The 287494-nt window shown below is 48.9% G+C and overlaps 5 protein-coding genes and 2 long non-coding RNA genes across 31 annotated transcripts; 3 read left to right on the forward strand and 4 right to left on the reverse strand.

Moving 5' to 3' along the window:
• Positions 1-13135: 13135 nt before the first annotated feature.
• Positions 13136-40452, forward strand: ARSL (arylsulfatase L). 2 transcript variants are annotated; one of them, XM_057718925.1, is made up of 11 exons: positions 13136-13430; positions 16238-16282; positions 17188-17337; positions 19190-19311; positions 22928-23050; positions 25823-26246; positions 27297-27433; positions 31004-31138; positions 31799-31961; positions 34131-34252; positions 40097-40452. In XM_057718925.1, exons 2-11 carry the CDS (start codon positions 16260-16262, stop codon positions 40450-40452), a joined length of 1755 nt encoding a protein of 584 aa, XP_057574908.1. In that variant the 5' UTR covers positions 13136-13430; positions 16238-16259. The 2 variants fall into 2 exon arrangements, with proteins under 2 accessions (XP_057574908.1, XP_057574909.1); XM_057718926.1 differs by lacking the exons at positions 13136-13430; positions 16238-16282; positions 17188-17337 and having other exon boundaries at positions 19214-19294.
• Positions 27261-45317, reverse strand: LOC130842287 (uncharacterized). Of its 3 annotated transcripts, none has more exons than XR_009050393.1 (4): positions 39777-40103; positions 34940-36234; positions 31770-32268; positions 27261-27393 (listed from the first exon to the last, which is right to left on the reverse strand). It is a non-coding gene; the product is annotated as an uncharacterized LOC130842287 (long non-coding RNA). The 3 variants fall into 3 exon arrangements; XR_009050394.1 differs by lacking the exon at positions 27261-27393 and adding an exon at positions 45215-45317 and having other exon boundaries at positions 31950-32268; positions 39777-40571; XR_009050395.1 differs by lacking the exon at positions 27261-27393 and adding an exon at positions 42100-42118 and having other exon boundaries at positions 31950-32268; positions 39777-40571.
• On the forward strand, positions 44091-73224 carry ARSD (arylsulfatase D). 6 transcript variants are annotated; one of them, XM_057718919.1, is made up of 10 exons: positions 44091-44262; positions 45817-45966; positions 50550-50671; positions 54371-54493; positions 56060-56483; positions 57048-57184; positions 61159-61293; positions 63908-64070; positions 69082-69203; positions 70974-73221. In XM_057718919.1, the coding sequence occupies exons 1-10, from the start codon at positions 44219-44221 to the stop codon at positions 71336-71338; spliced, it is 1785 nt and encodes a 594-aa protein (XP_057574902.1). In that variant the 5' UTR covers positions 44091-44218; the 3' UTR covers positions 71339-73221. The 6 variants fall into 6 exon arrangements, with proteins under 6 accessions (XP_057574902.1, XP_057574906.1, XP_057574907.1 ...); XM_057718923.1 differs by lacking the exon at positions 70974-73221 and adding an exon at positions 70267-70959; XM_057718924.1 differs by lacking the exon at positions 70974-73221 and adding an exon at positions 70373-70959.
• Positions 73225-83137: 9913 nt separating this feature from the next.
• GYG2 (glycogenin 2) lies at positions 83138-117903 on the reverse strand. 7 transcript variants are annotated; one of them, XM_057717448.1, is made up of 11 exons: positions 117748-117903; positions 117067-117202; positions 112428-112569; positions 106026-106200; positions 103687-103747; positions 100769-100895; positions 98272-98494; positions 95748-95954; positions 91612-91716; positions 89982-90098; positions 83138-85094 (listed from the first exon to the last, which is right to left on the reverse strand). In XM_057717448.1, the coding sequence occupies exons 2-11, from the start codon at positions 117071-117073 to the stop codon at positions 84933-84935; spliced, it is 1326 nt and encodes a 441-aa protein (XP_057573431.1). In that variant the 5' UTR covers positions 117074-117202; positions 117748-117903; the 3' UTR covers positions 83138-84932. The 7 variants fall into 7 exon arrangements, with proteins under 7 accessions (XP_057573431.1, XP_057573430.1, XP_057573427.1 ...); XM_057717447.1 differs by having other exon boundaries at positions 89982-90095; positions 103687-103849; XM_057717444.1 differs by having other exon boundaries at positions 103687-103849.
• Positions 117904-136392: 18489 nt separating this feature from the next.
• On the reverse strand, positions 136393-172655 carry XG (Xg glycoprotein (Xg blood group)). 7 transcript variants are annotated; one of them, XM_057717313.1, is made up of 10 exons: positions 172389-172655; positions 161125-161326; positions 159321-159434; positions 158628-158669; positions 155315-155338; positions 154175-154237; positions 149756-149833; positions 142552-142617; positions 139013-139444; positions 136393-136504 (listed from the first exon to the last, which is right to left on the reverse strand). In XM_057717313.1, the coding sequence occupies exons 4-9, from the start codon at positions 158643-158645 to the stop codon at positions 139271-139273; spliced, it is 423 nt and encodes a 140-aa protein (XP_057573296.1). In that variant the 5' UTR covers positions 158646-158669; positions 159321-159434; positions 161125-161326; positions 172389-172655; the 3' UTR covers positions 136393-136504; positions 139013-139270. The 7 variants fall into 7 exon arrangements, with proteins under 7 accessions (XP_057573296.1, XP_057573295.1, XP_057573294.1 ...); XM_057717312.1 differs by lacking the exon at positions 161125-161326 and having other exon boundaries at positions 159321-159400; XM_057717311.1 differs by lacking the exon at positions 161125-161326.
• Positions 172656-182575: 9920 nt separating this feature from the next.
• On the reverse strand, positions 182576-219667 carry CD99 (CD99 molecule (Xg blood group)). 5 transcript variants are annotated; one of them, XM_057717339.1, is made up of 12 exons: positions 219539-219667; positions 206050-206082; positions 204884-204928; positions 203582-203617; positions 202885-202953; positions 201444-201476; positions 200071-200115; positions 195754-195798; positions 192264-192329; positions 190472-190585; positions 184277-184333; positions 182576-183137 (listed from the first exon to the last, which is right to left on the reverse strand). In XM_057717339.1, exons 1-12 carry the CDS (start codon positions 219597-219599, stop codon positions 183112-183114), a joined length of 630 nt encoding a protein of 209 aa, XP_057573322.1. In that variant the 5' UTR covers positions 219600-219667; the 3' UTR covers positions 182576-183111. The 5 variants fall into 5 exon arrangements, with proteins under 5 accessions (XP_057573322.1, XP_057573320.1, XP_057573324.1 ...); XM_057717337.1 differs by lacking the exon at positions 219539-219667 and adding an exon at positions 206545-206737; XM_057717340.1 differs by lacking the exons at positions 182576-183137; positions 184277-184333 and adding an exon at positions 184887-186720 and having other exon boundaries at positions 219539-219562.
• Positions 219069-233101, forward strand: LOC130841272 (uncharacterized). Its single transcript, XR_009050213.1, has 3 exons — positions 219069-219414; positions 220813-220932; positions 232004-233101. It is a non-coding gene; the product is annotated as an uncharacterized LOC130841272 (long non-coding RNA).
• The last annotated feature ends 54393 nt before the right edge of the window (positions 233102-287494 follow it).

Here is a 287494-nt window from a genome sequence, read left to right on the forward strand (position 1 = left end):
CAAACTGACTGAGTCATACAGACACAGGTATCTCTTCTTTTTCAAATTCTTTTCCCATTTCGGTCATTTCCGAGTGTTGAGCAGAGTTCCCTAGGCTATCCAGTAGGTCCTTGTTGGTGATCTATTTTAAATACAGCCGTGTGTACACGTCAATCCCAACCTCCAAGTTTATCCTCCCCCCACCCTTCCCCCCCCCCCCCCCCCCCCCGCGGTAACCATAAGATGCTTTCCTTACAGCTAGGCGGTTACGGTCCAAAGTGCCAATGAGCCTGTTTTACTGCAACCCACCGAATTCTTTTTTTTTTCTTTATACTGAATTGCACACACGTGACGTTTGTCCAGAGCGACCATCCCAGAGCTGTCATTTCTGCATAGCTCCGATGGCATACTTCCAACCTGTTATGCTGATCCAACAACAAAAACCCCTCATTCCAGAGTCTCTAAAATAAAAGTCATCCACGTGCAGGCACAGATTCAGTGTTCGTGTCCAACCTACTGTGTGTAGGGTAACTGGTGGGGAGGCTGGAGGATGATCTACCCTCGGTAGACATCCAACACCTTCCACCTTCAAAAGCACAGTGACCCGCAGTGTGGACCTGGGGTTATGATGGCCAAACTCCTACGGCACAGAAGGGTGAGTTGAGCAGCTGTCACTCGGACCCTTTTGTAAGAATCCAAAGGGACGTCTCTGGTGGTCCAGTGGTTAAGACTCTGCGCTCCCAATGCAGGGGGCCCGGGTCCGATCCCTGGTCGGGGAAGTAGATCCCACATGCATGCCACAGCTAAGGGGCCCACCTGCAGAAGCTAAGACCCCATGCAACCACATAAATAAAATAAATAAACATTTTTTAAAGAAAGAGTCCAAAGACTGACACAATTTGGTGTCCCTTTGCCTTGGGAGCTCGGTGAGGTTTTGTAGACTGACCTCCCACCCCTCAAACCAAGTGATAGGTAATCAAACCATTTATAGGGCTTCCTCATCCCCAAGGCATCTCCACCACACAGGCTCCCAGCGGGTCCTCAAAACACCTTACCTGGCTTGTCTCGGAGGGTTAACGAGAGCTGTCCTGTTTTACGGGAGCGGGACTTGGGGTTCACAGAGTTTAAAAGACTTTCCCAAGGCTGGTAAATTGGAGATCAGGGATGCAGTATGAGGTCTCTGACTCAAGGGTGTGTGTGTGTGTGTGTGTGTGTGTGTGTGTGTCTGTGTGTGGGGGGGTTCCTCCTGAGCTCAGACCTATCCCAGCCCCCCCACTCCACACACACATAATGTAGCATGCCTCACTACCAAATCAGCAATATTTTTTCATGTTTGATAGCATGCAGTTTTCTTTTACATGGATTCAAAGAACGTTACCTTCGTCCGGCTGCTGATGAAAGTTTTTGTTAGCATGAGATGCCACTAAATGGTTTAAAATTAAAAAAAAAAAAAAAAAAAAAAAAAGATGGTAAGCTGAAACCAGAGCATTTGTACTTTTCACCTTGGAGAAACAGACAGGAAAAAGGCAGGCTTAAGGATGCTCCTTGCAACCCTGTTTTTGTACAAACTGAAACCAACTGAAATGTACATTCTGAAGACCAATGGCTACATAAATGGGAACCTATTTCCTCTTAGAGAATTCTATGTAATTTCCTTTAAAAGAAAGAGGATGTACTCCTGGCCTCCTGGGTCTCTTTGATGGTAAAGCTGTGTACTCCTATAAGCATTCCCCAGCCGCAGCTGAACTCCACACAGTAATTACTTTTAGAGGACCTTTCATCCAGGGACATAGCAATGCCACCAGCATGTTCTTCCCTAAGCTCTGCCACTTCTCCAGGAGGCAGGATGGTAGTCACATCCTCAGTCCCATTTTTCTACCAATAAAATGGGTTACAGTGCAACTCAGGGTCAAACTAATACATTTAAACACAGCCTCTCCAGGAATTCAAATATTCTCTCCCTAAATTAGGCGTTTGGCATTAACGTGCACACACTGCTCTGTATAAAATAGATCGCCAACAAGGAACTACAGTACAGCACAGGCAACGCTGCTCAATAGTGTGTAATAACCTATAAGGGAAAAGAATCTGAAAAATTATATATATATATATAGTGTATGTATATATATATACCTAGAATAACCTTTTGTAATAAGCTAGAACCCTAGAATCTGAAAAAGAATATATATATGGCTGAACCACTGTGCGGTACACCTGAAACTAACACAATATTATAAATCAACTTTAATTTTTTAAAATTCTCTCCATTAATATTCATGGACTAATATCTTCCAGCTGACACCCATCTCACCTGTGCCTGTATCCTCCCAATGAAAGAGAAGCATCTTCCCTAACACAGCTGGAAAATGTGTAATTACCTACCCAACTCACAGTCGACTTGCAAAGTGGATGCCCGAACGAGGCTCGATGCCCAGTGGGGTCACCATGGCATCCTGACGGGAACGCTCAGTGAGGCTAAGATAGAACTGCACAATTCCAGGCACCATTCGGCCAAACTCGCAATTCACACCAAAGTGGAGAAGAACAATTGACCCCGCCTTCCACGTTAGCCTCCCTGTCCTTGCTTTGCTGTGTGCTCAGAACCAAAGCTTGGAGGTGGGGGAGAGTCAGTCTGAATAAGGCAGAGGAAATTCCTTGGTGAGCTATAAAGAACGAAGACATCATACGTGCACGGGATGTGAAGGCAACAGGCACACCTAGAGAGTCAAGGTAACGATCTAGACCGTTGTTTCTCCATCTCAGCGCTCCCGACACCTGGGGCTGGACCACTCTCTGATGTGGGGCGTCCTGGGCACCGTGGGGTATGGAGCAGCATCCCTGGTCTCCACCCACCACATGCCGGGAGCAGCCCCAAAATTGTGACAATAAAAATATCCCTAGGCATCAACAAATGTGTCTAGGAAGTAACATTGTCTCTGGTTGCAAATCACTGCCATAGAGAGAGAGAGAGAGAGAGAGATAGGTAGATGATGGATGGATGGTTGGATAGATAGATGATAGGTGATAGATAGATGATAGATAGATAGATAGATAGATAGATAAGTAGCTAGATAGATAATAGAGATACATGATTGATAGATGATAGAAGATAATGGATGATAGATTATCGATAGATGATAGATAGATGGATAATAGATGATAAATGACAGATACATGTTCAATAGATGATAGATAGTAGAAAGAAAGGGAGGGAGGAAAAAAGGAAGAAGGAAGGAAGAAAAAAGAAATAAAATAAAAATAGATATTAAATGATTGACAGATAGGAGGTAGATGATGGATGCACAGACAGACAGACAGATAGACAGACTGGGTCTCTCAAGCTAGGTCAGGATTTCTCAACCCCCACTGCTGACAGCTGGGGCCGGACGCCTCTCTGCTGTGGGGCGTCCTGTGCCCTGCGGGGTGTGGGGCAGCGTCCCTGGTCTCCGCCCACCACGTGCCAGCAGTCCCCTTCCACCTCGATGGTGACACCATACATGTCCCCATGTACTTTCATCTTCTCAGATAATAGCAAATGCTCTTCATGAACGATGCGAGATTCTGACTTTCTCATTCAAAGAGTGATCGATTCAGGATAGAAGCTCTGCGATTCTACTCTTTTTCTCTAATTTAAGTACATTAATAATGAAAAGTGAGGTGGCAGTTTCCTCATTGCTTTATTTCTCTAATTCCCCACCGGCAGGAATTTAACAAATCGGCTGATGACTTTATCATACGGTTCCCAGTTATACAAGAGATTTCTAAAGAGATTCACATAAATTCCAAAGGTCCTCCAAAGCGCCGGATATTTGATGATCCTTGGAACAGTACTATTATAAAATATTGAAGAGAATACTTAACAAAATGGAAAATTTTAAATACACCTCTTACTAAAAACATTCTTTTTTTCCCCCTAACAAGGAATACAAATCCAGTTTTTCCATTGGATGAGCTAGACCCCCTCCGTCTGTATATTTGGTTTTCACTAAGAAAAACTCTACTACTAAGTTAAATTAGAGCCATTACGAGGTAAACGTAACCTAAGAAATTTCTGGTCTGTGGCAAACTGTTAGGCTCTGTATCAACCAAAGATTTTTAATATTTAGAATTCATTTACTCATTGCGATGCTATGAGCTCCATGTGTCCCTTCGAGAATTACAATAGATACCCTCTCAAAAGAAACAATAATAAAGGACCAATTGTGAAGTTCAAAAAATGTACTTGTACAAAGGTCCTCACTTTACTACCAAGCAAATGTCACCCACGTCCATAATTGTAAGTTTACCTACTTACTTGCCGTCCCGACCGAGAATACTTACCATACAAACTGTTAAGCCCATCAAATCCGCTACAGAAAATAGGGTTTGACACCCCAAGAGCCCACCCATAGGTGAATGGATAGATCAACTCTGAGGAAGCCAGAATTCCTCAGAATACGTACTTCCTAGGGATAAAACCAAAAAGGAGGGGACTTCCCTGGTGGCGCAGTGGTTAAGAATGTACCTGCCAAGGCAGGGGACACGGGTTCGAGCCCTGGGCTGGGAAGATCCCACATGCCGCGGAGCAACGAAGCCCGCGAGCCACAACTACTGAGCCCACGTGCCACAACTACTGAAGCCTGTGCAATTAGAGCCCGTGCTCCGCAACAAGAGAAGCCACCACACTGAGAAGCCTGCGCACCAAAACGAAGAGTAGCCCCCGCTCGCCCCAGCTAGAAAAAGCCCGTGTGCAGCAACAAAGACCCAACGCAGCCAATAAATAAATAAATTAATTATTATTTTTTTAAAAAAAGTTATAAAAACAAAGGAGCAAACTGTTCATAGAGGCAACAATACTTATGGATCGAAAAATAAAGACACCAAGGGAAAGAGGCCAGAAAAAGGAGTGTACCTTGCAGGATCCCATATATATATAAAATTCTGGAAAAGGTAAAGGAGAGAGAGAAGGAGAGAGGAAAAGAGAGAGAGAACTGGATGAAACCAATACTCAGCTTTCTCCACCCCCCTTGGCCATTTAAAAATATCAGCGCAGCCACCCAGATTTATAGTAAACGGAACCTGTCTTACTTACGGGAAACGAGATGTCCTCTAAGCTCCGACATTTGTGACCATTGAGCCTGCAACGTCCAAATTCCAGCCGCGGCCCTGAGTTCCTGTCCTCATTACTTGTAATTGAACGCGTATTAAGTACCCAGGCTGGGCACTGCTCAAATCCTCCAATTATTTTTATATTTAAAAGTAACCTGTCGTGACCACTGTAAACATGGTTATTGAGGGAAGGAACCAAGCGTCGCAGACTTTCAAGTGCTACTAAGCACACACAGAGAACGAAGTAGATTTCAGCATGTGGAATCACTGTTATTTTTTTTAAAACTTGAGCAAGGACTCCAGCCAGACATCCAAAGGCGGGAAGGGAGGACAGACACACAACAAGGTGAATTTCAGCATCTTCCGGTTGGAGCGCATCTCACGGACATAAATACATCCTTGTAGGCTCTGCGGTGGGTGAGCGCCGGGGTCTGCTTTGATAGGTGGAGGTTTCCTGGTGTCCAGACATCCTTCCTGCAAGATGCAGGCACACATTCCTCTAGAAATGCGTCTATCCCTGTACTTGCTCTCAGGGAATTCCAGCCCTTTTTTTTTAATGGGTTTTTTTTTTTTTTTCGTATTATATCTTGTAATTGCTATTGCTGGTAGACAGGAAAGCTGTTGATTTTTTAAAATATTTATTTATTTATTGGCTGCGTTGGGTCTTCATTGCTGCGCAGGCTTTCTCTAGCTGTGGCGAGCAGGGGCTACTCTTCATTGTGGTGGGTGGGCTTCTCATTGTGGTGGCTTCTCTTGTTGTGGAGCACGGGCTCTAGGCACACAGGCTTCAGTAGTTGTGGCTCAGCGGGCTCAGTAGTTGTGGCGCATAGGCTTAAGTTGCTCCACCGCATGTGGGATCTTCCCCAGCCAGGACTCGAACTCATGTCCCCTGCATTGGCAGGCGGATTCTTAACCACTGCACCACCAGGGAAGTCCCCAGCCTTTCTCAAAGTCTTATTATATGTGTAAGAACCAGCGGGCTAGGAAGGAAGAGAGGCTCCTGTGGGAATGATCGAGAAAAAGCCAGGCAGTCAACCAGCAAATAGGCAACTCCAGCCAGAACTCTGTGATTCCTGGAGATCCAAGGAAGGAGTCTTCGTGAAAGAAGGTGGTTTTGCAAGGGTGTCCCAACCTTCGGATGCCCCAAGTCCTTCCCAAGACGTGTGTCCTCAGCAGACACGCATTTTTCCTTGCAGAGCACAGTTTGCTTTTAAAGCAATTCTGCTGTCTTCTTAGGTTGCCTATGCTGTGGTTGAAAGCTGTAAAATCCAACTTCACTCTACTGTGCGGTAGAAAACAAATGCCACAGAAGCCGGGTGCTGGGTTAGGTGGTAAATAGAGTTCAAATCAGTGATTCTCCTGGAAAAAATAAATTGTGACAGTGATAGAGACACACACCCACTAGTCATCATAGGACCCCAAATGACTCAAAACCAAAACACACAACCGTCTGTTTGTTTTGTTTTGTTGTTTGTTTTGGTGCAAAAGAAAAATACATCTCTTGGGAGGCAGTGAATCCAGAGCACACACCCTGAAAAACAGAGAAAACTTTGTTCCTGTGATTTCTCACTGCAGAGAGGAACCACCAGACCTCCTGTGGGTCAACCCCACCCTAGTCTAAGCGGCTTATGTGTAATTCCCTCATGACCTCCCCAGGGGGCATACATGTACCAATCCACCAATGAGAAATCCGGGAAACAGAGAGGTTGTGCAACCTTCTTAAAGTCACACAGCAGAAAGTGCCATTGCCTGGCACCGGTTCCCAGTTCTGCCGCGATCACCTTGCCACGCAGCCTGTGTGAGTCATCCATATCTCCGCTACTTGCAGGAATGAGACAAAGAACGATATCACCAGGAACTTTCCAGCAATGACCCTGTTGCCCTGTGGCCACAATTCCCAGATTCAAAATGCATGAGTGAATTTACAATGGCCAGGACATGGAAGCAACTTACATGCCCATCAACAGATGAATGGATAAAGAAGATGTGGTACATATATACAATGGAATATTACTCAGCTGTAAAAAGGAACAAAATTGGGACATTTGTAGAGACATGGATGGAGCAAAAGACTGTCATACATGAGTGAAGTGATCAGAAAGAGAAAAACAAATATCATATATTAACACATACATGCGGAATATAGAAAAATGGTACAGATCAACCGGTTTGCAAGGCAGAAATAGAGACGCAGATGTAGAGAACAAACATATGGACACCAAGTGGGGAACTTGGGGGGGGGGGGTTGGGATGGTGTGGACTGGGAGAGTGGAATTGTCATCTATACATTACTAATAAGAAAAAAATATGAAATTGTACATTTTAAATATATGCAGTTTATTGTATGTCAACTGTATCTCAATAAAAAGTTCTTAAAAAAAAAATGCATGAGTGATGTGGAAAGAGCCTTGGGTTTTTATCATTTTCTGGGATTCTCACCCTGCCCCCAAGTGAGACCCTGCTGGCCAGTGTGTAGGGTGTGTCCAGATGGACAGCTGGCTCACGTCTCTCTTTGGACCTCAGTCAAAAAAGAGTGGAATTTCAGAAAAAGTTTCCCCCACAAGCTGAGAAGTTGGTGCACCGTCAAAAGGAAGGGATTGTCTGGTAAAACCTTGTTGACAACGTTTTTGCAAGTGTAAAGTTCCTCTGCACCATCTCCGGTCACCTGGGGAGGGTTTTCCATCTCCTCCCCTGGTACAGTCTCGATGCACTGAATTGCTCAGTTTTTCACGCAGGGTCTCTTCCTTCAGTCTTGTGTATTTTTGATCCTTAGGGATAAACCTGCTTTTATTTTAATACCCATGTCCCTATTTCCAACTGCTGGGGAGAAAAGACAGTGTCGGGTTGGGAAGATTGGACCTGTGGCATCCTCAGTCCTTTTGTTTCGGACCAGGGTTCTTGGCCTCCTTAATCAATAGAAATGGATCAGAGGCCAAAGAAGAAATTCAGGCCAGGCTTCATCCGGCCCCGGCTGCAGAAAGCGAGTGAAAACGAGTAGGAGTTTCCCTTCCTCACTCACTCCCGGGGGGGAGGGGGGCGAGCTGGTCCCTTAGATGGGGTGAGGGGTGGCTTAGGTGGCCTGCCCCCCCTTAGGTGGTGGTGTGTGCAGCAGGCAGGCACAGGACCCCGCTTTTGCTCCAGGGTTTGCAACAGTGGCAGTTGGGTTTTTTCGTCTCTTTGTATCTTTTGGGTCCAGAATTTGTTCCCAGCTGCACATGCAGGCAGTTACTTTCAGCCCCACAGAGTTTCTTTGTATTTTGTCGCTGAGGAGAGGTGTGTCCATGTGCAAGCCCTGCAGCAAAGCGTCGCGGGTCCCAGCCTGTCTCACCTTCATAGGAAAGATGCCCTGACGTGTCTGTTAAAGGAAGGGGTCACATTCAACACCTGTTCTCTCCAGGGAGGTGGCAGCGGGGTTTAGCAGACAAGCTCAGGTCAACCACTGCCGTGGGTCAGACAACTCACTAGCAATGGAATTTGAGGCAGGTGACAAATTCTATTTTCATCTGGTTCGAAAACAAGATATTTTCATCCCCAGGTTCTTCTTTCATTTCTTTTATTGTAGTAAAATACACATAACACAAAACCTACCCTTGTAACCGTGGGGAAAGCAACCATTCGGCGGGTTTAGCACTCACAGTGCTGTGTAATCACCACCTCTGTCCACTTCCAAAGCACTTTCATCTTCTCCAGAGGAGACCCCATACCCTGTAAGAGTCCCTCCTCATCCTCTCCTCCCTCCAGGCCCTGGTGACCAGTCAACTTGCCCAGCCCCAAATCTCTAGGGATTTACCTATTCTGGACCTTTTATATAAATGAAATCACATACGGTGTGTCCTTCTGTGTCTGTTTCTCTCACGGAGCATCGTGTGTTCAAGGTCCATCCATGTGGTAGCCTGTGGCAGTGTTTCTTTCCTTTTTATGGCTGTCACATTCCACTGTGTGGATAGACCCCTAAATTAACTCCAAATGCATCAAAGACCTAAAAACAAAGAGGGGCGGGGCGCTTAAAATTCCAAAGCTCTTACAAGGAAATACAAGGTAAAATCTTCATGACTTTGAATTTGGCAACAGTTTCTTAGATTTGACACCAAAAGCACAAGCAATAAAAAAAAGGGAAAAACAGATACACTTTACTTCATCAGAATCAAAAACTCATGTGCACCAAAGCACACCGTCAAGAGAGTGAAAAGACAAGCCACAGCATAGGCGATCTTATTTGCAACACCGTGCATGTTAATATTTCCGAATTTGAAATGCATTTTACTGTGTCAGCCAGATGGCAGTCACAAGCCACTTGTGTAGAAACTTTCTGTTCGCACCTTCTGGAAAGATCAGGCATCGGGTGTGCATGACTGACTCACAGGATGTTCACGGTGATCAAGACTGCAGTTTGGGGCTTCCCTGGTGGCGCAGTGGTTAGGAACCCACCTGCCAATGCAAGGGACACGGTTCCATCCCTGGGCCGGGAAGGTCCTATGTGCCTCAGAGCAACGAAGCCCGTGCACCACAACTACTGAGCCTGCACTCTAGAGCCCGTGAGCCACAGCTACTGAGCCCAAGTGCAGCAACTACTGAAGCCTGTATGCCTAGAGCCCGTGCTCTGCAACAAGAGAAGCCACGGCAATGAGGAGCCCCCCCACCCCCTGCCACCCTACTTGCCGCAACTAGAGAAAGCCCGTGGGCAGCAACGAAGACCCAACGCAGCCAATAAATAAATACATTTATTAAAAAAAAAAAGACTGCAGTTTTTCCAACTCATCTTTTATTGTCCCAGAATAGCATCCAAAGTCGACCAACCACCTATAAGCAATTTCAGTCCCTGTTCTTCTCAGTTTTCACCAGCTTTGGGGTACAGTGCAGTCACATGGACAAGGAGAGCTAGAGCCAGGTCTTCTCCTGCCTCCAGATAACCTCTTATTCCCTGGAACAGTCTTTTGGGGGGCAACTCATTTGCTTGCAAGTACATCATGTACATGTATACAATGGAATATTACTCAGGCGTCAAAAGGAACGAAATAGTGCCACTTGCAGAGACGCGGCTGGACCTAGAGACTGTCATACAGAGTGAAGTGAGTCAGAAAGAGAAAAACAAATATTGTATAATATCACTTACATGTGGAATCTAGAGCAATGATACGGATGATCTTATTTACAAAGCAGAAATAGAGACACAGACATAGGGAACAAATGTATGGACACCAAGGGGGAAAGGGGAGGTGGGATGAACTGGGAGACTGGCATTGACATATATACACTATTGGTACCATGTATAAAATAGGTAACCAATAAGAACCTACTGTACAGCAGCACAGGGACCTCTCCTCAGTGCTCTGTGGTGACCTAAGTGGGAAGCAAATCCAAGAAAGAGGGAAGATATGTATACACAGAGCCGATTTACTTTGCTGCACAACAGAAACTAACACAACATTGTAAAGCAACTCTACTCCAGTAAAAATTACTAAAAACAAATAAATGAATAAAAAAAATAAAAAGCCAAGAATTGTTGTTTTTTTAATCTATGGCCCAGGGACTTCCCTGGTGGCGCAGTGGTGAAGAATCCTCCTGCCAATGCAGGGAACACGGGTTGGATCCCTGGTCCAGGAAGACCCCACAGGATGTGAAGCAAATAAGCCCGTGCGCCACAACGACTGAGCCTGCGCGCTAGAGCCCATGAGCCACAACTACTGAGCCTGTGCGCCACAACTACTGAAGCCTGCGTGCCTAGAGCCGGTGCTCCACAACAAGAGAAGCCCCCACTCTCCGCAACTAGAGAAAGTCCACGTACAGCAACGAAGACCCAACGCAGCCAAAAAAAAAAAAAGTTGAGGTCATTGGAATGGACCCTAATCCAACAGGATGGGAGTCCTTATGCAACAGGAAAGAGCTAAATCAGACTCCATGTTAGAGCTGTTTGTTTTACATAAACCTGTGGGTTCTATTGCTTTTGTTACAAGTACAGAATGTTACTTTAGAGCCTGAAATAGGCAGGATAGCTCATTCTCAAACCTCTGACCTTTAAAGTTGCAGAGGAAAGAATAACACCTGCCTTGTTGGAGGTTTACAGGAACATCCTGACCTGACCTACCGGGACAGCCGCAAGAACAAAGGATTCTGACACCACGAGGTCTGCAATCACCAACAACTCCCCCTCCCCTTTTAGGATAAAACAAGCCTGCATTCTAACTCAGGCAAGATGGTGTTTTGACCCACACGAGTCTGCCATCTTCTCGGTCTGCTGGCTTTCCGAATAAAGCCGTCTTCCTGGCCTCAACACCTTGTCCCCGATTTATTGGGCTGTCGTGCGGCGAGCGGAGCAGAGCTTGGACCCGGTAACACTTATGAAACGGGGAAAGTTGGAAATAGATGCACGCACACAGGGAGAACAGCATGTGAAGATGAAGGCAGAGATGCGGGTGACGTGTCTTTAAGCCACGGATCACCGAGGATTGCCAGTGGCCACCAGAAGCTGGGGGAGGTGCAAGGAACAGATGGTTCCTCAGAGTCTCCAGGAGGAACTGACCCTGCCAGAACCTTGACTTTGGCATGTCTACCTCCAGGACAGCGAGAGAGAGAGAGAACGCTTTCTCTTGTTTTAAGCACCCAGCTTGTGGCACTTAGTTGCAGCAGCCCTGGGGAACTAAGAGCACTTTTATTCAGGCAATGCTTTCTCACACTCTGCTGCTGTGGTACCCGTGGTACCCACTGGGTACCATGGCAACCTCTGCAGCAGAATAAGGATGCAGGAGATCAGCTGCTCCATCGCCTCCTCCTGGCACCTCCACTGCCTCTCCCTCCATCACCAGCCATGTGATGGACCTCTGACACCCCGTGTCCTCACGTCCGTTCTCTACACCTGCATCTTTATTCTTGCTTTGACGTCTGTGCAGCTGTCCCCAGTTACAGTACCGCACAGGGAGCCAGCTGCCGGGGCAGAGTTCAGCCTTGACTCAAAATCCGTCTTCCCCCCAACCCCAAATTTCTATTGCCTGCTCCAGCTCACCCTTCTGGCTCCATCCTTGGCCAGACGTCTTTCTCCAGGGAGGACTATGCCCTGAGACAACGTTCAGTGATGTCTAGAGGCATGTTTGGTTGTGACACCGTGGGATGGGCTCAGTCCTACCAGTATCTGGTGGGTGGAGACCAGGGACGCTGCTTAACACCTCGCAGCGCACAAGACACCCTCATCCACACAGTAGAGAATTACCTGACCCCAAACATCAGGAGGGCTGTCCTAGAGAATTCCGTCTCACCATTGAACAGAGAAGGCTGGGCTGAATTCCAGGCGGCCTGGGCCTTTTGACTTGGATCCCAGAGATGTGTCTCCTTTTGGCCCAAGTTGCACAAAAACAACTGCAAGAATGTGAAGCATCTCCCCTCCTGAGCAGACCTGACCCAGGGGGGTAGGTATTCCTAAGTAAAAGGCAAGTACGCTTTATTCTTTTGCTCTGATAAATTCACAAAGAATTTTTGCAACTGCGTAGTTCCAAGATACTTTGCAAGTGTGAGTGTCAAATCAAAACCCGGCAAAGTTCAGGCCACAGAGAGTGAAAAATGCAAAAGGACTTCACGGATGGGTGTCTTTACACAATTAAACACCTAGAAGGGGACAGAAAGTTCTTCATATTTGATCAAGTCTTTGAAAACAATACACGGAACGTTGATTGAGATAGACGTTCCGGGATCATATGGGAAAATGTTTACGCTAGCAGAGAGAAAAGAAAAAAAAAAATTGGCATGCAGTTGCAAAAGAGTTTACCCAGATAGTCACGTTATGAGGTGATTGAATATTGTTTGCATAAACAGGTAGTGGCAGCCTAGTCAGAGCTCTTTTCTGTCTTGTTTGCATTTTGGAAGCGGATGCCAGCGGAGTGGCCGGGGCACAACACGAGGTTTCAGGACATTTCAAGAGGAATTTTCAAGGCAACTGCTTTCCTGCTTTGGGAGTCGGCCAGCAAATGCCCCGTCTGAGTTGACTAAAGGCCAGGCGGGTTTCAACCTACTTGTGAATGAAAGACTCACTGTTTCCAGCAAGAGCTCGGGGCGGGGGTGGGGAGGGGAAGGCGGGATCTCTCTGCAAGTGTTACAGTTTGTAAACAGAAGGTCTTCTGGAGAAACCGGAAAAGCACAGGCAAGAGACGCAGAGGACGTCCATGCCCCCTTCCCTGGACAACCTAACTTGGTTTCAGTACGATTCCTGCTGCTTTGAAGAGGACATCAGCCGGCACACGCGTGGACCGGAGAGAGGGCCTCGCCGCAGAGCTGAGACCGCGTCTCCGGGCAAGAGGACCAAGGGGACCGGTCCCCCGGAGAAGCAGCTGCTCGCTGACCTGCAGCTGGCCTGGCCCCGCGAGAGAGCCCTTCAGGTAACTGGCTTTTCTTGAGCTGAGAGGGCCTGGCGAGTGACCCCTGGCCGCCACCCTGAGCACACACGGCTGCCTGGCCCACTCGAGCATCTGGCCGTGATAGTAGAGGCAATTTTCTTAAAATGGAAAGCAAAGATATCAATGTCAGATTTTTGCCTCGGGTGATTTCCAGAAGGGATGCAGAATTAAAAAGTACGGAAGGAGAGGCAACGTAACTACACTAGATGCTAGGAGATTTGGGAGCACGGGCACCGGATGTGGAAGAGATGCTGGGATTAAAGACGGAACTGGGTTTGGGAACAGGGCCTGAGCGTAGTGGAGAAATGAGGCGTGCTTGCCCCGGTGTCTGGAGAACAGCCTGGAACCCAAGGGCTGCCATTCTTTCTCCTCTTGGAAGAGCATCAGAGGCTAAATGATGGGTCATGCTTCATGGAAGGGCTTTCTTTCTCTTATTCTGTATCTTTTTATTGCGCTATAATTAGCAGATACCCTTGTGAGAGTTCCTGCTGCACCAAGGGTCCGTTGGCTACATGTCCTTGTTGCAGTATGATTTCCACATTGGCGTGAGCTCCCACCTCTGTCACCTCACGTAGTTGCTTTTTTGTGTCGAGAACAATTAAGACCTAGTCTCTTAGCAAATTTGACACTTCTGTCCTCCCGCAGTGTGGAGTGGAGTGGCTGTGTTGTGCATTAGATCTCCAGGAGCTAGTCTCCTACATGCTGCAAGTGTGCATCCTTAAACCTCTTCCCATTTCCTGCATCCTCCCACCCCCTGGGAACCACCACCAGACCCTCTGCTCTTTCTCTGTCGTTCTTTTTAAAAAAATTTTTTTTTTAATAAATTTGTTTATTTATTTATTTATTGGATCTTTGTTGCTTCGTGCGGGCTTTCTCTAGTTGTGGCAAGTGGGGCCTACTCTCTGTTGCGGTGCGGGTGGTGGCTTTGCTTGCTGCGGAGCACAGGCTCCAGGCACCCAGGCTTCAGTAGTTGTGGCACGTGGTCTCAATAGTTGTGGCTCACAGGCTCAGTAGTTGAGGTGCACAGGCTTCGTTGCTCCACGGCATGTGGGATCTTCCCGGACCAGGGATGGAACCCGTGTCCCCTGCATTGGCAGGTGGATTCTCAACCACTGCGCCACCAGGGAAGTCCTCTGTTATTGTTTTGTATGGATGGCAGCATACCGCACACTCTCGCAACTCTTTTTTTTTTTTTTATTTGAGATATATTAGGTGTACCCAGAATGTGGTCCATCCATGCTATGGCATATTATTCAACCACGAAAAGGAAGGGGATTCTGACACGGGCTACAACATGGGTGAACCTTGAGGACATTTCGCGAAGTGAAATAAGCCAGGCAGAAAAGGACACACGCTGTGTGATTTCACTCATAGGAGCTCCCCAGAGGCATCAGATGCATAGAGACGGAAAGTAGGAGGGTGGGGGCCAGGGGCTTGGGGAGGGGGTGGGGAGTCCGTGTTTCGTGGAGACAGAGTTTCCGTTTGGGAAGATAAACCGGTTCTGGGGATAGATGGTGGGAGTGGTTGCCCCACGGTGTGACTGTGTTTAATGCCACCGAGCTGTGCCCTTTAAAATGGTGAAGACGGGGAATTTCGCCATGTGTATTTAGCGCAATGAAAAACAAACAAACAAAACATGTACTGGAGATCGTTTCATGTCAATGTTCTATCACTTAATTTTGCATTTTCCTTCCTACTCTGACCTTCTGTATCGGGAATCAGGACTCTCTGATCCATTTGGCCAGAACTCTGCCGGTTTTTAGAAATCAGGTTTAATTGGAGGAGAGCAAGGACCACGTCCAGGCTGCGAGGACAGGGTGATGTAGTAGCAACAAGACCATGTGGGCAGAAAAGCCCCAAATATTTACCACGTGGCTCTTGAAAAACACCTGTTCTACTTTTTTTCTTTTCTTTTTTTTCTTTTGCTGCACCTCAAGGTTTGCGGGATCTTAGTTCCTCGACCAGGGATTGAACCCTGGGCCAACAGTGAAAGTGTGGAGTCTTAGCTACCCCCTGGACTGCCAGGGAATTTCCTACATTCTTTTCTTTTTTTTTTTTTTTTAAGTCACATCAGGCCTCAGACGCAAAGGCAGAGACCCCAAACCAGCTGGTGTTTCCTCATCGGGCTGGAGCAGAATTCCAAGCGTGTCAGACACAGGGCAGCTCTGCCCACAGCCTGCCTCCTACATTCCGGTCCCGGGTGCGGTGTTTGCACACGGGCTCCATTCCCTGCGAGGGCCCATCTCCAGGGCATTCAGGCCTTCCTCAAGCTGAAACATGCCTCCCTTCTTCCGCTGGACTAGAACATCCACTTCTTCCCGAGCTTGTTGCAAGTAAGAGCCATAAACCATGACCTCGGTGAGGTCCCAGAATTCCAGAACCTTCAGCGGGAACACGGCGTTGCTTATTTGCTCCACGGATGGGATTCAGGATCCTTCTGCACCAAACACGACTTCCAGGCAGCCACGCCTGGACCTCGAACAAGTCGAGAACATTCACCTACAGGCAGAGAACTTTCTGTTCTGAGTACACACCTTGAGGGCCTGCAGACCAATCACACTCTGACCTAAGCTGGGTCTAACAAAGTCCATGTTCGACATTCTTAAGATGGCGTGCAGCATTTGTAAAGCGTTTTCAGTAGGGAAGAAGCATCCCTTTATGAGCTTTTAGTAGTTGAGATGCTATTGATAGCATCAGAGAGAGTCAAAGTTTCCCTTCTCGTTCCAGACTTCCTAGTTTAGTTCCTTTTCTGCTGCCTGTGTTAGTATAAACCTCTTTCTTTCTTACAGGAAATACAAAGAAAGAGAGGACATGTTACATGGGGAACCGGCTTGGTAAGATGGAATTGTGTGCGATCATTCGTCTTCTCTGTCTACCTGTGCGTTTCTTCCTGTCGCTGTCTCAGAAGGCATTGACAATAAAGTGATCTTTCTCAGCTAGTAACTGATCTCGCCTCTCTGGGGTCAGGCGTGGGGTTCATGATGAATATACATGTTCCGTGTGCCCCTACCGGGGAGGTATCCCCGGCAGCTGCAGAAGGAATTCCATCTCACTCCTCCCAACCCAGCTGTGCGTCGCGCCCTGCCAGGGGGCGGGTGTCTGGTTTTCCGGGAAGCCATCGACCCAAATGCCTTCAGACTCAGGCTTCCATCTTTATTTTATGATGCTGGGGATGGGAACACCATTGTCCTCCTGTTTACGTGTGGGCCCAGGGTGGCATCCGTAAAAGTCTGAGTTGTTTGTTGTTTGTTTTCTTAATTTTTTCATCTTCATTGGAGTATCATTGCTTTACACGGTTGTGCCAGTTTCTGCTGTACAATGAAGTGAATCCGCAGTAGGTATATGGATATCCCCATATCCCCTCCCTCTTTTTTTTCCATGTCAATATTTCATTTTTTTGACATATGATGAACTGCATATAAAGTGTACAATTTGATATTTTTTTCTTATTAGTAATGTATATGTGGCAATCCCAATCTCCCAATTCCCCTCCGTCTTGAGCCTCCCTCCCACCCTCCCCATCCCACCCCTCTAGGTCGTCACCAAGCATCCAGCTGATCTCCCTGTGCTCTGCAGGGGGGAAAAAATCAAGTGCCTCAGAGATGTATTCAAACTCTTCTGAAATGGGATGATAAGATCAAAGTCCCCTGAAAGAGTGACCCCCCACTTCCCACTTAGAGAAGTGGTGTAAATTAGATGCAAAGCAGCATGAAGCCTCCTTTGGTACCTTGTCTTTCAGGAGCTGGCTGGCTCTGACCATCAGTGTGCTTCTGGGTTCGAAGCCCTCAGCCTGCAGCAGCCCATCTGGTTCCCGTCCTAACATCCTTCTTCTGATGGCGGACGATCTCGGCATTGGAGATGTTGGTTGCTATGGCAACAACACCATAAGGCAAGGACCAGAGAACTGCTCATCTGAGAGCCCAAGGCAGAGGCCATAGATAACACATCTGACCCTCGGTCTCTGCAGTTCAAACGTTGACAGAACTCTGCACACATCCTTTCTTTGAACGCCGTTAATCCTCTTCTTCCCACACCTTCACGAACCCCAGGTCAAATGCATCCCACGTATGAGTAATCGCTTCACTTTTAAATATGACCTCTATCAGCACAGTCTCTAGTAGACAGTGTTTTTTTTTTTAAATCATTGCTCCTGCCTGTTAAAGCAAGGACCAATATCAAGTTCACTCCACTCTTCAACCTCCATCCATCAAGCCAAGTCTGCCCGCTCAGGTGTGATTTTCCATGCTCTCTGATGAAAATCTCTGCCTTGGATAAATCCACGTCCTCCTCATCCCAAGATACGAGAGGCCCATCTGCTATTGGTAGTTCATCTATGTGAGATACACCCACCCCATCACCTTGGTCACATTGTAATTGTCCTTGAGACCCAGCACGGGCATCACTGCGAATTTATGTCTGAATTGCACCCTCATGTGCCACGTGAAGTCAAATCTTCCAATTAAAATTGACATGTACACACGGCTGTGTTGAAAATAGATCACCAACAAGGACCTACTGTACACCGCAGGAAACTCTGCTCAACATTCTGTAACAACCTAAATGGGAAAAGAATTTGAAAACGAATAGATACGTGTACATGTATAACCGAATCCCTTTGCTGTACACCTGAAACTAACACAACATCGTTCATCGACTATAGTCCAATATAAAATACAAAATAAAAAAAAAAGGACTGAGTTCTAAGAGAGAAGTCACTTTGGACTCTCAATTCTAGATCATTTATCGTACCCGTCTCAGCACCAGTAGTACATCCCGGAAACTTGGTAAATAACCACGCAGTTGATGTTTCTTTGGTGGTCCGGAAGACTTTTGAAGTTTTGCCTTTGCCTTATTATTAATTTTTATTAGCGTCTAGTTGACATACAGTGTTGTGTTAACTTCAGGTGTGCAGCAAAGTGAATCCGTTATACATACACATACATCCACTCTTTTTTCCAGATTCTTTCCCCATATAGGTCATTACAGAGGATTGAGTAGAGTTCCCTGTGCTCTACAGGAGGTCCTTGTGAGTTATGTATTTTATGCATAGTCGTGTGTATATGTCAGTCCCAATCTCCCAGTTCATCCATCCTTCCCCCTTTTCCCCGAGAGCCATAAGTTTGTTTCCTACACCTGTGACTCTGCTTCTGTGTTGAAATAAGTTCATTTGTACCCTTTACAATGTTGTCTTAGTTTCTGCTGTACAGCAAAGTGCATCCGCTCTACCTATCCATATCTCCCCTCTTTTTTGGATTTCCTTCCCACTTAGGTCACCCCAGAGCACTGCGTAGAGTTGCCTGTGCTGTACAGCAGGTTCTCATGAGTTATCTATTTTATACATGGTATCAATAGTGCATATATGTCAATCCCAATCTCCCCATGCATCCCACCTCCCCTCTCCCCCCTTGCTGTCCATACGTTTGTTCTCTACGTCTGTGTCTCTATTTCTGCTCTGCAAATAAGTTCACCTGTACCATTTTTCTGGATTCCACATACAAGCGATGTGCTACGATAATTGTTTTTCTCTGTCTGACGTACTTCACTCGGTAGGACAGTCTCTAAGTCCATCCACGTGTCTGCAAAGCCATGGCCTTTGGGTCATTCCTAAGAACTCACGGATGTACTAAGTGGTGACTGGCAGGTTTTCTATTAAGTTGGATGTCACTGTGCTTATGGGGGAAAAAAAAAACCTGTATGTTTTGTTTGCTAAGGAATAAAAGAGTTCCTGTTTCTTTCTGCAGGACTCCAAACATCGACAGGCTGGCCGCAGATGGCGTGATGCTAACCCAGCACATCGCTGCCGCGTCCGTGTGCACCCCCAGCAGAGCTGCTTTCCTGACGGGAAGGTACCCTGTCCGATCAGGTCTGTCCATCCTTCTGTCTAACCGTACACTGGACAGGAACATGCTGTCTCTGACTAGTCGTGTGTGGATTCGCCAGTACAGTGGGGAGAGAATGATCTAGGTCCCCCAGATTTTTTTAAATTAATTTATTTGTTTATTTTTTTGGCTGCATTGGGTTTTTGTTGCTGCGTGCGGGCTTTCTCTAGTTGCGGCGAGCGGGGGCTACTCTTCGTTGTGGTGCACAGGCTTCTCATTGCGGCGGCTACTCTTGTGGCGGGGCACGGGCTCTAAGACATGTGGGCTTTAGTAGGTGTGCAACATGGGCTCAGTAGTTGTAGCTTGAGGGCTCAGTACTTGTGGTGCATGGGCTTCGTTGCTCCTCAGCATGTGGGATCTTCCTGGCCCAGGGCTGGAACCCGTGTCCCCTGCATTGACAGGCGGATTCTTAACCCCTGCGCCACCAGGAAAGCCCCCTCATATACTTTCATATGTTATGAAATATACTGCTTCTCATTTTTTTCCCCAACCATTAAAAAAAAAAAACCATTCTCCACCGACAGGATATGAAAACAGGGCAGGATTTGCCCCGGTGGGTATGGTTTTTCAACCCCTAGTATAACATACGAGGGGGACTCAAAAATTTTCCGCACTCTGGTTATAGTAAAAGTTCTGTAAATTCCACAGCCAGAGTGTGGATAATTTTTGACTCACCCTCATATATAATAATCTACCCCTAGGGACATTAAGGGACATAACAGAGAACATCTTGACTGGTTGTGCAAAAGTTTAAGTAACCCAATATGTTTAATCTGAAGAAGAAGAGATAGGGGTCTCCGAAGATTGTTTTCAAATCTCTGCCCGCCCCGTGGAAAAGGAATTTCCTTTGCTCTCTGTGGCCCCAAGTAAAAATTTGAGACTTCTGAATGATTTTAAAGAGTGAAATACGTTGACACAATATTTCTCCCATGCCATTCTGCCACAGGGGCTCCAAAATCATCTCTTTTACCTTAAAAGTCTTGCAGATCTGTTGTTATAAAGTTCTGGGGTTTTTTGTTTGGTTGGTTTTTGGTTTTAGTTTTGTCCTTTGTTTGTGGTTTCAGGGAGGGGTTGTTTGTTTTTGTTTGCTTGCTTGTTTTTGGTTTTGGGTTTTTTTTCTTTGTTTTGTTTTCTTTTTATTGCTTTGTTTTGGGGTATTTGGAGCTTTTTTGGTTTTATGGTTTGGGTTTTTTTATTTGTTTGTTTTTGCAGGGGTTCTGGGTTTTTTTTCTTTGTTTGTTTTGGTTTGGTTGGTTTGGTTTGTTTTTTTCTCAATCTTCTATCTCCCTGGGGATTTGGGTAGAAAGTAGACTAAACGCCTGAAAGTCTGTGTGATGTCCTAGCATCCTTCTGGCCTTTGACCCTGAGGCTGACTCTTGAGAGTAGGGGCAGACTTCCAACCCTATATCAGTCAGAGTTCTTCAGAGAAATAGAACCAACAAGATCTATCTATATCTATCTATCCATCATCTATCTATATCTATCTACCTATATATACCTATCTATCTGTCACCTGTTTATTTATGATCTACCATATCTCTCTTTCTCTGTAAAGAGATTTATTCTAAGAAATTGGCTCCTGTGATTGCAGGGTTGGCAAGTCCAAAATCCTCTGAGCAGGACAGCAGATCTCAGATGCATGCAGGATATGGTGCTGCAGTCTTGACATACAATTCCTTCTGTCTCTGTAAACCTCAGTTTTTGTTCTTAAGACCTCAAAGGACTGGATGAGGCCCCCACCTTCATGGGGTCACCTCCTTTAGTTAAAGCCAGTTGACTGCAGATGTCAACCAAATCTACCAGAGACTTTCACAGCGACTCCTAGACCCATGGGCTAGTGTTTGCATAACTGGGGACCGTAGTTGGGTCAAGGTGACACATCAAAGTGACCCACAGAGACCCTCCTGTACATAGTTCTCTGGAATTTGCTCAGGAAAGAATAAATCTGGGACAACATAAGCTGAAACAGCCCAACTTTCTCTGTCCTGACCAAGAACTCTTTAGCTTTCACTAGTCTTCCTGGGACAGGACACATTCTCGAACTTTTGGAAAATTGCAGAATTCTCCATGTTCCCAAAACATGATCACTGAGAACTCTTTTTTTAAATTAATTACTTATTTATTTGGCTGCATTGGGTCTTTGTTGCTGTGCGTGGGCTTTCTCTAGTTGCAGCCAGCAGGGGCTACTCTTTGTTGCGGTGCACTGGCTTCTCAGTGCGGTGGCTTCTCTTGTTGCGCAGCGGCTTCTCTTGTTGCGCAGCATGGGCTCTAGGCACGTGGGCTTCAGTAGTTGCAGCACGTGGGCTCAGTAGTTGTGGCTCATGGGCTTCGTTGCTCTGCGGCATGTGGGATCTTAGTTCCCTGACCAGGGCTGGAACCCGTGTCCCCTGCATTGGCAGGCGGATTCTTAACCACTGCGCCCCCAGGGAAGTCCAGTCACTGAGAACTTCATTCACTCTTTGAAGCTGGTGGGTGCTCTCTGATTAGACCAAGCTGCCGTCTTCAAAAAGGTCTAGGAGGCAAAGAGCATCTTCTAAATCATTGGTTCTCAACTGTACGCTGCAGATCTTTATAAAACATATGGAACCTACATTTTTAAATGCTTGGGTGGAGGTCCTGGATCTGCCAGGGTCGGGACGAATTCTATCCATGGTTCCCTACCTTTTCAGCACAGTAGAATCATTGGGGGGATTTTCCAAGCATTCCAGATTCCACCCCAGGCCAACGAATATCACAGCCTCTGGGGTGATAGGATAACCAGCTGTCGGGATATCTTGAAGCTCCTCCCATGATTCCAATGTGCAGACCCGTTTGAGAAGCACTGGATTCTATCAAGACTTTGGTGAAATCATAACGTCATTTTTAATCCTGTTTCTTTTTCATTGAATTCTCTTTCGGTTTACAACCTTCACGTAACAGCCGATAAATCTTCTCACTAACATTTTCAATTAATAAATCATTTCCTTTGCTGCCCAAAATAAGACCCATGGGGTAAACTCATGTCAGAAGTGAATTTTCAACTCATTTATTTTTATTTTTTTGGCTGCATTGGGTCTTTGCTGCTGTGCTCAAGCTTTCTCCAGTTGTGGCGAACGGGGGCTACTCTTCATTTCAGTGCTCGGGCTTCTCAGTGTGGTAGCTTCTCTTGTGGCGGAGCACACACTCTAGGCATGCAGGCTTCAGTAGTTGTGGCACGTGGGCTCAGTAGTTGTGGCGCATGGGCTTAGTGGCTCTGTGGCATGTGGGACCTTCCCGGACCAGGGTTGGAACCCGTGTCCCCTGCATTGGCAGGAGGATTCCTAACCACTGCACCACCAGGGAAGTCTCCTATTTGTTTGTTTGTTTTTTCATTTAATTCTGTTTTGGTTTATAACCTTCACATAACAGGACCATAACTCTTCTCACTGACGTTTTCAGGCAAAGAATCATTTCCTTTGCTGCCGAAAATAAACCCCATGAGGCAAACTCATGTCGGGAGTAGATTTTCAACTGAATTTTGAAACACGGAGATTTACACCACATGTTCTAAGTTAAAATAATAACAATAATGATAAACATCAATGTTGATTGTAACATTTCTTTGAAAACGATTGATCAAAGGTATGGTTTCCAGTAACGGTTACCGCGTGCTTCAGTGGACGGGAGTGTCTGGAGGCCTTCCACGAAATGAAACAACTTTTGCAAAAATACTGAAAGATAAAGGCTACGCTACGGGACTCATAGGTAGGTACACTGTCTGAGTATTAAGCACATCACTTTTATAGGGAGGTTCTATTCAACTAAAAAGTTTGGAAATGAAAGAGTTGGGACACAGGGGGATTTCTCACAGGACAGGAAGCTCCAGGCAGGCTGGAAGGATGTGACTAGCCAGGTTGCTTCCTGCAAAGGAGATGCCCAAGAAACATCAGCTTAATGAAATATTTGGCATTTCATACAATTTTCTCATGCACCATGCTTTAAAAAATTAGAAATCTGGGGAATGGGATAGATTGGGAGATTGGGATTGACGTGGAGACACGGCTATATGTAAAATAGATGACCAACAAGGACCTACTGTAGAGCCCAGGGAATTCTGCTCAATAGTCTATAATAATCTAAATGGGAAAAGAATTTGAAAAAGAAAAGATACCTGTGTGTGTATAGCTGAATCACTTTGCTGTACACCTCAAACTAACACAACATTGTTAATCAACTCTACTTCAATATAAAATACAATTTCTTAAATAAATAAAAATACAACTGCAAGTCGTCTGCAAGACAGCTTTGGTGGCTTCACAGATGGGACAGTAACACGTTTTTAACAGAGTGCAAAATCCCAAGCTCCCCGCTGCAGCCCACATGAAATTCTAAACTAGTTGACAAAAAAGCAATCAGGCAACTCACATACATTTTAAACAATGATCAGGCTCTGAGAAGGTGTAGAAAGATTTTAACTGTATGTTAATTCTGACCTTTTACTAAATACAATGAAGAGCTTTATAATCAGTCATTTCCCGTGGTATCTGATCGTACCAAGTCATGATAAAAAACAAAAATCCATTAATGGTCTTTCAAAACATTGGAAACTTTTTTCTAATCTTACCAAATCACCAAAAATGTCCATAATGCTGTTTTTTCCCCATTTCCTGCCTAGAAATGTGACTGCACAGGTTAGAACCTTCCTCTCTGCTTCTGTAAATAGCATGCTCATATCCCTTTTTCTTTTCTTTATTGGAGTATAATTGCTTTGCAATGTTGTGTCAGTTTCTGCTGTGCAATAAAGTGAACCAGCTGTATGTATACATATATCCCCATCTCCCCTCCCTCTTGAGCCTCCCTCCCACCCTCCCCATCCCACCCCTCTAGGTCATCACCCATCATCGAGTTGATCTCCCCGTGCTCTGTAACAGCTTCCCTTTCAACACGTCAACAAACAACGTACGTCACGTGTAGAACAAAATAAAATTAAAGATGGCAGTTTCTTGAAAGGGGACCAAGTTGTCATGTCTTCATCACGTTATAGTAAGAAATTTTGTTAACAGTATCATGCACTGACCGCAAACACCAAGACTAGCTCTTTAGCTATTTGGGTATAAAACCCAATAGACCTGTGGACACTCCCCGGGAAGTCGCTTAATTTTTTTTTTCCCGGGTGACAGACCCCCATCGGGCTGCGGAGAAGACGCACAGCGTCTAGCAACCCTCCAGTAGGGACAGCAGGGAAGTGGATCACCTTCCACTGATTGAACTTGAAAGTCGGGCTCTGCAAAACCCACCACCCAGCAAGACCCTGACTGTGGTTATAATGAATTGGCAAAGGAGCGACAATTCTAAAGTCAGGAAGTCTTTTGCTCACGTTAGTCACAGCAGGTTGGCTTTTCTAGAGCAGTCTGACCTCTCTGTGTGCCCGGCCTATGGCTCCTCCGTACACTGCTGCAAAATCAGGTGCAGGGGACTGAACAAGGGTCACCAAAGATATCAGGTCCTAAACGCTGGAACCTGCACGTAAGATCTTCTGTGGAAAAAAAGGGTCTTTGCAGACGTGATGACGTGAAGAGTCAGAGATGAGGTCCTCCTGGATGAGGGTGGCCCTGCATCCCATGACAGGGTCCTTCTAAGACACAGAAGAGGAGAGACACAGACACAGAGGAGAAGCCCCGTGAAGACGGAGGCAGAGACGGGAGGGAGGCGGCCACCAGCCCAGGGACGCCTGGAGCCCCCAGACGCTGGAAGAGGCGGGAGGGACCCTGCCCTGGAGCCTCTGGAGGGAGCTCAGCCCTGGGACACCTTGACCTCAGACGTCTGGTCTCCAAAACTGTGAGAACATAAATTCCTGTTGTTTCAAGCAACCAAGTGATGGTACTTTGTTACAACAACACAGGAAATGCTGCTATACAAGGTCCTCATTCCCTTGAAGTAACCTGGCCAGGTTGTGGTACAAATAACAGCAAACACTACCCCCACCCCCTCTACGTCCCCACCCCATCCCATCACCCAGCAGAGAGCCCAGAACTTGGCAAGCACGCGTTACCTACTCAGCCGGGGTGATCGGACCATTGTCACATCTGCATACTTTTTTTTTTTTAAATCTTCATGTGGAAGGCATTTATTGAGTTCTTTTGAATATTTTTTTAAATTTTCTTTTTTTTTCTTTTTTAAAAATTTTAATTAATTGATTTATTTATTTATTGGCTGTATTGGGTCTTCATTGCTGCACACGGGCTTTCTCTAGTTGTGGTGAGTGGGGGCTACACTTCGTTGCGCTGCGTGGGCTTCTCATTGTGATGGCTTCTCTTGTTGTGGAGCACAGGCTCTAGGTGTGTGGACTTCAGTAGTTGTGGCTCATGGGCTCTAGAGCTCAGGCTCAGTAGCTGTGGTGCACGGGCTTCGTTGCTCCGCGGCATGTGGGACCTTCCCTGACCAGGGATGCAACCCGTGTCCCCTGCATTGGTAGGCAGATTCTTAACCACTGTGCCACCAGGGACGTCCCACGTCTGCATACTTTTTGCATTTCAGGAAAATGGCATCTGGGTCTCAACTGTGAATCGTCCGATGACCACTGCCACCACCCGCTGAACCATGGCTTTGACCATTTCTACGGGATGCTGTTTTCCATGATGGGTGACTGTGACCACTGGGAATTATCCGAAAAGCGTGTCGGCTTGCAGCACAAACTCAACGTCTGCTCCCACGTCATGGTCTTGGCCGCCCTTACGCTCACCGTGGGGAAACTCACCCGCCTGGTACCGGGCTCCTGGACTCCGGTCATCTGGTCAAGCGTCCTGGCCCTCTTGTTGTTCACCACCTCCTGTTTCACGGGTGCCCTGCTCGTTCACGCGGACTGTTTTCTGATGCGAAATCACTCCATCACGGAGCAGCCCATGCGCTTTGAAAGGACGACGTCTCTGATGCTCAAGGAGGTCTCGTCCTTCATCAAAAGGTGAGGGTCAAAGGCGGCCTCAGGATGAAAACGCTTTTGGAATCTCCTTCTTCTGTGTTGGCCACTGGAGTGATGAAATGACCCCGACTCAGAAAGACATTTTTTTTTGATAAAATGGTGCAAAAATGATGTTCCTTGTAACCCGACCAGATCCACTGAAACAAGTGACAAGTCAGCTGAAATATGGTACTGTCCCCCCATATTTTAGAGACAGCCCAGGGAATTCCCTGGCGGTCCAGTGGTTAGGACTCCATTGCCAGGGGGAGGCGGGGGGCACAGATTCGATACCCGGATGGGGATCTAAGATCCCACATGCCTCATGGCATGGCCAAAAATTACAAAAATAAAACGTACAAAATTAATGTGGGCTCTTCAATAGACTTTTCTTTTTTTTAAAGAACTTTTATTGAGATATAATTGACATAGAATAAACTGCATTTATTTACTTATAAATTTGTTTATTTATTGGCTGTGTTGCTGTGCGCAGGCTTTGTCTAGTTGTGGAGAACAGGGGCTACTCTTCATTGTGGTGCGCAGGCTCCTCATTGCCATGGCTTCTTTTGTTGCAGAGCATGGGCTCTAGGCGGGCACGCTTCAGTGGTTGTGGCACGTAGGCTCAATAGTTGTGGCGCACTTAGTTGCTCCATGGCATGTGGGATCTTCCTGGACCAGGGATCGAACCTGTGTCCCCTGCATTGACAGGTGGATTCTTAACCACTGCGCCACCTAGGAAGCTCTAAACTACATATATTAAAGTGTACAATTTGATTTTTTTTCTTATTAGTAATGTATATATGGCAATCCCAATCTCCCAATTCATCCCATCCCATCCATAGACTTTAGAAGGAAGGAAGTCATCACACTGAAGATTCTGAGACACAAGGACATTCTCCGGTGGAACAGATTGATGCATTTGCTTCTGGTGGGTAGAGCAGAAAAGACACGTACCTGAAGAAGGACGTGAGGGAGGAGATTTATATTTACCAGCTGTAGGAAGTCCATCTCAGGGTGACCAAAAAATAACTCCCGTCACATTGTATCTATTTTCAGAAACAAGCAAGGACCCTTCCTCCTCTTCGTGTCGTTTCTACACGTCCACACCCCTCTTATCACGACGGAGAACTTCCGAGGGAGGAGTCCCCACGGGCTGTACGGGGACAACACGGAAGAGATGGATTGGATGGTGGGTAAGTACGTTTTGCAGGTGAGACCCTGATGATGCCTGGGCCAGAAACAGGGGAGAACCTGATGATGAGCAGGAGGGAAGCAGGTATAGAATGAGAAGACCAGGGACGTCCCTGGTGGTCCAGGGGTTGAGATTTCACCTTCCCATGCAGGGGGTGCGGGTTTGATCCCTGGTCAGGGAGCTAAGATCCCACACGCCTCGAGCCCAAAAAACCCAAAACATAACACAGAAGCAATGTTATAACAAATTCAGTAGAGCCTTAAAAAAAAAAGAATGAGAAGACAAGACTGGGTAGCATCTCATTCAATGTCAAGGGTCCTCTTCACGCTGTTGTGTTTTATTTCTCTTTCTTGGGTGGGTTGATTTCCTCTCCCCTCCCCAGGAGAATGTAAAATCCTCGTGGTTTGGGACCACCTTGCCTTCTTCTCCCATCGCATCGCCGGGGTTTAGAACAATGCCAGGTGGAAAAAAAACGAACATTTCTTGATTGCGTCAGGGCTTGAACGACTGTGTGGATGGGGATGCGGCCACTTCCCTGCTTCCCAGACAAGGGCTCGGTACCCCGGGTTTCCATGGTGACGGGATGCAGAGTAACCATCACCAGTGATTTTAGAGAAAGTGTACCTTAAAGAGTCTCTTCACAACATCATCATGGAGTAAAAAAGTATGATTTCAATGAACTGTTGGGAAAAATGAGAAAAACTGGAAGACACTTTCCTAATTATTCATGTTACTTCTCCCCCCTGCCCGAAGAGCCTGGCCCCATTCCCTTTGAGACAAACTCACGCATCTTTGCCGATAGGGGTCTTTGGGGAGAAAAAGTTAAGAATGATTGGAAAATATAGGCTATTTTAGGTGATGTCAAAGATTGAATGTTTACATAAAATAGATAAATAATGAGAATCTGCTATGTAGCACAGGGAACTCTACTTCACTGTACAGTAGAAACTAACGCAACATTGTAAAACAAGTATACCCCAATAAAAACAGGGGAAAAAAAAGATTGTTTAAAATGGAATTCCCAGCTCCACAATTTGGGAAAAAATATTTAAACGAATAAAAGTGCAGATGTATGTCATTGAATATGTATTGAATGATAAACACTGAAATTTTACAATAGAGAGTTAAGAACCTGTAAGTCCAACAAGATAAGGAATTCGTCATGAGGTACATTTTTAAAATAAATTTATTTATTGGCTGCGTTGGGTCTTCATTGCTGCATGTGAGCTTTCTCTAGTTGCGGCGAGCTGGGGCTACTCTTCATTGCGGTGTGCGGGCTCCTCATTGTAGTGGCTTCTCTTGTGGAGCATGGGCTCTAGGCACATGGGCTTCAGTAGTTGTGGCTCATGGGCTCCAGAACGCAGGCTCAGTAGTTGTGGCGCACGGGCTTAGTTGCTCTGCAGCATGTGGGATCTTCCTGGGGCAGGGATGGAACCCGTGTTCCCTGCATTGGCAGGCAGATTCTTAACCACTGCGCCACCAGGGAAGTCCATGAGATACATTTAAAGAATCTTTTCAATGTCTTCCCTTTCTCTCTGTCCCACTTTAAAACTCAATCAAGAAACCGTATGATAACTTTTTTTTTTTAACAAAAATCATTTAGAATGTAGGTAGGTGGAGCTCAAATTACTAGGGCAAGGAAACTTCTGTCTGACACTATAATACTGCGTGCAAGGCTGTGCATTTATCAAAATGCACAGAATGCACAACACAAAGAGTGAACCCTAATGCAAACTATGGGCTTTAGTTAATCATTGTGTATCAGTATTGGCTTCTCAACGGTAACATTGTTCATCTAATCTATGACCCTAAAGCTGTCCTATAAACCCAAATCTAGTAATGAAAGAGGAGCAAAATCAATAGGGATACAAATGATAAAATCCTTGTCCAGGGACCTCCCTGGTGGCACAGTGGTTAAGCATCTGCCTGCCAGTGCAGGGGACACGGGTTCCAGCCCTGGTCCAGGAAGATCCCACATGCGGCGGAGCTACTAAGCCCGTGCGCTGCAACTACTGAAGCCTGTGTGCCTAGAGCCCTTGCTCCACAGCAAGAGAAGCCACCTCAATGAGAAGTCCGTGCACCACAATGAAGAGTGGCCCCCGCTTGCCACAACTAGAGAAATCCCGCATGCAGCAATGAAGACCCAATGCAGCCAGTAAATAAATAAATTTTTTAAAAAATAGATGGTTGTCCCTCCTAATTATTAAAAAAGAAAAAAACTCCTTGTCCAAAAGAAAGCAACTAAAGAGGAAGAAATGGCCAAAGGACAGATGGGGCAAAGAGAAAAAAAATAAAAATTCAAAAAACAAACAAAAAGAGCAATACGGTTGATTTAAAAGTAACCGTATAGGGACTTCCCTGATGGGCCAGTGGTTAGGACTCCGTGTTTCCACTGCAGGGGGCCCGAGTTCATCCCCAGTCAGAGAATTATGGTCCCACATGCTACACAGCGCGGCCAGAAAAAAAAAAAAAAAAAGCAGACACGGTCAGAATGTATAAAAAAGCAAAACCCAAACTGCAAACACTCGTTTTTTAAAATATGTAACTTTTAACCAACTGCCTTCACCCATTTTTCCCACCCCTCGCCCCAACGTCCAGGACCCACCAATCTGTTTTTTTCCTTCTGTGAGTTTGGCTTTTTCCATCCCACGGATAAGTGAGATCACACAGTATTTGTCTTTCCCTGTCCCACATGTTGCACTTAGCATAATGGCCTCAGGGTCCATCCATGCTGCTGCAAATGGCATTATTTCATTCCTTTTTATGGCTGAGTCATATTCCATTGTATATCTGCACCACATCTTCTTTATCCATTCATCTGTTGATGGGCACTTAGGTTGCTTCCATGTCCTGGCTATTGTAAATAGTGCTGCAATGAACACCAGGGTGCATGTGTCTTTTTGGATTATGGTTTTGTCTGGTTATATGCCCAGGAATGGGATTGCTGGGTCATATGGTAGTTCTATTTTTAGTTGCTTAAGGAACCTCCAAACTGTTTTCCATAGTGGCTGTACCAACTTACATTTGCACCAGCAGTGCAGGAGAGTTCCCTTTTCTCCACACCCTCTCCAGCATTTACTGTTTGTAGATTTTCTGATGATGCCCACTCTAACCTGTGTGAGGTGATACCTCCTTGTGGCTTTGACTTGCATTTCTCTGATGATGAGTGATGTTGAGCATCTTTTCACGTGTTTGTTGGGCATCCGTGCGCTGAAAACTGTTCTTCATTGATGCACAAATGGATTTATCAGCCTCCTTCCTACCTGCTCCTGCTCCCTATCCTTCTTCCTCTGTAATCCTCTCTTGGCTCACTTTTCAGTGCTCACGACCCTGTGCTGGGCAGCCTGTGCCCTTGTCGCTTTCCTAAACCTTTTTGGAAACAGGATGGGGCATATACACAGACATACATCCATCTCAGATCAAGGATGCTTAGAACAGCACGGTCATGTTCTCTTACTGCTGACTCCCATTACACCTTAATACTAAAGACTCATTTTCATGAAGTGTTTGAAAAATTTGGTCTAAGAGTGTCTTCTGTTTTGACCGGCTCAAACGCATCCGTTCTTTGCAGGGCAGATCCTTGGTACTTTGGACACGGAAGGTTTGACCAACAGCACCCTCGTTTATTTTACGTCGGATCACGGGGGGTCCTTAGAGGCTCAGTTTGGACACAACCAGTATGGTGGCTGGAATGGGGTATATAAAGGTAAGGGTGACAGATTCCCAGATCCGCGTCTACTGTCTTTATCTCTTTCCAGTAATTCCCAACCCCTCCTCTGGGATGGCAGTTTACAGAGCACAGTCACAAAAATCAGAGGAACCCAAATGATCGCTGTGGTCAACAGAATAATGTCCCCAGAGACGTCCACGTCCTGACCCCCGTGTGGGGACAGAATAATGTCCCCAGAGACGTCCACGTCCTGAACCCTGTGTGGGGGACAGAATAACGTCCCCAGAGACGTCCACGTCCTGAACCCTGTGTGGGGACAGAATAACGTCCCCAGAGACGTCCACATCCTGAACCCCGTGTGGGGACAGAATAACGTCCCCAGAGACGTCCACATCCTGAACCCCGTGTGGGGACAGAATAACGTCCCCAGAGACGTCCACGTCCTGACCCCTGTGTGGGGACAGAATAACGTCCCCAGAGACGTCCACAGCCCGACCCGCACGTGGTGGAAAACCAACTCCCAGATTAATAAAGAAAATAAAATCTACGTTCTGCCAGGGAGGAACGGTCATCATGTAATGAAACAGACAGGCAAAGAAAGAGAGATTTAACACAAGCAGAAATGTTAAATCACCCACGGAAGCAACCCCTTCTGAGTTTCAATCACCTTCTTTTCTGTTCCTGTTATAAACGCAGGCGGCAAAGGCATGGGCGGTTGGGAAGGCGGGATCCGTGTCCCGGGGATCCTGCGGTGGCCTGGGGTGCTGCCCGCCGGCCGCGTGATCCACGAGCCCACCAGCCTCATGGACGTCTTCCCGACCGTGGTCCAGCTGGGGGGCGGCCAGGTGCCCCAGGACAGGTACCGAGCAGCCCAAAGGAGGCAGTGCCGTCTTGCGTGGGGCCCACACGGGTGTCAGACGTCACTGTCCCTCTCGCTTGGCATAAAATACCCGTGAGATCAGTGTCTGGAAAAACACGCCTCATCTGCTGGGATCCAATGTCTGCTTCATTTTGTGCACAAAGTGTCCTTCTCTTCTCCTGAGCCTTAACTGAAGCTATTTGATTATAAGGACAGTGTCATTTCAGTGAGTTTGCTGACAGTTGATCACAAGAGATTCCTTTGGAGGTCGCGTGGTAGGGACGTTTCATGATTCCTCTTTTTCTTGCTTTAAAAATTATAGAAAATTTGGGAGGAAGAGACAGAAAATAAAATTATTTCTTAAACCTGACAACGTAGAGATGAATGCATAATTGTTATGCAATAGCTATATATTATATATATTTAGATATATTTTATATATTTATATATATATTTTTTATATATTTGTATAAAATATGTCTAAGTCTATATCTATAGGTATAGGTACATATCTATGCATATTTAGACATCTTTATGCATGGACAAAAATTTTAATGGCTTTACAGTATTCTTTCAACTAACCTCTTACAGGTGGATATTAGCCTGGTTCTTTTTTTAAAAAAAAAAGTTGGCTTTGTCATTTTACTGCCTGTCACAATTGTCTTCTCAGCAAAAACCTCTGGACGTTGAATTTCTGGGTCAAAGTGTGTGGCCATTTACAGACAAATCTCTTGATACAGTTTTTCAAATTGTTCCCTAGGAATCACTGCTGGCTACATGGGAAAGTATTTTTAAAATAATAGAACTCAAATCAATGTAAGTGATACATGTAATGTATTTATTATATATATAAATGGTACATACAGTATGTGTGTATACACATACATGTAATACACGCGTGTTATAATTTCCATCGCTTTATCTCTAGTGATGCTGAGGATTTCAGACCTTTAGTTTCCATCCTCCTGTTTTCTCTTTTCTTACATTGAATATCGTATCTCTGGTTGTTTTTTTTCCCTTAATTGGCTAATTTTTAAAATTAATTGATGATATCTCATTTGTTTAAAAAAAAATGTGTCCGTCATGTATATTGCAAATGTGTTTTGCTAAAAGATAAACTTCAGCCATACATTGTTGCTTGGTTTTATTTATATACACATTTATATATATTTATACACACATATGTAAGCATATACACATGTGTAAACGAATACTCACTTTTTGAAGTGAAAGTATATATATTGTGTATATACACGGACTATATTGGGTTGGCTAAAAAGTTCGTTTGTAAGAGCGTGTGGAAAAACCCTCTCTCTCTCTCTCTCTATCAATCTATCAGTCTATACATACAGTGTATCTATGTGGTATGCATATATGTTATGTGTATAAGATGTGTACATATGTCATATATCTATGATATAGGTATATGGCATGTGTATATTGTATATACAGTATATATAATACATATATATTGAATCTGTATAGTACATATATTGTGTATATATATGACATATTGCATATATTTTGAATATATGTATATGTGTATAATGATATACGTTGTATATACAGTATATACAATACGTATATATTGAATCTGTATAGTACACATATTGTGTGTATATATTACATATTGCATATATATTGAATATATATTTGTATATGATGATATATATTGTATATACAGTATATATAATACATATATATTGAATCTGTGTAGTACATATATTGTGTATATGTTTTATGTTGCATATATATTGAATATATATTTGTTTATGATGATATATATTGTGTGTATAGTGTATATATATTTGTATAATGATATACATTGTGTATATATACACTATATATGCATATATATTGTATCATATATCTTCACAAAATGACCCAGGTCTTGCTGAAGAATACCACATATTGTGTATGCCTGAAAGCTCAAATCCATATAAAAGCGAGCAGGGGTTTGCAGGATGTCCGCCTGTTTGTGCCTGGAGAATGAGGCTGGGGGGACCACGGCTTCAGCCCAGCAAGTGGGACCCTCCGCGATCCTACAGCCAAGGGTACCGTTTGCAGGCGGCTGGTGTGCCGGCCGCCCCAGGGCCGCCCTGGGCTTGCGGGGGTCACGCCCGCCTTGCCGGCTGCAGCCCCACCGAGTCCCTGTGCTCCTGCCTGCAGGGTGATCGACGGCCGAGACCTGCTGCCCTTGCTCCTGGGGACCGCCCGGCACTCGGACCACGAGTTCCTGGTGCACTACTGCGAACACTTCGTGCACGCGGCCCGGTGGCACCAGCGGGACAGTGAGTAGGCTGCCGGCAGGCCTCGCATCGTGGCCTCCGTTCTCATTGTCTGCTGCTTTGTGGCTAGCATGTCCACACGACTTCCTTTATTGCCTTTCTGGCGGTGCTTTTCTGCTGATGCTAGCAACATCCTTTAGCTGTCAGTCATCCTGGGCTGATGGGAAGTGAATTCTTACCTATGGTTTCAGCATTACTTTTACGATCAGCTATGACTTTCTTGCCCCTCACCCCCAAGGTGTGAAGTGCAACTTTTTTTAGAAAAATTTATTGAATTGTTCATTTATTTATTTGTGGCTGCATTGGGTCTTTGTTGCTGTGCCAGCTTTCTCTAGTTGCGGCGAGCGGGGGCTACTCTTCCTTGTGGTGTGCGGGCTTCTCAGTGCAGTGGCTTCTCTTGCTGCAGAGCATGGACTCTAGGCGTGCCGGCTTCAGTAGTTGCGGCACACGGGCTCAGTAGCTGTGGCTTGTGGGCTCTAGAGCGCAGGCTCAGTAGTTGTGGCGCACGGGCTTAGTTGCTCCAAGGCATGAGGGATCTTCCCAGACCAGGGATGGAACCCGTGTCCCCTGCACTGGCAGGCAGATTCTTAACTTCTGTGCCACCAGGGAAGCCCTGAAATGCAACTTTTATCAACACACACACACACACACACATTTGTACACACACGGGTGTTCCAACCTGATTCTCACCTTTCGAATCTGTTCTCTTCATCTACATTTGGTTTCCACGTGTCTTAATGAGACCATCTCATATTTGTTATAATAATGGTAACTTTGTAAAACGAGCAGTAATACACTGACTGGATAATTTTTGCCTCTCAAACTTTTCTGAGTTGTTTTTGCCCAACGGTCCTTTGAAAAGAACTCTAAAATCATTTGCAAGTATTTTTTTTAAATCCCACGGGGATACCAATGGCCGTTGTCTTCAATGTATGAATGAACCTGAGCAGAGGGGGAAGTGGTATCTTTACAATATTGAGTTTTCCCAAACACTGAAGCCTGTGATGTCTCTCCACTTTTTATTTAAAAAGTATTCATTTCAGGGACGTCCCTGGCGGTCTAGTAGTTAGGACTCCACGCTCCCAGTGCAGCTTGGGTGAGGGTTCAATCCCTGGTCGGGGAACTAAGATCCCACATGCGGAGTGGTGTGGCCCCAAAAATAAAAAATTAAAGCTCCATTTAAAAAAACATATTCATTTCACCAGGCACTTTCTTCTGTTACCTAGTCAGTTCCTTGTATTTTAATTGCCTCCCTATTTATAGCTGAATTCTCCTTCATTGCCCGACTGGAGGTGCCTGAGGTTTTCTGTTACTATAAATCATTTTCTAAAACCCAGCTCGTGGATTTACGTAACAACCACATTGCTCAATTTTATAACTGCTTGAGTTCTGCGTCTGCCTTGGTCTGTGGTTTGGTCTGTGATAACAGACTTTTACCTGTTTGAGCTTCTTCTCTTCTCTTTTTATTTTTTTTAAGCTATTCTTTTTTTTTTTTTTTAATTTGTTTATTGGCTGCGTTGGGTCTTTGTTGCTGCGTATGGGCTTTCTCTGGTTGTGGCGAGTTGGGGCTACACTTTGTTGCGGTGTACGGGCTTCTCATTGCGGTGGCTTCTCTTGTTGTGGAGCAGGGGCTCTAGGTGCGTGGGCTTTAGTAGCTGTGGCTCGTGGGCTCACTAGTTGTGGCACACAGGCTTAGTGGCTCCGTGGCATGTGGGATCTTCCCAGACCAGGGCTGGAACCCGTGTCCCCTGCATGGGCAGGCAGATTCTTAACCCCTGCGCCACCAGGGACGTCCCATTCTTCTCTTTTCTTCACTTCTGTTTCCCTGTTACTCTGCCTTGCCCTGACATTTTCTCCCTTTTTCTGGACGTGCCTGAAGGACTTGGTATTCTTCCGGTGTTTGGGAAGGTCGACAGCCCCCTTGCGATTCAACTCACTCTTTGCCCTTCACGCCCCAAAAGCATTCTCTGCACGTGTCCGGTTGTCTGAAACAGGAATAAAAAAATACCTTTTGGAATCCCCTCTTATTTGAGGAAGTTACCAGTAGATTCTGTAAAACTCTCCCTCCTTTTCCTGTCCATCTTTTTCAGTAATATTACAATCTGGGATGATTTTTGTTGCTACGTTTCGGGTCTTAGAATGTTACATGTGATAGATTTCCCCTTTTAAGATTTTTTTTTTTAAACTTTCCTGCAATGGCATAGCTCAGTCTACAACTATTTATGCTTAGGGATGATTTCTAGTGCTACGTTTTGGCTTCTTTAAGGTTATATATTATAGATTTCCGCTTTTAAGAGTTTTTTAAAAACTTTAATTCAATTATGTAGCTCAATCTACAAGCACTTATGCTTAGGGATGATTTTTATTGCTATGTTTTTTTTTTTTTTTTTTTTGTGGCACACGGGCTTAGTTGCTCCGCGGCATGTGGGATCTTCCTGGAGCTGGGATCGAACCCGTGACCTCTGCATTGGCAGGCGGATTCTTAACCACTGCGCCACCTAGGAAGCCCTGTTTTTGCTTTTTTAAAGTGAGGTATTATTCAAAAACTGGTACAAGAGTGTAAAGCAATTATATTCCAATATAGAGCTTTAAAAAAAAAGAAAGTGAGGTATTATAGATTTCCTTAAGATTTTTTTGTTTGTTTCATTCAGTTGCACAGCTCAATCTACAGGCACTTATGCTTAGAGATGATTTCTATTGCTACATTTTTGTTTTTTTAAACTCACATATTATAGATTTCCTTTTTAAGGGTTTTTTTTAAACTTTCATTCAAAAATGAATGAAAGTTCCGCAGCCCAATCTTCAAGCACTTACGCTCAGGGGCACTGATACCTGGCATCGAGGTTCATCCTCTTTTCCTTTATGCCATGACTGCCCCGTTACTGAAACTCTCTTCTCTCAGTTTTTGGGCAAATATTTCAATTTTTTTTCAAGGTAGGTAGGGGTGTGTTGCTACTTTATGTTTTGTTTTTATTTTGTAACTTTTTTTTTTTTTTTTGGCTGTGCCGCTCTGCTAGTGGGATCTTGGTTCCCTGACCAGGGATAGAACCCGCACCCCCTGCACTGGGAGTGTGGCGCCCTCACCACTGGACCGTCAGGGAAGTCCCCTGTTCCTACTTTCCATGCCTCTTCCATGGCCCCCTCACCGGCCTCCCCAGGTTTACTCTTCATGCCACACCCACTGTCCACTTAGCTCTCTGTGCAAACCTTTCCAGGACCACCCACCACACCAGTTCCTCCTTGTGACGTGAGCCAGCCCCTCCCCAACTCTGGGACAAGTGCTGTGACTCTGGGAGGCCCCAGTCACCAAGCTCCCACAGAACCATGCCCCCATGATTCTAGAACCTGCAGTTACTGCCTCAGGACCTTTGCACAACCCTGTCCCTGCCACCGAGAACATGCTCAGAAGACTGACCGTCCTCCATCCTTCCTCTTCACGTCCTGCGTCCACTCTTACCCCCACCCCGTGCCTCCCACACACAAACCTCCACTTCCACCTTCCATCACCTTCCATCACCTGGACCCCGTGTGTTTTCTTCCATGCATAGGCACACTTTGCAATTTTCTCATTTCTGGTGCCTGTTCCTCACTCTCTGGCCTGATCCCCTCCCTGGGACTCTGCCTGTCTTCTCTTTGTAGTCAACACACTTGCTTCACAATGAAAACAATCACAGACACTGAATGAGTATCGGCCCTTGGCAATGAACTCACTGCACCCTGAAAACCAAGGCAGATGACAATTCCTGTCCGCACTTCACAGGCGAGAAAACTGACAGCTGTTAAGACAACAGGTCGTGGGACGTCCCTGGTGGTCCAGTGGCTAAGATGCCGCGCTCCCAGTGCAGGGGGCCCGGGGTTCCATCCCTGGTCGGGGAACTAGATCCCGCATGCCACAACGAAGAGCCCATATGCCGCAGCTAAAGATTCTGCACACAGCAACAGAAGGTCTCCAGCTGCAACTAAGACCCCGGTGCAGCCAAACAAATAAATAAATATTAAAAAAAAAAAAAAAAAGAAGAAGACAACAGGTCGCCCTAAATCCTAGGAAGGGAACAGAAGCCAGAGATTTTGATTGTGGTCCCATAGAAACACCAAACCCACAGTGGTGCCAGCTGCAGGAAGCAGGGCTCGGGCGGGGAAATCCCGGTGGCTGCAGGGAGGAAGGGAACAGGATGCCCATCGGAGCACAGGTCTTGGTTGCGCACCTTGTTGTCTGCATGGGGACTCCTGGCCTCACCCTCCCTCTCCTGCCCACGTCCCAGGAGCAGCCCCAGCCCTGCCCCGTGTCCCTCCCTGCTCCCGGAGCCCCGAGGACACCCTCACCCCTGGTCCTGGAGGAGGCACGGTCACCAGAGTCCCGCTCACTGCCCTCCGGTGACACGTGTGGCTTCTCCAGGCTTCCTGTCCCACGGGGATGCCAGAGGGAGTACGGGGGCCTCCTTCTGCAGGCAGCAGAAAGCCGCAGGCCTCAGGCTCTGTAGTTCTGGGTCTGGCCCACGGCTGGGGGGATGCTTGTGTGGAGACGGCCTCAGTCTTTCCTGCTGTTTGGTCAAAGTCGCTTCCTGAGGCTGAGCTAGGTCTGGTGCCAGCTGGACTCTAGTTAGTAAGTCTTCCTGGGCGCTGGAGGGTGTCTGTTACAGATGCCTACTGCTCTCTCCTCCCTCTCTTCCTTCCTTCCCTCGCTCTCTTCCTCCCTTCTTCCCTCCCTCCATCTCTTCCTCCCTCCCTCCCTTTCTCCTTCCTTCCCTCCCTCCATCTCTTCCTTCCTCCCTTTTTTTCCTTCCTTCCTCCCTTCTGCTTTTCTTGGTGGTACCTTCACAGCTGGAGAGAAGCTCGGGAAAAACATCACCAAGAACAGCTACTGCCCTTTTAAACCTCAGAGAATTCACTTAGGAAACCACCGAGCACACAAGGAATTCATTCTTTCTGCAAACAGCTCTGTTGAGCGCTCGTTTTGCCTCTGAGTCAGCTCAGGCTGCCGTGACTAAACACCGCAGACCAGGGAGCGTCTAAACAACAGACAGTTATTTCTCACAGTTCTGGAGGCTGGACGTCCGAGACCACGGTGCCAGTGTGGTCTGGTTCTGGGGCGGACCCTCCACCGGGTCACAGACGGCCACCTACTAGCTGTGTCCTCATGCCAGGGAGAGACAGCTCTGGTCTCTTCCTGTTCTTATAAAGGACATCAGTCCCATACGGGGGCCCCACCCTCATGACCTCATGTAGCCCTAATCCCCTGCCAAGGCTCCGTCTCTTAATCCTATCACGTTCGAGCTCAGGGCTTCCACAGTGAATTTAGGATGGGGGGTGAGGGACAGACATTCAGTCCACGACATTTCAGGTAGCATAAAACCCACCCTTTTCAAATGTAAAACTGACTGACATTTAACCACATGCACGACAGGTGCAAACCTCAGCATCAACTGGTTCCATCACCTTTTCATCACCCTCAAAATGAGACTCCAAAGCCATTAAATCATCCCTCCTCACCCCCCCTCCCCCAGCCCCTGACAAATCACAAACCCACTTTCTGAGTCTGTTGGATGTGTCTGTTCTGGACGTCTCCCATCAATGGAATCACACCCTGTGTGTCCTCCTGTGTCTGCCTCTCTCGCGGAGCATCGTGTGCTCAAGGCCCGTCCACGTGGTGGCCTGTGTCAGAGCCTCCCTCCTGCTCCTGGCTGCGTCCTGTTCCAGTGCGTGCACGGACCCCATGCTGTGTATCCATCCATCACTCGGTGGACACGTGCACTGTTTCCAGCCCCAGCAACTGTGACTCACCCTGCTCTCCAGAAATGCGTCCTGATTCTCCACGCCAACCCTGCTCAATTCTCGTCCTTCCTCCAGGAGGGGCCGTGTGGAAAGTGCACTACGTGACCCCGGTGTTCCACCCGGACGGAGCCGGCGCCTGCTACGGCAGAGGGGTCTGCCCGTGTTCTGGGGACAGGGTGAGCCTGCACGACCCGCCGTTGCTGTTCGACCTCTCGAGGGACCCTTCCGAGGCCCACGCCCTCACGCCGGACACGGAGCCCTCGTTCCATCGGGTGATGGAGACGGTCGCCAAGGCCGTGGAGGACCACCGCCGGACGCTCAGCCTGGTTCCGCTGCAGCTGGACGCGTGGGACAACATCTGGAAGCCCTGGCTCCAGCCCTGCTGTGGTCACTTCCCCCTCTGCTGGTGTGATCGGGAAGGTGGCCTATGACAGCCGCCCGGCTGGGAAACCTGGGTCCCCGATCCCTGGAGATCTTCGTTGGGGTCAAAATAAAACGTCGCTGTGAAGTCAAGACATCTGCTTTGTGGGGCCAAATCGTTTCACCGACTCTTAAGATAAAGTGTTAGAAAGATGAAGTGTTACCAAACTCAGGCTGTTAAAGTGTTATCTTTAAAGTGTTAAAATGTTATCTTTAAAATGTTTAAAGATAAAGTGTTACCAAACTCAGGCTGATCTGCTTGCCTCAAGAATCCAGCACAGCAAGACCCCTACATACGAACCAGTTCTGCTCTGTTCGGAGAGCGTGTTCGTAAATCCAATCTGTTCGTAAGTCCAACCTGTTCGTGAGTCCAATTTGTTCGTGAGTCCAACAAAGTTAGCCTACGTACCCAACTCACACAATAGGCTAGATAGTACTGTACTGTCTTAGGTTTCTAATACTTTCCACACAAATAATACATAAAAAACAAACACGAAAAATAAAGAAAACCTTTTTTATCTTACAGTACAGTACCTGAAAGCTACCGTAGTATCAGTTATGTCACCACTGCTTTCACACTTGCTTCCAGACATCCCGGGTTTGAAATAAAGATACTGTACTACCGTACCCTGTACAGTACTGTACAGTAAAGGACACAGAATCACAACCACTTGTATAGGACGCACACACGTGACAGTGTACACCAGACACATGAACTAACGTCTGTGGTTGGACGTGCGAACGCATCTTCCCATCTTTGAAAGTTCACAACTTGAAAGCTGGTGTGCAGGGGACTTACTGGACTAAAATGGTACAAATGAACTTTTTTACAAAACAGAAATAGAGTCACAGATGTAGAAAACAAATTTGTGGTTACCAGTGGGTAAGGGAGGAGGGTAAATGAGAAGATTGGGATTGACATGTACACATGACTACATATAAAATAGATACCTAATGAGGACCTACTGTACAGCACAGGGAACTCTACCCAATACTCTGTAATGGTCTATATGGGAAAAGATTCTGAAAAAAGCGTGGATGTATATATACGTATAACTGACTGACTTTGCTGTACAGCAGAAACTAACAGACAATGTAAATCAACTCGACTCCAATAAAAATTAAGAAAAAAAATTATTAGGTCATGCTGTGAGTTTCCAAGGAAGGTCTTAAGTTTTATGCTCTGGGTGTTGTGTTCTCTTTAAAGACTTAGACACTGTGTTCCAGCCGTGTCCTGAGTCCCATCCTACGACAAAGCCACAGTCTGTGACGGGAGGGTCCACGCACAGGAGCGTCTGACAAAACACGCGTGGCAGAAGACGAGCTTGCTCAGGGCTGCCAAAAATCGGACAAAGGGCCCCCTGTCCGTCACGTCTGGTGGGTTTCTCCTCGCTTTGCAAAGGCTTATTTTAGCTTTCGGGGAATCTGCCGATTGCACAATAAGCGGGGGTGGTGGGCTGCAGGAGGAGAAGCAGAAGGATGTGGTTGGATGGAAAACTGCCTGAGAAGGAGGTTTAGCGGTCGGGGCGTGACCTCAGCAGGAAGGGAATCTAAACGAGGGGATGTGTGTGCACGTAGGGCCTTATTCCCTTTTCTAACACAACACGGTAAGTTGACTCTACTCCAGTAAAAATTAATTTTAAAAAATCATTAATCACCAAGACCTGTTCAACAGCAAGCATGGCAGCTGGGCTTAGATCCAAAAAACGGCTTGTCCACAGGGAGGTGGGGGAAAGAGAAGCTGGGATGTAGGGAGAGAGTACCACTGACATATACACACGACCCAAAGTAACATAGATGGCTAGTGGGAAGCTGCTGCAGAGCACAGGGAGATCAGCTCGATGATGGGTGACGACCTAGAGGGGTGGGATAGGGAGGGTGGGAGGGAGTTGCGGGAGGGAGGGGATATGGGGATATATGTACACATACAGCTGGTTCACTTTGTTGTACAGCAGAAACTGGCACAATAGTGTAAAGCTATTATACTCCAATAAAGATCAAGAGAAAAAAAATATGTATGTATATACACACGCACACAAAAAAACCAAAAAAAAAAAAAAAAGGCTTGTCTTCCATCAAGAAAGCCACGCCTGATTCTTCCTTATCTGCCTACCCGACCTCCCACAAATAGTACTTCTGGGGGCACCATCTCCCAGGCCCCTCATCCCTCTTCGCCACTCCTAAACCCTCAGGACAGTCTGGACCTTGTTTGGGTACCTGGCCCGAGCGTCCCCAGGGCTCCTGTCCTGCACATTTTGGGGGACTCTTGACTCCCGCCAACGCACAATTTTTTCCAAGGATGAAATCTGGACTCCACCCTCACCAAACTCCTGGGCTCCTGACGTCCTGCCCCTCCCTGAAGGCCTCAATCAGTGTAGAATTCCCCCCCCCCCCCAAAGCCCTCCACAGACAAAAGCACCTGTAGAATAGTCGATACCTCCGGACAAAGAGAGAAACAATAAACGACGCCCAAGGATGACTCCAAGTAAAGCCATCACCCCAACAAAAATAAGCCAATTAAATCTGCCAATACAACGGGCAAAGGTCTCTGCTCCAAACGGAATCCCCAGCCCTGTTTCTGGAAATTCCAACACACAGCATTTAGGGTGGATCTCAGGACGGTGGTATTTCAACAAACACCAGCAGGGGACTTAAGGGAGCCCAGCACCAAGCCCTTTACGCCCCAGGCCTTTGGTCGGCATGTATTTCCAATCACCGCTTGGTCAAAATGCAGAAGTGAGTTGGAAAGGGAAACAGAAAAGCACTGGCGGGGCAGGTACTGGGGACCAGGGCCTGGATTTGACCACCAGGGCCATTCCCCCCCACTGCCCCAGCCAGATGCACACAGGTCAAGTCTGGTGAGGGTCCAACTAGGCTAGCTCACCCTTCAACGCCCCTCCCCTTGGCCACGGAGGACACGTCTGGCATCCTGCACCCTCGTGAGTGGAGTCCCATCCTGGGGAGTGTCCAGTACAGCCGGCACTGCCCCTGGGCACTTGCCAGCGACCTCTACAAGGATCAAATCACGAGCTGCTGCAGCTGCGGAGGTCCAACACCCCCCTGAAAGGAGTTCCGGGTGGAGGGCTGAAATGAGGCCCTCTGCGCTCCGCGGAAAAACTGGCAGAACAGGTCTTCAGGTAGTTAGATATTCCCAGGTGCCAACTTTATAAGCCCGGTTTTTGCATCTCTCTGTATCTAGAAAAACACTGAAATCCTTCGCGGCGACGACTGTTCCTCGTGACTAGCAGAAACCTTCTGTAAATAACACATGCTTGATTGCATGCTTTTCCCTTTCACCAAAACCACATCTATACCGACCTTCCCCCCTGCCTCTTTGGGACAGTTTCTCAGAGCTACCCGGGATGCTGCCTGCGGGGCTGCAGTCCTCATTTTACCCCAAATAAAACAGCTCACGACTTCCATGTTGTGCAGCTGTGCATGTTTTTAAGTGGACAGTGGCTGCCTTCCAGGAGGCAAGTTCTCCTGAGATGGAGGAAGAGGGCTGCCGCCAGGGAGTGGGGTGGGGTGAGGTGCGGGCTCTGCACATGCCAGCCAATCAGCTCCTTCTTGGCCCCAGTCTCCAGGGCGTGGCTGCGCCCAGCAAAGCACCCAGGAAAAAACTTGTTTACAAGGTCAGCTTCCATGTGGCCCGGGGACTTTAAGCGGATTAGCGAGAGAGGGGAGGAACCCCACCCGCCCTGATCTCGCCACTCCGTGGGCGGGTCCGGGGCACAGAGCGCCCGGGGCAAGGTCCCGCGCTCCGGCCGGCGCTCAGCCATGGGACCCGCGGCGCAGACGGGACGCGCCGCGCCCGCCGCCAGGTGCGCGGGACCCTGGGTCGCGGTCCCTACACGATCCTGGGGCTGGGGGCGCGGAGGAGAGTAGGGACGGGCGTCCAGGGCCAGCGTGGACCCCTCCTCCCCCAGGAAGGCCCGGCTGAGCGTGCGCGCCCCCGATTCACCAGGACGCAGCTGGAGGCCGGCTCTCTGCCTCGGACACACGCGGGCCCGAAGAGTTGGGTGGGGGCAGCGCTTCCCCCCCCCCCCCCCACCAGGAAACGCGAGGCTGGGGGATGGCGAGGAGACCGGAAGGGAAACGGGCAAAAGAGGAGGAGGCGACGGGAGACAGGGCCCCGAAGCGGAAAGGGACCTGGCAAGCCCCGCCCCGGCAGAGCGCGGCCCAGCGCCTCCCCCTCGCTCTCCAAACACTTCCTGTCCACCCCCAGGTCCCCACCCCCCAGGTCCCCGCCCCCACCCACTAGGGCGCGACCCCCTAGGCGCCCTCCCGGGGGGCTCCCTCCTGGAGACCTCCCCCACCGTCTCCGTCCGCATCCCTCTCGCCGCGCGCCCGGGTACCTCCATCCCAAGAGCGGCCGTGTCCTCTCTAGCCGCACACTGAGATGCACCCCGTCCTGCCCCGTGACTCTCCCCCGGAGGGTGGCCGTGTTTCCCCAAACCCTCTAGGAGACGCCGCGGCCACCCCTGGGCCCTCCCATCGCCCCTCCAGGGCGGCCGCGCCCCCCCGCCCCCCCCCCCAACCTCTTCGTCCACGGCCCGTTCCCACCGCCATCCAGCTCCGCAGGCCCGGAGCGCGGCGGATGCCGCCCCCCGCCCGAGTCTCCCAACTGCTGGCGCACCGGGGCGCAATCGGGGAAGGCGGATGGCACCGGGGGCCCTGCTGGGGACCCCGGGACCCGCTGGACCTCCCAACCCGGACTCCCTTCGGGTTATGGGGCGGGGAGAGCCCGGGACCCGCCCCCGGGACGCTCCAAACCTCGGTTACGCGCGGGCTCCCGAGGCGCTCCTGACCCCGCGCTGGCGGCGTGCCTTTCAAATCCGAGCGGTGACTGTCCGGTCAAAGCCGCTGTGCTGTCTCCCCAGCGTGTCTGGGGTACGTTTCATCCCATATTTCTTCTCTAAACACGTGAGCCCCCCCTCTGCTCCGAGCTGGGCCCGCCTCCCTCGTGGCGGCGCGGGGCTCCAGGGACACTGGGCCGAAGGCGCGGTCCGGCGGCTCTGAGCCCCGGGGAAGGCGGGCCAGCCCTGCAGTGAGAGCCTGATCACAAACTGATGGGAACGGGTGGGCCTGGATGAATTCGGGGAAAGAAATCGAATTGGGGCCGACTGTGACTTTCAAAAAACAAACAACCAAAAAAAGCAAAACAAAACCAGAAAACCTAGCGCGTTCAAGTTTTCTGCGGCGCGTGGGATTAGCCAAGTCTTTGGGGGCAAAAGGATTCGAAAGCTGAAGGCCTGCTTTGTTTAACTCCTAATACCCGGGAAAGGCGCACCGCCTTCCCAGCAACCCGGTTTGAAAGGCCTACTTTTCATTCCATAGGAGAGACGTTTCTTCCTGCCTTTTCTTTTTCTCTCCAGGGTCTTTTTGGCGCTTCTACTCACGGTGTGTCTGCTTCTGAGGACTTGCGAATTAAAAGCATCAAATGCGTTTAAACCAAATATTCTACTGATAATGGCAGATGACCTTGGCATCGGGGATCTTGGTTGCTATGGGAACGACACGCTGAGGTACCACGTGCTGGGGGATGCAGGTGGGGTGTGGGGATGCGGGTGGGGTGTGTGTGTGTGTGTTTGGATGAATGCTGCATTTAAAATCTGCCGGTAGAAATTAGGAAATTCCATAATGCATCGAATCTCAGCACAAAAACAATGATTTGTCGGCAGCAAAAGGGAGTTACAAACTTTTCAAACAGGATGAACAGTGGTGGGCGGTGTATTAGTTTCCTAGGGCTGCCTTCACAAATGACCAAAACCAGATGGCTTAAAACAACAGAAATTTATCCTCTCTCAGTCCTGGTGACCAGACGTCTGAGGTCAAGGTGTCCCAGGGCCGTGCTCCCTTCGGAGGCTCCAGGGGAGGGTCCTTCCTGCCTCTTCCACCTTCTGGGGGGCTGCTGGTGTCCCCGGGCTTGTGGCCACCTCCCTCCCATCTCTGCCTCCATCTTCATCTGGCTTCTCCTCTGTATCTGTGTCTCTCCTCTTCTGTGTCTTAGAAGGACCCTGTCATTGGATGTAGGGTCACCCTCATCCAGGAAGACCTCATCTCAGACCCCTCACTTCATCATCTCTGCAGAGACCCTGTTTCCTAATAAGGTCCCTTTCCCAGGTTCCAAGTGTCAGGATGCAGGCACATCTGTTCCGTGTTCACTCCCACGGCAGTGAGTTTTGTGGACATTCAGTGTTTGCCCATTCCAGGGCCATCCCTGCCGATAAGGGTTGTGGGTGATAACTGCACAGTTTCTGCAACAGCAGAAGAATGGAGAAACTCCTCATTCTATTTTGTGGGTGTTTCTGTTAGCAAGACCACCCCAGATTTGAACCCATAGCTGCTAAACTTGGGACTGGTCTACATGGACCATGGCCTTCCTCCTTTTGTGTTGGCTGTTTTGACAGCAGAAGAAATCTGCCACGTATCTGGGGATCTTTTCTCCACGGTGAGCAGGCTCACTGGTAATTCACAGCTCAGACACTCTATCCATTGAAGGCGTACGATGCAGTGGCCTTTAGTATTGATGTTTTCAGAGTTATGTGTCCATCATCATGGAGCATTTTAGAACCTTTCCGTACCCTCTAAAGAACCCCTGGGGTCTCTTAGCCATCACCCCCTGTGATGGACTGAATGGTGTGTGTCTCCCCCCAGATTCTTAGGTTGAAGCCTTAACCCCCAGGACCTGAGAATGGGGCTGTATTTGGAGACGGGGTCTTTAAAGGGGATGAAGGTAACATGAGGTCACTAGGGTGGGTCCTGATCCCACAGGATGGGTGTCCTTAGAAGAAGAGGAGGTCAGGACACAGACACACACAGAGTGGCGACCACGTGAGGACACAGGAAGGAGATGGCCGTCTACACGCCCAGGAGCGAGGCCTCGGGAGGAACCAGCCCTGCCCACACCTGGGTCTCAGGTTCCAGCCTCCAGGACTGGGAGTGATAAGTGTCTGCTGCTTAAGCTGCTGCGTCCGTGGTGCTTTCTTATGGCAGCCCTAGGTGACTCATGCACCCCTGAACTCCCCAGACCCTGGCAGCATTAATCCACTTGCTGTCTGTGGATTTGCCTGTTCTGGACGTTTCCTATCAATGGAATCACACACTGTACAACCTTCTGTGTCTACTCCTCTCACGGAGCATCATGTGTTCAAGGTCCACCCATGTGGTAGCCTGTGTCAGAGCTTTCCTCCTTTTTCACAGCTGCGTTATATTCCCTTCTATGTATGCCTCTTTCATTAAGCCATTCATGTGTTGTTGGAAAATTTGGAGTCTTTCCACTTTTTAGCTCCAAGCAGTAATGCTGCTGTGAACCTTCCTGTACAGATCTTTGTGTGGACGCATCTTTTTTCCATTTCTGTTGCGTAGAAACCCAGGAGTACAACTCCTGGTCCTGTGGTCCCAATACCTTGTTTTACATCAAGGAAACCATCCAGTTGGAACATCACCTTCTAGCTTTTGACCAAAGGAAGCAATGATTTAGACCCAAGTCGACTCCTCTGTGGCCTGTGGGTTTGTAGTGAACTTAAGAAAACTGCCAAGACATCGAGTCTCACTGCCCAACACCACCCATAGGGACAGCCTCCATGTGACTTTATGTCTGTAGTTTGTCTCTTTCTACCCCGAATGCAGGCACACTGGGAGCAAGGTCCAGGGGGCATCCTGTAGCCAGCAAAGAGGTTCTCTTAATTTCTTTCTTTTTTTGGCCATGCCAAAAGTGCAGGAGAAGGTTGCTATGTTGAGGTTCAAACCCATGGTGTTTTTCATCCCATTCCCCAGTGTAGATACTCGTGAAGACATTATAAGAGATAAATGTTTGGTAGATAGATAGAAAAAAAGATGGATGGATGGATGGGTTGATGAGTGGGTGGAGGGATGGATGGGTGGGTGGGCGGGTGGATGGATGGATGGGTGGGTAGCTGGGTGGATGGATGGGTGGGTGGGTGGGTGGGTGGATGGATGATGGATGGGTGGGTGGATGGATGAATGGATTAATGGATGGGTGGGTGGAGGGATGGATGGGTAGGTGGATGGGTGGATGGAGAGATAGGTGATGGATGGATGATGGATGGATGGATTAATGGATGGGTGGGTGGGTGGATGGATGGATGGAGAGATGGGTGATGGATGAATGATGGATGGATGGATGGATGCATGCATTCATTAATGGATGGGTGGATATGTAGATGGATACATAGATAGATAGATGGACTATTGCACATAAGACTAGAGATACAGCTTTTTAAAACTGGGAAAAATAGGTCGGAACTGGCTATAATTTTACTTAGTATAATCCCATAAGCCCCCGTCCATCATGTCCATAGTTTAGCCCCTCCCCCCAGAATGTATTTTCTTACAGTTGAGTTATTAAAAACAACCAGCCTTGTTTTTACAGTACGGGTACAGGGAGTACAGAATGGGTGCTTTGCAATAACAGCATTTATATTTCAGATTGTTGCAATTAAAATATGAGTCAAAGATGACAAAAGCGCCCAGAACAATCTGAACTGACACAACTCTTCTCTGAAAACAAAGGCCAGGCAGGGCCCCCAGCGCCTGCCCTGAGAAGCAGGTGTCGGAAATGCCGCCTTAGGCTGTGGTTTCCAGAGGAGGTGGCAGCGGGGCGTGCAGGAAGTCGAGGGGCCCGCAGGCGACAGCTGGACAGGGGGAGGTGACCGAGTGTGGGGCATCCTCTCTGTCTTCACAAAGGAGAAAAACAGTGGTAGGAAGAGGCAGCCGGGGCAGAAACTGGACAGAAGGACGGGAACTCTTGGCAAGTCCGTGATGAGTACAGATGCACCCCTGGTGTCTGAGATCCTCAGCCCAGAAGCCCCAGCGTGTCACACTCGGGGGATTTTTCAAGTCACAGGGATCGGGGATCCCTGCTTTGGTGCTTTCTACCTGTGTGACCCAGCACCGGCAGCCGACCCTTCACACTTCCCTTGTCTCCTTGCAAATTAGGCTGCTAAGCAGAGACCAGGTGGCTGGTTGTCAGGGAGGCTACAGCAGGGATTTCTTCTCCTTCTTCTTCTTAATATTCATTTACTTATTTATTTATTGGCTGCGTTGGGTCTTCCTTGCCGCACACGGGCTTTCTCTCGTTGTGGCGAGCGGGGGCCACTCTTCATCGCGGTGCGCGGGCTTCTCATTGCGGTGGCTCCTCTTGTTGTGGAGCACAGGCTCGAGGTGCGTGGGCTTCAGGAGTTGCAGCACGTGGGCTCAGGAGTTGTGGCACACGGACTGAGTTGCTCCGTGGCATGTGGGATCTTCCCGGACCAGGGATGGAACCCGTGTCCCCTGCATGGGCAGGCGGATTCTTAACCACTGCGCCACCAGGGACGTCCGCAGCAGAGACTTCTTGTGGGGGTGGGATGGGGCTGAGCCCAGTGACTTCTTCCCTCATGACAAGGAGGAACCGCACTCTGTTTCTTGGTGTCTGACTGCCGACCGCTTTTGGACCATCCTTGTGTCTGTTGCCCTTGTGCCCCAGGTCTGCACAAGCTGTTAAGAAAGCTTGGTGCTCCCTCCTTTGGGGCAAGTGGAAAATTCAGACCGGACCAGACCAGCCCCTGCCCTGCACGGGACCCTTGACGCTGGCCCTGCACCCACACCCCAGGAATCACCGCAAGCCGGCCTCCCCTCCGGCTCTCTCACACTTGTGTGGGAGCCCACCGTCCTCTCCCCAGAAAGACTCTTTTTTTTTATTTTTTTAATTTTTATTTTTTGGCCACACTACACGGCGTGTAGGATCTTAGCTCCCTGACCAGGGAGCGAACCTGTGCCTCTTGCATTGGAAGTGCTGAGTCTTAACCACTGGACCACCAGGGAAGTCCCCACCACCCAGAAAGCCTCCCCATGTGACTAATAAGTCTTGTCAAACCTTGTTGGGGGTGTGTTGACATGCTGTCATCAGCCTGCACCTCCAAACCAAAGTTTTAGGGGGGTGAGTCTCGCCACCTCTGCAGAGGACATCGCGAAACTACTTCTAAAGCCCAAGGAGGTCCCTCAAAGTAATAGGGCTGCTCTCCATCCCATGCCCTTCATCACGGGCACCCAGCGAAACTCAGACCACCCGTCCTGACAGTGCCGTCCCTGTGCTTCTGCTCAGGACACCCAATATCGACCGGCTTGCGGAGGAAGGCGTGAGGCTCACCCAGCACCTGGCGGCCGCCCCCCTCTGCACCCCGAGCAGAGCCGCCTTCCTCACGGGGAGACACGCGTTCAGATCAGGTTGGTGTTGTGCAGGGTGGTCAAGGCAAAAGCACATCCGAGTCCCCCCCACTGACTGTCCTTCAGAATCGGGTGGTGGTGGTGGAGGTACGGGGAAATGGTGAAAACAGGCTGTGCAATGTCATCGTCCTGGAATTAGGTAAATGCTACGCTTTATGTAGTCAAGCCAAAACAAACAAACAAACAAAAAACAGAAAGAGGTATGATTATCGGGAATTCAGAAAGCTGAAACTGTCCAGATGATGTTTGATGTTATTTGTTTAAAACCTTTGAGTCAGCCTTGATGAGGAGTCTTGATTTCCAGTGGGTTCTGGGGGAGTGTGGGGCTGAAGAGTGGCCCCTGAAGGTCCAGGTGCCCCTGAATCCGTGAAGCTTGTTTTCTGCGGCCAAGGGAATGTTGAAGATGTGATGAAGGTCAGGATCCTGACATTGGGTGACGATTCTCCCGGGTTATCCACGTGGGCCCAGGCTCATCACAAAAGCCCGTATAAGAAGGAAGGAAGAGGGTTGGAGTCAGAGAAAGTGGTGAGAGCTCGGTGCAGTTTACTCAGAAGATGGAGAAAACCCAGGGAAGGCAGGCGTCCTCTGGAAGGGGTTCAGCCCTGAAAACACCTTGATTTGAGGCTTGTGATCTCCAGAAATGCAAGGAAATAAGTCCATATTGGTTTTTGGGGTTTTTTTAAATTAATTAACTTCTTTATTTACTTATTTATTGGCTGAGTTGGGTCTTTGTTGCTGTGCACAGGCTTTCTCTGGTGCGGCGAGCGGGGGTTACTCTTTGTTGTGGTGTGAGGGCTTCTCATTGCTGTGGCTTCTCTTGCTGCAGAGCACGGGCTCTAGGCTTCAGCAGTTGTGGCACGTGGACTCAATAGCTGTGGCTCGCAGGCTCTAGAGCACAGGCTCCGTAGTTGTGGCACACAGGCTTCGTTGCTCCGTGGCATGTGGGATCTTCCTGGACCAGGGAAGTCCCGTATTGTTTTATAGCAAAGGGTTTAACCTATGACACCTAAACCCCAGCCCTAAGCGTAAGCCTCTACAAGGAATACAGCCCTGCAGGCGTCCTGTATTCAGCCAACACCTTGATCTTAGACCTCTCATCTTTAGAAGTGTAAGAACATAAATCCATGTTGCTTTATAGCAGCACATTTTTGAGGACTGGGTACAGCCGCGATCAGAAAATGAGTACAAAGAGCCACGTCAAAACGTGTGGTGTGAGAAGGTGCTTATGTTCCCCGTGGTCCAAAGTACGTGCAGTGGGAGTGACAGGGAACAGCAAGAAACCATGCAAAGTATAATCAAAACCCACAAAGTTACACCCACGTACACCCAGCACAGTGGCTAGACTGAAAAAGATGGACGTGGGGCTTCCCTGGTGGCGCAGCGGTTAAGAATCCACCTGCCAATGCACGGGACACGAGTCCCATCCCCGGTCCAGGAAGATCCCACATGCCATGGAGCAACGAAGCCGTGCGCCACAACTACTGAAGCCCACGTGCCACAACTACTGAAGCCCATGCACCTAGAGCCTGTGCTCCACAGCAAGAGAAGCCACTGCACTGAGAAGCCCGTGCACCACAACAAAGAGGAGTCCCTGCTCTCCACAGCTAGAGAAAGCCCGTGTGCATGAATGAAGACCCAATGCAGCCAATAAATACATAAATAAGTAAATACTTTTAAAAAAGAAATAGATGGACAGTGTCAAGTGTTGACAAGGAAGCAGAGGAAGAGGAAGCCCTTGAACGCTGCGGGTCAGGCACTCACGGGGCAGCCACGTGGACAGCTGTCGGTCTGCGTCTGCGTCCACTGAATACACGCGTGTGCCCTGACCCGGCAGCCCCTGTGCGTGTGCCCAGCATGTACACCTGCGTGTCTACGAACAACATGCATGTGAGTGTTCACGACGGCTCTGCACGTGAGACCCAAGTAGAGAAACACTTCATCCACAGAAAAGTGGAGGAGTACACGCGTGTAGTCACTTAAGAGTAATATTGTGTTACTGAACTTAGGCTCCGGCAAGAGAACACCAGAGTGGGTGACCGAAATAATAGACATTTATGTCCCCCAGTCCTGGAGGCTGGAACCTGAGACCCAGGGGTGGGCGGGGCCGGGTCCTCCCGAGGCCTCTCTCCTGGGCGTGGAGACAGCCGTCTCCTCCCTGTGTCCTCACAGGGTCGTCCCTCTGTGCGTGTCTGTGTCCTGATCTCGGCTTCATATAAGGACACCCGTCCTATGGGATCAGGACCCACCCTAATGCCCTGGTTTTACTTTAATCACCTCTTTAAAGACCCCATCTCTGAATACAGTCTCATTCTGAGGTCCTGGGGAATACGTTTCCACCCACTGTATGCTAGGAGCAACCTGTTCTCTCGCCCAAGAAGCTGTGATAACCAGAAAATGTGTCCAGGTATTGGCAAGTGTCCCCTGGGGCGGGAGCGGGGAGCAGAACTGTCCGTGGTTGAGAATCACTGCCGTAGATGATAGATAGATAGATGATAGATAGATAGATAGATATGATGGATGGATGGATAGAAGGATGGATGGATAGATAGAGGAAAGATAGATAGATAGATAATAGGTACATAGATACTTAGGTGATAGGTAGATAGATAAGGGTTAGATAGAATTAGATAGATAATAGGTACATAGATACTTAGATGATAGATAGATAGATAGATACTACATAGATAGATAGATACCAGATAGATAGATAGATGATAGATAGATAGATAGATACTACATAGATAGATAGATACCAGATAGATAGATAGATAGATAGATAGAGAGATAATAGGTACATAGATACTTAGATGATAGGTAGATAGATAAGGGTTAGATAGAATTAGATAGATAATAGGTACATAGATACTTAGATAGATAGATAGATACTACATAGATAGATAGATACCAGATAGATAGATAGATAGATAGAGAGATAATAGGTACATAGATACTTAGATGATAGGTAGATAGATAAGGGTTAGATAGAATTAGATAGATAATAGATACATAGATACTTAGATAGATAGATAGATAAGGGTTAGATAGAATTAGATAATAGGTACATAGATACTTAGATTACAGATAGATAAATAGATAGATAGATAGATAGATACAGAGGTAGATAGGTAACAGGTAGACAGTTAGATGATAGGTATATAGATAAGGGAGAGATAGTAGATATAGAATTAGATAATAGGTACATAGATACTTAGATGACAGATAGATAGATGATAGATGATAGATACTAAGGTCATAGGTAATAGATAATTAGATGATAGGTAAATAGGCAGATAGATAAGGGACAGTTACATAGTAGATGTAGAATTAGATGATAGGTACATAGATCCTTAGATGATGGGGAGACAGGCAGATAGACAGATAAGTAGATGATGGATAGATACATACACAGATGTACAGACAGAGTCTCTCACGTGAAGGCCGTGGGTTTCTCTTTGTCGGCACTCCCGGCATCTGGGGGGTGACTGATTCCCTGTGCTGGGGCATCCTGTACACTGTGGGCTGTTTCCACCAACTGGATGCTGGTATCACCCCTCCCCCTGCCGTGACCACCAAAACCCAGGTACCGCAGAGTGTCCACTGGTGGGGATGCATCCCCAGTGGAGAACCTCAGTTCCCGGCGGAGAACCTCGGCCGTAGCCCCCCGGGGAATGAATGCTTCCTCTCTGCTCTGCTTCCCAGGCATGGACGCCAGCGATGGGTACCGGGCCCTGCAGTGGAACGGGGGCTCGGGGGGACTCCCGGAGAACGAGACCACGTTTGCAAGAATCCTGCAGCAGCAAGGTTACACCACAGGCCTCATCGGTACGGGGATGGCGGTACGCGTGTCTTTCGGTGATGGGCCAAGGTCAGGGATCACAAGACCCTGCGTTCCTACAAGGAGAACAGGGATGTGTCAGAACCCAGATTTCCTGCCTGGTCCTTCTGGTGCCTCTCAAACGTTCACCACGTTGGAATCGAAGACTCATGTCTTTTTATATTAACTAATTAATTAATTAATTTATTTATTTATTTATTGGCTGTATTGGGTCTTCATTGCTGCACACGGGCTTTCTCTAGTTGTGGTGAGCAGGAGCTACTCTTCATTGTGGTGCGTGGGCTTCTCATTGCGGTGGCTTCTCTTGTTGCAGAGCACGGGCTCTAGGCGTGTGGGCTTCAGTAGTTGTGGCACGCAGCCTCAGTAGTTGTGGCGCATGGGCTTAGTTGCTCCATGACATGTGGGATCTTCCTGGCCTGCAGATGGAACCCCTGTCCCCTGCATTGGCAGGCAGTTTCTTAACCCCTGCGCCACGAGGGAAGTCCATGAAGAGTCATTTTGATTCAAAATCTTGCTCAATTAGCCTCTTTCCTTTCCTGGGCAAATCAATCTTCTCCTCTTGGGATTGGTCAGAAACTTCCAGAGGTTATCTTTCCTTCAGTGGCCACACCTCATCTCAAAAGCGCCCGAGTTAAAAATCAAATGGTGGAAAGCTTTGGAGGTGCGACATCCTTCTGCTTCGTTTTCCTCTCCACAATCCTCACTGCACCCCAGTGAGGATTAAAAAATGTTAAATGTTAAAAAAAAGGGGGGGAACCAGGACAGATTCCTACCTGTTCTGAAGACACTGTGTGAGCCAGGCAGGGAAGAGGGGGCATGGGACCTGGTTCCACTTCTCCACTTGGAATTTTTGGCAAATAGCACGTCAGAGCCTTTTCTGTGAGGTCAACAGCAAGTAAGTGCCCATAGAAAATCCCATTCTTGGATGTCGTCCTGGAATTTGAGATATGGGCTTTCTCATATTCTACCTCTGTTGTTGCAAAAGTTATTGCCTTTAGAAAGAATACTTGGGCTTCCCTGGTGGCACAGTGGTTGAGAATCCACCTGCCAATGCAGGGGATACGGGTTCCAGCCCTGGTCTGGGAAGATCCCACATGCTGCGGAGCAACTAAGCCTGTGCGCCACAACTACTGAGCCTGCGCTCTAGAGCCCATGAGCCACAACTGTCGAGCCCATGTGCCACAACTACTGAAGCCCACATGCCTCAAGCCCGTGCTGCACAACAAGAGAAGCCACCACAATGAGAAGCCCGTGCACCGCAGCGAAGAGTAGCCCCCGCTCACCACAACCAGAGAAAGCCCGCGTACAGCAACGAAGACCCAATGCAGCCAATAAGTAAATAAGTGAGTAAATACATTTTTTTAAAAAGACCAATATTATAAATCCACTGTGTGCCTTTCTCCTTCCGATTTCTATTAGATTTCTTTTCTGTTTCGAGTTTTGCCATTCCCTACCTTCCTGTCCACTGGCACCTGCAAATTTTTCTCAGAAGGGGATTCCCATCAGGGTTCCTTAAGTGTATTTTTTTCTTAAGTCCTTGCTTTTATCTGCAGGAAAGTGGCACCAGGGCGTAAACTGTGCATCGCGTGGGGACCACTGCCACCACCCGCTGAACCATGGGTTCGACTATTTCTACGGCATGCCCTTCACGCTGGTCAGCGACTGTCACCCAGACAGGCCCCCGGAACTGGACGCGGCCGTGAGGGCCAGGCTGTGGCGTTACACCCAGATCATGGCCCTGGGGGTGCTGACTGTCATGGCCAGCAAGATGACCGGGCTGATCTCCGTGTCCTGGAAGGCAGTCTTGGGTGCGGCCAGCCTGGTCCTCCTGTTTTTCGCCGCCTGGTACGCCAGCTTCGGGTTTGTCCGCCGTTGGAACTGCATCCTGATGAGAAACCATGACGTCATCCAGCAGCCCATGGTTTTGGAAACAGCAGCAAGTGTCATGCTAAAGGAAGCCATTTCCTTTATTGAGAGGTAATTACACCATCCAGTTTTTTTCGTCTGTTTGTTTCCTTCCAAATTCTTTACTTTTCCAGGTGTTGAGACAATATTTTTGAGTTGCGGTTACCTCTAGCAGTGAAACCAGAGCCAGCGATGAAACAGCCAGAATGCTGCAGTAATTGAATACATGACCATTTCTCTTTTTTTAATTAATTTATTTTTAAATTAATTTGTATATTTATTGGCTGTGTTGGGTCTTCGTTGCTGCACGCGGGCTTTCCCTAGTTGCAGCGAGTGGGGGCTACTCTTCGTTGCAGTGCGTGGGCTCCTCATTGTGGTGGCTTCTCTTGTTGTGGAGCACGGGCTCCAGTAGTTGTGGCACATGGGCTCAATAGTTGTGGCTCGAGGGCTTTAGAGCACAGGCTCAGTAGTTGTGGCACATGGGCTTAGTTGCTCCACGGCATGTGGGATCTTCCTGGACCAGGGCTTGAACCCGTGTCCCCTGCATGGGCAGGCGGGTTCCAACCCACTGCACCACCAGGGAAGTCCCTACTGTCCAATTTTAAATTGGAGGTGAGTTTTTCCTTCTTCTTTCAGAAATAAGCGTGGGCCATTCCTTCTCTTCGTTTCCCTGCTACATGTCCACACCCCTCTGGTGACCACAAAAAAGTTCCTTGGGAAAAGCCAGCATGGCTTGTACGGCGACAACGTGGAAGAGATGGACTGGCTTGTGGGTAAGTCGAGGCGCGGCCAAGCCTCATTCTGTCCCCACCTCACCGTGACAGCGTGGTGACGGGTGGGCCATGTCACCTGGAACCACGGTGCGGGAAAGAATAAAAGATAAAGGAAAAGAAGCACTCTCCCACATCATTCGTGTGTTCCTTCTGCCTTTCTGATTTCTTTGTGTACTTTTGCACAAAATCATCCTTCTAAAGCCTATGATTGATTCATTGATTGAGTGAGTGATTTTTTAAAGATTTTGGGGCTTTTTAAAAAAATTATTTTGTTTGTTTTCTGGCTGCCTTGGGTCTTTGTTGCTGTGCACGGGGTTTCTCTAGTTGCAGTGAGTGGGGGCTACTCTTTGTTGCAGAGCATGGGTTCTAGGCACAAAAGCTTCAGTAGTTGTGGCTCATGGGCTCAGTAGTTGTGGCTTGCAGGCTCTAGAGCGTAGGCTCAGTAGTTGTGGCACACGGGCTTAGTTGCTCCATGGCATGTGGGATCTTCCCGCACCGGGGCTCAAACCTGCGTCCCTTGCACTGGCAGGCGGGTTCTTAACCACTGTGCCACTAGGAAAGCCCTAATTTTTTCTTTTAAGAACTTTTATTGAGATACAGTTAACATGCAATAAACTACATATATTTAGAGTGTACAATTTGGTATTTTTTTCTTAATAGTAATGTATATATGGCAATCCCAATCTGCCAATTCATTCCCCCCCAACCCTTCCCACTTTCCCCACTTGGTTTCCATATGTTTGTTCTCTACATCTGTGTCTCTATTTCTGCCTTGCAAACCGGTTGATTTGTACCATTTTTCTAGATTCTGCATGTATGTTTTAATATACGATATTTGTTTTTCTCTTTCTGACTCACTTCACTCTGTATGACAGTCTCTAGGTCCATCCATGTCTCTACAAATGTCCCAGTTTCATTGCTTTTTACAGTTGAGTAATATCCCATTGTATATATGTACCACATCTTCTTTATCCATTCATCTGTTGATGGACATTTAGGTTGCTTCTGTGTCCTAGCTATTGTAAATAGTGCTGCAATGAACATTGGAGTGCATGTGTCTTTTTGAATCATGGTGTTCTCTGGGTATATGCCCAGCAGTGGGATTGCTGGGTCATATGGTAGTTCTATTTTTAGTTTTTTAAGGAACCTCCACACTGTTCTCCATAGTGGCTGTATCAATTTACATTCCCACCAACAGTGCAAAAGCATGCCTTTTCTCCACATCCTCTCCAGCATTTACTGTGTGTAGATTTTCTGATGATGGCCATTCTAACCGGTGTGAGGTGATACCTCACTGTAGTTTTGATTTGCATTTCTCTAATAATGAGTGATGTTAAGCAGCTTTTCATGTGCCTCTTGGCCATTCATATGTCTTCTTTGGAGAAATGCCTATTTAGGTCTTCTGCCCAATTTTTGATTGGGTTTTTTGTTTTTTTTTCATATTGAGCTGGATGAACTGTTTATATATTTTGGAGATTAGTCCTTTGTCTGTTGATTCGTTTGCAAATATTTTCTCCCACTCTGTGGGTTGTCTTTTCGTCTTGCTTATCGTTTCCTTTGCTGTGCAGAAGCTTTGAAGTTTCATTAGGTCCCACTTATTTATTTTTGTTTTTATTTCCATTACTCTAGGGGGTGGGTCAAAAAAGATCTTGCTATTATTTACGTCAAAGAGTATTTTTCCTATATTTTCCTCTAGGAGTTTTGTAGTGTCTGGCCTTACATGTAGGTCTTTAATCCATTTTGAGTTTATTTTTGTGTATGGTGTTAGGGAATGTTCTAATTTCATTCTTTTCCATGTAGCTGTCCAGTTTTCCCAGCACCACTTATTGAAGAGGCTGCCTTTTCTCCATTGTATATCCTTTCCTCCTTTGTCATAGATTAGTTGACCATAGTTTATCTCTGGGCTTTCTATCCTGTTCCATTGATCTATATTTCTGTTTTTGTGCCAGTACCATACTGTCTTGATCACTGTAGCCTTGTAGTATAGCAGTCAGGAAGCCTGATTCCACCAACTCCATCTTCCCTTCTCAAGATTGCTTTGGCTATTTGAGGTCTTTTGCGTTTCCATACAAATTGTAAGATTTCTTGTTCTAGTCCTGTGAAAAATGCCGTTGGTAATTTGATAGGGATTGTGTTGAATCTGTAAATTGCTCTCGGTAATATAGTCATTTTCACAGTGTTTATTCTTCCAATCCAAGAACATGGTATGTCTCTCCATCTGTTTTTGTCGTCTTTGATTTCTTTCATTAGTGTCTTATTGTTTTCTGAGTACAGGTCTTTTGCCTCCTTGGTTAGGCTTATTCCTAGGTATTTTATTCTTTTTGTTGCAATGGTGACTGGGATTGTTTCCTTAATTTCTCTTTCTGATCTTTCATTGTTAGTGTATAGAAATGCAAGAGATTTCTGTGTGTTAATTTTGTATCCTGCAACTTTACCAAATCCATTGATTAGCTCACGTAGTTTTCTGGTGGCATCTTTAGGATTTTCTATGTATAGTGTAATGTCATCTGCTTTTTTTGAAAAGCCTTTATATGATGTTTAGCAAAGAAACTTTTTAAAAATATTAATTTATTTGGTTACTATTTATTTATTTATTTATTTGGTTGCACTGGGTCTTAGTTGTGGCTCACTGGCTACTTAGTTGCGGCGTGCGAACTCTTAGCTGCAGCATGCATATGGGATCTAGTTCCCCAACCAGGGATCGAACCCGGGCCCCCTGCATTGGGAGTGCAGAGTCTTAACCACTGCACCTCCAGGGAAGCCCCTACAGTCTATGGTTTAAAACCACCATGACACTCACAGAAAGTGGGACAATGACGCTGTCATTCAAGGCACTGGACCAAAATCACTTTTCTTCTGTGGCTTCGAGAAAGCCTGCAGAGAACCAACTTCTTTTAAGAGTGTGTAAAGTGTACACTCTTAAAAGAAGCTAGAGGACTTCCTAGGTGGCACAGTGGTTAAGAATCCGCCTGCCAATGCAGGAGACACGGGTTCCATCCCTGGTCCGGGAAGATCCCACATGCTGCAGAGCAACGAAGCCCATGTGCCACAACTCCTGAGCCCACGTGCTGCAACTACTGAAGCTCGCGCACCTAGAGCCGATGCTCCCCAACACGAGAAGCCACCGCAGTGAGAAGCCTGTGCACCGCAATGAAGAGTAGCCCCGCTTGCTGCAGCGAAGCAGCAACAAAGACCCACCGCAGCCAATTAATAAATAAATAAATAAATAAATGTTTTTAAAAAATCAGATTACTATTTAAAAAGAAAAAGAAAAAAGAAGGTAGACGTGGAAACCCTTGCAATATAGCATAGCGTTTCCTGAAACAAGCATGGTGCTACATAGGACGGCATGAAAAGGCAAACAGCCCCGAGAAAGGGGGTCGGATGACATACTGTTTTCAAAGCCCTGCATTTTCTATTGCTGCACTTGTCCGTGTGGTTTAAAATCTTTGCCTTCCGTTTTTTCACGTCCGTGGGCTCCCCATGGATAAAGCGACTGCTTGGTTTCCAGTTGGCCACCTGCACCTGCTGAGTCTTGACCCCCATAGGCCAACAGTCACAGACGCTCACCACTCTGGCTTCCTGCAGTATAGACGGGCATCTCTCATATCATCGTTTCTCACCAGGCCCCCTCCCCTCCACCCCGCTCCACACACACACACACACGCTTTATATAGACACGTGCTGCACAGACGCAAACAGGGCACCTGGATAACATCCCACTGGTGATCCACGGGCTTTAGGTGTTTATTCTGTTTTTTGTATCGGTGATACCTTTCAATGCTACATTGTCAGAAAAATTAGATACACCTTGCCACTTAGCAATTACCTTCTTCACGGTGGTCTCCTGGCGACCTCGGGTCCTTTTCCTGGACTGTCTGGCAGTGGTTATGCATTCAAAAACGGGGGATCGTGTTGAATTCGCGGATGCTGTTTTATTTACGTCGCCCTGACACATCCCATCTCTCGTAAAGGGGAGATTCTCAACGCCCTTGAAGAACATGGTTTGAAAAACAGGACACTCACGTACTTCACCTCTGATCACGGGGGACATTTGGAGGCAAGAGATGGACACGTCCAGCTGGGCGGATGGAATGGAATGTACAGAGGTAGGGCTCATGGTCCTTGGGGGTTAAGGGCACATACGGGATGAAGGAAATGACAGCTCCCAGGGAAGGTCAGAGGAGAAGCAGAGGTAGAAAAGAGGCTGCTCTTTCAGTGTTGTTTTTCTTTTTATCGGGCCACGGCATTGAAAATGCCAAGTCCTAACCACCTGACTAGTGAGGATTTCCTGGGGGTGCTCTTTCAGACAGAACCATTTTTGTTTATTATTTTCTTTTAGTATTTTTTTAAATAAATTTATTTACTTATTTATTTTTTATTGGCTGCATTGGGTCTTCGTTGCTGCACACGGGCTTTCTCTAGTTGTGGCGAGTGGGTGCTACTCTTCATTGTGGTGCACGGGCTTCTCATTGCAGTGGCTTCTCTTGTTGCAGAGCACGGGCTTCAGGTGCATGGGCTTCACTAGTTGCAGCCCGCGGGCTCAGTAGTTGTGGGCTCGCGGGCTCTAGAGCACAGGCTCAATAGCTGTGGGTCACAGGCTTAGTTGCTCCACAGCATGTGGGATCTTCCCAGACTAGGGATGGAACCCGTGTCCCCTGCATTGGCAGGTGGATTCTTAACCACTGCGCCACCTAGGAAGTCCCTCTTTTAGTACTTTTTGTTTTATCTTTATCACTTTTTTTTAATTACAAAAGTAATACATACAAAACGTTTTTCCCACAATACCAAAGTACATAAAGTGCAAGGAAGTGATCCTTCATCTCCCAATTCCAGCCCTGAAGATAAACGTTGACAGTTTGCGTATCTATCCAAGCTCTTTACTGTCCATATAAGACGGATATGTGTGTTCAAAGGCTTTTCTTTTAAATAAAAATAGGATCGTATGCAAAAAAAAGAGTCCGCTCTTTCAAAGGGAATTTCTTTTTTTTTAAAGTATAGTTGATTTACAATATTATGTTAGTTTCAGGTGAACAGTGTAGTGGTTCAATATTTTATAAATTAATTAATTATAATAAAAAAGAAGTGAGGAAGGGCTAGGAGAGGCCAGTGAGGAAACAGGTGGGAGGTAGGGTGAAGAGCCAGGAGAGGAGAAGGCAGGTTCCCAGGCGCCACGCCCAGCCATCCATCCAGAAAGAGGACGGAAGGCGCTGAGGTCAGCCCGCCGTCCATTTGTGTGGAATCCCAGAGCCAGCTCTGCCTCTGAAGTCCCACCTCCCACCTCCTGTTTGTTGAGGTGGCTACAAAGACCTGCCGAATTTCACGGGCAGGAGGTGTGAATCTTCTGAAATGCAGTCTTGCCCACGTGTTGATGAGGCTATGAAAATATGATTTAGAAATTATTACCCTGATATGAGCACAGACCCAAAAGTCCCTCTAGGACAAGAGGAAAAATGGAAGTAAATATTTTGATAAAGACTTGATTTACTTTAAGATAACCAATACATCTTTCTGTATGAAGGATAAGAATAGGAGGTCCCCTATGTCCTCGTTATGACTGCAGAATAGCATCTTGTTAGCTTATTAGTTTAGTAGTAAATCATCAGGGCCCCACACAGGTGGGGAAGTGACCATTTCTGCAACTGTGGTTGCAACCAGTTTGGGGACCTCCAGGCAGCCACAGTGTGCCTTCACGTTGGGTTGGCCAAAAGGTCATTTCGGTTTTTTCCGTAGCATGGCTCTAGTAGTGCTTAGTTGTCGTTAATGTCACTCAGAAGGATTTCATTAGCTTGTATGGCAACAGCTGTCCTATTAGCGTGCATTTAAGAAGACGTATTAAAATTGCTGAATTTTTGTGTAGCCATTTTAATATTGAAGATGGAAGAAAAAAGCAACATGTTCAGCATATTGTGCTTTATTATTTCAAGAAAGGTAAAAATGCAACTGAAAGGCAAAAAAAAAAAAAAAAGAAAAGATTTGTGCCGTGTAAGGGGAAGGTGCTGTGACTGCTCGAACGTGTCCAAAGTGGTTTGTGAAGTTTCGTGCTGGAGATTTCTCGCTGGACGGTGCTCCACGGGCGGGTAGACCAGCTGAAGTTGACGGCCATCAGATCCAGACATTAACTGAGAACGAGCAACGTTATTCCACGCGGGAAACAGCCGACATTCCCAAGATATCCACGTCAAGCGCTGAAGATCATTTGCACCAGCCTGGTTATGTGAATGGCTTTGATGTTTGAGTTCCACGGAAGTTAAGTGGGGACCTCCCTGGTGGCACAGTGGTTAAGAATCCACCTGCCAATGCAGGGGACACGGGTGCGAGCCCTGGTCCAGGAAGATCCCACGTGCCGCGGAGCAACGAAGCCCATGCACCGCAACTACTGAGCCCACGAGCTACAACTACTGAAGCCCGAGTGCTTAGAACCTGTGCTCCGCAACAAGAGAAGCCACCGCACTCAGAAGCCCGTGCACCACAACGAAGAGTAGCCCCCGCTCTCCGCAACTAGAGAAAAGCCCACACACAGCAACAAAGACCCAACACAGCCAATAAATAATTAATTTAAAAAGAGAAGGTAAAGCGGAAAAAAAAACCTTCTTGACCATATTTTTGCATGTGATTGTCTACAGTATACGTGGGTGTCTAGATACACACACAGGTGCACCCAGGTGTGTGTCTAGACTGGACCATCTCCTGGAGCATCCTGATGATGTGATTGCCTTCCAGGTGGCAAAGGCATGGGCGGCTGGGAAGGCGGGATCCGCGTCCCGGGGATCCTGCGGTGGCCTGGGGTGCTGCCCGCCGGCCGCGTGATCCACGAGCCCACCAGCCTCATGGACGTCTTCCCGACCGTGGTGCAGCTGGGGGGCGGCCAGGTGCCCCAGGACAGGTACCCTCCTCCCTAAGTCCTGAGAGCTCCTCCTTTCTGCTTCCGTATTTTAGGGGGGGAAATGTACAACAGGAGAACATTATTTTTAAATTTTTATTTATTTAACTTTTTTTTTAAATTTATGTATGTATTTATTCATTCTGTTTATTGGCTGCATTGGGTCTTCGTTGCTGCACACGGGCTTTCTCTAGTTGTGGCGAGCCGGGGCTACTCTTCATTGCGGTGCGCAGGCTTCTCACTGTGGTGGCTTCTCTTGTTGAGCACAGGCTCTAGGCACTCAAGCTTCAGTAGTTGTGGCAGATGGGCTTAGTAGTTGTGGCTCACGGGCCCTAGAGCGCAGGCTCAGTAGTTGAGGTGCATGGGCTTAGTTCCTCCGTGGCATGTGGGATCTTCCCGGACCAGGGCTCAAAACCCGTGTCCCCTGCATTGGCAGGTGGATTCTTAACCACTAAGCCACCAGGGAAGCCCCAGGAGAACATTTATTTAAAAGTTCTCACGTTCTCAAATGTCGGGGACAGGCTGATGTGAAATGACCAAACCCAGTAAAATGTAAAATCAAAGGAACGATTGGGTCCAGCTACTCGTTTGGCGGTTTTGGTACGATTTTACAGTCAGCCTCACCATCAGGAGATTCAAGCATCAGGACATGACGTCTCCCGACAATCTGAAACGCGATCGTGCCCACAGGTCGGTCAGGCTGTGACAATATGATTTTCAAATGATTTATTACTGCGACATTAGCACACAGCCAAAAAGTCCCTCTGATACAAGAGAAGACATAGAAGTAAATATTTTGATAAGAGATTTGATTTTACTTCATTTGAGATAACCGGTCAGGGACTTCCCTGGTGGTCCAGTGCTTGGGACTCCATCCTTCCACTGCAGGGGGCACGGGTTCCATGCCTGGTCGGGGAACTAGGACCCTGCATGTCACGCTCATGGCCAAAAAAAGAAGAAAAAAAAAGAAAAGAAAAAAGATAACCGATAAGTATTTCTGTATGATGGATGATAATATGAGGTACCCTATGCCCTAGTTCTTACTGCAAAATAAGCATCTTATTAGTTTGTTAGTTTCATAGTAGATCATCAGCGTTCTCCAGAAAGAGAGAGCCAATACTGCATATGCCGGTGTCTGTGTGTCTGTCTGTGTGTCTGTGTGTGTGAGATAAGCGATTCATTCTAAGGAACTGGCTTATGCAATGGCAGAGACTGGCAACCTGAAATTCTGATGTTGGGACACCAGTAGGCTGCAAACTCAGACAGGATTTCTATATTACTGTCTGTTTTTTAAATTATTCAATTTATTGATTGGCTTCGTTGGGTCTTCGTTACTGCGCACGGGCTTTCTCTAGTTGCGGCGAGCAGGGGCTGCTCTTCGTTGCACTGCACGGGGTTCTTATTGCAGTGCCTTCTTTTGTTGCAGAGCACAGGCGCTAGGCACGCAGGCTTCAGTAGTTGTGGCATGCACGCTCAGTCGTTGTGGCGGACGAGCTTAGTTGCTCCGAGGCATGTGGGATCTTCCCAGACCAGGGATGGAACCCGTGTCCCCTGCATGGGCAGGCGGATTCTTAACCACTGCACCACCAGGGAAGCTGCTCTATATTACTGTCTTGAGGCAGAATTTTATCTCCTCCAGGAAACCCCATTCTTGGCTTTCAACAGCCTTCAACTGATAGGACGAGGCCCACCCTCATCACACAGGGTGATCCGCTTCAGTCGACGTGTGCTGATTGTGGATCCTAGCCCCACCTACGAAATACCTTCCAAGTGGGACATCCCTGATGGTCCAGTGGTTAGGACTCCGTGCTTCCACTGCTGGGAGCCCGGGTTCGATCTCTGGTCCAAGAACTAAGATCCCGCAAGCTGCACGGCATGGCCAAAAATCAACAAAAAAATAATGAAAGTACCTTCATAGCAACACTCAGGACAGACATCACCACCCAGACAAGCGGATGCGTATAACTGAACCATCCCAATTAGGTGTAGTTACACATAAAACAGCAGGCTATGCTATAAATGCTGTACCTACATTCGCCTTCAAAAACAACAACAACAACAGGCTAAAACTGCTCTTCTGTTGTAAGGAAAGCGACCACATTTCTACATTAAATGCAGATAATGGACTGAAAAAAATGACTGGGTGTAAGAAAGGACCAGCAGGTCATGTGCCCATGCCTGGCGTCCTGTATCCAGCCACTTTACAGATCTCACAGCATATCTTGGGGTCTATTATGCGTTAAAAGGTTTCTGCTGGAAATAGTCACAGATTTAAAGAACGAACTTATGGTTAACTAAGGGGAAAGGGTGGGTGGGGAGGGATAGACTGGGCGTTTAGGATTGACATTACACTTTACTATACTTAAAACAGGTAACCGGGCTTCCCTGTGGGCGCAGTGGTTAAGAATCTGCCTGCCAGTGCAGGGGACACGGGTTCCAGCCCTGGTCCGGGAAGGTCCCACATGCCGCGGAGCAGCTAAGCCCATGCACCACAACTATTGAGCCTGTGCTTTAGAGCCTGTGAGCCACAACTGTTGAGCCCACGTGCCAAAACTCCTGAAGCCCGCACACCTAAAGCCCGTGCTCCGCAACAAGAGAAGCCACGGCAATGAGGAGCCCGTGCACCACAGCAAAGAGTAGCCCCTGCTCGCTGCAACTAGAGAAAGCACGTGTGCAGCAATGAAGACCCAACACAGCCAAATAAGTAAATAAATAATTTATTTATTTGAAAAAATCTTAAAAAGAATAAAATAAAATAAAATAAAATAAAATAGATAACCAACAAGGACTTACTGTATAGCACAGGGAACTCTACTCAATATTTTGTAACAACCTAAGTGGGAAAAGAATTTGAAAAAGAATGAGTACTTGTATGGGTATAACTGGGTCACTTTGCTGCACACCTGTCACATCATTGTTAATCAACTATACTCCAATATACAATAAAAATTTTATGTAAATTAATAAACCAAAAAATAAAAAGCGATTTCTGCTGCTGCAGCACTCCACCTAGAGGCACAGGCAGTCCAGAGGGAATTGAAGAAGACTTGGTGTTAGTATCTGGGGTCAGCACGGCGTGTGTCGGTGTGTCGGTGTCTCTGGTGTGTCTGGTGTGTCGGTGTGTCGGTGTGTCTGTGTGTGTCTGGTGTGTCAGTGTGTCTGTGTGTGTCGGTGTGTCTGTGTGTGTCTGGTGTGTCAGTGTGTCGGTGTCTCTGGTGTGTCGGTGTGTCTGTGTGTCTGGTGTGTCGGTGTGTCAGTGTGTCAGTGTTTCTGGTGTGTCTGGTGTGTCGGTGTGTCTGGTGTGTCTGGTGTGTCGGTGTGTCGGTGTGTCTGTGTGTGTCTGTGTGTCGGTGTGTCTGTGTGTCTGGTGTGCCGGTGTGTCGGTGTGTCTGTGTGTGTCTGCTGTGTCGGTGTGTGTGTCTGGTGTGCCGGTGTGTCTGTGTGTGTCTGTGTGTGTCTGGTGTGTCAGTGTGTCTGTGTGTGTCGGTGTGTCTGTGTGTGTCTGGTGTGTCAGTGTGTCGGTGTCTCTGGTGTGTCGGTGTGTCTGTGTGTCTGGTGTGTCGGTGTGTCAGTGTGTCAGTGTTTCTGGTGTGTCTGGTGTGTCGGTGTGTCTGTGTGTGTCTGGTGTGTCTGGTGTGTCGGTGTGTCTGTGTGTGTCTGTGTGTCGGTGTGTCTGTGTGTGTCTGGTGTGCCGGTGTGTCGGTGTGTCTGTGTGTGTCTGCTGTGTCGGTGTGTGTGTCTGGTGTGCCGGTGTGTCTGTGTGTGTCTGTGTGTGTCTGGTGTGTCGGTGTGTCTGTGTGTGTCTGTGTGTGTCTGGTGTGTCTGGTGTGTCGGTGTGTCGGTGTCTCTGGTGTGTCTGGTGTGTTGGTGTGTCTGTGTGTGTCTGGTGTGTCTGGTGTGTCGGTGTGTCTCTGGTGTGTTGGTGTGTGTGTGTGTGTCGGTGTGTCTGTGTGTGTCTGGTGTGTCGGTGTGTCTGGTGTGTCGGTGTGTCTGTGTGTGTCTGGTGTGTCGGTGTGTGTGTCTGTGTGTGTCTGGTGTGTCAGTGTGTCTGTGTGTGTCTGGTGTGTCTGTGTGTCGGTGTGTCTGTGTGTGTCTGTGTGTCGGTGTGTCTGTGTGTGTCTGGTGTGTCGGTGTGTGTGTGTCTGGTGTGCCGGTGTGTCTGTGTGTGTCTGGTGTGTCGGTGTGTCTGTGTGTGTCTGTGTGTGTCTGGTGTGTTGGTGTGTCTGTGTGTGTCTGGTGTGTCGGTGTGTGTGTGTCTGGTGTGTCGGTGTGTCGGTGTGTCTGGTGTGTTGGTGTGTCTGTGTGTGTCTGGTGTGTCGGTGTGTCTGTGTGTGTCTGGTGTGTCGGTGTGTGTGTGTCTGGTGTGCCGGTGTGTCTGTGTGTGTCTGGTGTGTCAGTGTGTCAGTGTCTCTGGTGTGTCGGTGTGTCTGTGTGTGTCTGGTGTGTCGGTGTGTCAGTGTGTCTGGTGTGTCTGGTGTGTCGGTGTGTCTCTGGTGTGTCGGTGTGTCTGTGTGTGTCTGGTGTGTCTGGTGTGTTGGTGTGTCCGTGTGTGTCTGCTGTGTCTGGTGTGTCGGTGTGTCTGTGTGTGTCTGGTGTGTCGGTGTGTCAGTGTGTCTGGTGTGTCTGGTGTGTCAGTGTGTCTCTGGTGTGTCGGTGTGTCTGTGTGTGTCTGGTGGGTCGGTGTGTCGGTGTGTCGGTGTGTCTGTGTGTGTCTGGTGTGTTGGTGTGTCTGTGTGTGTCTGCTGTGTCTGGTGTGTCGGTGTGTCTGTGTGTGTCTGGTGTGTCGGTGTTTCTGTGTGTCTCTGGTGTGTCTGGTGTGTCTGGTGTGTCGGTGTGTGTTCTGCTTCTGGAGCACTGCCTGCAATCTGGGCAGCCTCGGGAAGACAGCTCACCTCTGCTCCACTGTCTGTCATCTGGGGTCCTGGCAGCCTTGGCATTTGAAAGGCCCCAGGTTCAGAATGCAGCCTGAGTGGCCTTGGTCTGATTCCCTCCTGTGGTCTCTTCACTGAATCAGGGTGATCGATGGCCGGAGCCTGGTGCCCCTGCTGCAGGGAGACACTGAGCGCTCGCCACACGAGTTCCTGTTTCATTACTGCGGGGAGTACCTCCATGCCGCACGCTGGCACGAGAAGGACAGTGAGTACACGCCTCGCTCACAACACAGGGGGTGGCTTGTGTTAGTCAAGGTTATCCAGAGAAAGGGAAGCCAGAGGATGTGTGGGTGGGTGGATGGATGGGTGGATAGATAGATGTGTAGATAGATGAATGGATGGGTAGACTGATGGATGGATGGATGGATGGATAGATTGATGGATGGGTGGATGGATGGATGGATGGATGAGTGGATGGATGGGTGGATGGATGGATGGATGGATAGATTGATGGATGAGTGGATGGATAGGTGGATGGATGGATGGGTGGATGGATGGATAGATGGATGGATGGGCAAATAGATAGGTGCATAGATACATAGTTGATAGATGCATAGATGGATTGATGAATGGTAGGTAAATAAATAGGTGAACAAGAAGACATGATAGGTGAATAGATAAAGAAATAGATATAGACAGATAATAGATGAATAGGTAGATAATAGATAGTTTAGATACATATAGATATGTAGAGGGAAAGATATATAGACAATAGATAGATGGTAGATGACAGACACATGACAGAAACATGATAGAGAGATGAAAAGATGTAGATTGAGGCATAGGTGATAGATGAGGGTAGATTGGGTAAATAGAGACAATAAATAGATAGATGATAGACAGATAGGATTGATAGATGACAGGTGGATGGATAAAAGGATGGATGGATAGATGATAGATAGATAGATAGATAGATAGATGATAGATAGATAATGATAGATTGGTAGATAGGTGATAGATGATTGATAGATATAGAGATAGATAATCGATGGGAGATAGATGAAAAATACTAGATAAGACATAGATGATAGAAAGGTGATAGGTAGATGACTAGATAGATAGATAGGTAGGTGACAGACATTGGCTTTAAGGTACTGGCTCACACAGCTGTGGGGTATGTCAAGTCTATAATCTCCAAGGCAGCCTGGGAGGAGCTGACGCTGCCTTTTTGGCTCCAAAGGCTGGAGACCCGGGTTGAATGTCTGTGCTGCAGTCTGGAGGCAGAATTCATTCCACTTTGGGAAACCTCCGTCTTTTTCTTTTTTAAGTCCGTCCACTGATTGGGTGAGGCCCACCTACATCATGGAGGGCAAGCTGCTTGCCTCCGTGTTTCCTGATTCCACTGTTCACCTCATCTCATCAAATACCTTCCAGGTGATATCTAGACTGGCGTGTGAGCCCGTATCTGACAGCTTAGCCTGTCCACGTTGACACGTGACGTGCATCTTCAGAGAGCCAGCCCCTTTCTGACACGACAAGAAGATTCACTTGATACCTCAAGAAAGGGGAAGACTGGTGCTGGCCCCATTGGTGGGGGAAGGGATTTGCGGTCTGCAGTCCGGGCCGACCTGTGACTGGCTTAATTATCTGAGGTGTGGCCCCGTGAACGCCTTGAGGTCATAGCAGGACCTTGTCAATCATGCTATCAATATATCCTCTTTGCTTCTGTGTCTAAAAGTAATACTGGGACACCAAACAATGAAAACTTGGGGCACAGGAAAAGAAGACTCTAAGGCATCCGTAACTCTAATCCCTGCACAGAGCCCCCTGGGGACAGAGACACACACAGACACACACACACACCCTGATTTGACAACAGTGATGTCAAACTTAGACCACCCACCGTACGCTTCTCTCTCCTCTCTCCTTACTGGACGTGGGCTGCCGATGAGGGGTCCCCAGTGCTGGTGCCTGGCCAGGTGTCCAGTGGGCGGGTTTGTCCCGCCCTGACCCCCTCCCTGTTTGCATCGTCTAGGCGGAAGGCTCTGGAAGGTCCACTACACGACCCCACGCTTCCACCCCGAGGGCGCGGGGGCCTGCTACGGCCGAAGCGTGTGCCCCTGCTCTGGTGACGGCGTGACCCACCACGACCCCCCGCTGCTCTTCGACCTCGCCAGCGACCCTTCCGAGGCCCGGCCCCTGTGCCCCGGCGCCGAGCCCCTGCACCGCGCGGTGCTGGCCAGGGTGGGTGAGGCGGTGCGGGCGCACAGGCGGACCCGGAGCCCTGTGCCCACTCAGCTCGCCCTGGGTCACATCGTGTGGAAGCCGTGGCTGCAGCCGTGCTGTGGGACCTTCCCCTTCTGCTCCTGCAGCCGGGACGGAGACCCCGGGGAGACGTGACCTCGCCCCCGGCCGGCAGGGCTGTCACCAAAAGGACAGGTGGCGGAACGGAGTGGGTGAGGATACGGAGAGAACGGGACCCTTGTGCACTGCTGCCAGTGGACACCTGTGGGGAACAGGATGAAGGGTCCTCAAACCATGAAAAATGCAGTTCTCCGAGGACCCAGCAATCCCCTTTCTGAGTATGTATCTGAAGGCGATGGAAACAGGACACATTGAAGACGTATCTGCACCCCCACGTTCATTGCAGCACTGTTCCCATTGGCCAAGATGTGGAAACAACCTAAGTACCTTATCAATGCATGAATGGATAAGTAAATTAATTAATTAACTAATTCATTTATATATATTAAAATTATATATATATACACACACAGATAAAACACAATGGAAAATTATTTGGCCATAAAAAAGGAGGGAAATCTTGCCACGCGTGACAACATAGATGGACCTTGAGGACATTATGCTACGTGAAATAAGCCAGAGGAAGACAAATATTGTATGATCTCACTTATGTGTGGAATCTTAAAAAAAATAATAATAAAGTTATAGATATGGAGAGTAGATTGCTGGCTGCCACAAACTGCGGGGTGGGGGAATTGGGGAGACGTTGGACGTACTTCCAGTTATAAGATGGATCAGTTCTGGGCTTCGGATATACTGCATGGTAACTATAATTAACAAGAACGTGGGACCCCCCCGGGTGGTCCAGTGGTTAGGACTCCACGCTGCCACTGCACGGGGCATGGGTTCGATCCCTGGTCAGGCGTGCTCCAAGGTACAGCCAAAAAAAAAAGGATTAAAAAAAGAAATAATGTATTATTAAGTTGAAGTTTGCTAAGAGAGTAGATCTTATGTGTTCTCATCCCTGACACACAAAGAATGGTAACCATGAGATGTGATGAGTGTCTTAATTAACTTGACGGGGTGATCCTTGCAGGGTGCAGACGTGTATCAAATCATCACATTGTACACCTTAAATATATACAATGTTATGTATCAATTACATATACTTCAATAAACCTGGAAAATAAACTTTATAAAAGGACAGGGACAGCTCCCCTTGAGGGCCAGAACTATGAGAGAGGACTCAGGGACCGGGCTGAAAATATATAAACCTTGGTCCTAGCTTAAATTTCCTTTTCTTGGGGAACAAGTCGTGGTCAAGGAGTGGGTTTCAGTTTTCTCATCTATGAAACAAGGGATCCCAGTGGACACTCAGTAATGTCCCTCTTGTTTCTCTTCTAAAGCTCCAGGTGGGTGAGATTCTGAGCTCCCAATGCAGGGTGCCTGGGTTCGATCCCTGGTCGGGGAATTAGATCCCGCATGCCACAACTAAAGATCCTGCATGGCCCAATGAAGATACTGACCTGGCACAGCCAAAATAAGTCAATAAATAAATATTTTTAAATAAAGAAATAAATAAAGCTCGGGGGTTACCACAGTGACAATGTCCGATTTTTTTACCCATCCATCTTGGAGCATCCTTGAAATCTCATTGCTTCCGTGAACAACCCCACACAATGGCAGGCAAAAGTGTTCATGCCTACTCTTCAGGCAACAGAGGAAAAGTAAAACAGCTTTGAGTCTGTTCTTTAATTGCTGATCTCAAGTCTTCAACCCCACACGTGAGGACCACTGCCCAGGTGTCCTCTTTTCTTCAGTTAGAGATTACTTTGAGCTGCTAGTAACACACACCAGGAATACAAATGCTGTAAATGAGAGGGAGGCATGTTATTTCCCAGATAATAAGAGGGAAGCAACCCAGGACTGGCAGCCTCTTTCCAACTCCTTGCTTTACCATCCTTTGCCTCATGGTCTTAGCGTGGCTGCTGCTGCTCCAGGCAGTGTGTAGACATCCCAGGCAGCAGGAAGGAGGAAGGAATGGGAGCAGAAGGGCGTTCCTCCGAGTTGAGTCAGTCTTGGAAGGGGATTATCCAGAAGACTTTTAATTGTCCGATTAAAAGACTTGTTTAGCAAAAAAAGGATCACATGAGCAGATATGTCTGGAGAGACCATTTTAACCCCGGGGCACAAAGCCAGGCAGGAGCCTTCCAACACTTACAGGGCTGCCAGCTTACATTCCTCAAGTGCCTAAGATGTGACCAGCGTCTTCTGTAAATCAACTCCAGTGCATGTTATGCTCCCACCCACTCCTCCGGCTTGTCCCTCTCACTAGGCAATGAATGGGGCATGGTGACACCTTGATTTTAGCTCAGTGACACCCACGTCAGATGTCTGATGTCTGGAACCGTTAAGATAAAGATTCTGTGCTGTTTGGGGCCACTGAGTCGCGGTGATGTGTTATGTCTGTAAGAGGAAACTAGCACACGCCCCAAACGCATCTGCCCTGGTGCGCCGTTCACACCCAGGAGTGATGCTAGGTCGCTGTACCTTGTACGTCCCCGTTCAGCTTGACTCTGCACCTGCCCTTGGGGTGAACATTCTCCAGGTGCCCTGCAGCTCTGCAGCCTTGAGCCCAGCAACCCCTGGTCCCTGAATGAACCCACCCTCCCTGCCTGGATGGGACGGGGTCCCTGCTGCCCACACCCCGTGGGCATTCGGACGCCTGACCCAGGCAGCTTTCTACGACCTGTAAGCCATTTCTCTGCTCTTCCTAGACGTTTACGGGACAGAAACCCTCTCTCTTCCCAGCCATCCAGGGAAAGACTCATTCCCCACGCTTTTGGGGACGGAGAGAAACCCACCAGATCAGGCGGCAGTAGGGAGGGTAACAGGCTTGAGGTTCAAGTTTATCTCCAGCCAGGATTCCTCAGCCCTGATGTGAGACCCCCACAACACCCTGCACCTCTATTAGGGGAAAGTCACCTGCTTGGTAGCCTTTTAAAACCATCACAGTCCCCTGGCGACTGTGAGCAGCTGTGGACAAGAATGAAATATGTTTCTCTTTGTTTTCAAAACTCCCTGTGTTCCCCGACCCAGAGAACATGCAAGAAAGAAAAGAAAGAAAAAAAAAAACTAGAATAGACTTCAACGCCTTTCTTCTCTCCGTTTTCTTATTTAAAACCCCCGAACGTTCTTCCCACCTGTAAAACCAAAGACGCAAACGAGTGCGCTTCCAGTTTAGAGGTTCCAGCTGCCTTTGTTGAACACTGTATTTTATTTTATTTTTTTAACATTTTAAATGTCTGCAGAAAACCTTCTTTGGGGCTTTTTTTTTTTTTTTCCATCCTTTACAACGTTCTGATATGCTCCTTGTGAGTTACATTCAAGTCAAACCTCTTTCCTCTCGTGAAATGTGGTCAGTATTACACAGCGTTTTTTTTTTTTTTTTTTTGGCTGCACCGCTAGGCACGTGGGCCCTTAGTTCCCGGACCACGGATTGAACCCCCAACCCCTGCAGTGGAAACGGGGAGTCTTAACCCCTGGACCGCCAGGGAAGTCCCTGTGCAGCTTTTATTGTGTGTTTCCATGGTAACGTGTTGCAAGACTGATCCTGAGAAAAAAAAATGAGTCTTAGCAGATAGGTGAGTGGCCAGGAACTGGGGAAAGACCCCTGGAGAAGGGCGCTCCTTCAGACCCCAAGTGCAAGGAATGAGCCCTGAGCCCCAGGGATGTAATAAGCTGGCGGGCCCCAGAGTCGATGCACCACTGAACTGAACAAACTCAGTCTTTGTCTCCAGGGCGCCTGTAAGTCTGGACTTTGTAGGTCTCCAGGGTGCCTGTAAGTCTGGTTTTTGTGGGCCAGAAGATTTATGGTTATGTGGTTAAAGTTCACAAGGCTCTCTAGAGACCCCAGGGTCTTTTTCTCCAGTTAAAGAGTTTGCACAGTTACCACCGGCTTGACCGGTTGAGCAGGCTGTTGTAACCAGGTGACCACAGAGCTGTGACCGGTCCCCCACCTCCAATGTCTGTCTGAGCCACGTGGCACCCTCACTTTCCCCCACAGCCCTCGCTGCTCCGTCCACGGGCAGGGCAATGGGGCGCTTTGGGGCTGTTTCTGACCCGCGGGTGCCGGCTGTCTGCACCTTTGTGTCCCTACCCGCTCTCCTCTGCCTCCGTGGACAAAGCATGTCACCTGCCTTCTCAGTAAACAAAGGATGTTGCAGCCACCAAGCCATCAGCCACTGCAGCTCCCCACCCCCGCCACGGTGCCCCCTGAGGGGACTCAGGATGGAGAAAAACAGGATACTGGCCCCACCAGGTAGCTGAGGTGCGGACCAAAGGAATGATTTCCATGAGCCCAGACTCTTGCATCATCCGATACGTAGAAAAGCGCTACATTCATTCTCTTGAGATGTCTGGTTTTCTTTAATGAGCAGTAATCTTTTCATGTTCCTCTACCTGGGATTTTTTTTTTTAATAAATAAACTTATTTATTTATTTATTTATTTATTAGCTGCATTGGGTCTTCGTTGCTGCACCCGGGCTTTCTCTAGTTGTGGCGAGCGGGGGCTACTCTCTGTTGTGGAGCACGGGCTCTAGGTGTGTGGGCTCAGTAGTTGTGGCATGTGGGCTCAGTAGTTGTGGCACGTGGGCTCAGTAGTTGTGGTGCACGGGCTCAGTTGCTCCGTGACATGTGGGATCTTCCCGGCCCAGGGATGGAACCCGTGTCCCCTGCATTGGCAGGCGGATTCCCAGCCACCGCACCACCAGGGATGTCCCACCTGGGATTTCTTTTTAACTCCTATATATCTTGGCTCTTCCCGGGCCTCTTGGGAGCAGTACCTCAGAGCGACCTGAGAGCTTGTATCCACGGCTTAAGTCCTCAGAATGTCCACCGAATAAAACATAATTCTCCACTTTTAGGATGCGCTTTTCCCCCCATCGATACCTCTACATGAAAGCTTTGCAGTGTTGCAGAAAAGAACTGATCCCACGAGAAACCAAGCACAACACTCGGAGAGTTGGAGAACTCAGGTTTATTGAGCCGGCGGACCCAGACGAGCGAACGCTCCAAAATTCTGGGGCCCCGTTTCAGGGGAGTCTTCTCCTTATATAGGTTAAAACATCCAGCTATCATTGGTACAAACTGATTGGCTGCAAATTACTATAGGTCACGGGCAGTTACAGAGCGCGGGAGTTGCCAGGGGTTACACACATGGTAGGGGGTCCTAACAGGAACTTGTAGGAGCCGGACATTCCATTCCTATCAGCACTAAGGTCCCAATGTGCATTCTCACAGTGGTTGCTGGTTGACGTGAATGGTCACTTAACAAGTCTATGTGCAAAGGGTCTCAAACAAAGGCTTGGGGTGGGTGCCTGAGAGAGACAGTCTTCCCTTATCTGATCACGCTTAGTCATTCATTTTACTGTTTAACTGAGAGTGGCGCGCAGGCCTTTGCAAGCTAGAGGAGAGGAAGCAATTACAAGTATGGAAGTTTCAGTCTCCTCATCAGCAGGAGTGTGAGTATGCCCTGTGGGGTCTGGAGAACCCACTCCAATATCCAAACTGGGGCAGTTCCACAGAGAGGACAACATAGCTTTCGCTGGTTCCAAACATCAGCCTGTTCAAAGTGCAGGATTCAGCAGACACCACTGGATATTCACAATATGCAAAAGGACGAAATTCAGCCCTGCCGGCTTAAAACAATGCACAAGGTGGGAGTTGCGTGTTAAGTTTCATTTGGGGCTAAAATGAGGACTGCAGCCCAGGAGACAGCATCCCAGGTAGCTCTGAGAAACTGTCCCAAAGAGGCAGGGGGGAAGCTCAGTACAGATGTGGTTTTGGTGAAAGGGGAAACATGCAATGAAGCACATATTGTTTACAGAAGGTTCTACCAGTCACAAGGAGCAGTCGTCACTGTGAAGGATTTCAGTGTTTTTCTAGATGTGAGGAGATACAAGAATTGGGCCCAGAAAGGTGGCTCCTGAAAATGTCTATCTGAAGACCTGTTCTGCCAGTTTTCCTGCAGAGCACAGAGGGCCTCATTTCAGCTCTCCACCCTGAACACCTTTCAGGGGTAGTTAGCAGTCAGCAGCTGCAGCAGCACACGAGTCAACCCTTGTAGAGGTAGACGGCCAGTGCCCACGGCGAGTGCCAACTGTACTTGACAGCCCCTGATCACGCCACGCACGAAAATGAACTCAAAATCCACCAGAGAGCAGGACATCCCGGGGGGCGCCGTGGTTGAGAATCTGCCTACCAATGCAGGGGACACAGGTTCCATCCCTGGTCCGGGAAGATTCCGCATGCCGCAGAGCAACTCAGCCCCTGTGCCACAACGACTGAGCCCACGTGCCACGACTACTGAAGCCCGCGCACCTAGAGCCCGTGCTCCGCAGCAAGAGAAGCCACCGCACTGAGAAGCCCACACACCATAATGAAGAGCAGCCCCCGCTCGCCACAACTAGAGAAAGCCCGTGCACAGCAATGAAGACCGAACGCAGCCAAGAAATTAATTCACTTTAAAAAATCCACCAGAGACCCACACAGAAGAGACAAAACGACAGAATTTTCCGAAGAGAACTTAGGAGAAAAATCTTTGTCCTCTTGGGTTACAAAGGGATTTTCTAGATAAGATATCAAAAGCCCGATTCGTGAAGAAAAAGCAATAGATTAGAGTTTATCACATTTCGAAGCAATCTGTAAGAACATGAAAACATACGCTGCAGACTGGGGGAAAATATTTGCAAATGAATGCAACTGAATAATAAGACAAATAAAAAAGAAGAAGAAAAAAAAGAGTGGATATATGTTTATGTATAACTGATTCACTTTGCTGTACCCCCGAAACTAACACAGCATTGTAAACCAATAAAAATTTTTTAAAAAAAAGACAAGTGGTCTAATAAATGGGGAAAAGTTGTCCATAGCCATTTTACTAAATAATAAGCACATGAAATAGGCACACGAAATAAATAAGCACATGAAAAAATGCTCAACATCAACAGTTATGAGAGAAATGCAAACCTGACCCACGGTGAGATACCCACTTCACACCCGTCAGGATGTCTAGAATTTAAAAAAAAAGAAAAGAAAAGAAAATGACAAGTGTTGGTGAGAATGTGGAGATTTCAGAACCCTTGTCCATTGGGGTTTTTTTTCCCCCAGGGTGGTGAAAAAATATGACTTTGGAAGCAAGCAGTCTTGGGTACAACTTCCTAGCTCTTTTGCTTTCCCATGGTGTCTTTGGACTGATCCCTGAAACTCAGCTTCAGCTGACACCACTATAGCATGAGACGTACGCCACCCTCAATTTATTCTCTTTTTTTCAACGTGTTTACGTTGAGACCATTATAGATTCACGTGCAGTTGTAGGAAATAACTTGCAAGAGAGTTTTCTACATGCCCTTTACCCGTTTCCCCTCAATCATACAGCTCTAGCCAGAGTACGGCATGCACGCAACGGATCAGTCTTGCTCAGATGTCCTCAGTTTTGCCTGTGAGGACACAGGGAGGAGACGGCCGTCTACACGCCCGGGAGCGAGGCCTCGGGGGGAACCAGCCCTGCCCACCCCTGGGTCTCAGGTTCCAGCCTCCAGGACTGGCGGCCATAAATGTCTGTTGTTTGAGGGACCTGGTCTGGGTGGTTTGTTATGGCGGCTCAGAAAGACCCACCCAAGAGTTCTCTCTCAAGGGGTATCTTTTTACCTGTGGACGTCCAGCGGTCTTAACATTATGTGCTGAAAAGAGAATCCTTTCTCCAAGGCAGTGGCTCTGCACTTGGTCTAACCCTTGCCCTCCTTTACGGGGAAGCAGTAGGTACCCGTGCCCAGGAGATTGGAAGTTTAAATAATCGGGGACATCAAATGCTTGGTACACATCTGGCCCCCAACGCTGGGTGTTTTCCATACTGCCCTTTGTGTGCTATTGAAGCCTGGAAAGTCTCTAAAAGTTTTCTGGAGGTGGACACAGTCTTGATGAAGGACCTAAGATCTGGAGAAGGTTACAGAGAGAGTGTGTGTCCGTTTCCCGGGGCGGTTGTCACAAATGACTACAAACCAGATGGCTTAAAACACCAAGACATCCATCCCCCCAGTGCTGGAGACCAGACATCTGAGGTCAAGGGGTCCCAGGGCTGAGCTCCCTCTGGAGGCTCCAGGGGAGGGTCCTTCCTGCCTCTTCCAGCGTCTGGGGGCTCCAGGCGTCCCTGGGCTGGTGGCTGCCTCCCTCCCGCCTCTGCCTCCGTCTTCACGGGGCGTCTCCTCTGTGTCTGTGTCTCCCCTCTTCTGTGTCTTATAAGGACATCTATCAGAGCACGTTGCTTTGAAAAGGAAGCAGTGCAAGGGTTTCTTCCCGACTTGTTTTCCCACCATCTTTTCCCAAGCTGCCATGGTTATATTTTTACAAATCTCTTGTAGAGGTTCCTGGTTCCTTGAATAGTACATAATCAAAAAATAGTTCTTGGATGAATTAGGAAAGGAGTCATTCCAAGAACTTACAGGAAAAGGCAGTGGGTCTAAAACAAACAAAAAAGATCCTCGAGAAATTGCTCTAAAAGGGCATGTCTTTCGACATTTCCTACAAAGCACTCGGCCAGAGAAATATTTTTGTGCTTTCGTTGCTACCAAGGAGTGGCCTTCCAGAAAAATTATTTGCAGGCTGGCAGAGTTAGCTAACCCCACCAGGAAGTCCGTGTGTGTACCCTGCAGACTGGGGGACAGTCAAGCCAACCATGGTGGGGGGGCCCCACCAGAGGCCAACGCGTGTGATTGTTTTTTTCCTCTTTCCCCAGCTTTATTGAGATATCGACGTACAACATGGTGTAAGTTTAAGGCTGCAACATAATGATTTCATACATTCACTTTTGTTTATTTTTTAAATTCTTTGATCCACTTATTTCTTTTTAGGCCACGTTGTGCAGCATGTGGGATCCTAGTTCCCCCACCAGGGATCGCACCCATGCCCCCCCCCCCCCCCCCCCCCCGGTGCAGTGGAAGCGCGGAGTCTTACCCACTGGACCGCCAGGAAGTCCTGATTTCATGCATTTATAAATACTGCCAAATGGTCACCAACCATTAGCTAACACCTCCATCAGGTCAGGTCATTGCCCTCTCTGTTCCCTGATGAGAACTTTTAAGATCTCCTCCCTTAAGAACTTTCGAGTATGTAACATAGTATCGCTAAGCCTTCATCACCCTGTGGTACGAGGGTGAGACAAAAACTATCCGCAGGCTGGCTGTAGCATTTACAGAAGTTTGGTTTTTTAAATTATTTATTTTTATTTTTTTGGCTGCATTGGGTCCTCATTGCTGCGCACGGACACCTTGCGGTGCATGGACTTCTCATTGCCGTGGCCTCTCTTGTTGCAGAGCATGGGCTCTAGGTGCGTGGGCTTCAGTAGTCGTGGCACATGGGCTCACTAGTTGTGGTGCACGGGCTTTGTTGCTCTGAGGCATCTGGGATCTTCCTGGACTAGGGATGGAACCCGTATCCCCTGCATTGGCAGGCGGATTCCTAACCACTGCGCCACCAGGGAAGTCGCCAGAATTTTTAATGTAACTGGAGTGCAGATAATTTTTGACTCACCCTCGTACATTACCTCATCCTGGTCCCTGTTCTGAAGGTCCGTCCCCATCTCCAGGCTGTGTGATTCTCCACGTGACATCAAGTCCCACCTTTCTTTCCACAGGCAGCAGTTTGTTCTTGTGGCAGTCCAGTGCTAAGATTTCTTTTTTAAACTTCATTTTAATTGGAGTAGAGTTGATTTACAATGTTGAGTTTAGTTTCTCCTGTACAGCAAAGTGAATCAGTTATATGTATACATATAGCCTCTTCTTTTTTGGATTTCCTTCCTATTTTTTTCCCTTTTTAAAACATACAACTTGATTATCATTAAATTTGCTGACAATCTCTCATTATCTTGGTTAACAATCTTGGATAGTTTTTGCTACTAAACTTAAAAGAAGATGTATTTTAAAAGAAGATGTGTTTCTACTATATAGCACAGAAACCTATACTCAATACTTTGTAATAGCCTATAAGGGAAAAGAATCAGAAAAAGGATATATATATTTATATCTGAATCAGTTTTCTGTACACCTGAAAGTAACACAACATTGTAAATCAACTATATTTCAATTAAAAAATTTTAAAAAGAACCAAAAAATAAAATAAAAGATGTGTTTTATCTGTAAAGTGTATTTCACACATTAGGCTATAAACTGGAGCTGCAGCAAAGTCTTTCAACAGGTGTTTTTTGTGCCAAGAAAAATATTCCAATATTTTTCTTAGGATGATGGAAAGAGTTGGTATATAAGACATCTGGTTTTTAACCTTAAGGCACTAAAGTAAAAATGGCATTTTATTCCGAAGGGCAGAGAACTATGAAATCAGAAAGAAGAATTGGCCTACTTTTCCTAACTCAGGTGTGGTGGGTAAAAGAAATCCCATTTTAGCTCAACTTGTTAGCAATCCCACCCCAAAACTTGTTACCATTAGGACAATTCACGGGCATTCGGGCACCAGGATTTGGGACTTCCCTGGTGGGCCAGTGGTTAAGACTTCGCCTTCCAATGTAGGGGATGCGGGTTCCATCCCTGGTCGGGGAGCTAAGATCCCACATGCCTCCTGGCCAAAAAACTGAAATATAAAACAGCAATACTGTGAGAAATTCAATAAAGACTTAAAAAGAAAAAAAAAAAAGAAAAAAGAAAATCCAAAGAAGCACCAGGATTTTGACCAAGGGACTTTCAGGGACAAAAATACTTGCTGTGTTCCTCTAGATCTACACACCTGAATCCACCCAGCCAAGTCAATGCATCTGGAAATGTTTTTTCTCCCCATGCCATTTCATCCTGCCCCAAAATAACTGGATAATATTTCTAGAGCAATTAAATGTTTTTTTTTTAAAAAAACTCCTTTCTGCGTACCAAAATATTAGTGATAGTATAGGTCAAATCACATCTCTCAGGGATTCAACTTATGTATTTCTGTAGTCCTGACTGTGGGAAGACATTCAGGAGCCTTTCTGAAACCTTGAAAATGTTAAAGTATGTGGGCCGAGCAATGGGATTCAGAATGTCCTGCTTGAGCAGTGGAGGCAAATCCACACCTGCTCAACTCGGACCCAGGAGGCAAACAAAGATCATTGCCCCAGTCATGTGAGGCCTTTGATTGTTTATGGGAGTAACCTGGGAGTGTTAGCCAAGAACTCAATAAAAGCCATGTGGGATGAATCAGCAAAGCTCTTGATCCTAGAGGTCTTGAGCCCCCCGGTCCCATCTTTCTCTTCAGTCTGCGTCTGTGTTTTCTTCAAGCTTGCGGCACCCGTCACTCACCTCGAGTCGCCGAGCTGGTCTCGGCACCTGACATGACACAGCACGGATTCTGTCTTTGGCCTTCTTCAGGAAATAACATCGTATTATACCTCTTGGGTGGATATTATTTAGACGTTAAAATGTAGGTTCCTGTATGTTCTCATGTATTGACTTAGGACATGCCAGAGTGCCTGCCACTTGGAGAGAACTCAAAAAGCCATGTGATGGGTGGATGGATGGACAGATGGATGACGGATGGAGGGTGGATGAAAGGATGGGTGGATGGATGACGGGTGGATGGACGGATGGATGGATAGATGGATGGATGAAAGCATGGATGGATGGATGATGGGTAGATGGATGATGGGTGGATGGATGGATGATGGATGGATGGATGGATGGATGAAAGGATGAATGGATGGATGATGAATGGATGGATGGATGGATGATGAATGGATGGATGGATGGTGGATGGATGAACGGATGGATGATGGATGAAAGGATGGATGAATGGATGGTGGATGAATGGATGGATGGATGGATGGATGGATGGACGAAAGCATGGATGGGTGAAATTGAGAAGTCAATGCTAGGAAAGTGGGCAGGGTCCCTAAAGAAAGACCTATGCAATTTCAGAGGGTAAGAAGTAAACAGTTCTACTCGTTTTACTGCTACTATCAATTCTGAAAAATCCACTTTGTCATTGAAATTTATGGTAGGACAAAGCCAGTCACATTCCTATAAATATTATCCCGATGGCTCAGAACACACCCAAAACACATGCCAGAAGGAGACCATTGCTGTCTTAAAATTTTAATTGCAATGCACTAGCCTTCGCCCAAACGTGAGGACAGACCCTAGAATGCACCACAGACATCCACGTCGAGAGTACATGTTAAGCCAACGAGCCTTCGACCATACGCACTGAAGGATCCTCTCCTCCAGAGAAGCCACACCAGACGGAGATGCTCCTCTTCCAGAATTCTCCTCTCACAGACGCCAGACTCGGGCTTCTGTGTCTCTTAGTCCAACACCATAGCACGGAGAGCTCAGGTGTTCTTTCCCCGACACAAACCTGCAGGATAACTCCGACGGTGCGTGACCGCCCCACCCCACCCACCCAAGGACTCTGTCCCTGTGACTATTGCAAAGTACCCCTAAAGCATCACATGTGTGGAACCAAGACTACAGATCATTCACCCACAGAGAGAAAGAAACAACCCCTCCAGAGCTCACACCTCACACAAGCAAATGCCCCAGCAAACCCCGGAAGTCCACCCACATCCCAGAGATGGATCTGGACAGCCCTCTCAGGCTTATTCCAAACCTGTGTCTAAAGAACTCATGATTTTCAACAATACACACGTGATCAACAAACCATTCAAACATTTAAAAATTGCCTTTCCTGCTCTTTAGTGGCGCGACTGATGTCTGGCTTTCATTATCCTTGAGGTGGCCACCAACGGAGACCCTGGGAGAGGCTCCAACATACGGCATTCATCCCCAGAACTAGGATGCTTCTGAAGGTGAGGCTTTCTCATGGAACAAAGTGTCTGGTGTCCTAAGACGGAGAACTGTCCCAAGAGAGCTGAGTTGAAATGGCTTGCAGAACACAGTGACTCCATCCTGCGAAGTGAGGTAGTGAGACCCAGCAAAGGACCGTCCGGTGTCCTAGACCGCGCGTGTACGGGTTTGCCTTGAAACAAACAGCCTCACCAGATCCAGCTACTGTGAGCACGTGGCCACCAGACACCCTTCGAGAGAAACCCTTGTTTCTTCCACACCAGCAGGTCAACCAGTTTGGAGGAGGTCACCTCTCCCACGCCAGCTAGAACCTTCCCTCCAAATATCTCTGACACGTCCCCATGGGGCGTCTCTCGACGCACTCTGAAGTCCTCTTGGGTATTTTTGCCAAAGATGAACCGCAGCCGTGGTATTTCTCAGCCATGCTTGGCAAAGTCTACACCAGAGTCACGCTCAAGACATCTGGACGTTTGCTTAGTCTGCAAGGACAGGACTTTTCCTTCCGGAAGGATCCTACGTCACTCAATACCTAGACCAGTGGTACAAGCTTTGGGACAGAAGCTCTGCAATGACATCTAATCTTATGTAGGATGGAAAGGGTAGCATCTCTCCAGGGCAGAATCCTGAGCAACTGTGAGCAAGACCAGAAACCCGGGGTCGACCACACGGTTATGGCTGCTCCCTTTTGCTGACAAGGTGTAAAGGAGATGCCACCTCCCGGGGAAGCCCAGGAGGCATGGGTAGCTGGGGTCACACGGGGCTTCGAGCTGGGTTTTGGATGGACCACGTGACTGACATGAGGCACTCAAGGTGGTCAACGATAACTAGAGGCACATCGTTGAAGAGCCTTCCCCTGGAAAGGACTCGAGATGTTCAGGGAACAGGACCACCCAACGCAACGGCACCATCACTGCAGGAAGCGGTCCAGCTTCTCCTGGATCCGGGCAAAAGCATCCTTCCCCAGGTAGTCGATGCGTCCCTCCTCCCACTTCCTCCGTTCCTCCTCCGGACTCAGCGCCTTCACCTTTTCTCCGATGGAAATCTCGGAGACAGAGATGGCCAGGTCCACCTAGGGAAGACAAGCCCACAGGAGATGGTCTTAGAAAAAGCGTCGTCCGAGAGGGAAAGCCACTCAGGGCATCCATCCGGCGGAGCAACCGTTTCCACAGAGGAACCTCACGTCTCGTTGAGACGATGCTTACCGTTCGCCCTTCGCTTTCGAACAAATTACACGATGAATTTAATATAACCTTGTTATAAGAGGATGCTTTAACCTAAATGTCCACCGACAGATGAATGGATACAGAAGATGTGGCACATGTATACCATGGAATATTACTCAGCCATAAAGAGGAATGAAATTGAGTTATCGGTAGTGAGGTGGATGGACCTAGATTCTGTCATACAGAGTGAAGTAAGGCAGAAAGAGAAAAACAAATACTGTATGCTAACTCATATACACGGAATCTAAAAAAATGGTCCTGATGAACCCAGCGACAGGGCAAGAATAAAGATGCAGATGTGGAGATCAGACTTGAGGACACGGGGCGGGGCGGCAAAGAGGAAGCTGGGAGGTAGTGAGAGAGTAGCACAGACATATACACACGACGAAATGTAACATAGATGGCTAGTGGGAAGCTGCTGCATAACACAGGGAGATCAGCTTGATGCTTGGTGATGACCTAGAGGGGTGGGATGGGGAGGGTGGGAGGGAGTCGTGGGAGGGAGGGGATATGGGGATATATGTACACACACAGCTGATTCACTTTGTTGTACAGCGGAAACTGGCACAACAGTGTAAAGCAATTATACTCCAATAAAGATGGAAAGAAAAAAAAAAAGATGCTTTGTTGCCCAAGTTTTTAGAAATTTTATAAATCACGATTGTACCTGTGTTCCCTTGTTGCTACAACTTGTTTTAATGTCTAGCACGAAACCCTCTTACACATACACACTCGCACAATCGATGTAATCTCTTCACCCACCAAAAAAAGGTTCTGTTTCTGCTATAATTAAAATACCTAAGCTACAAGGACCTACTGTACAGCACAGGGAACTCTGCTCAATATTATGTCACAACCTAAAGGGGGAAAGAATCTGAAAAAGAGCAGATACACGTCTATGTGGAACTGAATCACTCTGCTGTACACCTGCAACTACCACACCATTGTGAATCAACTGTACTCCAGTATAAAATAAAAAGTTAAAAAAAAAAAAGGTTCTGGATCACCGTGTGTAACCAAACGACGTGAACCACAGAAAAGGTTGACCTTGTGTAAATAAAGCCTATGACAGTCTGGACAGCCCGGCAAGACCATTTAATTACTAATTTAAATAGTTTTTTTCTTCTTGCCACGGCAGGGTTTCCATCGTCTCCAGGGATACGTACGAGGCAAATTATAAACAGGCAAACGTATAAACACACACAAACACACACATGTACCTGACTTTTGGCTGGCACCCAAACAGATCAAGAAAAATAAGAGAGACATTTACTTCGATTCCTTACTAAGGATTAGAAAAAGGCTTTTCAAAATGTACATATGGTGATAATAATTATATATATATAATTTTATTTATTTGATTATTTACTTATAACATATATATATATTTTATAATGTATATTTATAATTATATTTATAGAGAGAGAGAGAGACAGAGAGAGAGGCACTCAAGTTGATGCAGGTCTTTGCTAGACGCTGGGGGGGCGGGTGGGTGGGACGGTGTTGGACACCAGACACGTATGGTCCAGTCTCCACCCACGAAGCACGTAGCACTTCCTCCTCTGTTTATCTGCCAGGATGCTTTCGAAGAGCTTTTACATACAAGGTTCTGCTTTCCACCCTCACCCCCGTACATCTCCTTCCCACATGGCCATCGTGTCGGTCACGGAAAGTTCAAGAGTGAAAACAAGATCTTTTCCAAGATAGCTCGGCACGAGTCCCCCACTAAGAGCGCCTGGGTTTGGGCTCCGTGAGTTCCCAGGGATGAAATCTTTCTGGAAGGAACGGGACACCGGGGCCCCGGTCCCACACGAGTTGTCAGCAGAGACCAGCACGGCGATCGCACCGTCCTTGGTAACAAGAGACGAGCGTCTGATTAAACAACACACTCCCCTGATGTCAGGAGACAGGGAAGGAGATCAAATACTACGTGAGGGTCCTCCAGCGTACAGGGGAGGCATATTTCGCAGGAGGACATCAAAGGGCCCCAGGTGAGCGGATAAATGAGAAATTGAGCCCCTGTTTCTCAGGTGCTCACAACGCCAGCCTCACCGGGATACCCTCTCCCACCGGGAGGCCCTCCCAGGCGTGTGCACTGTCCCAGAAGCCGGGGATGCTCTTGGTGCCTTCGCTGGGAGAAGCTGGGCTGCGGCCCCGGTGGTGGGACCCGAGCTTCTCTTTCTGGGCCAGGCTCTAACCATTGTTTCCTCCAGACCACCCTCTGGCCCAATCCCCCGCCAGTTGGGCATCCTGTCTCCATCTCATGGACGTTCTGAGAAGGATGTGGACTCACCCACAGGCCCAAACCTACCACGTGCCTGAGCTGTGGGAGGCAGGTCTGCCTGACATCTCTCCCACCCACAGCACGCTACCCACCGGTACCTCTACATCCAATTCTGGGAGCCTCGGACCCACTACGTAAGGGCAGAGCTGATGAAGAGGTTCCCACTGCACACACGACACAACATTGTACATCAGCTGGACTTCAGTTAAAAAAAAAAGTGGAGTTTCAGAAGAAACCGTCACCAACAGTGCCACACATACGTTCAAAGCACTGCAGCTGGGGCTTCCCTGGGGGCGCAGTGGTTAAGAATCCACCTGCCGATGCAGGGGACACGGGTTCGAGCCCTGGTTAGCGAAGATCCCACATGCCGCAGAGCCACGAAGCCCGTGGGCCACAACTGCTGAGCCCACAGGCCTAGAGCCCGTGCTCCACAACAAGAGAAGCCACCGCAATAAGAAGCCCATGCACCACAATGAAGAGGAGCCCCTGCTCTCCGCAACTAGAGAAAGCCCACGTGCAGCAACGAAGACCCAACACAGGCTATAAGTAAACAAGAAAGAAAGAAAGGAAGGAAGGAAGGAAGGAAGGAAGGAAGGAAGGAAGAAAGAAAGAAAGAAAGAAAGAAAGAAAGAAAAAGAAAGAAAGAAAGAAAAGAAAGAAATTTAAAACAAACAAGCAAACAGAAAACGCAATACTGCAGCTGGCATTTGCTAGGCTGACAAAGTCAGAGGGAGGAAACACGTTCCCACATTCTCCAAGAGTAAATTCTGGTCAAAGCACCATGCAAACTGAAATACTTAGCATGTCATAGACTGTATTCTGAACATATGCCCGTATAAACTGAATATCTGTGTCCTTCCCCCTCCCCAACTCATATATTAAATCCCAACCCCCAAGGTGATGGTGTTAGGAGGAGAGGCTTTGGGGAGGTGATGAGGTCATGAGGGTGGAGCCCCCAAAGTGGGACTAGTCTCCTTATAAGGGACCCCAGAGGAGAGAGAAATTAGCTTAGGGTGAACAGCCTAGTATATATAAAATATATAGTAGTATATATAAAATATATACTAGTGTATATAAAATACATACTAGAATATATAAAATATATATTAACACACTAGTATATAAAACAGATAGACAACAAAGACCTACTGTACAACACAAGGAACTCTACTCAATCTCTTACAATAACCTACAATGGAAAAGAATCTTAAAAAAGAAAAAATATACCTAACCACTCTGCTATACACCTGAACCTAACACAACATTGTAAATCAACTGTACTCCAATTAAAAAATAAATTAAAAAAGAGAGAGAGACCCCAAGAGCTCCGTCACCCCTTCCTCCATGTGAGGACACCGCACCCAGGAAGTGGGTTCTCCCCAGACACCAAGTCTGCTGGTGCCTGACTCTTGGACATCCAGCCCCAAGAACTACGAGAAGGAACATTTCTTGGTATCCATAAGCCACCCAGACTGTGATATTTTTGTTACAGCAGCCTCAACAGATGAAGACACAATACAAAAAGTCAACATGAATTTTCATTCCTGAGCCCAACACTCAGCTCTAGAGCTATATTTGCTCTTAAAGACCAAAAGGTGGGGGCTTCCCTGGGGGCGCGGTGGTTAGGAATCCCCCCGCCCATGCAGGGGATGTGGGTTCAAGCTCTGGTCCGGGAGGATCCCACATGCTACGGAGCAACCAAGCCCGTGCACCACAACTACTGAGCCCGCGTGCTGCAACTACTGAAGCCTGCACGCCTAGAGCCCATGCTCCACAACAAGAGAAGCCACGGCAATGAGAAGCCCGCGCACCGCAATGAAGAGTAGCTCCTGTTCACCACAACTAGAGAAAGCCTGCATGCAGCAATGAAGACCCAACACAGCCAATTAATTAATTCATTAATTAATTATTTTTAAAAAGACCAAACGGTGTTACTGGATCATGGTTAGAGAGAGGAATGAGCCTTCATTAAAAGCATCATCTCAGAGCCTGACGTTTAAGACCAGAACATCTGTAAGAGGATGAGTCAGGAAGAAAGCATCTTTCATTTCCTTCTCCAAGAAGAAAGCAACACATGCTCAATTTGGCTCAAAACGTCTCCCCCTGAATTTCCCAGCTTTCAAGCGCGTCTTTTCAGACACCGTGCAAGAACTTCCAAGCTCACTTTGCAGGAAAACACAGCACAGCCCCCTCCCGTCAATTAACTTTTGCAGAGCAGCTCTGAAAGAGGGGTCGGGCGTGATTATCAGAGCTGAGGATGCGAAAGAGAGTGGACCGACCCCCGCGGGCAGACGCCAGAGAGGAGACAGCAGGACAAGCAGGCGGGCTCTCCTCTCAACAAATGGGGCTGGAGGCAGGGCTCACGCCAGGGCGCGTGCACAGCCAGCCCCTGAGATCGAGCACGGCATCCCGCAGGACAGCAGACCAGACAAAATGAGGAGGACACCACCTGCAAAGCATCCTGGAGACTGGGGTCCCTGATGACATCCACGGGGGGCGTGGGGGGCTCCTGGCTTGGCTCCAAGGCGTCCTGAGATTGGCCACCTCCCGCGTTCTCCGCCGGCTGCTAGAAACATAACCGGTCCATCGTTAGTCTGCAGGGGGCTTCACAGAACCGCGGTCTTAACCGAAACGACAGAGAACTCTTTTTTTCCTGGGGAAATAAGATCCAGCGAATGGGCTGTGCTAAACAAATGAGCGACTGAGTGTGGTCTACCGCTCCGAGCTTCTGCCCAGCTGTCTCCTGCACAAGATGAGATGCTGGCATTTGTCATGTGATATATCAAGGGCAACCCTTCAAATTGGGACACTGGGACTGACACACACACAGGACTATATACAAAACAGATACCTAACAAGGACCTGCTGTAGAGCACAGGGAACTCTACTCGATCCTCTGCAGTGACCTATATGGGAAAAGAATCTAAAACAGAGTGGAGAGATGTGTATGTATAACTGATCCACTCTCCTGTACCTCTGAAACTAACACAACACTGTACATCAACTAGACTCCAATAAACACTTTAAAACAATAACAACAGCAAAAAAAACGTTTCAGACAGGGATACAATTAGTTCAGACCAAATGTCTAAGGAAGCATTTGACTAAGACAGTCCGTGAGCAAAAAGTCAGCACCTGTCTGGGTTTAATCTTCTGAGGACGCTTGGGAACAGACGCCCAGATGCACGAGGGTAAATTTAGGGGGGAAAGGGGGAAAGTAATAATCCTTGAACACCGATGTGAAACCCGGGTGCAACATTGTACCAAACATTTAACAAAAAATGAAGTCATTTACAGAACGTGGATGTTGCATCTTTTTCTTTTCTGATTCTTCCTAAAGCAAGACAGAAGAGAATGACCAAAGGACCAACACAAAACTCAGTGATGGAGGTGGGAAAAAATCTGAATAGACAACCAGGTCTCCTATCCACCTGGAAAATACAGAGACTTATCACAACACAATGGGAAAAACACATTCACAAAGGTCACAGGGGCTTCCCTGGAGGTGCGGTTGTTAAGAATCCACCTGCCAGTGCAGGGGACACGGGTTCCCTCCCTGGTCCGGGAAGATCCCACGTGCCGCGGAGCAGCAAAGCCCGTGAGCCATAACTATGGATCCCATGTGCTGCAACTACGGAAGCCCGTGTGCCTAGAGCCTGTGCTGTGCAACAAGAGACGCCACCGCAATGAGAAGCCTGCACACTGCAAGGAAGAGTAGCCCCCGCTCGCCTCAATTAGAGAAAGCCCGTGTGCAGCAACAAAGACCCAACACAGCCAATAAAAATAAATAAATAAATAAATAATTAAAAAAAAAAAAAAAAAAAAGAAAGGTCACAGGATGGAGAAGAAACCCACGGGGCCATGCCCTTTGGTGGCTGACAGACACAGGCACGGCAGAGACGTGGATATATTTAAGAAGTAGAAATGGGGACCTCCCTGCTGGTCCAGGGGTTAAGCCTCTGCGCTTCCAATGCAGGGGCTGTGGGTTCGATCCCTGGTTGGGGAACCAGATCCCATATGCTGTGTGGTGCAGCCAAAAAAAAAAGAACAAGAAGAAAAGAAAGAGAAGTGACTTATACCAAGTTCATGTGGGTCTCTATGAAGTCTGCGAATTGGGGGAAGGGTGGTGACAAGGGGTCACACATCTCTCCCGCGGAAGTCTCCATTTCTGGCCAACCTATCATCTAAAAAAAAAAAAAAAAAGAGCACACGCAGGTTAGGACAAGCCTTCATGCAAATAACTAAAAGCACCCAATCTATGCTCTTCTGCCTCCACGACGCACAGACGCCTCGAGGAGAAGCAGGGGTGGGGCAGAGGGTGGCGCCAGCCACCGCCTGTGTCTGCCTCTTCTTCTCGGGCTCCTTGCATCTCAGCGGGACCACGTGATGAATTCGCACCCACGGCACTGAGGAGATGTGACGTGAGTCACCCCCAGCCTGGGCGCTGAGGTGGGGGATACCTTTCCTACCTTCTGTCCCCGTCGTTCAGGTGAAGAGCAAGGTTCCCCTCCCCCACCACAGCCTCTTCCAATTTCAGCTGGAATTCCACGGGAAAATGAAACCCTGCAGAAAACCACTCCAGCGACTGTTTTCTCGGCTCTCCCAAGGACGGTACGTAGCAAAGACCAACCCCGTGCATCGGACTGAACTTAAGGCATTATGGGGGATGGATGGCTTCCACGTGGGAGCCTAATCCGTTCTCAAGGAGGCCCCGTGGACAAGGGCGTCTTTAGAAAGTGATGGAGGGACTGCCCTGGTGGCGCAGTGGTTCAGAATCCGCCTGCCAATGCAGGGGACACGGGTTCCCTCCCTGGTCCGGGAAGATCCCACATGCCGCGGAGCAACGAAGCCCGTGCACCACAGCGACTGAGCCCCTGTGCTGAAACTACTGAAGCCCAAGAGCCTAGAGTCCGTGCTCCACAACAAGAGAAGCCACTGCACTGAGAAGCCCGTGCACCACAACAAAGAGTAGCCCCCGCTCGCTGCGACGAGAGAAAGCCCGTGTGCAGCAACGAAGACCCAACGCAGCACCCACCCACCCCACCCCCCCAAAAAAATTCCTGTTACAGGCGTGGCTCCTCCTGGCAGAACAGTGAGCCCGTTGTACACATAACACGAGAGCTTAACTGACACATTCTTCACATTTCTGCACGCAACAGATGCTCTTTATTTAACTCACATAAGGCACCTCCTGGGGCCAGAGCCCAGCAATGGGGACCTCAGGGTACAGGAGAAAGAATTAAAACAGTAGGAAAAGCTCCCACTCGACCCCCTCCATAGTCCAAACATAGGGTTTTTTTCAATTGCTTTGGGTTGCTATGAAATCCCAATTCAAAAATGCTTAATGCCTGGACGTAACTGATCCCATATTATAGTAAAGTGTGGGGCGCCTTCCAGAGAAACGTTTGCTAAAATTTAAACATCAATTGTTTATAATCATCAAGAAACCGCTCTCTGGGGAGGGTTGTGGGGGAATGAATTGGGAGACTGCGATACCAAATTGTACACTCTAAATATATGCAGTTTGTTGCATGTTAACTGTGTCTCAATAAAAGTTCTTAAAAATATATATATATAGGCAGACTGAAAAGAAACCGCTCTCCCAAAGCTACTCGAAATACACGTAAAAGGACAACTTCTCTTCCATCCTGTCCTCAAATCCGTCCCCAGCAATAAACTGATGTTAACTGTCGTGAGAAACTCAGTGACTTAAAATGGCTTTGAATGTGAGAATTTAAAATGAGAACTCTGGGGCTTCCCTGGGGGCGCAGGGGTTAAGAAGCCACCTGCCAATGCAGGGGACACGGGTTCCACCCCTGGTCCGGGAAGATCCCACATGCCGTGGAGCAATGAAGCCCGTGTGCCACAACTACTGAGCCCACGTGCCACAGCTACTAAAGCCTGAGCTCCTAGAGCCTGTGCTCCACAACAAGTGAAGCCACTGCAATGCGAAGCCTGTGCACCACAATGAAGAGGAGCCCCCGCTCGCCACAACTAGAGAAAGCCCGTGTGCAGCAATGAAGACCCAAGGCAGCCAATAAACAAATTAAATAAATAAATGAATTTATAAAATGAGAACTCTTTAATCGCCAGACTTTCATCCCACCTATTCCCCCCAAAACTGGGGATGGAAAAATAGCAGTCTCAATCCGCCGTACTGTTTTGCAAATAAAGTGTAACTTTTATTTTTTGTCTCTGAGGGCAGAAATTCTGCAGATCCAGACTCACTAAGAAATGACCAAAGCGGTCAACATGAACCTATACAAGTCCTCTTCAAAAGCTGGGGGTTTCACTGCACCCTCCCAGGACGCAAAGGTGCGCTGCCTGGCAGGTGGGTTGGAGGGAGATGAAAGCATTGCCCTTCGAACCTGAGAATCTGGGGACGCGCCTCATATCTGGATGAGATTGAACACCTGTTCTTCACGTATTAGTTTTCTGCAGCCGCCGTGACACAGGACCACAAATTAGGTGGCTTTAAACAAGGCTGTCATCAAACAATGTACAAACAATAAATGCTGGAGAGGATGTGGAGAAAAGGGAACGTTGGTGGGAATGTAAGTTGGTGCAGCCACTGTGGAGAACAGGATGGAGGTCTCTTAAAAACCTAAAAATAGAGCTCTCATATGACCCTGCTGTCCCACTCCTGGGCATATAACTGGAGAAATCCATAATCCAAAAAGACACACCCACCCCCATGTTCACTGCAGCACTATTCACAACAGCCAGGACATGGAAGCAACCTAAATGGCCCTCCACAGAGGAATGGATAAAGAAGATGTGCTGCAGATACACAATGGAATATTACTCAGCCATAAAAAGGAATGACACTGGGTCATTTGCAGGGACGTGGATGGACCTAGAGTCTGTCTTACAGAGTGAGGTAACTCCGAAAGAGAAACACAAATATTGTATATTAACGCTTGTATGTGGAATCTAGAAAAATGGTACAGATGAACTTATTGGCAAAGCAGAAATAGAGACACAGACGTGGAGAACAAGTGTATGGACACTAAGGGGGGAGAGGGGAGGTGGGAGGAATTGGGAGACTGGGATTGACCTATATACACTATCGATACTATGTATAAAATAGATAACTGATGAGAACCTACTGTACAGCACAGGGAACTCTCCTCAATGCCCTGCAGTGACCCAAATGGGAAGGCAGTGCAAAAAAGAGGAGGCATATGTATACGTATAGCTTTGCTGTACAGCAGAAACGAACACAACGTTGTAAAGCCGCTCTACTCCAATAAAAATTAATTTTTAAAAAATGGACACAAGAATAATGGTACTGCGCTTTTCAAAAGGAACAGTCCAGGGACGTCCCTGGTGGTCCAGCGGTTAAGAGTCCACGCTCCCAATGCAGGCGGCCCGGGTTCCATCCCTGGTCAGGGAGCTAGATCCCACATGCCGCAACTACTGAGCCCACATGCCGCAACTACTGAGCCCGCATGCCGCAACCAGGAGCCCGAGGACCTCAAAGAAGACCCAGCGTAGCCACAGTAAGTAACTAAATAATACATTTTTAAAAATAAATAAATAAAGTATACTGTACCGTGCTAAGTACTGCACCTGGCAAAGAATAAACCTCCAAGAAGTATAAAAAGGAAAAGAAAGAAAAACCAATGCTGACGGATGGCAACAGTTCTGCAGGTCAGGAGCCCAACTCGGGTCTCCCTGGGCAGGTGTCCGCAGGGCTGAGTTCCTTCCGGAGGTTCTAGTACCTGACCCATTTCTCTGCCTCTTCCGGCTCACAGAGGCACCCCCCTCCCCTGGCTCGCGGCTCCTCTACGTCTTCACAGCCACAGCTCAGCCTCTTCCCTTCACTCCCCGTCTGACCTCGGCGTCTATCCCATCGCATCAAGCGTCCCTCCGTCTCACAAGGACCCTCGGGAGGACACGGAGCCCCCCCGGACAGTCCAGGACCACCTCCCCACGTCAAGGTCCTTAAGGCAATGCCACCTGCAAAGACCCCCGTTTCCACACAAGGCAGCGTTTGCAGGTCCCAGGGATTAGGACGCGGCCGTTACTGGCTTTACCGTGGTGTGCAATTTTGCAATTCTCTAAAGAAACGCAGAAGACCCTAATGCCAGAGCACACGGAAGACAGGTTCCTCTCCTCCCCTCGCCCCGTCCCCAGGAGCTCAGGGAGCATCCTCTCTGCTCCATCTCCTCTCCGGGCCTCCATCTCCCCTGCGCAAAGCGCACATACTTACATCTCCTGAAGGGCACGCTTCAGGCGCAGTGGGGTCCTCCTCCTCTACCACCACCACGGTCCCCTCCGAAGCGTCCTCAGTAGGCCAAGGCTGGCTGGGCCCCTCCGCCGAATCGGCACACGGCTCCCCGGCGCGGCGCACAGCATCTGCACACGACCCCTCGGCGGGGGGCGCTGAACACGGCACCCCAACACCCCCGAGGCGAGCCTGCAGAAAAACGGTGCTCACACTCAGCAAGGTGTCCCGACACCTCTGCAAACCCCCTGCTGCCCTCGGGGCCCCAGGACCCATGCCGTCCCCTGCATGGCCAGTGGTCCCCCGCGCGCCAACATCCGCATCCCTGTCACTGCTCTGGGTGAGAAGGACCGCAGGACACAGGCCCCCTGGACCGCTCCCAACGGTGCATTCCGTACAACCACCTCACTCCGTCCTAGTTCCCTTCACGCACAGCCCAGTACCTAGCAGACTGCTGGGCAGGAAAGAACAGCAAGCTCCTGCCAAGAATCTGAATAGTAGAGAACGGACTTGAGGACACAGAGGGGAAGCGGAAGCTGGGACGCAGTGAGAGAGTAGCACGGACATACACACACGACCAAATGTAACATAGATGGCTAGTGGGAAGCTGCTGCAGAGCACAGGGAGATCAGCTCGATGATGGGTGATGACCTAGAGGGATGGGATAGGGACAGTGGGAGGGAGGCTCAAGAGGGAGAGGAGATGGGGATATACGTATACGTACAGCTGAGCCACTTTGTTGTACAGCAGAAACTAACACCACATGGTAAACCACCTATACTCCAATAAAGATGTATTTAAAAAGAACAAAAAGAATCTGAATAAACACCTACTCGTTCACGTCCAATGGTCAGAGAACGTTTTAGTTGTACTTGAAAAGTAGCACCCGGCTCCACCAAACAAAAACCATGGTAAAAACACTGAAACATGAATTCTCTGCAAGATGCTAACGCGTGCGTGTGTAGACACTGGACTCTACTGTACCAGTAAATGCACTTGTCAAAAACTGAGCAAGAAATAAGGTTTCCTAGGACCTCATTTGCAAAGGTCTTTTATTTGCAGGGCAGGTGCCTCCCTGTTAAATCCACTGCAGAGGGATTTCCCTGGTGGTCCAGGGGTTAAGACTCCGAGCTCCCAATGCACGGGGCCCGGGTTTGATCCCTGGTTGGGGAACTAGATCCTGCACGCCTCAACTAAGAAGTCCGCATGCAGCCACTAAGACGTCCCAGTGCCACAACTAAAGACCCCGCAAGCCGCACCTAGCACCTGGCACAGCCAAAGTTCAAAAAAAAAAAAAAATCCACTGCAGAAACGCCACTGTGGAGAGCATCTGCGGTTTACAGTTTTAAAAAATCAAATGGGTGCCGATCAGCAATCTGAAAAACCCTCTTGAGAAACCGCCTCCGATGGCCACTTCAATCGACGATGGAAAGTGGAAAATGTCCCTGCCAGGGACATTTGTAATCAAGCGTCTTCAGCTACCTCACCTGCGAGTGGCTCTCTCCCTGGTGAAGCCAGGGAATGTAAATAATTATTTATGCGCCAGGCCTGTACATCACAGCAGCAATTCTGCTCATGAAATATTTAAGATCTTGCACCAAAAAAAAAAAATGCTGCCTGCCTCTTTTAGCATCCTCCTGTGTGAGGTACAGGATGTGGATACACAAGGGAAACTACCACAGTCCCTAAAGCTGGGACGTCCCCGGCGGTCCCATGGGAAAGAACCCGCCTTCCAAATGCAGGGGACGTGGGTTTGAGCCCTGGTCGGGGAAGATCCCACATGCTGTGAAGCAACGAAGCCCGTGAGCCACAACTACTGAGCCCAAGTGCTGCAACTACTGAAGCCTGTACGGCTAGAGCCCGTGCTCCACAACAAGGGAAGCCACCACAATGAGAAGCCCGCGCACCGCAAAGAACAGTAGCCCCCGCTCGCCGCAACTAGAGAAAGCCCGTGTGCAGCAACGAATACCCAATGCAGCCAGTAGATAAATAAAATTAAAAAAAAAAAGAATTGGGAGATTGGGATGGCCATATATACATCACTAATAAGAAAAAAATACATGAAATTGTACACTATACATATACACAGTTTATTGTATGTCACTTACATCTCAATACAAGTCCTTTAAAAAAAAAAGGAATTAGGAATAAAAAGTGACCACTGAAAAATAAATAAAAAGTTCTTTAAAAAAATAAAAAAATAAAAGTTCTTAAAAATAAGTAACATTTGTTATTGTTAATAGAGAAAAACTGTAAAAATAATTGTAAACTATAACAAAAACTGTAAATATAATATCTTTATACCAATAAATAAATAAATATAATAAAAATGTAACTTAGTAATCGCTTACGGTATCCTAAATCCGTGTTTCTTAAAAAATACAAAATGAGAAGAGACTCCAAAAAAAAAGAGGGAGGCACACGTATTTGAAGAAAACCCACAGGTGTCGAGCACGGCTTGTTTATGCACAGTCTGGACTCTTGGATGTCAAGGGAATCGCGTGCTCACCGTGTGTCCCGAGGACGACTGTCCGTCCTCGTGCCGGATATGTTCATAAAGAGGCAGGACGCGGCGGTGGTAAATCTCCCACCAGAGGTGAAGGAAGGACGTCTGGTGCTGGCCGGGCGCCCCGGAGCCCTCCTCCGAAACGCAGCCCGTCTGCGGGTTGTACTTGTAGTTCCAAGGCTTCGTGCACCCCAAAAAGTGGACCACCTTCGCGCTCGAGCCGAACCTGGGGACGAAACACAAAGCGTCCTGCGTTCCCTCGGGGACGTGACCACACACGGAGAGCACGTGACAGTCACGGGACCGTCCCAGACAGCGGGATGTAAGGGTGCCTCTCGACCCACCGGCTGTGGACCATCCTGCCATGAACGGCCACGCTGACGTGCAGTAAAGATAATGGCTTAATCAACCCACGTGAGCAGCCTTTCGTTTCTAGAGACCAAGAAACAGAATCAGAACCCGCTTGGCATGTGCCCCCAAACGGGAAGAATAAATGAAGAGATGGGACTTCCCTGGGGGCGCAGTGGTTAGGAATCCGCCTGCCAATGCAGGGGACATGGGGCGAGCCCTGGCCGGGAAGATCCCACATGCCGCAGAGCAACAATGCCCGTGCGCCACAACTACTGAGCCTGCGCTCTACATCCTGCAAGCCACAACTATGGAGCCCACGTGCCGCAACTACTGAAGCCCTTGCACCTAGAGCCTGAACCACAACTAGAGGAAGCCCCTGGGCAGCAATGAAGACCCAACGCAGCCAATAAATAAGTAAATAAATAAATAATAAATAAATATTTTTTAAAAAAAGAATAAATGAAGAGTCTTAGAAAGATGGGCAAGACTGTAGGCCAAATCATCTCACCCTGAAAATGATAAAAATTTTCAAATATAGATTTTACAGTATATCGCGCAAGCTGCGATTCAGGAAATTGGCTTTCTTGTACAAAATGGTGAATTTCCCCCCTCGACCTCTTTTTTTTCAGTATCACCACTCCCACTTAACCTTCAAACTTTTTAAACATTTTTTCCCTTAATTGCTTTCCTGTGGAATTTTAATATCACGTTTGCCCTGTATATCCATATTCTGTATGTAAGAGCTGTGTTTTTTTACATTAAAAAGGATAAAATGGTTTTACTCCCTGTAAACCAGCATCTGCCTCCTTGAGGGCAGTGTGGTCCCTGAAAAACACACACTCTGGGACTTCCTAGGTGGCGTAGTGATTAAGAATCTGCCTGCCAATGCAGGGGACACGGGTTCAAGCCCTGCTCTGGGAGGATTCCACATACCATGGAGCAACTAAGCCCGTGCGCCACAACTATTGAGCCCATGTGCCACAACTACTGAAGCCCACGTGCCTAGAGCCCATGCTCTGCAACAAGAGAAGCCACTACAATGAGGAGCCTCTGCACCACAATGAAGAGTAGCCCCTGCTCCCAGCAACTAGAGAAAGCCCGTGTGCAGCAACGAAGACCCAACGCTGTCATTAAATAAATAAAATAAATAAATAAATTTATAAAAAAAAAACAAAAAAACGCACGCTCTACACGTATTCAGCCCCGCGTTCGTCTCAGATTTTCTGTTTTCACTTATAACAACGTCCCCTAGAGCAGTGGATCTTGCACGTTTTGGTCCTGGGACCTCCTGACATTGTTACAAGTCCCAGAGGAACAAAAGATGTTTGTTCATGGAGATTCTATCTGCATATATTCACTAAAACTGAAGTTAAAACTGAGAAATTAGAAAACACGTGTACCAACTCATTAAAAAAACCATTGATTCATGATATGTTAACATAACTTATATCCTTTCATAATGTATATTTATGAGACTCTATTGCTATATATTACTATAAGTTTTTACTATATATTACTATATATTTTTATATAGTAACTATATATTACTATATATTTTTAATATGTAATAGTATATATTTTTATATAGTAACTATATATTTCTACATATTTTTAATATGTAAAAACTGACATCTTTCATATTTTTTCATAATCATATAACTGTATAACTATATTTTTTAAAAATGTGTAAAAAGTGACATCTTTCATATCTTTTCATAAAATATAACTATAGTTTTAAAAATCTGTAAAAAGAGTGACATTGATCATTTTACGAGGAGATGGTGTCTCACTGCATTCAGTGCAATGCTTTTTATCACATCATGGTGTTTCTGTAAAATCCCACTGTCCAATTATGAGAAAATGAGAGTGAAAAAGGGAAAATAACATCTTAGCATTAATTTTTTTAGGGAAAGAGTGGCTGGGGGAACCCCTGGGGGTTCCCTGGACAACACTTTGGGAACCACTCTCATTATGCCTGGCCACCTTGAATACCTATCCTGTAAACCAATAAATAAATAAGAAAGAGGACTGATCTGTTGTTGTTTTTTTTTCTTTCCTTCAAAATGCCAAAAGGTGATATAAATTCTGAGAGAGAACGGTTGACCAGTGGCTGCAGGTGTAGAAGGATCGAGCTGGATATAAAACTTACTGTTTGAAAGCAGGGCTGTAGGTGTACGCCGTGTTGCTACTCAAGTTATAGATGAACGGCAAGTGCTTCTGGATGTCTGCCGTGGACCAGCTACTGAAGAAACTGTTCAACAAGCCTTGGTCTGCCCCTAGAGAGTTACCAAACAGCCAAAGAAGTTAAAGAATGGTGAAGTTCACCAAGAGAACGCAGGATGCATTTGAACGGCGTAAGGCAAAAACACTGGTATCCTAGCTCACAAATTACATGACCTCTCTCGACCTGCTAGAACACGATTGTTGTATCAAAAGTGACTGATGGAAAGAGAAAAAGAAATATCGCATATGAACGCATATATGCAGAATCTAGAAAAATGGTACAGATTAACAGGTTAGCAAGGCAGAAACAGAGACACAGATGTACAGAACAAACATATGGACACCAAGGGGGGAAGTGGTGGAGGTAGGGGGGAGAAAGAATTGGAAGTTTGGGATTGCCATATATACACTACTAATAAGAAAAAAAATATCAGATTGTACACTTTAAATATATGCAGTTTATTGTATGTCAATTATATCTCAATAAAAGTTCTTTAATAAAAGATGTCAATTTCTAGATATCTTAATAAAAGATATCAATAAAAGTTCTTAAAAAAAAAAGCAACTCATGACCAATGCCATTCATTTAAAAAGGGCACAGTCTCTCCAAAATTCTCCACTGAAGATGAAAACAATTAATAATAAAATCGCATATTGTCTCCAAAATTCTCCGTTCCTCCCCAGTGAATTCTACCTGGTATCAATTACTTTTCCCACCAGTTTTGCCAACTTTGGTTACCTCCTCATCCTCACCTAGAAGGAATTTTTCTTTTTTCCCCATCCATGTTTATTATTACGTTTTTATTGAGATACAGCTACTGCACAATATTATGTAAGTTACAGGAGTACATGTCACAATTTTTTTAATGTTACACTCCATTTATAGTTCTTATAAAATACTGGCTACGTTCCCCGTGTCATACAACATACCCTTGTTGCTAACCTTATACCTAATAGTTTCTACCTATTAATCCCCTACCCTGTGTTGCCCCGCCGACCACGGGTCACCACTCGTTTGTTCTCTGCACGTGTGAGTCTGCTTGGTTTTTGTTATATTCACTAGGTTTTTTTTTTTTTTTTTTTTTTTGGCACACGGGCTTAGTTGCTCCGCAGCATGTGGGATCTTCCTAGAGCTGGGATCGAACCCGTGACCCCTGCATTGGCAGGCGGATTCTTAACCACTGCGCCACCTAGGAAGCCCACACTAGGTTTTTTGTATTTTTCAGATCCACATATAGTGATATCACACAGTACTTGTTTTTCTCTGTCTGACTTATTTCATTTAGCAGCATACCCTCCAAGTCCATCCATGTTGCTGCAAATGGCATTATTTCGTTCCTTTTTATGGCTGAGTAATATTCCATTGTATACATGCACCACATCTTCTTTATCCATCCATCTGTTGATGAGACACTTAGGTTGCTTCCGTGTCCTGGCTATTGTAAACAGTGCTGCTATGAACACTGGGGTGCATGTGTCTTTAGAAATTACTGTTTATTTTTTTTGGATACACCCAAAAGTGGAATTGCTAGATCATATGGCAGTTCTATTCTTAGTTTTTTGAGGAACCTCCATCCTGTTTTTCCACAGTGGCTGCACCAATTTACATTCCAATTCTTAAATAGTCTAGCATTTTCTTTCACATCACAAAAATTCTAGCATTTTCCCATCTATGAATGCCTGTCCAGGCAAGTATCTGGTTTCGGTTAATTCTCCCCTTTACTCTATATTGGGGTTGGGCAACGAAGCCTTGCACCCATTTTTGTAAATAAAGTTTTATGGGAACACAGCCATGCTTGTTTAAGTCCTGTCAATAGCTGATTTCACTCTACAACTGCAGGGATAAATTATCTGCCACAGAGATGGTATTGCCACGATGCTGAAAACACTTATTATCTGGTCCTGTGTTTTCTTTTGGCCTCGCCTGACAGCTTGCGGGAACTTCGTTCCCTGACCAGGGATCGAACCCGTACCCCTTGCACTGGAAGCCCGGAGTCGTAACCACTGGACCAACAAGGAAGACCCCTATCTGGCCCTTTAAAGAAAGGGTGTCTACCCATCCTACGTGATCAGGACTGGGGAGTCCTTCCTTCAACCCACTGAGGACATTTTCAATGGTTCTCTCTACCGTGTGTTTACTTACTTACATCTTCATTTCTTCCTGGATTTATTCTTCAACCCCCATCTTTACTTTTTTTTATTTTTAAGCTCTTTATTGGAGTATAATAGTTTTACACCGTTGTGCCAGTTTCTGCTGTACAACAAACTGAATCAGCTGTATGTGTACATATATCCCCATATCCCCTCCCTCTTGAGCCTCCCTCCCCCCGCTCCCTATCCCAGCCCTCTAGGTCGTCACCCATCATCGAGCTGATCTCCCTGTGCTCTGCAGCAGCTTCCCACGAGCCGTCTATGTTACATTTGGTCGTGTGTATGTGTCCGTGCTACTCTCTCACGTCATCCTAGCTTCCCCTACCCGCCCCACCGTGTCCTCAAGTTCATCCTCTACATCTGCATCCTTATTCCTGCCCTGTCACTGGGTTCATCAGGACCAGTTTTTTAGATTCCATATAAATGCGTTAGCATCCGTATTTGTTTTTCTCTTTCTGGCTGACTTCACTCTGTGTGACAGACTCTAGGTCTATTCACCTCACTACAGACAACTCAATTTCATTCCTTTTTATGACTGAGTCATATTCCACTGTATGTCTGTGCCACCTCTCAATCCCCATCTGTGACTTGCCATTCACAGACACGGGGTGGTGAGGACAGAGTGCCGGTGGGGCAGGGGGACGGGTACAGGCCCCATTCTCTCCCACAAACGTCCAGCTGCCCCTCGCCTACCGTCAAAGCTGCCGCGGTCAGCGGCGTGCTGCAGCAGGAGGCCGTGCGTCTCCAGGGAAGGCTGGAAGACAAATACCCCACTATTGAAGCAATCCGGCCATCCAGGATCCGGGGCCGCCGAGAGCTCTCTCCTATCGAACAGCTCGTCGATATTGGACAGCACCTGGGGAAAGAGAGCGTGGCTGAGCCGCAGGATGTGATACGGGATAACCAACCTGACTCCATACTGGATCTATTTCTTTCACTTTAACCTTTGCATTCTATTGCTTTCGCTACACGTGAATCACTAAGGGGTTCTACCTAACGGTCCATCTCCGGGAACCCTGCCTCCCAGCTAACGAGCGTTAAGCTCAAATACCTCTGTTTAGCTCACAGGAAAACCTCCTCAGCAGGCCCACCTGTGAATGTCTGCAGGAAGGAAGAAATTCTGACCGGAAGCAGGACTTTACTGCCTCCCCTTTCAGGATAAAAGAAGCCTGAATTCTAACTTGGGTAAGATGGTTCTTTGGGGCACGAATCCACCATCTTCCCGGTCTGCTGGCTTTCTGAATAAAGTCGCTATTGGTCGCCGCAACAACTCATCTCTCCATTTACTGGCCCTTCGTGCAGCGAGCTTGGACCCTGTAACGGCGACACTTCTCTTAACCTTCGGGGCACAAGTGAGAAACGCAACAGGAACTTCACAACGGGCCAGGCAATGTTCAGTGATGGAAAACTTATACGCAACTTTTTTGAGTGACTCTCTTCTTTTAGGCTTATATTCAAAAGAGAAGAGGGTGGTGCAGTGGTTAAGAATCCGCCTGCCAATGCAGGGGACACGGGTTCCATCTCTGGGCTGGGAAGATCCCACATGCCCCAGAGCAACTAAGCCCGTGTGTCACAACTACTGAAGCCCGTGAGCCTAGAGCCCGTGCTCTGCAACGAGAAGCCACGGCACTGAGAAGCCCATGCACCGCAACAAAGAGTAGCCCCTGCGCACCGCAGCTAGAGAAAGCCCGCCTGCAGCAACAAAGACCCAACACAGCCAAAAAATAATAAATAAATACAATTCTCTAAGAGGAAAAAAATAGTTGTCTTTAAAAAACAAAAAACAAAACAAAAGAGAGTGCATGTAAGATTGCTCCTGGTTTATTTCAAGGGATTGAAGTAACACCATCTCTGAAACGAAAGTATCACCTAGAGGTTCTTAAGACCCTCCACAGATGGCTCTTAATTGTACACATCCTCTTTCATCTACGTGACGTATAAGAGTGGAAATCCGTAAACACAGAGCTTTGCAAGTCAATATACTACCATCCATTTTCTTTGAGAGCTTAACCACTAATAGCAGTTCTCTCCAACACCTGCTGGCTTTCTAAATTGTGCTGTTTGGGGATGATACACTTATTATTTTCCTCTGCACTCCTCTATCTTCCTACAGCGCTGCTTTTGCACAACCAAGACAACCTGGAATGGATTTCCGACCTCGTTTTACATTTCAACTTTCCAATGGCTATTTATGAAACTGCCCTTCCTGGACCCCTACACTGAAGGTCACTACCACAAAGGACAAGGGGGGATGACACAGCTTAAGACGCCAGACGTAGGGCTTCCCTGGTGGCGCAATGGTTAAGAATCCACCTACCAATGCAGGGGACATGGGTTTGAGCCCTGGTCCGGGAAGACCCCACATGCCTCGGAGCAACTAAGCCCGTGCGCCACAACTACTGAGCCACAACTCTTGAGCCCACGCACCGCAACCACTGAAGCCCAAGCACCTAGAGCCCACGCTCGGCAACAAGAGAAGCCACCGCAATGAGAAGCCCATGCACCGCAACGAAGAGTAGACTCTGCTCTCCACGGCTACAGAAAGCCCACGCTCGCAGCAACGAAGACCCAATGCAGCCAATAAATAAAAAATAAAATAAGTAAATTTAAAAAACGAAAAACAAACAAAAGAACAACCAAAAAAAACACAGCGTCTTATTTAAAAAAAAAAAAACAAAAAAAAAAACAGGTGTCCTGTCCCATCAGAACCCTATCATTCATGGTACAATCAAGGGAGAATCTTTTTCTAATATTTCATTTTGTGTAGATGAAATAATGTGAGTATAAACCCCTCCTAGGGGAGGAACAGGCCTTCCTTCCTGAGTATCCCAGTGTCCTCAGCAGGGTCTGGTGCAGTAGATGTATTCTACCTGATGTTGACCGACTAAATGATGTTACTGACAGAGGGGACGTGACCTGGTGGGGGTCCACCAGCACAGGCTAGCAGCTTGCTTAGGGAGGGAAGGGCACGGTCTCTGAGGAGGGGTCCCTCCTCCAGTGCAGGGTCCGGACTCACCCTCCCCTGTACTCACCAGCGTGTCTGCATCGAGGAAGACACACTTGCTATAATGGGTGAGCGTCCAACAGTGAAGCTTGGTGAGGGTGACTCCAAGCTCGGGTCTCTTCAGGAAGGCCAGGTGGATGTAGTCTGCACTGTCTATCAGGTTCACCTCGATGACCTCGTCAAACACCCTGGAGAGGATCACCCTGGAAAAGACACGCCACACCCTAGGAGAACACAGCACCTGCCGTTCTCCTGCTCTTCACACTCATGATGTATATCACACACACGGCAGTCCTGATCTTCAGGCTCTATTTCCCCCACGTGTGTCTCACGGCTTTGCCCACGTTTCACGCACGCTTAAAACTTAGGCAAACGTGAAAAGCAAGACGTATTAAACCATCTGAACATAGACTGACTTCGGTCATCTCTTAGGAAGGTATTTTCTCTTTCCAAAGTGTCTGGACAGTGAGGAGTAAAGGCTGAGTAGGTAGGACCCAGCAGAAGATCTCCATCAGTTTTTACCTTACATATTCAAAAACCACATTGCTCACTGCATATAAGTTTGAGACTCGAATTTTGAAAGACTGTACGACGCATCAAAATGAAATGTGCGTCTGTTCCATTAAAATACGTTTGCTTCAATTCTACTTCGTCGTAGCCTGGTGTATCTTGTGCTGCCAGAAAATTAAGAAAGTGCTAGAAAAAGGATGGGGACACGTCAAAAGGATACAGGAAGCCAGTCAGGAGGAGCTGCCAGTAGCCAAAGCTGATGCAATTTGGGCGAGAGAACAAACAATAAACCTAAAGTATGAAATGAGCATTCATAGGTCCGAACCGATATCACAATAGAATACATAAGTCAGCGGGGGAAAAGGGGTAGCTCCTCCTCACAGAAGGATTCCAAGTAATAAATGTAGAAGGAATGTGGGAGATAGAAAAACCACCGTTAGAACAGCATCACAGTGATAACTGTTGCGGACAAAATTCACTGACGAACCCTAAAAGCAATGAGTAAAGGTTTTGAGGAGAAACAGCACGTTTTCATATTTCACAGTCTAACAGTACTTCTCCCCAGATATTCATCAATTACTAAGACAAAAACAATAATTTCACACTAGAGATTCCCCAAGGTTGATATAACCAAGAGCAAAAATCATCACATACTCCATAATATGATGCACTGAAAAAGGTACTTTCTTCTTTGTAATTCTTTCCTAGTTTTCATCGCTTCGGTTCGATTTTTTCCATTCCTTGTGTTTTTTGTATATACCTTTTTCTAGTCTTCTGGTGGCTGCCACCCTTAAACGCTCAACACATCTATATAAACTTACATCTTCTAGTGACAGTCATCATCTATGACTTCACCCCAGACAAGACAGGGACACTAGCCGATGTTCACCCGTCTCTCTCCTCTTTTATCCCCCAACCACCTCCCATGGGGAATGCTAATTCCAGATTATTTCCATAATTACGCACCACTGCATTCCCCATCAACTCTAGGTTTTACTCATTTATTTGTTTTGCACGGCTTCTTATTTTCTATTTCTTCTTTTTTGGATTCACATTTCATTTTGCTGGCGTATACCCTCAAGTAACTTTCTCTCCAGGGTCCTTGAGAGGTAAAATCATTCAGCATCTGCATATTTGAAACATCTTGATTTTGCTTTCAAAGTGCACTTATTTAGCTGAATCACACGAATCTCATCTCAAAATTATTTTCCCAGAGAGCTCTGTGGCTTCCACGGTCTCCACCAGACTGAGACCTGAAATGCATTTAGTACTTTTCCTTCATTCTTTTTTTTTTTAATTTTAAAAAAATTTTTATTTATTTATTTATTTATTGGCTGTGTTGGGTCTTTGTCGCTGCACGTGGGCTTTGTCTAGCTGTGGTGAGCGGAGGCTACTCTTTGTTGTGGTGTGCAGGCTTCTCATTGTGGTGGCTTTTCTTGCTGCAAAGCACAGGCTCTAGGCACATGGGTTTCAGTAGTTGCAGCACATGGGCTCAGTAGTTATGGTGCACGGGCTTCGTTGCTCCACGGCATGTGGGATCTTCCTGGACCAGGGCTCAAACCCGTGTCCCCTGCATTGGCAGGCAGATTCTTAACCATTGCAGCACCAGAGAAGTCCCTCCTTCATTCTTCTGCTCAACCCTCAGGGAACGCTCACCATCTCAAATCCTTCCTCAGAGCTGAAATATTTCCTTGAATCCATTCTCCCCACTTCTGTCCTTTCAGAAAATCCCAGTCTTAGATGTTGGAGCTTCTGGGTCTATCTTTCCTATTCTACAGTAGCTTTTCCTCATCTACTGTACATTTACTTGTGCTTTCATGTCGCAGAGTATTCAAAGTAACTCCATCTCTGAGAAAATACCACGTCATCACCAGTTTCCTCCTGCTTTTTAGCCAGTTATGTGTGGAATTTATAGCATCCTCATGGTTGCAGAAAGAGGGAGGTGGAGGGCAAAGAAATGGCATTCCACAATACTACAAATAGCACTGTGATTTACGTCCTTATAAGCTCTTGTTCAGCTCTGCTTGCTTCGTTACATTCCTGGAGGGAGAATTAAGTTTCAAGAAGGCAATTTGGTCGTGTGTCTATGTCAATGCTACTTTCTCACTACATTCCAGCTTCCCCTCCCACCACCCCATGTCCTCAAGTCCGTCCTCTACGTCTGCATCTCTATTCCTGCCCTGTTATTGGGTTCATCAGGACCATTTTTCTAGATTCCATATATATGAGTTAGTATATGGTATTTGTTTTTCTCTTTCTGGCTTACTTCACTCTGTATGACAGGCTCTAGGTCCATCCACCTCACTAAAGATAGCTCAATTCCATTCCTTTTTATGGCTGAGTAATATTCCATTGTATACATGTACCACATCTTCTTCATCTATTCATCTGTAAGCTACTACAGAGCACAGGGAGATCAACTCGGTGCTGTGTGATGACCTAGAGGGGTGGGATGGGGAGGGTGGGAGGGAGGCTCAAGAGGGAGGGGAGATGGGGATATATGTACACACACAGCTGATTCACTTTGTTGTACAGCGGAAACTAACACAACACTGTAAAGCAGTTATACTCCAATAAAGATGGAAAAAAAAAAAGAATGCAATTGATCTGAATCTACAAGTACATCCTCCTGGGTTCCTTTCCCTGCAGAAAGACCACCCCAGCAACACAATTACCACACAGAAGAATGGTGGTCTCCTGAACACCACCCCCCTGGTCATTTGGGGTCACAGGCCACTGTTTATCGCCTACTGCCCTGACTGCACCACGGGCCACCGTTCCTCGACCCTACCAATGACTGCAAGATACGTAACAGTTTCCACAACTCAGCTAGGTCTGTGACAGTGAACTTTCCCCAGGATTCCTGTGACACTGTCTCTGAATATTTTAAAGTTCATGTTGAGTAGACCAAAAGACAGGGGAAAAAAAGATGTTTTTTTTTTATAGTTTTATTTTATTTTTATTTATTTATTTTTGGCTGTGTTGGGTCTTCCTTGCTGAGAGTGGGGTTTCTCTAGCTGCGGCGAGCAGGGGCTACTCTTTGTTGCGGTCTGTGGGCTTCTCATTGTGGTGGCTTCTCTTCTTGTAGAGCACAGGCTCTAAGCATGTGGGCTTCAGTAGTTGTGGCATTTGGCCTCAGTAGTTGTGACACGCAGGCTTCATTGCTCCACGGCATGTGGGATCCTCCTGGACCAGGGATGGAACCCGTGTCCCCTGCATTGGCAGGCGGATTCTTAACCACGGTGCCCCCAGGGACGTCCCTGTCCTTTGCTTTGCGTAATTAAAAATGGCAGATGTGGGACCTGCCTGGTGGTCCAGTGGTTGAGCCTCCGCCTTCCAACGCAGAGGGTGTGACTTCAATCCCTGGTCGGGGAGCTGGGATCCCACAGGCCTCGCAGTCAAAGAACCACAACATAGGACAGAGACAATATCGTAACAAATTCAATAAGGACTTGAAACATGGTCCACGTCAAACAAAAAAAAAGTCTTAAAACAAAATGGGAGATGCCTGAAACAATCATCTATGTCTGCGTCTGGAGATGTTCCGCGTCATCACAGCGGCGGGAAGGGTTGAGGGGTGGGGTCCTCCTGACATCTGGAGGGTGGAGACCAGGGACGCGGCTCCACACCCCACAGGCCACAGGACGCCCCACATCCGAGAGGCGTCCAGCCCCAAGTATCAGTGCTGCCAAGATTGAGAAGCTCTGTGTCTTGACATTTGCGATTTTCCTATGCCCTCAATTTTACCTGTATGTTTAAAACTTATCTGGAAGTCATGTGGGTATGTGTTTAACTTTTCTATTAAAAGGGTCACACATCATTGCCTTTCTCTGACACAGCGACATGATGAATTACACTTTTATATAATGAGCTATCCCTACTTCCTAACAGTAAGCATCATTGCTTTCTTCTTTTTCTTGTTTTTCCTCTTTTCTCTTATTTGGTTGAAGTATAGTTGATTTACAATCTTGTATTAGTTTCTGCTGTACAACAAAGTGACTCAGTTATACAATACATATACACTCCTTTTCCTATTCTTTTCCACGATGGTTTATCACAGGATGTTGAATAGAGTTCCTTGTGCTCTACAGTAGGACCTTGTTGTATATCAGCATCATTTATTTCTTTATTCCATGGCTAGAGTTGCCTTGTGTTTTTTTTCTGTTTGCTCTTTAAAGTAGTGAAATTTATTTATGAAATCTTAACCATTGAGTACACAACTTTTTAAATATATATATAAATGTATTTATTTATCGGCTGCGTTGGGTCTTTGTTGCTGTACGCAGGCTTTCTCTAGTTGTGGTGCACAGGCTTCTCATTGCCATGGGTTCTCTTGCAGCGAAGCACAGGCTCTAGGCTCGTAGGCTTCAGTAGTTTCGGCACACGAGCTCAATAGTTGTGGCTCACGTGGTTAGTTGTTCTGAAGCATGTGGGATCTTCCTGGCCCAGGGATCGAACCTGTGTCCCCTGCATTGGCAGGAAGATTCTTAACCACTGCGCCACCAGGGAAGTCCTAGAGTTGTCTTGTTGATATTCTGTTTTTAGAGGCTTTTCTCATCAATATACGTAAACACAATCAAAGCTGTAAATCCACTTTTGGTATCAAGTTTCTTAAAATAAGTGAACAGTTCATTTTTTCCCCTGGGCTCTCAGATAGGTCTTTTTGTATGGAAGTTAATTTATTGCACCTAATTTTACAGAATGTCCCTTACAACTGCTGAGGCCCAGGTCCTTCCCCTAGATAAGCCTTTGATAACATTCTCTATTTCTCCCAGTGTTCCTTTTTCTGGTGTCAATGTAGATCATCTGAATTTCCCTAGAAGGATCAAGTACTTCTTTACTACTTTCAATATTATCAGCCAAGTGTTCTATATAGTATTTAAGTTTAAAATGTAAGCTGCATCAAGCCACTGTGGATAACAGGATGGAGGTGCCTTACAAAACGAAAAAGAGAGCTAGTATATGACCCAGCAATCCCACTCCTGGGCACATACCTGGAGAAAAACATAATTCAAAAAGATCCATGCACCCCAATGTTCACAGCAGCACTGTTCACAATAGTCAAGACATAGAAGCAACCTAAGTGTCCATCGACAGATGAACAGATAAAGAAGATGTGGTGCGGATATACAATGGACTATTACTCAGCCATAAAAAGGAATGAAATGATGCCATTTGCAGCAATGTGGATGGACCTGGAGATGATCATACTCAGTGAAGTAAGTCAGACAGAGAAAGACAGATATCATATGGTATCAGTTATATGTGGAATCTAAAATATGACACAAATGAACTTATCTACACAACAGAGCCACAGACACAGAAAACAAACTTATGGCTACCAAAGGGGAAAGCGGGGGAGGGATAAATTGGGAGATTGGGATTGACATGTACACACGACTAGATATAAAACAGATAAAACAACAAGGAGCTAGGGAGCGCAGGGAAGTCTACTATCTTGTAATAACGTACAGTGGAAAACAACCTGAAAAAGAATATGTATGTATATGTATAACTGCATCACTTTGCTGCGCACCCAAAAATGATACAACATTGGAAATCAACTATAGATCAATAACAATGTAAAGAAAAAAAAAAACCTTTAACTTCGCTTCGGACCGTCTCTTCTCCAAGTTCCCCACTCCCCCCCACCCCGCAAAATAACTGACATGTGCACTTCCGTCGTTGAGACGAGAAACGGTACCCGCACACAGCGTTGCCTGTGAGGCTTCTGAAGTTGGCCGCGCCCCTGGCAGAGCCCCCACCTCTCGAAACGACTGGAGGGCACTTTGCAAGGGTCCGAGGCCCCCCCCCCCCAGGACACTGGCGGTCCAGGCCCGTGGACCACGGCTGGGCCCTCCCGCAGCGAGGACGGCCCGCTTCTGCAGGAGGATGTGTCAGGTGCGTGTGTGCCTCTTACCTGAGCAGGTGGGACACCTGAGGGCTGACGAGCACCGCCAGCCTCCTGGTGGCCCCGTGGTCCCGCAACGACTGGCCCAGCACCAGGGCCCCCTGGCAGTAGATGTCATTGGTGGCCAGCGTGACAAATGCCTGGTCTGACACTGTGGACGTGAACACAAACAAACGGCAGGGTGAAGTTCCGCTCCGACGGGTCTCACGGGACGGCAGGGCCGACGGTCACCTCCCCCGCGCTCCAGCCACAACGACTCGAATTGCATAACGGTGCCGAGTTCGAACATACGTACCGGGGACACATCATGTATATTCTTTCGTTTCAAAATAAGACCAAAAAAAAAAAGTCTTCTTTAAGAAAAACAAAAAACAAAACAAAACGAAGAAAAGGGAAAAGAAAACAAAAAACACACACGCAGGAAACATAAGAGAAAACAGGAGACGTGAGACAGAAACCAAACAGGATACGATGAAAGTCTCCTGGTGCAGATTAACAGATACAACCTACTGCAGATAAAATAGATACGCAACAAGGACCTCCTGTAGAGCACAGGGAACTCCATTCAATACCTTGTAATAACTTATAAGAGAAAATAATCTGAAAAAGAATATATATATATGTCTATGTACAAATGAATCACTTTGCTGTACACCTGAAACCAACACAACACTGAAATTGTGAAAACCGAAATGTAAAAAAAATTCCTGGTGCAGAGTAACAGACACACACTGTACACCTGAACCCAACACAACACTGAAATTATGAAAACCGAAATGTAAAAACAAACAAAAAATTTCCTGGTGCAGAGTAACAGACACACACTACCACGTATAAAATAAACAAGGACGTACTTCCATTTGAAAAAAAAAATGTCCTACAACACTGCAGACGTGCATAGCTCAGACCTCTTCTTTGACTCTGCATTCAAGTCTCAAAAACTCACCCAAAACATCTGGGTCTTGGGTGCACAGGAAGCGGAAGGTGGAAACCACGCTGGGATTATCTGAGTCATGGGGAATGAGGACTCCAGCCCAACTGGAAACAACTGCGCTCACAGAAGGAACGGCCAGAGGCATTTATTAAATGCCACACAGCCCACTTGTTGGAAGGACTTCAGCTCAAGGACATATGAGGCCTCGGAGACGGGAGAAGGGAAAATACACTGTTTCGTGAGCCTAGATGCTCTCAGTTTCCTAACGTCTCCATAGCCGGGGAAGCGACCCCAACGGCCCATCCGATTCACCGCCATTTCAAGTCTAAGGGCAAACTCGTGAGATTGACCTTTACGGGGACTTTGAAACAATCTGATTCTGGGGCTCCCCAGAGCTGGTTGCTGGGATGAAAGACAACGGGCTCCAGAAATCCGTGCCTTGGCTCCGGTGCTGTGGACAGAAATTAAAATTCGCAGTGTGGCGCCCCGGGGCTGGAACACAGAGCTCAGTTCTCAAGGACCAGACGGGCCTCCCCTCCAGCCGCCGTGCCCTCCGCAGAGCGCGGCCCACAGACAGGCTCCCGCCAAGCAGAGCAGAAGGACCCGAGCTTCCGGGGCCCCTTCTCCTGGAGCTGACGTCTTAACCCTGGCATTCCACTGCGGTAAACGCCCAAGCGCGCCTGTTACAACAGGCTCCTGTCTGCGCGGTGCTGGCCTGCTTCTTGGATTCAGGAGTGAGAATTCCTGGCATTTCCCTTATGATGTGAGTATTACCGACAGCAAACCTCAGAACTCAAGTCTGCAGCACAAAAGCTGTCTGTCTATCAGCTATATAACATCTATCTGTCCATCTGTGTATCATCTATTACTTACTATCTATCATGTATCTATCATCTATCATCTAATCATCTATCCATCTACCTAACATTATCTAACATACATCTATCTATCTATCTATCTATCTATCTAAGCATCTGTCCATCTATCTACCTATCATTATCTAACATCTATCTATCTATCATCTATCATCTATCTATCTATCATCTATCTATCTATCTATCTATCTATCTATCTATCTATCTAAGCATCTGTCCATCTATCTACCTATCATTATCTATCGAACAATCTAACATCTATCTATCTATCTATCTATCTATCTATCTATCTATCATCTATCATCTCTATCTCTACTCTCTATTATCTATCTATTCTCTATCTATCACCTATCTATCATCTATCACCTATCTCTATCTATCTAGAGACAGAACTGTCATGGTGTGTGGACCAAGCCACAGCACCTGGGAGGTCTTTGGGGAACCAGACGGCAGAGGCGCAGGGCGGGTGGGCTACAGGGGGACCAGGCCGCGGGGCCGGGCAACCGTCCAGAGCTTCTGATTCTCGGAGAGGAGACAGACAGGCTGCATCTGCAGAGAGGGTTTCACGGAAGCACTGGACTCTCCGTTTGCTAAAATGGAGGGATTAGGCTTTCTATCAACAGGATGACAAGACAGCTCCAGTGGCGAGAAGATCCCCCCCTCTCCAGCGACCCCAAGACGCAACCTCACATTCTAGGTGAAAGACACATGCCTCTGAAGGCCAGCCCCCAGGGGGTCTGTGCGTGATATTGCAAAATCATGCCTGCATAAAATCTCCACCTCAAGCGCAAAGACAGACCAGTGGACGTTAATGTCACAAAGGCTGAAAACTTCACAACAGGCTGCAGAAACTTCACACAACCTTACCGTTAAAAAACTCCCCAGGGGACTTCCCTGGTGGGGCAGTGCTGACGAATCCGCCTGCCAATGCAGGGGACACGGGTTCCGTCCCTGGGCCTAGAAGATCCCACATGCCTCGGAGCCACGAAGCCCGTGCGCCACAACTACTGAGCCTGCGCTCTAGAGCCCACAAGCCACAACTACTCAGCCCACGTGCCACAACTACTGAAGCCCATTCACCTAGAGCCCGTGCTCCACAAGAGAAGCCACTGCAATAAGAAGCCCGCACACCGCATCGAAGAGTAGCCCCTGCTCGCCACAACGAGAGAAAGCCCGCGTGCAGCAATGACGACCCAATGCAGCCAAAATAAATAAATAAATAAATAAACATTAAAAAATAATAATAAAAATAAGTAAAAATTAAAAAATTAAAAAAGAAACTCCCCACTGCCAGGTTTGGGCGTGGCATACAAAACGCCACAATTATCCAAGACTCCTGCACTGAAAGGCTGCGTTTCCACCCCACAGGGCGCTGGGGAGGGGACTCCTGGCGTGTGCCCAGGGTCGGAAAACAGAAACAGAACTGGTGGCGGTCCTCCTACCCCAGGTTGAAAAAAAAAATTTTTTTTTCTCAGAAAATGGAGTTCATCCCCAAAGACAGTGGTGGCTGACGGTTTTATCACAGGGGTGGGAGAAAGGCTTACTTCTGCTGTCACCTTTCTCCACCCCACCCATCTTATCACCCTCCCCCCAGCCTCCAAAATAATATCCCTGGCTGCCTCCTCTGCCCTCCTCTTTCACGCAAAGGTGTTTTTTGTCCCGTGCAGAGTGCTGAATACCCAGATGGGGTCTTTCCAGCACATTCCAGGGCTGACGGCGCCGTGTCCAAACGTCCGTCTTGAATGCTACCATTCTACTGACCCTAACGGGTTTGCAGGAAATGTGTTTTTCAGTCTGGAGAGCTTCCTGGAACAGAGAGACGTTTCTGCCTCTCCTCTGAACAGAATCTTACAGCACTCGGCGGGAAATCTGCCCTTTCTGTCCCAATAATTTTCCTCTCTAAGGCAGAGAAGAGGAACACAGCTTGGAAGCTCTTACCAACTCACTCCTCTGAACAAAAAGTAACCAGACTTTAAAAAAAAAAAAAAATGTGCTCATGAATGTTCAGGCCCAGACCGGCAGCAAGACAGGGGTTTTCTTCATGATAAAAAAAAAAAAAAAGAAAGAAAGAAAACCGGACGGGCATCTTTCCCATGGGCGGAGGTTGTTTCATCATCGTATTTCTTGGAGGTTTTTTTTTTTTGCCTTGTCGGGCCTTGTGGGATCTTAGTTCCCCAACCAGGGATGGAATCTGAGCCCCCTGCATTGGAAGCGTGGAGTGCCAACTACTGAACCCTCAGGCAAGTCCCTCATCACCACATTTCTAAGCCCCGGAAGTCTACTGTCCCCCCAAATCCAAGGGCAGGCAGACAGAACCGAATGACAGCCCTTGGAGGCCAGGACCCGCTCACGTCCCAGCCACCCCGCCATGCTCAGCCTGCTGTCCTGCCAGGGGATTAGCCCTGGACTCTTACGGGAATCATCAGTGATGCCTGTGGTCTGCTCTCTGGGGGACCAAAGGCTCTGTCTTCCCAGCGCTGTAGGGCCGTGAGCTTCCCGTGGGTTCCTGTCACGGTGAGACTCTCACACACTCCCAAGCTTGCCGAGAAACTAGCCCATTTCATCTCCAAGGGCTACTTTTCCCGTTAGGAAAACTACCAAATCTGATACGGCCCTGGACCACACCAAGACGCCCCCTGCCAGCTGCAGGGACCCACATCTCCAAGCGCAGCAGGCGGGACACCAACCTCTCCAGCCCCGGGTGTTGGGGGGAGTGGGGGGGGAGTGTGACACTGGGGATACGGGTTTGGGGGCGACCTTGTGCGGGCACAGCGGGGGCTCCCCCGGCGCAGACCCCTGTGACCCGCGAGGCTGAACCCGAGGAGCACCCCCGACTCACCCGGCATGGTCCGAGGCGCAGCGCGCGGTGGGCACCGAGACGCCGAGCGCGCCTGGGCGCGGCGGGCGGCCCCTCCGGGCTCCAGGCAGGCCTAGCGGAGGCGTCGTCTCCAGGCGACCCGCGCGGGGCTGCAGGCCTGCGGAGACAGCGCGGCAGTCCAGACACCCGGGGCTGCAGCTCCCCCGGGGCGCCCGCCGCCCCGCTGCGCCCGGGTCACGCCGGGCCCCTCGTCGCCTCCCCGCCCCGCGCAGCCCCGGCCGCAGCCAGGCCCGGCGCCCCTCGGCTCCCCACCGCGCGTCACCCCCTGCGCCGCGCCTGCAGCGCCGCGCCCCGCACCCCGGCCCTCGCGCGCCCCGTGCGCGCCGCTCCGCCCCCAGGTCCCCGGAGCGCCCCCGCCCAGCCCCTCCTCGGCGCTCGCGAAGCTTCTGCCGGGCGCCCCTGCGCCCCTGCTCGCAGCTCGGGCCCCTCCGTGCCCAGGTCCCCGCCGCGGCCGGGCCGCCCCCTGCGCGCTCGGGCAGCCTCCGCCCCGGCCGGCGCCCCCTCCGCAGCGCGCGATCCCCCGCGCGCCCCACACCTTCGCGGCGCCCGGGCGCCTCTCCTGCCCCCGGCCGGCTGCGGAGGCCCCCCGCCCGCCCGGCGCCCGGCCCCGCCCCGCCGAGGCCCGGAGCCTGCCCAGCTGACCTTTACCCCGCCGGCCGCGCAGGGAATGTTTGCCCTGGCCTCCCCGGCCGGGCCCGAGGCCCGCGCGCGGCCCCGCGGAGGCCACGCGGGGAAACGCAACCTTAGGGAACGAAGGGTCCGTGGGCGCAGGGAAGCGGCTCGCGGGCGTGGGTGGGGCGTGGGGGCGTGGATGGGGCGCGGGCGTGGATGGGGCGCGCGGGCGTGGATGGGGGCGCGGGCGTGGATGGGGCGTGGATGGCGGCGCGGGCGTGGATGGGGCGTGGGGGCGTGGATGGGGCGTGGGGGCGTGGATGGCGCGCGGGCGTGGATGGGGCGTGGGGGCGTGGATGCGCGCGGGCGTGGATGGCGCCGCGGGCGTGGATGGGGCGCGGGCGTGGATGGGGAGTGGTCGCAGAAGAGGAACCGAAAATAAGTGAAGGAGGGATGCGCACCTCCGCTGTGGAGTACGTGTGCGTAAGGGAAGGAGAGGATGACGACGGGCAAATGAATGAGTGGAGGAGACGAAGGGGTGAATATGTTTGTGAGTGAATGCGTGCGCGAGTGGGGGAATTGATGGATGAGTGACGGCCTGCACGAGTGGGTGAGGCGTGACGTAATGCATGTGAAGTCTGACAGAGAAAGACAGCCAGGATATTATATCCCTTATATGTGGAATCTTCAAAAAAGATACACGTGACCTTACTTAGAAAACAGAAGGAGACAAACAGGTTTCAGAAAGGAACGTGGTGGGATGCACTGGGAGATTGGGATTGCCATATATGCATTAGTGATAAGAAAAAAATACCAAATTGTACACTCTAATTATATGCAGTTTATTGTATGTCCATTGTATCTCAATAAAATTTCTTGAAAAAAAAATACATTCCTAATAATAAAAAGAAAATACCAAATTGCACACCCTAAATATATGCAGTTTATTGTATGTCCATTGTATCTCAATAAAAGTTCTTGAAGAAAAAATATACATTCCTAATAATAAAAAGAAAATACCAAATTGCACACTCTAAATATATGCAGTTTATTGTATGTCCATTGTATCTCAATAAAAGTTCTTGAAGAAAAAATATACATTCCTAATAATAAAAAGAAAATACCAAATTGCACACTCTAAATATACGCAGTTTATTGTATGCTAATTGTATCTCAATAAAAGTACTTCAAAAAACAAAACACAAAAAACAAACGTATGGTTACCAAAGGAGAAACATGGCGCGGAGGGATAAATGAGGAGTTTGGGATGAACAGATACACACAGCTATATATAAAATAGATAATCAAAAGCACCTACTGTAGAGCGCAGGGAACTCTACTCAATATCTGGTAATAACCTATAATGGAAAAGAATCTGAAAAAGAATAGATACATGTATATGTATAACTGATGGACTTTGCTGTAACACAACATTGCAGATCAACTATATCCTAATATGCAAGTGACTTAATGAGTGCGTGAGTGCCTGCAGGAGTGGATGAGTCCCTGTGAGCCACGGCGGGTTGTAGAGGGAGAGAGGAGTGGGCCAGATGCCGTCCTCACAGAGGAGGCAGCCACCGTCTGGGGCCACAGGAGCGCACAAGAACCGGGAGGTGGAGAAACCAGGTGATATCTCAGGAATTCTCCCCCCCCCCCCCCCCCAGAGGACCTTCCCCACCCAGCACGTTGTCACGTCCTGCCGATCAAGGCGCCAACGGTCCCGGACCCTGATGTGATGGAACAGAAGGAGTGGACATTCCTGTTCTGCAGGAACTGAGCAACTGGGCCGCCTGTCTGCAAGTGTCCCCCCCGCCATGGGGGGTTTGGGGGAGGCGTCCAGGGCGGGTCACCTCCCCACTACACCGGCTACAGCCCCAGCAGCAACCCTCTATGCTGTGTTGCTTCTACACTGTCTGTGCAAACTTCAACATAGTTTAAAAAAATACGGGGGTGGGGGGGGGGCACTTCCCTGGTGGTGCAGTGGTTAAGAATCCACCTGCCAATGCAGGGGACACGGGTTCCATCCCTGGTCCGGGAGGATCCCACATGCCGCGGAGCAACTAAGACTGTGTGCCACAACTATTAAGCCCGCTCTCTAGAGCCTGTGAGCCACCACTGTTGAGCCCATGGGCTGCAACTACTGAAGCCCACGTGCCTGGAGCCCATGCTCTGCAACAAGAGAGGCCACCGCAATGAGAAGCCCACACACCACAATGAAGAGTAGCCCACTCGGTGCACCTAGAGAAAGCCCACACACAGCAACAAAGACCCAACACAGCCAATAACTTAATTAATTAATTAATTTAAAGAAAAAGATACTCCTCTAAAAAAAAAAAAGTGACAGAAGAAATTTTAAGAGAGGACACGGCCAGTGCTAAAGCCCGTTATCCGTGAGCGGAGTAGGGCGTAGGGGCCTCCCATCGCCCATCAGACTGGGGTATTTGTCCAGTCTTTGCTGGAGTTCATTCCCCCACGGGGAACAGGCAGCTTTGCAGACCGAGAAGCCCTCGGGGCTCACTTGCCTTGGAGAAAAAAGGGATTTCCCTGGACAGTGGGAGAGAGAAAGGAGGACAGGGCGCAGAGTCTGGAGACACCTGTGAACAGAGACAGCTCCTTCAACGACGGATAGCCATCAGCTATGCGGAGGGACAGGTACCGCGGGTGTTTTTAGCATCCCGTCACAGGTGGGCCCAGAGCTGTTTCAGAAATCGCATCCAGGGGACAGAGCTGGGCCAGGCCGGCTGGGAGATGCTAGGGCAGGGCCCCACCTCATCACGCGGCCTCCAAAATGCAGGTCTCCTAAGGGATGGAAGCGTGGCTGGTCTCGCTCAGCTGGAAAAGGGCATGGACCCCTCTGCCCGCACCCACCCCCCACGGGCTATGTGCACGTACTTATGATGTAAGATGCCTGCAGCACGTATTGAACCTCTAGTAGGCTCCCTGGAGCCCCTGCGTCACTGAAAACATCAGGACCTCAGAAATAGCTGGGGGAAGACTCTTCTATGGTCAATGTTAGTTTTCTTTTCTTTTCTTTTTTAACCATTTTGTTTAAATTGAAGTATAGTTACTTTACAATGTTGTGTTAGGTTCAGGTGTCCTGCAAAGTGATTCAGTGACATACATATTTTTTCAGATTCTTTTCCGCTACGGGTTTTTAAAAGACATTGAGTAGAGGTCCCTGTGCTACACGGTAGGACCTCCTTGTTTATGTTTTGTATATACTAGTTTGTATCTGCTGGTCCCAAACTCCTGATTTATCCCCTACGCGTTCCCCTGTAACCATGTTTCTTTGCTACATCTGTGAGTCTCCTCCTGTTTTGTGAATAAGTTCATCTCTACCATGTTTTAGATTCCACATATGTGATAGCCTATGATATTTGTCTTTGCCGGTCTGACGGAGGATGACAGTGTTGGTTTTCTGTCCCCTGCCAGGCAACCTGAAACAGGGCAAGGTGCTTCTGATGCAGCCGGACAGTCCCAGGAAGGGTCCGTTCGGACCTCCTCAGCCTCCAGCGGCCCCCTGGTTTCCAGAGGAAGAGGAAGTTTCCGCGGCCTCTGTGCTTGTCTGGCTGTTGTCCCCGATGTTTGCCACGTGTCCCCACACGTCCGTGCCACGGGGTCATCCCCTCTGTCCCCCTTCTGCCCCAGGAGCACAGTGCTCTTGCGTGACACTGGACACGTCCAACCAGAGCGTTCTGACAGCAAGAGGTCCACTTAGAGACGTCTCAGACAGCGTCTGCCTCCTTCAGTCCACGGTGCGGGGTGGTGAGATTCCAAAAGTGTCCCTTTGCCCTGGGTTAGAAGTTACCTGCCAGCGGGATTTCCACCTCAGGACCAGGGACGTTGAGGGCTGGGTGAGCCTCGGATGTGGGGTGTCCTGTGCTCTGTGGGGTGTGGGGCAGCTTCCCTGGTACCAACATGCCACATAGTGAAGCCACAGACGCCTCCACACCTCACCAAGTGTGCTCCTGGGGACAGAACCATTCTGGGTTTCAAACTACAGTTGTAGATAGATAATGATAGATGATAGACAGATGATAGATAGATGATAGCTAGATCACAGATAGATCATAGATAGATCATAGATAGATAGATGACAGATGATAGATAGATAGATAGATGATAGATAGATAATAGATAGATAGATAATAGATAGATGATAGATGATAGATAGAGATAGCTAGATAGATAGACAGAAGATAGAGAGAGAAAGAGAGAGAGATAGGTCATAGATAGACAGATAGATAATAGGTAAATGATAATAGAATTATAATAAGACAGATAGGTAGGTAGATAGATAGATGATAGACATAGATGATAGATAGATAGACAGACAGACAGACATAGATAATACATAGATGATAGACAGATAGATAAATGATAGGTGATAGATAGATAGATGATAGATAGATAGCTATAGATAGATAGATAGATAGATATAGATAGATAGATGAGAGATAGATAGATGATAGATAGATGATAGATAAATAGATAGATAGATAGATAGATAGATAGAAGATAGATAGAAGATAGATAGAAAGCCAAAGTCTCTCCTGTCCTGGGCGCATCCTGTGCCCTGTGGGGTGTGGGGCAGCATCCCTGGTCTTCACCCACCAGATGCCAGTAGCTCCTCCCAATTGTGGCAATAAAAATGTCCCCAGGCATTGCCAAGTATCTCTAGTAAAATTGTCTCTGGTTCTGAACTACAGCCAGAGAGAGAGAGAGAGAGACAGAGAGACAGAGATGATGGAAGATGACAGATGATTGACAGGTGGATAGACAGAGAGACTGATAGATAGATAGCTAGATAGATAGATAGATAGATAGATAGATACACACAGAGATACATGATAGATAATAGGTAAATGATAGTATCATTATAATAGGTAGATAATAGAGATGGAGAGAAAGATAGATTCGTTGACTGATAAATAATTAGATGATAGCGTCTCTGATGCTACATCAGGGTTCTCAGCCTCAGCACTGCTGACATCGGGGGCTGTGTGACTCTCTGCTGTGGGGCGTCCTGTGCACGGTGGGGTGTGGGGCAGCGTCCCTGGTCGCCACCCACCACGTGCCAGGAGCAGCCCCTCCCCCAGTTTCGACAGCTCCACAGTTTTGTCTCTGCTCTGACACCAGCAGAGGGAAGGAGGGGATTCCTTTGGCCCAGAGGGGGAGACAGGGTTAAGAAGCTACATTCCAGGTTGGGGGAGGTGAGGGGAGGCGGGGGAGGAGCCTGGCCCGTCCCTCCTGGGTTGGGGAGAAAATGAGCACTTTCAAGGCCAAGTGGAAAGCCAGACATTGAGAAGGCAGATTCCTTCAACCCCATCCCCAAATCCACCATTTCATTTTGGTTTTGCCACCACTGATAAGGAATCCCAGAAATTCCACATTCTACCCCAACCCTCGGGAGCACAGGAAATAACTCCAGGCGGTTGATAGATTTGGAAGAAGTACGGATCCTCTCCCTCCCCCAGACCCCGAGCCACACACCCCCCCAAGGCTGTGTTTCACTCCGAGCCCTGCCCCCAGCGTTTCCCTCCCTAGGTCACCCCCAGACCAGAAGTATCAGCATCCCTTGGGAAAGTCTCAGACATGCACGTTCTCAGGTCTCCCGAAAAGCAGGATGCTGAGTCCGGGGGCCGTCCCTTGGGTTAACAAACCCCCCTCCCCAGCCCCATGCGCCCTCAAACGTAAGAAGCGTGGCTTTGAGTGCTGACATTTAGGCTTGGTGGGGAGGGCTGGAACCCCGGGTGGCTAGAGAGGAGAGTTAGTGGCACCCAGAGAGGACTTGGGGGAAACTAAAGAGATGTTTAGAGAGGAGGTTTAGGACTGATGGAGAAGACTCTCTGTCTCCCAGCACCAGCCTCTGGTCGACGTGACCTCCTGCCCTGCCCTGCACACTCACCCCACCCCTCCCACCCTCCCCTTCCTGCTCTGCATTGGAGCTGAGAAAGCAGGGCAGGAGGCACTGAGCCACAGGCAACCGTCCCACATCCCTGGGCAAAGGCTAGCTCCATTTTTAAACCCAGAGCAGGCATCCTGCATGGGCGCTGCCAGCTTCCTGTGTGTGTGTGGCGGGGGTGGTCTCCAGGAAGCCAGGAGAGGCGCCACCTGGTGACCTGGGGGCGCTGTCCGGTCCGCGGAAGGTGGTCTCTCCTCCGTGTGCCTTCAGAAACGATGCTTGCCTGCTGCAGAAGTGAGTCTGCGTTTTCCCAAGGAGCCATTTGGAGAAAATGAGTCTTCCGCTGGAACATGGGTTGCAACATTTTTGTAAAGCTATAGGGCCTTTTGTGGGACACAGTTCAAGGCCAGGAGCTAGAAAAAGATGCCAGCCAACTGGATCGCTTGCCACATTTTTGTGGCAAAGGTCCTGTGAATTACTTGAAAGACAAGTAAGAAAATAAGAAAAATGTTTGCAGGATAGATACATGCAAATATATGTCTGCATCCCAATGGCAATTATATATCTGTATTTTTTTTTATAAATTATTTATCTATTTTTTTAATAGCGGCGTTGGGTCTTTGTTGCTGCACGCGGGCTATCTCTAGTTGTGGCGAGTGGGGGCTACTCTTTCTTGTGGTGCGCGGGCTCCTCACTGCCATGGCTTCTCTTGTTGCGGAGCACGGGCTCTAGGTGCGTGGGCTTCAGTAGTTGTGGCTCACAGGCTCTAAAGCGCAGGCTCCGTAGTTGTGGTGCATGGGCCCAGTTGCTCCTCGGCATGTGGGATCTTCCTGGAGCAGGGATCGAACCTGTGTCCCCTGCATTGGCAGGCAGATTCTCAACCACTGCACCACCTAAGAAGCCCTATATATCCATATTTAAAAAAAATTTTTTTTGGCCAAGTGACATGTGGGATCTTAGTTCCCCAACCAGGGATCAGGCCTACACCCCTTGCATTGAAAGTGCAGAGTCTTAACTACTGGACCACCAGGGAAGTCCCTATATATCTGTATTTTACCTGCACAGATTAATCAAGTAACATAGAAAAAACCACAATTGCAAGCAACATGATGCAAAAATAAGCAAAGCATTTAAGGTACATGCCACTGGTTCCCATTCAACCATCATTTTTCTGTTATTTATTTTTTAACAGACCTGGGCTATTCCTCCAGGATTTATGCACCCCAGTTTGATGGCTGGAGCTACAGCAGCCACTTTCTGCCATGAGTGAAACTGGTTAATGCTCTGTGAACCATGAGAGAACACCATTAAACCCTCAAATTATCCCCAATCCAGATGCCCTAAACCTCAGTAAGTCCCTTTGCAAGATACCATCTTTAGAGTTTTAGCTGTTTTGAGATAGGCTTTTTGTTACTTCAGCATAAAAGCATCCTAATTTATACCACATGGCAAAAATCCTCAGTTTGGTCACTAGATTCCTGACACTCTGAAAGACTAGTGACAAACCCAAAGAACTTTTGCTTATGTAGGTTTTAAATATCCATATTTTCTGTATTAGAAATTAAAACTGAAGAATTTTGGTATTTATTCATTTAATAAGTTTAAAGATAATAATAATAATAAACCCACCCCATTTTGTATAAATAACATTTTTACAGAAAAATAAATTTATTTTCCCAAACAAAAATCTGGAGGGGGGGAAGCAGCATTATTTTGCACATTTGTAAATCTCTTTCGTATCTGGCTTAATAGAAGATGACTGGTTTCTCATATTTACTTCTATATTTGTTCTGTTGCAATAATAGTTTAGGTTGAAATGAGTAACGAAAACCTGGCCTCACCCTGATGGGTAGTTAGAAAAGAGAGGTTATTTTAATAGGGTTTTCACACAATTGACATTCTTCTTTGATACTGCACCGAAACTTGATAATTGGTAGTTTCTTTAAGGTTCCATGACTGCAGTGTGGAATGTGGGTACCCATCGACGAATTTTGCACTCTGTAACGTTAGAATCCACAGCTTTATCTTGAACTTCAGACGGATCTTTTATCCGCTTAGGGTGTTGCAACACCATGCATGAGTCATCTGGAGATGTTCCAGATACTGGCACATTTTAGTTCATGATATATATATTTTAAAAGCTCACATTTGTTCATAGCTCTATTAATCTCATCACACAAAGGTCTTTAGCTGGAATAAGAAGAGGAAAGAACTCCTCTGTAATATGAAAGTTGTGGCGTAAATAAGAAATGGTTCTGTGCACTGAATGTGTGTGTCCCCCAAATCTACGTGTTGAAGCCCTGATTCCCAATGGGATGGTGTTAGGAGGTAGAGGCTTTGAGAGGTGATTAGGGTTAAGTGAGGTCATGAGGGTGGGGCCCTCATGATGGGATTAGTGTCCTTATAAGAAGAGGAAGAGATATCAGAGCTCTCTCTCTCCACGCACGTGAGGACAGAGCAGACATGCAGCCATCTAGAAACTGAAAGAGAGCCTCACCGGGAACTAATCTGCCCAGCCGTGATCTCAGACTCCCAGCCTGCAGAACCAGGAGGAACAAATGTCTGTTGTTGAATCCCCACAGTCCGCGGTGTTGTATTTTGGCAGCCTGAGCTGAGACGGATTCATTCATCCTTCCAAGTGTTGATTGAATCGTTATTGAGCACCTACTGTATGCCAGCCACTGCTCTAGGAGTTACAGAAACACCCATGCGTTTACAGATGCACATTCTAGTCGGGGGGCTGGGAAAAGCCAGGAAATAAACAATGAAACGTAATATTGTATAAGATGTCGGAAGTGGGTACAAGATAGAGAACAAAAGTGTGAGCAGAGGAGGTGGGCAAGGGAGTGCCTGGGGTGGGGGAGAGGGCTGGGATTGCAACGTTCCCATCTCCTTAGCTAACTCCCCTTTTGTCAAAGGCCAAAGGTGAGCGTGTCAGATTTTGCCCCTAAACCTCATTTGCCACCCCAGTGGCAAAATGTCCCATGTTTGTCAGGTCCAAGTACTGCTTTTATTTTCGGATGAGAGGATAGCAGGACATTGTCTGTCCTTCCGTGGGCCGTGTATGCATCCCCAGCTATCAGTAGAGGAGCAGTTATGTTGGACGCATACCCGTTTGAGTAGGGGTGGATGGCCGTGATGGGGAGGGAGACAGCTGCAAAGCACAGATGTGCCGGTAGCTAGCTGGACTCCAGGGAATGCGCTGCATTTATATTTGGAACTGCGGGGGACATGCCTCCATTAGGAAGATGGGACTTGGGCAGAGGCCAACCCATATCACCAAAGCCCTTGAAAGTCAGGAACCAGAATAGTATGCGGTGTGAAACAGACAAGCTAATTCTATGCCCCTGTGAGTCTGACCAGCAAATAGGGGTTCACAGGACAGGACTGGCCCCTGGACACCTTGACCCGCTTCCTCTCTTTTCCCTGCATCTTCTCCATCTTTCCCAGGAAAGCGCATGAGCCTCTCAACAACAGACATGGACTCCTAAGTAGCTCAGACAGAGGTTGTGTTAGAGGACATTGTATTCCTAAAGAAAACAGAAAAGGCACTGAGTAAATCCCAGCAAGACTAACATTTATCCTAAAACCACCATAGCAGATGGTGACCGTTTCTAGATGTATAGTTCAGGGATTCCTGTGAGATGTCTTATGGCCCTAGGGTGCATGGGCTGTAGGAATTTGCAAGATATTGATAATAACCCATTTTTTACTGTGATAAAAAAATGTAAAGCTAATCAAAGCCGTTTTACAAGTGGACAATGGCTCAACACGTAATTGAGCACCGTGGGGGACACTTCTTTTGTAAATCTCCTGAATTCTATAGTTACTGCTTGGAGCCTGGAGGGTGCATGGTAGGAATTACAGCACACTACCCCTCCCCCGTTATCCTTGGAAGTAGTTATATCTTTGCTAACAATTTATGGTCAACGAAGCCCACGTGTATGCGCACGTGTGTAAAATCTTTAATTATCTTAAAGGTTTGGTTTTTTTCATATCTTCCTACTGAAATAGAACATATATGTATGTCATTGTCATCCGTTACTCACACCGGCATGTGGTGTTTCTAATCGGAACATCACTTATTTTGTTAACCTTCTAAAGCTCTGCTCTTCGACTGACAGACTTCACATTGGCTTGATGAGGTAATAAAATCATTGTTTGCAAACGGAAAATGTTTCTTTGTAAAAATAAACAAAATTCAACACGATGTAAGTGAATTTATTAATATAAAATGACTCTGGGCCGTTGAGGTGTCAGAAGAATCTAATTTTAAAATATTAGATTTTAAATTTAATTGGGGATATGTGAATTGGGGCACTGTCTCTGTTTTCCAAAATTTTCAGAATTTTCATTAGTAAATTTAGTGTGAAAACTGATATCCAATACTTCCTCTTTTTTCACTGAATTTGTGAAACTGTTGTGTGGGTTGTTTTAAAAGATTATTAAGACTATAGGCCTAAGAATAATATATTGGGGGACTTCCCTGGTGGCCCAGTGGCTAAGACTCCCTGCTCCCCATGGGGGGCTAGGGTTCGATCCCTGGTCAGGGAACCAGACCCTGCGTGCTGCAACTAAAAGATCCCGCATGCCACAACTAAGACCCAGCGCAGCCAAAGAAATAAATAAATAAACACACAAATATTTCTTTAAAAAAGAATAATATACGGGGGGGAAGAAATGTCTGGAGCTCTATGACTTAACTCCCCTTAAGTGAAATATGTTTGGAGAATATATATACATAATTTCTCCCTTTAAGGAAAAGTTGTTACAATCACAGCGGGTGGAATTCTGCATCTCAATAACTCTTTTCTCCTCAGTTCCAACCTCTCATTTGCATGGAAAAGTTGTCACATGAAATAAAACCCATGCACCACACAGCATCCCTTCTGCACAGAACAAAGATCATAGCAGGAAGGCTTTCGGGGACCGCCAGGGCAACACGTAAAATGTAACTCCCTTATGAGCCTGAAGACAACAGCCTTTGATGGGCTCAAAAAGCAATTATCACCTAGACCCAAATCCTCACAAAGCTGCAGAATCTCTCACAGGGTAACTGTCCACCCTGTGCTTTGGACCAAGAGATGGGGAAGGAGGCCTCTTGTGCATGACCTCTTGAGTATAGATCCACTGTCGGCATGTTGGGGTCACTTATACAACAGGCGGAGAACAGCTCTCCGAACAACAACCGGATTCACGTATGCTCCCTGCACGGAATCCCTAACCAGAAGTGCTTGGAGGACGCCCAAGAAGCAGCAAAAACCATCCACTGGGAATAAAATAGGCACCGTGCTCAAAAAGTCACTTGAAGAGATTATACTGTTTGGAAAGTACTGAGACAGGCTGGGACCTGGGACCTTCTGCTGCAATGCTTGCACGTGGAGGTACCTCTCCTCCCCTCTCCTTGAGCGACAAAATACAAAGAAACTGTACGGGACTAAAAATAGCTGCCTGCACTGTGCAGCTGGGGCAAATTCTGCACCCAAAAGATACAAAGAGACCAAAAGCCCAACTGCCACTTCTGAAGAGCCCAGAGCAAAAGTAGGGGGTTGGGAGCAAAAGCGGTGTCCTGTGCATGCCCCCTGCACACACCACCACCTAAGGGGTGGGCAGACCACCTAAGCCACCCCTCTACCCTCACCCCATAGAAGGAACCAGCGTGCCCCCTCCCCTCCTTGGGCAGCGAGTGAGCTAGGGAACCGGTTACTTGTTCTCGCTCCCCGCCGTCTGCAGCAGGGGCCCCCATAAAGCCCGGCCTCTATTTCTTATCTGGCCTCAGATCCACTTCTGTTGATTAAGGAGGCCAAGAACCCTGGTGGGTAACAGTGCCACCTGCATTTGGGGCCAAGGTGAAAGCTGCCAGGGTCCGAGGCCTGATGTACACCAAGGCTGTGTCCCCAAAACGTGGAGATTCAAGAAATACATCGTTTAATGTAGAAGGCAGCTCTCTGTTTGAAAAGTTTGCCCCATCAGTGTGCTGAATTCCAGGAAACACAAATGACTTTCTTCTGCCCGGTGTTCAACTTCAGCAGAAGAAACAGGATCACAGTACAGGTTTCTGCTCTTTCTACCAATGCAGGCAGCTTTCCAGAACTAATGTCCCCTCGTCAGTTTACGAGGGTAAAGAAGAACTGAATCATTTTCTCAGAAATGCTGCCTGAGCCGTCCGTTCCTAAGGCTGGTGATTAACTTCCGATGACTTGCTTTCACGACATTTCTCCCTGTCTGAGTGGGCTTAATTGAAGCAAAGAAAAAAAGTTCAAGGGCCCTGTGCAAATGGATTAACGTGTCGTAAAAAGGTTGATGGGCTCAGAGGAAGAATTCTCGGAAGGAATGACGCGGTCGGCTGCCGCTGTTAGAACTTGCATCCTGAAAAACTGCTGAAACGGGTGGAACCCATCTGTGCACGGAGAGGCTCACGGTTTTACAGACTGAGATCCGAAATCCATCGCCAGCCCCTCGAGACATTTCAAGATGACGGTTGTCAACGAATGAAAACAGAGATCTGTGAGATTTCAGAATGATTGTCTCAGGTAACACAGCCAGAAAAATAACAGAGGGTCTGGATGAAAATACCCACCTTCAGGGGAGCCTAGAGCTGCTTTTACAAGAAACCAGAGGGTGCAAAGAAATCGGGGATGTAATAAGCAAAATGTTAGAAAACATTTGCTGAAGATGCAGACGGTTCTGCTACAGATGGTGGCTCCTTGGATTGGAAACGCGTTGAGATGCTGGAAACCGTGAATGTGAATCACAAAGAGATTCGAAGAAACTGATTTATGCGCTCGGATAAAGGAGTCATCCAAATCTCTGCAAGAAAAAGCCACCAAAACTACACTAAATTATCTGCAAGAAGATAAAAGAACAGATGCACACGCAGATCCTATTAAACGGTCTCCGAAACAAACAAGCTTCGCTGCAGTCAGAAGAAAACACAATTTGAGAGTCAGATTCTGTGACATCAGCAGAAACATATGGTCATTAAGTGAGCTGCACTCCCCCAAATATATATCTGTGCACAAAATGAACTATCACAGAATATTAAATTTATAGTGAAAGTGCCAAGGAAATAAAGAAGAAAATCTTGCCAAAGCCACTGAAATGATCATCTATGCATGTGGTGTGCTGTATGCCTACAGAATCCAAGGAAAAACATGTGCAGAAAAAATTCAGAAAGAACCTTTTTCTTTTAAATAAGATTTTCTTTTTTTTAAATAACTTTTTATGGTTTATTTATTTTTTTATTTATTGGCTGCGTTGGGTCTTCGTTGCTGCACACGGGCTTTCTCTAGTTGTGGCGAGTGGGGATTACTCTTCGTTGCAGTGGCTTCTTTTCTTGGGGAGCACCGGCTTCAGTAGTTGTGGCTTGTGGGCTTAGTTGCTACGCAGCATGTGGGGTCTTCCCAGACCAGGCCTCGAACCCGTGTCCCCTGCATTGGCAGGCAGATTCTTAACCACTGCGCCACCAGGGAAATCCCTTCTTTCCTTTACGTGTTCATAATACGTCTTGTTCCACATAGTTCAAATGAGACCATCTCTTCCTTTGGAAGGTGACAGATGCCCCTCTGGTTCTCAAACATCTGCTAGGTCCGTTGGAGCTGGGCGGGGACCGTCTTAGGGATAACGCCTCCAGGTACACCCGCCCAAAGGATACACTGCAGAGCTTAGAAAGGAATTCCTCGGATGCACACAAAGCTACGTAGCTTCATGACTTTTAGACCCTTTCACCGCAGTCTCATGGTTTTACATGCAAAATATAGAAAAGAAGACACAACCACCAAAACTGATTTTTTTTTCTCTTACGTGTATTTTACATGATGAAAAATTGCCTGTGACAGCTAAAGAAAATGGATGGAGTTGCCTGTAAAAAATGCTGAAAGTCCATTTATGTATATGTGCGTGTGAATCTGTGTACACACACTTTTTTAACGAGTTAAACTCTCCACTAAAACTCCTCTATGGGAAACATTTTGTGGGCATCCTCACTGATGGGAAAGTTTGGCAAGAGTTGGAAAGACATAGGACGTTCCTGTTAAAGTAGGAAATGTGGGCTACCTTCAAATGGCTCAAATCTATGTAAATCCAGGACGTAAGGCATGCAATTCTGAGACATTTAATCAGGATGATTCGTTTTAAGTTCTTTTCCAGTTTGGGAGCTCTTTGACATGCTTTCTGCTTTCACCTCCTTCTCTTTGGAGACCTAGCTCTCAATCCTTAAGGGTGAGCACGAAAAGTGCATATTTGGAATTTTAATGCATCCTCTTTATGAGGTTAAGATTCCAGGGACTGGCTTCCTCTTTGGTTCTAATATCTAAACTCTAAAAGTCGGTCAGCATTCATCTCAGTTGAAAAAAACTACACCCATCTGCCCCAACCACTGTTTTTCCTCTCCCCCAAAGTATTAGTAAAATAGAAGCCAACAGTTAGTATACTTTTGAGATGTTTGAGGACAGAAGATGATCTACTCCAGTAAACAGAAAAGTATAAACCAAGCAAAGCACTGCCATTGCCCTAAGAACCGGTACCCACAGAGGATCAAAGACCAAAAATAATACGAAAAGTCTCAGCACCTGCAAATCTCTATTTTTACCCCACGTTCTCCATAAAAAAAAAAAAAAAAGTAGAAACCGTACAATTTCACAAGAAAAAGAACCGCAAGATCCCTTCCCAGAGACAGTTTCCATGTCAGCGATTTTGCTCTTAAAATTCCAAAATCTGGCCTCATCCTCTGCAGGTAACACGACTCCTGTGAGCTGAAATAATGTTCAGATTCTGCCGTTAGTGGCAGAAATCACGCACTCCTGATTCGTGGGTGATGGTGAACGGGTCCGGATTTCTGAAGTAACTTAAGGAACTCGCAGCATCAGCCAAGCTTCTCGCCCCAGCTGGAAACCCCAACAGCATCAGCCAAGCTTCAGACAGATGGCAGTGTGTCTCCATCTTTTAGAAGCTGATGGCATCCCCGCCCAAGACCCCCATGCCATTCTGCTGCCCCTGTGCTTCGTGACCTTGTCGATGGCCTGGGGTCGCACGAGGAGGTAGTTCTGGAACTCGTTCCAGGGTCCGAATCTCTCTGTCCGGATTCACGATGGGACCATCAGATCAAGAAATCTTTCTACCACCCACGCTCCGGCTGTCTATACCTTATCACCATCAATGTGTCCAAGGAATTAGGAATTCTCCGATAGGCAGCACATGTATCGCAAACAGAAGAGAAAACCAGGGCAGCTGGTTAAGCCAAGAAGGAAAGGAACGTTGCACGGCACTGATGAGCAGGGCTCTTGTCTGGATGGAGCGTTCCTCAAGGCGATGGGTGGATTTTGAAGACCTCAGATGTTCTCTGGTTCTGTAAGGGAAGATCGGGAGCAAGATGTCATAGCTAGGAAAAAAAAAAAACCTCCATGGGTTGATCTTAAAGCACTGTTATCTTTTTTTACTGTTTTCTATTTGTTCAGAGTTTCGGACATTTTAAATGAATCGAGTAACTCTGTCTCTGCAGTGACCACTAATATTGTAGGAAGCCTTTTAGGGAATGGGGTTGAATTAATCTTCATGACCTCTAAACTGGGATTTGGTATTATACATCCATCTGACAAAATACAGGCAAAGCGTGATGTTCGCCGTGGTCCCCTTTAGCCAACAGGCATCTGCTGCTATGTCGGCGGCCCCGTCCCCATCACTCTGTCCCTACGAGATGCACAAGCTCCAGGGTGGGGCTGCATACCAGACGCACAGGTCGTGCACTGTTCCTAGTGCCTGCAGAGCTGGCCAGTGTATGTGCCTGCCATCCTCCAGAAGAAAGGGGGCATCCCTGGCCCGACTCAGAGATGCTAGCCAGCCACGCAGCATCAGCACCACATCTTAGAGAGAATGTCAAGCTGCCATATTTCTTAGACGGTTTATGGGTTTTGCAACCAGCAAGGATCGGTCCTGCCCCTGGACCCTGTGCCCTAATGATGGTATGGCATGTCTTAACTCTCTGAGCACGCTAACGTTCACGGAACGGCAGGCATCCAAATCCGCTCATTCATGGACCTGGTGATGTTCTCGCTGAAGTATAATTGAGGAAGTAGACAGGATTTTTTTTTTTTTTTCTTTTTGGAGTATAGTTGCTTTCCAGTGTTGTGTTTGTTTCTGCCGTACAGCAAAGCGAATGAGCTATACGTATATTTTATCTACTCCCCCAAAGGCAGGAGAACTTCAAGACAGGACACTGCTTTAAGCAGAAAGGGCTTCCAACTCAGGTAAGCGGGGAGGGCACAGCCCACATTAAAAAAAACACACAAACACAGAAGAAACAAACAAAAACTCCCCTTGCTTCAGAGACTCAAGCGAGGGGGAGGTGAGTGGACACCAAATTCCAACAGGGCCCAGAAAACTCAGGATGTGTCAGGATATCTTGTGATACTTCAAGGCAGTGTTTTTTGTTTTGTTTTTTTAACTCAAAACGAATGCCCCCAAAAGTCCACAGTGAGCTCAGTATCAAAATGTGAAATAAAACTTGCGTTTGTATGTGATGCCTCACTTGCCTCACCCTGTACCCGGCCCCTGGTTCCAATAAAACTTTATTGACATAAACAGGCAGCCATGCAGGCTGTAGCTTGCCAGTCTATGATTTTTTTTAATATTGCGCTAAAATAGCATTTATCTTGGTGACTTCGCTTGTTGGAGAACCCCCTCCACCCCCTTACACGTGTGCCTGAGATGATACCTCACTTTCCTTACCCACTTTCAGCCCTGAGGCCCCCGGGTTCACAAGCGCTTACAGATTTTGGCCAAAGATGCAAACGAAATGAATGTCTCTGTAATGATAAGGCATGTTGCCCAGAAAGTAAGATGGTTTTTCATCAACTCTGTTCTCCCCCAAACTTTCAGAGTGGGGTGTTATGTAGACCCAGGCTCTCTCCCTGGCCAGAAGGTTGGTCAGTACCACCCACCTACCAGCAGAGGGAGGCCAAGGGCAGGTTTTGGGATTTTGAAGTCGCCTACATCCTTAAAAATTACTATTGGAATAGCCTTCCCTTTCATAGCTTCCTTCACCGGGGGGGGGGGAGGCCCTCCAGCACACCCCAGACTGATTCATACATGGGTGGTCTCAGGACCAAACCTTGAGAGACCCCGAGTTGCAATTGGAGCTGTTGTGTCTGCAATAAAGCATCCCTGTCTCTCTCCCCCACTTTCCCTTTCGTGATGTCTTTAGGGTATCCATGGGTCTCTGCCCCCAAGGATGCCTCCTGGGCATGTAATTCTTCAAACCCAGGGGTGTGGACCCAAAGTTGAAGCAGAAAGCCCCAGGCACCCCCTCCCCCTGCCCCCAACCCATTTCCCCGGGAGTCTGTGCGCAGCCTCTAAATTCGAAAGAAAGGTTTGCAATTTAGTCCTTCTATGGTTTTCTTTGGGGAGAAGGGTCCAAAAAGTGCAGCTTCAACCCAGATATCTTTCCCCACTCGCTTGTGGTTAAAATTTCACTGAAAACAAATGCAAACAGAGGCCGTTTGTGGCTAGCTGAATCTGTAAAACATTCCCCGTCTGAGTCAGTCCAAGGTACTTATGTAAGGTCTATGGCAGTAAAACCAAATCTTACAGATGACAAAACTATAAAAGTTAATGAAAGTCTAAGCATGTGTTCAAAAACATGTCTTAAGTCCCCTGTGTGTTGGTGATAAAATCCCAACTTAAAATCCCTTCATTGTGCAAGGGGGTCTGTTTTGGACTTTATCAGACATAGCATTGCCAGGGAAAGGCCCCAGGAAGTATTTTTTAATTCCAAATATGTTATTTGTTGAGTGTGACACTTGAACACAGCTCAAACAACTGCATCATGGGTAACAGATACACTTTTCAATACTGTTGGCAATATATTTTTAAACCCATTGCCTTATGAAACCAAAGCAGAGAGAAAATCTTTTACTCATGAAATCAAAGTCTATATTTTGCATAAATTTTGATAGTTTATCCAAGAGTATTTAGCCTTTCACAATAAGTTAAATTAATTAACTAGCATATAGTCTTGCCAAAAACTTTTATGTCATAATATAGCCAACATTTTATGATAACTATAAATGGAGTACAGCCTTTAAAGGTTGTGAATCCCTATGCTGTGTACCTACATTGTAACTTATATTGTACAGCAACTATACTTTTATAAAAAAAACTTATAAGGAGAGATCTTCAAAGCCATCACTTAGGTATGGTTTAAAATCAACTCTAAAGGCCTGTATGAAAAAGAGAAAAACAAAACAGAAACAACAACAACAACAAAACCTTCTACTTGAAGGAATTTTTGAAAAGTAATAAATTCTAAATAAAATGAAGCATTCCGCACTTCAAGGACAAATTTGCTAGGTACATATGATTCCTGTGAAGATGTGCCGTGTGTCTATCGGAGGCGAGTTGTTTTTGCTGTTATTTTATTAAAATATTTTCTTAATGGAAGTATAGTCTATGTACAGTGTAATGGTAGTTTCACGCATGCAACAGAGTGAGTCAACATTTTTATAGATCGTATTCCATTAAAGTTATTATAAAATATTGGCTCTATCCCCGGAGCTGTCCAACATGTCCTTGTAGCTTATTTATTTTATACATAATAGTTGTTGCCTCTTACTCCCTCTGTCCCATCGTGCCCCTCCCCCCTTCCCTGTCCCTACTGGGCACCACTAGTTTGTTCTCTGCATCTGTGAGTCTGCTTCTGTTTTGTTACCTTTATTCGTATATGCATCAGGCTTTACAACCAGGGGAGATGATATTGGGAGGGAAACTTGCCGTTTGTCTTGAAACAATTCCTCCTCCTGTTGTACTGGAAGTACCTGGCGGCTGCCCCCACCAGGGCCACCACCACCACGGACACGATGGGAGACACGATTTTTGCTATCCTGTTGCCTGCGGGAGTCCACAAAAGCAAGATGGTCTGAGAAAAACACAGCCAGCGGGAACACGGTTGATTGTAAGTAACTCTGCAATCACATCCCTGGCCCACCCTCCCATTCATGGGAAAATGCTGGAATTCACACAAGAAGCCCAAGGAAGTGATGCTGCGTTCAACCGAGGAGAGCTTACGGACCACCTCTTATCTGTCTGGGGCATCCAACAGTTTTGCACAGAAGATACGCTTGATAGGTCCTTTCATTTATTTGTGTATTTGGATGAATTTGTGTCTTTTGGGACATATAATGTTTACTCATGCAAAAAAAAATTTTTCTTTTAACCAAAAAGTGCCCCGATGGCCCTACCCTCAAAGTGTACTGGGGCTCTGAACATAACCACATAGCGAACATCAATGCTTTAAGGGAAGCTTAGGTTTTCCTGCACAAAATCCAAGGTGGGGAATTTGATGTGACAAAAATCAATGCTTCTCTACAAGAATAAGTCATTGCTTCCATGGAATATAACCACCTGGACTTCCCTGGTGGTCCCAGTGGTTAAGAATCCACCTTCCAATGCAGGGGACATGGGTTCGATCCCTGGTCGGGGAACTAGATCCCCTATGCCTCGGAGCAACTACTGAGCCTGTGTGCCACAACTAGAGAGAAGCCTGAAAGCTGCAACAAAGAGCCTGCGTGCCTCAACTAAGATCCAGAACAAGTCAAAAATAAATAAATACATAGACAGATACTATAGATAGATAGATAGATAGATAGATAGATAGATAGATATAGATAAAATAACCATCCATGTCTGACATCAGATCTGGCCAAGTGCCCAGTGTGGCGTAAGTGACGGATGAATGGCCATGCCATGAATGCAGCTCCCGTGATGCTTGGAAGAGCGTTACCACGGCATCCAGGGATCTGTCCCTCCCTCATGCTGCTGTCTTACCCTTTCCCCTGCTGGACTCTGCTCTCCCCATGTGCACACCCTGTGCAATGTGATTTGGTGTCATGGGATGTGGGGTTCAAGTTGTCATCCTCCGAGTTGGGGCTGTCAGCCAACAAAACATGGCAGATGTGTAGCCATCATGCTTCTTATCCTGGTCATGTTTCTCTTTATTCTCTGGGTACCATGCCCAGCTGCCTTGTGACCCAGCCTGGCCTGGCCTCTTGGATGGATGTGGGCTGATCTTAGCGCAATTACGACTCACATAATCATAATCAACAGTGGTTGTTTTAAGTCACTATGTTTCGGGGGCTCTTTTGTTACACAGCTTTGCTAACTGATACATCTCTTTCATCTCTATCATCCCATACAAATCAATCACGTGATGTCAATGCTAACTACCAAGTGGTCCTCCAGGTTGACCTCTTGTCCCAATGTCCACTGCCTCTACAACAGCCTCTTCAGACTGGGAACTAAGTGGGTCTTAAGGCTGACTTCCCTGACCTTCACTGACCCTCTGATCCATACATCACATAGGCTTAAACAGGGGCAGGCTCTCTCCCACTGAACTTATATAAAATGCAGACATGCCTATGGGGTCCCCTGACCAGTCTCCAGTGTTGCCCCCTCCCCATCACATTTCACACCCTGGCCCCACAAATTACTGGTGTTCCTGGGGGCATACCCGGCCTGACCTAGCACAGCACCTAGCTCTCCTGTCCTGGCTGCCTCCCACCCATCCTTTAGACGCTGCCTTGGAGATGGTCCCCTCCAGGGGCAGTCTTATCCACCTCCATCCCACCCCAGTCTGGGATGAGTCCCTCTGCCCTGCTGTGGATGTCATCAGACCGTGTGTCAGACCTGGGTTCTTGCCCTGAGATGCACCCCCCCCCGCCCCACCTCCTGCCCGGGAGAAGAAAAGCATCCGTGGACTTCCCAAGAACACCTACACGCCTAGCAAACAGCAGTACTGAGACGCTGCACAGGGACTGGGTCTGAGGATTGGAAAGATACCTCAATACCTCTCTTCTTCACAAAGCCTCGGGGCCAGCAGGGCAGATTCACGGTCACCCCCTATATAAACACCAAGTCCCCAAGACGCTGGACTCCATCCTCCCAGCCACACAGGACAAAAGCCCACCGCTGGGACTCCAGCCTCCCCTGCCGGCCCTGTGACGGGACTGGCAGTGCCCTCTGGGGGCTTCTCCAGGGCTGAACGCCGTGACTGCCCTCGCCTCTCCTTCTCGGCTGCCGGTCAGCCGTGGTCAATCAGAGGGACACCGTCGGTGGCCCAGGGGCAGGTCCAAGAACCCCAGCCCTGCTCTCAGAGCCCCGGGGCATCTCCCAGCCTGAGGACAGTCCTCGCCCTCCTCCTCTGATCCCCACAGAACGGACCCCCCCCCCCCCCGAAGGACAGACGTGTGTGTTCAGGAGCTTCCGGAGGCGCATGGAAACGGGAGGTGCTCCCTGAACGCCCTCGGGTTGCAGCGGTAATAGGTCTGCCCCGCCCCATCCCACGGCCCTGTGGAGAGCTCGCTCCTGGGAAAGGTGGGGCGCCCTGCACCTGCGCCGTACCTTCGGGGTTGCTGTGTGAGGGATAGCCATCTCCACCTGCAAGGGGACAAGCACACGGTCATGTGTTTATTCGCAAGAGCTGCTGGCACCACGGAGATGCGGGGCACGCGGCCAGAAGCAGAGCAGGCGTACACGCATGGGGAGGCACGCGTGCACACGCAGGGACACATGTAAGTAGGCCTCCAGTTCTGGAAGGGATGTCCGTTGGCATCCCACGCACACCCCCTGGCCGGCTTCCGTGGCCGGTGGGGACGCGGGTTAGAGACCCGGGCGGTGAGGGAGCGTCCACGCGGGAGGCACAGGACGTGCTGCCGGAGGCGCCGGCGCGCGGGTTAGTTCTTTAGCAAGAGAGCATCTCCTCATGCAGCATCTAAGGAAGAGCTCCTTTACCGTAACTACTCCCGTGGGAGCCGGGTCTGTGGCGGCCTCCTCCTGCGGGACACAAAGGCCGCGTGAAGAGGAGGGTCTGCTCCGGACATCTCCAAAGGAAGCGCCCCCAAGAAAGCCAGGAGCCCCCAGAGCAGAGGCCGTGATGTCCCAGAAGCATTCCCCCTGCTCCTCCCGGAGCCAAGGGACGGGACACGCTCACCCCAGGGCGTCCCCCGCGCACCCCGCGGCCAGGCCACAGAGGCGCGCTCAGCCCCAAGCCCGAGAGGGGCAGCTGGCCTGAGCCCGGGTCCCAGCACGGCCCCCGAGGCCAGGGAAGCGTCTCCCACTGAAACTCAGACGACACACAGGCATCTCAGCTTGTAAGAAAGAAAGGAGATTCCTCTACACCTTCCTGTGTCCAGACAGCATTTTTTGTTGTTGTTGTTGGCCACTTGTGGAATCTTCTTTCTTTTTTTCTTCTTTTTTTTAAAGCAGTTAATTATTTTATTCACTTGTTGGCTGCGTTGGGTCTTCATTGCTGCACATGGGCTTCCTCTAGTTGTGGAGAGCGGGGGCTACTCTTCACTGTGGTGCACGGGCTCCTCATTGCGGTGGCTTCTCTTGTTGTGGAGCACGGACTCTAGGTGCATGGGCTTCAGTAGTTGTGGCACGTGGGCTCAGTAGTTGTGGCTCCCAGGCTCTAGAGCTCAGGCTCAGTATTTGTGGCACATGGGCTTTGTTGCTCCGCGGCATGTGGGATCCTCCTGGAGCAGGGATGGAACCCGTGTCCCCTGCATTGGCAGGCAGATTCTTAACCACTGCGCTACTTGTGGAATCTTATTTCCCTGACCACGGACTGAACCTGTGCCCCGGCAGTGAAAGTGCAGAGTCCTAACCACTGGACCACCAGGGAAGTCCCCAGAGAGCAATTTTTAAAGACAGATTTGAGATGAAAACAAAACGCTTGGTGCCAAGGTGGTTCACTTTGAAGCGAAACAGTCTAGGTGGGTAGGATTTAAATACCGAGGGGTCATTTAATAAAGGCTTCTTCTGAATGGACACGCGTTGTTATGGGCTAAATTATGTCCCCCTAAAACGGATATGTTGAAGTTCTGACCCCCAGGACCTGAGAATGGGGCTGTATTTGGAGATGGGTCTTTAAAGGGGGGATGAAGGGAACATGAGGTCACTAGGGTGGGTCCTGATCCCATAGGACTGGGGTCCTTATAAGAAGAGGAGATCAGAACACAGACACGCACAGAGGGACGGCCCTGCAAGGACACAGGGAGGAGATGGCCGTCTGCACGCCCTGCAGAGAGGCCTCGGGAGGAAGCAGCCCTGGGAATTCCCTGGCGGTCCAGTGGTTAGGGCATCGTGCTTTCACTGCTGAAGGCATGGGTTCAATCCCTGGTCCGGGAATGAAGATGCCACAAGCCCTGCTGTGCGGCCAAAAAAGAAAGGAAAAAAGACAGAGGAGAAATCAGACCTGCTGATGCCTGGATCTCAGATTCCAGCCTCCGGGGATGAGAAATAAATGTCTGCCGTTGAAGCTTCTTTGTCTGTGGTGTTTGCTAAGGCCGCCCGAGCTGACTCACGCAGCAGGGGTCAGAGAAACCCAGCCTTTGAGCACCAGCCCTTACAAAGATGCGTAGAATGTTTTCTCCGCGTTACAGGAGGGGAGACGGTGGTTGGGCAGGCCCTTCCCCACTGCCCGAGGGCAGCCCCGGCCCCTCTGCATTCTTCACAAGGAAGAAGGGAGAAGCCGGGTGCCGGCCCAGCTGCTGCAGGACCCAGACCCTCGATGCTAAGCTCAGGGCTGACGTACAGCCTCGCCCAGTTCGGGGGTGCAGCCACGCACGGGAGCAGGTGGTCTTGTGAAGAGCCTGACGTGGAAATCAGCGTGGTGCCTCCCGCCAACCTCCGCTGTGGGCCCCGAGTGACAAAAATGAGTTTCAACCAAAAAGATCGTTGGTCAACTCGTTCAAGTTCAAAACCCTTAACCCACAGCAAACCCAGAAAACAATGATGTTTTCAGTCAATCCACAGATCGATCCCTGGGTAAAGAGGCTCAAAAGGCATTAGCTTCCAGTTATAAAATAATTAAGTCCTGGGCTTCCCTGGGGGTGCCGTGGTTAAGAATCCGCCTGCCAACGCAGGGGACACGGGTTCAAGCCCTGGCCCGGGAAGATCCCACATGCCGCGGAGCAACGAAGCCCGTGCGCCACAACTACTGGGCCTGCGTGCCACAACTACTGAAGCCCGGGCACCTAGAGCCCGTGCTCTGAAACAAGAGAAGCCACCGCAGTGAGAAGCCCACGCATCACAACGAAGAGTAGCCCCTGCTCGCCACAACTAGAGAAAGCCCGTGCGCAGCAACAAAGACCCAATGCAGCCAAAAATAACATAAATAAATAAATAATAAAATATATATATTAAAAAAAAAGTAATTAAGCCCTGGGGTGTAATGTCCAGCATGGTGACCATGGTTGATAATACTGTATTGCCTATTCAAAAGTTGCTGAGACTGTAGATCTTAAAATTTTTCATCGCTGTAAAAAAAAATTGTAACTCTGTGAGGTCACGGATGTTAACTAGATATATGGTGGTGGCCATCTCACCGTATATAGAAATATCGAATTCCTATGTTGCCCACCTGAAGCCAATAGAATGTTGTATGTCAATTCTACCTGCATTTAGAAACATGAATCCAATGCATTCTGTTCTCCCGGCTGTGACATCTGGCCCCCAAGCCTCCCTTACAGGACAAGAGACCGTGTGAAGATTTCAAGATCCACCCACGGCCTTGAGAAAAGCTGGTGTAGACACAAATCCAGTTTATCGCTCCCGCAGAAGTCTCCTTCCGCTCTTGGTATAACGCACTTTCCGCACAAACACTCCCCGGCTCATTGGCTGTTCTCTCCCTCATGAGGCTGCTGGACTGGTCGCTCTGTGTCTTTTTTACCTGGACGAAGGTATGTGGGGCGGCACCTGCATGGCAGGACGAGGCCTGCCGGAGGGTCGGCGGAAAGGGTTCGGAAGAGCGAGGCCAGCACAGTGGCACCCAACACCCAAGACAGTATCGGATGCTGTTACGGGAGGAAGGTATTAGGGGAGCCCCGGAAATGCCAGCCCAGCCCCACCGCCCACATGGGCCCCAGGGCCGGGTGTACCGTGCGTGTTTCCGTAGCCATCATAACTGGGGTGGGAGCCGCCGCCGCCGCCGCCGCCGCCGCCTCCTGCAGGAGAGAAGATGGATTCGGGGGACGTTCTGGACAGAGTTTGGGTCCCAGCAGGCGTCTGCCCAGGCAGCACCAAAGACTCACCCCAAAGACAGCCACACATGGTGGTGAAGAGCAGGGACCACCGGAGATGCTCAGAAGAATGTCGTCCCCCCCCACCCTGCCCCCAAAAGGCCATAGCTTCTGGGTCAGAAAACGGACACCACACAGAGCCCTTTAGGAAATTCCGTGCCTTTACATATACAGTGGAATACTACTCAGCCATGAAAAGGAACGAAATTGAGTTATCTGTAGTGAGGTGGATGGACCTAGAGTCTGTCGTACAGAGCGAAGTAAGTCAGAAAGAGAAAAACACTGTATGCTAACTCATATATATGGAATCTAAAAAAATGGTACCAGTGAACCCAGTGGCAGGGCAGGAATAGAGATGCACACGTAGAGAACGGACTTGAGGACACCGGCAGGGGAGGGAGGGAGGAGAAGCTGGGACGTAGTGAGAGAGTAGCACAGACATATACACACGACCAAATGTAACACAGATGGCTAGTGGGAAGCTGCTGCAGAGCACGGGGAGATCCGCGCGATGATGGGTGATGACCTAGAGGGGTGGGACGGGGAGGGAGGGAGGGAGGCTCAAGAGGGAGGGGAGATGGGGATGTATGTACACATACAGCTGACTCCCTGTGGTGTACAGCAGAAACGAGCACAACAGTGTAAAGCAATTATACTCCAATAAAGAGCTGGGAAAAACATCACATCTACCTAATTAACCTAGGAAATTAGGTTAATAACGTCTCATACAATTTTTTTAAAAACTAAAAAACAAAAGAAAATTCTGTGCCTTCAGCGCACACATGCGCCCCACCCCCCGCAACCAGGGCTCTGAATTCATGCAGGCTCCTCCCCCTCCCTGCAGGGACCCAGGTACTGAGACGCCTCCCTGAGAAGGCGGATGGGGTGCAACAGCCAATACCGACCAGAAATGTTCTTTATTAGAGACTCTTGTGGGAAAACATTCAGAAGCCTTTCTGAAACCTTGAAAATGTTCCTAAAAGTAATTAAAAGTATGTGGGCCAAGCGACTGGATGCAGGACGTCCTGCTTGTGCCGCGGAGGAGCTGAGGGTGCTGGGCGTGGAGGCCACGGGGGCACAGGCTACCGTGGACACAGAAGACGGACCCTCCCTGGGGGCGCAGCCCCTTCCTCACTTGCACACCTCACATCACCCTGTTTGGCCCCGGAGGATGGCTGGTTAGCCAGAGACGGGTACGATTCCTCAGGGGAGGAACAACCTAAGACAGGCACCGTCGCAGACGGGCCAGCAGGGGTGGGGCACAGACCCTTACTCCTTCTGAGAGAGGCCTCCTGCCCCCAGGGCTACGTTGCTTCCCACGCCCAGCTCAGATCGGGACCCGGGTGGCAAACAGAGACCTGGCCGATAGCAGCTGCCCTCCTTCTGCTGTTCTTGCAAAACATCACTGCCCCCAATTATATGAGGCCTTTGTTTGGTTATTTCAAAGTAAAACCTTGACTGCAGGACGAAACTGGGAGTGTGAGAACATTTTGCTATCTTGCTTCTGGAATGCCAAGAGCTCAATGAAAACAACGTGGGATGAAGCAGCGGGGCTTTTGATCCTAGAGGTCTTGAGTCCCCCGGTCCCATCTTTCTCTTAAATCTGTGTCTGTGTTTCTTTAAGCTTGCGGCACCCGTCACTCGCCCCAAGTCGCCGAGCTGGTCTCGGCAGACTCTCACTTTTAGTTTTCTCTGATGGTTACTGTAATAACCTTGAGGACACAGCTACGTACTGATGGCCTTTAAACGTCACGGAAAAGACGGCTGGATGCAACGTGCTTGTCCGGACAACAAAATACTCCCCCTGTGCAAGGTATCGGGGTCGAGTCTCCGAACTCTTCTCAAAGGAAATCTCAGGACGAAAGACACAAGAAAGCTCGCCTGCTGGAAAACACAGCTCCGCAGGTGACCCTCTGGAGCCCGGCACTGCGAGCATCTCTCCCCTGGGCATGAACACGGCCCGCACGTGCTCGTACACAGGGAAGACTATGCAGCTGCTCACACTCCAACTACAGAGAACACTTTACCCTAAAAGTTTCATATATACATGTGTATATATAAAGATATATATATACAATATAGATACATTCATACATGATGTTATGTATATATATACACACATACATACAGAAGTTTATATGTGTATATATACACACAGTTTGTATATATATATACACATATATATGTATATATATACACAAACTTGTCTATAGAAAGGTATATAAACATATAAAGATATATATCCATACATATATACAGATATACATGTGTAAGGATATAAAGGTATTGATACACGCTCACCTAAATACACACACCTATATAAATATATACATATATAAAAATACCTATACACATACAAAGATGTATCTACACATATGTAAAGGTACATACATCTGTACCCATATGAAGCTATATACACACATATATACATACATATATAAAGGTATACACATAATTTTATAAAATTTTTCTCGTGTTTTTTAAATTAAAAAAGAATTGAAACCTCTTAAAGAATTAAATTAAAAAAATTTTTAATTTAATTTTAAAAAGTTAAAATTAAAAAATGTTTTAAAATTTTAAAAAAGTGTATTTACACACAGAATAGTATATATACACAAACACAGTGGAAGCTGTGTGTATATGTACCAGTGTATATATACACACACACACACACACACACACACACAAAGGTATGCATAGAAACGTACACATAGAGGTATATATCTTTAAGGATGTATATGTGTATATATGTATAAAGGTGCATATATACACAGGTATGTATACATGTATAAAGGTACATATATATCAAGATATCTATATATAGAGAGAGATAGGTATATATCTATGTGTGTGTGTATATGTAAACACGCACATAAATATATATACTTATATCAGGAGATAAGAAATGTATATATACACAAATATAAAGATGTACAGAGGAGACTAGCTCTTTAATTATTCCCTTCACAAAAAAAGAAAGAAAAGAAATGGTAATTATGTAACAAGACAGAGGTACTCTCTGAGGCGACACAAGTGATCACACTTCCAGGTATAAGTGCATCAAATCTCCGCACTGCACCCCTTACACTCACATAATGTTACGTGTCAACTGTATCCCAATAAAAAGACCTTTCAGGAAAGATGCCCAGAGAGAGAGCTGCATCTGTAAAGGTAGGTATAGACACAGCGTCTGCGTAAAGACAGGAGGGTACACACACACACACAGCATGAAGGCTCGTATGTAAGCATGCGTGCAGAGGAATGTCTGTACAAAGGCAAAGGACACATACACACACACACGTTTACTTGGAGACGACCCCCACGTCCAAACGACATCTGTCCCCTGGCCAGTTTGGTCCACCTCACAAACCTCCCCAGGGAAGAGAAGCAGGGACACCCCCGCCCCCGCCGCAGATGTGGGGCTGGAGGGGACAGCCCGCCTGCCACCTTCCACGCGAGGTCGCAGATCACAGAAGCCCCCACGCACCTGCGGGCGGCCTGGGCCTGGGCGGGTAGCGGCCGTCATCCAGGTCCCTGTCGCTCAGGAAACCTGCGGACAGAGCACAGGGCCATGGCAGCCTGCTCTCCGGGGAGCCCTCTGCACGCCCAGCCCGTGCGTCTTAGGGGCGCATGGGCCGCCTCCAGGCAGGGGGGTTCCCACCCCGCGGGCCCCTCTCCAGGAACCTGGGGACCCCGCAGACCAGACGCCGGGGGTCCGGGAGGCTGTGACTCCTGCCTGCAGACCGCATGCGGGAGACCCGGGAGCCTGGGCAGGGCCCTAGGTCAGACAGAACCCCCCTGACTTCAGGGTGTAGAAGGAATTGCTGGCCAGCGGAGGGGAGGGAAGAAGCCTGGCTTTTCATCCCTGGGACCCCCAGGCCTCCTTCCCCCACTAACACGCTCCCCCCACCCGGCTTCCATACCGTCCATGTGTTCCTCTGCCCCCTCGGCTTGCGTGGCCCGCACGGTCCAGGTGGTTCTCGGCATTTGGCGCAATGAAATGCTTTGGAATTCCTCACTGCACGCTAAGCTGGCATCCTCAAAAGAGGTCCAGGCGGGCGGGTACAAACCTGCCAGGGGTGCTGTCCTGTCCCTCTTGCCCACCTGGGCTGCCGACTGCAGCCCCCCTGGACAGCCGGCACGGCGGACCGGGCCCCGGGGGCCAGAGCCTACTCCCTGCACAGGCTTGATGTCCCAGCCGGGAGCGTGGGGCACGGGTCTGGGTCTGTCCCCTCTCGCCGCCCTGGGGCATCCAGGCCTGGTTCCAGGGAAGAGTGGGGAGCGGTAGCTGCAGATGACAGATGACAGCAAACTCCCTCCTGCAGGACCCTTCTCTGGGGACCCCAGCCTGCTGCCTCCACGCCTCTGCCTCAAGCAAGATTTATGAAGAGGATGCAGATGGCGATACTGTGAATTACGATCAGAAATCTTGCTGACGACGACTGTGAAGCCAGATACGAAGCTGTCATCCTCCGAGCTCCTGTTTGCCACAAGCTACCCCCCTGAGCCCCTCCCTTCCCCAGCCCAACTCCACCCGCATCCCGCAAACGCGGGGGGGATCCCAATCCTCAGGTCTGAGCCGTGCCGTCTGCTGATAGCTTCCAGATGCCCACAGCCAAGTTCAAAGGTGCAAGATGCAGACGGAAAGGAAAACAGGGGAAGCCCCCCAGGGCCGGGGGTGGGAGGCTGGGAGAATCTGGGGCTGGACGTGCAAATTAGAAAGGGAGGATGTTCCTCCCTACGGAGGGTGCTTGGTGTTGCTGGGTACCTGAAATCTACGTGTTTCCTCCCCAAGAGCCACCGAGATGGCCCCCAAAGATGCACCCGTGAGCGAAGACGCTCCTACTGCCCTGAGGGTCCACCCGGCGAAAGCGCGCTCCTTCACCCACCAGCCCCGCTTTGCAAGCCTGACGTCCCCAGGTCTCCTTCTCTTCCCGCTCGGAGTTCAAATGCCCCTCTGGCCTGGGAAAACATGTTGAAGGCGCAGCTACTCGGGGCCCCCATGAGATCCGAGGGGATTTCCTCATGATGTGTGAGACCCTTAATTACACCTGTCTTTCCTCTCCCAGTCCGCTCCCTGCAGAAACGATTCAGTCTTTGTCTGTCTCCAAGAAACCCACAGGGAGACGCGGCCCTCCCTCCGCGGTATAAATCGTGCTGCTGGGGGGTTATTAAAAGTGTAACACGCGGAAGGCAGGTAGGGGGCTTTCTGCTTTCTCTCAGCAAGGATCATTCCCTCGGCAAAGCCTTCCTAGAGCTGTGGGGAGCCCCAAAGAAGGGGTGTCCATTGTATGTCCTGCCATGTGATACACGTGTGAAGCAGAGGATGGTAGCATCTATGTGAAGATCAGATGAAGCCTCTGGAGGGCTCAAGGGATCTATTTTGTTTTAAGGGGTGTCTCGGGGCTTTCCTGGTGGTCCAGGGGTCAAGACTCTGTGCTTCCAGGGACTTCCCTGGTGGTTAAGAATCCGCCTTCCAATGCAGGGAACGCAGGTTCCATCCCTGGTTGGGGAACTAAGATCCCACATGATGCATGGCCAATAATAATTAGTACTAATAGTGATAATAACAATAGGGTTTCTCCTGAAACATCTCTGAGCAGAGGACAGCCTTGTGAGGACCCTTTGGGAACATCTTGCCGGACACTGTCAATCAAACAGCAGAACCTTTTTGGGGGCAGGGATTTCAGACCTTCCAAGCCAACAGCACAGTGGAGGGTATGTGTCCTGATGAAGGGGTTTCGGGGTGAGTCCTCCGTTGCCAAAACTGGCTAATGCACTGCTCACAAAACTGATCTTTACCAGACCTACTATGTGCGACGCCTTTCTTCCAGCTCTGGGGATGCATCCGTGGAGGAAGGGCAAAAATCCCTGCCCCTGGGACTTTCCAGTTGGCTCAGTGGTTACAAATCCGCCTGCCAATGCAGGGGACACAGGTTCAAGCCCTGCTCTGGGAAGATCCCACATGCCGCAGGGCAACTAAGCCCGTGCGCCACAACTACTCAGCCTGCGCTCTAGAACCCACGAGCCACAACTATTGAGCCCATGTGGTACAACTACTGAAGCCTGTACACCTAGACCCCGTGCCCTGCAATGAGAGAAGACACAGCAATGAGAAGCCCACGCACAGCAACAAAGAGTGGCCCCCACTCACTGCAACTAGAGAAAGCCCAGCGTAGCAAAAAGGACTCAATGCAGCCAATTAAAAGAAAAAGAAAAAAAATCCCTGCCCCTGAGTGTGTAGTTTTCATCCTAACTCAGGGAAATAACCACAGCAGCACCCTGCGATTGCATGCTACAAAGTATCACGGGATCTCCTGCTGCGGCCCCGGCAAAGGCAGGTGGAGAAAGGATCACGGTTTAGGACCTGGAGGTTGGGTCTTGGAGACAGAGCTGCACCCCCAAGCTGAAACCTGCAGGGAAGAAACGGTGCTTGGATCTCTCTGGAGGGTGCCCAGTTGGGCGTAACCAAGGGTGCTTTGCACCCTAGGAATTCGACGTTGGAACAATATCTCGAGAGAATCAGCAACGGGAGCAGTTTCCACATCATCGCCAAACCAGCTGGAAATGAGGATACCCCGTAGAGCTGAGCTTTCCCCAGCACCCGTCTGTCGGCACACGTGTCTGCCCAAGCCCTGGAATTCTCGTGGCGATTCTCCCACCACCACGGGCCAGCATCCCTTCCCGAGTGGTCCTCCCAACACCTCACTCGACCTGCGGCAGGAACTCAGGCAACGTGGCCCCCAGTGGCTCTTGACAAGCGAAGCAAAACTCAACAGAACACCCAAACAGAAACAGAGAAACCCAAGACAAAGGGAACCCCCTTCCTTCATAAGGATAGGAGATGTCTCTGGGATGGGTTGCATTTTTTTTCAGCCCAAACCAAAACAAAACGCATCCCCCGTCGACAGAGGGATTGGTACGGGCAGGTGGGCTCCTTGTTAAAGAACTTCTGCATATTTCAAACGCAACGCGTGTTTCACCGTCGAGGACAGAATTCCAAGATGGTCCGTTGCCTTCCCTCCCAGCGCTTCGGGAAGACATGTCAATACTCAGGACTCACCTCCACTGTTGTCGTAGCTCCCAGGCTGTGGGTGCGGCTGCGGGCGCGGAGGGGGCGGCTTCGGCCGTGGGTAGATATCTGTTGGAAGACACCAAGGTGATTTTAGGAAAAGAACGGCATCTTCCAGCAATGAACCATCCACACCACACAAAAGACCGAAATACAGAATGACATCCCGGCTTATTTATATTTCCTGTTTATCGTGTTCACGGAACCTCTGGTACTCAAAATCTCTGAGCATAAAGCTTTAAAAGCCACATTGATCTCAGTGCCTAGAACCTCCTCACCCGATTCTTTTTTTTCTTTCTTTAAGAACTTTTATTGCGGTACAATTGACATCCAATAAACTGCATATATTTAAAGGGTCCGATTTGATATTTCCTTTCTTATTAGTAATGTATATATGGCAATCCCAATCTTCCAATTCATCCCACCCCAAGCCCTCTCCCCCTTCCCCCTCTTGGTGTCCATACATTTGTTCTCTACGTCTGTGTCTCTAGTTCTGCCTCCCACCTGATTCTTAAAGCGAGCGTCTCACGGATTCCGGACATGAGTACGGCGGACACTGCACTGTGAATGTTCTGATGTTTAGGGTTATCACAGACGCTAGTTTGCAAAAGTCCGTCATCAATGTTAGGGCAAAAGCATCTCGTGTTTTTGATGGCATGTAACCCTCCCTGCTATGTGTGTATACATTCCCTCACTGGAGTTTCCTTTTTTTTTTTTTTTTTTTGCTGTGTTGGGTCTTCATTGTTGCCCACGGGCTTTCTCTAGTTGTGGTGAGCGGGGTCTACTCTTCATGGCGGTGTGTGGGCTTCTTATTGTGGTGGCTTCTCTTGTTGCAGAGCACGGGCTCTAGGCACACAGGCTTCAGTAGTTGCAGCACGCGGGCTCAGCAGTTGTGGCTCACGGGCTCTAGAGCGCAGGCTCAGTCGTTGTGGTGCACAGGCTTCACTGCTCCGTGGCATGTGGGATCTTCCCGGACCAGGGCTCAAACCTGTGTCCCCTGCACTGGCAGGAGGATTCTTAACCACTGCGCCACCAGGGACGTCAGTTCATTGGAGTTTCTTAACTTTAGTCACAAATACCCTCATCTGTCCTTCGAGCTCAGCGCAAGCTTCCTGCCCCAGAGTCTTGGCATGGCACAAGACATTTCCGCTGCCAGGATCTAGCAGGCCACCTGCAGGGCCTTTCTTGCACAACAGAATGTTCCAGAACAGCCCATATTCAAGGGACTGCTCACCACTGCCTTCAATGACTCATGTTTCCTCTCAAGAGGCACATACAGGAACAGAGCGAGCCTGGGCCGAGCACGAAATTTAAGGAGACCTTCTGCTCCTGGATTGCTGTTTGCACAATTAAGTTCTCACCAAGCTCCTTTCCCTCTTCTCGTGCTGTGTCCATCCAGTTTGGTGCTTCTCTGTGTGCTTTCGGTTTTTCTGTTTGTTTGTTTTACATGTTTTATCGTTTCATTAAGAATCATCCCAAACAGATTCGGAAGAAAACATTCACTGAGTCTGAGTGTTCCAGAAACTCTTACTGAAGACGTGCTCCCCAATAAACAATAACGCATCGGCAGAAGTAGCATCTAAGGGACGGTCAGGCTGATACCAAAAGCCACATGACTCATATCAGATAGAAATTCATTTTTTCCAGGGGCTGCCATTTTAAAGCCATCTCGCCACTGGTTTTTGTTTTGTTTTGTTTTCAAGGTAATTGTTGTTTGTTTGTTATAAATTTATTTAATGATCGACTGGCTGCATTGGGTCTTTGTTGCTGCGCATGGGCTTTCTCTAGTTGCGGCGAGCGGGGGCTACTCTTCAATGTGGTGCATGGGCTCCTTATTTTGGTGGCTTCTCCTGCTTCGGAGCACGGCCTCTAGGCACGTGGGCTTCACTAGTTGCAGCATGCAGGCTCAGTCGTTGTGGCTCACGGGCTCTAGAGTGCAGGCTCAGTCGTTGTGGCGCACCGGCTCAGTTGCCCCGTGGCATGTGGGATCTTCCCGGACCAGGGATGGAACCCGTGTCCCCTGCACCGGCAGGCGGATTCCTAACCACTGCACCACCTAGGAAGTCCCTTTGGGTTTTAGCAAAGCTGGAAAACAAAGGCAACAAAGCAACCTTCCTCTGTTTCGTAATGTGTCAGCTGCTGGTGATGTGTCAAGCTGCTGGACACGTGAGTCACAGAGGGTCCCCTCCCAAGCCTGAGGCTTGCCCCTCCTACCCACCCACACACACCCTGGGGCGGATGCTGGTTCTGGTGAGTCAACCTACAGGGTGACCCGCGCCTCACATTCTCTGGAGACCGCAGGAGGGAATCCCAAGGGAATATGTTTGACCCACGTTCCCCAAATAGAGTGCAGCAAGAAACACTCCCCGAGGGGGTTTCCATCGCCACCTTGTAGAGCAACAGCACTCCTTCGCAGAATAGTTTGTTGAAAAGGCTGCGAGGAATGTTTACAAGAAAGGAGTTGAGGGATCTGGGATCTTGGAGGGAAAAAAAAAAAAAGAGAATGAACCCAAGTAGGACCCTGGGGGACTCCCAGGCACAAAAGCCTTTCTGGGTTCCCCCACTTGTTGATTCCAGGAAACAGGCTTCATCTGGCCTCCTTGACCTTCCCTGACGTCCAACCGGGCAGGTTCAAACAGGTGCTATTTAGGGCAGGGAGGGGATGCAGAGACAAGGGAGGAGCAGTCAGGAAACAATAGTGCCGCCTCTGGGCAGGTCCTGGTTGCCCCTCCAGGGAGAGACAGGACAATATCTTTGAGCCGTTTTGCAGAGACTGAAACCCCCTCCAGGTGGGAGAAGTTAACTCCTTGATGAAGCATTCCTCATTCCAGAGAGAAGGTCACACGTCCACAACCTGGAGAACCACGGAAGCCTACCAGGAGACCACCTGAGCCCAGGTGGGCTCTAGATTAAAGGATCGCAGGCCCTGCAGGCACCCTGGTCCTTATCAGCACGCCCCACCCTTGAACCACTGCGGTAAAATTCACCAACTCCCACCCCACCCCCAGGTCGCCACACACAGTCTTGAGGGCAATAGCGGGCGCGGTGGCCCCCTCTGCGCGGCAAAGCAATAAAGCTATTTCCTACTCCACCTACAACCCTGTCTCAGAATCCGCTCGATGATGGGTGATGACCTAGAGGGCTGGGATGGGGAGGGTGGGAGGGAGTCGTGGGTGGGAGGAGATGTGGGGATATATGTACACATACAGCTGATTCACTTTGCTGTACAGCAGAAACTGGCACAACAGTGTAAAGCTATTCTACTCCAATAAAGAGCTAAAAAAAAAAAAAATCAAAAAACCACAACTCTGTCTCCAAGATTCAATTTGGCACCGGTGCACACAGGCTGAGTTTCGGTATCAAGGATGACGGAGTAGTGACTTAACCTTCTCTTAACTAACACAGCTAGGATCCTGTGTTGCTTTCCAGTTAGGTAACAGCTTCATACAAACTTACTCCTTACTTTTGTAACAACCCTCCCACCACCGCCACCACCGCCAAGGAGATGAATCCCACCCATTCCAAACCACAACAAGCTTCCAGAAGTCGTCAACTTGGACAGTGTCACCGGTCACCTCTGCCTGGTCAGGCTTTAGGTCTTCAGGGTTGTTGAGTTGCTGAGGGCTTTATGGGCTATTGGCTAATACCCTCCTGCCTTTTAAAAAACAAAACAAAACAGATCTATACGGGCAGAGCCTGCCAAGTTTTTAAAACAGTGAAGAAACTGAGGATAACTGACATAAAACGCACAGAGCAGGTGGGCTTTCTCACACGGGAAGTTATTGGAAACCACGGACAAAAAGACTTGTCCTCCAGCCTGATTGAAACTCTGTCACAGGGACATCCCTGGGGGCACAGTGGTTGAGAACCTGCCTGCCAAAGCAGGGGACACGGGTTCCATTCCTGCTCTGTGAAGATCCCACATGCCTCGGAGCAACTAAGGCCGTGCGCCACAACTACTGAGCCTGTGCTCTAGAGCCCGTGAGCCATAACTACTGAGCCCACGTGCCGCAACTGCTGAAGCCCGCGTGCCTAGAGCCCGTGCTCTGCAACAAGAGAAGCAACGCAATGAGAAGCCCGCGCACCACAATGAAGAGCAGCCCCGACTCGCTGCAACTAGAGAAAGCCCATGCGCGGCAACAAAGACCCAACACAGCCAAAAATAAAAATAAATAAATAAATCTTTAAAAAAAAACAAAACAAAAAAATTTGTCACAATAATGCACAATGTCCAAAAACGCACACTCTTCTCCAAGTGTCTGAGCAACAAGGAGATAAAATAATGCGACCTGCTCCCCCGGTTAATTCTGAGCTGGTTCTAACTTCAGAAGCAGTCAGATGAAAACTCATAGCTAAAAAAAAAGAGGCATGTTTCATCAAACTTGTCTGGAAATGAATGAAGATTCTTACTTCCACTGTTGTCAGGATTTCCAGGCTGTGGTTGGTAGGGGGGCCTCGGCTTTGGGTAGATACCTGTGGGCGAAACGACATTGCTTGTTTAGAATAGGAAAAAGTCCTTCCGTTAGAAGCAGCCTATACAACAAGAATATCAGTGCGACTGTAGACTTTACATTGTTTTTCGATATTGCTGTTCATGGAGTATAGGTTATGATTGACCCAGTGAAAATCATTTAGCCATTAGAAGTACATAGAACCTCAATATTCAGAACTTAAAGAAAAAACTACATATACACACTTACAGCACTAACTGTCTAGCATCTCTATTGGACATAAAAAAACAGCAAAAAACAAAACTAACTGCTTATTCTTTGCAGAGTATTTTGTCTGACATTGCTACGTGATGTCATTTTTCTTCTGATTAGTATTTGTCTCACAATCTTTTCCCAAACATTTATCTTCACCTTGTTTAATAGCACATAAGTGATTTTAAAGTGCTTTATCTCACCCCGTCTTTTCACATAAGCATTAAATCATTTTACATCTACAGTAATTAATGGTACATTGCTCCTACTATTTTATGGTTCCTTTTTTAAAAATTTCCTGACCTCTAGGTAGTTAATCAAGCTTACTTCACTTTTCATTTTTCTCTGTTGAGTTAATCAAGTTCATTCTTCCTTCAATCAATGTTATTATTCTTTTAACCAACTTTATTCTTAATTTTTCTCTTCTGAACTGATGTAGGAATTATACACGATAAACCTAAGTGTGTGTATTTCTCTTGGAATCCTCGTTTTAATTTCTTCTGGGTCTATTCCCAGAAGCAGAACTGCTGGGTCTAGGGAAACTCTTCCCAAGGAACTGCCAGACTGTCTTCTACTGAGGCTGCACCATTTTCCATCCCCACCAGCAACACACAAACGTGCCAATGTCTCCACACCCTTGCCAACACGTGTTATTGTCCATATTTTGAGTCTAGCCATCCCAGTAGGAATGACGTCTCACTGTGATTTTGATGTCCAGTTCCCCAAGGACTAGGGTTCGCTTGAGACACCTGCCCCTCTGTCACACACTGCAAGACCCTACAAACACCTTCGAAAGCACCAGCTCAGGGGCGTATCCTCGTTTCTGTGCAGTTAGGTTGTCACTCACCTGAGCTTGGCTTTTTGGTGGGCTCTGTGGACAGAGAGAGAACACACAGTCAGTAAGCAGCGAGGATTTACGTGCAGCTCAAAGAAAGAACCATGGGCTTCCTTGGTGGCGCAGGGGTTAAGCATCCACCTGCCAACGCAGGGGACACGGGCTCCATCCCTGCTCCGGGAAGATCCCACATGCTGCGGTGCAACTAAGCCTGCGTGCCACAACCATGGAGCCCGCGCACCTAGAGCCCGTGCTCCACAACAAGAGAAGCCACCGCAGTGAGGACCCCGTGCACCACAGCGAAGAGTAGCCCCTGCTCCCTGCAACTAGACAAAGCCCGTGCACAGCCACAAAGACCCAAGGCAGCCAATAAATAAATAAATAAATTTATATTAAAAAAATCGTTAATGGCCTAATTAAAAAAATGACAAATTTCAAGGCACCAGCAAAGCCATGATCCAAACACAAATTCAACTCTGTATTCACGGGGCAAAAAAAAGCATCCTTAAAATGCATGCCCAGCAGTCTCCCCTGGAGCTGTGTAGAGGTTGGGGGTGAGGGGGGAAGCTTTCTTGGAGGGGTCAGCTCAGCTCCTTAGGAAGGAAGTTTCATCCAAGTCTTGCAGGAGGCGAGGGAGTGAGATTTTGGACCCTGGCGGGATGAGCATACAGGGCAGGTGGGCGTCCACCTGGCGCTACACACACGTGCAACGTGACTGCGTGTCTGCAGAGCAGAGGTAGGGTAGGCGAAGGAAAAATCTGCAGAGACGCTTCCCCTGATTCCCCAGCGAAGCTTCTCTCTCTTTCCTGCACTTGTTTATTCATTCGACAAGTGTTTGCAGAGCGCCTGTGGGTGCCAGGGAGTGTGTGAATGGGGCCGTCCGCAGCCTCCCAGGTGGCTTCGATTCCCTGAGGTCAGCAGTCACGAACCAGGCATCAGGTGGACAGTACCTGTCTGCCCAGCTCAGTGAGTCTGGGGGTGGGGGTGGGGGTGGCAGACGGGGGCAGCAGGAGGAGGAGGTTTGGGGAAGATGCTTAGAGGGGTGGCGCCTGACAAGGGTGAGGAAGGTTGGAACTGCCCAGGTGACCAGTGGACAGCGTCTTTCCTCTCTGCAGAAAGCCCTCTCTCACTGAGCACCATGTGTTCAAGGTCCATCCACGTGGTAGCCTGTGCCAGAGCTTCCCTCCTTTTCGTGGCTGTGTCATATTCCACTGTGTGCATGGACAACATGCTATTTATCCATCCATCCACCCATTCAGCCATCCGTCCACCCACCCATCATCCACCCATCCACCCGTCCATCTGTCCATCCATCCATCATCCACCCATCCACCCATCCATCCATCCATCCACCCACCCACCCACCCATCCACCCGTCCATCCGTCCATCCATCCATCATCCACCCATCCATCTATCCACCCATCCACCCGTCCACCCACCCACCCATCCATCCGTCCATCCATCCATCATCCACCCATCCATCTATCCACCCATCCACCCACCCACCCACCCACCCATCCATCCACCCATCCACCCATCCATCCGTCCATCCATCCATCATCCACCCATCCATCTATCCACCCATCCACCCACCCACCCACCCATCCATCCATCCATCATCCATCCACCCACCCACTCATCCATCCATCCATCCATTCACCCATCCATCCATCCATCCACCCATCCACCCACCCACCCATCCATCCATCCATCATCCACGCATCCATCCATGGACTCTTGGCTGGCTTCTGCCTTTTGGCGATAGTGAATAACGCTGCTATAAACAGGTATATGTCTGAGTCCTGCCTTTTAATCTTTTTGAGCATATTCCTAGGAGGGGAATTGCCAGTTCATAGGTTGATGATGCTTTTTTTGTTTCGTTTTTGGGTTTTTTTGGGTTTTTTAAAATTAATTAATTAATTAATTTTATTGGCTGCGTTGGGTCTTCCTTGCTGCACACGGGCTTTCTCTAGTTGCAGTGAGCGGGGGCTACTCTTCATTGCAGTGCACAGGCTCCTCATTGCAGTGGCTTCTCTTCTTCTGGAGCACGGGCTCTAGGTGTGTGGGCTCTAGGCATGTGGGCTTCAGTAGTTGTGGCACACGGGCTCAGTAGTTGTGGCTCACGGGCTTCGTTGCTCCGCAGCATGTGGGATCTTCCCGGAGCAGGGCTCGAACCCGTGTCCCCTGCATTGACAGGCGGATTCTTAGCCACCGCACCACCGGAGAAGTACCCAATGATGTTTTATAATCAATGAAACAGCTCTGATGGTTCTGCATCGGGGCCCACAGCTGCAGGTGCCCCGTTTTATCCTTTTTTTAAATCCTTTTTCACCCTGGGCATGCTCCTTCTTTACCCATCCCCAGCCCCTGTGTTGACCACCCAGGCGAAATTTGGGGGAATATCACCCAGTGCCCTGCAGGGAGGCTGCAACTTGTGGCCTTCCTATAACCTGACCTCGCAGCCTGTCCACTCTGGAAAGGACTGAGCCCTTCACCACTGCAGCCTGGTGGGGAAGCAGTGTGTCAACCTTGACCTGCATCGTTGGGTTTTTCTACTGCACTGACAATAGTCTCACAGCTGCTCCATCACGGTTGCGACTCAGGAAAGCCTCAGTTAGTGGGGAAAATTGGGGAAGGGGCTGGTCTTGAATCATTGGGTCATGGTCCTTTTCTAAGTTCGTGGTCTGGTGATCACATCCCTTCTTTACTTCTCTGAAAAGGCACTGTAATTGATCTGCGATGAGAGACCTGGGGTTGATCCCAAAGCCAGAAGCCACTGAGTAGACAAGCGCTGATCTTTCTTTCCGAAGAAACCCCCAGCTCGCTGTGCCTGGAGGTCACACCCCTTCCTTCCTTCCTCCCCAAGCCCCCCAGGTCCAAACACCCCCACCTCCCGGCTTGACTGTGGGCCTTAATCCTGACCTTCCTCCCGGGACCAGGAGATGCTTAGTCAGCTTTCTGGCCAGCAAGCAGGTCCAGCTGACCTCGAGGGTGGTGGCCACACACAGGCGGTGGTTGGGGGGGGTGCCTTTCAAGTCCTAAATCCCCCATGAGTGGAGGTGAACCGTGTTGAAGAAAAGGAAACCCCTCCAGTGTATACACAGACCTCTGGCTCGGGGAGCAAAAAGCTACCAAGACGTAAGACCGAGCCCCACACCTAAGGCGGGATGTAAAGGTCCATCTCCCTGTGCTTGCTGTCTCCTGTGAGAAACAGACCTCCCACTGCCTGGAATTCGGAATCCCGGCCCCCCCCCAACCCCAGGCCTGCGGAGCTGACACAGGCTGCAAAAGCACAGCATTTCCCGGAGAAAGACAGGCACTTACCAGGGTCATCCAGCGCATCAGCTAAATCAAAGTCACCTTGACCTGCGGGGAGCACACGGGGTGTAAGTCACACTGAGATGGGCGGTCAGGGTCCCTGGAGCCTGTCTCCACCCCACCCCCCTTGGCCCCATCTGCCCACACATCCCCCTCCTGGTGCAAAGGTCAAGCCCGCCACCGTGAAGTCCGTGGCAGATCAGACTGCCTCCTCCCTCCACATCCCCTGAGGTGCGCTGGGGAAACCAACATGTTAGCTTTCCAGGCAGGCTGTGCCCCTCACCAAAGACATCTCCAAAGGAAGACGACTGCATGCCTGTCTTTTTTTTTTTTTTTAATTTATTGACGTACAGTTAATTTACAACATTTTATTAGTTTCTGCTATACAGCAAAGTGATTCCGCTATATATATATTTTTTCAGATTCTTTTCTGTTATAGGTTATTACAAGATATTGAGTAGAGTTCCCTGTGCTCTACAGTAGGTCCTTGTTGTTTATCTATTTTATACATAGTCGTGTGTATCTGTTAACCCCAAACTCTTACTTTATGCCTCTTCAGCTTCCCCTTTGGTAACCACAAGCTCGTTTTCTATGTCTGTGGGTCTGTTTCTGTTTTCTAAATAAACTCATTTGTGTCATATTTTAGATTCCACACAGAAGTGGTATCATACGATATCTGTCTTTCTCTGTCTGACTTACTTCACTCAGTATGATCATCTCTAGGTCCATCCATGTTGCTGCAAATGGCATGATTTCATTCTTGTGTACGGCATCCCCATCTTAAACAGAAGGCAGGCGCTCCTAAGATCTCGGCTGCCTCGAGCAAAACACGTAGACACCTTGGAAAGCTGAAGAACCCATGCATTCTGCAAACACTTAAGAACCACGACTCTGGGCTGGGCATGCTGTTACCCAGTGGGGACGGGACCTTGAATGACACTAGCCCTGCCTCCTGGCTCTTTAGGGGAGAGACACCCTTGAATATCCCTAAAAGGGAGGACAGGGTGCAGCCGGGACCACAAGGCAGCAGGGGCCAATTGCACTTTGTGTGTGAGCAGACCCAGAGGTCTGCCTGGAGGAGGCGGCACGTGAGCCACGTGGAAGATACTGATTTATTCACCGGGAGACATTCTGACCCCGGTTTACAGCTCAGGGGATGCCCGCGGGAAACGCGATATGGTGGTGGCCAGGTGGCTGGAATTGTAGATATTTTCCTTTATGGCTAAGACAGAATGCATCTTAGACTAAAGTCCAGAAACACACTGTCCTTCCCTCTCCATGACACCCCCTCAAACATGTCACAAACATTTCAACCCCGGTCCCCCTCCCCGTGCTCAAGGGCTTATAAATTCTGTTGACGTGCAGGTTTCAGATATGCTAAAAATACTATGAGGAAGTCTAGGATCTGGAGCCAGGCTGGGGCAGATTTTGGTTTTCTTCAAGCTCAATTCAGAGAACCTTGGGTGGATAAAAAGCGAGCTGGGGGAACTGGCTGTGACTACTCACGGGTATGGGGTTCCTTTTGGGGGTGATAAGAATATTCTGGAATTTGATGGTGCTGATGGTTGCACAACATTGTAAATGTGCAAAAAAAAATCTCTGTATGATTCCCTTTCAAAGGATTAACAGTGTGACTCTTATGCATGTGAATTTTATCTCAAAAAAAAAAAAAATATCTTAGACTTCCCTGGTGGCGCAGTGGTTAAGAATCCGCCTGCCAATGCAGGGGACATGGGTTTGAGCCCTGGTCCAGGAAGATCCCACATGCCACAGAGCAACGAAGCCCGTGCACCACAACGACTGAGCCTGTGCTCTAGAGCCCACGAGCCATAGCTACTGAGCCTGTGTGCCACAGCTACTGAAGCGCACCTGCCTAGAGCCTGTGCTCTGCACCAAGAGAAGCCACCGCAATGAGAAGCCCATGTACCGCAATGAAGAGTGGCCCCCGCTCAGCACAACTAGAGAAAGCCTGTGTGCAGCAATGAAGACCCAACGCAGCCAGAAATAAATAAATAAATAATGTTTTTAACGAGCTGAGGGTTCCTTTCCTACCAATTAAAGGGCTTCTTTCCACACGCACCTCCACACCACCACCTTCTCCGCCTCTAAAACTATAGAAGGCTGATCAGAAAACATCTGAGCCCCTGACCAATTTGAATCTCATCTTTCGCTGATTAAAAAATTTAAAAAAAGAGCTCTTTAAAGGAGCTTTATTGAGATAGAATTTGTAGATCATACAATTCACCCATTTATAGCACACAAGTCAGTGGCATTTAGTATGTTTACAATAAATGGTGTGCAACCACCACCTCTACATGATTCCAGAACATTCTCAGCCCCCCAAAGAAACCCTGTCCCCATTAAGACTCACTCCCTCTCCCCCTGCCCAGCCCCTGACGTCACAGACCCAGTGGGTGTCTGTCTCTGTGGCTTTGCCCGTTCTGGACGTTTCCTATCAACGGAATCGCACACAGTGTGTCCTTCTGCGTCTGGCTTCTCTCACCGAGCACCCTGGTTTCAAAGTCCACCCACGTGGTCGAGTGTTGCCACGTGAAATCCTAAGTCTGCACATGTCAGGGTTTCCTAAGGCAAAGACGCTGATATCAGGTGCCCACGACCTGCTTCCCGATTTGTCTCTCTGGCCAGCAGGCTCTCGGACTGCTCGCTGCCCGTCGATTTGCTCTCCAGGACCCGGACTCTGATATCTGTGACACGCAGACGGGGGTCAGGAGGCATCACCCTGTCCCCCCCCCCCCCCCCCACCAGCCCTATTAGAATTCAGAAGACCAATCAGGCACAGCTTTCAATGAGCACCTACTAGGTACCAGGTCCCACTGCAAGCATCTCCAGGTTACCCGAGCACCCCTCTTGCTGTCCACTTGGGGACATCGGTGTTCCAACCACGCATGTGTCCCAGCCGAGGGCCCTGAGTTTCCAGGAGTTTCAGGGCAACATCAGGTTTTGCACCTGGACCCTCCAGGAGCCCCAGTCCCAGCCTCTGTGTCCGGAAGGGGGCTGATGGGAACGGGGGGGGACACCGTTTTCCCTACACCCTGGGTGTCCTCCCTGAGCCTGCTTGGAGCTCATTTGGACCCGTCCAGCCTGGTGTCAGGGAAGCCCCTGGCCTGGTCCAGCCGGGATGCCATGGGGGCAGCCTCTGGGGCTGCTGGTCAAGGGAACTGGGGCCCGGAGCGTGGACAAACCCAGGCATTGGCCTCCTGAGCCGGGACGACCCCAGGTGCTGGAGGGTAGGGGAGCTGAGGCCAGAGTGCTCCCACCAGCAGCTCCACAGTCCGGACCGGAGGCCAGGGTCAGTGCATTTAGAGGTCAAACCCCGGAGAGCCGTTTCTAATACGGGGAGGTTCCACATTCATCCCCAAAGCCCCTCTCCATGGCCAGGGTCCGCGTGCCTCCAAATTCTGCCAGGTCCCCTTTCGGGGCAACATCAGGTTTTGCACCCAGACCCTCCAGGAGCCCCAGTCCCAGCCCCTGTGTCCGGAGCGGGGCTGATGGGGACGGGGTGACACCGTTTTCTCTCTGCTCCGGGTCACTGTCCAGGGGCTGGGGGACAGGAAGCAGGATGGCCCTTGGAGATTCTGAAGACACACTCCTTCCAGGGCTGCCAGCGAGGCTGTGGCTGACCCTCCGTCCAGTTTGAAAGGACAGATACCGGTGCAGGGCCCCCGATGCCCTCAGGTACAAGGGCAGCTCTGGAATTTTGCATTCCAGTCGCCCTTGACAGCTTGCAAATAACTCTCAGCAGCCCCTTCCTAGCAGTTCCAGGCATCCCGTAAACAATCACCTAACAACCTCCTCCACGCTGAGAGCCTGGCCCCTCCCTGTTGTGAGATGAGCAAAGCTTCTGCTATCTGTCTCCTCCTGGCCTCTCCCAAACCCATTGCGCAACGGGCTGGGAGGCACCTGGTTGTTTTCCAAAAGGGCCTTGAGCGGCCTCTGGGGATGTGGCAGCCCTGACAGCCAGGCTGCTTGCAGCAGGACGCCAGGGTGTCCCCTCCCGGGCTTTGAAAACAGCCACGTCTGCTGCCTCCAACCCCATTCTGTGTTCCCTTCTCTTTCCAGAAGTCTCCTTCCGATTGGAGGTGCTTCTGAAGATGAGGAGAGGTCTTGGAGGATGCTGTCCCTGGTTGTCATGGGTGTGGCGCTGTCTGGAGACCCGTGAGCCTGACTCACGCACAGACCAGGCAGACTCCAGCCAGCATCAGGCACCCCCGCCTCCCGCCCGCCCAACCCACCCCCCCCCACACACGACACTCTGCAAGGAGACGATCCAGTCCTGCAGGCCAGGCTGGAATTCACCCGAAGCCCTCTGCTCTCTGTAGGGGCTGCAGCCAAGACCCCTCCCCATGGGCTTCAAATTGCAGCCCCGCCGGGCAAGTCACTCAGATAGACGACGCTGATGGACAGGCTCCGTCTTGGTGGAGCTGGAGGGATGCATCTCCCCAGGGCAATTACTTCCACTAGCTTTATTTTCCACTCAGAGCCTAAGTCCGTGCTTGGAATCTGTTTCTGATCTGCTTTGTTTAGCTGGCTCGGCGGTTTTTAATCAATCCCACATGGTCTGGGATCTGTAAGCACGGAGGGGCCAGGCAGCCTCGTGGGTTCTGGGATCCTGATGCTGGTCCCCTTTGGCTGACATCCTGGAGACATGGGTTTTTAATGACTCATGCTGGTGGGTGGGAGCTCTTTAGCATCCTAATCAAGACCCCCTACCGTCCACAAAAAAGCTATTTAGGAGGCATTGTAAAGAGAAAACCACCTGAGTGACACTTGGAGGGAATTCTTCCATTATCTCTAGTAACCAAACCCCTCCCCAGCCAAATTCTACCTCCACGAGATTCTAAGGTGCTTCGTATCGGAGTTTGCATCTCTGAACTTCTCCGACTCACAAGCCGACAGGACAGAGGACATTTTTGCAAAGGGCAGGGCTGATGTCGGAATAATCTTGACACGGCACCCAGGCTGACACCTTGCAATAGAAAAAACCCACCACGCCTCCACGGTGGCCACAAAACAGGCACATGTCCAAGCTCCCACTAACGAACCCCAGAATTATTACTTCCTGTGAAGGAGAAAACCAGCCCCAGGCTATCTCTGAAGGGGGGTGGCGGGAAAAGAAAAACAGGATTACTATCTATAGCCAAGCCCTGGCCCCAGTTACAGCCGTTGCCAGCAGAATTCATAGGTGCTGAGGTTACTTACTGTTGAGTGGGTCTGTCCCCAGGTAAACAAACACCCCCCCAACCTCCCCAGGCAGGCAGACCTGAGATTCTATTATTCCAGCCAGAGTCCCTGTATCCACGTCCCCTTTAGGGATGGCTGCCCTTCGAGACAATTGTTTTTCACTTCTTTACATAGGATTTTACAGGCTTCCTCTGAAGCGTGGGTTAACTTAAGCCAATTCCTCCGGGGGGTCCGTGGTCACAGATGAAGCCACTTTGCAAGCCAGAAATCGGTAGGACCTTCTCGTCCTTGAGGGATTTCACCCAACGGGAACAGGGACTCCCAGGGAACAAATCCTGACTTCCTTCAGGCAGCCTGACGTTTTTCCCTTTGGCTCCAGCTCAATTGTCTTTAAAAATACTATACTTCAATTAAAAAAAAAATATGTACAGAAAGCATATTACAGCGGCTCTTTTCCCAGGATGCCGAGATTCACAGAGTAGAACGGCCTAGGTTAGCCGTTCAGCTTTACAAGGGAGGAAAGGAAGGGATGCCTCCACGCGGGGGCTTGCTCCCGGTGGGTCCTGCTGTATCACCGGAGGGGTTCAACTCTTCCTCTGGAGCCTCTGTGTCACCAAGTCCATTCCAGTCTCTAGTCTCTCCTGACATTTCGGTTTCCTGCAGGACAGCAAATATTCTTAAAGACAGCTGGGTTCTTGCCCTGCACAGCTCAACGTGAATATCCAGACACCTGGAGACCGACAGTCCCCTGGACTCCTCTGGGACCTCAGCTCCTGATAACCTCCCAGCCTCGCCCCAGAAGGTCAACCAGTTGTCTGGGTTCCTGCTGTTCCAAAGGGCCCTTTAGGTGCATTGCCGATGGAAGCCCTCTGCACCAGAACGCAGAGGCCCTGGGAGGCGACGTATTTGGTCACACAGCAGCAAGGAGTGATTATCTGCCCAAAAAGGCAACGTGTTGTGAAATGGAGACTTGGGAAAAATGCTGCCAACCGTCTGAGGAGGCATCGTTGGATGGCGGGTCCTAAACCAGCCTTGCCAGAGTGACGTGTGCACAGGCATCCCTAGGGACACGGGTGACACACACACACACACACACACACACTTCTCTGTCAGGTCTAGGTGGGTCCGGGAGGTGGCATTTCTCACCAGCTCCCAAAGGTACTAAGGCTGCAGGTCCACGGGCCTCCTTTTGCAGGGTCGGAACTTTGTATTGGTTTTTGGAGGCTCCCATAACAAAACACCGCCAAGTGGGTGGCTTAAACACCTGGCAGTTATGTCCCCCCGTCCTGGAGGCTGGAGGCTGAGAGCCAGGTGTGGGCAGGGCTGGTTCTCTCTGCGGCCTCTCTCCTGGGCGTGTAGATGGTCGTCTCCTCCCTGTGTCCTCGCAGGGTCACCCTCTGCGTGTGTCGGTGTCCTGATCTCCTCTTCTCGTAAGGACCCCAGTCCTATGGGATCGGAACCCACCCTAGTGACCTCATTTTATCTTTAATTTTGCTTTATGTAAGTCTCTTTTTAATTGAAGTATAGTTAGCGTATACTATTATATACATTTCAGGGGGACAAATGTAGAGATTCACAGCTGTTAAAGGTTATACCCCATTCATAGTTATTATCAAATAGGGACTGTATTCCCTGTGCTGTACAATATATCCTTGTAACTTGTTTGAGGACTTGGGATTTTTTGTTTGTTTGTTTTGGCCGCATGGCTCGTGAGATCTTCGTTCTCCAGGATCGAACCCAGACCCTCGGCAGTGAGCGCGTGGAGTCCTAACCACTGGACTACCTGGGAATTCCTTGTAACTTATTTTATACATAAGAGTTGGTACCTCTTAATCCCCTCCCCCGTCTTGCCCCTCCCCCCCACCTCATTCCACCTGCATCACCTTTTTAAAGACCCCCATCTCCAAGCACAGTCCCATTCGGAGGCCCTAAGGGATAGGACTCCAACCTATGAATTTTGAGGGGACGCAGAATTCTGTAACAGACACAGACCCACAGGAGGTTCTCAACCACCGTGGAGGCACCGTCAGACGGCCTGCTGAGTGGGGTGGGGTGAAAAGGAGAGGGTCTCCGGCACAGCTGTTTGAAGACAGGAAACTCAGGGTGCATTGGTCCACACTGCAGCTGCCCCGTCAGCCTCAGAACTTCTCTCTGTACCTCTCAGACCCTCAAGGGCATTCAAATCGGCCAGGAATCGGGCTACATGCAGCATTTAGGTCAGCAGGTCTGGATGAGGCTAAAACGGCATTTCTTACCAGTTCCCAGGGGATGTTGGTGGCACGGGCCCGGGGCCCCCACTTTAGAACTTCACGATGTGAAGAGGAACAGCATCCTAGCATCCTTAGTTTCGGGGCATGGGGATCCTCTTTGCACCTTCCAGTTGACCGAACCCCCAGCGTCCAGGAGGTCCTCACCCTCCAGGGCTATCACAGCCTCAGTTATGGAGGTAGCCATAGAAGAGCCCCTATCTGCTTCTTCCCACAGGCAAGGAGAAAGTGGACTTGAACCTCGACCTCCGTGGCTGGAGCCCCCCAAATATTCCCAAGTGGGTGCCAGTTGGACCAACGTCAGATCCGCCCTGCAGGTAACTCCAGGAAACAGCAAGAGAAGGAAATCTCTCTCTTTCCTTGAAATATCCCAGCTCCATCACTTTCCTCAGCACCGCTTGTGTGTTGGTCTTGAGCCTGGAAGAGCTCTGCTCTCCTTTGAAAGGAAACCACCTTGCAGGTGGGACTTGGGCGGATACAGGATGTGGCTGCTTCCCGAAAGACCCCTGGAGATGGTGAGTTTGGTCTCCTCTTCACCCGGAGCCTTAAAATCTAGCAAGGCTGCTTCAAGCATCTGTGTTCACGCTCTGGGGGGACCTGAGATGTGTCCCGTGTGATTCTGAAGAGCAGTGGATGACCGGCTGGGGTTCCCTGATTTGCCGACATTTCGGACAACCAGCTGGAGGGCTTGTGAAGCATCCCATTGCGGGGCTGGAGGAAAGGGCATGGGGGCCGGCATTCTGCATTTTTACCCCACCCTCCAGCAATTCTCATGACCACCAAACGTTCCCAACTACTTCCCTAGAGCATCCGAATTTTGTCTAGACTACGTGTTATCTCTATCACAAGGATTACAAGCAGAAAGCAATTGGAGGGAAAGATTTATAGCAAACTCACAAGGTATTCATCTAGTTTTAAGAGCATGTTCTTTGGGTGAAATGGACTCATGCGTTTTTTTTAGAAAAAAATTCTTGAGAATGATTTTCTCCAAGTAGAGCAAAGTACTTTGCACCCATCAGTTCCTGGGGCTCAAGCATTTGGCAGTTTCTGTAGGAGCTGTTTTCGCTGCAAAGGCAACCCCTTCAAGGGGGCCCCTTGTGGTAATAGGGAAATTGGGGCAGCTAAAAGACTTAATAGAGCTGGCTCCACCCCACATCCTGCAATAGACACAAACACGGAAATATTTCTTAAGACAGATGAGTGGGCCTGGTGATGCAAAGAGACAGAAGGACCTCAGAGCCCCGCTTAGAGGCATCTCCAGAATCAGCCTCTCAGCCAGTTGAAGTGGAAAAGTGAACTCATACCGGACAGTGAATTTTGTGCGTTCACTCAGCCAGGCTATGGGGTCCAGTTTAGTCCAACACTAGTCTAGATGTCGCCATGATGGTATTTTGTTGATGGGATTAACATCTGCCATCAACTGACTGTAAATAAAGGTGATTATCCTTGATAACGTGGGTGGGCCTCACCGGGCCTGTTGAAGGCTTTTAAAACAAAGACTGAAGTTTCCAGGAAAAGGATGGGTTATGAGTGAAGGGTGCAGCTTACATCCTGTCTGAGTTTACAGGTTTCAGCCCTACAATCTTGTGAGCCAGTTCTTTACATTTCACTCTATGGATGGATGGTTAGATAGATGGTAGACATTAGATAGATGATAGATAGGCAATAGATGATAACTAGATAGATAATAGAGAGATAATAGTTAGATAATAATTACATACATAGATAATAGATGATAGAAGACAGATAAACAGAGATAGATGGGTGGATGATAAATAATAGATGATAGATAAGACATGGATAGATACAGATGATAGAGAGATAATATATAGATATTAGATAGACATAATTAGATACAAGATAGATAGATACTAGATAAATATAATTAAATAGATGATAGATAGGTAGATGATAGATAGATAGATACCAGATAGATATAATTAGATACAAGATAGATGATTGATAGATAGAGAGATACATAGATACCGATAGAAGATAATTAAATAGAGAGATGATAGGTGGATGATAATTAGATAGATAACAATTGGATACATAGGTGATATATAGATGATGGATGATAGATAGATGACAGAGAGATATAGATAGATGATAGATAGATATGATGGATAATAATTAGTAGATAGATAAATAGATGATAATTAAATAGAGATAGATGATAGATAGATAGATAGATGATAGATAGATAGATAGATAGATAGATAGATATACACATACATACCTGCATACATCGACAGATAGATACACAGGTAGATGAAGTCTCTCATGCTAGGGCAGGATTTCTCAGCCTCAGCACTGCTGACCTTGGAAGCCGGGTGACTCCCTGCTGCCTGGGGTGTGCTGTGCATTGCAGAACACTGAGCAGCACTCCTGGCCTCCACCCATCTGATGACAGCAGCCCCCTTCCAGCTGTGACAACCAAAAATGACTCCAGACATTGACAGGTGTCCCCTGGGGGCAAAGTCGCCCCCGGTTGAGCATGGCTGACTGTCGCATCTCTACCCCAGGGGTGTCATTTCTGCATCTGTCGAGTGAGGGATGCACCACTGAGTCGGGGACCACAGAGCAGACGGCCCCCTGTGGCAGGGACCCGGCGGACTCAGCCCCAGGGTAAACCAGAGGGCCGGACGCTCAGACATCAGCTCACCAGGGGAGCCTTGACTCCAGCATGGGCGTCCCCAGGGTGCTTCCCCAAATGCAGGTCTCCTGCCTCCCCAACGCCCCACCCACCTCCCTAATGAAGGTCTCCAGGGTCTGGGATTCGCGTGGTGCCTCTATTTATTTACTTATTTATGTATTTATTTTTTGCCACACTGCACAACTTGCAGGGTCTCAGTTCCCTGACCAGGGATTGAACCCAGGCCCTGGCAGTGAAAGCCTGGGATTCTAACCACTAGGCAACCAGGGAACTCCCTGGGCTGGTGCCTTTAAACCAGCTTCCCTCCCAGGTAATTTGCCTGCACATCAAGGATGGAGAATCCCTGCCCTAAATGGCTGGGCGGTGTCAGTCTTTACAATGAGCACGGCCACAAGGGCAGTTCTCATGACCTATTTGTGGAGTGACTTCCACACCCAAAGAGATTGGTTATATCCAAGGATGGTTGAGGGGCCACGAGGAAGCAGGTAGAATCACGAGAGGCTCGACTGAGGGCTGTGGGGTGAGGCCAGCATGGGCTGGAGTCCCTTCGCCTCACGTGGGCTGACCCGATGCCTTAGGCTCGTACCACCACCTCTCGGCATCACCGTTCTCAGAAGCAAAACCCAAATATCCCGCCACATTCGAAGGCAGCAAAACACCTCGCATAGCACCTGACTCACCTTCATTCGATGGGGAAGGACTCAGAACCACGATGGGCTGCTGGTAAAAAACTATAAAGAAGGGACTTTCCTGGCAGCGCAGGGGTTAAGAATCCACCTGCCCATGCAGGGGGCACAAGTTTGAGCCCTGGTCCGGGAAGATCCCACATGCCGCAGAGCAACTAAACCTGAGCTCCACAGCCTGAGAGCCACAACTACTGAGCCCATGCACTGCAACTACTGAAGCCCATGTGCCTAGAGCCCATGCTCTACAACAAGAGAAGCCACTGCACGGAGAAGCCCATTCACCACAATGAACAGTAGCCCCCGCTCACCACAACGAGAGAAAACCTGCACACAGCAACAAAGGCCCAACACAGCCAATAAATAAATAAATAAATAAATTAATTAATTAAAAATTTAAAAAATTCTATGGGAGGATGTGCGTGGGTTGTATCCAAATACGACGTCATTTTATATAAGGGACTTGAGCATCCATGGATTTTGGCATCCCACGGGGTCCTGGAACGAATCCCCCTCAAATACCAAGGGATGCCTGTATGTTTTTAGTCTGTAGGTAGAAAAGAAGCTCTATTTAAACACACACAGATTTTTAGCGTTGTCTGATAAGAGAAGATGAAACACATGTAGAAGGGAATTTTGGAGCCAGTGTATAACATAGACAGAGGAAAACAATAATATCTACACAGGATCTGATAGATATACAGGAAAAAAGGAAACATAAGGAAATATATATATATAATCTATATTTATATTATATCTATATTATCTGTATATTATAGCTAGATAGCTATAAGATAGATAATTAGATAGTTGATAGATGATAGATAGATGATAGATAGATAGATGTAGACAGATAGATAATTAGATAGTTGATAGATGTTAGATAGATAGATGATAGATATAGACAGATAGATAGATAGATGATACATAGATAGAATAGATAGATTTTTTTTTCTTAAGCCAAACACAACAAGAACCCCTTGGCATTTCCATTTCTGCTTCTACCAGCTTTTAGAAGACCCGACTTGGTCTCATGGTCCTTCAAGTCTCTCCAGGTTTGATAGTGAATGCTAATGAAATGTACCGGACATTTGAAACCACCAAGTTTTAAACCCCTATGCCTCAGGACTATACACATATTGTTATTTTATTTCATACACTCAATTTAATGAGTATAAGAACGGTTATGCGCTGTTACCCATCAAGGTAGTCTGCTTTTCCAGAGCCTCTGTGAGAAGCATCTCAGCAGCCTCACAGGAAGTGTGTCAGGACCTCGTGGACTTGCTCAATCCGACAGCTGCTGGTGGTTTGGGGCGTGGGGCGGGGGGTGGGGACTGTTCATGTACTTAACAAATTACCCAGGACTCAGTACGTCTGCACAGCTTATTCACACAGAAACACCCAGATCCAGACCTCACAACCTTTCCCGTCCCTCCTCAGACCTCTCCCGCCCGTCCTTGTTCCCAGTGAGGGGACCTCACACAAATGAGGGACTATGTCCCTGCCTCCGTTTGCCCATCTATAAAACGGCGTCAAGCACACGGCACCCCCAGCCCAGAGCTGTGTGACAATGAACTCAGTTAACACCCTCAGAGCCTGTAGGAAGTCACGCCCTCATCAAAAGAATGCAACCTGGGCATCCTGAGAAGAACCTGGCTCACGTCACCCATGGCCAGCTCCTGCATGTTATTTTTTCTTCTCTCTTGAAGAACATCTGTTAAACCCACAACAAGCTTCCCCAAGACGTACGATGAACCACCTGAGGAGCTGAAGGAGTCCAACATCCAATTATTCCCAAAGGATCAAACCGACCGTGCCTTGTAGGAGGCTGAGTTACCTGAGGCTGCAGGTAAACCCACAGTTGCGACTGAAGCAGGAGCAAACGCTCGGACCGGTTTTGCTGGCTTGGCTGCCGGGCGGGTGTGTGCAGAACCAGACCTCTGCCCTCTTGCCCTTCCTTCAGCCCTGGTGTCAGTTCAGGGACTAACATCTCCCTGCAAACAGAAGCTTCTGGACTGCATTTGTGCATGACCCACGTGCTGGGGGTGGGAGGTGCAACGTGTGCGGATAAGGAGGCTTCCTGGAAGGGTCTCAGGGAAGATCCTACTGCCAGGATGTCTCACAAGACCACATCTGCCCCTACACAACCATCCTCAAACAGAAGAAACAGGGAATGCCACAAGAGTGGCATCCAAACGAAATCTTTTAATTTCCTACCCTACCACCCTTCTCACTCCTAAATCCCACCCGGTCCTCCATCTCCTAAAATGTAAACATTCAAAGGACCAGAGGAGCTTATGCAATTGTTGTTAAATCCTACCCTTCATGGGTTAATTAGTTCCTAAACTAGGTCCCTCCCTGTCACTGCTTCCCAACAAACCCAAACCCTGGCATCAGCAGAAGATCCTGTATTGAAGTTTTGGGCAGAAACAATTCAGATTGGTTTTAATTTGCCAACAGGAGGGATGACATTTATGAGAAACATCTAAAAACCTGAATGAAGGCTGCCCTTCCAAGCAAACCTAATCTTTAGGTGATCTGTCCCACAAAACCAAGGCATGTTTCAGTTCTATTGTCGCCACACAGAAACTCAGCACAAATAGTTTAAATCGAAAACACGGAACTGAAAAATCCCAGCACGTCCCAGGAACACGAGTCACTTTTTCCATGGGTGACACACCCAGAGATCAAAACAAGAGAACACAAACAATTGGCTTCTAAGTGCTGTGCGTCCACATGCTACACTTCTGGGTCCAATTCCCAGACCCCGATTTGGTACCCGGCCCCTTCCTCTCTCCTCAAAGCCACCGCACTTGGTCTCTCTTTTTTTTCCTACAATCTGTCACGTTACAGCCATTTCCTGAGTGGAAGTGGTTTTGGGCGGCGTTTTTTTGTTTTTAAAGCAGCCAGATACAAACGCTCATCCACGCCGCTCTCCCTGGAACAAACCCTCCCTTACCTCGGATGTGCATCAGAAAACACAGGAACGTGAAGCAGAAGAGGCCCCCCCAGGCCTCCATCCTTGGTTTTGGGATGGACGAAACTCCAGTGGGCCGTGTGATCTGGTCACCCCACCCTCGCTGGAGGGACGTGCTGACTTCTGCTTCCTAGTGTGCAAAGGAAACAGGCAATGCGTCCAAGCAGAGGGGATGAACCAAACTCAAGTCCCTCTGCCAGAATCCGATGGGCTGGGAGTCCCCATGGGGCGTGTGGCTGCACGCTGAAGGTCCTCCCGGGGAGCCCGCCTCCCTTGGCTGCGCTGGCCAACCAGCCCCAGGTTGGTGTGGAAACAGGCAGCCGCCCTGTGCCAATGGGTGACCTGGGCTTGGGGTAGCTGACACATCTGCCTGGCAGCTCTGCTCCAGCCCATGGGTGTGGGAGGTGCACCGGGATCAAACGTGTCGTCCCAGGGTGCGGGCAGGACACTGCCCCCCCATGGACCCTCCTGCAGGGTGAGGACCCCAGACCCAGCAGTGGGCCATGCAAAGAGTAGAGTAGAGACCTACGTTTGATCTCTGCTTCTGCAACTTGCAGACCTTGTACCTTTTTTTTTTTTAACTTTTTATTTTGTATTGGAATATAGTTGATGAATAATGTTGCCATAGCTTTGGGTGTACAGCCAAGGGATCCAGTTACACACAGACACAGTATCTATTCTTCTGCAAACTCTTTTCCCATTTACATTGTTATATAATATTGAGCAGAGTTTCCTGTGATATACAGTACGAACTTTTTGGTTATCTATTATTTATTTATTTATTTATTTATTTATTTGAAGATAGAAAGATTTTCTCTTTTTTATTTTCTCATTTTAACTTGTTTTATTTTCTTTTTAAAAATATATCTGAAACATACCCTTGGTGGAGTCCTAGTATGATTTCTATTAAGTTAATATCTGTCTCTCAGAATTATAATTAATCTATTGATGCTTCTCTTTTCTTTCTTTTTTTCTTTTTTTTTTTTTTTTTTGGTTATATATTTTAAATATAGCAGTGTGGACATGTCAGTCCCAGACTCCCTAACTCTCCCTCCCACTCTTCCTTCCACCCTGGTGACCAGAAGTTGGTTCTCCAAGTCTGTGAGTCCAGCTTCTGTTTCGTACATAAGTGCATTTGTAACATTTCTTTTAAAATTCTGCCCATAAGGGATATCATTACGATACTCCTGTTTGTCTGTCCGACTGACTTCATGCAGTATGACAATCTCTGGGTCCATCCATGTTGCTGCAAATGTCGTGATTTCATTCCTTTTTTTTTTTTTTTAATCAATACTGCATCATTGTTTTTATTTATTTATTTATTTATTTATTTATTTATTCTGGCACACAGGCTTGGTTGCTCCGCGGCATGTGGGATCTTCCTGGAGCTGGGATCGAACCTGTGACCTCCGCATTGGCAGGCGGATTCTTAACCACCGTGCCACCTAGGAAGCCCCTCATTCCTTTTTATGGCTGAGTAATATTCCGTTGTGTATCGGCACCACATCTTCTTTATCCGTTCCTCTGTTGAAGGACACTTGGGTGGCTTCTTTGTCTTGGCTACTGTAAACAGTACTGCAATGAACATTGGGGTGCGTGTGTCTTTTTGCATTATGGTGGTCTCTGGATACATGCCCAGGAGTGGGATTGCAGGATCATATGGTAGCTCTATGTTTAGTTTTTTTTTTTAAGGGACCTCCATACTGTTCTTTTTTATTTGTTTGTTTTTTAAGAACTTTTATTGAGATACAGTTAACAGACAATATACTGCATACATTTGGAGTGTACAATTTGGTATTTTCTTTCTTATTAGTAATGTGTACATGGCAATCTCAACCTCCCAGTTCACCCCACCCAACCCTCCCCGCTGTCCCCACTTGGTGGCCACATGTTTGTTCTCTACATCTGTGTCTCTATTTCTGCCTTGCAAACCGGTCCATTTGTACCCTTTTTCTAGATTCCGCATATATGTGTTAATATCCGATATTTGTTTTTCTCTGTCTGACTCACTTTACTCTGTATGACAGTCTCTAGGTCCAGCCACGTCTCTACAAATGAAGGAACCTCCATACTGTTCTGAAGGGCACCCTCCTACACTGTTGGCAGACCCTGTACCTTGAGAGACTCACGCTGTGTCCCTGGACCTCAGCTACCTCTGTAGGTCGTGGGACAATTAGCCTCGGTGGGGACACTGAGGTCAGAGAAGCAGATTCCACCTGGACCTCCCTCGGACTCTTTCTCTGAGTTGTGTAAGAAGTGGTTGCATACAGGATACATCCACAACAAGGTCCTACTGTAGAGCACAGGGACTATATACTCAGTATCCTGGGAGAACCCATCATGGGAAAGTATATGGAAAAGAATATCTATGTGTAACTGAGTCACTTTGCTGTACAGTGGAAATGAACACAACATGGTCAATCAACTATCCTTTAAATACAATTTAAAAAATAAAAAAGAAGTTGTTGGAAGCATCAGATTTATACATTCCAGAGTTTCCAGCTCCCCAGTGTGGGACATGAGATGAGTTTGTGCACTCATTCAGCAAACATTCGGTGCACACCTGTTGTGAGCCAGGGGCAGGCTAGGTGCCGGCTGTGTGGCAATAAAGAATGAAAAGTTGTCTGCAGAGAGGAGGAGAATTGTAGTGTCATGTTATGTCATGTGGGGGAGCACAGTGAGGCCGTGGGGCTCCTGGGAGGTTCTGCACCCAGCCTGTGTCCTAGAGGCACCCAGCTTGTGTCCTAGAGGCTTCTGGGGAGGTTCAGAGACTCATGCTGATTTTTCTTTTCTATTCTATTCTATTCTATTCTATTCTATTTTCTATTCTATTCTATTCTATTTTCTATTCTATTCTATTCTATTCTACTCTACTCATTCTATTCTATATTCTATTCTATTCTATTCTATATTCTATTGTATTCTACTCTACTTATTCTATTCTATTCTACTCTACTCTACTTATTCTATTCTATATTCTATTCTATTCTATTCTACTCTACTTATTCTATTCTATTCTACTCTACTCTACTTATTCTATTCTATATTCTATTCTATTCTATATTCTATTCTATTCTATTCTATATTCTATTCTATTCTATTCTACTCTACTCTACTTATTCTATTCTACTCTACTCTACTTATTCTATTCTATATTCTATTCTATTCTATATGCTATTCTATTCTATTCTATTCTATTCTATTCTATTCTATTCTATTTTCTATTCTATTCTACTCTACTTATTCTATTCTATTCTACTCTACTCTACTTATTCTATTCTATATTCTATTCTATTCTATTCTATTCTACTCTACTCTACTTATTCTATTCTATATTCTATTCTATCCTACTCTACTCTACTTATTCTATTCTATATTCTATTCTATTCTAAATTTTTGGCTGCACCAAGAGGCATGCGGGATCTTAGTTCCCCGACCAGGGATGGAACCCGTGCCCCCTGCAGTGGAAGCTCAGAGTCCTAACCACTGGACCTCCAGGGAAGTCCCACCTCACGCTGATTTTAAAGGCTGGGTAGGAAGGGAACAGGAGGCGGCAGGGGGATGGAGAGTGGAGGTTGAGGAAGCTGTGGGCAAAGGCACGTGGTAGGAAGGGGGGACCAGGGCTGCCGTGGGCCCAGCTGTAGTGGGCGCTGTGCACAGTGCCACGTGGTGTGGACCGAATGCTTGTGTTCCTACATCAATTCACCTGTTGAGGCCATAACCCCCAGCGGGATGGTGCTGGTGGGCGGGATCTTTGGGGGGCGATTAGGGTTCGATGAGGCCATGAGGGTGGGGTCCCCATGATGGGATTAGCATCCTTATAAGAAGACACACCAGACACCTCTCCACCACGTGAGGACACAGGGAGGAGACGGCCGTCTACACGCCCAGGAGAGAGGCCGCGGGAGGAACCAGCCCTGCCCACCCCTGGGTCTCAGATTCCAGCCTCCAGGCCTGGGGGCATAAATGTTGTTTAAGCCGCCCCGTCTGGAGCACACGCAGGGCAGAGTATAAACCGTCTCCCACCTGCTGTTTCAGTCTCCCTGATGCCCGGGTGCCGTGATCTGAGGGCTACAGGCGGGCTTAAGACACCAGTTCCGGCCACAAGCAGTCAAGGTTCCCTTGACAACAGAGCCAGAACGATTAAAAACAGACAAACAAACAGAAAACACCTTGACTCCCATAAAGGGTGATCATTCAAGTAAGTCTACCTGCTTTGGGGACGCCAAAACCAGGACCCTCAAATACTGGAGTGGAGGCTTGAAGAGTGAACACCAAGTTGCTGGAGGAAAAGGCAGGGAGGGCGTTCTGCGTGTGAGCTTCCTAAGTCTGGGTTTGGGCTGGGTCCCCGGGGGACTGTGTGACAACAGGTTGGAGCTTAATGTTGCTACTTCCGTGTGCACTTGAAGATCTCTGTTCTGCAGGTGGTGGGGACGGGGGTAACGTCGCACTTTGGATCAGGGGAGGACAGAGACCGCGTCCTTATGTGCAGATAAACCCACTAGGGGCCTCGGGGGAGGTGGTTATAGAAGGGGGTAAATTTCCCTTTTTTTTTTCCATTTGAAGTAGCGTTGACTTACAATGTTATGTCTGTGTGTGTGTTTTAAAGTATTTATTTATTTGATTGTGTCAGGTCTTAGTTGCAGCCGGCAAGCTCCTTAGTTGTGGCATGCGAACTCTTAGTTGTGGCATGCATGTGGGATCTAGTTCCCGGACCAGACATCGAACCCATGCCCCCTTGCGTTGGGAGCATGGAGTCTTGACCACTGCGCCACCAGGGAAGTCCCTACAGTGTTGTGTTAGTTTCAGGTGTGCAGCGAAGGGATTCACTTATACGTATACATACATATTCTTTCTCAGATTCTTTTGCGTTCTACATTATTACGAGGTAGTGTATGTAGTTCCCTGTGCTATACAGTAGGACCTTGTCGCTGACTTGCAGGAAAAAACTATGCATCCTCTTTAAGAGCAATTCTAGGAACACAAAACCGGGCTGTCCAGTGGCCACACAGAGGCACAGAATGATGACTCGAAAGTCAAAGCGGAGCTATGATACGAGATGAACCTTACAATCACTACTCAGTGGCCCGCAAGAGGGTCTCGGGTGTGATTTGGAATAATTAACCTCTCTGCCCCCTCCAAGACCCCTCGATGCAATTCAAAGAGATCTACAGACCTTGCCTTCAAGCTCCATTCAATTTTGGGAAATGTTCCCCTTCAGTGGTTCATCTGGACTGTGTTTCACCAAAAAGCAGCACACGTGGGTGAACGTTCGTGACTTAAATGGGAGGCATTGGCTGTAACGTCCAAATTCTTTACACCTTCACTTGAGACGTGGTCTGGTGACTGAGACCAGTGAGTTTTCCTAATTCCACACAGTTTAGGATAACTATTTTCAGCCCTGAGGCTTGTGACTGGGCCTCAGGTATCCATATACCTGTGATTAAACCCTTACAAGCTACCACCTCTAAGTGGTGGGGAAGAATGAAAGGTTAACATCTGCAAGAGGCTTTGAATCCCTCTGAAACACGGAAAAACTGCACGAGGAAGAAAAAAAAAGAAGCCAGGTTGGGAAAGCAGTTCCTGAATACCCAGACAGGCTGGTTTGGTGCTAAACAGACCTAAAAGGAGAAATGAATCTTGATGTTTCCTGCATTTGTGGGGGGGGGGGGGTATTGAAAAATGTGCATGTATTTCTCTTGATCGTCTGGTTTTTTGGTTTTGTTCTCCGTTACCTCTTTATAAAGCTGAGTGACTTGGATCGATCATTTTGATGCACACAGGGAAACACTCTAAGGAAAACTGCATGTAAAATCCTAAACTGTACATGCAGCCGTGAAGGAGAGCAGGTGACATGGTTGTAAAGGGGCTTCCTTCCAATCTCCCCAGCCACAAACAGGAATGAAGCTGGGGATACAGGCTACAAAATGCATATACGTCAAAAACTGTACACTCAGTGACAGAAGCCGAGCAGAAAAGAGCACATCGCGTGTGATTCCACTTACATGAAATGTTCAGAACCAGCAAACCCATAGAGACAGAAAGCGCATTGGCTGTTGCCAGGGGTTGGGGGGAGTCAGAGGATGAAGGTTCTATGTTGAACTGTGTCCCCCCTACAAAGTCATAGATTGGAGTCCTCACTTGCAATATCTCAGACGGTGACCTGTGCTGGAAATGCGGTCAGCGTAGATGGAATTAGTTAAGACAAGGTTGTCGTGTAGTCAGGTGGTACGTAATCCAACATGACTCACCTCCTTATAATAAGGGGGACATCTGGACACAGCACAGCACGGGGAGACAGCTGTGTGATGATAAAGGTAGAGATTCCCGTGATGCATCCATAAGCCCAGGCACATCAAAGATGGACAGCTGCCACCAGAAGCTGGGAGAGAGGCTGGAACAGATTCTCCCCCGGACCCTCCAGAAGCAACCAGCCTGCCTACCCCTTGATCTTGGACTTCTGTTCTCCAGAACCACAAGAGAACACATTTCTCTCGTTTAAGCCACCTCCCTTCCCCCCAGCTACGGTGCTTTGTCACAGCGGCCCCAGGAAACTCGTACAGGGAGTGACGGCCTGCTGAGTTTCCTCCGGGGTTCAGAAAAATATCTTGGAACCCGACAGAGGCCGTGGTTGCACAACACAGTGAAAGCATCAGACACGAGACAAACAGGACTGTACTAGCTTAGAGGTTGGCCCTTGGCAGCAGACGAGGCAGGAAGACCCCCACCATCCTCCCCCCATGAGGTTGGGGAGGACCTACATTGATCAAGGGGTGCCCAGGGCCTCACCGGCCCCATGAAGTTGGCGGAAAGGAGAGAAAGCGCGCAGAACAAAAGATGCCTCTGCTCCAACCTCTCCCGACGGGACGGTCCTAGATAGAAAGGATGCGCTGGGGCAGGGGAGGGCACTACGTGTGCTGGGAGATGCAGGGGCTTTCTGAGTGGGCAGAACCCCAAGGCCTTTCCTAGGAAGCCCGCTGGTGGAGAAGGGGTGCTCCCAGGAGCAGGGAGGGTGCGAAGTGGCGGGTGGGGAAGCCTCAGGTTAACTCGTTGCACCTGGAGCTCAGGGTGTCTGGGAAGGTGGGTCACGAGGATGGACACAGGCCTGGGGTGACGTAAAAAGAGCAAGAGACCCATCAGCAGGTGGCCCGCGGCCCCGTGGGACCTGCTTGAGGCCAGAGCTGAGCCAGACCACGTGTGGACAGGGTGCCTCTGGCCGTACGTGCGCATCTCTTGCGCAGAAAGACGGACGCAGGGATTCATTCTCAGGCGTGGGTGTGGGAGAGGCGAGCACTGACCTGGACAGCAGTTGTTGGAATTCCTTGTGGAAGGAAAACAGGTGCAAAAGGGCCACTACGCACTCCACCACGCCTGATGTCCGCAAGACGAAGTTTGAAGTACAGGTATTTTATGTATTCAAGCAGGTGTTACTCACCATTTTCTCTCCCAGAGGAGAGAAAAAAGTAAATATTTCTTCCCCCGGGAGGTCCAGGAATTTACTAGATGATGTGAATTGCATTTCAAATCAGTGGGAAAACATGGATAATTCAGTAAATGATTTAAGAATAATGGGATCATCCCATGGCAGTTTTTAAAAAACTAAATACCAAGGAATCTCTTCCTCATTCCCTTTACAAAAATGCATTCCTAGGGGATCAAATATTTTAATGTAAAAAAAAAAACAACCCACAAAAGTGTTAAAAGTATGACAGCAAGACCAGAAACCATTAACTGATTTCATTACACAAAAATAACAAAAACGAATGGGGGAAAAAATCACTTCAGAGTTAAAAGGTGAAGGATAAAGTGAAAATGCATATTTGCTACTTACTTCACAGTCATATCTTTAATATGTAAAGGGTTCCTACCAATCAATAAGAAAAGGACCAATAACATATATAAACATAGGCAAAAGGCATATTCATTTCCCCCAGAAATGGGATGCAAATGGGTCTCCCACACACAGATTCTCAATCTCACTTGTGCTAAGAGAAATGCAGTGTAAAAGCAGTTGACTTGACATCATTTTGCAACTCAGAGATTGGCACCAATCAGAAAGTTTGCACAGCAGTGAGGAAACAGATGTGACACCATTGGGGGGGTGGGGGGGAGGTATTGTGAATTTGCACAACCTCTACGGGGATGACTGGGCTAAAAACTAAATATGCACACACTGTTTTTCCGCACAAGGCCAACTTCAGGCATTAATGCAACACACACACTTGCACAGAGCCACAAAAACGTGCTTCCCAAGATATGCACTGCAGCATTTTGATAGCAAAAACTTGGCCACAGCTTAAGAGGATTGATCAAATCCATTGTGACTCAGACTTACAACACTGCTCTGCTGGTATGGTCTCCCTTTGGCCCTTAAATAAAATCTTTATGTTGATATCAAAATTTGTTGGACTGTGATTTCCTTATATTGGAGTCCCCAAATAACTTTATGTTGTTTATTTATTTTTAAAGTATTTATTTATTTTGGCTGTGCCGGGTCTCAGTTGTGGCATGCGGGATCTTTTAGTTGCAGCACGCGGGCTTCTTAGCTGCGGCATGTGAACTCTTAGTTGCGTGATGCATGTGGGATCTAGTTCCCTGACCAGGGATCAAACCCGGGCCCCCTGCATTGGGAGCATGGAGTCTTACACACTGCACCACCAGGGAAGTCCCCCAAAATGATTTTCAAAAGCAATCGTCATGCCAACTATTTAAAGATCCAAACCACATAATTTAAACTCAATTTTTCAAAACACCCACCTTTGGTAAAGTCATGTTTATTTTAAAGTCAACGTGGAATTAAACTGAGTCTACAACAATGTACATTCATTGTCCAAAAAAAAAAAGCCTAGTTGACATATTTCTTAGCTATATAGATTTATGAACAACTCATAATTTCATACACGTGATCTTTTCTTTATTTTCTTCTTTAATGAGACATTTATGCTTATATTATGATTGCAATGGTTATAAAAATTCATTATTCACAGAATTACAAAAAAGCTTTATGCATGTTTTTGTTACTATAAAGCAAGTCAGTGCTGAGAATCTGACCTCAAAGGCAACCTGTGATGACTGATTTGGGGAGAATGTGGACGCTCTCTGCTACCCTTGTAACCAGGTGTTCTGAGCTTGTTAGCAAGGGGACCCAGGCACACTGACTAATCCAGCCCTCAGCTCATGACAACTGGTCGACCCCATCCACGGACGGGTGACATCTATTTGTGTTCCATCCTGTAGAATGCAAAACGTCACGTCCACCACTGCACATGGGCCACTGTAACTGCTGAACAAAGCAATGAATGGATATGATAAACAGCCGATCCTCTTTTATTTTTAATAAACTATTTCATAGACTCAAAATTTATCATAGTGTCAATGATGGAAGAAGTGAAACAGCCAGATGACGGTCTCCAGCAACAACCTGGAAAGGAAACTCCAAATGCTTTTAGACGAAGAGGTGCGGAGAGGTCACGGAAAGGATGCAGGTGTGGAGAGGACTTGAGTCCTCAGTAGCAGGGGGTCGGCTCAGATGCCCCCCCCCCCCCCCCCGCAAACTACCGGTGGTGTTCCTGAGCTTCGGAAGTGAGAAAGACCCAGAAATCACGAGGGATACTTCACAGCAGCCCTTTCCCAAGTCAGGTGATTTGTGAAGGCAGCCCACGCAGGTGTGCTAACGTCATACCTTTGTACCCGGAGAGACTGATGTGAAACGCACAACAGTTCTTCACACCACCAACTGCGACAAGATTAAGTCTTCCCGGGACACTGCCACCTCTCTGGATACCTATCCTAAGGGTGTACACGAGCAAGCCCCTACCACTGGAATCAGGGAGATAACCTCATACTTCCGTAGAGGGACGTCTACGGCGGAGGTCCAGACCAGCTGCAGCATCGGGGCTTCTACACTTCCCGAGATGAACGCAAAAATCCAAGCAAAGCCCTTTTAGATAAAAGGAAGCATTCTGGAAGCTGTGCAGTGTGCGTGCTGCCCTAAATGGGGGAAATGCTTCCAAAGGTGGAAAAGTCATCATTTGTTGCCGGGAGAAAAGTACACATTCCATTCATTGCAAGATGTGACAAAGAGCGAGCACTTAGGGTGAATGTCTGTCTTACAGCCGCAGAAAAGGGAACAGGGAACCATCCCACTCGTCTCACAGCCTTTTTTAAAAGTCGCCCCATGGCAAAACATTTAAGTAAAAAGTACTTGGTTTCTAATTTCTTTTTATTAGTCTGGCGTGAAAAAAAAAAATCCTAATCCATGAAAGAACTTTTGAGGAAAGTAGCTGAAGGCTTACCTCACTCTATAAAACGGTCAATGTTCGGAGAGGTTCAGGCACATTCAACTTACAGGCAATTTGTACACGGCCCAGAGTTTCTGTCTGGGGCGCTTCAGTGGGGTCGAATGACGGGGACTGGGTGACTGTCGGTCGGTGGGTCGGTCTGCCTCTCACAGCGCACAGGAAGCCCCTCGGGGCCGTGGAGAAGGCGAGTGGAATTCCTCTCCGGATGCAAAACTCATCACACGTCAACAACATCACCCACCCAGCACGGGTGGTGCCGCATCTCGAGATTAAACCTAGGCATCCGACTGGAGCGAAGGCACGGACAAGCCAAGCCGGGGCGTGTTCCCGGCGGGGCCGCTCCATCCCCGCAGGCCATCTTTGGAGCTTGACATCCTGCTGTGAATCGCTAGGCTGCCCGTCTTCTATTTCTCCAGGAGAGTCTGTTGAACTGCAGAGGATAAAGACACAAGAACAGATTCTAAAGGGCCTCCCCAGCTGCCCTGACACGTACGCGGACACCTGCAGGTTAAAAATTCCAGGAGCGGGTGACTCTGTCTCTGTGGAAGATCCGTGTGCTCCAACTCATCGCTGGTAGAAAGTAAGAACTAAATCTAACCGGTTAGCAAAGAAATTCAATAAATTTCATACTACGATGCCATGGTCGCTAGAAAAAAAAACAGATGCTTCTGGAAAGGCAGAGAGAAGCTAAGAAAAGGCATTCTCTGCTAGCGACGTCTCTGGGACGGTAAGAAATGTTTGTAAACTACAAATTTCAGAATAAATAATTTTCTAAATGCGGGTCCACGACGTTGGTTAATTCACAAAGCTGTGGGGCTCAGACTTCCTGAGCAGTAGTTCATTTACGTTTTGAGGTCTATTGTGCATTTTTTGGTGCTTAAACATGATAGCTCATTTTATACATCTTTCCCTTATTTGAAACAGCTAGTGAGCTAGACACTCACTTCCTAAATCTGTATTTTTAGAATTGAAACTATTTTAACATTTCATTTAAAACGTATCTCAATGACACAGGCATCCTATGCAATAAATGCTGCCTTTCTCGGGCAAAGGAGGAGCTGTCTCCACATCTATACACAAATTAAGGAAAGAAACACACACAGGTGTATAGACACGTAATTTGTGTTTTTCTGCCATTTTCAGAAGCGGTCCTAATGGCTGAACATCTGCCTCCGGCTCCGAGGAGTTTCCATCATTTCAACTACCTCCTCTTGGCCCAGTTCTCCACCCGGCTGGGAGGATTCTGTGAAAGTGACGACAGAGCGTGATCCAAGGCTGCATCTCAGAAGATGCACGCTGGCCAGCTGCTGACGCTGGCCACGCAGCAATGGGGCGACACGTGGAAAATTCTCGGAGCTGATATTTAAAGAGAACTGGAAGCAGACTTAGGTCTCATCAGAAGCCTCGCATCACAGAACGCGTATATAGCATCTCCCGAACGAATCCCCTTGAAAGCTTCAAGAGACACGAAGGATCCCGTCCGGGGATCTGAGCAGGAGGGCGGGACAGTGGTGAGAGGAGGTAAGACAGACCCGCGGGGGGTGGGGATTGGGGAAGGTGGTCTCTCACCAGCTGGCTCCACGTTGGTGCCCTGATGGTTCTCCATGTTCACCTCGCCTTGGTCAGCTGCAAGCAAGAACAAAACACCCCAGGAGGGTGAATACAAAGACAGCACACCCACATCACACCCTGAAGCCACCCCTACCTCCTACACGACCCCTCCCCCAAAGCCGAGGACCGCCCTGGTCACCGGGGCGTGAAGGGCACCTCCGGGGGTCTGGTTTGCTTGCTCCTGTGTTCTTTCGGTCTATCTTTTTATTTCCAAATTTCTACTCCAAAAGTTTTCAAACACATTTCAGTGCAAAGAACACCATGTCCCACCCCCTCAAAGACCTCTGAGCATACAGTCTGAGGCCCATGGGGGAGGGACGGAGTGGGAGGTTGGGATTAGCAGGTGCAAACTGCTATCTAGAGGATGGATACACAACAAGGTTGTACTGCAGGGCACAGGGTATTATATTCAACATCCTGTGATAAATCAAAAGAATATAAAAAGACAGAATGTATATATATGTATAACTGAATCACTTTGCTGTGCAGCAGAAACTAACACGACACTGTAAATCAATTATACCTCCCTTAAAAACAGGACAAAACAAACAAAAACACACCAGAGATGACCAGTCAAAACACATTTATTTCTTTACTGCACGCTTGGGAAGGGACACGGAAGCATGTATGACATGAAAAGGACTGGAGTAGCTCACGGAATCCATGACAACCGTTTCCCCATTTTCCCAAACCTCTGATTTTCGAAAAACAGGATCATCTGGGGTTAGGACCACATGCGAACACCCGACAGCACGCTTAATCCCGGTCCCAGGAACACGCATCCCCATCTGTGTGACACGGATTCCGTTAAGCTGTCACCCTCTCCCTCAACCACGAACAGAGGCCCCAGTTAGAGATCGACATTCTCAGATGACAAAAAAAGAAAAGAAGACACCAGAGAGGAGAGAGTTGGAAGAGTTCTGTGAAAACACTGCAGGGCGGACACTGCCAACGTCACATTGTCTGCTCGCCGGGCAGGAGGTAGGCTACGAACACAGGTACATTTTAGAGCGAACTGTTAGGACAAGAAATCTTAAATGGGCTTTCGTATCACATGGCAAAGAACCTCCCTACCCAAAGGGAAAGAAAGAAAGAAGAAAACCACTAAAAATATTCTAATGGCTCCGTACAAACCCTCCATCTGGCTGGACTTAGGCCCTGAGAGCAGTGATACCAGTTCTAGGTTTAGGGGTCTCTGTGCCCAGGGACTATTTATGTAAACGCATAACGAGCCCCGGGGACCAAGAGCGGGCCCCGGGGACCACTGACCGGCAGGGTCTCATCTGCAGTTTACACCGTGGATTTAGTTCTCGGGGCCCAGAGATTCAATTTAAATGCACCCCGGTGCTAACTGGGACCCAGGCTTTATTTTATCAGAACCGAGAAATCTGTGGACGCTTCCTTCAAAGACCCACACAGCCGGGGCGGTGACCGCTGTCAGGGCCATCAAGGTGACCGGTGGAGGGTGAGCAGGCCCACGGAAGAGCACTGACCACCTCCGTGATCCACCCACGTCCTGATACTAAGCCCCGAGCCTGCCACTCTGCAGCCAACTCACCACCAGACGTCCCACCCCGGGAACGAACGTGACTCTGACCCTCAGCACGAGGTCGGAGAAAGAAAACTAGTATTTACGCACAAGAAGGAGACGGTCTGATGTGAAGAAGGAACAAAACAAAAAAACCAGCGATGACTTCCCAGCTTATGGGAATGCACAAGGCTGCAAGAATTGTAGGGTGTAGAGATTCCACCACTCACCACTTCTCCACTGACCTTAGAAATTTAAGATCATGAGATGTTTAGGTTATTCTTAAGTATATGGATTTTTTTCCCCCTGCTGAGAACTGGGAAATTCACATAATTGGCAAAAACTGATCCAAGAAAGAATTAGGAAATACGTCATGGAAATGGACCATAAAAATCCAGGGGGGCAGTTATGGAATCAGAAGGTTAAATACCCCATCATTAGCGTGAAAGATGAAACCCTACGACCCAGGGCCAGCTTTGCCCCGGGACCCTGCAAACAGGACGGCCCACCACCTGCCGGATCCACTGGGAAGGATGGAGGATGGTGAGAAAACTGGTTGGTGTGTTTCTTTCTGTTGGATTTCACTTTAAAAGGAAACATCTGCATCTCAATTCCTTTTCCTGAAGCTACCTTGGCATTAAAATACAACGTGATAAGCTTCTGGGCATCGTGAAGAGAGAAAACATATGGGATTCACTGCACGGCATCCGGCTTGGCAGAAACACATCACTGCGGCCATGTGGCTGGTAAGGTAAAAGGACAAACAACAAGGTGTGCTTTTGATTCTGCGTCTTTGTAGACAAACACGAGTCAGAAAGGAGGATCTCGAGGCCCCGCCCGGGGTTCTCCGCTCGTGTCTAGGTCTTCGACTCATCTGAAACGGAAGGTCGGAAAAGGAAAGTGAAAGAAAGAAAGAAAGAAACACGCAAAAACAACCAGAAGTAAATGAGAGGTTTGCTTCGGGGGCGTGCCCACAGCCCAGGCAGCAGTGCAAGCGGTTAGAGAGACGTCCTCCGGGCTCAGAAGTTAAGGATGGAGGAGGACAGGGCAGAGCTTCACGGAGTGGACACCAGAATTCAGGGGGAGGGAGGGAGGCAAGGAATGGGGGAGAGAGAGAGAGAGGGAGAAGGAGGGAGAGAGAGAGAAAGTAAGAAAGAACGAACGGAAGGAAGGAAGGAAGAAGGGGAGGGAGAGAAAGACAAGGGAAGGAAGGAAAAAAGGAAGGGAGGGAGGGAGAGGACATGTCAGCAGCTAATTTCACCAAAGCCTCAAGCATCCGCTGCCACCAAGCTGACAAGGGAAGCAGCTGACGGATGTGCCCTGAGTGACTAGATCAGCCACCGACCACATCTAGAGACCAGAACCACACAGGGTGCCCTGTCCAAGCGCGTCCGGCTCAGCATTACCCATCATTTAAACCGGTCACCTGAAGCCAACCCACAAAAACGCCAAAACGCACATCCACCAGGAACCTGGGTCCCACACAGCTTTAAGAGGCCAGGCTGCATCACCTGGAAGGAAACCAGACTCAGCTCCGAGAACTGCAGCATCAAACCTTCAGGAATCAAGGACAGGGCTACCAAACTTCACTGGCCTTGGATACTTTCTCATACCTTCTGACAAAACGTAACACGGAGAAGCTCTTAAATAAGTTTATATTGGGATTCCCCTGGTGGCCCCTGCGCCGTAACTACTGAGCCTGTGCTCTAGAGACCCAGAGCCACAACTACGGAGCCCACGTGCCGCAACTAGTGAAGCCCACGTGCCGCAACTAGTGAAGCCCGCGTGCCTAGAGCCCGTGCTCCGCAACAAGAGAAGCCACCGCAATGAGAAGCCCGCGCACCGCAAGGAAGAGTAGCCCCCGCTCGCTGCAACTGGAGAAAGCCCGTGCGTGGCAAAGAAGACCCAATGCAGCCAAAAATAAATAAATAAATTTAAAAAAATAATAAGTTTATATCAAGACTGACAGTGCTCGATTGATGTATCTCTGCATTGGGGAAACACATCTACTGCCTGAGATAAACCCTGACGAAAATTCAACAGACACTACAAAATTCATGACGATGAGAAGGTCCTGGAAAGTCACTGTGTAAACCACCACTCCCAGAGAATAATGGTTTACCCCAAGCCTCGGTGACTCTGAGGACGGGAGCGCGCTACAGCCACACCTTTCTTACCAAATCTCCAAGCTCACAACTACGTGTGTGACCAACCCAGAAATAAAACCTACAAAATAGTCCTGCACGGACCCCGACACATCTAGGATCTTCACGCACCCGACACCTGGATTCAACATTCCAACACCATCTCTGTTCACAAAAACACGTGACTTGACAACACACACTAAATCCACTTCACAACTGAGATCTACAAACCGAAATACCTACCCACATAGTCAGAAAGGTGTTCACTGGTCCGCATGAAACCCTCCGTGCGTACATGAAGATAACACCTAATTTTCTTTGTGTCAACGCCGGACATTTTACGACTGGAGACAAAAGTGCCTAATTACTGAAATCAGAAATACCCGCTTTCTTCCCTCGTGAAGGTTTGCCCCCTTTTATTTCCTTTTCTTTGTGCATCTACATCAGCTCAGGACTGTGAAACTATGAAAAACCGCAAAGAAAATCAAAACATTTAAAGTCGCACCTAATGTTAATTCAGCCAAAGAAGAGAGGCGGTAGGAAGTATTGCAGGGACATGAATTTCAGCCTCTCCGGGAGCAAAAGTTGAGTCCTTGCCTGTCCTGAGCTAATTCTTTAGAAAGTGTGCTTTGGGTTTTGAAACCTGTAAGTTCAACTGTCTCTACCCAGAAGCTTTCCGTTTTTATGCGCACCTCTACCTGCTGCAACGGACAGCGTGCTTGAACCCAAGACCAAGACCCAAGGGTAGGGTGGGGCAGGATGCAGAACACTTGGCCTTCCCAATTTCTGAATCCCGTTTCCGAACACTGGACCGTGTCAAGTCTATTGGGCGCTTCCTCAAGTCCCCGTGTCTTGACATGTGAACACCCAGAGACTCACACATCCCACTCGCAAGTTAACAGAAACGCTGTGTGACTCCAGAATCCAACTGGGGTTCACCTGAAGATTTTCAGAAAACCTTGGAGCTAGCACTTTCCATGCATCCTTGCCTAGTGAGTGCCTTCCTCCTCTCCTGGCTGAGGGTCAAGCTCTGAGTTTGAGCATCTTCAGAGAAGGGGGAAAATGTAGTTGAAAAGGAAACTGAAATGCACTTCCATCGAATCCCTAGTCTTTTAAGTCTTGGCTCGTCCTAGGAGAAGCAAAAGAAAAAGGTGCTTTCTTTTGTTCCATGTCCTCCTACTCGGTTCTAATTGTAGATCTTTTACAAGTATCTCCTGGAACTTGGTCATCTGTCCATTTGGGCATCGCTGGACACCCGCCATTCTGCCAGCCAACCATGCTTTCCTGCGTGCCACCAGATGGAAGGCGCCCACTCACATGTGGGAAATGAGATGCACTCAGGTCCCCTAACCTCCACGGCAAGCAGAGGGATACAAAAACAGCCGCTTATTTTAGGTCTCTGAATCCAAACGCTGTGTCGGACTTCCAAATTTCAGCCTATAAATAGTGTTTGTGGACCTAAAAACTCTGGAATGATGGAAGATGAAGGCTAAACTCCTTCCCTCCGTCAGCATCTATTCAAGTCTTCTGGGAATTTCCCAAGAACCCTTGCGAAGGGGTCTTTCAGGCAGATGACATCAATGGCCAACAGCAAAGTATGAATAAGGCCTTAAGATCAATACGTAGGATGAGAAGGTCAGATACCACACAAGACTCCTCCAAGGAGGATGGGACAGCCACCGTCCACGGGGCCCCCACAAACCACATCACAACGCACCCCTCGCTGGTTCTGAAAGCAAGACCTAGACAGAGCCTTCCAGAGATGCACAAACGTTAGCTGTGTTCAACACAGTAGAATTCACTGATGTCAGGACAGATCCTAAGTAACTTAGGATTTGAGGACAAAGTCCCAAGACGCCCAGTGATGGAGTTCCAGGCACAGTGCTGGTAACGGTGGCATTCTCCACCTCCCCCTACACATCGTCTATCCCCTCCAACCTTTTCGGGGACCTGCTGGTACTGAGCTCTAGCCAAAAGGGAACCAGTTGCTCAGTGATTCCATTTTAATTCCATCGGGTGGAAACACCAGTATGACGGCCCCATGGCCATGGCTCTTGTCCTCATGAAGATGAAGGTGGCGGCAAATGTGACTAACGATAAACGAAGGGTAAGAGTCAAGACTTCTTCCACACTCGCTCTCCGCCAGGCAACCTCCAGAGACTCTCACGCACCACCTTCCTGATCTTTACAGAACTCCCAAGGCACAGACCACCGTCTCCCCTCTTTGTGTAAATCCCCCCAAAGTGCCACGGTTAGTAACTTGCAGAAGCTCCCGCGGTGAAACACAGGAAGCACCTGGATGGAAGCCGCAACGTCAGACCCCAGGTTTCCAGCGATGTTAGGACCCCTCAGCCACCCTCCACGCGTCTCGTGCCCACCTCAGGTCAGCTTTCTCGTTCCTTTTTTTTTTTTTTAAAAAGAAAGCACAATTTTCAAGGTCGCAAGCCCCCCAGGGAAAGGAAGCGGCGGTGAAAGCCTTACCGTTCTCTTTGAAGCACAACTTCTTCTTCTGGTAGGCGATGAAGCTGGAGATGGCTCCGGCCACGGCGACCACCACGGCACCCACGATCCCGGGGACCACTCCCGGGGAGTCGCCTGCAGGAGGAAGCACAGGGCACCGTGACGGGGAGACACGTGACACTCACGCACAGACCACAGGGCAGGGGGCCGGCGGCCCCGCCCGGAGAAGAGCGTGGGGCCGAGGACTGAGACACGGGGCCGCAGGGACACCGCGGGGGGACCCTCACTGCTGGGCCTCTCCCCCAAACCCACGTCACAATTCATTTCACAACGTGAAATCATTTCCCGTCCAAGAACTGGCTCCCGGGGGGACGCCCACGCCCCTCTCTTCCCCATCCCTGGGACCCGCTCAGGTGTTCTCCCAGCTCAGTGAGGCAGCTCTCGGGTGGGTGACAAATCCACGGTGGAAGAGGCCCAGCGGGGACCATTCAGAGGCCGTGTGACCTCACACTGCCAGATTCCCGGCTCTTCCTGGATGAGGGTGAGTCAAAACTTATCTGCACTCCGATTACTAAAACTTCCATAAATTTTACAGCCAGAGTGTAGATAATTTTCAACTCACCCTTGTACTTTCTGAAAGATCAAAGCCACCACCCTCTTCGTGACTTTTACCGCTCTACTGAGATGGGGTTTGCACCCACTGTCAAGAATTCTCAAACTACCTGCATCCATCCGTCCCACATCCACGGCAGGTGCACAAGCCCTCCTGCCCCGTGAATAAAAGGAAGGGTGGTGTGACGGAAAGCTCACGTGGGTGTCGGCTGGACCAGCCCGGACACGCCCGGGCGGCCGGGAACGCTTTATTTCTGGATGTGTGCACGTGGTGTCTCCAGAAAAGAAATTAACATTTGAACCTGTAGCCTGAGTAAAGCAAGCTGCCCTCACCACGTGGACGGCCATCCTTCAATCCACTGAGGGTGTGATTAGATCAAAAAGGGACCATGCGCTCTCTGCTCGAGCTGGCACAGCCATCGTCTCCCGCCCTTGGACTTTGGAGCTCCTGCCTCTTGGGATGTGGGATTTCGATTGGGACCTGCACCACTGCTTAACCTGGTTCTCAGTGTTTGGCACAGAGACCGAACCACACCAGCCAGTTTCCTGCAGGTCCGGCGTGCAGATCGAGGCTCTTCTCAGCCTCCATAACTACGTGGGCCAACTCCTTATAATAAACACCTTTCTACTCATCTCTATACATCCTGGTAGTCCCGTTTCTCCGGAGGGCCCTGGGTAGCACGGAGGGCATACCCTCTCTTAGGGCACCCGAGGAGGAAGACTGAACTTAAAATGCAGATCCCGTCGGTCCCAGCTCCAGGCAGACCTCATTTTACTGCGCTTCACAGATACTGCGTTTTTTGGGTTGTGTGTTTGTTTTTAAGGTCTGCACATGGTTGTGTTTGTTCTTTGTTTTGTTGTTGTTGTTGTTACGACACGATGCTGTTGCACGCCGGGTAGACCACAGCCTTGTGTCAACAGCACTTGTAGATGCACGCGGAAACCATCCAATGCAGGCGACGTGTTCTACTGTGATGCGGGCTTTACCGCGGCGGTCTGGACCCGAACCCGCAGCATCTCTGAGGTCTGCCCGCGTTTCTGCCGAGCCTCCTGGGAACACCGGTCACAGACGACCATGCTTCCTGCCAGGATCTTTCAGATGACACTGCCAATGCTAAAAGTTAGGTTGTGACCACGGCCCCCTCCTTTCCTCCACAGCACATGTAAGAAACCCAAGACATCAGGAACCAGGTGTACGTACCCTGATCCTCCCCATCACGCCTCTGGCTTCCGCCGCCGCCGCCGCCACCGCCGCCGCCACCACCTCCTGCACGAGAGGAACAAGGCTTGGTGACAGACGGCACTGGGGAGACGTGCGATAACAGAAAACTCATACGAAGGACCAGCTTCTCCCACCTTGGGTTGTGAAGGCTCCTTGAGAGAAATGACCGTGGGACCGAGGAGGCCGTGAATATCAGGCTGTCCCCTTTCCACTGTTGGGGTGGGGGGGTGTCCTCGCTCTGCAGGAGGGATCACCTGTCTCGCTCCCAGGTACCTGAAATCCAGGCTTGGCACCTGACGTCAACCCCCTGCCCCATGGCGGGCTCCAGGAGACCCCGAGTCCTCAAAGTCCCCCAGGGATTTGGGGAGAATCGCCGCAAGGGCCCCAGAGCCCATGTGAGACATGGCTATGGGGTCATCCCAGGCCCATTCCTGCGAGCTCCCAGGGCCCCCGTCTCACTCGGGGTGCTCACGGGCCATGTGTTAACCAAGGACCCACTGTCTCTGGGTATTTTCTTCAGTCATGCTTTCCCCAGGGCTAAGGGATACCATCTCACCACCCCCTCTATTTTTCCCACATTTAATGCCAATAGATACTTGATGGTGTCGTTGTTTGTTTCGTTTTGTTTATTGCCCGCACTTGTGCAGCATGCGGGATCTTAGTTCCCCAACCAGGAACTGAACCTGCACATTTGGCCGTGAGAGCGTGGAGTCCTAACCTCTAGACAGTCAGGGAATTCCTGATACTTGATGTTAAGCGGATGCTTGTACAATTATTAGTGCACAAACGAGGAACCCACCCAGTGGACTGTACACGTGTGAGCGTGCCTTTCGCTTTGTTCAATACTGGCCCGTCACTCCTAGTGTGTCTTTATGCTATAGTCACACAAGCACCGCATGTTCCACGGCTATGAAGCAACACTGCCTGCTACAAAGGAGGGGCTGCATGTTACACAGCTATAGAGCCAGTGTACAGCCTGTCACATTCAGTGGGTACATTAAAGTGTACAGTATGTTACACAAGTATTGAACTAGAGTCCTGCCTGTTATTCTCCTCAAAGTGGGGTGATCCTGACCAACACCTAGAGATGTGAATTTAATGGAAAACCAATTTTTAAAAAACATTTTTTAACGGAGTACAGTTGATTTGCAATGTTGTGTCAGTTGCTGGTGTACAGCAAAGTGAATCAGTTATATATACATATAAATATACATATATCCACTCTTTTTTTAGATTCTTTTCCCTAGTAGGTCATTACAGAGTACCAAGTAGAGTTCCCTGTGCTATACAGTAGGTCCCTGTTGTTTGTCTATTTTATATATAGTACTGTGTGTACGTCAATCCCAATCTCCCAATTTACCCCTCTGCCCCTGCTGCACCCCGACCGCCATAAGTTTGTTTTTTACATCTGCGACTCTACTTCTGTTTTGTAGATAAGTTCATTTAGACGGCAGATGGCTAGCCATTACAGACATGACTTCAGGGACCAGGGTGGAAGGGGTTTACCCTGAAAGGTCTGTCAGTTCAAGAGGGGAGGTAGGGGCATTCCCGGAAGAAGGCAAATGAGATGATCAAATAAGCCCGTTGCCGTAAGTCCAAGACTGATGTACACAGAATTATAACCCTTTGAGGGCTGGTTCATCCTTTGATGCCAATCGATAGTGATCCATCAGTCAATGATTCAAAGTAAAGATGTTTCCAGTAACATTTAACGCAGACCAGCAGGGAATGAACCCAGCAACTACACGGTCCTCTTACGACCAGTAGGACCATCAACGATCCCAGCCATTCGGGAAAGCAATGTAGCAACCCATGAAGGGATGTCAAAGTGGGAACTCGTTTCAAAAACCCTACTTCTTAGAAACCTCCTGAAGGGAACCGTATGGAGGACACCCAATATCAAAGCGTAAAGATATGCACAAGAAACTGGCCCAAATCAAAAAAATACAACCACCTAGTGAAAATAACAAAAAAAGCAGCAGACTCACAGATACAGAGAACAAACTGGTGGTGACCGGGGGGAGGGGGGGAGGGGAGGAGCAAGATGGGGGGAGGGGAGGAAGAGGTACAAACTACTGTGTGTGGAATAAATAAGCTATGAGGATATATTACACAGCACAGGCAGTGGAGCCCAGAGATTAAAATAACCGCAGTGACTTCCTAGGTGGCGCAATGGTTAAGAATGCGCCTGCCACTGCAGGGGACGTGGGTTTGATCCCACAAGCCATGGAGCAACGAAGCCCGTGCGCCACAACTACTGAGCCCGTGCGCCGCAACTACTGAAGCCTGGGGGCCTAGAGCCCATGCTTAACAAGAGAAGCCGCTGCAGTGAGAAGCCCGTGCACCACAATGAAGAGCAGTCCCCGCTCGCCGCAACTAGAGAAAGCCCGGGCGCGGCAACGAAGACCCAATGCAGCCAAAAATAAATAAATAAATAAATAAATAAATAAGACCCCATGCAAAAAATAAAATAAAATAAAATAAAATAACTAGAAATGGAGTAGAACTTTGAAAAATTGCGACTATGTTGCACCCCAGAAACTTGTGTGATATCGTAGAGCAACTATACCACAAAAAAGAGAGTAGAGTTATCAGCTAGTTAACTAATAAAAGTATAATTTTTCTACTTAAAAAGAAAGAAACTGGTGTAACCTAAATGCCTAACAAGAAAAGGGAGAATAAACAGATTCTACCTGAAGGGGGAAGAGCACGGGGCAGGACGGGAAGGTGGGGGACCCGTCAGAGCAGGAACGTCCCTCCCCAAGGATGTCCGAGCCACGGGTCACCCCCTGGGAAACCTCCACATCATCTTATTATTATCCACCGCTTACCCTGTGCCTGGCTACACGGTTATATTATTACATATATACTACGTGTAATATCTATTTTACATTACATGTGCATAATAGATACATGTGCATAATAGATACATGTGGTAAAATACATTTATGTATAACATGTTTCAACTATAATTAACACATACATAAATACATACAAATTACTATATATTGTATAAACTTACAACTACTGTAAGCATATAGTGGTTTTATACTTAATTTATTATATTTAAATACTGCTTTGGCCCCCACAGTGACCTAAGATTTTACAGAGAGAGGTGGAAACAAGGACCTACTGTAGAGCACAGGGAACTCTGCTCAATATTCTGTAATAACCTATATGCAAAGATAATTTGAAAAAGAATAGAATACTTGTCTATGTAGAACTGAGTCCCTTTGCTGTACACCCGAAACTAACACAACGTTGTCAATCACCTATACTCCAACATAAAATAAAAAATTTAGGGACTTCCCTGGCCGTCCAGTGGTTAAGATTCTGTGCTTGCACTGCACAGGGCACGGGTTCAATCCCTGGTCAGGGAACTAAGATCCCACAGGCCGTGCAGCACAGCCAGAAGACTGAAAAACAAGAAAAAGAAAAAGGAAAAAAAAAAAAAGAAGGGGAACCCTACCTCCACCTGAAGTCGCATCCATGAGATCAGAATCTGAAAAGTCACCTAGAAGGAAAAAGACAGCGTCACTGGTCACGTCAGAACTGTCCGGAGCATCCTGAGGTCTTGACGTGAAGGGAAACACACTAGCATCAAAAGCAGACCTGGTGGGGGCAGGGGTGGGAACCCCACAGAGGTACTACTATGGCCGGGATCTTTCAAAGATACAATTACAATGAATGACTCTTCTGTGCGAAAACTCCTAAAATTAGTCTTATCCAAAACTCTGCTGCTAAACCTGAAAAAGATGACACAAAAAGGAAATGGAGGGAATTCCCCGGTGGTCCAGGGATTAGGGCTCCGTGCTTCCCCTGCAGGGGGGCCAGGTTCGAGATCCGGTCCGGGAGCTAAGATCCCACAAGCCATGCAGCACCCCCCCCCCCCAAAAAAAAGAAATGGAAAGTATATACGAATCTTTTAGATGTTTATAGACAAAACCTTCACTTAGGACCTATGTGGTGTAGACGGACCACACGAAAGGTCCTAATTTGTCCCTTTTCCTGTTGTGAGTGGGGTGTTCTGCCCACCCCATAATTCTGGACTCAGCCAGATAACGTACTCTGGGTGGTGGGTTGGATATTTTTAAAAGATAACATACGTGGGGTTGATGCTTCTGTCCCTGGAGAGCGAGATCACACAAGGCTGGTGTATGTGTGTGAGAGACACGAGTCATCCAATCCTCCCAGCTGAAGTCACCCCGACCCCAGACAAGGCCATCCCAGAAGACCCACCAGGTGACATAAACAGCCAAGCCAAGATCAGGCATAGCTGACCCAGACTCATCAGAAATAACAACTAAAAAAAAAAATTAAGCCACTGGGTTTGGGGATGTTTGGTAGGCAGACATAACTAGCTGATACACAAATTCAATCCATCAGTTTAAAAAAAAAACCCCTATTGTGACTAACTAGAGTTCACTCCATGAATGCAAGGATGTATTTAACATAAAGACATCCTTCAGTATAATTTGTCATATTCATGGGCTAAAAGAAAAAAATTATTGACCATCTGCTTTGATGACCACATGCACCTGATGAAATTTAATGTTTATTCCTGTTTAGGAAAAGAACATCAACTGGAATAGAAAATACTTCCTGAAATGGATATCTGTCTTTTTTAAAAAATGCAATTTCTTTTGTGTAAAGGTGAATCTCTTTGGGTTTTTGTTGTAAAGTCAGAAATGGCAAACGTCTGCTCTGTCCTCTCATATCAAATGGCGTACGGGGTTTTCTAACCAAGGGAAAATGATACGAATACAAGTAAATTGAAAAGAGAAAATATAAATATAAGAAAGTGGAAATGAAAAAAAAATCATTTGCCAACAACATGACAGCCTCCTTAGAAAAGCTAAGAAATGAAGAGAAAATTATTCACCGTTGACAAGTTCATGACTAGCGGCTAGTCTGGAAAACCACACCAAACTCTTTACTGTGTTACAGAAACAAACAGAAAAATAATGGACATAAAATGTGTTCCCGGAAGAAACACAAATGGAAGAAAACAATTTAGAAATACATTTTAAGAAATAAGGAGAAAGGCACGCAGAAAACTGAAAGAAGGAAAAGATTTTGCAAAGGTGTCAGCGCTCTATAAATCAACTGATACTTGTAAACAATTCAAATGGAAATAAAAAGAGGGTTTTCTTTTTCCCGAAGGGGGAGACTAACACAATGGATCTGAAGTTAAAAGGAAAAAATAAAGACCCACAAAAGAGCAGGGAAGCCACGGAAGCATACAATGTACCATGAAGAAAAAATGTAAAGCCTTCCCTGTCAACGAATACTGTTAGAGACATTGAAAGGCAAAAATAAGTGGGAAAATATTTTCATTATAAATGAGTGAAGATAATTGTTGTCCATAAACAAATGAAGGAGGCTTATAAATCAGAAAGGAAATGAGGAATATTAGAAAGTATAAGAAAGAACACATGGCATCCAACCAAGACACAAGAGAAGAATTATACATGCACAATCGACAAACCGAATTTTCTTTTAAATTTCAGACATAAAGGCATGAACCTAGGACAAGATGGGTATAACATTTTATATCATCTCCTTGATAAAGGCTTTCTGCTGGCAATGACCAGTAGGGGCCACGGTGTGAAGAAAGGGACTTTTGCAACCACAGCCGGAGGCAAGATAAGTTGGAACAATTCTGAGAGCAAGTCTTTTAAAAAAACACATCAAAAACTATAGGGCTCCTCACACACATTGACCTGAACAGTCTGACTTCTAGAACCTCTGGTAAGAAATGCAACCACAAGAAAGCGCGTGAAGATGGCTTCAATTTGCTTTGCAACTCATAATGCCACAATATCAGAAGAAACACAACATTTTCAAAATTAGGGATTAGTTTTGATAGTATGTAAATGCCAAGAAAAGTCGTATGATTAAGAACTACTAAATGACATAAGAAAATGCTTATGGAATACTAATAAGCAAAAAATAATGTTATGATACAGTATGAATAAAAGATTGATGGTTTTACTAAACATCTGTTTCATTTAAACTGATATAAAATACTAGTGAGAATAACTATCTTCACTGCGGTAAAGGATGGACAGTATTTCTATATTTCTGTATTAAAAAATTAAACAAATATATAAACAAACAAAAAAGCCAACTCAAAATTTGAAGTTTCAAGAGACATTCAACTCAAAAAACTGATGTTAGTCAAATACTCAGAGAATACTATGATGTGTAAGAAAAAGGCAAAAAGCTTAAAAAAAAAAACCAAAGAAACAAGACCTTCTACAAAGGCAAAGAATAAGCTGATATTTTTCTCCATGTTGATTCTCCATATTTAAAATTATACACTTAATTTTTTGGTTTCCATTAACACCTTGGAAGTAAAATCAGGAAACTGAACATCAAACCCAAACCAAAACTGTCATTTTGAAAACTGTTTTCCATGACTAGAAAACTGGAATCACCTGTACAGAGAGTTCACCGTAAGGTCATGCTAAACCTGAAATACTCTCCTTTCAGATGATACGGAAATCACTGTACTCTGCAAAACACACAAGGACCCATAGGAGCTAGCGGGACATATCAGAAGGGCCAGGCTGGTTGGCGTTTGGATTAGGTTTTGGCTTGGGGGTTTTGGGTGACACTGGGTCATCTGTAAAAGAGGAGAAATGCCATCACGAGAGCTCTGCAGTCAAGGAAACAACACGTGCGTTTGCATACAGATGGTTTCCTAAACAGAAATGGAAGCGCGTGCTCTGTCATGGCAGGGCAGGTGCTGTGTCATGGTGGGGATACCCGTACACACGGCCACCTGGGGGTTTCTTTCCACCATCATCCAGCTGCCATGCTTACATTCAGGTCTTTCCGATAGAAAATAACGCAGATGACTGGACCAGCTTTATCTAAGAGATAAGGATGGAAATCTGTGGCCAGATTTGGGCCTGCGCCCACCAAAAAAGGGATTCAACGGACCCAGGTGTGCTTCACAAAATGATGTTGACAACTTCTGATGGTTTCAAAGGTTCCCTTCTTAGTTTTAGGGACTCTCTTCGAGTCCCCGTGACATCTAGGAGAGCGCGTGTATCCACCCCACACGAGGTACTGAGTTATCGTGAGTCACGAGTGGGAAACACCATTGCTGCCTCAGGGGGCGCTCGATGGTACAAATCCCGTCAATAATGGCTTCTCCAGCATCCTCCGTGTGCCTGCACAGCTCAAGGACCTGGGTCTGAACAATGCTATCCTTTTACTCATACGATGTCTTTCAAGACGAAAAGCCCAATGACTCAACAGAGCTATTATGTATTTTTTCAAAAAATCAGTGATAAGAGCGCCATAACTTTGGTCATCGATTTTACCCTGGGTGCCTAACACCCAATGAATCTGACCCTGGGCAATTCCACGATGGGTCTCTGATTCATGGCTTTTATCGGAAAGGGTCAGTGACAACTGGTACAGTCCTCCTAGATGCCGAGATCTGAGTTTGCTCCCGGGTTATATGAGGGTCCCAGGTCCTAAAATTGTTCCTCCCAAGAAATGAATATTCAAAACAAGTAACACACTCAGAATAAAAGCATCCAGAGACGCTTTCCATGGGACCCAAGAGCACCTCACCAAAGCGTCAGCGTCTGTTCTCTTACAGCCACCGCTGGACTTGAAAGCATCCACATCACAGCATCACTGACACAGTAACCAGACTGGTCCAGGGCCCCTGAATAGCCGCTACGTCTCACACAGCTCTTGGGAAAACTGGGGCGCAAGACAGTGATTTCTCGGCTGTATTTGCCTGCTGGGCACCTTTGCTTCTTACCGGTGTTGGGCTTTCGGGGGGCAGGAGTGGGTTTCTTGTCGTGGTCTAAAGAGAAAAGACATTTCCGTCAGTGAAACTTGCAGCTGGGAAACAGAATCAACCCTCAGCGCTGCTCTGTTCCCTTAAAAAGAATCAGAGACTCTCTGAAGCATCATTTTCTCCTGAGAGTTCAGGCAGTGGCCAAGGATTAGAGGACTCAGCCCACGAGAACCCACGTCAACAGGAAGATAGGACGACGCTGAGCACGGCTGTGTTCCCCCGAGACCAAGGACCCCTCCCACCTCATGGCGATGAGTGGGGGGCTGTGAGTGAAAGAGGAAGCCCGGAGAACACACGTTTAGCACAAGGACACGGGGGAGAACCCAGGATGTGTGCAGGAGAAGGGGGTACAGGGCATCCTTGGCCGAGAGGTTGTCCACGTTGATTACGTAGAGCACAGCTTTTGCTCTCAGGCTCCCATCCAGGCTGACCCTCTAGGAACCAAGGCAGGGCGGGCCGAGGGCATCAGGACCACCGGCACGTGCACGGCATCTCTCCCCACCCGCCAAGAAGCAGGGTTCCGTCGTCGAGAATAAGACTACCCGCCCTGTTGGCTTTTGGGCACATAGCTTCCCTCATGGTTTTGAGTCCCACCTCTGCACTCGACCCTAGGAGTTAAAAAGATATCTTGGGGCATTGACATACATACACTACTATGTATAAAACAGATAACTAATGAGAACCTACTGTACAGCTGTACAGCACAGGGAACTCTACTCAGGGCTCTGGGGGGAGCTAAATGTGAAGGAAATCTAAGAAAGAGGGGATATATATACATATCACGGATTCACCTTCCTGCAGAGCAGAAATACAACACTGTAAAGCAACTATAAAAATTTAATAAAAAAAGGGGGTTTTGGATTGAATACCGGGCCCCCACGTTCACATCCACTCAGAATGTGACCTTATTTGGAAACACGGTCTTTGCAGACAACGGGATTTAAGACGAGGTCACGCTGGATTAGCACAGACCCTTAGAGACGCGTGCCCTTCTCAGAAGGAACTTAGGCAACATAGAGACTCTGATGCAAAGTGGCCACGTGAAGGCAGAGGCCGAGACTGGGAGGTGGCAGAACCACAGGCTGAGGGGTGGAGTCAGGGTGTCCACGGGGGACCAGCCACTTCCCCAGGCACCTGGCAACCCGACGTTCATTCACTGCCACAGAGTGTGGAAATTACTCCACCAAAAAAGATTTCTTTACCCTGACAAGGGCATCTTCATTTTCTTCACCCCGTGTGAGTCTCGTTGTCCCAGGAAGACTTGTTTCAACAGAGTCACTATATTCCAATAAAACATTCCCTGTACTTTATAAAATGCTTTCAATGTTACTCACCGTCAAAGGCGTCCGATAAATCAAAATCATTGCCTAAAAGAAAAAGAGTCCAATTAGAAATACATCAAATAGGACGTCCCTGGCAGTGCAGTGGTTAAGAGTCCACCTGCCAATGCAGGGGACACGGGTTCGAGCCCTGGTCCGGGGAGATCCCACATGCCTCGGAGCAACGAAGCCCGTGCGCCACAACCACTGTGTCCATGTGCCACAACTACTGAAACCCAATTGCCTAGGGCCCATGCTCTGCAATGAGAGACGCCACGCACTGAGAAGCCCGCGCACCGCAACAAAGACCCAATGCAGCCAAACAAAAACAAAAAGAAAAAAAGTCCACATGACAACCAACGAATACACAAAAGACGTGTATGTGCACAATTGAGAAAAGAGATTTTCTTTTCAATTTCAAACTTAGAGGCATGAACCTAGGATGAGATGGGTATAGCATTTTATATCATCTACTTGATAAAGGCTTTCTGCTGGCAATGACCAGTAGGGGCCACGGTGTGAAGAAAGGGACTTTTGCAACCACAGCCGGAGGCAGGATAAGTTGGAACAATTCTGAGAGCAAGTCTTTTAAAAAAACACATCAAAAACTATAGGGCTCCTCACACACATTGACCTGAACAGTCTGACTTCTAGAACCTCTGGTAAGAAATGCAACCACAAGAAAGCACGTGAAGATGGCTTCAATTTGCTTTGCAACTCATAATGCCACAATAGCAGAAGAAACACAAGATTTTCAAAATTAGGGATTAGTTACGATAGTATATAAATGCCAAGAAAAGTCGTATGATTTAGAAGTATTAAGTGACGTACGAAAATGCTTATGGAATACTAAGAAGCAAAAAATAATGTTATGACACAGTATGAATCAAAGATTGATGGTTTCACTAAACATTTGTTTCATTTAATCGGATATAAGATACTAGAGAGAATAATCTTCCCTGTGGTAAAGGATGGACAGTATTTCTATTTTTCTGCATTAGGAATTAAATAAATATATAAACAAACAAAAAAGCCAACTCAAAATTCAAAGTTTCAACAGACATTCAACTCAGAAAACTGTTAGTCAAATACTCTGAGAATACTATGATGTATCAGAAAAGGCAAAAAGCTTTTAAAAAAGAAACAAGAGCTTCTCTAAAGGGAAAGAACAAGCTGAGATGTCTCTCCATACTGATTCTCCGTATTTAAAATCTTACATTTAATGTTTTTAAGTATCCATGAACACCTTGGAAGTAAAATCAGCAACCTAAACATCAAATCCAAACCAAAAATATTTTTTTGAAAACAGTTTTCACGACTGGAAAATGGGAGTTATCCTGCACAGAGAGTTCGCCGTATGGTCATGCTAAATCTGAAATAACCCCCTTTCAGATGATACAGAAATCACTGTACTCTGCAAAACACACAAGGACCCACAGGGGCTGGAGGGTCTTACCTGGAGAGCTGGGCTTCCTGGGGTTTGGATTAGGTTTTGGCTTGGGGGTTTTGGGCGACACTGGGTCATCTGTAAAAGAGGAGAGCTGCCATTATGAGAGCGTTGCAGTCAAGAAAACAAAACACGCGTCTGCATACCGATGGTTTACTACACAGAAATGGAAGCCCGTGCTTCGTTACGGCGGGGCAGGTGCTGTGTCATGGTGGGGATACCCGTACACACAGGCACCTGTGGGTTTCTTTCCGTCATCATCCAGCTGCCATGCTTACCTTCAGGTCTTTCCGACAGAAAATAAAGCAGGTGACTGGACCAGGTACAGAATTTTGGGGGCCCAGTGCAAAACGAGAATGCAAAGTCCCTTGCCCAGATTGTGCTACGAGATTGAACACGGCGGCCACAGAGCATTCGATCAAGGAGGGAACTCCTCTGAGTGTGGGGTCCTGTGTGACCCTGCATGCCCATGAGGCCAGCCCTGGCAAGGGTATTCAATTTGTCTTATATCATCCCAATGACTATAAGAGTTTTAAAATAAACACAGGCGTAAGCATAAAAGCCAAAAATTCAATAACAAACAATACGCCTACTCCTCAGGTTTTCGTGGTTAAAGACTACTTTGACGTATTTAAAAGGGACAAGCCTCTTTGAAATGACACACAAGCAAGTCAGACACACAGGAGATTTAAGAGGTGCTACTTACCACCACCGACCGCAGCTCCTAAATCCAAGTCATCATCTAAAGGAGAAAAACAGATAATTAACACTGAAGCTCTGGGTGAAACGAGGGGCAGAAATGACTTCCTAAATAGATGAAGCACTGCATCTCCGCATCTCCAAACACTTCCCTGAATATCAGTCTGACCGAGCTCTCAACAGAAAAACCAAATCCATGACCATCTTCACATCATTCTTCTCTCCGATGAAAAGAATAAAGGCCAAAACCAAACCAAAATAATGGAAGTAACTGATAAATCAATTATGCCCCATGGACCAAGCTGACATTGCGACTTCTGCCTGCACACAATTATTTCCCGTTGATCATCCATTCTAGCATCCTGACCGTACACCAAGTTGCCAACAACTTCTGCAACGTAGATATTACAAGATAAGGACAGAACTCTATGGCCAGATTTGGGTGTGTGCCCACCAAAAAAGGGATCCAATGGACTCAGGTGTGCTCGACTAAGCGATGTGAGAACTCCTGACGGCTTCAGAGGTAGCCTTGTTAGTTTTAGGGACTCTCTTCGAGTCCCCGCGACATCTAGGAGAGCGCATGTATCCACCCCACACGAGGTACTGAGTTATCGTGAGTCACGAGTGGGAAACACCACTGCTGCCCCAGGGGGCGCTCGATGGTACAAATCCCGTCAATGACTTCTCCAGCATCCTCCTCGTGCCTCCAGAGCTCAAGGACCTGGGTCTGAACAATGCTATCCTTTTACTCACACAATGCCTTTCGAGACGAAAAGCCCAATGACTCAACAGAGCTATTATGTATTTTTTTAAAAAATCAGTAATAAGAGCTCCATAACTTTGGTCATCGATTTTACCCTGGGTGCCTAACACCCAATGAATCTGACCCTGGGCAATTCCACGATGGGTCTCTGATTCATGACTTTTATCGGAAAGGGGCAGTGACAACTGGTACGGTCCTCCTAGATGCTGAGATCTGAGTTTGCTCCCGGGTTATATGAGGGTCCCAGGTCCTAAAATTGTTCCTCCCAAGAAATGAATATTCAAAACCAGTAACACACTCAGAATAAAAGCATCCAGAGACGCTTTCCATGGGACCCAAGAGCATCTCGCCAAAGCGTCAGCGTCTGTTCTCTTACAGCCGCCGCTGGACTTGAAAGCATCCACATCACAGCATCACTGACACAGTAACCAGACTAGTCCAGAGCCCCTGAATAGCCGCTACGTCTCACACAGCTCTTGGGAAAACTGGGGCACAAGACAGTGATTTCTCGGCTGTATTTGCCTGCTGGGCACCTTTGCTTCTTACCGGTGTTGGGCTTTCGGGGGGCAGGAGTGGGTTTCTTGTCGTGACCTAAAGAGAAAAGACATTTCCATCAGTGAAACTTGCAGCTGGGAAACAGAATCAACCCTCAGCGCTGTTCTGTTCCCTTAAAAAGAATCAGAGACTCTCTGAAGCATCATTTTCTCCTGAGAGTTCAGGCAGTGGCCAAGGATGAGAGGACTCAGCCCACGAGAACCCACGTCAACAGGAAGATAGGACGACGCTGAGCACGGCTGTGTTCCCCCGAGACCAAGGACCCCTCCCACCTCATGGCGATGAGTGGGGGGCTGTGAGTGAAAGAGGAAGCCCGGAGAACACACGTTTAGCACAAGGACACGGGGGAGAACCCAGGATGTGTGCAGGAGAAGGGGGGACAGGGCATCCTTGGCCGAAAGGTTGTCCACGTTGATTACGTCGAGCACAGCTTTTGCTCTCAGGCTCCCATCCTGGCTGACCCTCTAGGAACCAGGGCAGGGCGGGCCGAGGGCATCAGGACCACAGGCACGTGCACGGCATCTCTCCCCACCCGCCAAGAAGCAGGGTTCTGCCGTCGAGAATAAGACTACCCGCCCCGTTGGCTTTTGGGCACATAGCTTCCCTCATGGTTTTGACTCCCACCTCTGCATTCGACCCCAGGAGTTAAAAAGATGTCTCACGTTGAATACCGGGCCCCCACGTTCACATCCACTGGGAACCTCAGAACGCGGCCTTATTTGGAAACACGGTCTTTGCAGACAACGGGATTTAAGACGAGGTCACGCTGGATTAGCACAGACCCTTAGAGACGCGTGCCCTTCTCAGAAGGAACGTGGGCAACATAGAGACTGTGATGCAAAGTGGCCACGTGAAGGCAGAGGCCGAGACTGGGCAGTGGCAGAACCACAAGGTGACGGATGGTGTCAGGGTGTCCACGGGGGACCAGCCCACGGGGGACCAGCCACTTCCCCAGGCACCACAACCCGACGTTCATTCACTGCCACAGAGTGTGGAAATTACTCCACCAAAAAAGATTTCTTTACCCCGACAACGGCATCTTGATTTTCTTCACCCCACGTGAGTCTCGTTGTCCCAGGAAGACTTGTTTCAACAGAGTCACTATATTCCTATAAAACATTCCCTGTACTTTATAAAATGCTTTCAATGTTACTCACCGTCAAGGGCGTCCGATAAATCAAAATCATCGCCTAAAAGAAAAAGAGTCCAATTAGAAACACGTCAAATAGGACCTCCCTGGTGGTGCAGTGGTGAAGAGTCCACCTGCCAATGCAGGGGACACCAGTTTGAGCCCTGGTCCAGGAAGATCCCACATGCCGCGGAGTCACTAAGCCCGTGTGCTGCAACAACTGAAGAACAAGGATCTACCGTATAGCACACAGAACTCTACTCAATAGTGTGTAATCATCTATACAGGAAAATAATCTGCAAAATATATACATATGCACGCGTATAAATGAACCACTTTTCTGTACACCTGAAACTAATACTGTAAATCAACTCTCTTCAATAAAACATACTATATGAACAATGAGAAATGTGCCTCAAACTTAAAAAAGAAAAGAAGAAAAACGAACAGGCAGCAGACGCAGCCTCTGTGGGAAGAGCCTGCGTGGCCCGACGCCAGCACCCACACCGACCCCAGCACCTACAGCGGGGCTGCTTTCTGCATCTCAGAGCCCAGAAGGGACGTTTCCTGCACGGCTCAGATGCTGGAGGAAAGAGATGTGGTTTCAGCTCTTCCTGCAGCAGACGGCAGATGTTCCCGAGGTACCGGGGCGGGAATTTGTTCACCCTGAAGACCCTCCGGGCAGGTCCCAGCCTGCACATCCATGCACATCCCTGGTCCTGTACGCCTGCCCAGAAACCCACAGGCGTGATCCCTCCCTCAAGGCTCTGTCTGCGGAAGTGACGGCCCCGGGACCTCCCTGAGACGTTCCGCGTCCCCTCCCTAGGGCTGACTCCACATCCGACGGGCACACCTTCTGGAAGTCAGGGCGAGTCACTCCAAACAGAGCGATTCAAGGAGTGGAGGATGCTGCGTTTCGGCGGGGCGGGGGGACGGGCGGATTTGTTAAGAAAGAGCAGAGAACGCTCTTCGGAATGTAAAAACCGACCGACCTGAACGTACAATGCAGGTTTCTACACGTAATGTGCGCGTGTGGATGCTTCTGTGTGCGTGTGTCTGTGCACGGACGTGCACGTGAGTATATTCGTGCACCCGTGTGCGAGCACGTGGCATACGTGCGAACCGCACGTGTGCCCACGTGCAGCTGTGGGTATGCATGTAGCATGACCGCTGTGTACGTATGTGTGTGCACGTGCCCGGCAGGTGAGCAGGAGTGTGCGTGTGTGTGCACATGCCTGTCTGTCTGTCCAGGGCCTGGAGCCTCCCGAGCCCAGCTCTCCCAGAGCCCCGCCCGCTCAGGGGAGGTCACGGCTCAACTCAGAGCCCCCTGCTGACCCTTGCGGGGGTCCCCCACACACCCGCCCACTGGGGCTGGAGGAGAAGGACCCGGGCGGAGGGTCCGGGCATCCGCCTCGGACATTCCAGGCATCTCAATTCCTGCTGAACCTGCCGCAGCCCAGCCCAGCCCAGCCCAGCCCAGCCCATCGGCGGAAGCCTGCACTACCTCTGTGGTTTCCAGGCGGCCCCTCAAACCTCCATATGTGGTGGGGGACACCCCGGGACTCACGCAGGGCCTGAGTCATCCCCACAACATCCACACCCTCCCCCCACAACATCAGCATCCTCCCCACAGCATCCACACCCTCCCTGCAGCCAGCATCCTCCCCCACAGCCAGCATCCTCCCCGCAGCCAGCATCCTCCCCACAGCCATCTGTTCCACTTCCCCCAGGACACGCCCCAGGACATCCCCAAGGCCACCTTGGGCGTGGGCTCCTCGGGGGGGGGGGGGGAGGGGCGGTGCAGCTGAGCTCCCCTCACAAACCCTCGGAACCACGAATCCAAGGTTGGACCGCCACGGACTGTGCAAGTGACAAGCACAGTTTGTCTGTGCGAGTGACAAGCACGGTTTCCCCTAAATTCCATCAGGAAGACACACCAGACGTAGACATCAAAATGAGGACAGAAATACCACTACTACTGATTTCCAGAAATGATCAGTTACACGATGCATGCAGGGAACTGATCAAGTATACAACTGGAAACAGAATACATGAATACATTCCAGAAACAAGACTAGAAGAGAAAGAAAACATACGAGGGTGAGTGGATAATTTTTGACTCACCCTTGTAGGTACAATAATAATTACAGAAATTACAAACTATATAATTTATCATTGATATACAGAACTTACAAATTATATAAACATATTAAAATAGACATAAGCCTTAGAAACAAAATTAAAAGTTAAACATAAATATAATTATAGAAGTTGCAAATTGTCACATACTTTAGATACAGAACTTATAAACTATATGAAGATATACAAATAAAATAGAACTAAATTATAGAGACAAAATTAGAAAAGAAATAAAATATAAATTTCATAATAATCAGTTAAGTTATAACCTATATAAATTATAATCTATACACAGAACCTATCAGTCATGTACACGAATATGTTTAAAAATAATAGAATATTCTAGAAATAAAATTAGTATAGAAAATAAATTTTTATAATTATAAATTAAATAAATTATACATTAAATAAATTATAAATTATGTAGTTCATAATATATATGCAGGAACTATCAATTATGTACATGTACACATATAACAGAAATAAAATTAGAAGAGAAAATATAAGTTTTTATAATAATGAACTATAGATTACATAATTTATAATTTATACACAGAACCTATGAATTACATCAATGGATATATGTATACATGAAACAGAAATAAATTCTAGAAATAAAAGAAGCATGGAAATAAAACAAATTTTTATAATGATAAATTATAGAAATTATGAATTATATAGTTCATCATTTACACATGGAACCTATCAAGAATATAAATAAATAAATACAGGCAGAAATTAAATAGAAATAAATTCTAGAAATAAAGTCAGAATCCAAATAAAAGTCAGGCAGTTAGAAGATTCCTTGGACGTTCAGATTTTCCTACTAACAAGGTAAGAATCACCTAACACTGGCAGCAGCCATGGGTGGATTTTCTGAACGGCCTGCGTGCTCTCGGAGCTCTCCAGGCAACGCCACGGATCGGCAAGACTCTCCCTTTACGGGGGGAAGGAACGGAGACCCCAGAACTCGCCCCCAGTCCCCCCACTGTCAACGGCAGCACCAGTGTCCCCCCGGCCCGGCCCCGGGCAGGCCGGTCACTGCTGCTCAGGGCTGGTCCAGGGCAAGAGGTGAGGGTGAATGACGTCTGATCTCACTTTATTTCTAAATATTCGAAACGCCCTTCTTCTTCTGTGGCTGAGAAGGGATGGCTCCAGACACAGTCTTGCCCTTTCTCCAGCCACGTAATTTAACGCTCTGCCTTACAGATTTTTAGTGACGGGAAGGGGGGAAAGGCTTTCCTCTTGTACCGTAAGTCCGGGGGCGTCGGTCTGAGCTGTGTCAAGTTTTGCAAGAACCGACAGATCTGGGCACGCTGCTGGCTGGGCTCCGGGCACCGTGGACCGGTGGCTTTCAGAATTTGGGGAGCCCAGATTCCTGGGCCCCGAGCCCAAAGACACTGACTCAGAGGGCTGGGGCCAGGCCTGTGACCCTGCATTTCTAACCGTCTCCCAGATGATGCTGAGCGTGCGGGGCTGGGGTCCCCCGTCTGAGCACGCACCCTTCTGAGGCTCACATGGTGGGCTGGGATGGCAGGGGTGGTCCAGCACCCTCATCCCGGCTGCAGGGAGGTAGTTCTAGGGCCCCAGTACATTCAGTCTCCCTGAGACAGGAAACCGAGGCATGGCCCCCCAGGCCCCCCACCCCGAAAGAGAATCTCCTGGATCAGACTCAAAGCCCCAATGCCATTCCCAATTTTATCACCCTCCACCCCGCTCACTGCCCTGCCCCTTCGCACTGGCCCCAAACGACCCGGCAGAAGGTCCCAGACTTGATCACGTCACGGAGCCCTTTGCATCTCCAGAAACTGGCTCAAGGCGCCCGGAACTAGACCTGGCCCTTCTGCTTATGAATCATAGTCTAGCCCCACCATCCGCAGCTGTTTTGTTTTCTTAGAGTCGCTGGAAATGCTGCATGAGCTACTCTTCTGTCCCTGCTCCAGGGGAAATCCAGGGTTCAGTCCCTCCACCCTCAGGTCCCACCACTATCAGCTAATCCACACAGAACCTTGTTTCGTGCGTGTTTCTGTGGAATTTGACCTCATTTAATGGGTAGTGTGGGTACCCACAGCGCTTTCTCCTGCCTAAAGGAAGCTCATCTCACACACGTATTTTCTCCATTAGGCACGTGGCAGCCTTTTTGTGCTTAGAAGCAAATGGTCCTGATGAACCTAGTGGCAGGGCAGGAACAGAGACCCAGACGTAGAGAACAGACTAGAGGGCACAGGAGGGGAAGCGGGGACTGGGACATAGTGAGAGAGTAGCACTGACATATACACACGACCAAATGTAACATAGGTGGCTAGTGGGAAGCTGCTGCAGAGCACAGGGAGATCAGCTTGGTGCTTGGTGGAGACCTAGAGGGCTGGGATAGGGAGGGTGGGAGGGAGGCTCAAGAGGGAGGGGAGATGGGGATATATGTACATGTACAGCTGATTCACTCTGTTGTACAGCAGAAACTAACACAACATTGTAAAACAATTATACTCCAATAAAGATGAAAAAAAAAGTAACATTAAAAAAAAAGGGACAAAGATGCAAAAATGTGGCCCTACGCAGGTACTTGTTTACAGTCTGCCACCACAAAGCTGACTCAATATTTTTTGCAGCTCTGCACAAACTCCCTGAATTCAGAGAGCATCTATTTGGGAGTTACCAATACTGTGCAACAAGTAGGCAGATTTGCAAATACGGAGTCTGTGAATGCTGGGGATGGCTGGTACTTAAGGACAGACAACCTAATCATAGCAGTTCCTGTGGTGTATTATATGGGGTTGGCCAAAAAGTTCATTTGGGTCTCTCTGTAAGATGTTATGGAAATACAACAGATGTCACTGTATGTCTCTCAAAAATTTACAATCACCCCCCAACATCCTGTAAATGATTTGGGGGGGGGGGTGTCACACAGTTCAGGCACCTTGTCTGTCCTTGGGGCTTCCCTCAAATCCTGTACTTGGCTATAAATGGCCAATCTCGTCATTCTATACCAGGAAAATTCCTATTCATGCCTCAAAGCCCCATTAAGATGCTGCCTCCTCCAGGAAGCCCTCAGCATCCCTCCCAGCCAGACTAAAGCATTTCCACGGGCGATTCCTACGCACATTACAGTTTCAGAAGCTGGGATATGGATCTTGGTTCTCAAGTCTGGCTGCACAATCAAGGAGATTTCATAAGCCCCAAGGCCCAGGCTGTGCCCCAGGCCAATCAAAGAAAAAACTTTGGGGGCCGGGACCCAGGCACCAGGGTGCTGATACCAACACATGACTCGCTTTGCAGGCTGCTGGTATAGACTTTTTATTTCCTTACTACTCTTTAACACAGCTGGTCCCTTCTCTATCATGTCTGCTGCCTGGTCCAGGCTGTGCCACCCTCCTCGGCTAAGGCCAGCGTCTTCTTCCCCTGCACATTGGGTACCTGGTTTCATATAATCGGTTTCCATGGCAATCCTATGTGTTTTATCTTATGCATTAAAAAAAAAGTTATTCTGAGAGGGAGTCCCCAGGCTTCCTCAAAGTGCTCAAGGATCCAGGGAAGAAACTAGTTAAGGGCTTTCTTGTGTTCATCCCAGAACGATTTCTGGTTGGGGGAGGGGAGGGAGAGCCTCAAAGATGAAAGCAGAAATGGAGACAGGAGCATGGGTGGGGAAAGATTTAGAAAATGAAATCGACAGGATTCACTAACATCGGACATGGGAGAAGGAGCTGGCAGGAGTGCAAGGCAACTCTTCAGTTTGAGAGTATGGGCAAACGGTCACATCACAAAAGGTAGCAGTGAAGGAGGAGATGCAGGCCCGGGAGAAAATCACGAGAAGCTGGGGATACGGAGCAGTGTAAACACCACGGGTGCAACCAGATGGACCAGATCTATCAGCAGTTACCAAGGTAAGCCTAGGATGGAGAGAGATTTGGGGGTGGGGCCTCAGGGGAGCCAGCATCAGTATTCGAAGAGGTGGACAGGGAAGCCCCCTCTACAGCAGCAGGACACAGGGTGCAGTCCACACCCCAGCGGAGGCTCATCTTCCCCTCTGTCCTTCCCATGCCCGGATTCCTTCCGCAACTCTGAGTCAGCGCCTGATCTTGGAGGAGTGCAGGGATTGTAAGCCACTGCACACCCACTGATGTGCTTAAGGTGAGTCTAGGTGCTGGTGGTTTCAGAGCAGTGAGATGGTGTCCCCCTCCAACTGGAGACCGCTTGAGATAGGTTACTGCAGCTGTCTGTCTGTCTGTCTATCTACCTACATATCTATCATCTATCATCTTTTATCCATCCATCCATCCATCGTCTATCGTCTGACATCCACCTATCCTGTATCTCTCCATCATCTATCCATTATCTATCATGCAGTACTGTCTATCTATCCATCCATCCATCCATCCATCATCAAATCTATTATCTATATATCTGTCCATCCATCTATCCATCCATCGTCTATCACATCTATGATCTAGCTATCTATCATCTATCCATCAATTAATCATCAATGACACCTACCGGAGTGCCACCTCACTCCAGGCCCCTAGTCTTTAACGAATTCCTCAGCACTGGGCTGGGGGTGGGGAGTGGGTTGTCCTTACCTGTCAACCAGCAGGCATCCCATCGGGGACCTCTACGGGACAGCCTCTCGCAACCATCTTCCCCTCCCCCTGAGATCCAGCCGCATCCTTTCCTCTTCCTGCTACACGACTCTGTGTCAAACACCTAAGATATCTCCTTCCTGTAACCCTTCATCTGGTGAGGCCCATTCTGTGCCAACTTCGTGGAAAACAGCACCACTTTAACTTTCGTTTAGAACTAACCTGGACCCTTTCTTAAGAGAAGCTAACGACGGCAGACACTGACCGGCAATATTTGAGTTCTTGACAAAGTGACAAGATCTATATGCCTCCACGTCCGTCTGCCCCCAAGACAGTGTCATCTATTTGTTCTCTGTCCCGTCAGTAACTCGGGTCCACGGCGTCGCCGTGGCCACGGTGCATCTCTGGCCACAGCACAATCAGACGAGGCCGGGGGAAGCTCTGCCGTCTCAGAAACAAACAGAAATAGCCGGAATGCTCTGGCGACGTCGTCTCAGGATGACGAATGCCTTCCAAGCCCCGGAATGCAACAGCTCTGGCCCTTCGCCTTCTCGGGAGGGGCAGTGAAGAGGCAGAAATTAAAATTTATTCTTTTTTTTTTCTCAAAAGCACCCTTGGGAGTCACTACTTGCCACTGCATGGCCCTTCTTGAAAACAAAGGGATTCTATCAGAAACGTCCAAGTGCAGAAGGCAGAGCCACGGAAGAAGGGTTCAGATTTGCAGCAGACGTCAAACCCCGCTGCCTGCCATCCTCGGGAACAAAGACATTTTACGACACGGCCCCGTCTGCCCAGACAGACGAACTGGCACCAAAGCCACACCGATGCTTACTTAGCAAAGCATGGGCGCAGTCTGCGGGTGTTTTCTGCTCTAATCTGCTTGATTTTCTTCGTTTCAAAGCTGCTGGACGTGCACTAAATTCACAGCCTGTCTCAGGGTCACCGCCGCTGCAAAAACCCTGCTTAGAGGGCTTCCATCTGACTCAAAGGGGAGGGGAAAAAAGGAAGTTCTGCTCAGGGGATTTTTTTAAATTATATGAGCAGCGAGACGGTGGCCATACTGAGTCATTCTAAGACAAAGCTGAAACTCACACTCCCATGTCCCACCTCCCAAAACTGCTGTAAGCTTTAGGCAAAGAACACGAACAGGAAATTCAAAAAAAAAAAAGGAACTCCTGTGTCCCTACGTGGGCAGATACAGATACAGATGTGAAAGACACAGGCAGACCTCGTTTTGTTGAGTTTTGCTTTATTGTATTTTTGCAAATTGAGGGTTTGGGGCAGACCAGCGTCCAGCACGTCTGTTGGCACCATTTTTCCAACAGCATTTGCTCACTTCGTGTCTCTGTGTCACATTTTGGTAATTCTCGCAATATTCCAACCTTTTTCATTAGGTTTCTATGTGTGACGGTGACCTCTGATCAGTGACCTTTCATGTTACTACTGCAACTCTCTGAAGGCTCAGAGGATGGTTAGCATTTTTCAGAAATAAATTCTTTTTCAATTAAGCCATGTTGTTTTAAGACACAATGTCACTGAACACCTGATAGGCTACAGTCTAGTGTAAACACGACCTTCACATGCACTGGAAAACCAAAAAATTCATGTGACTTGCTTTTACTGGGGTGGTCTGGAACCAAATCCATAATCTCTCCAAGCTATGCCTGTCCTATTAATTAGCTAAATTCACATAGGTATTCTGGTTAGTTACCCTCTCTCACCCAAGAGATTAGCCACAAACAAACAAAAAAAAGAACATCAAGGGTTGGGTGGTCGATCAGAACTCCCCAGGAGGATAAAGCCAGAATCAAAGGCACTATGGTAGTATCTCATAGGACCACCCATTTGCGTATCCGACACAACCTGGCCATTCTCCCAGAAGGACACAAATATCACCACATATTCACAGTTGTTGACTGCGATTGAAGTGTGCGGGTGTGTAATTTATTTTATAAATTAAAAATAAAGGGGATACATGTATAAATACTGCTGATTCACTTTGTTGTACAGCAGAAACTGGCACAACAGTCTAAAGCAATTATCCTTGAATAAAGAGCTAGAAAGAAAGAAAGAAAAAGAAAGAAAGAAAGAAAGAAAGAAAGAAAGAAAGAAAGAAGAAAGAAAGAGAAAGAAAGAAAGAAAGAAAGAAAGAAAGAAAGAAAGAAAGAAAGAAAGAAAGAAAGAAAGAAAAAAAGAAAGAAAGAAAGAGAAAGAAAGAAAGAGAAAGAAAGAAAGAAAAAGAAAGAAAGAGAGAAAGGAAGGAAAAGCCCTGGTGCAAAGAAAGGAAGAGACTTCTCTTCCCTCACCCTTTGCTTCCAGAAGATCCTTCTCTGTCCTTTTGAAAGGCAGGTAAATATTTTTAACGGCTAAAGGAGCCTGTTTTGACAACCTGTACAGAATGGGTGGCACTCACGTAGCTGCTTTTAAAAGCATGTCTTTGCAGCCTTAGTGGGTCACCTGTGATGCATGTCACATCCTGGTGTCACGCTCACTCAATCATAAAAGGGGTTTCTTTGCCTTCTACCTTGGCAGAGAGGCTCTCTGGGTTGATGCTGGGTTGAATTCTAATTCGCCAGCAATACTTTCCCTGTTCCACCGAAGACACTGTGGCAAAGGGCGTCGCCACGAAGGGGCTGCCGTGACTTGGATCACGAGACCCAGGCTGATGACGAGGTCGGCGGGCAGTTCATTTCCAAGTACGTGTCATCCTCGGAGGGTTAGAAAACGCCCCTCTGTCTGCAGAAAACATGTCCGAAACCACGGCACCCCTCAAAAAGGACTTTGGGAGATCTGTAAACACACGCTCCATTATTAATTGTGAGAACAGGCAAAGGAGATCAAAGAGTAGCCTCTGCTGATTCACATGGGACAGACACCCAGGTGTCTGAGCAAACGAACCACGTGCGGACTTGGCGAGATGTCCTGTGCCAGGTGTGTCGCCCCAACCTCCACCAGGGCTCTGCCCCCTATAACGTGCTCCTCAAATACCTGGGTGTCTGAAGGATTCCATGGAAAGCCAGGATGCTGAGTGACTAGGCCTCCCCCTCACCCTGCCAAAGACAACATCCGTCTTCCTTCTAACTCCGTCTACACGTCATACTCAACATCTGATTCTTTTCCCCCTAAAAGAAGCCACCGTGACTGGAAAAGCTCAGTGGGAACAAACACACGTGCTCCACGTGTGTGGTGGCCAGTCTCCTTTGGGAGAAAACATCAGCTGGAAAAAATTCCAGATCTCACACATGAAATCTCGTCATCCTACCCATCAGATGGACTGAGCTACTGGACTACCTGCTTTCTTTTTCCAAACAAACAGCGTATCACCCAGATGAAGAAAAGTGCACCCCCCCCAATCAAGTATTTTAATATCTCCAGTTGCAAAAAAAAAAGGGGGCGGGGCGGAGGTTTGAAACATCGTAAAGTGAGAATGAAGAAAGAGCCAAAGCACTGAAGGAAATAACATGCAATTAACTTTTATCAGAGCCAAACACACGGGCAGGATAAATGAAACTCACTTCCTCTGCCCGCTGGGCACAGACAGGCAGAGCCTGACGGGAAGCGGGAGAGACCGAGCCGCACTTGCTTGGGTGCGGGCGAGGGCATCCCCAGACACCCACTGAGCTGCCCAGGAGATGTCACTTTCTGTAGGCGTCTTCAAACAGCACAGGCTACCGTGCAGAGGCTGGGATGGAGCGTGCGGTCCTGGATTCAGCATCTTCCCGGACCCATTTCCCATCTAGTCCTCACTTAGGTCGCCCAGGTACCAGGGGTTTTAGAGTCTGGGATGTGACTTTCCTACCTGGAGGCAGAATACAGAATCCAAACACCCAGCTCCCAACAACCTGAAGTTCGTGACACTTGCAAATACCGGCGTTTCTCAGCCTCAGCGCGGCTGACACTTGGGGCGGGGCGACTCTCCGATGTGGGGCGTCCTGTGCCCGGTGGGGTGTGGGGCAGCGTCCCTAATCTCCACCCAGCAGGTGCCAGGAGTCCACCCCCACCCTCAACAGCTGGGACGACCAAAAGCATTTGCAGACACGGCCAAGTGTCCCCGGTGGCAGGGGAAGCCGAGCTCTATTTAAAGCTGAAGTGGCCTCTTTCCTTCTAGGGCCCCCCCACCCCTCTCCACCCCACACTGTCCCACAGGGATTTCCAGAAAAACCTGGGCTTCAGCGCCCCGGGTTCCACGTCCTCGGAAACGAGGCCAGTGCCATCTGCACCCCCCTGAAGATCTACCCCTGACTCAAAGGATTCCTGGAGCCAGAACGGAAACCAAGCCAAACGCCTGTTTCTATAGGGAAGTGTGTTCTGAGCTTTGGCGACTGGAAAGCAAACTTTCCTTGATAAAAACCCCACTTGTATCTCAGGAACAGTCCGTTCCCTGCCCCGGACCCCAGAAGGACGAGGCAGGGGAGAGGGAGGAGCCCTCCAGGAGATCAACGTGTATGAAGGCTCTGTCCTCCCTCTGCTCTTTGGGGGCAAGGCTGGCTCCCCACCTCTCCCACCCGGCTGCCACTAAACCCCCGACGTCAGCTGGCTGAAAGCATCAACCAACTTGCAGTAGCTAGAAGCCACCTGCACAGAAATCAGGCAGTTCTGGAGACTTCCCTGTTGGTCCAGTGGGTAAGACTCGCCGCACTCCCAATGCGGGGGGCCCGGGATCAATCCCTAGTCAGGGAACTAGATCCCGCATGTATGTCGCAACTAAGAGAACACATGCCACAACTAAGAAGTCCGTGTGCTGCAACTAACCATCCCGAGTGCCACAACTTGGACCCGGCGCAGCCAACATTTTTTAAAAAAATGAAGAAAAGAAATCAGGCAGCTCTGGACTAACAGTGCTCCGGGTTTTTCCTAAAAATTCTATATGGCTTGTTTTGAGGCCCAAAGAATATAACCTGTAGGTGAAACCCGTAAAAAGATAAACAACTGTCACCAGAGACAGCTTCAAACCCAGCCAAGCCCGCAGCCTGGCCAAGGCTGTGTTCTCCACCCTCGAGTTCCTGAGTTGCCGGACGGTCGCCTGTCTTCGTCCCCAGGTCCCATCAGCCTCATGCAATGTTTCCCTTCCCCCAGCAGATGGTACCTTCTTGGGCCACCAGAACCCCTTGTGACGCATCTCCCTGGGGCCCAGCACACAGTAAGGGCTCAGAGGGGAAGGAACTCATGAAACATGAACAGAGATGTAGCCAGAGGGATGCACCAAAGATTCTTGTGAGCAGGTGGGACCCAACCACACAGCAGGAAAAAAAAAAAAAAAAAAAAGGTGAGGCAGCCAGGCGGGATTTAAGGGCAGGAAAGAAGGAAACAGGAAACCCACTGCAGGGCCTCCCCACCAAGCCGTAAACTCTTCCAAGAGCTCCCCTCTGGACAGGGCTTAATTTTTTGCAAAGCCTCCAGCGGAAGGCACAACTTGAAGAATACCGGGCACACACGTTAAAAATGCAGACATCGATTAGCCAATCCTGCCCCACATAAAAATCAGGCGGGGGGTGGGTAGGGAAGACCCAAAACTCAACCTCTAGCGCGGAGCTGGAACCTTCCAGGTGAACCCCGTGCCTTCCCTGGCCCGCGTCTGGCTCCTAAACAGTGTCCACCACCCATCAGACCAGGCCTGAAACGGCACTACCCTTGTGACTGTCCCCTCACAAATAACCATATAAAGCAGAAAAAACAACCGTGAATCGGAGAACCCGGGTTTTTTTTAAGCCACGCCCCACAGAATCCCAACTTTCGTTTTAAAAAGAGAGAGAGAGAGAGACAAGAACACAGGAGCTCAACTTCCATTCTCAAAGGAGAAGGGGAGAAACAGGCCAGGCTGGGGGGCTGGTGTGCGCGTCCCGGGCCTCCTTTCTCTGGACACTTTTCTGTCTGTGTTTCTGTGGTTCGGCGGATTCTCTGTCCGGGCACAGGGACGCTCGGCCGGGAACACGTGTCCCCCGGCCGCGTCGCTCTGCGCCGAGGCCGCGCGGCGCGGACACGGCGAGCGCGGCGCAGGGCTTCCAGGGCCCCGGGTCCTTCCCGCCCTCCTCCCCGGCCGCGGGTCCAGGCTCCCCCCCGCGGGCCGAGTCCAAATGCAGGCCGGGCCGCAGGGCGCGGCTCCGGGGCGGCCAGCGCGCGCCGGAACAAAGACGCGTCCCCGGGCGCGGCCAGCGCGCAGGGCGGGGTACCCGGGGCGGCCGCAGGGGCGCAGGGGCCACACGCGCGCCCGGGGACGCGAGGGGGTCCCGCGGGGAGCTGCAGCAGGAGGAGGAGGATGCGGGAGGAGGAGGATGCGGGGGGAGGGGGATGCGGGAGGAGGGGGAGCGGGGGGGGGAGGAGGAGCAGCGGGGGGGGGAGAAGGATGCGGGATCGGGGGCCGCCGCTCCCTCCCCGCCCGCTCCCCCGGCCCCCGCCAGGCGCCTCCAACTTGAAGAGCTGGCGAATCTGAAGTCGCACTCGGACGCGCCGCCTCCCGAGTTGAGTCCGAGAGCGCCCGGGAAGAAAGCGGGAGCAAAGAGGGAGGCCCCCTGCCTGGGGCGCGGGCCGGCGGTTGGCACAGCGGGCCCCTCTGGGCGAGCGCGGGGGCCCCCGGCGCGTCCCCGTCCACGCGCTCCCACCCCCCCCCCAAAAAAAACCACGCGCCTCCCAAAGCAGTCGGCGCCCAAAGCACGTCTCCGGCCCTGCACCCCCCCCCCAAGGTACGTAGCTCCCGCGCCGCGCGCCCCCCAGAGCGCGTGCCCCCCAAGGCCTGCCCAGCCCCCCCCGCCCGGCTCGCCGCGGCGCGGGCCTGGGGTCCCCGAGCCGGGCCCGCCGCTCACTCACCCCGGCCGGGCGCGCCGAGCAGGCAGAGCAGCAGCAGCGCGAGGGCGGCCCAGCGCGCCATGGTGCGCCCGGCGCCGCGCAGGGAACTCTCGGGAGTCGCGCGCGCGGGGCGGCGGCGGCGCAGGGACCCCCCCCATCCCCGGGGCGGGGCCGCCGGCGGCCGGAGGGGGCGGGCGGGCGGGCGGGGGTGCGCGCGGTCGCCCCGCCCCGGGCCCCGGGGAGCGCGCGGGGACACCGCCTCCGGCCCCGAAAGCGCAGGCGGGGCGCGTCCCCGCGCAGCCCTCTCCGGCGGGGACCCGCGCCCCCTGCCCCGGGCGGCCTCCCCAGACGCCGGCGGGAAGGCCCCCTCCCTGCCCTGTGCACTGTGCCACCCCCCGCGGTTCCCAAAGCCCAGCCCGGGTAGCACAGCGCACGGCACGGGTGCGGGGTCGGGGGGCGCGGGGCCGCCCTCACGTCCAGCCTGACCCGGGACCGCCTTGGCAGCCGCCTCCGCTCTCCCCCAGGGCACCCCCGCCGCGACAACCCAGGCTGGGCGGGGCAGGACGTGTCCCCCCCTCCCCCATCGGAGGCCGCTGGCACCCAGGTGGCGGGGGAGGGGCCGCTCCGGCGACAGCCGCCAGCCGCAGCTGCCGCGTGGGTGCCCGTCCCTGTCCCAGGCTACCAGTGTTGTTTGAAATTAAGATCTTCGGTGAAAATTCGGTCCGTGTTCCTTCAGGGCACTGGAATGTCGAGTCCGACCCAGAAACAGCCCTGAGTCACCTTCCGGGATTCCCACCCTCCAGACCCCACCCATCCGCTCGGGTCTGAGCCGTCACACCCCTCCCCCTCCAGGGATGACTCAGGGCCCGTCCGGCCGGCCCTCCTGCCACCTGTCCTCCAGCCGCCATCTGTCACCACCCACAAGTGACACGGGCACCCCTGGGGTCAGACAGACACACACCAGACCAGAGGAGCCCGCACCCCAGGGCCGCCAGACTGCTGATCTTACAAGGCCAGCAGTCTGAGCCGACACACCTGGACCCATGGAGAAGCTGCTGGTTCTTCTTGGCCAACTGAAAACCCCCACGCATGATTGCAGCTTACAGGCAGGAAGACAGTATAATCATTTTCGGGGCAGAAACCAAAAAACAAAAACCCTGCCTTTGAAGTGTCACTTCTTGTAGTCACCCTGGGTTAACTGCAGCCAGAGAGTTCCTCCCCACCTCCATGCAAAGTGTTTTCTGCCCCTCACTTTTCAGCCTTGACTCTGCCAGTTACCACTTTCTCTTTCCCAGGTCGTGGTTTTAGGGCCAGTGGAGGGTGTGGACCCTGGGCTGCTGTAAACAAGAGGACCTTCAGGGCTCTCAGGGAAGAAGGAGATGTTGGAGCTGCTGCAGCCCTTTTGACACCTTGAGGTAAGTCCGCCTCTGAATGAAACATAGATAAAAGAAACTGTGTGCTTCCTGCCTGGTCAAATGCCAAAGACCCTCCCCTGGGAACTTTCCACTTCACCCCAATTACCTTCAAAAGAAAGGCGCTACCTGGCAAATCTCCAACCTCTGACAACTGAGTTGCACCACGGCTGACGCTTTCCTCTTTTCAGGAGGTCCTGGAGGTTGGGTGCATTTGATCACTGAGGAGCCGAGTCCCCGTTACCAGCTGTAATCTTAGGCACCGTTGCTCTCTGAATACCAGGCCTGGAGGTTTTTTATTTCTCTCCCTACAGAGAGACATTTTGACGACTTCTCTAACTCTAAGTCATCTCTAAGATGACTTTTGGCTACTTTTCTTAAGTGCTGCCTTCCTTGGTGTAAAATAAATATTTCCATAACATCATGAAGATGCTTTGGCTTCAAGAAGCTCTAACTTCCAGAATGAAAATTAAATTAGTCGATAAAGCTTCCTGACTTGTATCCAAATACCATAGAACCCACTAGAAGTCCATAAGCTGGACTGGGAGCCAGACGGCTCGCATTTGGGAACAGGCCACTTGCTCCACGTGGGGAACCAAGAGGAGTGGTCAGTTAGATGCGTTAAACTGTAGCGTGCTTAATACGAGGGTGAGTCAGAAATTATCCGCACGCTGGCTGTAGAATTTATAGAAGCTTTGATATAACTGGAGTGCGGATAATTTTTGACTTACCCTCGTACATAATGAACTCGTAACCTGCCTTCATTGATGGCTTTAATTGTTGCTGCAAAACAAAACAAACTAAAAATAAAACCTCACATGCTCCCTAAGCATCACAGAGCTTAAACTGTTAAGATGTTTACCCAAAGTTATTTTTCAGCAGCTTGCGGTCAGTTGTGTCCAGTTTGAGCTCAAGCCGTGTGCGACTGGTTAAGACCACGGACCCTCCAACTGGGCATTTATGAGAGTACGCTTGGTGACCTTTTCACATCCCAGGGCCAAAACCTCAACCCTCAGAACAAGCGAATGCCAGCAGTTTCTGAACAGTCGTCCCTGGACCTTAGTGGCAGCTTCTCAGAGTGACGGTCAACTCACTTTTTTTTTTTTTAATTTTTTTTAAATTGAAGTATAGTTTTGATTTACAATGGCGTGTTAAAGCACAGTGACTCAGTTATACATATATATATATATATACACATTCTTTTTTAATATTCTTTTCCATTATGATTTATCTCAGGGTATTGGATATGGTTCCCTGTGCTCTACAGGAGGACCTTGTTGTGTATCCATCCTATATGTTATAGTTTACATTTACTGACCCCAAATACCAGTCCATCCCTCTCTCTCCCCCCTCCCCCTTGGCAACCACAAGTCTGTTCTCTACGTCTGTGAGTCTGTTTCTGTTTTGTACATAAGTTCATTTGCGTCATATTTTAGATACGTGATATCATATGATATTTCTCTTTCTCTGACTTTCTTCACTTAGTATGATCATCTCCAGGTCCATCCCTGTGGCTGCAAATGGCATGATTTCATCCTTTTTTATGGCTGAGTAATATTCCACTGTGTATCTGCACCACATCTTCTTTATGCATTCCTCTGTCGATGGACACTTAGGTTGTTTCCATGCCCTGCCTGTTGTAAATAGTGCTGCAGTGAACACTGTGGTACATGTGTCTTTTTGAATTATGGGTTTCTCTGGGTATATACCCAGGAGTGGAATTGCTGGGTCATATGGTAGCTCTATTTTTAGTTTTTTAAGGAACATCCATCCTGTTCTCCACAGTGGCTGCACCAATTTACATCCCCACTGACCGTGCAGGAGGGTTCCCTTTTCTCCACACCCTGCCTCTCCGGCATTTATTATTTGTAGACTCTTTAATGATGACCATTCTCACCAGTGTCATCACCTCATTTTTTTCTTATCTTCAGTCCTCCGCCTCAGCTTTGTCCCATAAATACCCTAAGCCCTTGGCCTTCAGGGAGGCCGATTTGAGATTTGTTCTCCCGTCTTCTCACGTGCCTGCCTTGCGGACAGACCCTTTCTCTGCTGCAGACCTCAGCGTTGCAGCGTTTCGTTGCTGGGTGTCAGGCGAACGAACCTGGTTTGGTAACACGTGCGTTACACTGGTTGGACCACAGGATGTGACTGGGGTTGGACCATTCTTGAGGGACGCACATGGCAGTTCCAGGGTTACCCTTGGTGGCTCCCAGTCTCAGGCTGGGACCCGGTGTACCCCCTCAGCTTCTAATACTTGATTCCTCTGACTTTGGTCCGTTCATAACCCGCTCTCCAAGCCAGATATTCGTGCATATATATATATTTTCTCTACAACACACGCACACATGGCTTAAACAACAGACATTTATTTCCCACAGTCCTGGAGGCTGGGAGTCCGCGATCACGGCATGGGCAGGTTAGCTCCTGGCGGGACCCTCTTCCTGGCTTACGGATGCCACCTCCTTGCTGTGTCCTCACGTGATGGAGAGAGAGCTCTGGTGTCTCTTCCTCTTTTTGTAAGGACGCCAGTCCAATCCTGGGGGTCCCGTCCTCATCACCTCATCTAACCCTGACCACCTCGTAGAAGCTCCACCTCCTAACACCATCACTTTGGGAATCAGGGCTTCTATAGATGAATTTCCAGGAAGACACACACACATTCAGTCCATAACAACCTCCATCCGTGAAGGATATTCTTTACAACAGCAAAATGGTAAAAACAAACACACACACACACAAAAACACTCGTTTGTATGGGCACTACAGGAAATCAGTGTGTACCAGGATACTGCAGCCATTTGAAAGCATCACAGAAGAATGTTTAATGATTTGGAAATACTCGTAAATGCTGAAGGCACGACCTAAGCCGATGCACATTCTATAGAAACTCTCTCTAGAGGGCTGAGAGAAAATAGCAGGATACACACTCAACCTTTCGTAGGGATTAGTTTTTTTAAAAAGATTAATTAATTATTTATTGGCTGTGTTGGGTCTTCCTTGCTGAGTACGGGCTTTTTCTAGTTGTGGAGAGCAGGGGCTACTCTTCGCTGCGGTGCGCGGGCTCCTCAGTGCTGTGGCTTCTCTTGTTGCGGAGCACGGGCTCTAGGCGTGCGGGCTTCAGTAGTGTGGCTCGTGGGCTCAGCAGTTGTGGCTTGTGGGCTCCAGAGCACAGGCTCAGTAGTTGAGGCACACGGGCTTAGTTCCTTCCACGGCATGTGGGATCTTCCCAGACCAGGGATTGAACCTGTGTCCCCTGCATTGGTAGGCAGATTCCTACCCACTGTGCCACCAGTGAAATCCCAGGGATTAGTTCTTACATTATGAGGGCTGTTTTGGTGTCTGTGTTTTCTCAATTTTCTGCCCTGTACTGTTTTTTGAATAGGAGGTAAGAGTGGGAATTTGGGGAATGCCCTGTAGTGTGACCTAGTTCAGGAAGGAGGTCTTGGTGCAATTTTATAGGATGGAGTCTGGCCTCCCCTCTCACCTCTGGATGTGGAAACCATGAGAACAGACAGAGGGACCATGGGAAGCCTGAAGTCCAGGAAATATATGAGCAGACCGCCCTCCTGGAGTTGGCAGAAGATGTCAAGTACTGCCGGTGAGAAAGAAGAGGATCAAGTTGCGTTCCCGGAAGCAGACCCGGAGATAGAGGTTCTCGTGCCAACCGGCTATGGAGGGAGAGCTCCCGGGAGGAGAAAAGTGAGGGAGGCTGGCCAGGACGGGGCAAGAGCTGAGCAAGGAGTCGTGTCAGCTGGCGAGGAGGCTTACCCCGACCCCGCCGGGCACTCTGGGGCGTGGATTGCCTCCTGGAGGCTGGACCGCCTTCGGTCCACCCTGACGGCCAGTCGTTGGACAGGGACTGCCTCCCACCCCACGAAGGGCATAACCTTTGTGGTGAAGTGCCTCGTCTTCACACCAGGACCATTCTGGGCAGCTGTGAGCTGTGAACAGCCAACACGCAGAGCAGGTGGCGGTTGGGTGCCCAGGCTTGCTGGGCGTGAGCAATGTCCACTACATCACCACCCGCAATAAAATCAAAGCTGCTTATCGTGGAAGACGGGATGAAGGATATGGGATGAGCAACTTGAAGTCTCACACATACACTAAATGGATGGATGGATGGATGGAATGGATGGATGGATGGATGGAATGAGTGGATGGGTGGGTGGGTGAGTGGGTAGTAGGTGGATGGATGGGTAGATGGGTAGAATGAGTGGATGGATGGATGGGTGGATGGATGGATGGATGGATGGAATGGATGGATGGATAGATGGATGGAATGAGTGGATGGATGGATGGATGGATGGATGGATGGAATGAGTGGATGGATGGGTGGATGGGTGGGTGGGTGAGTGGGTAGTAGGTGGATGGATGGGTAGATGGGTAGAATGAGTGGATGGATGGATGGGTGGATGGATGGATGGATGGGTAGAATGAGTGGATGGATGGATGGGTGGATGGATGGATGGTTGGAATGAGTGGATGGATGGGTGGATGGATGGGTGGGTGAGTGGGTAGTAGGTGGATGGATGGATGGGTGGATGGATGTTATTAACCCCTGGCCACACCAAATCATGTCCAGCAGACATTCTTCTGATCTTGAAACAATTCTTGGATAGTCAGCCAAAGTTGATAAACTTGCAATCTGGTATATATTCACCCAGTCCGCTGCCCTGAATCACATCGGCCTCACAGCCCTTTCAAGCTTAAGGCTTTAATTGTCAAGCCTGGACAACACCCGATCCTTCAGTCTTTGGCAGTCAGCAGGGCCTATCCCACCAGCACTTCCCTCCTCCAAGCCCCCACCTATGCAGCTGCCTGCCCCCTAGAACTTTACTTCTTATTCTCAGCATTTCCTGTTGGTAGGAATCATTTTTTTCCCCTCATCTCTCTGTAACAGAACTGAAGTTAGAAAGTTGAGACTAGAAAAAGACGTATATAGGAGTGTGTGAAATATTCTTTAATTTTATCTGGAATCCTGGTTCTTCTTCATGTAAAGAGAGTGTATCAAGGGAAAGAAGAAAATAAGGGGGAAAAGAGCACGAGAAAAACGTGACTGTAGCCAAAAGTCACAGGAAATGTTTCACAGTCAAAACCGTCCTTGTTTCCTGTTTAAGTGTCACTGAATGGAAATGATGATGCATAAGAAATACTTCATTTTTGGTGGCACACACAAAACCAGACACCAGCGAACAAGCTCACGTGGCTTTAATTTTACATCTGAGGCCACTTTGGGAATGTGAAGTTGTTAGGACTAAGACTCATCCAGAGAGCTGGAAACCAAAAGAATGAGGTCCAACCCCATGTGGGTGGAACTCATCCAACCTGTTGAGTGCTAGAAGGGAAAAACAAGATGGCAGAAGGAGGAATTTCCTCCCTCTCTGCTTAAGCAGAGACGTCCATCTTCTCAGCGTTCTCAGGCCTTTGGACTTGGACTGGCTACACCGCCAGCTCTGCTGGGTGTCCAGCTTTTGGATAGCAGACCATGGGACTTCTTAGCTTCCATAACCATGAGCCCATTCCTATAATAAATCTTCTCTTATACTTATGTCCACATATCCTCTTGGTTCTGTTTCTCTGGAGAACCCTGACTAATACAGAGGGTGATGGATACAGGGGGTGATGGGGATGGAGGATGATGGGCAGGAGGTGGTCCAAGAAGACCTCTTTGAAGACACAGGTGGCCTCTGAGGCCATGTGAATGTAGTGGAGGCTGCAGCATGGGATAGGTTCTCCTCGCTAGAACCTCCAGAAGGAATCAGCCCCGCTGACCTCTTGATTCCAAACTTCTCCATGACTACGGGAAAATAAATACCTGTTGGTTTTCAGACACCTAGTTTGAGATGCTTTGTTGTGGCGGCCCCTGGAAACGCATACAAAGATTAGAGCCGTGCTGATGGCCTTTCCCCGTCAAACAATGATGAGTCTATGCTCTCAATGATATCCTCTCTGCACTCACATGCATTTCTCTGTGTGTGGGAAAGTGGGGAGACACAGGCCACTCAGAGGCAGGGATGCGTAAGGAACCCAAGTGTAGTTTCGGGTCGTTCTGCTGCCCTGCTGATCTGTCCTCTGTGAAGTTTCTCAGGTCTAAGCAGCAGAATAGAATTCTGAATGGTGTTGTTAAAAAAAAAAAAGGAATTTGGATAGTTGCAGAATTGCTAAAAGAGCTGGTGGGTGCACAGGGATGAAATATGTTTATATGTTTATAATCTATAATCCCCTCGCCTTGAGTGTGGGTGGGATCTGAGATACCCTTCTGACCCAGAAAATACGGTAAAAAGGATGACATGTCCCTGCCATGATTACATTACATACAATGTAGTTTCTTTGTATGTTTTAAAATTTATTTATTTATTTATCGGCTGCTGCGTTGGGTCTTCGTTGCTGCACGCGGGCTTTCTCTAGTTGCGATGAGTGAGGGCTGCTCTTCGTTGCGGTACGCAGGCTTCTCATTGTGGTGACTTCTTTTGTTGCAGAGCACGGGCTTTAGGGGGGCGGGCTTCAGTAGTTGCGGCACGTGGGCTCGGTAGTTGTGGGTCACAGGCTTAGTTGCTCCGTGGCATGTGGGATCTTCCCGGACTAGGGATGGAACCCGTGTCCCCTGCATTGGCAGACGGGTTCTTAACCACTGTGCCGCCAGGGAAGTCCCATACAAAGTAGTTTTGTCACCAAGAAAAATCTCTAGTCTCTCTCTCTCTCTGTCTCTTTCTCTCTCTCCCCCCCCCCCCCGCCCCCCCCCAGTCACTGGCTTTGGCAAATGAACTTGCAATGAGGTACATGACCAGAATAAAAGAACTCACGTGACACAGAACAGTCGGGGACCTGAGGGCTGCTTCCAGCAAGAAACTGGAGATGAATTCCACCAATAGCCTCAAACGCCACAGGAAGTGGACCTGACCCCGGTTGAGTGTGCGATGAGAACACCAGCCCAGCTTATCCCAGGATGGCCACCTGCTCAGACCCTGAGGCGGAGAACCCACTTAAGCCAGGCCTGGATTCCTGGCCCATGGGAACAGTGAGATAACCAATGTGCGTTGATTTAAGATGCTAAATTTGTAATGATTGGTTATGTGCCGTCAGAAAACGCCTCCAGCTTGGAGAACCAGCCTTGGGACTCCGCAGGCAGGAAAATGCCCCAAAACGAAACTGCAAAATTAGTCTATGAGGATGTTTCTCGGGGCACCGCAGCGCCGGGAACTCAGCCTGGCTGTCCCACCTCTGCCTCCGGAGAGACTGACTTGCAGGTGTGTCTCGCGCTCCCGGTGAAAAGCCAGGGAACGGATGCATCTGCTTACACCCCCTGGGGTTCAGGTCCCCTCCTCCAGCTGCAAGGGAGGCAGGGAAGTGCACATCGGAGGTTGCGTCCGCGCTGGGGTTCGTGGGGAGAGGAGGGCCCCAGGCAGGGGGAGGTTTGTCCCCACCCTGTTCAGCCTGCCACGGGCAGTGGGCTTCACGAACCACTTCCTAATGGCCCTACAGCCCCTAGGACTGGTGAAGGCATCCCTGAGCCAGACTCCCCCTCATGAAATTCACTCCATGTCACCCCTTCGACGGGGCCATCAAATCTGTTTTTCAGTGTTTCATTCAAAATAGGAGGTACCAGACGTCCCTGGTGGCGCAGTGGTTAAGAATCCACCTGCCAATGCAGGGGACATGGGTTCGAGCCCTGGGCCGGGAAGATCCCACATGTCATGGAGCCACGAAGCCCGTGCGACACAAGTACTGAGCCCCCATGCCACAACGACTGAAGACCACGCACCTAGAGCCCATGCCCTGCAACAAGAGAAGCGACTGCACTGAGAAGCCCGCGCACCACAATGAAGAGTAGCCCCGGTTCACCACAACTAGGGAAAGCCCGCCTGGAGCAACGAACACCCAGCACAGCCAATTAATTAATTAATTAATTAGAAAAAAAGAAAATAGGAGTTTCCTTTTTTCAAAGGTAAAAAGAATAGTACACACCTGTAAACTCAGCCAACCTTGTTTCATCTGTTCCTCTTCTCAGCCTGGATGACTTACAGACCAATCCCAGACGTCATAACTTCGTCGACAAATATTTGAGTATCTCTGAAAGTGAAATTTCATATTTAAAAGCCACGACACCTTAAAAATAATCAATAATTCACACTTTCATGAGATATCAAGGCAGGAATATGTTTACCCATTGTCTTAAAATACTTGAATCACAGCTGGATTGCTTAAATTGGGATACAAAGAAATCCCATAAAGTATGAAAAAATGAAATAAGAACAGAGTAGAATAGAATAAATGGAATAAAATAAATAAGAGGAAGTACAATAAGAATAAAATAAAATAAGAATCAATAAGAGTAAAATAAATAGAATAAAGTAGAATAGAATAAGATAAATAGAATAGAATGAAACAGAATGAAATAGAATTGAATAAAAAAAATGAAAATTCAGATAAAATAAAGTAAAATTAAAATAGAATAGAATAACATAACATAAAAGAAATCAGGTTCCTCATCTCCCGGGACAGGTGAATCTGCTCTGTTGATGTCTGCAACACACAGCCTGTCGGGAACCGTTCACCAGTAACCACACGTGGCGAACACTCCAGCTGTCATTCTCATTTGTCTCGAAATTCCCTTTCCCATCTCAACACCCCCTCAGCTTAGAACGTTTCGGGGCCTCCCGCCTGTCTTTGAAGGGCCCCCAAGTTTCAACCGACTAACGGCTCTAGAATCAGCGTGAGGACAGGCGACTTTTACGCCCTGGAAATGAAAACGACACCCGTGTACTTTTTGGTTTTCTCATCATGAATTAGACCTTTTTTTAAAATGGGTCATTCAGCATCTGGAAGACATTTGGTGTCACGAGTCATATTAAAATCACGTGTCTCTCGTCCTCCGGAGCTGGCCTGTCTGGCAGTCAGTGTGCTCCAATCAGGGTGACCCTGGGCCGCGACACGTCCCGGGAGAGAACACGTGCAAAGTCGAGGAGGTGTTGGGGTGGGGGGGTGACGGCTTCTGGATTTAATTTATCTATGGTGCCAACAAAGGCAGCCAAACACCATGAACTTCTTTCTTTCCCTTTGCAATTACAGACAGACCTCCTTTCATTGCACTTCTAAGATAGAGCGGGGGTTTTTTTGTTTGGTTTTATTTTTGTTTTGTTTTGTTTTCTAACAAATGGAAGGTTTGAGGCAACCCTGCAGAATTTTCCCAGCAGCATGTGCTCACTTTGTATCTCTGGCTCCCATGTTGGTAATTCTCACAATATTTTAAACTTTTTCATTATGGCTGTATTTCTTACAGTGGTGTGATCCGTGGGCTTTGATGTGACTGCTACGATGTCTCTTTTTCTCTCCTGTTGAAAAACAAAACTCAAGGGATGTCCCTGGCGCAGTCCAGTGGCTAAGACGTGGCGTTCCAATGCAGGGGCTGTGGGTTTGATCCCTGGTCGGAGGAGCTAGGATCCCACATGCCTTGTGGCCAAAAAAACAAAAAACAAAAAAAACCCCCAAAGACATAAAACAGAAGCAATATTGTAACATATTCAATAAAGACTTTAAAAATGGTCCACACCAAAAAAAAAAAAAAAATCTTAAAAAAAAAAAGCATTCAATAGATGACCAACAAGACCTACTGTATAGCACAGGAAATATACTCAATATTGTGTAAGAACCTATCATCAAAAAGAATCTTAAAAAGTGCATATATGACTGAATCACTTTGCTGAACACCTGAAACCAAAACAGCACTGCAAGTCAACTACACTTCAAAAGCACTTTTTTTTTTAAAGAAAAACATCGGTCAAACTTTGCACTTTACCTTATCTAGGCTGATAAACCAGTTCCAATTAAAAAGAAAATTCAACCGAGTAGATGGTAAAGGTGTTATTGGCTTGATCTGATAGGTCATAAAGCAGGCAGCATGCCATCCAGCAGACAGAAAGCAGCCCTGAGGAGCTGAAGACAATGAGAGACTTACAGGCAGGAGAGAGCAGGACAAGGAAGTTCCACCAGAAAAAAAGCAGATTGGGTGGGGCAAGGTCACTTTCCTTCAGGGCAGGGGGTGTATCAGGCACGTTCTCTCTGTCGGGCCAACCGGCTGATTCTTTGTTGTTTTGGTTTTTAATGTTTTTTTTTTATCGTGGTACAAGTCACATAATATAAACAGTATTTTAACCATATGTCACTGCACAGCTCCATGGCACTAAGTACATTCTCACTGTTGTACCACCATCACCACCATCCACATCCTGAATTTTTCACCTTCCTAGACGGAAACTCTGTCCCCTTTAAACACGAACTCCCACTTTCCCCTCCCCCACCCCACCCATCCCTGCCCCCTGGCATCTACCAATGTACTTTCTGACTGTGAATTTGGCTCTTCTAGGTAGACGAGGTGATTCTTCTTTTTTAATTCTGGTTTTTTTTTGGTTTTTTTTTTTTTTAATAATAATCTTTGGATATATCTTTCACACTTAGCCTTTATTTTTACTAATTTATTTATTTATTGGCTGTGTTGGGTCTTTGTTGCTGCGCACGGGTTTTCTCTAGTTGCAGAGAGCGAAGGCAAGTCTTTGTTGCGGTACGCAGGCTCCTCATTGCCGTGGCTTCTCTTGTTGCCAAGCATGGGCTCTAGGCATGTGGGCTTCAGTAGTTGTGGTACACGGGCTCAATAGCTGTGGCTCCTGGAGCTCTAGAGCACAGGCTCAGTGGCTGTGGCCCACGGGCTTCATTGCCCCGCGGCATGTGGGATCTTCCCGGCCCAGGGCTGGAACCCGTGTCCCCTGCACGGGCAGGCGGATTCTCAACCGCTGTGCCCCCAGGGACATCCGACCAGGTGGTTCTTGATTGACCGGTTTAAGATTCCGTTTCTGGGAGAGGCCAACACTGTAATCGCCTCCGTTGGGTGATGTGAGGCTTAGCAGAAATGCTCTTTTGGGGCCTGTCGTCTTGTGGTTAACACTTGGCCATCCTCAGTTATCCGACCACAGCTGGAGAAACGTAGCTGGGCAGAAGGAAATATTCTTTCCTTGCCTCCGGTACTTTGGAGGAGTTGCTTGCTGTCCTCACCGAAGTCGCCTTCTTTCTGTCTCTCAAGGGCGCCGATCTGTGACACCCACAAAGCAGGCACCAAACACAAGGTGAACGAGTGAGGCAATGCAAGAGCCCCCTCGGTGATGCTTCGAGCCTCGCAGGTGACCGTGAACTTCCTAACGTCATCGAGTGTCAGCAAAGCGGGGCCGGCAAGGCAAACCTCAGCCCACTGCTTAATCTCGTCGAGCCCGTGAGCTGGACGTCGTGGTTTGCACGTTCAGATGGTTGAAAAGAAGATCCAAAGAACACGATTTCATGACACTATATGAAAATGTGCCCCTCTCGCTAAAATCCAGAAGACCGCAAGTAACAAGCATTCGTGAGGATGTGGAGAAAAGGGAGCCCTCCTGCCCTGTGGGTGGGAATGTAAGTTGGTGCAGCCACTGTGGAGAACAGGATGGAGGTTCCTTAAAAAAACTAAACATAGAGCTACCATATGACCCAGCAACCCCAGTCCTGAGCACATATCCAGAGAAAACTATAATTCAAAAAGACACACGCACCCCAGTATTCATTGCAGCACTATTTACAGTAGCCAGGACATGAAAGCAGCCTAAATGTCCATCGACACATGAATGGATAAATAAGATGTGGTGCATGTGTACAATGGAATATTACTCAGCCATAAAAAAGAATGAAATCATGCCATTTGCAGCCACAGGGATGGACCTAGAGATGATCATACGAAGTGAAGTCAGACGCAGAAAGAGAAATACTGTATGCTATCACTTATATGTGGAATCTAAAATATAAGGCAAACTAGTGACTATAACAAAACAAAGAAGCAGAGTCCCAGATACACAGAACAAACTAGTGGTTTGCAGTGGGAAGGGGGAGGGGCAAGACAGGGGTAGGGGGTTAAGAGACTCAAACTACTACATACAAAATAAAGAAGCTATGGGGCTTCCTAGGTGGCGCAGTGGTTGAGAATCCGCCTGCCAATGCAGGGGACACGGGTTCGATCCCTGCTCCGGGAGGATCCCACATGCCGCGGAGCAGCTAAGCCTGTGTGCTACAGCTATTGAGCCTGCGCTTTAGAGCCCGTGAGCCACAACTACTGAGCCCATGTGCTGCAACTACTGAAGCCCACACGCCTAGAGCCCGTGCTCCACAACAAGAGAAGCCACGGCAATGAGGAGCCTGTGCACCACAACAAAGAGTAGCCCTCACTCACCGCAACTAAAAGAAAGCCCGCGCACAGCAAAGGAAAAAAAAAAAAAAAAAGACCCAACAGCCAATAAAATAAATAAATAAATAAATTTATTAAAAAAAAAAAATAAAGAAGCTACAAGCATATAGTTGCAGCAGAGGGCATAGAGCCCATACTTTGTAATTACTATAAATGGAGTATAACCTTTCAAAACTGTGAAAGTCTGTTGTACACCTGTGACATATAATATTGTACATCAAGGATACCTCAGTTCTTTTTTAAATGTTTATTTTTATTTATTCATTTATTTATTTATTGGCTGCATTGGGTCTTCGTTGCTGCGTACGGGCTTTCTCTAGTTGCGGTGAGCGGGGGCTACTCTTCATTACGGTGCACGGGCTTCTCACTGCGGAGGCTTCTCTCGTTGTGGAGCACGGGCTCTAGGTGCATGGGCTTCAGTAGTTGTGGCTCACGGGCTCAGTAGTTGCGGGGCACGGGCTTAGTTGCTCCGCGGCATGTGGGATCTTCCCGGAGCAGGGATGGAACCCGTGTCCTCTGCAGTGGCAGACGGATTCTTAACCACTGCGCCACCAGGGAAGCCCCTCAATTTTTAAAAATGATACGGCATTGACATTTCAGTGTCCATGAGTAAAGTCTGAGCAGGACTCAGCCACGGCCGCTTCTTCACGTGCTGCCTGTAGCGGTCTCGGGGCTACGACCACTAAGGTGACTTTGTCATGACAGCGACCAGATGGCCGGCGCAGCCTGAAGTAGGTACCCAGCATCCCTTAGCAGGGTGGGCCCGTCCCCGACCTGCTACCCACAGACATGGGTGGATTGCAGGAGAAGTGAACTTTTCCAGCGAAAAGAAAGAGGCAGTCAGAGAAGTTGCAAGCCTTTCCGCTGAGCCCCTGTCGAAGCAGGAGAGCCGTGTGTAGGCCATGCCTGGGAAATTGTGATTTCCCAAATATATAGCCAAAGAGCTACATAGTTGGTCTTTTCCCCATCCTTGGCACAGAGCTCCTAAAATCCTTAGAATTTTGACGTGGGAGATCAAGGTGTCTTTGCTTACGTGAGTGAGGTGACTTTGGGAAAGGCCTGAAGGATGGGGCTGGTCGCCAGGGCAACCAAGGAGTGATGAGAGCTTTAGAACCTTCAGTCCCACGCCTGAGCTTCCGGGAGGGGCGGGGAAGAGGGGCGGGAGGTGGAACCCGTCACCCGTGGCTGAGGATTTAATCGGTTGTGTCTACGTCATGAAGTCTGCATGAACCCCGGAAAGGCTGGGGCTGGGAGAGTCTCCAGGCTGGTGAACCCGCAGAGAACTGGGGAGGAGGGCAGCCTGGAGAGGTGTGGGGCCCCCCTGCCCGGCCTCACCCTCTGCATCGGTCCCCTCTGGCTGTACCGCGTTAGCTACTTTTGTAATAAACCAGTGATCTAGTGAGTAAATGTTTCCCGAGTCCTGTGAGCGGTTGTAGCAAATTAATCAAACCCAAAGAGAGGTCCTGGGAACCTCAGATCTGTATAGCCGGTCCGTCGGAAGCCCAGGTGTCCGCCCGGAGCTGCGATCGGGGTCTGACGCTGGGCGTGGGGGTGGGGGTGTCTTGTAGGATTGAGCCCTTCCCCCCAGCGGGGTCCGTCCACCCAGCTGACCATCCGCTCGGGTCATCCAGCTGCAGGGGTCCCTTTCACTCCTGTGAGCCCCGTCTTCCCGGCTCCTGAGTGCTTCATCCGCTGGACGGGTGACTGTGCCCAGAGGCTGGTGCTACTGGAACACGGTGTCCCCCTGCGCAGTGGGCTGGACGTGCCGGGGATCCTGTGACCTGCTGTCACCAGGGCCCTGAGCCCGCTGGCCGCCTGCGGCTGCCATGGGTGTGTCCGGTGACCTTTGAGGAGTGACTCCTCCCCGGAGCTCCCCGAGGGCCAGTGCTGAGCCCACAGGGTGTCCTCCCTGGAAAGCAAACCCCAGGGTCTGCTTCTGGGGGACCCGACCCAAGACACCCCCTTTCTTCTTTCCCTGGGGAAACCTGGTTTTATGGGGGACACGGTGCTCACAGCCCTGCCCCAGCCCAGAGGGACTAGTTTGCATTGCAAGCAAACCACAGTCACCCCACTTCCTTCCTCTCATGCGGTGGGGTGGCTTTGATGAGTAAGAGGCTGGACCCCACGCGGAGAGCAAGGTCTCCCCGATTTCAGATCCCTCTGTCCTTTCTGCCTTATCACGGCCTCCCCTGGGGCCCAACAAAACGCCCCAACTGCTTGATGCTTGAGACACAAAAGCCCCTTTTCAAACCGTAAATGAATGTACAGTGGAATATGCCTCAGGCAGAAAAAAGAATGAAGTCACGCCATTGGCAGCAACATGTGTGGACCTAGAGATTATCGTACTGAGTGAAGTAAGTCAGAGAGAGAAAGACAAATGTTCTGTAATCTCACTTCTATGCGGAATCTAAAAAATACAGCAAACTAGTGAAAGGAACACAAAAGAAGCAGACTCACAGATATAGACCACAAGCGAGTGGTAACCCTCGGGAAGGAGGAAGGCAGAGGGGCAAGATGGGGGAGGAGATTAACAGGCACAAACTGCTATGCATGAAATAAATAAGCTGCAAGGATATATTTACAGCACAGGGCATAGAGCCAATATTTTACAAGAACTGTAAATGGAGTATAACCTTTAAAAATTGTGAATTGCTATGTTGTACACCTGAAACTTTTGTAACATGGTACATCAATTTTACACCAATAAAAAATATTTTTTTGGGGGGAGGGATAAATTAGGAGTTTGGGGTGAACATATACACACTACTATATATAAAACAGATAATTCGTAAGGACCTACTGTACAGCACAGGGAAACTCTCCTCTATCCTCTGAAATGACCTATATGGGAAAAGAGCCTGAAACAGGGGATAGATGTATACGTATAACGGACTCACTTTGCTGTACACCTGAAACGAACAGCACATGGTACACCCACTATACTTCAATAGAAAATAACAGTTAAATTAAAACCAATTTTAAATGGTGAATTAAGTACATGTGTCTCAGGGAAAACCCTCGTTCCAATCCCTCCCCCCCCCCCCCCCCCCCCCCGGAGCGTGGTGTTAAAATAACATCTTTCTTGGTCTAGAAAGAACACCTTTCTCTTTGTGAAGGGTAATTCTGCAGGACTTTGTTTGTTTGCTTCACGACCAAGGGGAAAGCAAACAAACTTTACAGACGCAGCAGAGAAACCGCACCCACCAGCCTGCCCGCCTTCTGCTGTTTTGTTTTCGCCCTCTCCATGGAGATCGTGTGCAGCTCTAAATCTGGCTTTTCTAAGCCACAAAGAATGAAGCGCTGAAGATTAGTAAGACTTCCTGCTCTGCTGCAGGTTTTGCAAGAGAGGTGATAGAACGGAAGAATGTTAGTTTTGATAGCCGATTGATGTTTTAAAAGCTACTTGCCATTTCCATGGGTTTTTTTTTTTTTTTTACTTTTTGATTTTTTTTTTTCTTGGAGACACTTTATTGTAAGCATTGAGATTTTGAATCTTATTCCTTCTTAGGAATCTTCCAAAGACCACCACCACCACCAACAAAAAATTCATGCTTTTTCTATCAGAATACGATGCACTCTGTCAGGCAGTGTGTGTGTGCATCTATTAGAATCCTTTACAAATTGAAGATATGTGACGGTGATGTCTATAAGTTGGTATCTTAGGGATCTTATTTTTCTTATATTTTGAGTGTTTTGTTGTTTTATCAGCCATGGATATTTTTAAAAACACGGCACAGACCCAGAGGCAAAAAGGTGTGTGTGTGTGTGTGTGTGTGTCTTGCCGGAGGCAGCCCCCGTGGTGGGGCAATTCTGCCACCTTTACCCCTCTGCCCAGCGCATAAGAAGTGGTCATATTCCTAAGTGCAGGTTCCCGCGATAGATGTGCTCCACATCTGAAGACCTGAATCTTCACACACTCATCTCGAACCTGAAGAAAGTTGGATACAGTCTAGGACCGTCTGCACTGGGGCACTGACAGCCACCCCCCTGGCAAGTGCAGTGCCCTTTCTCCTTCGCGTGGGAGAGACGGTGCCTGTGATGCTTTCTTGCAAGATGCAGGGAGAGAATATTGCTTTGTTCTTCCCCTTCCTGCCCTCCGCCCCCCCATAGGACTCCAGGCACAAGGGGACCAGAATGCCTTTGTCTAGTGGAGACTAGGAAGGCCACCATCATGTGGTACCCAGTGGGCATTTCCATCCAGGCAAGATCCCATCTGAGACTCCAAGTCTTGTCCGTCGCTCAAGGGCAACGGATGTAGGCAAGCTCTTCCTTCCTCCGAGGAGGAAATCTCTTCTTTTTTTGGACCACACCATGCAGCATGTGGGTTCTCAGTTCCCCAACCAGGGATTGAACCTGTGCCTCCTGCGGCGGAAGCTCTGAGTCCTAACCGCTGGACGGCCAGGGAAGCCCCAAGGAAGAAATCTTTCCTTCCCTCTCACACCTCAGCAAATGCCTGCTGCCATCTCTCTCTGTCCTCCCTGCTAAATCAATCTCTCTCCCTCTCCCTTCCTCCCTCCCTCTCTCTCTCTCTCACACACACACACACCACACGCACGCACGTACAGTGGGATGCAGTGAGGCTCAGTGTTTATTCCCCAGAAGAATCAATGAATAAGTTAACAAAGGCAAGTCTCCGTTATCTAGTACAGCCTTCCACGATCTCTTCACCACGGGGTCCTTCTCACCTTCACACTCTCCTCTGCCCATCATCCAGACCCCCTGGCCTTCAGGACACATCCTTGCAACCCCGATCTGGTCCTCTTCAAACCCATCCTTTGCGCCCAGAGCAAACGTTCTGAAATGAAAATTCACCCCTCTCTCCCCGACCACATCCCTTAAGGTGACACCCACTGACGTCACCCACGAGGACGTCTCTAAAGGGCCCTCCGCGGGTGGCCCCAGCCGTCCCTGTCTTTTCTGCCTCCTGCTCTGGGCTGGTTCTTGAGACTCAGTGGCTATCTGTGCAGGGGTTGATTGGGCGAGTGAGTCCCTGAAAGCCAGCCCTCCAAAGAGGTAACAGAAACCAGCCGCCCGAGACGTTTTGGAATGTTCCTGGGTGGGGTGGACCCCAGGCTTTGAGCCTCTCTCTCTCTCTCTCTCTCTCTCTCCCTCTCTCATCAATGCTTGCTTGTTGCAAAGCCTTCTTCCCTCTTGGGCTGATGCACTGCGACCGATGTGGATCGGCAGAGGGAATTCATCGTGAACGTTTAGAGTAGATGCTCCTGGTGGCGTCCCCATCACTCCACGCTCTGATTCTGTGCGGGTGTCCATGGCTCCTCTCCTGACACAGGAGGTAGGACCCCTGCTTCTCACCTGGGCTGAGAAATTGGAATCACCCGCAGAGCTTTCTGCCCCTACGATGCCAGCTGGAATTCAGGCGTGATTAAAATGACAACAGCAGTCACTCTCATCTTGGTCCTGATGAACCCAGTGGCAGGGCAGGAACAGAGATGCAGACGTAGAGAACGGACTAGAGGACGCAGGCTGGGGGGTGAAGCGGAAGCTGGGACGTAGTGAGAGAGTAGCATTGGCATATGCACACGACCAAATGTAGAACAGATGGCTAGTGAGAAGCTGCTGCAGAGCACAGGGAGATCAACTCGATGATGGGTGATGACCTAGAGGGGTGGGATGGGGAGGGTGGGAGGGAGGCTCAAGACGGAGGAGAGATGGGGATATGTGTACACATACAGCTGATTCACTTTGTTGTACAGCAGAAACTGGCACAACCATATAAAGCAGTTATACTCCAATAAAGATGAAAAAAAAAACCAAACCAACAACAATCGCTCTCGTTTTGGGAAGATCCCAATGGTTAATTGTGCCCTTGCAAAACAGGTGATCACCAGCCTGGATCTGTGGGCAAAGGTGAGCTCGCTCATCTACCCTTGAAGCCACAGTGATGGACCGTGGTCTGGAGGAAAGCGGCTCATCCTTGGAATACGAAAAGTTCTCACCTCCGTCACCCATTCACCAAACTGAAGGTAAAGCTTTGGGGAGAATCAGAGAAGCCCACATTCATGATATAGAAGCTTTCTAACTACACAGAAGTGAACTCAGTCATGCATTCATGTCCTCTTCCTCATCACTGCGTTTGTACAGAAGGTGGAAATGCAACTCTGGACAGAAAGACAACTGAAAGTGTGTAGAGGCAGGGTTTATGCAGCTCCTGTTTTCTGGTTAGAACTGTATTTCCAAATCCCAGGGAATCGACACCATTTCTTTTCTCTTTTAAAGTCACAACATTCTTTTTTTTTTTTTTTTTCTTATACCACTATGCCTTGACTTCTTTTTTAAAATTTTTATGTATTTCTTTATCTATTTTGGCTGCATTGGGTCTTTGTTGCTGCACGTGAGCTTTCTCTAGCTGTGGCGAGTGCGGGCTTCTCGTTGCAGTGGCTTCTCTTGCTGTGCAGCACGGGCTCTAGGCACTCAGGCTTCATTTTAGTTGTGGCACGTGGGCTCCGTCGTTGTGGCACACGGGATTCGTTGCTCCGCGGCATGTGGGATCTTCCCGGACCAGGGATGGAACCCGTGTCCCCTGCATTGGCAGGCGGATTCGTCACCACTGCGCCCCCAGGGCCGTCCCGACAGCATTTCTCAGCAATCATGGGTCTCTTATGTAAAGCAGAGCTTCAGATACTTTGATAGATGTCTCATTTCCGAAAAGTGCTCCACTTGAGAACAGAGTGTCAAGAACATCATCTCCATATTTTTCTAGGGTAAAGTAGCTCTTCAAAAAGCCATGCAGGATTTAATGTATTTTAATCAGCACTAAAATTCAGGTTGGCCTGTGCCATGTTGGGTCCAGCTGGAATGGTTCTAGATCGGCTCAAATTTTGGGTCAGGGAAGAGTGTTGTCCTACAGGGCAAAACAGCCCCCTAGCGCCTCTTAGAAACTGATCCACGAATAAAGAGGGAGGTATAGGAATTGCAAAAGAAGCACACTCTATTTCCGTTTCTTTTCTCTTTTAGGAGAATATGGGAAAGAATTGCAAATTTTTACATGTGCCCACATCAGCGTACGTGAGTTAGTACCGAGACCATACAGTTTTGCCCCAAGATGAGATCTGTCTACTGTTAGAAACCAACTTGGCATTTTATTTATTTATTTTTTTGATTTTTAAATATTTGTTTGTTTATTGGCTGTGTTGGGTCTTCACTGTTGCTGGGTTTTCTCTAGTTGTGGTGCACGGGCTTCTCATTGTGGTGACTTCTCTTGTTGCAGAGCACAGGCCCTAGGCGCGTGGGCTTCAGTCGTTGCAGCACGTGAGCTCAGCAGTTATGACTCTTGAGCTCTAGAGCGCAGGCTCAGTAGTTGCGGCACAGGGGCTTCGTTGCTCTGCAGCATGTGAGATCTTCCCGGACCAGGGATCAAAGTCGCATCCCTTGTATGGGCAGGCGGATTCTTAACCACTGCGCCACCAGGGACGTCCCCAACTTGGCATTTTAAAACCTGTTCTATTCTACAGTCAAGATTCCCCAAACATGTGTGTCATCTTAAAATCGGACAGCAAATCCTACTAGATTGACTTCCAAGTCTAAAATCCAGTTACATAGGGGACCGTTAAAAAATCCTGAGTGATCTTTCCCAGCTGTTAAACGTGCTTAATTCACCGGCAGCTGATAAATTACGGCTTTGTTTGCTGTCAGGTAAATGCTGGCCTGCTTTTAGAGGTCCATTAAACGAAAGGATCTAGAGACCTGATAAGTGTAATAATTTTGAAGTGGTGGTGGGTATAAAGGCTATTTGGAGATACCTGAAAGTCCACTACAGTAATATGAAAACACCGGTGATTATGTTTGGTGGCACATCCACAGGCAACGCGTATATGGCTGCGGTCCGTTGCCTGTGTCCGTTAAGTGGGCACCTTTGGGGGAAAGAGTACACACGCGGTCCGGAAAAGCTGGGTCTCCTGGTCCACGTGCTGTCTCTCTTTGTCTGTGGCGGGGTGATACCCCGGGGACCAGCTTGAGGCAGAGACATCCCATCGCCCACTGGGGATGGAAAAAAGAGCTGGGACACTCCAGAACTAGGACGTGAAAATGCAACTGACTGGGGCAGGGAAACGGCCTCCCAGCCCCCCACGTCTCCCTGGGCGTCGTATCCCTGGTTGCGGGGCTCAGCTTCCCCGCCGGCCACACGCAGACTCAGCTGGTGTGGCCTCGAGGGCCGAACGCGTGGCTTCTAGGAGACGCCAAGCACTCTGGCCCCTCTCTCGATGGGGTCGTGACCCCAGCATCCCCCCCGCCCCCCGCTCCCTGTGGGCAGTACAGCTAACTACCCGCACCCCGCTTTGGCCGTGAAAGGGCAAGAAGTTGCGCGCCCGGTGGGGAGGAGGGGACGTACGAATGTGTGTGCAGACAGGATGTCAAAGACCAGGAATGTGCATGACTTTTGCAAAAATGTCGTGCAGTGGGCTGTGCCCGGCAGGGTTCCCACTCAGGAGCTGCTGCGTCGTCAGCAGGGCCCGGACAAGGGTGCCTGTGTCAGGAGGTGGCTGCTGCCGGCAGGGGCGGCGCCCTGGCAGGAAGGACGGGATGGAACGGGCGAGGGAAGGCATGTATGGGGTGGGGGTCCCCACAGACGGCCCCGACAGAGGCGCCAGAGCCCATTCTGCAGTTTCACGTGTGGCCCAAAGAGGCAGGGGGTGACGGGCAGGGCAGGAAGGGGCCCCCAGAGAGGCTCAGGCTGCCCCACCGGACACTGAAGAGCCACACGTCACAGAGAAAGAGAAGCCCAGAAGCTGCCGGTGGACCAAGGAGGGAGGGGAGACCTAAGCCAGTTCAAGGATCTGAGGAAGGTCATCCCGCACAAGTGGGGCTCCCCGCCCAGGGTTGCTCTACACCTGCACGAAGGTTCCTCTGCACACCAGGAGACTGGGAGGAGGGCCCCCCCCCCGACAAAATGACACAGGGCTGGGGATGTAATTCTCCCTTTCTGACCCAAAGAGGGACATTCTGGCTGTTGTTTTTATAAACCTACCTTTGTCTCTCTGTCTGTCCATCCCTCCCTCTGTCCATCCATCCATCCATCCATCCCTCTGTCCGTCCATCCATCCATCCATCATCCTTCCCCCCATCCTTCCCCCCATCCATCCATCCATCCACCCCTTCATCCATCATCCATCCATCCACCCATCCATCCACCCATCATCCATCCATCCACCCACCCATCCATCCACCCACCCATCCATCCATCCATCCCTTCATCCATCATCCATCCATCCACCTACCCATCCACCCATCCATCCACCCACCCATCCATCCATCCATCCATCCATCATCCATCCATCCATCCACCCATCCATCCACCCATCCATCCACCCATCCATCCATCCATCCATCATCCATCCATCCACCCATCCATCCACCCACCCATCCATCCATCCATCCCTTCATCCATCATCCATCCATCCACCCATCCACCCATCCATCCACCCACCCATCCATCCATCCATCCTTTCATCCATCATCCATCCATCCACCCATCCACCCATCCATCCACCCACCCATCCATCCATCCATCCCTTCATCCATCATCCATCCATCCACCTGCCCATCCACCCATGCATCCATCCACCCATCCTTCCTTCTCCGCATCCCTCCTTCCCAGCCCACAGATCCCCAGACAACGTCTGCTAACGTGCACGCAGCCGTGAGCCGACCTGTGACGTCGTTGTCCGTGCTGCAGCCGTGCCCGCTGCTGTGCCCACATCCTAACCCCCGGAACCTCTGGACGGGTTTCATCACATGGCAAAGGGGAGTCAACATTCCAGATGGAGTGAAGGTCGCTGATCAGCTGACCCCGGGACGGGGAGATGAACCTGGCTGGCTCAGCTGGCCCGATGGAATCGCAGGCATCTTTATAAGGAAAGAGGGAAGCAGGAAGACCAGTGTCCGAGAGATTTCAAGATGCTGTGTTGCTGGTTTTGCAGAAGGAGGAAGAGGCCCCCCAGACAAGGTGGTGCCTCTAGAAGCTGGGAAAAGGCAAGGAAATGACTTCTCCCCTGGAGCCTCCGGAAGCAACCAGGTCTGCCGACACCTTGATTTCAGCCCGGTGAGACCCGTCTCACACTTCTAACCTCCAGAGCTATAAGATGAAAAATCGGCACTGTTCTAAGCCACAGAGTTTGTGGTTACTTGTCACAGGAAACTCACGTGACACCTTTATGTTACTATGGGGAGAATATTACTTTACATTAGGGAGGTGTCTCTGATTCCCGTAGGGACATCTTTCCTACGGCTCTGGGTTCTGCCGAAGACCTAGGATCTGAGGCCGGCTGTTGCAGAGATCGTCAGAGTCGCCTGTGAAACTAGGAGGGACGAGATCGCGAGCTGAGGTGGGAGGTGGGGGCACGGGGCTGCGGAGACACCAGGAAGGACGCACACCTGTTTTAAGCTGGAGCGCTATTACACGTTTGCGTGGAAATGTGGCATGTTCACAGGGTCTGGTGCTGTGCCTGGGGCTGCTGGTAGGATGGTGTGTAATCACTGTATTTTGAGATGTCTAAAGAGGCCCAAGCTCAACAAAGTCCCTGAGTAGCAGCAGCTCCAGAAATCATGCATTTAGGAGAAGGAGGGGGCATGTAGATGCATTCCTGCAGTCGGGGCACAGCTTCCAGGGAGCCCGGGAGCTGCATGAGATGTGAAGGGCTGGGGGGCGGAGGGGAGCTTGCAGGGAAGTAAGGGAGTCCGGGTGACAGGAAAGAAGGGAGGAAAAGGAGAGCAGGCCTCAGCCCGGGGCACAGGTGCACCTGTCGACTAAAACATATTTTCACAACCTAAAAGTCGAGAGTCGTGTTTTATTCAGCGGGAACTTTGAGGACCTCAAGTCCGGCAGGCAGCATCTCAGGCAACCCCGAGAGAACGGCTCCGAGGGGGCGAGGGGGTAGCTAGGATACATAGGAGTTATTGCAACAAAGGGCAGGTGGTCTGAACATCAAAAGATTATTGTTAATGAAAGAAAACCAGATATCCCAAGTTAAGGAATTCGGTGCCTTTCTACGTACGGGAAGATGCAACAGTCTGGGCTCACTGAAATCGTTCCTTCGATGTGCATCTCAGCTACCTGGGGCCAGCATCCTGTGTTTTCACATCTGGAGTTTCCGCAGGGCTCACTGCGGGGAGTGGCTGCTGTCTGACGGCTGCTAGGTGGCAGGCGTTCTTTGTTTCCTTCCTGAGTCGCCTCAGGGCTCATCAGCTCCCCGTGAGCTGGTGGCTACAATCACCGATGATACGACCACCGTTGTTTACTGATGCGGCCGGCAGTATTCCATGTCTCACACCCGTGGTGCTGGTCCAGCGGAGAAAACCACCAGATGCTCAGGGTTTGCGCAGGTCAGCCCACCTTCCTGTTGCTTGAAATCCAACAGAGGAGGCGGCTGGGAACCAAATCTTCAGCAGAGTATAAAGCACCCCTGTGTGACCCGCTGTGATGGGGGTCTGGGGGGTGGGGTCTGCGTGCTTCCGAAGTGGAGCCCTGGGGGTCTGGCGGGGGCCCAGATGGGGATCAGAGGGGTTCCCGAGAGGGGAAGCGATCATTGAGCTGACTGTTGAAGAAGAAGTAGGATTCGTGGCTCCAGGAGGAGGGAGTTTTGGGTGGCGGTGTCACATGTGGCAGGCTGGGGAGAGGATGCCCGTGGGGCTGAGTGGGGAGAAAAAGACAAAATGTGGGCTGCGGTGGGACAAAGTGAACAGAGCAAGGTCACGGACTCACACTTGCCCTCGAAGGAAACCACGGGTACCACTTTTTAAAAAAAATAAATTTATTTGTTTATTTATTTGGCTGTGTTGGGTCTTTGTTGCTGCGCGCGGGCTTTCTCTAGTTGCGGCGAGCAGGGGCTACTCTTCGTTGTGGTGCACGAGCTCCTCATTGCAGTGGCTTCTCTTGTTGCAGAGCACGGGCTCTAGGCGCACGGGCTTCAGTAGTTGCAGCATGCGGGCTCAGTGGTTGTGGCTCGTGGGCTCTAGAGCACAGGCTCAGTAGTTGTGGCGCACGGGCTTCGTTGCTCCACGGCACGTGGGATCTTCCCGGACCAGGGATGGAACCTGTGTCCCCTGCATTGGCAGGTGGATTCTTAACCACTGTGCCACCAGGGAAGTCCCACCACTGGTATTGCTTGCAGCCATCTTCTTGAGGTTGAACTTGTCCAGTCATGTAAATTGCTTAGATACGATCCTATTGTCATAGAGGGATGTGCGTATAAAACATCCCCTTTATATATAGATGGCGCCCTGTCTCAGCTGGAGGCTCCCAGTGTCTCTCCGTGGCCCCCCTGCATGGACCCCTCTGGCCTGCTAACCCTTCCTAGTCACCACCGTCCTAGACCACCTGCTCCAGCAACTTGGTCCCAGCCCCGCAGGGAAGACCGTCTATCCAGGCTCCTGGATCCCACGAATTGTTCAGACCCCGTGTGGTGGGCTGGAGAGCGGTCCCCAAAGAGCCCCACATCCTCATCCTTGGAGGCTGTGAAGGGGTTCGCTTCCCTGACAAAGGGGGATTTTGCAGACGGGATTAAGTGAAAGATCGTGAGATGGGGAGAAGATCCTGGACTTTCCACACAACCCTACTGGAATCCCAAAGGTCCTTATAAGAGGGAGACTGGAGCACAGAAAAAAATGTGCTGATGAAAGCAGAGGTCTGAGCGATGGACTCTGAAGGTGGAGGAAGGGGACCAGCAGCCAGGGATGCACGTGGCCTCTGGAAACTTGACAAGGCAAGGAATGCATTCATTATAAGTGATTTCAGAGGGTTCGTGACCCTGCCAACACCTTCATGTAACCCAGCGATGCCTCTCTCAGACTTCTGAGCTCCAGAAACATCAGATGATGTGTTTGCATTATTTTAACTGTCGGTGATTGTGACAGCAGTGGCAGGAAATGAAGGCACCCCCACTGTCCCCCTTCATCCTTCTGCACCTGCCCACTTGTGCCAAGTCGTCCTCCTCTCCCAAAGGTGTATCCCGGCATCCTTGACCCCGTGGACCAGGGACCGGGAGGCGGGGGGCCGAATCGTAAGTGTTGTTAGCACCCTGTTCTCAGCCAATGTGTCTTTCTTTCTTTCTTTTTAAATTTTTATTGAAGTAGTTGATTTACAATATTCTGTTAGCTTCAGGAGTGAAGCAGAGTGATTCGGCTGTACACACACATATATATCCCTTCCTTTTCAGATTCTTTTCCGTTATAGGTTATTACAGAATACTGAGTAGAGTTCCCTGTGCTGTACAGTAGGTCCTTGTTGGCGATCTATTTCATCCATAGCAGTGTGTATCCGTTCATCCCAAATTCCTCATGTATCCCTCACCTACCTTTCCCCTTTGGTAACCATAGTTTGTTTTCTCCGTCTGTGAGTCTGTTTCTGTTTTGTAAATGAGTTCATTTGTACCGTTTTTGAGATTCCTCTTCTAAGTGACAGCATAGGATATCTGTCTTTCTCTGTCTGGCTTACTTCACTCAGTCTGATCATCTCTAGGTCCATCCACGTTGCTGCAAAAGGCATGATTTCATTCTTTTTTACGGCTGAGTGATATTCCATTGTATATCTGCACCACATCTTTCTTATCCATTCATCCGTCAAGGCACACTTAGGTTGCTTCCATGTCTTGGCTATTGTACGTATTGCTGCTATGAACATAGGGGTGCCTGTATCTTTTCAAATTATGTTTTTCTCCAGATATATGCCCAGGAGTGGGGTGAGTAGATATTTAATCCTTCCTGTCCTGCATGGCCATTCAGCCCAAATGCCCGTTGGCTTAGGGGACTGAGTACCGTCAACAGTTTCATTCCCACCCTCTCAGCCCTGGGCACTTCACCAAGAGGCTGCCCCAAGTCCCCGAAAACATCAGAATCTCAGGGCAGGAGGGTGGCCTCCGGCTTTGGTGTTTTTTAAGGTCCCCGGATCACAGGCAGGGCTGGGAGCAGGCAGGGCTAGGGTGATGTGAGTCTGCAAAATCGCTCTCGGGTCTGCAAGGTAAGTGGAATCGGCAGACCTCACTGGTGCCCTGCAAACCCCCCTGCGCTTTCCCAGCTGTGTGTGTCACTTGCTCCTTACGAGGAAGACTCCCCAGCTGTGGCTCGTGGGGCGGGGCTGCCCAGGGCGGTCTGCTTTCCTTGGGAACCAGCTGTCGCTTCAGGGGAGCATCACCCTGACCTCAAGAGCTTCAAAGCCGCTGGGGGAGGGTGGTTCCTGCAACACGGGCCTTTCAGTGCGGTTTCCTGTCACGAGGAAGCGGTCCACATCAGCCTTGCTCATTCCAAAAACAAGTGTGGGTCCTTTAAAAAGTGCAAAAAGTGCTTACATAGATAAACAAAGCAAAAAAAAGTTTTTCCATCCAAAAGTGGACACTTCCTGGGCCGTATGGGCAAATCCCAACCTGGAGTATCAAATTTCCATGACTCTCAGGTTGTGTGTGTGTGTGTGTGTGTGTGTGTGTGTGTGTATTAAACCCTACTCCAAGGAGTTGAAACATCCTGCAATAGAACTTTCTGAATAAACATGGGCTAACGCACTGGTGCTTTCTGTTGGCCCAGGGTGGGGGGAGGGGAGAACAATGTATAGAAGTCTTTGGTTTTAATTCTGTCGTGATGGAAAGGAGCGTGCATCACGGATACACGATTTTATGCATGTTTCAGAAAGTTGTCTCCACCCAGGAAAAAAAAAAAAAACAGGAACTAGGCAAGCATTTAAAGCTCAAACTCACTCACAGACATATCTGATTCATATTTTAGGCGTTGGCCAAAGAAGACAAAGCTTAGTAATACATAACCTATTCCGTGCATTTCTTTTTTCTTGTTTTTAAGATTTATTTTATTATTTATTTATTTTTGGCTGTGTTGGGTCTTCATTGCTGCATGCAGGCTTTCTCTAGTTGTGGCACGCGGGACCTACTCTTCGCTGCAGTGCACCGGCTCCTCATTGAGGTGGCTTCTCTTGTTGGGGAGCACAGGCTCTAGGTGTGTGGGCTTCAGTAGTTGTGGCACGTGGGCTCAGTAGTTGTGGCTCGAGGGTTCTAGAGCACAGGCTCAGTAGTTGTGGCACACAGGCTTAGTTGCTCCGCAGCATGTGGGATCTTCCCAGACCACGGATGGAACCCGTGTCCCCTGAATTGGCAGGCGGACTCAACCACTGCGCCACCAGGGAAGTCCACCACGCATTTCTAATAGTAAAGGTTGTGATGTTATCGGGGGTCAATTCTCTTGCAATCAAAACGGCCATAAATACGGTTTTACGCATACCATTTTTAGTAACCCGTCACATCTTTTGCAAACAAGCCCATGAAATCTTGAACAGTAAGGATTTTATAAGGAACACAGTCACAGATAAAAGAAGCACACAGAGGCCAGAGTCCCAAGCTGAGCAAACTCGTGGGTAGATGCGTCCTCTCTCCTCCCCAGTCTCTGTCTGTGGTCAGATTCGTGGCATCTCAGGATCCCAGCATCTTCAGACACATGGGTGATGTGACTGGCTACTGCCCCTCCCAGTGAGCTGGGTAGACTGATCCGATGACTCTGAACAACTCCTAACCTCCTGAGCTTTTGACGCATCTGACAGTGGACGTGGTTGTGGCCACCTCACTGGGCCTGGGGAGGATTCAGTAAAATCTGTGTAAAGAGCCTGGTACTCAGAGGGCTCACAACGCATGCAACGCACCAGCCCCACTAGTTGTAGAGGATGCTGGGAGCCTTCACCACCTGAGAACGGGGCCCAGCTCTTGGCTCTTAGGCAGCCGGCCTTTGGGTCAGGAGTCTTCTTCGAGGGTGACTACTGCTTCAGCCCTCTGTCTGTCTGTCCCTCCTTCCATGCATCTATTTATCTATCCATCTATCAATCATCTATCTATCCATCCATTCATCCATCGCTCCCTCCCTCCATCCTTCCACTTATTCATGTATCTCTATCTATCATCTATCATTTTTCTATCTATCATCTATCTATATCCATCTATCACCTATGTTCATCCATCCATCATCCATCTCAACATCCCTCCCTCCATCCTTCCATCCATCCATCCATCCATCTTTTCATCCATCCATCACTCCGGCCCTCCATCTGTCCATTGATTCTTCCACCCATCCATGCATCTGTATCTACCTAGCTAGCTAGCTATTTATCTATCATCTATCTGTATCCATCCATCGTCTATTTGTAATCCATCCATCATCTGTCTCTCCATCGCTCCTTCCATCCATCCTTCCATCCATCCACCATCTCTCTCTATCTACCGTATTTATTAATTTACTCACCACAAATAACACGGATGAGATTAATTCACAACTTTTCTGGGAGCAAATCTCAAGTTGTTCCTAGCAGGTGGCTATCAGAGAAGAAAGGAGAATCTAAAACCCAAATGAAGAAGGACTTCCCTCCTATGGTGAAAGACCACAGAGCCTTGCCTTGCAAGGCAAAGCATCCCAGAGAAATCAGGACCAGAGGGAAGAAGAAAGTTCCTAGAGTCAACGGGGGCTCCTTAGAAGGAGATTTTTACATCACTTAAATGAGTACGTGGTCTTTTGCTCAGTGTTCTGCATACCTTGAAGGGTCAGTGTCAAAATTGAATTCTCGACGAATGGAACAAGGAAGCTCTGTGAGGTCTCCTTCTGTTTCCAGCTATGCCTGGGAGAGAGGTGCCCTGTTTAATTGCATTCTTCACTGGTAGAGAAAAAAGCATCTGAAACACTCAAGTGCCCTGAAGTCAATGCTGAATATGAATTGTGACATTTCGTTATTGTATGATCTGAATAATTAAAAAATAAAATTCAATCAATAGCCAGCCATCCTGGCCAGAGGCAAGCTAAGCCGCGGTTCTCTCTCTGCTCCCTGGCAATCAATATCTCTTGAAATTTTGCATTTTTTAATATCATGGAGATCACCATGATATTTTAAGGGGCTAATGAGATGTCAAGAGGTTCTTTATATTTTTAATATAAAAGAGAACATCTTCTGCCCCTGGACACACATTTATGAGACACATAACTGAATAAAGAATCACCTTCCCTTTTCATTTTCCGTCTGAGTCTCTCGTTTGTTTGGAGCACTGACTAATTAAATATTTAAAGCCGTCGTCATGTAGAGATTCACCTTCCTGGAAAAAAAATTTCGATAAGCTGAAAAAAAAAAACCATGGAGTGTGTGATCAGCTTGTGGACATTCTTCTGATTGGTTGGTGGTGAGGTCATCGGGAGTCTATATCATCTACCTTCTGGTTCCAACCCGTCTGGGGTCTACATGCTTATGGGCTGCATACAGTTAAGTTCTTCCACCTGGTGGGGGTTTCAGTCTCTGCAAAACAGCTCAAAGGATGCGGCTCAGAATATCATCTATAGCCCTTGAGGAGGAACTAAAGGTCCTTGACTCTGTTTCAGGGCTAACCTATTATTGTTTTGTCTTGCTTGACTGTTTTCCTTTCTTTCTGCATTTTCTCACGTCTCTGATTGGATTTATTCTTTCAGACTCGGGGCAAGACCTGGGAGGCTAAAGCTTTTCTACAAACAACAGCCAGACAGAGGACATGGGGGGAAGGGGTCTGTCCCAGGAAGACCCCATAGGGTCCTGCCCGGTTACAATAAGTATGAAGTTAAGTTGAAAACATGGGTGCAACAAGCCAGTGGAAGAAACCGTCATGAAAATTGTACAGTGTTGTTACCCTCTGACGTCACGGCCTCTCCCCAGCTTTTCCTTCGGGTGGTTCAGGATGCAATGGACAGATGACTGTGAAAAGACAAGGATTCGTCTCAGGAACACAGATGCTAAAACTCCACAGATGCGGAGGCACACAATGTTTCCAGAGCCAGAAGCACGTGTCCCCCATGGAGCTTCAGAGAACCAGGGGCCAGCCTCCCTGCAAAGCTCCTCTGTAAAGAGAAGACATGGACTTGCTTATTCGAATGGGCCAGGTGAAATGAAACACAACTTACCAGGGCTTCCTTAAGACCCCCATCCTAGAGGCTTCCCTGGTGGCGCAGGGGTTAAGAATCCACCTGCCAATGCAGGGGACATGGGTTCGATGCCTGGTCCGGGACGATCCCACATGCCGTGGAGCTACTCAGCCCATGCGCTGCAACTACTGAGCCTGCACTGTAGAGCCCGTGAGACACAACTACTGAGCCCATGTGCCACAAGTACTGAAGCCTGAGCACCTAGAGCCTGTGATCTGCAACAGGAGAAGCCACCGCGATGAGGAGCCCGCGCACCGCAACAAAGAGTAGCCCCCGCTCGCTGCAACTAGAGAGAGCCTGTGTGCAGCAATGAAGACCCAACACAGCCAATAAATAAATTTATAAAAAAAAAAAAAAAGACCCCCATCCTAGGAAACCCTACCTCTTCTTGGTCTTAAATGTTGACCTGTGGAGCGATACATCTGGAAGGCAGACTCTACCGTTGAGCGTCTGACAGTTTGCACCTAAGGAGTCTCCCTTTTTCTTACTCCCTTCCACCCTCTCAGCAGAGGTGAAAGTTTCAAGGACAGAAGGAGAAAAGACGAGACCACGATGGCTGTGTTCTCTGTGTGTCTGTGTGTCAGAGAGAAAGGCGTTTCCCTCCTCCCCCACCACACCTGGCTGACCCTTTAGACCTTTTGTTACCATTGAAGATGAACTTGAAATAAATTGACAGCCCCGGTAAGTGCTACCTGTGGCCTGTCCTGCTCACAGCCAGGAAACGTAGAACAAGAGAGGAAGAGATTTGGGAGAGAACAAGAGGGGACATAACCAGTGGGGGAGGTTGTATGGTCAACTGCGTTCCTATCGGACATTTCCACCAAAGAAGGTTCCGGAATTTTGGATGCTATACACAAGGGGCAAACCCTCAGCTACTTCCTGGAAGAAATCCAGGTTGTTCTTTATCATTCCTCCCACCTTCTCCTCTTTCTGATCACGTCCACGTTGAACAAAAAGGGGACCCCTCCTTCCCCAAGGGCTGTTCAGGGTAGCAGATAACCCCCCACAACTGGAGGCATCGGGGAAGGGGTCATGGTCAACACTGGGACAAAGAGGACAGCTGAGAGGGCCTCCTTTCCTCACGGAAGGATGCAGCCAGCACAGGCTGAGAATGGGGACATTCTAGAACCTTCCATGGAGGAAAGCCTGCAGGAGAAGATCACAGAGGAGCTTGTCGTATTTTGGTGTCAACCAAACTGTCCTGGGAGCACATGACCTTGAATGTCGGAGACGGTCTCCACTTGAAAGGCTTTGTTCCCACGTCCGGGGTCGCGGGTGAATCCTAGATCACGGTCGCAGAGATCAGCCAACTTTATAGGTCGTTTTCTCACAGACCAAAGTACTAAGGGTCAAGAAGGATGCGTTTCCTGGGACTGCCATTAGATAACAAAGCACCCGAAACCAGAAGGCTTCAAACCACAGGAATTCGTCCATCCTCCATCTGATTCTGGAGACCAGACGTCTGAGATCAAGGTGTCTTCAGGGTTGGTTCCTTCTGGAGGCTCCAGGGGAGGGTCCTTCCTGCCTCTACCAGCTTCTAGGGGCGCCAGGTGTCCCTGGGCTTGTGACCTCATCCCTCCCATCTCTGCCTCCATCTTCACGTGGCTTCTCCTCTGTGTCTCTCTCAAAACTGCCTCTGTGTTTCTTTTATTAAGATGTGATGGCATTGAGGACCTAGGAAGAGAATCCAACATACGGTCTTCCTTCTGATATCCTGAACTTAATCACGCTTTTAACCACATGTATTCCCTCTTTTGTCATAGAGGCTCATATTGATGGGTTCTAGGGATGAAGGTGTGGACATATTTTTGAGGAAATCACCAGTCTTGACTTGTAGGGAGAATCAAACCTATGATTATATTATAGCATCATTTCCTACGTGAACAAGCATGTCTTAACAGGAACGAGAGTTAACATTTATGGACTGGTTTTTAAGCACCAGGTATGAAGCCCTTTACGTGATCTTCTTTCATCCTCACTACAATGCTACAAAGTTGGTCCCTTAAGCCCATGATGTAGACCGAATGTCTATAACCCCCCCACAATTTATATGTGGGAGCAGTAACTCCCAACGTGATGGTGTCAGGACGTGGGACCTCTGGGAGGTGATGAGGTCATGAGGGTGGCGCCCCCATAAATGGGACTAGTGTCCTTATAAAAGAGACCCCAGAGAGCTCCCTCACCCCTTCTACCAGGTGAGGACACAGAGAGACGACACCACTATGAACCTAGAAGAGAGTCCTCACCAGACGCTAGATCTTGGACGTCCAGCCTCCAGGATGGTGAGAAATACGTCTCTGTTATTTTAAGCCACACAGTGTGTGGGAGTCTTATCACAGCAGCCCAAATGGAGAAAGATGCCCATTTTAAGGGTGGGGCTGTGAGGCTGAGAGCTGCCCAGGGTTATCAAGCCTGCAGATGGAATTTGGGATCTGCCCACGAAACACATGGACTTAATCATCCTGGGATTCCTCCACGCTTCCTCCCACGACTCAGATGTTGACCGATGGTGCCCCTGGAACACCCACCTCTTGGCGTTCTCTTAACGCCCGTGAAGAACACCGCCTTTATGGTCCTAACATCCCTTATCCATTAACTTCAGCTATTACCACCACCGCCACACTCTAAACGCCACTTTCCAAACATAATTGTAAGTCTCACCCAGCGTATGATCTTTCCGACATCACCAATTACTTTCTGTTCCCCCTGTGAAAACACTTCTTGAAAAATAAATGAGCAGTTCTTTGAAATTCATCAAGAGAGCTGCCACACTTTGAAAATGTACGCCCCCACCCCGCCCCCTGCAAGCTAGATCCAGTTTTGAGATGTGAGAGGCGTTGATGATTCTCTACCATTTTGCTGTAGTTTACAGCCAGTCTGCTTTTCCTGGCCGAGTGGTACACACCACGTGGAGGATGCTGCGGGGGGTGGGGTGGGGCGGGGGGAGGGTATTACTCTGGACGACAGATGCTAGACCCTCAGAAATTCTACAGGCTCTACTGGGACCCAGCCACAGCCAGGTTGGGAATGCATTCAGTGTTTCGATAGGGGCATCATTTCCCTCCCCGGTACCATAAGGACAGAGGACAGACTCTTCATGCTGCTCTTTTGGAAGATGACAGAGGATAAGCTGTGGGAATAGCGTGGTCCCGTTGCCAAAGGTACACCAGATCCTTGCCCCAAACCTGCTCACCTCCACCCACGAACCGCCACCTTTAACAGGATTTAACATAAAACGTCAAGTCACAGGGTCTGGAGATACGAAAGGAACTTCAAGGGACAGAAAAGTAAAAACCGGATGGAACCGGCTGGAACCAAGACGGCAACGAATCTGACCTTCAACGGACAGTCAGCCGCGTTCGACACTGTGAATGGAAACCAAGGTTAACCATCTCTCTCAGAAAAGGTCCTTAAAGCCCAAGGCAATATGGAAACCACCTAAGTGTCCATGCAGGGATGAACGCACCAAGAAAAGGGCATGTATACACACACGGGAACATCACTCGGCCTTAAAATCGAAGGAAATCCCACCATTTGGGACAAGATGGATGGACCCTGGGGGCTCTATGCTAAGTGAGATTAGTCACGTGAAGACAAAGTCTGCATCATCTCATTAAAGTTTTTTTTTTTAAATTGGAGTTGAGTTGATGTACAATGTTGTGCTACTTTCAGGAGCCCAGCAGAGCGATTCAGTTACACATATACACACATCCACTCTTTCTTAGATTCTTTTTCCGTATAGGTTATTACAGAGCATTGAGTAGAGGTGCCTGTGCTCTACAGTAGGTCCTTACTAGCTCCCTATTATTTATGTGTGTGTATATATATATATGCATGCATCGTCTCATTTTTATGTGGAATCTGAAATGGCCAAATTTGTAGAAGCAGAGAGCAGCATGGGGGGAGGGGAAATGGGGAGATGCTGGCCAAAGGGCACAAAATTTCAATTACACACGATAAATAATTTCTGGAGATCGACTATACAGCACAGTGCCTACAGCTAACAAGACGGCACTTATTGTGTACTTGAAATTTGCTTAGAGGGTAGGTCTTCATTACTGCCACACACACACACACACACACACACACACAAAAGATAAACGAAAGAACACAGTAACTATGCGAGGTGATGGATACGGCAGTTAAGCTGTGATCAACCTCACCATGTACATCAAAACTTCAAGCTGTGGGCTTAAACATATGTAATTCTTTTTGTCAATGATACTTCATTAAAGCTAAAGAAAAAAGGAGGAAAGAAGATGCCAAAGAAGATAGCTTCCTTCACTTTGACACACTAGGTACTGAGCCCTTTTAGGAATGAAATGCCATCTGGACTCCAGACCCTGTGGTTCATCCCATTCTGCCTTCGCCCCCCCCAATCCACTTCCTGTCTCTGTGGGTTTGCCTGTTCTGGACGTTTCCTGTCAATGGAATCACACACTCTGTGTCCTTCTGTGTCTGCTTCTCTCACGGAGCATCGTGTGTCCAAGGTCCATGCACGTGGTAGCCTGTGTCAGAGCTTCCCTCCTTTTCAGGGCTGAGTCCTGTTCCACTGTGTGCATGGACCACATGCTGCATATCCATCCATCATCCATCCATCCATTATCATCCACACAGCCATCCATCCATCCATCTGTGAATCCGTTCATCTGTCCACTCATCCTCCAACCCCAGTCTGTCTCTTCATCCATCCATCACCCACCCATCCACCCATGCACTCATCCACCCATCCATCCATCCATCCATGAGTCCATTCATCTGTCCATTCGTCCTCCACCCCTCATCTGTCTGTCTCTTCATCCATCCATCCATCCATTCACCCATCCATCCATCATCCACCCATCCATCCATCCATGGACACTTGGGCTGTTTCCACATTTTGGGTGTTGTGACCAGTGCTGCTACGAACACTGTATACAAGGGCACACTCATCCATGTGGACATGTGTTTTCATGTCTCTTGTGTGTCTACACCTACGAGAGGAACTGCTGGGTCCCATGGTAAGTCTGCAGGTAATCTTTTCAGGAACCACCAGGCTGTAGCATATCTGCATCCTTTCCGTTTCAATTTAAGTGAGCTTAAGTCCGACTCCTAGACTCCACCCTCCTGGGAAATGTAATCTGGCCAATTACTGTGCTTTCCTCCACGCCTGGGAGTCGCACAGGAATCTGGGTCGTGCTCCACTTTCAGACGACTTGAAAACTGGTCCATCACAGATTCACTCAGAGCTTCACTTCCCCTCCACCCGCTACCCGCATCCCTTGATATCCTGAGGATGCAGGCATCTGTGCAGAGACCAGGAGCCCAGGAACCCAGGGGCCGGTCGCCCCCATGGGCGTGGCACCAGGATTCCCACGGCCTTTCCTGGTGCCCAGACGCCGGCACTGGAAGCCGGTCGCCTGCTCCGGGCTCCTCAGTCTGTCACAGAGGCATCCCTGCCGTCCGGCAGCCGCTGCACGGGACGATTAGAGAAGTGACATTTATAAAATAAACATTTATTTTACACGTCTTTTTTTTTTTTTCCAGGCACACCACAGTGGCTCGTGGGATCTTAGTTCCCCCGACCAGGGATGGCACCTGGGTCCCTGCAGTGAAAGCCTGGAATCCTAACCACTGGACCACCACGGAAGTCTGAGAAATAAACATTTAACGTGTGAAGCCACTGAAATTCCAGGGCTTATGTGTTTCCATAGTGATTTCACTGTATACAGTAGACAGCTTAAAACACTCCAGGGATGCTGCTCTTCTCATTGTGAGGGAGAAGAGTCTGCATCTCACAGGATCAAGCAACTCCTCTCCTGGGTGTATATCCGGAAAGGGATGAAAAGTCTAATTCAAAAAGATACCTGCACCCCAATGTTCATACCAGCACTATTTACAATAGCCAGGACATGGAAGCAACCTACGGGTCCATCGACAGAGGGATGGATAAAGAAGATGGGGTGCAGCTATACAATGGAATATGACTCAGCCACAAAAAAGAAGGAAATAATTTCATTTGCAGCCACATGGATGGACCTAGAGAACGCTTGTGCTCCATGACATGTCAGACAAAGACTGCACGATACCACTTATGTGTGGAATCTAAGAGATAAAACAAACAAACGTTTATGCAAAACAGAAGCAGACTCACGGATCCAGAGAACAAATTCGTGGTTACCCGTGGGGAGAGGGAAGGCAGAGGGGCAAGGAAATATTACGTATAAAATAAATAAGCTACGAGGATATATTGTACAGCCCAGGGAATTATAGCCGCTATCGTCTCATAACGTTTATATCTCAGTAAAAAACAAACCGCACATCAGTTTCTCTCTCTCTCCCCCTCCCCCCGACCCCTCCATCTCCTCTCTACCCCTTTAAGAACCCAGCACACCATCACCCGAACGTTCGCTTTATGAAAGAAGCTTAAGTACGGGGAGCAACCTCAAAAACCCTACCACCGTGGGCACGTCCTGCTCTACACTCTTCACGGGCCTGAAGGACGGCAGAGGACGCCGCGCATCCCCGGGGCAGGTGGGCAGGTGGACCCTGGGCCGCACCAGGCTTCCCGCAACTACAGGGGCAACAGCTGTGGATGGAGACAGCCCAGGCGGGCAGCACGCGCCCCGCAGGGCCGGTAGGTGGCGCGATCAGACCAGAGTAAAGGGGATGCAGGCTGGGCCGGTGCCTGCATCCCAGGAGCTCCCCGCCTCCCCACCATCACGGCTGGAATCTGGGGAGCAGCCTCACCCTGCAGGCTGTGCCACGTCTACACACACGTGAGATAACCCCACGCAATCATCCTGCCAGGACCCTCCCCATCCCCGAAGGAAACCCAGCCAGGGTGTCACGAACCAGCCCTCCCCAAACCTCGGGAGGTGGGTGATGTATGAGGTCAGAGGGCAGTTAAAGAAGAAATATCTGAAACAGACTCACGGAAGTAGAAAACTAACTTAGGGTTAGTTTGGGGGAGACTGGGATTGACAGATACACGCGACTATATATAAAATAAACAACAAGGACCTACTTATAACACAGGGCACTATATTCAATATCCTGTAATAACCTATAGGGAAAAGAATCTGAAAAAGAACAGATGCATATATACAAGTATAGCTGAATCACTTTGTTGTAGCTTGAAACTAACGCAACATGGTAAGTCAACTTTAATTTAAAAAGACAGTAAATATCCAACCACATCGTGAACAGGCAACACTTTGCCATCCTGAGTTTTCTGATGCCCCAAATGGGCACCCAAATCTGGCCTTAAACGTGGAAATTTAGGATTTGTCTTAAAGGCAGGGCAGATTTCAAAAACTGCACTTCCGTTTGACCCCTATCTTACACCTCTTTAGAAACAAACAGAATTATCTACGGACACGGAATGACCCCTACCGGACACGGAATGACCCCTACCGTTGCTCCCCGCCCCAGGAAGAGTGGGGTTTGAACCCTGCAATGAGTTGGTTTTGTGCCCCCAGCTATCTCCTTTGAAAGAGACACAATACTTCCTACCTCAGAGGGATGGGCTTTATGTAAAATATTTCCACACGCAGGAAACACCGTGAAAGGGGAGTTGATTAACCCAGACTGTCTGTCTGTTCCCCTCTAGTCCCCCAATCCCACATTTTTTTCCTACTAGGACATTCCTATACGTTATGACAGATATGGGATGTAGTTCCCTGTGCTACACAGTAGGTCCTTGTTGGTGATCTCAGGCAGCCCGATGGTTAAGGACGTCACGCACGTGGATATGATTTTTTTTCCCCAAAGAATACAAAACAGCACCTTAAATCTCCCATTGACAAAACCAGGAGGTCCTCTGCGCACCTGAGTTTCCCCCATCTCTTTGGAAGGGTTGGGGGGCGGTGAGCTTGTCCCAAAAGTGGGCATTTCTCTACAAGCCCGTCCATGCTCTATTTTGGCAGGATCTCCCCCGATGTTCCGCCTGCTGGAGAACCACCCCATGTACCCACGGTAGAAAGTAATGGATTCCCCTCCAGACTCAGAGATCTCCTCCCCTTCCTCCCATGACTCAGAAACAGACCATCCATTTTTATCAAGCACCCACTCGGTGGGGAGCAAGGAACCCCCTCCCCACATAAGAGGGCATAAACACGGATTGAAGTCAGCTCTTGGCATCTCCTAATTGAGGAGCATTTCAAATGTTAATTGGAAATCTGCAGATCTGTAATGCAAATTATAAAAGTTTCCACACTCTTGTCAACAGTACCCTGATGCGTGAAATACGGACGGTGACTCCATCCACCTGATAACCAGCTTTTACAGGGAGAACATAAACCCAACCCTTCAAAAGTAAAACCTCTTCCTGCGGTTCCTGTGGTTGGTAACCCACCCACAGTCGCTACCATAAAGTTTTTAAAAAATGGCGAAAGTCTGAACTCGCCCTGAGTGCTGCCTTTGTCACTTTACTACTTGTTGACTGCCTTTCCAATGCCCTGAGTGGGACGCATCCGCCTTTTAGAACAAAGCAGTTACCCCAAGAATGTGAGGAATGTTTCCTTGTAAGGCCACCCCTTTCTAAGAGGCAGATGGGCTACAGCCTCTTCCCTTTACCCGGAAGCCTTTCTTAGATCAGTGTTTCTATTCACAGACCGGAAATGCGGCGCATCAAAAATAGTAGCTGAAATGTATTAAGAGGGACTTCCCTGGTGGTGCAGGGGTTAAGACTGCGCCTCCCAACGCAGGGGGTGCGCGTTCCATCCCTGGTCCAGGAGCTGAGATCCCACATGCTGGGGAGGCCAAAAAACCCACAACCTAAAAAGAGAGGCAATATTGTAACACATTCAATAAAGACTTTAAAAATGGCCTGCATCAAAATAAATAAATAAATAAATAAATGTAGTAAGAGCATCTACAGAAAAGCCTAGCTATTTTCTACTGGGACGCCCTGTATAAACTTTGAAAGGATTTAGACAAATTATAAAAAAGCATACCCTAAAGATAAGAAAAATGAGACCGTAAAAGCAAAGCAGAAACCACGCACTAAAAAGATGAAATGTCATGCCAGCCTTCAGGTAACATCTTGCTACTATGGAAACATCCCGTTTTCGTTCATTGGCTCTTGTTGGTTTTTATCATTTGCTTTTTATTCTTTTGGCCTCAATTAGCAAGTCTGTTTTCACCTAAGCCAACATGTAGCCTCAACCTATCATCACAAAAACCTATGAGGAAGGAAAAGAATGCTCATTTCAATACCACCACCCTCACCCCCAAGACACAAACGCATTTAAATACACACGCACCAGCCACAGAGCCGGAGAGAAAACTGACAGTTTACAAATCAAGTTTTAAGAGCTTGAATTCTGGAATCCAGGAATAGGACACCTGACCAAGCTTCAAGGGTGCTGAATATTGGTGACTCAACGTGGAAATCCAGGAGATGGGGGGTCCAGATCTGTCATCCTCCACGGGAGATGGACACACGGGACCGTTCGGGCAAGATTCCTGTGATAAAAACACACATTTGGGCGTTCAAAGCGATGGCTCGAGAAGCAATTATTATTGGATTAATTCAAACAATTGAGTCAAGCCAGGGAAAGACACCGTCCAAAAACTCTCAGAAGAGATGCTCAATCTTCTATATAAAAGGATGGACCGCGCCCAGCTTGCTCTAGGATCCGTAATGTGTTCAGGAAAATTATACACATCTGTTCCACAAGCCGACCTGGAGGGAGCAGCTCGCTGGGGGTCTACAGCATCTCTGACTGGACCACGGCCAGCGCTCGCTCGGACAGACATGGAGCCAGGCAGTCCGAAAGGAGGGAACTGGATTTCTGATTCTCCAAGTCACACGGGAGCCCTGGGTCACTGGAGGAACTTCCCTGCTCTTGTCTGCCTGCCCCAAACCCATGGAATGTCCTTGCCCCTGAGTTCCCAGATGCTACCGCCAGCTCAAATGAGAACCAACCCAGGGGACTCATCTGTCGCTTAAAGATGGCCCTTCATCCCTTTGCTTATCAAGGACATTTGGAGGGAAGGATTGGGAGTCTGGGGTTAGCAGATGCAAGCTAGTATATACAGGATGGATACACAACAAGGTCCTACTAGAGAGCACAGGGAACTGCATTCAGTCTCATGTGATAAACCAGAATGGAAAAGAACATGAAAACAGAATGTATATCCATGTATAACTGAATCCCTTTGCTGGACAGCAGAAATTAACACATCATTGTAAATCAACTACACATCAATAGCATCTAAAAAGACATTGTTCTTAACTTTGCATCCAAACTCCCCAGCCCCGTAGTTTCTGCATCTTTCAAGCCTCTGCCCATGGGGTGGCTACCCTCTAGCACCTTTGACATTACAGCCACCATCACCAGCCAGCACGTGTGCATGTGCTCACACACACAGAAACACAGACACACACACACACACCCCCCAGAGCTTCCTAACACAACACTGCTGCTTCCTGCCGGCGGAACCATCTGCTAGGTTACAATCCACCAGATTTTTAACAGTTCTCATTGCATCCACTCAGTGGACCTCAGGACCCTCTCAGTGCTTGTGACCTGCAGTTTGAAAAAGCCCTGCACCAAAGCCAGGATGAAGGCATGTCAACACACCCACGATTTCTTTCTAAAGCTCAAGTCCGCCTGCAGGGAGGGTCTGGCCTGGATGTTCAGGTCGCTTTATGCACTCAGGAGCAAGAAAAGGTTTCAGACAAATGTACCCAGGTTGGACCAAAAGGAAGCCCTGATGGGGGCTCAGAGGGGACCAACCGGTTCCATCATTGTCCAGAGGCCTGTGGTTCCGGCCCCGAGTGTCCAGCCATCCTACCCAGGAAGAGACTTTAGCAGCTCCTGAGTTTTCATTTCGGAACCAACCAGGTATCTGATTGCAAAATAATTCACTCTAGGAAGATCTCAGGCACTGAAAGGTGTCTTCCTGCAGGACCTGGAAGAGGAAAACCCACTGTAGGAGCAAACAGAATGAAAAAACAATAAGGACACTTCTGTGAGTGGACGGAGAACGGGTGACTGGTAAGAGCCTCCACGTGAGAGAAGGTTTCAGATGAAGCCAAGGGTGCGGGGAACACGGGCTGAGCACAAAAGTTAAGTAAGCCAGACGAGGGTGTAAAGAGCAGACTGGGTCTGAGGGTGCACAGAGCCTGGACACGTTATGAGTTTTACCGTTACGGGGTGGAGGGTGGGGATACTTCTCAGGAGAGTGACTCTTCTCCCTCCATCGCTGTACGAGCGTCCGTGTCAAGGCTCCTCCAGGAATTCCATCAAGTTAAACCCACACACAAGATTTCAACAGTCAGTGACCAACCAGAACCCACCAGAGCTCACGAGAGCGGTCTAGAAAATGTTCCCTGAACTGAGCTCTTCTCACAGTCAACATCCGGGTCCCCTTGGTGAGCAAAGGATGGTGCTGTATATCCCCGGACACCTCCTGTGCCTTCCCGCGGGCACGGCTCTGGCTCTGGCCTCTGAGGTGGGCATCGGAGAGGTTCTGCAGACGCAGTTAAGTGTAATGAAGGGTCAGAAATGGGCTCCCCTCCCTAGTGGACGCCTGAGAAATAGGAACTCTGTGTGTGTGAGTGAAGTGGCGTGGAAGCGGGGATAGACATGGCGTTACCCTTCTTTCTTGTGGCCAGTGAACAGCTTGAGGCTGGGAATGCACGTTCCTCTCACAGTTAGAAGCTGCAGACCTGGAAAAAGATGCACGGTATTGCTACTCCTCAGATACTTCCTGGGGGCCGGGTACCACAGTTTGCTGTGTGTGTGCAGATACCTGACATCCACCACCCTCCTCACCACCCTGGTAGGTGACCTTGAGAAGGCCCCTGACTGCAAATCCTGCTGGGCTGGTTCACCTCACCTGCAAGGACATCCGTTCAGCCCCTGCTCCCTTCACAGACCTCAGACCCGTCCTGGCTGCCCGGAGCCAGGGATGTGGGCTCCTTCTTTGGCCCCAGCGTGGGTGGGTACCCTCTGTCCTGCCCGTGCCATCCTGGGGGGAGAGCACAGTCCCTGGGATGGGCTGCAGGAAGCGGCCCAGGGCCCCTGTGGGATCCACTCCTGATTCTTTCCTCCCCTGTGTCCACAGCAGCCCAGACCATCGCCTTGCGATCACTGTGCAGGAGCTGCCTGCATCCTTACTCAGCTGCCCGTCAGAGGGGATGCTGTTTCTGGCAGGGTCAGGTCCTGTGTCCTGCCTGAAGGTCACGGTGCTCGTACCTGGAATGAGCACAGGCAAAGAGTCTCCACACACCCCCGCCCCCAATGCTCCCGGGACTCAGCGACGGGGCCGGTCCCTGCAGGCACAGATGCCTTCCTCCCTCTGGCAGCCCTTCAGCCTGCACACACGAGGCCTTCTGTCAGGCACACTGGACCAACTGGGTCTCTGGCGTTGGGGGCCCCAGGCGGTGGAGACGGAATCAGAGCGCGCGGGACCTGAACGCCCCGTCCTCTGGGAGAGGGGTTCTGGGGGTTCCCGTACGTTGTGCAGCCCTAGTCTGGGCCCTGGTACCCCTGTCCTGCACCCTGGACTCGCTCCATCCCTGAAGTGCTGTGCTGGGGGGAGTCTACCTCCCTTCCCTGGACCTGCGGGAGGGGCCCGCAGACATCAGCCCTAAACGCAGCGCAGCCCGCAGGAAATGGTGTGTGCGTGTGAGTGGCGGGGGGCCACGATGTGAAGCTTCGTCATCCTCAGGGCCGAGCCCAGGAGGGTGGGAGACACATGGACATGGTGGTGTGTCTGTTTCGGGGGCGGGGCGGCTCTCTGTCAGGCAGGGCAGAAGCCTGGGTCCCTGTTCGGGGAGGTCCACCCCGGGCTGAGCTCTTCCTCTGTTTATCCCAGAACGGTGCCCCCCCCCTTACGTAAGGGCACTCTGGTCTGAAGCTCCTTCCCCCTGCCTCCGCCGCAGCCCGTGCGCACCCCCTCCCGCCCCGGCTCAGCAGGGAGTTGGATGCAACCCGAAGCCCCCGCCCCAGTCCAGCCGCGCCCGGGGGCGCGGAAAGAGGAGGAAGGGGCTGCCTCTTGCCAGCGGCTGCGCCCTCCCCGCCCCGATCCCCCGGTCCCCTGTCAGCTCAGCTCTGCGCGCCAGCGGCGGGGAGACGCCCGGGGGCTCGGGAAAGAGGGGATGAAGCGCGGGGGGCCGGCGGAGAGGCGGGGGGCACCCCTCCAAGGCTGAGACGGGGCGACGGGAGCGGGGCGCCGCGGCGGGCGGGGCGCGCGTGGGGACGCGGCGGCGGCTCCCCGGGGCCGCGGCGGGGGCCCCCCGGCCCCTCGGTCCCCCCCGGTTCCCCGCGGTCCCCCCCGCGCCGCGCCGCAGCCCCTCCCCGCGCGCGCCCCCCGCCGCCCGCGCACGGCCGCGCGCTGCGCCCCGCGGGGCCGGGCTCCCGTCCGCCCGTCTCGCCGCCGCCCGAGTTCGCGGGGACTTGGCGGCGCGCCGCCCGCCCGCCCGCCATCCGCATCCCCGCCCGCCCGCCCGCGTCCGCATCCCCGCCCACGGCCGCCGCCCCCGCCCAGCCCCGCGGCCGCCGGGCGCCGTGAGCGCGGGCAGCAGCGGGGGGCCCCGGAGCGGCCGCCGGGCGGTCGGACCCCGCGCGCGCGCGCGCGCTCAGCGGGCGCCCCGAGCGGCCGCGGCCGAGCGGCGGGCGCCCGTCCCCGGCGCCGAGCACTGCGGATGCGGCGCGGGGCCGGCGCGGGGCTCCGGGCGCGCTCGGGGGTCGTGAGCGCCGCGCCCCGCGCCCCCGCGCGCCCCCCGCCCGCCCGCGCGCCCCGCCGGGGCCATGCAGGCTCTCATCTCGCCGGTGACCAAGGCGATCCTGGTGGCCCTCTTCATCTTCGCCATCCTGCTCATCCTCTACGTGATCCTCTGGTACATCTGCCGCGATGTGGACTGCGACCACGGCATCTGAGCGCCGCGGCCCCCGGCGCCCGCCGCGCTGAGGGCGCGCCCGCCCCCCGGCGCCGGGCATGGGGGCTGCGCGGCCCCCCGCCCCGGGCCCCGCCGCGCGCCAGCCGCCGCCCCCTGGCCTTGACCTTCAGGGACGGAGCGGGCAGAGCGGGTGAGTGCACGCGGGCGGCCGCCCTGGGGGCGAGGCGGGGGCTGGGGCTGGGGGGGGGGTGCGGGAACAGCCAGAACTTCGCGGCGGGCGCGGGCTCCCGGCGCGGCACCGTGCCCGGGTGGGCGCTGCGCCCCGGACTCGCTCGCTCCCCCCCACCCCGGGGCAGGGCGGCGGGAGGGCGTGCGGGGGTCCTGGCGCCCGCCGATGCCGCCCGGCGCCTTTGGGACCGGGACGCCGGGCGCTCCCGCCTTGGGTGGCCACCTGCGCAGCGGCCCGGCGCGGAGCGGGACCGAGCCCCCGGGCACCCGGCGCGTGCCGCCTGCTGCCGGCTGCGGCTCCCCAGGATGCGCGGGGACCCCTTCGCGGGGGGACCCTGGGGCAGCCCCGCCCGGCCGTGCGGGGAGAGCGCGCGGCGCGCTGGGGGCGAGCGCCATCCACCGCAAAGGGACACCTCCGGGCGGCCGTGGAAAACAGGTCGAAAGCCTGGTGCGCCCTCCTCACGTCCCAGGCAACCCCCCGAGGGGGCGCAGACCGCCGCGGAGGGGGCTTCCTCCCTGGCCCCCGAGCCCCTGCCCCAGAGGAGAGGGAACGAGGGAAAGCTTTGCCCTCCGCCAGGTCTGCTCAGCAAGTTTGTGACTCAAATAAACATCTTGTTGGCGAGAAAAACACCTCTTTCTGAACATTCCTGCACAGGCAGAACGTGTGAGGAAAAACACCCAGCTGAAACAGGCTGCCAGTTTATACATCTGCAGATAGCTGGGCCGTCTTCCTGGGGTAATCAGGGCAGGGGAGGAGGCGCGGGGATGTTTGGGTCCCAGCGGTCATGTGGCAGCCGCCTCGGCTCTTAGCAGCCCAGCTTTGTGCAATTCATGCCGGTGTGTGTCTCTCCCATCGACCCTTTCCAGCCCCTGGAGGGTTAAGGAACCTGAAAACGCAGAGCCCTCATCCCCAGGAATCTTTGGAAAACCCCAGGGGGGGTGAGACTGTCTGATTTGGGGCCCTCAGGGTTTGTGTACGTTGTGTGGGTTTTCTCCTGTGCTTAAAATTGGTGTGGGGTCCTGCAGCCTCCCTCGCATGTCTGCACCATCCAGTGTCTGAGGACCAGGAGGGACAGGAGGGGGACCCATCTTCAAGATAACAGATGCTGTTCGAGGGGATAAACACATATTCAGGGACTTCCCCCTCCCCGCACCTTGTACATGCATTCCGAACGTGTTCTGACTGCGCTGCTAAAAGACTCTCCTAAGGTGTCACCTGCATCTCCGGAGGGCCTGCCCCAGCTCCCCAGCTCCCCTGCCTGGTCCCCTTCCTCTTGTCCCACACTCCCACCCCCCAGCTCAAGAACCAAAGCCTAAGATTCGCTCAACTCAGGTCTACACAGACCAGGCACGTACTTCTGATAAATGTCTGAAGCGCCTTGCCTTTGGTATCAGGTGAAATTCACTGGGCAGAAACAGGGTAAAAGAGTCACGATCACATCTGCCAGCGTGATGCCTTGAAAACTGTCCTCCCCCCCAACCCTCCCCATCAGAGAAAGGGCCTCACACGTCCGCATCCCACACATGGCACGTGAATTAGGATCCAAAATTATAACAAACACATACTCTGTGAGAGAGGGGCTTAGGAGAGGGGAAGCCACCAATAAGGAGGTGTCTGAATCTCGGGGGAGGATGGGGAAGGACGTGGTGATTGGGGGTTGGTCACTGGTGGGACCCGTCTGGGAGGGTTAGGAAGACACGCTTACAAGGGAAAGAGCCCGAGTTACATAACTCAGAGACCGTCCACGGTGTTTGCCTCCGGCTGGAGAGTCGGTCCTCCGCAGCTGGGGGTGCTGGCCAAGCACAGGGGAGCAGGGCACCCCATTCACATCTGGCGACGTCTCCGGTTGGTGTGTGCCGAGGGCCCCCTTCGGTTATTTTCCCCACACGCCATTTCAGTCCCGACAGATCAATGTTGATTCCGTCTCCCAGAGGCTGCCTTCCCGTCAATGAGAAACCAGCACCTGCAGGTCATGTCTAGGACCCGCGAAACGTGTCTCCTTCCTAATCATGACCGTGTCTGTGGAGAGGGCCATTGCCAAAATCAGGGCGAAAACACAGGGTCCCAGAATTCAGATTGCCGGGCGTGTATGAAGTCGACTGCCCTTAAATGGATACGTGAATGAAAGCGCTTGCTGTGACACAGTCATCTTCACGGTAGATAGACACCGCCACCACCCCCACGCCCCTGAAAAAAAAAATAGACCAGGGTAGAACCATAGAACCATAACCTTTGAGACAAATTGAAATCGCAGTCCCTCTCGTTCACAGCAGCCTCTGTGATCTACAAAAGACCTTCCCAAATGGTCTTCTGGATGGACGCCAATATCCCCATTTCAGGTACAGAGACCAAGGTGGTTTCTTGCCCAAGGTCACGGAGTCGGGAAGTACCGAGGCGTCACTGGTAAAGGACAGAGTCCCACTCAGGGAGCTTCTGGTCAGAGAGGGGCCACTTGGGACATTTTCTCTGCTTCTGTGAAAGGAGGGCCCTGTTTCCTGCTATATCCATCCCTGCACACGTCCACCCATCACCTCTCCAAGGGGCCCGTGAGATCCTTGCGGACCCTGTGGGTATCTCCTATCTAAAGAAAAGGGACAGCCCATCCTCCTCAAGACAGCAGTCTCCGTGAAGAATCGTTCTCTGGGGTCCAGTGCGATGATTCCCGAAAGCAGGTGGGAGGCTGATCTCAAAAGGCTGGGAAGAGTGTGGCAAGGTAGAAATATCTGTCCTGTCACCTTCTGAATTTTCTACCGGCAAGCAACAAATCCAGAGTGCCTGCCAAAAAGAAAAAAAAAATTGTGGCTTCCTATAAATAACAATTACATCTGATATTTACAGAGTGTGTTACAAAGTACCAGACAGAGTTAAAAGGATATTATTTACATCGTATTTTATCCTTCTGACAGCAGCACGAATCTAATGATTACCCCAATTATACAGAACAGAAAAAAAAGAGGCTAAAAGAAAAAGGTTATGTAACTTTCCTAAGATTGCAAGAAAAAAAAAAAATCAATCACAAAGAATCTCCAAGCTTTTATCCCAGGACCTGCATGCACGCTCACATGTGTCTGTAAAGAAAACCTCCTATCAGCTACATTCCCATTCAAAAGAGTTTTATATTGTGTTTCTATCTTCACCTCTCCCTTGGGGTTTGGGAATAATATTCTTCTTTTCAGTTGTTTTTGATAGTTTACAAAATAACTGCTAAGTATATATTTATAGGCATTCCCCACATAGGTTTCAATTTTTTAAAAAACTGCCTTATTTCTTTATAAATGTTGATAGTCAGGCAAACAAATTAAAAAGAAGAATTCAAGAGTGTGCCTAATATATAAAATCTCTAACCAACAGGGTCCTACTGTACAGCACAGAGAACTCTACTCGATATTTTGTAATAACCTATATGGGAAAAGAATCTGGGGAAGATATATATATATATATATATATAATATGTATATATATATATAAAACTGAATCACTGTGCTGTACACCTGAAACTAACACAGCATTGTAAATCAACTATAGTTTAATTAAAATTTTAAAAGGAGTGTGTCTGTATTTTTATATTTTGGAAGTTATCAGCGAATGTTCCTAGGGCAAGGAAAGCTTTTTTTTTTATCTTTCTTTTTGGCCACATTGCATGGCTTGCAGGCATTGAACCCGGGCCTTTGGCAGTGAAAGTACTGAGTCCTAACCACTGGAGTGCGAGATAATTCCCGGAAAGCACTTTTCTAATATAGAAAAGAAAAGTGTGCTAATATGCTTTGTTTTGAGAACATTTTTGTGTCCTAAATCAATTGCCCTTTGCATCCTGTATTGTGTAAAGACGCCCCCAAAGCTCCCTCCTGTGCCCCTCCACCCTTTCTTCCCAAAACTGGAGGGTCTCCAAAGAGTGGCTGCTGGGAAACTCAGCTTCTTTCAAAGCATAGTTAGTTGATGGAAGTGTGCACAGAAGCATTGGGGGGAAACAGGGAAACAGAGCATCCAGAACCCAGAACGAGGGAAAATTGTTGACCCTTTTACGGAGGCTGTCTGTCAGTCACATGAGAAAGAACTTCCTGAAACTTAAACTTGAGCAGGGCAGGAGCAGGCTGCCCCCAGAAGTGGCCGGGGAGGGGTGATGCTGGTGTTTGCTTGCTGGGCAGTTCATTTTTGCTCAGGACGTGGCAGCCAGTGGACTGGGTTGGAGAATTATAGTCCTGGCATTTCATACTCTGTGAACTGGTCTGCATACCCCCCCCCAACCCTGCATCCCTGCAGATTGAGATTCTGCGGCAGAAGTGAACATGTTACAATTCAAGATAAGTGACTTTGGGGAAAAAAATAGGGTATGGAATCTGATTCTTGCTTCTAAATCTATGGAAGGTGAGTCCAAAACTATCTGCACTCTGGCTGTAGAATTTACACGTTTTAATATAACCAGTGTTTGGATAATTCTTGACTCACCCTTGTATTTTCAGCTTAAAAAAAAAGATGGGGACGGGCGGGGGAGGAGGCAGAGAATGTTTGTGAAACCATCACGAGGCCTCGTACAATAGCTTTTGTTCCTACTTCGTTCAAGCACCCCTCCACAGATGTTTATCCTTAAACATCGCAGATGTTTCTCAAAGACGTGGGCACACAGACAGATCACAGAGATCGAAGGTGTTGGCTGGCAAGGAAGAGCCAGCGTCTCACCCTTAGTTTCCAGACGCCTTCTTCTCCACCTGTCAAGCTACATCACAGTTGCAGAGTGAAATGGGAAGGAGAAGTGGATTTGCACCTGGAAGGGGCAGGATGGAGCCCTGACTTGGAGCCGGGGCATGTGGTTGGCCGGGATGCACGTGCCTGGCCGGGATGCAGGAGGCTGGCGGGGATGCAGGAGGCTGTATCTGATGCTCAGATGCCGGCTGGGCTGCTGGGCTGTGTGAAGAGGAATAAAACAGCTCAGCCAATGAGGAAAACAGTCCCGTGGGACGTCCTAAAACCCTTCTGTGCCTTCTGAGTCATTCCATCTCTAAAAGGCCGTGTTTCCATAAGTCACCCCCACCCCCAACACAGATCGAGGCTGTGCAACATGTAAAGAAAAAGGAAACACGAATGGAACGTAAAGCGTGACCTTCCAGTCACATGCTGTCCCCGCCGAGCTCCCCGTTTCTTCCAGGGAGGGGTGTCTACCCCCCACGGGGGTCCGGCACACGCGTCCCCCACCGTGATGCGACCGACGTGGCCCCGCCACCGTCTTTCAAGTAACACGCGCCCTGCCCGTGAGTCCCCACAGCCAGCACTTTTGGAAAAGCCTCAGCTTCCTTCTGGAGCCAAGTCGGGGAAATAACGTTAGAAGCCAATTTCGCAAATGCAGCTTTTCGCTCAAAATAGTGAGAGCATAAGGTGAGCGCGAGACGCGCCCCGGGAAGACACTTCCAGAAGGTTTCCAAAAATAGTGCGAAGCAGACAGGCGCTTTCCACGTGGTGGGGTGAAGGGTCAGACACACGTGTGCGGACAAGCCCCGTCACAACTGGTGTTCTGAACCCTCCATGCACGCATTCCTGCTTTGCAGCCCACCCCAGCCCCACCCCTCCAGCCTCCCGCAAGTTGGATTTTTAGGGACTGAGAGCAGGGACCAGAGTTTATGGAGAACCTCCTGTGGGCTGAAGATTGTGTCGCGTGATCCTTAAAACACCCTGGGATCTGCAGGGCAGGCTGCCGGGATCAGCAGTGGGGATGTAGCTCATCTTCCTCCCGCTCTCCCTCGGACCAGAGCAAGCTTTCCGTTCACCCGCATTCGCTTCCCTGTGGTTCCCTGGACATCTGAGCGCACCAGGCAGTGCTGGTGTCTGCGTGTGAATGTGGTGATTGAAGCTGTAGGTCGACCGGTTGCTCCGGGGTGATCGTGGGAGGACCACAGCAGAAATGGGCTGACCGCACTCGTGGAAGGTCAGATGCATGATTTTGAGTCTCCCAATTCACGACCGTCCGACCACCACGCGGTGTGACATTACTCTTGAGTAAAATTTTTATTGAAATAGAGTAGATTCAAAATACTGTGTTAGTTTCAGGTGTACAGCAAAGTGATTCAGTTATATGCGTGTAAATATATATATATTCTTTTTTTACATTCTCTTCTGTGATAGATTATTACAAGATGTTGACTGTAGTTCCCTGTGCTATACAGTAGGTCCTTGTACTCTTTTTTATTTTTTTAATGTCCTGGGCAGTCTTCAGGTATGGCTTGATCCAGGGCCTCCGTGGTGTCATCAGAACTCAGTGTCTCTCTGTCTTTCATTACTCATTTCTTCTTTGGTGCCTGACTCTGTGTTGCTACGTTACCACCATGTTTGTGAAGCATGAATACAATTAGGATGAAGACTAAATCATTCCCCAGCCCTCACCCACATGTCTCAACGTTTGCCGTTTGGATACCAAGGGAGCAAGTCTCCTAGGGGATAACGACAGCACAGGAGCTGGACGTTATCGACTGTGTGCACAAAATTCCAAGACAACCGAAGACAAAAAAGACCTGAATAAGGTAGTGGAGGGGAAAGAAAGACACATGGGGAGGAATGTGTCACAAAACAGGGGCTTAAAACAGCTGTATCACATCCACGTCTAGGGGAAAAAAAAAGTCAGCAGGTGAACACGGGAGCTTTCGATTAATCATCGTGAGGGAAGTGAGAGGGTCCGTTTGTGGAACTGGGGGGCCCTGGACGGTCTGTTCTGCTCTTTTCTTGCTTCTTTTGAAAACACGAGTTTCTTCCAGCTCCATCGATGGAGAGAAGAAATTGAGCATCCTTTGGTATTTGTGTTTGCTTGTGTGTGGTTTCATCTGCCAGAAACACTACCTGAACCCAGAAACGTACACTCAGCTGGACAGAGCCCTGTATCCGCCACACCCCCGCCCCAGACACACAGCTGGGACATCCGCCAGCCCCCTCGGTCGCACGTGGGGCATCTGAGTCCTACGCACCCACATCTGTTCTTTGAACTTTGCGAGCGAATTTCCCCTTCGCAGTCACACGCTGAAACGTGTCCAGGGTCTAATTCCACAAACAGTCGTAGGGAATATAAACAGTAAAACACAGGCACTGTAGTACATGTGCTGACCTTAACCCTTCAACACTTGTGAACCTGGGCTAATGCTCTGTTCGAGTCCCATCTCTTTTTCTTGGGGCTGTTTTCCATGTGTCTGTGACAGAGTTCTCAAGTGGTAGGACCCTAATCCCGCGTTTTCCCTGAAACCCTTTGGTTTTCATCTCGGATTGGCCCAGCACTGAGATTTTGAGAAACACGGATGCCACCTCATTGCAGACCTGGCTGTGACGTCACCCCTTCCTTGTTTTTATTAATGTACTTTAAAAAAAAATGTTTTTAGAAAAATGGTACAAATCAACCGGTTTGCAAGGCAGACACAGAGACACAGATGTAGAGAACAAACATATGGACACCACGGGGGGAAAGCGGGGGCGGGGGGGTGGTTGGGGGGGAATGAATTGGGAGATTGGGATTGCCATATATACACTACTAATAAGAAAAAAAGTATATCAAATTGTACACTTTAAATATATGCAGTTTATTTTATGTCAACTGTATCTCAATTGACATAAAAAAAATTTTTTTGTGGCTGCACCACACGGCGTGTGGGATCTTAATTCCCTGACCAGGGATCGAACCGGCACCTCTTGCGTTGAAAGTGCAGAATCTTAACCACTGGACAACCAGGGAAGGCCCTATTAACTTACTTTTAAATTTCTTGCAGTTTCTTCAGGCAGGTTGGAGAGAGCCTGGGATACTCATGCTCTGTGGAAACTAAAAATCTTATTGTGGGAAAAAAAAAAAAAACAGAACAAGAATCTTGAGGTTTCACTCTGTCTCGGGTTCACTCTGTTCTTGGCCATCTTTTACCTTTTTTTGCCCCCCTTCAAGTATTTCTAGGATGCGGAGCAGTTTTGTTTTTTTGTAACCAAAGGGATTCTATTTAGGAAATAAGCGTTCTTCTCCCGGAATAAAAAACTCCCCTTGGCCTCTTCTTCAGCACTCAGGGCTTTATTTAGTCCACGGAGCTATAAAGAAAGAGAGGCAGCTTCCTGCCAGAGCCGGGGTGACCTGTTTCGGGGCCTATATTTCCCCATCTTCCTTGGCATCTCTGGTCCTTTCGCAGCCCAGCTCCTCCCTGTGGGGGAGCCAGGCAGAACCAGGGGAGGCCCAGTATCACCCTGGAGATCAGGATGTCACCTTTCATCACATGCAAAAGTCCCAGAATGATGACTTCTGTCTATCCCAACGGAACTGTTCCTAGGGTGTTTTCTTTTTTTTTTTTTTAAATTGGCATATAGTTGTTTCGCACCGTTGTGTTAGTTTCTGCTGTACAGCAACGTGAATCAGCCGTACGTATCCACACATCCCCTCTTTTCTGGATTTCCTTCCCATTTAGGGCACCGCAGAGCATTGAGTAGAGTTCCCTGTGCTGTACAGAAGGTTCTCATGAGTTATCTATTTTATACATAGTATCGATCGTGTATCTATGGCAACCCCAGTCTTCCAATTCCTTCCACCCCACCCACCCGCCCTTGGTGGCCATACATTTGTTCTCTACGTCTGTGTCTCTATTTCTGCTTTGCCAATAAGTTCATCTGTACCATTTTTCTGGATTCCACATAGAAGCGATATTACATGATATTTGTTTTTCTCTGTCTGACTGACTTCACTCTGTTGACAGTCTCTAGGTCCATCCACGTCTCTTCAAGTGGCATTGTTTCATTCCTTTTTTATGGCTTAGTAATACTCCATTGCGTATATGCACCACATCTTCTTTATCCATTCCTCTGTTGATGGGCATTTAGGTTGCTTCCATGTCCTGGCTGTTGTAAATAGTGCTGCAGTGAACATTATGGTACATGTTTCTTTTTGAATTACGGGTTTCTCTGGATATATGCCCAGGAGTGGAATTGCTGGGTCACATGGTAGCTCTGTGTTTAGTTTTGTAAGGAACCTGCATCCTGTTCTCCACAGTGGCCGCACCAACTTACATTCCCACCCACAGTGCAGGAGGGCTCCCTTTTCTCCATACCCTCTCCAGCATTTGTTGCCTGTAGATGTTTTGATGATGGCCATTCTGAACCTGGCGTATATTTTTTGACTAGCGGTTTACTGCACTCAAGGAGTTAAAATGGGACACCCACCTTCCAGGAAGAGAAAATACACATCATTTTCACACAGCATCCCCCTGGGCTTGCAGATGTAAAGAGGTAGTCATTCAAAATGGAAAACAAACACCAAAGGGGAAAGGTGAGGGGGAGGGGGAGATTGGGACTGACGTGCACACACGGCTGTATTTACATTGGATCACCGGCAAGGACCTACTGTGCAGTCCAGGGCACTCTGCTCAATATTATGTAACAACCTAAATGGAAAAAGAGTTTGAAAAAGATAGGTATCTATGGATAACTGAATCACTTTGCTGTGCACCGGAAACGATCACATCATTAATCGAGGATACTCCAATACAAAGTAAGATTTTTTTAATGCGAAACAAAAGAAAACAAAAATCACATGTAAGGCAAAGGTGTGATTCCCATAGGACATTATTGGATCCTAATTCGAGAGATGACTGTTGGCCAAAATGCATTGAGTCATTGTATCAAAAAGATAAAAAACACATTTTGGAGGAAGCAGCCGGCCTGGGACTGGGGAAGGAGGGCTGCGTGCGTGCGCCCGTGTCTGGGGCCGTGGGATGTCATCTCAGCCCTGTGGTCTGGGGGTTCAAGGGGTCAACGTATTGTGCTGCTTCAGAGCCACCGCTCAACTGCCAGAAAGAGGCAGGAACTGACGCTGAGTCCGTGCCCTCGCCCACCGGGACGCCGTGTCTCAGAGGGTCCCGGCGATGCCAGGCCCCCGGCAGGGTCCTGCCGCTACAGCCTCTGCCAGCACACGCTCAGTCCGGGGTGGAAAGCCAAGCCTTGGGCCTGGCTTCTGTTCCCGGGGACCCTTCTTCCCGCTGCCCTGGCAGCGGTGCTGGGGTCACAGAGACCCTGTGGACGCCCTCAGGGGCATCTGCGTGTTTTCCTGGAACCTCCTCGCATCTCGGCGTCTGAAAGCCGGGGAGGACCTTGCCGTGGTGGGAATCCGGGCTCCCAGGCCGGTCAGGAAGGGCATCCTTTGTGACCCTCAGGTTACCCCGCGGGGGACCTGCCTGGCTCAGCCCTGTCGGGAATGTCAGTCTCCTGGGAAGACACAGGAGTGGGTGGAGACCCAGCCCGTCTTGAGGACGAGACTTAGGAATGACAGGGATGTCATCGGGGCACATCTGGTTTGGACTGACGGGCTGGCCTCCTTGCAAACGCTGAATCAAATCCTGCTGGATCTTGGGGTGGGGGCTGGGCTTAGAACTTCCAGAATGTATCCTCTTAGGGTGCTGGAGGCCGGAAGTCCCAAGTGAGTCTCATGGGAATAAATTCACGGTGTTGGTGAGTCTCCCACCCCATCTCTCTCTCTGTGTCTCTCTGCCTCTCTCTCTCTCTTTCTGTCTGTCTCTCTCTCTCTCTGTGTCTTTCTCTCTTTCTTTCTCTTTCTCTCTTTCTCTTTCTGTCTCTCTCTCTGTCTCTCTCTGTCTTCTCCTTTTTCATCTCTCTTTTTCTCTCCCTGTCTCTATGTTTCTTTCTTTATCTCTCTTTCTCTCTATCACTTCTTTCTTTCTTTCTTTCTTTCTTTCTTTCTTTCTTTCTTTCTTTCTTTCTTTCTTTCTTTCTTTTTCTTTGTCTCTCTCTCTCTCTTTCTCTGTCTGTCTCTCTGTCTCTCTGTCTTTCTTTCTCTCTCTCTGTCTCTCTTTCTCTTTCTGTCTCTCTCTCTGTCTCTCTCTGTCTTCTCTCTCCTTTTTCATCTCTCTTTTTCTCTCCCTGTCTCTATGTTTCTTTCTTTATCTTTTTCTCTATCACTTTTCTTCCTTTCTTTCTTTCTTTCTTTCTTTCTTTCTTTCTTTCTTTCTTTCTTTCTTTCTTTTTCTTTGTCTCTCTCTCTCTTTCTCTGTCTCTGTCTCTCTCTCTCTCTTTCTCTGTCTCTCTCTCTCTTTTTCTCTGTCTGTCTCTCTGTCTCTCTGTCTTTCTTTCTCTCTCTCTCTCTCTGTCTCTCTTTCTCTCTCTGTCTCTCTCTCTGTCTTTCTCTCTGTCTCTCTCTCTCTCTCTGTCTTTCTCTCTGTCTCTCTCTCTCTTCCCTCTCTCTCCCTCTCCCTGGCTTGCTGCCTCCATTCCCTCAGGCCCATGGCGATCATATGCAACGCTGCACTTTCAGGACTGACCTACAGCTCATCCTATCACGACCATGCTTTAGGCAACATGTCAGATTCCAACTGTGTTGGAAGACTCAGCCCTTGACCGGAAAAGGTTCAGGGAAACCAAACAGTTACATGAAAGGCAGGGGGGGATGGGGGGGGCAGGGATGAGAAGAGTAGCATCTAGAAACATGAAGTTTCAACGCAAAAAGGGATGATCAGCCCTGGCTACTCCTTGGGATTCCCTGGGCTGTTGGAAGGAATACCGGTGCCTGGGTCCCCCCTCTGGGATGGGAGGGGTAGAGGTTGATACGCAGCTGGGGGAGATGGGGGGGCCGTGCAAGTGAGGGAGAGCTCTGAGCCGTGGCCAGTACCCGGATGGAAAGTTCAAGGCCACCGGCTCCCTCTCGCCAGTGGAGATCACCAAAGGGGCATGTGTGCCCAGGTATATGGTCCCAGACGGCACCAGACAAGCATCATTTTACAATGGCTGGACCGCCTCCACCTGGGGACAGCTGGGGAGGGGCGGGGAAACGTGTTCAGAAGCACAGACAAGTAGGGCTTCCTTCAGGGTCAGAGAGAGGACTCCCACCAGGAAGAGGATGGGTGGGTGGCCACACGGCTCCAGACCTGCCCCGGCCCGCACGGGAGCCTCCAGCCACGCGGAGCCACTACACACTCAGACGTGTGTGGATACCCTGAAGGCCTGGAGTTTTCGTTGTATTGAATCGTGATGGATTTAAACTCACGCAGCCGCGCGGTTCATGGGTACCTTATTGGATCACACAGCTAGAATTTTAATTTACGTGCTGTTTTATTCACTCGTTGTATGTCTCTAGTGGAGCTGCTGTAACAAGGTAGCACAGACGGGACGGCGTAAACAGCAGACATTTATGCCCCCCCCGTCCTGGAGGCTGGCATCTGAGACCCAGGGGTGGGCAGGGCCGGTTCCTCCCGAGGCCTCGCTCCTGGGCGTGTAGACGGCCGTCTCCTCCCTGTGTCCTCACAGGGCCGCCCTCTGTGTGGGTCCTGACCTCCTCTTCTTATAAGGACCCCAGTCCTAAGGGATCAGGACCCACCCTAGTGACATTTTCCCTTCATCCCCTCTTTAAGGACCCTCATCTCCAAAGGCAGCCCCGTTCTCGGGTCCTGGAGATCAGGGCTTCAGAATCTGAATTTGGGTAGGGGTGGACTCAGTTCATATTGCTCAATGAACAAATCTTTCCCAAGCTCCTTCAGGACCTGGGAGCTGCAGGATGTGGCCAGGGAGATGGCAAGGTTATTTGGATAGTCATGGTGGAGTTTGATCTGTGCCAGAGTAGACGTCTGGGCCGGGTGCCAGGGAACCCCTGCGGACCGGCTGCACCTCCTCGGTGCTGCGGACACACTGAGGGGGACGCTTCTTAGAGGCCAAGGCCGTTGACTGAGGTCTGAAGGACAAAGATGGTTTCTCCGGAGGAGGATGGAGAGAAAGTACACACACACACACACACACACGCACACACACACATGCATGCACACACACACATGCATGCACACACACACATGCATGCACACACACACAATTGCGTGTCCCGGGGCTGGAAACTGCTGTACAGCTTGCACTGCAGAGCCCCCCAGGGATCTGGTCCAGGTGTGACCTGAGCCTTCATCGTTGCTCAGCATCCGTCCTTCCTGTCGGGGGCCCCCCTCTCCCCCTCGGTGCCGTGTCCCTCAATCCCAACCCCACATCCTCCTTCTAGGGACCCCGCCTTCAGGGAGCACCTCAACCACCCATCACCCCGCCAGATGGGTACCAGTCTCAGAGATGCTGAAGTCCCCTGTACAAGGTCCGCAGCTGATACAGGTGCATCATGAAAATCCCTGGTCTGACGCGTGCCTTAAAGATTCGTGAAGGGAGAAGGAAAAGAAGGTGCTGATGGAGGTCCCGGTGGGCCCAAGTCTCAGACCCTGAAAGCCACGCCGGGCGCACGATCATTCCGCGGTGGAAAGCCAAGCCTTGGCGCTGGCTCTTGTTCCTGGTGGCCCTTCTTCCTGCTCCCCCGGCAGCAGGGCCGGAGGCCAACAGACAGGGTGGACGCCCTCGGGGGCATCTGCGTGTTTTCCTGGAACCTCCTCGAATCAGGGCATCTGAAAGCCAGGGAGGACCTTGCCGTGGTGGGAATCCAGGCTCCCAGGCCGGTCAGGAAGGGCATCCTTTGTGACCCTCAGGTTACCCCGCGGGTGACCTGCCTGGCTCAGCCCTGTCGGGAATGTCAGTCTCCTGGGAAGACACAGGAGTGGGTGGAGACCCAGCCCGTCTTGAGGACGAGACTTAGGAATGACAGGGATGTCATCGGGGCACATCTGGTTTGGACTGACGGGCTGGCCTCCTTGCAAAAGCTGAATGAAATAGTGCCGGATACGGGGGCCTGGGGGGGACGTGTGGCCATCATTCTAGCTCAGGATGGTTTCTAAACAGCTACTGTCACTTAGGAAGTGGTACGTGGAGTTTGCAGCTGAAATTTGAGTGACTCCAAGGAGGAGACGCCCTTTTCAGTAGATACTTACCAGGAAAGTCTCAGGGATGCTCCCACCCCAAGCCCATCTCACAACGACCAGTCATCCCCTTCCGAGGTGCCCCGCCTGGAACACGGGTCTGCCTTGGCCCCGGAATGTCTGAACGGGGAAAGACTTTGGGCCACTTTCTGCCAAAGGTGGAGGGGCCGGGCGTGGGGGCAGGTGGCTGCCTGGCCCACCACCCTCAGAGGACACGGGGCTCCTGGGGTCCTCTAAGGGCCGTGACCACATGAAGACAGCCCTACCTAGCACGCCGCTGAGGTGTCCGGGGCCCCGTTTGTCCATTTTTCCCCGGAAACCCCATTTTTCCGGGGTCCAGAACAGCTCTGTCCAACGGAAATACCACACGAGCCGCGTAAATAATTTACAATTTTTCTGGTAGGCACCAAGATACAAACTTCCAGTTGTAAGACAAATAAGTACTAAGGGTGTAATTCACAACATGAGAAAGATAATTAACTCTGCTGCATGTCACATATGAAGGTTGTTAAGAGAATAAATCTAACCGTTCTCATCACAAAAATTTTTTTCTATTCCTGTAATCCTGTCTCTGTAGGAGATGATGTTCACTAAACGTATTGTGTGGCCATCATTTCACGATGTATGTAAGTCAAATCGCTACACCGTACACCTGACACGTACGCAGCGCTGTATGTCAATTATATCTCAATAAAACTAGAAGGAAAAAATTTTGGTGGTAGCCACGTGAAAAAGAAAATAAAAATGGTAGAGGTGAAATCAATGGAAATATATTTTATTTAATCAGTGTATCACAAAAGTATCATTTCAACAGTATATATGTATTATATATGTGCTATGAATACATAAATGATGTAAGTTTATATATTCATAGAGATGTGTATGTTTCTATTTTTCAGCATACAGAATTTGTAGACATCTATGAAAACATACACACATAGAGTTTATACAGTATAAATTTTATAGGTGATACATACATATTAATCTAAAAAAATTATATTTTAAAATAGGGAGATCAGCTTGGTGCTTTGTAATGACCTAAAGGGGTGGGATGGGGAGGGTGGGAGGTAGGCTCAAGAGGGAGGGGAACTGGGAGATTGTGATTGCCATCTATACATTACTGATGAGAAAAAAATATCAAATTGTACACTTTACATATATGCAGTTCGTCGTATGTCAAAAAAATAAAATATGGACATAAAAAAAGAAGGAGGGGAGATGGGGATATGTGTATACACAGAGCTGATTCACTGTGTTGTACAGCAGAAACTGGCACAACAGTGTAAAGCAATTATACTCCAGTAAAGATGAAAACAAAACTATAGGTATATACATGCATTTAGAATTGTCTGTCTAACCATTAGGGAGATGGTAGACATCCTATTTCCTTTCTTTTTAAAAAAAAAATATTTGATTTATTTATGTATTTATTTATGTATTTATTTACTTATTGGCTGTGTTGGATCTTTGTTGCTGCATGCGGGCTTTCTCTAGCTGCGGTGAGCGGGGCTACTCTTCATTTCAGTGTGTGGGCTTCTCAGTGTGCTGGCTTCTCTTGTTGCCGAGCACGGGCTCTAGGCATGCGGGCTTCAGTAGTTGCAGCACATGGGCTCAGTAGTTGTGGCTCACGGGCTCTAGAGCGCAGGCTCAGTAGTTGTGGTGCACAGGCTTTGTTGCTCCGCGGCATGTGGGATCTTCCTGGACCAAGGATGGAACCCGTGTCCCCTGCAATGGCAGGCGGGTTCTTAACCACTGTGCCACCAGTTAAGTCCCAGTAAACATCCTATTTTCATCCTAAGTCCTGGACCCCTCGGGTATCATCGTGTACCTACAGCACGTCTCGGTTGAGACAAGCCTTATCTAAGAGCTTGGTGGCTGCTGGTGGCTGGCGTCTCCAGGGTCGGATGCCCTAGTGTCTCCCAGCTCACCCACCCTGTTCTTGGTGGGATTCCTCTCCCTTGGCCCTGAAGGAACCCCCCTCAGTCTCCCAAATGGATGTCAACCACGCGGTTTCCTAAATGTAGGGTTATCTGGCCAGAACCATCCCTGGCGCGGGGACACAGCCACCCCACCACACACAGCTGCTGCTTCTCTGATGAATCGTTGCCTTTTGGGGTGGCCCGACAGGGATTCTCTGCCCTGCTTCACCCAGCATCTCTTCAGCCTTCAGACACCCGCATGGCCAGGTCTTGTGTTCTGTTGGGTCCAGCTGTACACAGAATAGAAATCACCCATGAATGCAGCACGATATTCACATCTGCACAGGAGTCAAGACCCCCCTGCTAAACCCCAAATTTTATTTGGGTTTTTCACTACTTCTTTCTTAACGTCATTTTTCTGTCCCAGGATCCCAGCTAGGGTACCATATAGCTTGTATCTTCATGCCTCCTTGGGCTCCTCTGGGCTGTGACAGTGTCTCAAACGTTCTACGTTTTTGTGTTTCTCTGCCTGACTGACTTCACTTAGTAAGATCATGTCTGGGTCCATCCATGTGGCTGCAAGTGGCATCGTTTCATTCTTTTTATGGCTGAGTGATATACTATTGTATATCGGCACCACCTCTTCTTTACCCATTCCTCTGTTGATGGGCATTTAGGTTGCTTCCATGTCCTGGCTATTGTAAATAGTGCTGCAGTGAACACTGGGGTGCATGTGTCTTTTCGAAGTATGGTTTTCTCTGGATATATGCCCAGGAGTGGGATTGCTGGATCATATGGTAGCTCTGTTTTTAAACTTCCTTTGTTTTTGATGATCTTAGCTGTGAGGAGTGTGGGTTAGACTTTTTTTTAGGTTACCCCTCTATTAGGATTAGCCTGATTTTTTTTTTTTTTTGTCATTATGAGACTGGGATGATTGGTCTTTGAGAGAAAAAGCACAGAAGTGAAGCGCCCTTTTCATCACATTTTATCAGAGGGACAGACCCTGAACATGACTTGTCACTGCGGATTTGGGGGTTTCTTGGTCCCCTGGCTGGGGTAGTCAGATGTCTCCAATGCAAATCTGCTTTTGCGCCCTCTTTCCACACCCTTCTGGAAGGCAGACGCTGTGCACAGCCTGCACTTAAGAAGGAAATCTATCATCCACCGCCTTGCGGCCACAGTATCTACTTGGAATTCTTCTGCATGGGATATTTATTTCTCCTCCCTCATTTAGTCATTTTTATGCAATCATGAATTTCCCTCAGTATGGACACGGATATTTCTTTCTTATTTCCTGTTGCAATCCAATAGGATTTTATTTCCTGGCTCACATGGCATGGCCATCGGGAGCTCTTTCACTTTATCTTCTGTGTCCCACTGACATGCCCCAGTTATTGCGTATTTTTGAACATTTCCTTACTTTCTGGAACTCAGAGATCCTCTAGCCACATCCTGCGTCTTCCAAGCCCGGGTCCTAGAATTAGCTACGTCTCCAGGGAGCCCCGTTTCCTCTTGTTTGAGTGTGATATTAAGAACCAAGGTCAGCGGGGTGGGGTGGTTTGGGGTGGGCTGAACTGGGAGATTGGGATGGCCATATATACAGCACTAATAAGAAAAAAAATAAATTGTACACTTTAAATATAGGCAGTTTATTGCATGTCAATTACATCTCAATAAAAGCTCTTAAAGAAGAAAAAACTGTTAACAGAATTATAAAGCAGACATGTAATGTTCATTTGAAATGTGTTTCAATAAATGTTTTTGAAGTTTAATAAGAAAAAAAAAAAAAACCAAGGAAAGGGAGGGGGTGATTTGGGGTGGGCTGAACTGGGCGACTGGGATGGCCATACATACATTACTGATAAGAAAAAAAATATCAAGTTGTACACTTTAATTATATGCAGTTTACTGCGTGTGAATTATATCTCAATAAATTTCTTTAAAAAAAAAGAATCGATGATGAACTCAGTGACAAGAACAAGGACGCAGATACAGAGAATGGACTGGAGAACTCGAGGTTTGGGAGGGGGTGGGGGGTGAAGGAGAAGCTGAGACGACGCGAGAGAGTAGCACAGACATATATATAGTACCAACTGTAAAATAGTCAGTGGGACGTTGCTGTATAACAAAGGGAGTCCCACTCGAGGATGGAAGATGCCTTAGAGGACTGGGACGGGGAGGGTGGGGGGGACTCGAGGGGGGGGGAGTCAAGGAAGGGAGGGAATACGGGGATATGTGTATAAAAACAGATGATTGAACGTGGTGTACCCCCCAAAAAATAATAAATAAATAAATTAAAAAAAAAAAAAAAAGAATCGAGGTGTGGGTGCTGGGGGAGAAGGCTTCCCAGCAGCGAACGAGAGATTTCACGTTCGTGGGCTCACGCATGATGCTCTCTCACGTGACAATGTTGTTGCTTTTCCCTCTCTTCACAGCCCTGTAGGGCCCCCGAAGGGACAGAGAAGCTCTGGTTGCCGCGGAGCCTTCCGTTCGCCTGTGCTCCAGGGGCGAGCCAAGACGTCGTGAGAACGCCTGCCACGTGGCGGGTGCAGGCTGCCGTGTGGACGGCGGGCCGTGAGGTGTGAAGGGCGGGTGACCACCCGTGAGGCCCGAGGCCGTCCCCCGTCGCTCATCTTGCCAAGCCATCGCCAGGCGGCCGGGACGCGTGGGCAGGTGTCACCTGCGGGGCCACGCTGGCATCTGTAAGCCCCGCGCACCCTCGGGGGCCCGTCCCAGCCATTCCTGCCCGCCCGCCCGCCCGGCCCAGTCGGTTGGGAAGTTCTCATCTGCCTCCTCCCCCTCGTGCACAGTCTTCACCCACAGGGGCCCGGAGGCCCAGCCGGGCAGCCCAGCGCAAGTCTGGACGCTCGGTCCCGGCTGGGGAAGCCAGCGGACCATCGGCTGCAGGGGAAGGTAGGTGCGACTGGGGCCTGACCCTCTTCGGGGTCAGATGCCAGCCGGGGCCCTCCAGCCTGCACCACCGCGCCCAGAGCTTTGCGGCTTCCCGCGTGTGCAAAGCGCAGGCACCAAGGGAGACGCACGAGACGCTCCCCAGCATCCTCGTGGCCAGCTTACCCCGAGTGTTCTTCCCCGTCTGTGGCGAGGACAAGACACCATGACCGGGAAGGAGAGAGTCACCCTGACACAACACAGACGAGAGACTTTGCCCGTGGAAGAAGAGAGTCCTGGAAGATTCTAGAAACACACCTAGCATGCGTTCTCGGGGACCTCCAAACGATGAATCGGACACTTCGGACATTGCATCACCGGTGACCCTTGCGTTGTGCAGGGCGGCAGCCACGGAGGACTTGGAGCTGGGTTGGTTTGTGTTTTTTCTTTTTTCTTTTTTTTTGCCTCTGCTCTGTTTAAACTCTGAGGGGGACCGGATGAAAACTCCGGGGGCCCCCCACCCGCGCCGTGGGGTGCGGGGAGGTCTCGATGGATGTCCTCGGCCGTGTGCACGCTGGCATCGCCGACCCTGTCCCCGGCCCGTCCTTTTGCGCCCTGGCCAGCCTTTTCTACATCCTCCTGAGCGTCCCCGCCCTTCTGTCCTGCGGGTGTGACGTGTACCACCCCCTCATTGTAGCTTCTGCCTCCCCCCGCGTGGAGGCAGGCAGTAAAGACAAAGCTATTCCAGACATTATGGCTATTCCAGAAAATAAAGTATTTTTGAAACCGCACAGCAGGCCTGCGGCTCTTTGTCTCGCGGGTGGGAGCAGAAGCCAGGCCCCTATGCAGCACGTGGAAGAGGCGCGGACAATTCACTCAGCCTGCAGACGGTCAAGGGTGGGAAAGGGGTCTCTCACACGAGGAGGGCAGAGCCTAGGCTCTGAGTTCTGCAGAATGAGACGCCTCTCCGCTGCTTTCCGTAGGGGGTAAGGGGTGTCACTTCTACCGAAACAACCGTGACAAAAAAGCCACGGCAAAACCGGACGGTGATGTAGCACAAGAGCTGTTACCCTGGTGTCATTTTCCTAAGCGAGGTCTGATTTCCCTGTATCTCAGGAGGATTCAGGAAGATCACCCACACCTTGCGCTGGAGAACACTCCCCTCCGGGGCGGCTGGTCTCAGTTTTCATCACACACTTGCCTCCTCCGTGAGCCGCACCGCAAGGAAAAGACACGTAAGACGTAGAGTAATCTCTTGACCCAGCCCAGAACAGGGTGAACGGGCTCAGGAATGCAGCTGGAAAAGGCATATTTTTACAAAAATATTTTTGGCCGCACTGCACGGCGTGTGGGATCTTAGTTCCCTGAGCAGGGATTGAACCCGCGCTCCCCTGCAGTGGACGCGCAGAGTCCTAACCGCTGGGCCGCCAGGGAAGTCCCGAGGCGTATTTAATAAGCACAATTTTAATTGGATAAGGGAAAAAAAATAACTCTTGTACTTATAATGCGCTTGTTTTCATATTAATCCAGAGAAGGAAAATCTGGGCTAAGGGTTCGTTTCTCTCTCCACGCTCACAACTAAAGGATGCAGTGTTTGAAGGGGCTGAGTGCGGGGGCATGTTCCCCTGGAAAAGGGGTTTTAGCATTGTGGCCTGGGGCGTGGTGATGCCATATCTAAGGGAGCAGGCGGCTAGACAAGAAGCAGCTGGCTTGGGGGTGACACAGGGGTTACGTTAGAAATTCTGGGCAAGGGTTGGCGGGGAAGCACCCGGGACACAGCCAGCCCCCTGCTCGTATTTTCCGGGTGCATTTTACTGAGACACCTGGGAGGCCTGAACACGGTGAGACCTGAGCGTGGGTCCCACAGATCATCGCCGTGCTGCGGACGAGCTCGCTCTGCTTTCATGCTACGTGGGAGGACGGGCGGCACCCTTCCGTGGCGGGGTGGGGGCCAGGGCCCCTCCGGCACAGCATCCCTAAGAGCGAGCTCTCAGATCAGCTCTCAGCATCTCATCCTTGGGACACCCTCGGGTACCCAGTTTGAGAAATGAAAAGGAATATCCCACGATGCCTACTGTAGAAGGCTAGTGGATGAATATGTTAATATACGTAGAATATGTTTAAAAACGATAGCATCATATCAGCCCTCCGCAGGTGCCCGTTACCGTTCTGAATATTTTAAGTTCACCAAGGAACAACGTTAGGAAAAGAGCAGGTGCGTATGACTTTAAGAGGGAAGCTTTTTGAGCGAAGGGGGCAGGATTGTCTAAGTCGCGGCCTGTACATTTATCCTGGAAGGCTCGCGAACGAGATAAGAGTTTACACGGTTCTTTGAAACCTTATTATGTTGAAGAAAAAAAAATGATCTTGTACCTTGTCTGAAACTCCGAATGACAATCGGAAGGTGTCGGTTAGAGGCTGGAGTTGTGTGTGCCGGGTCAGGTCTGATAAGACGGGGAGACAGTTATCTTTCAGAGTCACATGAAAACTCAAGACACGTCCATACCCAGCCAAGCCCTGCACAAGTTATCAGGGGGTTCGTAGTAGCCCTGCCGTCATTCACAGGCAGCCCCAATGAGAAACTCTGTTTGGAGGACTCCCACATCCACTTGACTACAGCATCCTCAGTATTCTTTTTTTTAGTAGCTTTTTTTTTTAACTCTTTATTGGAATATATTTGCTTTACACTCTTGTACCCATCTCCAAGGTACACCAAAGTGAATCAGCTGCATCTACTCACATATCCCCATATCCCCTCCCTCCCGCGACTCCCCCCCACCCTCCCCGTCCTGGCCCTCCAAGGCATCTCCCATGAAGTTGATCTCCTTTTGTGATACAGCAACTTCCCACTAGCTATCTATTTTGAGCACAGGGAAACTCTATTCAGTATCCTGGGATAAACCATCATGGAAAAGAATATGGAAAAGAATGTATAACTGAGTCACTTTGCTGTAGAGCAGGAATTAACGCAACATTGTAAATCAATTATACTTCAATTAAAAAAAAAGAGAAAACATAAGGAAAAACAAAGTCCTACTGTAGAGCACAGGGAATCTCTATTCAGTATCCTGGGATAAACCATCATGGAAAAGAATATGAAAAAAATGTGTAACTGAGTCACTTTGCTGTACAGCAGGAATTAACACAACATTGTAAATCAACTCTACTTCAATTTAAAAAAAGAGAGAGAGAGAAAACGTAAAGAACAAGTAGACGGATCCACTTGCGGGAATCGATTCTAAGAGAGGCAAACAAGGCACGCGTGTGGCACCAACATCTCCTGTTAGCACGGTCTCCGCTGTAACACAAAGCAAAGTAAAAATACATCACCCGCACCGTGTAATTGTCAGCGCTGGCTGCCCAGGCAGACCTAACCTCATTTAATCCCTCTCACCCCTGCCAGCCAGGGAGGGAAGCCATTGATCACCTATAGATTGGGGAAGTGATGGATGTGAGTCATTTGGCCCCGTTAGCGCACGCTAGGGGCAGGCGTGACTCATACTCCGGGTATCCAGCTGCCGGACCCAGGCACCGATCCCCAGCACATTCTCACTTGCTGTTCAGCTTTGTCGAGTTCATCCCTCTGAGCCGGGACAGCTCAGTGGTTCTTCTCGTGTTCGGTACAAGATTATTCATCTTTCCCAGTTTGAGAAGTCTGTGTTTCTGTGACGTGCCTTACCGTTCCAGACAACTGTGGACTCCCTGTTGGAAGAGAAG

The sequence above is a fragment of the Hippopotamus amphibius genome, chromosome X (genome assembly GCF_030028045.1).
Source record: "Hippopotamus amphibius kiboko isolate mHipAmp2 chromosome X, mHipAmp2.hap2, whole genome shotgun sequence".
Classification (NCBI taxonomy): Eukaryota; Metazoa; Chordata; class Mammalia; order Artiodactyla; family Hippopotamidae; genus Hippopotamus; species Hippopotamus amphibius.

Bases quoted from the DNA above. Each gene is read 5' to 3' on its own strand.
- CD99 (XM_057717337.1), bottom strand. From the start codon at position 206,722: ATGTGCAGGCTGGGACCTGCCCGGAGGGTCTTCAGGGTGAACAAATTC. The intron at 206,083-206,544 runs GTAGGTGCTGGG...TTTTTCTTTTAG, and splicing joins ATGCAGAAAGCAGCCCCGCT to GCGATGATTTTGATTTATCG. The intron at 201,477-202,884 runs GTAAGACCCTCC...TTTTTCTTTTAG, and splicing joins CAGGAAGCCCAGCTCTCCAG to GCAATGATTTTGATTTATCG.
- XG (XM_057717309.1), bottom strand. From the start codon at position 172,449: ATGGAGGCCTGGGGGGGCCTCTTCTGCTTCACGTTCCTGTGTTTTCTG. The intron at 155,339-158,627 runs GTAAGTGCCTGT...CTCTGTCCACAG, and splicing joins TGATGCGCTGGATGACCCTG to AGCCCACCAAAAAGCCAAGC. The intron at 142,618-146,179 runs GTGCGTGGGGGC...TCTCTCCTGCAG, and splicing joins CAGGCCCAGGCCGCCCGCAG to GAGGCGGCGGCGGCGGCGGC.
- ARSD (XM_057718919.1), top strand. From the start codon at position 44,219: ATGGGACCCGCGGCGCAGACGGGACGCGCCGCGCCCGCCGCCAG. The intron at 45,967-50,549 runs GTACCACGTGCT...GCTTCTGCTCAG, and splicing joins TATGGGAACGACACGCTGAG to GACACCCAATATCGACCGGC. The intron at 64,071-69,081 runs GTACCCTCCTCC...TCACTGAATCAG, and splicing joins GGCCAGGTGCCCCAGGACAG to GGTGATCGATGGCCGGAGCC.
- GYG2 (XM_057717444.1), bottom strand. The intron at 100,896-103,686 runs GTAGGCGAGGGG...GTAACTCTCTAG, and splicing joins TGACCGCGGCAGCTTTGACG to GGGCAGACCAAGGCTTGTTG. The intron at 90,099-91,611 runs GTATAAGTCACT...TTATGTTTCTAG, and splicing joins TAGAGACCCACATGAACTTG to CAGCCGGCGGAGAACGCGGG.
- ARSL (XM_057718925.1), top strand. From the start codon at position 16,260: ATGTTACATGGGGAACCGGCTTG. The intron at 16,283-17,187 runs GTAAGATGGAAT...CTTGTCTTTCAG, and splicing joins TTACATGGGGAACCGGCTTG to GAGCTGGCTGGCTCTGACCA. The intron at 17,338-19,189 runs GCAAGGACCAGA...TTCTTTCTGCAG, and splicing joins TATGGCAACAACACCATAAG to GACTCCAAACATCGACAGGC.